This window comes from Urocitellus parryii, chromosome 3, assembly GCF_045843805.1.
Source record: "Urocitellus parryii isolate mUroPar1 chromosome 3, mUroPar1.hap1, whole genome shotgun sequence".
Taxonomy (NCBI): Eukaryota; Metazoa; Chordata; class Mammalia; order Rodentia; family Sciuridae; genus Urocitellus; species Urocitellus parryii.
The window spans coordinates 137,702,986-137,991,343 of record NC_135533.1 but is presented as its reverse complement, the minus strand read 5'-3'; the positions used below and the strand labels follow the sequence as shown (position 1 = coordinate 137,991,343).

Here is a 288,358-nt window from a genome sequence, read left to right as displayed (position 1 = left end):
GGACGAAAGCAAGCAATCAGCCTGTGACTCTAGTTAACAAAAGCCCCCTGATGCTGCCTGTCTTGGACTAGGGTAGCACCATTGATCCCTCTCGTTCTGGGGCTTCAACCTCTTGAACTGCAGAGCTACTCTCCAGCCTACAGGTAGCCATTGTGGATTATCCAGCTTCTGGTCATGTAAGCCAACCTAATATGTTAAATTATTAAATTATACTTTCTGTTGATTCTATTCCTCTAGCGAACCCTGACTAATACATTCACTAAGCTACATTTTCAGTTTTTGTTTGTTTTTGAGACAGTGTCTTGCTAAGTTGCTGAGGCTGGTCTCGAACCTGTGTAACATTGAAGTGTTAGGTATGTGTGCTGAATTTGGCAGGTAATATCTGAAATACAATAAAGATACCCTTTTTATACAATATAATAATATGGAAGCAACAGTAAGAGTAAAAGTGACTGGTGAGAGAGAAAGAGAAAGAAATACGTCTCCAGATCAGGGGGAAATGCCCCTGGGCAGCTTTTCAGAGTCCCCACTGGGAAGTCTCCTACAGAGAGCAGATCAGTCCCCTGGCAGGAAGGCTGAGACTCCAAAGTCTTATTCCCAGTGTGACTCCTTAAATATTAGAACACAGAAAGCTCTGTTCTAACAATCTTTATGACCTGGCGATCCCCTCAAGGACACTTCATCCCCTAAAGACTATTGGATCGCCAAAGGGAGAGCCTTGAGATAGTGAATGACTGAGTTCCCTGGAGAGAGCCACCCACCTAGAAGGCAGCACTCTAGATGTTTCATCAAGGGTGAGTAGGCACAGAGTCAGGGAAGATCTTTAATATTTTCCTTAGCTCTTTAACTTGAGATTCTCCTGCCTCAGCCTCCCCAGTCACTGGGATGACAGATATGTGCCACCATACCTGCTATGACATTTTTTTAATATATTTTTTTTAGTTGTAGTTGGACACGATACCTTTATTTTATTTATTTATTGTTATGTTGTTCTGAGGATCAAACCCAGCGCCTTGTATGTGCTAGGCAAGTGCTCTACTGCTGAGACACAACCCCAGCCCCTGTGTCATTGTTTTTTAAAAGTTAAGCACCATAGAAGCTAATAATGCAGAAAATGAAAATCTTCAAGTTCACTCCTCAACAGACTTTGTTAACTCTTTTTGCAGAGCAATTTTGTTAACTCTTTACTACTCTTCTCTGAAACCAAGTTCACATTTACCTGCAGCTGTGATTCTGTATAACTGCTGTGGTACTACAGAAATCCAAGCTTCCTTCCATGACAGCACTTAACACCCACCCACATGGTAACTTTCACCTACCCATCTCATTTAACTTTATAACTGCCCTATAAGGAGGAGGATGTGATTATTTTCACCTCCATTTTACAGATGAGGGAACTAAAATTAAGAGAGGTTAACTAGCTGGGCCTGGTGATACATACCTGTAATTGCAGAGACTCAGGAGTTCACAAATTCAAAGCAAGCCTCGGCAACTTAGTGAAGACCTATCTCAAAAAGAGGGCTGGGGATGTGGCTCAGCTATTGAGCATCACTTGGTTCAATCAATCTCCAGTACCAAAAAATAAAAATTATTAATTCTAGTTAACCTCTTTTTAACTAGACTTACTAGTTTTAATTAATTTTCAGTAATTCATCCAAAAACAATTGACTTTGCTTGTCTCTCAATGGACGAGATTGTTCAGCTGGTTAAGTAGCAGATCTAGCCACTGATTCTAGAACTGAGGACACACCCTCTTTCTCTTGCCACTATCCCATTTCCCTCCATGGCACCAGTGGCATCACTGAGGTTCAGGTTGCTTCTACTTGTGACTCTGCCTTCCTTGAAGGTCCTAGCACCAACTTAGTCCAAGAAAAATGCACTTGTCCTCAAGGTCTGGCAGCATCTCTTCCAGTGCAGCACCTACCAAATCTGAATGTGCAGGGGCTCTGGTTAACCACCTGGGGATCTGGTTAAAAAAGGAGATCCAGAGTCACTGTGTTTGAGCTGAGACATTTCTAACAGGTCCCCAGGTGATGGTTATGCTGCTGGTCCATAAAAACCATACTTTGGCCAGCTGTCATCTTCTTAAGCTTGAGAACCCATTTTCTGCACCTCTGTGTCCCAGGCCCACATTTCTTGAGGTTAGAATGGTGCAGTCCTTCAACAGTGTCCCAGCACAATATTTTAGCCATCCCTTTGAGTCACTGTAATGCACATCTAAGAATGCAGAGTTAGTCTCTAGCCTGAAAAGTTCACAGTCTAAGAAGCAACCGAACGATCAAATGCAGAATGAGTAGGCAGTAAGGAGAAGTGCATGCTAAGTATAAAAGTGGTTAACAGAAGGAAGTAATGAACTTGGGGCTAGGGAGAACACCTGGCATCCTAAAGGAAACCAGCTCTGCTAATCCAAAGACACATGCAGTCAGAGCCAGCACCAGTGATACATGGTGTCAGTAAGATTTGCTTAAAGACATGTATTTGCTTTGGGGAGGATCTAAAAAATCATGAGTTCTGTTTTAAGGTTAGCACTGGACAATATTAGCTGCCTAGTAAGGCCCACTTACATCTGAGTTGCTGATTTGCTATGTTATGTGTGTATTATACAAATGGGATCCTAACCCAAAATGAATAAAAACATATGTCCACATGAAACTTTGTACATGACTGCTCATAGAGGCACTATTCATAATAGCCAAAGAGTGGAAGTAACAGATAAATGGATAAATACAATATGATCTATCCATATCATAGAATATTATTTAACCATAAAAAGAGTGAGACACAGATGCATGTTACAGCATGGATGAATCTTCAAGATATTATTCCAGGTGAAAAGAACTCAGTCTCATTTTGGGGCTGGGGTTGTGGCTCAGTGGTGGAGCACTCACCTAGCATGTGTGACACAGCACTGGGTTTGATCCTCAGCACCACATAAAAAATAAATAAGAGTATTGTGTCCAACTACAACTAAAATAAATAAGTAAGTAAATAAATAAGACCACATGTGTTAGGAGCCACAGCAAAAATATTGATACAGGCACCTTTGGATTTTATTGACTGCTAGCCAGCAATTCACATTCATATGGTAATTGGACTCATGCTGTCCAGCTGGGCCCAATTTCAGGACTCAGGTTACTCATGTCACTCTTGTAATGGGAGAGTTCCCATTGGTTGGAAAAGGATGGTAGGAGGGTGTTCCGGGGGAAGTGGAAACCCCCCGGCTCAGGTAGACACACACGTGGCGGACCCACCTGTTAGGGAACGCACACGGCCTCTCTCTAAATAAAACTTTGTCTCAGTTTGACTGGCTTGTGTTTTTGTGCCCAACCGGGTTGCAAGATTGCAAGCCCGCGTGCACTGACAGCTCAGCAGGGGATCGCTCAGCAGGGGTGCCGCAGGCAGTGCTCGGCAGCAGGAGCGGGACTCAGCCGGCCCGGGGCCGGGCAGTTTGCGGCATTTTGGTGGCCCTGTACTGGGAACGCCCAAAACTTAAAGGTGAGTAATATCGCTCGCCCCTAAGGAAAGGCGACAGAATGGGTATTTCTGTTTTGATTTATTCTGCTCTTATTTCAGGCTCTCTAGCCTTACAATTTTTCCAGACCAGTTGGGATAAATGGCTAGCTCAAGGTTTGAAGTTATTCGGCCCTGAGAGAGAGAAAATTGACATAATCATTTTCCTCCTCTCCGTTTCTGTTTCATTCTGTTTTGGCTTTCTTCTATCCTATCTTATTGGGTTACGTTACCTTTATAGTAGATTAGAATCTAGTAAAAAACAAACCGAAAAACTGTTAAGTAAATTGTTAGAGGTCCAGGCCATGGCAGAAAACATATTAGGTCAAGCAAAACAAAAGGTCTCTCAAGCTAGTCAGATAGAAGAAAATTTGAACAAGGCAAGCTCAGGGAAAAAACGGTCATCAGATAGGGAGGCTGCTACTAACTCCGTTCCACCACCAGAGGGCATAGTTCAACCAACAGCTTTACCTGCCTCCATAGATGATGAACGGAATCCTGAGGCAGGACCCCAAAAACTAGCATGCCCTGTAGTTGAGCAGGGAGAAGAAAAAGAACGAGTTTACCGTGCCTTAGATTTCAAAATAATAAAGCAATTAAAGGAAGCTGTAGCAGCCTACGGCCCGGCCGCTCCCTTCACAGTCAGTATGGTCGAATCTATTACCGGCTGGAATTTAACACCAGCAGATTGGGCTAACGTGTGTAATTCTGTGCTAAATAGAGGACAGTATTTATTATGGAAAATTGCCAATGAAGAATTTTGCAAGGAGACAGCTAGGCGAAATGCAGAAGCAGGTTACCCTGAACGAGACCTGAAGATGTTACTGGGAAAAGAAGATTTTCAAGAGCAGATGCATCAGCTCAGATATGATCCTGGCGTATACGCTCAGATCGCTATAAATGCAATTAAGGCATGGAAAACTTTGAAGGGACAAGGGGATTTTCAAGGTCAACTATCTAAGATAATACAAGGAGTTAATGAGCCCTACGCTGACTTTGTAGCTAGACTTATTGAAGCAGCCTCTGAGACATTTGAAAATACAGAACAGGCAATGCCATTTATAAAACAGCTGGCTTACGATCAAGCAAATCGTTGCTGCAAAGAGGTCATTAGACCGTGGAAACAGGAAGATTTAAACACATATATTAAATTATGTAGAGACATTAATGAACAAGGACAAGTCATGGCAGCTGAAGTAAAACAGGCTTTAAGTACCAAGCCAAAAACATGCTATAATTGCAATCAAGAAGGGCATTTTAAAAGAAATTGCCCCATAGGAGGAGGGTTTAACAAAGCTAGGTATCAAAAGAGTAGAATCCCGGGTATTTGCCCACGATGCCATAGAGGAAGACATTGGGCTAATGAATGCCATTCTCAAACCACCATAGAGGGTATTCCGTTATCAAAAAATGGACAAAGACCAAGTGTCTACCCACGATATCGTGGAGAAAGGCATCAGGCCCCGTTGTCAAAAAACGAATTGGAGGGCCCAATGCCCCGGGGCCCAAAACCACAAATATACGGGGCAATGGAGGAACCCAGCAGCACCATCAAGGTGGTGCCCAGGACGCATTATCCATCAGATCCCTCATCAGACAGACTAGAGGGAGCGCAGGGTTGGACATCTGTGCCTCTGCCAGAGCAGTATTAACTCCAGAGATGGGAGTTCAAATCATTCCCACAGGAGTAAAAGGACCTCTTCCCCAGGGAACAGTAGGCTTATTATTAGGACGCAGTTCTTCTACACTTAAAGGACTTATGATAAGTCCTGGGGTAATTGATCCCGATTATGAGGGTGAAATAAAAATCATAGCTAGTTCTCCAAGAGGTATATCAGTAATTTCATCAGGAGATAGAATAGCACAGTTATTAATAATACCAAGCCTACATGATAAATTTTCCAGTTGTAATGTAGAAAGAGGTTCCAAGGGATTAGGCTCCACAGGTGTAGATTGGGCTATGCTATCTTTAAATTTAGATTCTCGCCCTATGCTAAAATTAAATATTCAAGGGCATGATTTTAATGGACTGCTGGACACAGGCGCTGACCTCAGCATCATATCTCGCCAGGAATGGCCTAAGCATTGGCCATTACAGCAAGCGACCCAAACGCTTAGAGGCCTAGGAGTGGCAACTAATCCCCATAGAAGTGCAATGGTATTAGATTGGAGGGATCCTGAAGGATGTGAAGGAACTATACAGCCCTATGTATTGGACCATCTCCCCATAAATTTATGGGGACGAGACGTCCTAGATCAATTAGGATTGACATTAACAAATAACGTCAATCCTAACGCGCCCACTACTAGGGCAAAACAAGGCTTTAAAAAAGAAAAGAGATTAAGAGATCAAGAACAAGATATAACAGCACCAATTCAAGTAGATCAAGAGATAGATAAACATGGATTGGGTTTTCAAAAAGGGCCACTGAGACAATCAAAATTACTTGGAAATCAGAAAGACCAGTGTGGGTTCCTCAGTGGCCCCTAACTAAAGAAAAGATACAAGTAGCCCATGATCTGGTCAAACAGCAATTAGCGGAAGGACATATACAACCTTCCGTATCTCCCCATAATACTCCCATTTTTGTTATTAAAAAGAAATCTGGTAAATGGAGATTATTACAAGATTTAAGAGCCATTAATAATGAGATGGTTATTATGGGACCTGCTCAATCAGGGATTCCCCAACTGTCTGCTTTACCAAAAACGTGGCATGTTCTAGCTATAGATATTAAGGATTGTTTCTTCTCAATTCCAATTCACCCCGAGGATAGTCCACATTTTGCATTTACTATCCCTGCACTGAATCATGAAGGTCCTGATCAGAGATATGAATGGAAAGTACTCCCTCAAGGGATGGCTAACAGCCCAACTTTGTGCCAAATTTATGTTGATAAAGCAATCCAGCCACTTAGAAATCAAAACCCTGAACTACAGATATTTCACTATATGGATGATGTGTTAATGGCACATAAAGATAAAAACACATTGCTAGAATGTTATGCCACGCTTACAAACTTATTAAAAAATTATAATCTAGAAATAGCAATAGATAAAGTACAATTAAATCTTCCAATTAATTATTTAGGAGTTCTATTATCCTCAACCATGGTCCGTCCACCAAAAATTCAAATACGAGTAGATCAACTCAAATCACTTAATGACTTTCAAAAGTTATTGGGAGATATAAATTGGATAAGGCCTTATCTAGGCATACCAACAGGAGAATTAGGACCTTTATTTGATATTTTAAAAGGTCCATCAGATCCAAATTCACCCCGCATGTTAACGCCTGAAGCTAGAAAGGCATTAAAAATCATTGAAACATATATGGAAAATATGCATTTGGATAGAATTGATATAAGTTTGCCTTTATTATTTATTGTATTACCGACAAAAAATATTCCTACAGGGGTATTTTGGCAAGAAGGTCCATTATTATGGATACATTTATCTTATTCTCCTAATACTATTCTTACTAGATATCCTGAGGCTGTAGGGCAATTAATACTCAAAGGAATAAAAGCAGCAAAAGGAGTGTTTGGGATTTCTCCCAATAAAATTATTACTCCATATACTATGGATCAAATTGATGAGTTAGCTAATGAGTTAAATACTTGGGCAATAATCATGTGTAAATCTAGTGTTGCATTTGATAATCACTTGCCATCTAATCCTTTGTTGTCCTTTTGGTCTAAGCATCCTGTAGTTTTTCCAAAAATGACAAGAAAAACCCCTATCATAAATGCTCCAAATATATTCACTGATGGGTCAAATAATGGTACAGCAGCAGTAGTTACTCCTGATCAAACTTTTACATTTTTAGTACCCAAACAATCAGCTCAAAAGGTAGAGCTCAATGCAGTATTGCAAGCTTTTATGATGTTCAAAGATTCTACATTTAATTTATTTTCTGATAGTCAGTATGTAGTTAATGCTATCGTATCTCTTGAAGATGCTGGTAGGATTTCTCCTTCCTCTACTGTTTTCTCTTTGTTCTCTGCTATACAAAGTCTAATCTGGGATAGAAAGGATCCATTCTTTATAGGACATATCAGAGCACATACAGGATTGCCTGGAGCCCTTAGTTTGGGTAATGAACTAGCAGATAAATCTACACATGACATACATATTTTCTCCACAATAGAAGAAGCTATAAATTTTCATAAAAGGTTCCATGTCAATGCTAATACTTTACAAAAACGTTTTAAAATAACTAAAGAACAAGCCAGACATATAATAAAACAATGTCAAAATTGTGTGACATTTTTGCCACAAGTTAATCTTGGAGTCAATCCTAGAGGACTGATACCTAACCATATTTGGCAGATGGACGTCACACACTTGCCAGAATTTGGAAAATTAAAATATTTACATGTTACAGTTGATACTTCTTCTGGATTTTTGATGGGCTCCCTTCATCCCGGAGAAAAAACTAAAGATGTTATAGCTCATTGCTTACAAAATTTTGCCACTGTGGGTGTTCCTAAACAATTAAAAACCGATAACGGTCCTGGTTACATCTCCAAGTCTTTTAAACAATTTTGCTCATCATTTGGCATTACTCATATAACAGGAATCCCATACAACCCACAGGGACAAGGCATAGTTGAAAGAGCTCATCAAACTATAAAAATGTACTTATTAAAGCAAAGGGAGGGAATTAGTAAGGGGTATATATCCCCCAAAGATAAACTTAAAATAACCCTTTTTACTCTAAACTTTCTAAATTTGGATTCATCAGGACTTAGTGCTGCGGAAAGACATATGTATCCGAAAAATGTACATAAGCCTAAGGTACTTTGGAAAGATATTCTAACAGGACAATGGAAAGGTCCGGACCCAGTAATAGTCTGGAGTCGGGGCTCCGTCTGTGTTTTTCCACAGGAGGAACAGCAACCAATTTGGATTCCAGAGAGATTAACTAAAACAATTTCTACAGAAAAAGAAGATGATTTGACTCAAATCCATAACAGCTGATATCCAGAGTTCCAGCCTGGCTATTCTTGCATCTGCGACAGTGATTTACCACGGTGCCTTTTTCAATATCTATTTTATTATTTGCATTTTTCCCACATCATAAAGTTCTATTTTATTTTATTTTATTTTACCTTATTTTTTAAGCTCATACAAACCTAGGTTAATGTTTTTCTGATCAGTTTTATTTTTTTGACTGTGTTTTATTTATTTATTTATTTTTTTTAACTGTAAAGTTTTTAAACATTGCAATGGAGATTTCACCTAGCTATAGCTACAAGGCCTTTATTTACTATTGTCTTATATGTTCTATGTTATGTATGCTGTTTTGTGTTGTATGTGTGTATGTCCATATTTCATTTATAAGGAGCGCTCATGTATATATAGATACAAGTATTCAAAAAAAAAAAAAAAAAATTTAGTCACGTGACTTATATGGTTTAATTTACTTTAGGTAAACAGCTGTTATTAAATTTTGTTTTTAAAGGTGGTTAACAGATATGTTTGTTTACTTTCACCTTTCCTTTTCATTATATTTCATAATTCTGTTCAGGATAATGTCTCTTTAGCAACATGGCCATAATTCCCATCTCCATCCCAGTGCCGGTGAAGACTAAGACCAAACTACAACTTTTATGATAGCTATCACTATAAACTATATAAATTGATACATCAATCAAAATAACTCAATAAGACTGCTCAATCAAGGACTTAATTTAATTTGGGAGGAAATGGACATATTGATAGACTCCTCCAATTTGAACTGCTCAATCAAGGACTTAATTTACCTTGGGAGGAAATGGACATATTGATAGACTCCTCCACTTTGAACTGCTTACACAACTTGTCTGGACTATGTATCACCTGTATGCATTGTGTTCTATTTGTCTGGACTATGTATCACCTGTATGCATTGTGTTCTATTTGTTGATACAGCGAACTGGTAGTGCTAAATATCTTAGCCGATGTGTCACCAGTGTTTCCATAGGAGCCTTCAATTGGCTTGGTGTCGTGGCAATTCTGCGTCTTTCTCCCTTCTGCTAGTGATGGTCTAAATTTGGGGGCCAACAGAGGTGAGGCAAGAACCTCACCCCCCCACTGGCACCAAGGTTAAATTTGGGGGCCAACAGAGGTGAGGCAAGAACCTCACCCCCCCACTGGTGCATAGGCCTATTACACAGGTATGGCTATATACTGGACCGGTAGTCAGTGACGGGTATGATTCGGTTACAGTGGTATCAACCTAAGCCAGGAGACTGACGCAATAAGGTCAGTTTTCCCATGACGGGTAAGAACCATATGTGAATTGGACATACCTAACAGGCACGGTCCCTAGCCACATTTGCCTGTTGTTTATTTAAACAGTAGGGGGCAGATGTTAGGAGCCACAGCAAAAATATTGATACAGGCACCTTTGGATTTTATTGACTGCTAGCCAGCAATTCACATTCATATGGTAATTGGACTCATGCTGTCCAGCTGGGCCCAATTTCAGGACTCAGGTTACTCATGTCACTCTTGTAATGGGAGAGTTCCCATTGGTTGGAAAAGGATGGTAGGAGGGTGTTCCGGGGGAAGTGGAAACCCCCCGGCTCAGGTAGACACACACGTGGCGGACCCACCTGTTAGGGAACGCACACGGCCTCTCTCTAAATAAAACTTTGTCTCAGTTTGACTGGCTTGTGTTTTTGTGCCCAACCGGGTTGCAAGATTGCAAGCCCGCGTGCACTGACAGCTCAGCAGGGGATCGCTCAGCAGGGGTGCCGCAGGCAGTGCTCGGCAGCAGGAGCGGGACTCAGCCGGCCCGGGGCCGGGCAGTTTGCGGCACACATGTTGTATGGCTCCATTTATATGAAGATCCAAAATAGGCAAATCTTTACTAGAGTAGTGAGCTGAGGGTCAGGAGATAACAGCTAAGGGATACCAGTTTTCTCTTTGGGGTAAAGAAAGTGCTCTGAGATCTATTTTGACATGAGAAATGCACAACTCTGTAAATATACTAAAAACCCATTGAAACTATTTTAATAGGAGGAAATGGAGGGAGAGGGAAACCAAGAAAGAAAGAAAACAAGAGCTTCTATCCCTTTGCTCTCAATGTTTAATGCACACACTGACTCCTGAAGACTAAATGCAGATTCTGACTCATTAGATGTGTGGAGCCTGAAGCCTGCCCCATGCTTCCCTTGGACCTGGATCACACCTGGAGGGTGATTGAGGATGCCTCCTGGTGCCTATCACCTAAGAGCTTCTACTTATAGGATTGGCCTTTCTTCATGTGAATGCCATGTGCCCCTGTCTCCTGGCTGAGCTGACTGGCCTAGGAATGGACATCTGACTTAAGCTAGGTCATCAGTGATTCTCTCTCTCTCTCTCTCTCTCTCTCTCTCTTTCTTTCTTACCAGGGATTGAATTCAGGGACCTTAACCACTGAGCCACATCTCCAGCCCTTTTTTTATATTTTATTTAGAGACAGGGTCTTACTGAGTTACTTAGCACCTCTCTGAGTTACTGAGGTTGGTTTTGAACTCACAATCCTCCTACCTCAACCTCCCAAGCCACTGAGATTACGGCATGCACCACTGCACCCAGCACATCAGAGATATTTTAACACTGTTTTCAGCTGGATATGGTGGCATTCACCTGTAATCCCAGTGGCTTGGAGGGCTGAGGCAGGAGGATCGCAAGTTAAAGTCAGCCTCAGCAACTTAGTGATGCCCTGCAACTTAGCAAAACCTATTTCAAAATTTAAAAAAAAAAAATTTTTAAGGCCTGGGGATATGGCTCATGGATCAAATTCACCTGGGTTCAATCCCTGGTTATCAAAAAAAAAAAAAACCATTAAACTCTCAGCTCATTAAACAAAAAAAAAACATTATTGTTGTCCTCATGACACCCCAGCACAGAAGATACAGTAGGAGTCAGATGGCCAAAGCCTAGGTGCCATCTGACAAGCAAACCTCATATCACCAGGTATCACAGCCATGCCTTCATTTTAGAGTACATTTACCTGTCCTCCTTGGTGTACCAGGTACTGTCTCGGGCTCTGGAGATACCCCCATAATTTAAAGTCCCTCCTTTAAGGAAGCTTACATTCTAAAAGAAGAGATAATAAATATGACCTTTCTACAGCATAAATAATACGTGTTGTCAAGGAACGAGATGTGCTCTGAAGACGCATAGACCAGAGTGAAGAGGCAGAGTGAAGGAGAGGCTGTCCTAGATCTGGGATCGGGAAGTCCCTCCCTGAGGTGGCACTGAGCAGAGACTGGAGGGCAGGAGGGACTGTCCCCCAGGGCTCTGAGAGGTACAGAAGCAGATGAGAGCCTACAGGAAGTGTCTTCTCAGAATGAACTGGCATCACACACAACTTCTCTCTTGAGACAAGTTATTTGCTTCCAACTAATAAGTAGCTATGACTGTAGAGTACTAATAAAACTCCAGGACTCCCATCCTGTGTCCCCAGCATCCTCACTCCATCCTCACAACAAGGCCATGAGGTTGGCACTGTTATTTCTGAATTGTGTGGTGGGATTGAGGCCAGGCACTGAGGCTCTGGAGTCCCCACCCTGGCACAGACCACTGCCTGGAAGAATAAAATCCCCTTAGGCTTCCATTTGGAAGTTGGGGTTGGGCTGCGGCACCTTGAGTCAGATCTAGGGGCTGCTGTGTGGGTGGGATTAAGGTCCCTAACAAGCTGATTTGAGTAAGGGGAGCTATGGACTATCTGGGTGGGCTGCTCAGTCCATTGAAAGCCCTTAAGAGTGGAGCTGAGGCTTCTCTGTGAATGCAGCCTCGCCTGCCCTTCCTGATGGCCTGCTCTGTGTATGGCAGACTTGTCTGCCCAGCATCCACCACCCCACAAAGCAAACTCCACATGTGTGTGTGTACACACTCCTCTTCCCTGGGTGATCCCTGACTAATCAAGTACCTGTTCTCTTTGTGGCCTTCTGCATTGTCCCAGGCCTTATTTGACTGATTATGTCTGAAATCTGTGTAGTACATTCAGTTAAACTATGACCTGCCAGCTTCAAAGAGTCGAATTCTTTATTACAATTTTAATAATATGTGCAAGCTGAATATTTCCCTTCATAGGTATCTGCTGCTAATCCCTGAAAACTGTGACTGTTACTTTCTATGGGAAGATGTCATTAAATGATTAAATTAAGGCTCCTGAGACCAAATTTTCATGAATTACTCATATGGGCTCAAAATGTAATCAAAAGTATCCTTTTTAACCAGATGCTATAGTGCACACCTGTAATCCCAGTGACTCAGGAGGCTGAGGCAAAAGAAAAGCAAGTTGCAGGCCAGCCTCAGCAACTTGAGGAGACCCTCAGCAAATTTGCAAGAGACTATCTCAAAATAAAAAGAGTTGGGGATTTGCTCAGGGTGGTAGAGAACCCTTGGGTTCAATCCCCTGTCCCATAACATTTTTAAAAAGTTTTTGAAGTATGTTTTTTTAGAGGAAAGACAGACTGGATACACACACACACACACACACACACACACACACCTAAGCAGAGATGATGGGGCAGAGAGATTTTGAAGGCTCTATACTTGAGGACTGGAGTGATGTGGCCACAAGCCAAGGGACACCAGCAGCCACCGGAAGCTGGAAGAGGCCAGGAGCAGAGTCTCCCTTGAAGCCTCTGAAGATCTGTCCTGCTGACACCTCAAGTTTACTGCAGGGATACTGATTTCAGAGTTCAGCTTCCAGAGCACTGAGAAAATAAATTTCTGTTGTTTTAGGCCACCAAGTTTGTAGGGCCTTGTTATAGGGCCACAGGAAACTAACACACATGCTCTCATTGAAACTTCTTATGGTGAATGTTCAGGAAGATAAGGAATGATGGTGCCCTGGGAGACAATTGTGGTCCTAAAAGGCATATATTTAGGGGGGTTTGTCTGCTTCTCCAAAACTTCAAATAATACATAAACAAAACAAAGCATTCCCTGCAGGTGGGATAGAGGTAAGAGGTGGAATAACAGGGATAATAACATTGCTTAGTGAAATAAGCTAGTCAAAAAAAGTCACCGTGGCTCACACCTGTAATCCCAGAGGCTCAGGAGGCCAAGGCAGGAAGATTGCAAATTCAAAGACAGCCTAGCGAGGCTCTTAGCAACTCAGTGAGACCCTGTCTCTAAATAAAATATAAAAAAAAAATAGGTCTGGGGATGTGGTGCAGTGGTTGAGTTCCCCTGAGTTCAATCCCTGGTACACCCCCCACCAAAAAAAGACAAATGCTGTCTGATCCCCTGCAGGAGGGCCCTGGAGTGGTGATGCTGAGGAGACAGAAATCAGAAGGTGGTGCCAGTCTGAACCACAGAATTCTTGGCACATAGCCATGAAACCTGGGAACTGAGACTTACCAAACTCTGGCACTGCTCACATCAAAAAGCTCCAGCCCTGGCTGGGGTTGTGGCTCAGTGGTAAGGCACTTGCGTTGCACACATGGGGCCCTGGGTTCAATCCTCAGCACCATATAAAAACAAATAAATTAAAAATAAAGATTTGTGTCCATCTAAAACTTAAAAAAAAATGTTTAAAAAGGCTCCAGCCCCATGTGACCCCAGTTCACTCAAATGTCTGCCTAGGGTTCATCAACACCCAGAAAATTTACTAGCCAATAGCTCAGGGTGGGCCCTGACTGCTTTTTTGTGGCACATGTAGTCAAAAGTCTCCCGATTGTGGGTGTGTTCCCCTTGCGACTCGGCAGCATCTGGAAGCATGAGGCCTCTGCCACCCACCTCTGCTGGAGGACAGTTCTAACTCCATAATCACCAGCCAGAGGACACAGCTGGCCTGTCACATCCACGGCTCACTACGTACTTGTTCACTTCTGAGGCTCCATCCTTCCCCATTCTCCCTTCCAATTGCCCAAATCACCACTGCACAAATCAGAGCAGAGCTCAGTTCAAAATGGTAAACTTCACATTATGCCCTTTTCCATAATAAACAACAACAAAAAACCCTCACGCATTGTTAAGTCTGTGGTGATGGATATGAGAGTTACAGGGTGATGAAACTGGAACTGAACACACACACACACACACACACACACACACACACGGGCAAAACAGGCCATCCGAATGGTATCAGTGGGTTGTATCCACACCAGGAAATGCAGAGGAGCCTCCCAGGACTGCCAAATTGTCAAGTGGCCACAAGTCTGCCTGACACTTTCTTCCGGCTCGCCTGGCCTTCATTTCTGTTCTGCACAGCTACTTCCTCTGTTCTGCTTTTGACTTGCCATGTGACCTTGCGATTCTAGAATGGATCCTCTGCCCACCCGACTCAATACCCAACTCCACAGTGTCAAAGGTCCTATGGGTCCAGCCTGACTAGGCATCCACCCTGCCTTGGTGCAATTTCTGAGCCAGGGCAGGAAGCAGAACCCCCCATGTACGTGGGTTCCCCTCTGGGAGGGTTGGTAGAGAAGATAGTCAAAAGGGAGCCATGAGTTGGGGTTCTGGCAGGTTCTGAGAAGGGAGGAGGACCAGGGAATGCACCTGCTTTGCCCTGGGATAATCCTGCCCCTTGGATACTTCCAAGGTTATTGAACACCCCTACGAGTATTGAATAAGAGTGGATCAAATTAAATTTCCCAAGTTTTTCAGTGAACTATAGTTATGTAAGAGAATATTCTAGGTATAAGTTCAAACACAATAATAGCAGGCAAATGGGCATGATACCTGCTATCCACTCGTAGATAGCCTAGAAAAGTTATATGCACATAGGAGGTGCGAAAAGAGGGGAGAATGGGGAATAATAGACCAATGGGGGCAAAATAGAAACAGCAGATAAGTCTGGGTAAAGTATAAGAGAAATTGTTGTGCTATTCTGACACCTTCTCTATAAGTCTGAAAAAGTTCAGATGAGTAGAAAGGAAACAAACACAAAAGTTTCTGAAGGAAGTTCTGATGCCCCCATAGTAAGGAAATGAAGGTTTCTATATGGAAGGGTCATAGCATGGCCTAGACAGCACTTCTGGGGCAGGGGTTCTCAAAGTAGGGCCTCCAAGCCATTAGCATGAGCATCACCAGAACTTGACAGAGGTGCAAAGTCACACCCCTCACCCCTCCTTAGATTCACTGAATCAGGGACAGGTGGATCCAGCAGTCATGTTCACAAGCCCCCCAGAGTCTTCTAATGCCTGCTCAAAGTTGGGAAGTCCTGTCTGCAGGAGAGGAAGAGTATCTTGTTGGGCACCAGGAAAGGTCCCACAGGGAAAGCTCCTGGACCCACACTGTAAGTGGGTAGAGAAAGAGCTCGGGCATTGGCTTTCAAAAGGCTGGATTCTGGTCCTGACTTGTCCACTTTAGGCTGTGTGATCTATGTGTTGTCAATAAACCTCTCTGTGCCTTTATTTTCTTGTCCTTAAAATGAAGCTCTTGAAAAGAAGTAAGTTCCTGGCACTTGGTGCACAGTAACTATTTCTTCCTGGGGTCTAGGACTGGATACCAGATTTCTCTCTCTCTCTCTCTCTCTCTCTCTCTCTCTCTCTACCATGTGTATCTTTTTCCTTTTTGGGAAAGTTAATAAAAATCTATATAAATATACAAAATATATAAATATCAGTTTGTTTTTATCCTTCACAAAACAGTCAAATTAGAGCTGTCAAGGCCTTGCAAGGACCATGAGGCTTAGGAGTCACAGCTCATTCAGGTTCCCCTGGCCAGCTCCAGGACCCTGGGTTATTTGTTTTGTCTTGTTTTTCATATATGGTTTTTATTTTGAATTGGCACATAATAATTGTACCAGGTATGGGGGTGTGTCTCAGTGATAGAGTCCTTACCTGGCAGACATGAGACCCTGGGTTGATCCCCAGCATCACAAACAAACAAAAACCAAATACATGCAACATTGATATCTACTTGTGGGGTGATATTTCTTTTACATATATTTAGTTGGAGTTGGACACAATACCTTTATTTTATTTATTTATTTTTATGTGTTGCTGAGGATCAAACCCAGCACCTTGCACGTGCTAGGTGAGCGCTCTGCCGCTGAGCCACAACCCCAGCCCCATGGGGTGATATTTCAATACTTGTATACAATGTGTAATGATCCCAGTGTTTTTCTGGTTGAAGTCCACCTAGCATAAACCTGCTATTTTAAAATGAACAATGGGCTCACATTCTGTGCCCTCACAATGTTGTGGAACTACCACCTCTAACTCATCCAGTTCCAAAACATTTTCATTAGCCCGAAAGGACACCCATGCCCACTAAGCAGGTATTCCCCATTTGCCCCTTCTCCAGGCCCTGGCATCCACTGCCTGCTTTCTGCCTGGATTTGCTGGCTCTGGACCCTTCAGCTACACGGAATGATACAGTATGTGGCTTTGTGTCGGCCTTCTTTTGGCATCATATTTTCTCATTCATTCAACATTGGATATTGGAATGTTTCTACCTTCCGGCTGTTGTGAATAGTGCTACTGTGAACATTTGTGCACACATTTTTGTTGGAGTCGCTGTATTTAGTTCTGCGGGTGTGCGACCTGGCCTCTTGATCGATCACTGCACTACTGCCTGCCAGGTGTAGAGTCCCTTTTAAGCAACACCACTTTTAAGCACAGTCCTCACCAGCCCGTGGAGAGGATAGCGGTGTAGCTCCACATACTGTCCACAAGGTGGCGTGGGCACGCAGTCAGCGCCTCAGCCCCAGGGATCTGGACTGCGTGAAAAGCTCCCAGGGTCCTCTCTAGAGCTGAAAGCCCAGCATTGCTTCTGGGAGACCTGAGAAGGCTGACTCCAGACGCAGCAGCTTTACACCTAATACTCCTGCGACTGACCCACATCCAAATACCCAGAGAGATTAGGTTGTTCATAAGCTGAGAAGCTTGTTTTTACTTCATTTAAAAACAATGAATTGCCAAGTTCTAATTGCTTCCTGTCTCTAAAAGCTCAAGGAGATTAATAAGTGCCTAGGGTGTCAAAATCAAAGACACAACCCTTCATAGCTAGTGCTTCCTTTGTCATTCATCAGCTTAAAGAGCTGATTTTCTTACAATGAGTCTGACTCACATGGCTAGTGGACAAGAATCACATTCTTCTTTCTGATTCGCCCCTAAGTGGGTTCTTTGCAGCATTGTTTGTAGTACTGAAAGAATGACAATGACATCAATATCATCAGTATTGGACTCTCCAGTTTCCGCATCACCTTCTTCAGGCAGAAGTCTCCATTTTCTCTGGGGGATCTAGTTCTTCCTCATTCTCAGTCCAGGTGGGCTGGGGGCTCCATTCCTGGCCACAGAGCGGATCATATGACTGAGGCCTGAGCTAATCACCTCATCTCTTCTCTGGCCCAGTGTTGGTTGGGTCAGGGGGCATGTCATATTACCTGGACCAGTCAGCATGAACCTAATGGTTCTTAGAGGGCCTAGAAAAAGGGGCTTCCTCCTTGCCAGTGGACCTCAGCCTGGCAGGGTGTGAGGCTAGAGTTTTTGATTCTTGAGGGCAGATGGCTCTTCTGGGGTTCCAGACCCACCAGAAATCAAAATAGATATAATAGGGCAGAGGTGGTGCCCAGAGATGGAAGCTTTTGGACCTGATTTGAACCTCTGAATCAGGACTCAGCTGAAGCCAACCACCTCAGGACTTTTGGAATGTGGGAGCCAATGTCTTTTTCTTATGACAATTTGAATTTGGCTTTCTAACACCTGCAACTAAAATAGTCTCTTTTTCCCCAGCTTTGTTGAGATATAATGGATGAATAAATATTACATATATATACATAATGTTCAAAATTGTGTTTTGAGATACACACATACACACACACACACACACTATAAAATGACTACTATAATCTAATCAATGTATCCATTTCCTCACATAGTGACCTTTTGTATGTGTGGTAAGGACATTTAAGCCTATTCTTGGCTGGGAATCTAGCTCAGTGGTAGCAGTTTGCTAGCACACACAAGACCTTGTATTCTGTCCCTGTGACCTCAAAATTAAAAAGATTTGCACTCTTAGTAAATGTTAAGTTCACAATACATTATTAACTATAGTCACCATGCTATGCAGTATTCTGAAATTAATTCCTTTTACATCTGCAAATTTGTACCCTTTGACCAACATCTTAAAATATTCTTTTCTTTTTTCCTTCGGTACCAGAGATTGAACCCATGGCCATTTACCACGGAAACAAGCTCTAAGTTGTTAAGGGTCTGGTTAAATTGCTGAGATTGGCCTCAAACTTGTGATCCTCTTGCCTCAGCCTCCCCAGTCACTGGGATTATAGGTGTGCACCATTGTACCCAGCAGCATCTTAAAATATTCTTAAGTGGTACTCTGACTACAGAGAACTTCTCAGAATTAGTATCCTATATAATGAAGCTTGGCAGTAAGGTGTTTCGGCCAGCTTATCCAGCTTGCAACTCTAAACTTTTCAAAATTCTTCCCACAAACCAACTCCAAAGGCTTCTGAAGCACATGGGAAGGTTAGTCACAGAAAGACAATATTTCTCAGTACCAATTTGTTTTGGTCAGCTTTTGCATTGCTCTGACCAAAATGCCCAACAAGAACAACTTAGAGGAGGGGAAGTTTATCTGGGGCTCATGATTTCAGAGGTCTCCGTCCATAGACAGCCCACTCCATTGCCTGGGTCAGAGATGAAGCAACATGTCACTGAGGAAGGGCCCAGTGGAGGACAGCTGCTCAGCTCCTGGCAGGTCAGGAAGCAGAGATGGGGGAAGGGACTAAGGGAAAATTCATCTTTCAGTGACCCCCCCCTCCTCCAGCCACACCCCCACCTGCCTACAGTTACCACCAGCACAGAAATGGGAAAAACAATTCCAAAGGAAACTGGAGAAACATTGCCACAAGTGGGTAATGATCTCAAATCTCCTCATTCCTCTCTACCTAGTTGGTTTGAGCAATTCCCAAATATCAACGTATTTTTTATTTTTTGTACTGGGGATTGAACCCAGGGGTGTTCTACCACTGAGCTTCATCCCCAGCCTTTTTTTAAAAAAAATATTTATTTTTTATTGTAAGTGGGCACACAATATCTTTATTTCATTTTTACATGGATCAAACCCAGTGCCTCACACATGCAAGGCAAGTGCTCTACTACTAAGCCACAACCCTAGCCCTTCTATTTTGAGACAGGGTCTCACTAAGTTGCTTAGGGCCTCACTAAATTGCCAAGGCTGGCCTTGAACTTGCAATCCTCCCATCTCAGTCTCCTGAGTCTCAAGGATCATAGGCCTGAACTACTGCCCTCAGCTTTATCCTAGATCTTAAAGAAGCAGTGAACCGGGGCTGGAGTTGTAGCTCAATCATAGAGCACTTGCCTTTCATGTGTGAGGCACTGGGTTCCATTCTCAGCAACTCATATACATAATAAATAAAATAAAGGCCCAGGGCTGGGGTTATAGCTCAGTTGGTAGAACACTTGTCTCACAGGCCCAATGCCCTGGGTTCAATCCCCAGCACCACCACGACATAAAAAAAAAAAGAAAAAGAGTCCACTTACAACTTAAAAAAAAAAAAATCAGTGAACCAGAAACCTGAACTGCCTCTTTGGAACTGGTTGCTACAGGTAACCCTTTGTCTTGCAATATACCTCCTATGGTCACTGAGTTGAATTTAGATGGTACCAAGGCAAACTCTCTTTGGTTTCATGATTTTTGTAAATTATTGAACACTTACAATGGCACCAGAAGGATGAATGTATGTCTTTTCTGTGGCATCCCAGAACCCATGTAACAGACCACCCAGGGATTTTCTTCTTCTCTAGCACAGGGGGCAGTATATTCTGGCCACGGAGTAAAATCCAGACTGTGGTCTATTTTCCAACAGCCCTCAAGCTAAGAATGATCTGTCAGTTTTAAATGACCATTAAAAAAAATAGTTAAATAAAATAAAATAAAATGTGACATTGATATTGCATTACATGCTGCAAAACCCAACGTATTTTCTATTCTGGACTTTTATACAAAAAAAAAAAAATCTGCCAGCAGAGATTGTACTATTGTTTAAATTTGGCTTGAACTACTTAACCACTTAAGATAGATTCTGCAACGTGACCTGCCACCTTGTAGATCTGTGTCCCTTACAGATGCAAATTATTTTTGCCTCCTAGAACTAAAATCCCTACAATTATAATTCCTTGCCTTACAGGATGTTAACCAGTTCAGTTACCTAACCTAGAAGTCCTGTTCTAACATTCCTTCACAATAGTGCCCAGTGCTTTGCTGGGCTTGGTTCACCTCCTGAATACCTTATTGATCCCTTGTTGATTTACAAGTTGAATAAAATTTTTGACCTGTGATCTCTTTATAGCCAGGCAGGAGTCATGCTTTTCACTTTGAGAGTTAGACATTGACATGCACTTGCTATTGTTTAGGGCAAACACCAAGCTGCTGATATAGTTCACCTTTATAAGTGGTTTCACTTTCTGCAATTCCATTCATCCATAGTCAACTGTCTGAAAAGATTAAATGGAAAATTCTAGAAACAAACCACCCATATTTTTTAAATTGCACACAGTTCTGAGTAACAGTTCTGTCATATTCTTGGAAGCCGAATCATTTCTTTGTTCAGCATATCCACCTTGTAAGTCCACTCTCTGACCTTTAGTCACTTGGTGTAAGGATGGCCTTAGGCCTGAGCCTAAGCAACTCCATTTTAAAACTCCAGTTTGAAACCTGCAGTCTCACCAGGCACACCTACGGAGCCCTCCAGTATGGCCCTCAGGCACAAACAAGTCACTTCTCCTCACCTTGACAAACTCAGAGTGTAGTCTCTGGCATGTTGCCCTCCCCCTGATAAGAGCAAGAAGCAAGAAAATCAGGGTGGGGACCACTATACCAGATGCTTTAACCTCAGAATGAATGACATTCACTGAAAAATCCAGTAGCAGCTGATGGAATTGAAAGGATGGTCAGAAGCCCCCAAATTTAGTATAAATGATGGAGCAAATGAGCAGACATTCAGCCATCCAATATACTGATGCACACGAGCCTGAGAGCCTGGTGAGGACCTAGGCTGACATCCCAACTCTTCTCATCTGCCTGATCCTCTGCGTTGTTCTCACCACTCTCAAACTCTACAGTAGCCTCTTGACTCTGGTGAGAAAAGGACTTCTCCCTATGACCGCCTCTTCAGCCAGCCATCAGCTCCAACACAGGAGAAACCTGTCTTGGTTTCTGACCTGATCACCGTGGTCTGAGTGAGTGTGCATCTGCTGGACTTAGAGCCTAGGGCTTGAGACTTTAGATCTGGCACTGGTTTAGCATGCAGAGGGAATGTCTGTCATGAGCCTGTCATGATTAAATGTGTTTGCAGTGCTTAGAATTAATCTAGAATTGTTTGCTGTGAATTGATTATATGTCTATTGCAGTGCCTAGCATTAAGGATTGACATTTTCTTGATTCAGAACCTATAGAGAGTGAAATTGTATTGAGTGATTTGAGTGAATAAAGCATTGAAAAGGGCAGAAGTGCATAGACATTCTTTATTTCTCCCCCTCGACTGCATAAGTCCCATGTTTTGTCCATCGCGACACTTAACCACCCTCTCAGTTATCAGAGTTTGTATTCAAGTAATTTCACTTAATAATGGCCCCAAAGCACAAGAATAGTGATGTCAGCAATTTCCTTGAAATACGTTATAATTACTGGTGTAATTATAGTTGTTAATCTCTTACTGTGACTAATACATAAATCAAACATTATCTTCAGTATTTTATATATAGGAAAAAAGTGTGGATATACAGGGTTCAGCACTGTCTGCTGCTTCAGGCATCACTGGGGGTCTTGGAATGTACCCTTTTAGGGTGAGGGGGACTACTATAGTGGTACTATAGGCAGCTGACCTGGGGACGACTCAAACCCTCAAAACTGAAACTGCTGGCAGAAGGGCGGGGGTGGGGTGGGTGGGAAGTCCAGGCCAAGCTGAGCCCCTCTGGGTAGTCTCTGTCCCTCCAGTCAGTTGGTTCCTCCTTGATTTCCTCTTTCGAGACTCTGTCTCCCTTCACCAGATCCAGAGCTTCTAGAGGTCCTGTCTTGGCAGCCTTTGCCTTGCCAGCCCCTAGCACCCTGTGACTCTACGCTTGCTTAGGTGAATGGAAGTGGGAGGGGACATGGCCTTTTCCCCGGCAAGGCCCAGCTTAGGCCAGACATCCCTCTTCTCACGCTCCAACACCCTCCTCCTCTGACAACCTGCCAGTCTCTGTTATTGCCCTACTTTTGATGCTTCTCCCCCATAGGTTGCATGTGGGGTGAGCACAGGGCCAGCCCTCATGGGTCCATGTCCTACTCCACCCTAAACCCAGGAGGCCACAGGGAAGAACAGAGGACGAGGCCAGCTGAGGAGCAGGCTCAGAGCTGTGCCCTCCGCCGACAGGTTGGCATGTCGTTAGCATCACTGTTGCTTGTCCTCATCGGAGCAGTCTTGAAGTCACTTACAGGGGAGGGTCCTGTTATTTCTGACTGGTCCCTCTTCTCCCTAAGGAATATGTCTTTGCAGGTCTGAACAAGCTAGGATAATTATGTTCGGTACTTAGACTTAATTATTCTAAAGTTAATAATGTTCTGCTTTGGTCACTTTTCCATTGCTTTCTGTGCGTGGCATTTAAATGCTGTTTTCTTTTTTTTAATTTTTTGTAACTTTATTTTTTATGTGGTGCTGAGGATTGAACCCAGTGTCTCACAAGTGTTAGGCAAGTGCTCTACCACTGAGCTTCAACCCCAGCCCCAGTTTAATTATTTTTTGGTGATGATGGAGTAATGGAGTGCTAACCTTGCTGATGCTAGGTTAGCACTCCATCACTGAGCCACACTCCAGCCCCTAAATGCAAGTTTTTTTTTTTTTAAATATATGGCAATAGGATGTCTTAATTTTTATTTAAATAAAAACGAGCCGATGTGCTGGGCGAGGTGGCACACACCTATAATCCCAGCAGCATGGGAGGCTGAGGCAGGAGGATCGTGAGTTCAAAGCCAGCCTCAGCAACACAGTGAGCCATCCTAAGTAACTCAGCAAGACCCTGACTCTTAACAAAATTCAAAAAAAGGAAAGGGATGCGGCTCAGTGATCAAATGCCCCTGAATTCAATCCCTGGTACAAAAAAAAAAAAAAAAAAGAGTCGATTTAATGAAAAAAGGAAAAACAGTATATGCATACATGACAAAAATTATGAAATACTACTCAAAGAACTAAAATTAGTCTTTAGTGGAATGGGGTTGTTTATCCCAATGTGGCTTAGCTTGAATGAAAAAAGGCCAGGGGTCAACTAACGAACGCTGCCCCCTGACACACACCATGTGCAAAAATCACACAAGGTAGTTGGGGGTGGGGGGAATATTGGGGAATGATATTGGACAAATGATATTGTTATATTGTGTCCATGAACAAATATGTAACAAGGAATCCCACCATTATATATAATTAATCAATATAAAATATGGAAAAATATAATCACACAATTTAACAAATTAGAGGTTATCTTTTTCTTAGGACAGAATCAAACTTTTCCTCAAATTCTCAAAGGAATCCATGACTCCAAAATGATCACAAATGGGATATCTGTGGTTCCCTCTTTCACTAATTCCCTGCCTCACCAAGGAGTCTTCCAATCACCAGTCATCAAGAATACTGGTTTGCCAGGAACCAGGACTGAAGGAAGACTAGGTTCTAGACAGGACACTTGAGTGTCTGGCTCCTGAATCTCACTTAACTGAAGTATACGGGCATCTGGCTTGCCAACCTCCCGTGAAACTGGCCAGCACAACTGTGTCATTTGGTCTGACCAAGATTGTAAACTTTTTTTGGTGTGTGGTGCTGGGGGTTGAACCCAGGGCCTGGTACATGCGAGATAAACACTCTACCAACTGAGCTATATCCCCAGCCCAAGTTTGTGAACTTTGAAGATAGAACGCACCTCAGACATTTGACACCTCTCTCCTGGAGGACCATCCTCCTCTCTAGGGGCAGGGGCTATGAGTCCTGTGGGGGTTGTGTCCCCCTAGTGCCTGGTTCAGGACCTGCCTCAGGACCCGCCCCAGATAGACAGACCAGATGTATTTGTGAATTGAATGTGTGAAGCCAAAGCCATTCACTCATGGATGGAGAGCCATGAGACACAAGGTAACATGCCAACAGCAGGCACATGCCATTCAGCCTGGCAGTACCTCCCTGGGTTAGACAGATGGAGGAAGAAGCCCGGAGCTGAGAGCAGCTCAGATTTTAATGAGTTTTAGTCCAGGATACAAAGCAGGGCACTAGCAGTTGGCTTTTTCTTCCCCAATAAAGGCAAGTTACAGAAGTGCAGCAGAGAGAAGAAAAAAATCTAGGAACCTGTTTTTAAAGAAATCTCCCTGACAGCCAGCAGGACTGTTGCAGTTTAAAAAAAAAAAAAAAAAGGCTTTCCACATGTGCTTCGCCCCACCAGCCCACCCTGTTTATCAGTTCTAATTCTGGGACTTTCTTGACCCCAGAGACTTTGTGGGAGGGATTTCTCCTTTGAGACTTTCATGTGCAAAGGTCGTTCTTGGAAATCTTGCTGAACTTGGGACTCCGGCACTGAATGAGGAAGGAAGCTGGATGGTTCTTTATGAGTTCTTCTGAGGAACTTTGACTGTGACCTGTGAGAGGAATACAGAAGATGCTGGTTCCTCACACTTCCTGACACGCGCGAGGCAAGTGCTCTACCAGTGAACTGCCCCCTGAGCTCCTCATGGCTCTTGTGAGACCAAATCCCACATCAAGGCAACACAGCTCCCCATCGTCTGGCCCCACGCAATCTTCCTGCTGGTGATCTTTTACCACCAGCAAGGTCGTAGAAGAGCCCTTTATTCCTTGTTCCCAAAGCTTTCCCACAAACCATGGCCTCTGTCTAGAATGTCCTTGCCTTCCTCCCTGTACCTACTCCACTCCCGATCATCCTTCCATCAGCTTAAATACCACTTGTCACCTAGGCGTCTTGTCTGCCTCCTCCTTAGCACTACCCACATCCCAAGACTGATGACTCTCCATTATCTGAATCTGGATCTCCCTACGCAATGTCGTCTTCAAAATCTAAGGCAAACTTCTGGCGCACATGGCTGTTCTGCTGACCACGTGCACCCTGTAGGAAGCACGTACCCTGGAACTAGATGAGGGTATAGTGTGTGGCACACAGCAAGATGGGCCGTGTGCCGATCCATCACACCTATATGATGGGGACACAGGGGCTCCTCACACTGTTATACCTACACTTGCATGTACTGGAAAATTCTCACAATAAGCCAGTGAACATATTTATTTTATTCTAGTAGGCTTTTCAAGAACACAGGTGGTCTCTTGGTCTCTGGTTCAGGCTTGGTGCTGTCTGAATGGAAGGATGCCCCTGATGGCTTTTTTTTCTCACCTGCCCCTGGTGGCTGCCCTGAGCCTTCTCTTTTCCGTTCCAAGAAAAGCTCAGTTCTGCCCATTTCCTTTTTCTCTCTGTATCATGTGTGAATGTGCTTCCTGGTTAGACTGTGTAACTAGTGTTCACTATAGAGGGGAATAGTTTAGTGTATTTATTTGTCTTTTTATATTTATAAATTAATGCATTTGATTATTTGCCAACATGTACATACTGCTCTAAAATTGGGCTTATATAGGGTAGGTAACATTGAGTTCTGCTTTCTTTACTTTGAAAGGTGGGCGTTTTTGGTACCTAATGTTCTGCAGAGACTTTTTTTAGTATTGGGGATTGAATTCAGGGGCACTCAACCACTGAGCCACATCCCCAGCCCTATTTAGAGAGAGGGTCTCACTGAGTTGCTTAGTGCCTTGCTGTTGCTGAGGCTGGCTTTGAACTGGCAATCCTCCTGCCTCAGCCTCCCAGGCCTCTGGATTATAGGCGTGTGCCACTGCACCCGGCTGCAGGGACATTTCTAAGCATGACTAGAGTGACCCATGGTTTTGGGACATTTAGATTACATTTTGAATTTTTCTCCTAGAGGTAATGGTGTGATGGATGTTCATGATGCTAGAACTTCCTGTGCATTTCTGACTAGCTCCTCCGGCCATGTTCCTGTTGAGGGATGGTCAGCAGATATTATTGCATGGCCCTTGACATCTAGTGCCTCCCAGCCAGCCCATTCCTCCTAGGAGTCTCTCTTTGTTGCTTCAGCCTACTGGGGCCCTCCCTGCTCAGGCTGTCAAGCCCCTGGAGAATAAACAAAGCCCAGGGAATGACCCTGTAAGCCTGGAGGGTCAAGACCCTAGAGGCTGGGTCTTTACTTCTTCTCTGGCTTAAAGTGAGAAACAAGTAATAAGAGCTGACCCTCCCAACCCCCTGCCAGAAGGAGAGACCAAGCACAGTGGGCTGGACACTCACAGTCTTCACTTCAGTGTACGCCTGCAGGCCATACTCGCCCAGTTCCCGGCCACTGCCTGACATCTTGTAGCCGCCAAACGGAGACTGGGCCCCAAACACATCATAGCAGTTGACCCTATAATATGAAAAGAGAATGCAGAGTTCAACCTGTGTGTTCCTCCAAGGGGCTCCCCACATGGCTCTGACAGCTTACTGAGGGAAAATGGAAGGGACTATGGTAATAACCGGTTGCAGAGGAGGCCACACGAGCCAGGGCCTCAAGTCACCTTCGTCCTTCCTAGTGCCGCCACAGGTAGATGTCAGTAACAGTACTCCCTGTGATAGCTTTCAATTTGGATCACTCATTTTGGCTCATTAGTTGGTAGGCCTACTTCTTTCTCATTTCCAACTTCAAAATTCATTAAGTTTTGATTGAACTTTAAATGCACCATGTTAAGGTATTACTGCATTCCCAGTGGTGTGCCACCATCACCACTGCCTGACTTTGGAATATGTCTGTTACCCGCAAAAGAAGGCCTGTGCCTGGGGCTGGGGGTGGGGCTGGGGGTGGGGCTGGGGCTCAGCAGTGGAGCACTTGCCTCACACGTGTGAGGCACTGGGTTTGATCCTCAGCACCACATAAAAATAAATAAACAAAATAAAGATATTGTGTCCAACTACAACTAAGAAATATTTTTTTAAAAAAGAAGAAGACGATCTGTGCCCGAAGACAGCCATCTCCATTCCCTCCTCCAGCCCCTGCTGACCATACCATTGCTATACTTTTCTGGCCTCATCTGAATAGTTTATATAAACAGAATCAGGCCAGCTGCACCATCTGGGTCCGGCTCCCTTTACTAAGCACTGGGTTTTCCAGGCTCATCATGCTAGGACTTCAGGACTTGATTCCTTTTCATGGCTGAATCATATTCCACTTAAGGATAAAGCACATTTTGTTCGGCCACTCACCCACTGACAGACTGTGAGGCTGTTTCCACCTTTTAGCTGTGATGAATGCTGTTGCTGTGCACATCTGTATGGACATTTCTGTGCAAATATGTTTTGTTTATCTTGGGATGTACCTAGAAGTGGAATTACTGGACCACATGGTGACTCTTACGCTGAACTTTTTGAGGAAGTGCCAGACTGTTCTCCACAATAACTGTCTGTTTTCCACTCCTACCGGCTGTGGAGGAAGGTTCCAATTTCTCCACGTCCTCACCAATATTGATTTCTTTTTTTTTTTTTTTTTTTTTAAATTACAGCCATGCTAGTGAGTGTCAAAGTGCTAAGTTTTTAAAATCAGAATTCCAATTGGGCATACCCTTGACTCTGGTTTTCTGCCCTTGTCACAGCTAGGGAGGGAGACTTAGTTGTCCATCTGTGTGCCCAGGGAGAGCTGCAGAGGCCATCTACACTGCAAAGAAGTGTACTCTCCTCAAGGGGAAGTAGCTGAAAATCAACCAGCTGGCTACACCATGCCCTGGCCCAGGAAAAACAGGCCAACACACCAAATTCTGGGATACCAGCAGACGCTGGCTTTGGGGAATCTTGCTGGGTTGTGGGAACTGATGAGAGGCTCTTACCACACGGTGCCAGCCTGAAGGGCTTGGGACAGGTAATTGGCCTTGTCCAGATCTTTAGTGAAGACAGCTGCAGCCAGCCCATACTTGGAATTGTTGGCTCTCCCAACTACTTCCTCTATGGTTTTGAACTTCAGGATCTGCATCACAGGCCCAAAGATCTGGGAAAGAGAGAGCAAAGTGGAGGGTGGGGCCAACAAAAAGCATATGCCCTCCAGTGTCACAGGCCTGAGCACGTGATACCAGAAGCCACCAAGCTACCAGCCATAATCCAACAGTTCCAGAGCAAGATGGCAACGTCCGAGGTCAAGAAACACAAAGTGGAGGTGGCTCTCAGGCTGGTCACCTCCTGGTGCCCTGTGCTTTTCACACAGCATCTTACTCTGCTCTCAAGATACCCCAGGTTTATCTCACTTCCTCTGCCCTCTTCCCAGAATGGGCTATTTCTTCAAAGAACTCTGGTTTCTTTGCTTGGAGTGGGATGTTTAGAACCACGACCTAAAAATTAGGGGTACACAGTGCACGTGGGGTGACACTGCTCTCTGGCCCTTGCAGGGGAGACCACTGAGGAGAACGGATTGTAACTGATCATAATGTCATCAGGTGCCCACGGAACCCACCAATTAAAATGTAACCACTGGGCACAACAGGAGTGCGGGACTCCCAAGGGGCCTAACTGGCGAGAAGCAGAGAGGGGAGATGGAGTCCCGATATAAGCACAGCCCAGCTGAAGTCCTTCCTCACCGAATCCCATTTTCCACTAAAAGGGACCAGAGCTCCTTGAAGACATGGCTGGTCTCAGGAAGAGGGGGTGTAAAGATGGAGGTGGGAGAAGACGGCCAGGCACTCTCATGTTTGGGGTAGGACTGCGAGTTAGGGCCTCCCATGCTTCAGATACTGCCCTTCCAGAAAATTGAGAATTTGTAAGAAAAGCATCAAAATAGTCATGATGGGAGAAAAGGTAGAACTCCTCTGGACCTTCTTACCCTGGCTTTGCATGTTAATATTATTTTCTTTTGACTTACACCCAAATGGGCACAGCACCATTGTTCCCCACATAGGGCTGCAGATCGAAGGCCTTAATCCAAGGGCTGGAGAAATGGGACAATGTGAGTGCCACAAGGCCAGAGGCAGGTGTCTCTATGGTCTACAGGGAGCCCAGCACACAGTGGGCATCCATCGAGAATGTGTGAAATGAATGTGTGATTGAGTTAGAGGAGCTGTCCTGAGTTCACGCATCTCGTCAGGTGGGGAGTCAGCCCCTGGGTATAACCCAACATTCTGCTTCTATCAAGGCCATGCGCAGGGCCAGATGATGTCACTGCCAGGACACAAAGGCCTGTAGGCTGTGCTGGGGAAGGACAATATTTTCTTAGTAGGTAGAAACAGGGAAGGGGAGATGGAGTCCTGGTATAAGCACAGCCCAGCCAAAGTCCTTCCTTGGAGAGTGACAATAACACATGCAAATTATAAATAATTCATTCCAGGTTCAGGGCTAGCCCAAAGCCAGTGGATGGGTCATAATGTCAAGATACCAGACCAAACCACCTACCCACCCCTCCTCCTCCCCAGAGCATCCCCCAGAGCACCTGCCCCAGCTTCTAACCTCTTCCTTTGCAATGGTCATGCCATCCTGCACATCTCCAAACACTGTGGGCTGAATGAAGTAGCCGTGCTCGGCAGCGGCCCCCCCACCACACAGCAGCTTCGCCCCTTCTTGCTTCCCTGACTGGATATAGCCAAGGATCTTCTTGAACTGAGTTTCATCCACCTGTGGGGGAAGGAGCCCAGCGTGATGGAGAAGTTACATTCAGACCGCTCCTAGGTTTCAGGCTGAGAACCACGAAGACAACTAGAAAATGGACCCAGGTCTTAAATAAGCCAGGTTGGAAGAGGAAACACCCAGGACCAAGAAACATGGAACAAAAGAGAGTTTGATTTCATTAGCCATCAAAGAAATGAGTATCAAACCCCTTGTGTTTTTCAGCTATGAGATCAACAAATATTTTAATTTTTATTTTATTTATTTTTTAAAAATATTTTTTGTTTTTAATTGGACACAGTACCTTTATTTTATTTTTATGTGGTGCTGAGGATGGAATCCAGGGCTTCACACATGCTAGGTGAGCGCTCTACCACTGAGCCACAACTCCAGCCCCAACAAATATTTTAAATAATAAGAAAACACAAGGGCTTGGAGTTCAGCTCGGAGGTAGAACATGTGCTTGGCATGGACAAGTCCCTAGGTTCAATCTCCAGCACCAAGAAAAACAATAAAAAGAATAAGATACGTTAACAATGAAGCTGTGTTCCATACATGGTTAGGATTATAAATGGCACAGCTCTTAGGACCAGTAGTTTATTAATACTGATTAAAAATCATATGCTCGGGTTGGGGTTGTGGCTCAGTAGTAGAGTGCTTACCTAGCACATGTGAGGCACTAGGTTCGATCCTCAGCACCGAATAAAAATAAATCAATAAAATAAAGTCATGTGTCCATCTACAACTAAAAAAAAATTTTATGAAAAAATCATGCTCATCCTCTTTGACATAGCTATTTAACTTTCAGGAATTTATTCTACACAGGCATAGAAAACTAAATGAGGATATTCACTGGGGAGCATTCTGTGATGGTAAAATATAGAGATAATTTTAAGTATATATCAGTAGAGAGTATGGTTAAATAATTATGTTATGCCCACGTTATGTATGACACTGAGATAGCCCAAGATATTCTGTACAGACAGGTGAAAGTTTGTGGACAATATAAACTACATAATCCTTGTTTTGTGAATTGTACAGCGAATAACTGTGTGTGTGTGTGTGTGTGTGTGTGTGTGTGTGTGTGTGTGTTTGTGTTCACCTATGGAGAACAGAAACAGAGGGCATCTTATTTTTTTACTAAAAACACTTTTTAAAAATTAAATGTTTATACCAGTTTGCATTACCTTAATAATTAACTACAAATAAAATTAAAGATAAAGGGATGCTGGGGTTTCCAGCAGCACTATTCAATAACCAAAATCTGGAAACAACCCACCAGTCTATCAACTAAGGATGGAGAGACAAAGCGTGGTCTACACCCCTCATGGAACACAGACCAGCCATGAGCAGGAATGAAACTGTGACACAAGCCATGACACCACGAACCTGAAAACATGCTGAGTGGAGGAGGCCTGTCACAGAGGACCACCCCCTGCATAACTTCACCTATGCAAAACACCTTTGTGAACAAGTCCTGGTGGCTGCCAGGGCCTGAGGGAGGGAGGAATCAGGAATGGCTGCTAATGAGCATAGGACTTATTTAGAGGTAATGAATATATTCTGGAGTTAGTGTTGATGGCTGCACCACCTTGTGATATATGTAAACCAATGAACTGTATAACTAAAATGGTGCATTTTATGGTCTATGATATATGAATGATACCTTCAAAAAGCTAGTAAAAAGAGAAGCCAGGTGTGGTGGTGCACTCCTGTAAGTCCAGGGACACAGGAGGCTGAGGCAGGGGATTGCAAGTTCAAGGCCAGGCTCGGCAACTTATCGAGGCCCTAAGCAACTTAGGGAGACCATGAAATAAAAAGTTCTAGGAACGTGGCTCAATGGTAGAGTGTCCCTGGGTTCGATCGCCAGTATGGCAGGTTAGGGGGAGAAGTCGGGCTCATAACCCTGTTCCATGGTGAGAACAGTCAGTCCCTCCTCAGATGTGGGTATGGCTCCCCGACTCAGGTCCACAAACCTGAAAACTGAGGGGAAGAGATGGCAGGTGGGGTCTTGTGTTCGCTGCAGTGGGGCATGAGGTGAGACTTGGACCCGGTTCCACCTGACTCTGAGCCTGGGCCCTTTATGTCTCCAAATTAGCTCCACCCAGGCTCACCCTGAAGCTGCCTGGCTTACCTGTGGCCCCTGCTCCGTTCGGCTGTCAAAAGGGTTCCCCACCACCCGAGACTTGGCCCGGGCCACGCTGCGCTCCAAGAACTCTTCGTAAATGTCTTCCTGCACGAAGGTCCGGGAACCAGCGCAACAGCACTGGCCCTGGTTGAAGAACAGGGCAAAGTGGGCCTGTTCCACTGCCCAGTCCACTGCAGGGAGGGGACAGAGGAAAGGAGACCATGAGGGGAGCATGACCCTGGCCCCAGCACTACCAACCCACCCAACCCATTCATGCCACCACCAGGGCTGGCACCTGCAGGGTACCAGAGCCTGGGTAGGAGCAGTTGGAGCCATCTCTCCTTTCACAATGTGCAGGGACCAGACGGAAGGACAGACAGGAAGAGAAAGCTCCGCAGGAAGGAAGGACGTGGGGAGACAGAGTGGCCTGTCCAAGAGCATGTGTGCACAGGGGGCAACTCGGACTCAGCCTGTCAGACCACAGAGCCAGGAGGAGAGAGGCGAGAGTCCCAGAGCCAGCCCCGTGGAGGCCGAGGACCACAGGAGCCAGCAGCCGCCTCCATCACCAACTCCCACAACTTACTGTCAGCATCTGACATGATGATGTTGGGGCTCTTTCCCCCCAGCTCCAGGGTCACTCTCTTAAGGTTGCTCTTCCCCGCAGCCACCTGGATGAGGTGGCCAACCTGTGGGGCACACAGGACAGAGGCAAGCTCTCAGAGGGGAAAACAGAGCCAAATGCCCTCTACAGACAGAACAGAGGGTCCCCAACAGAGCCAATTGTTCTCTACAGACAGAACAGAGACTCCACTCCCTGGCTGCCCAGCCCAAGCACCTAGACCACAACGATGACAGCCATGTAGCCTGCACCACCATTGCTGCCTATGCATTAAATCCCACCCTCATAACGGCCTGGGGCAGGTGGGACTCTTCCCTTGATTTAGAAACACCACAGCTGGGGCTCAGAGTGGCCAAGTCATGTGCCCAGAGTCACACAGCTTGTAAATGTGGGATCAGGACCCACACTTGGGTTCAGACCCACTCCCCAGCCTCCTTGCTGTGGTGCCTGGAGTGTCATCCCCAGCATGCTGTCTGTACATTCCATGAGGACAAGGACAGGGTGCCTCTCAACTCTACATTCCCAGAGCCTGGCATAAGGCAGCCCTGTGCTTACTTCTTGGGTAGATGGGCATCTCCCCATCAGGAGACCACCCCCTCTGGACTCTCGGTAGAGCCTTTCAGCAATGGGTCAGGGAGTATCCCCAACTCAGTAACGTGGACACCTCTCTGGCCTCCGGCACCACATCACTACCCGCAGGCTGAATGTTTGAAGGTGTGTGTCATAGTGAAATCTTTGAAGAGCACCACCGTTCCCCTACTTATTGACCCTCTGGGAAGTCATGCGATGAAGATAGTTGAGATTTTGGGGTAGGAAACAGCTGACCTCAGAAGGTAAACTTGACTGCTTTCCTGGAGACCATGTTGAGGAATCTCCAGATCTTGTCTTTGTCCGCCTCGTGTGTGGCACAGAGCAGCCCAGCAATGCCCCGTCCACTCCCTTACCCACTCTGCGGAGCACATGGTCTGGGCCATGCAGTCAAAAGCTTTATCTCGTCCACCCGCATTCCACCCCCATGAGGGTGTGGGTTGTAAAACGACTTTATAGAAGGGGAAACACAGGCTTGAGGCTGCTAAGTGACCTGCCTGAGGTTACACAGCAAGTAAGAACTGTGAGGCCAGGCACAGGGACGCAGGCCAGGGACCCCAGTGACTCAGGAGGCAGAGGATCGAACGTGCCTGGCCAGCCTGGGAAACCTAGCCAGGCTCTGTCTCAAAATAAAAAGTAAAAGTGTCCAGGGCTGTGGTTCAGTTATAGACTGCCCCAAGTTCAATCACAAAAGTGCCACAAAAAAAAGAGAAGAAACAGGAATGTGATGCAGAGGGCCACCATGTACCCACTACACTGCCTATGCTGTCAGTTCCACACAGACACCACCCCTCACCTCAGAGGAACTGAGCAGAGCTTACGGACATTCAGTGAACCACCCGAGTCTTGAGAGTGAGGCCAGGATTGGAGCTTCCTGAAGCCCACGGGGAGCCTGCCAAGTCCAAGGTGCTTGGGCCTCAGCTCTGAGCTTTATGCAGCCAGCCAGACCTCCCTGTTCCACATGGGATGCTGGCCCCTGCGAGCAGCATCTGGAGAGCCATCAGGCCACAGCCGGCTCAACCCTGCTCTGTGACTCCTGCCACATGTGGGCTTTGCCTGAGTTGCTCAGAAGCAAGTCCTGGGAGCAGAACCTGACACGCTCCCAAGGAGCTCCTCTTCAATGCAGTAGTGTTTGAGGACAGTGGGAGCTTGAGCCAACCACACTACAAGCATGAGGTCCCAAAGACGCCTTACCTCAGTGGACCCTGTGAATGCCACTTTGTCCACATCCTCGTGGGAGGCGATGGCAGCCCCAGCTGTGGGGCCAAATCCAGGAACAATGTTGACCACACCAGGGGGGAAGCCGGCCTGTGGGCAAAAATCAGAGGAAACCAGGAGTCATCCTCCTGCTCCAAGAGTCCTTCCCAGAGAGGCCGAGACAGCTTGCTGGGGACCCATGTGCTCAGAAGTATGGAGCACTGTGTGGGAATTCTAAGTTACTCGGACAAGAAGCCTGTTCACAGGCTTCTGAGTGGACAATTTGATGGCAAATCCACACAAGGGCAGTTAGGGGTCCAGCTGGGAACAAGAAGCGAACCTCTTTGATCAAGTTGGCCACGTAGAGGGCGGTGAGTGGAGTCTGCTCCGCAACCTTCATCACAACCACATTTCCAGTCGCCAGGGCTGGGCCCAGTTTCCACGCTTGCATCAGGAGTGGGAAGTTCCACTGCAGGACACAACAGCCACTGGAAACCCAGCTCCCCTCAGAGAGCCTCACCAGGTGGCTGAACACGCCACCCCACCCCCACACCGAGATGGAGATGGATGAGCGAGGCAGGTGACTGGCACTGTCACGTACCTGGCACCATGCCTCCCTGAGCAGAAGCGAGGTTAATTCCCACATTCAGATGACAAAACTGAGGCCCGGGAGTAAGTGACTTGCCCAAGGTCCAGTTGGCTTGTGAAAGCCCATGTTTTCAGCCGTCATCTAAGGCCACCGGCAGAACCTCCCCCTTTGCAACGAGCCTGGTCCAGGCTGCTGGATTGCCACACTCCACCCTCCTGATGACCTCTGGAGGGGCTGACACTCACAGGAATGATCTGCCCGCACACCCCTACGGGCTCGTGGCGGGTGTAGCTGAAGAAGTCGCCATCCATGGGAATGGTTTTCCCGTGGTACTTATCAGCCCAGCCAGCATAATACCTTTAAGCAAAGAAAAACCCAAGTTCTAAGCAATGTCAGGGACCCCTGTGCTCTTTTGATACCCTCCCTTGCATGTGGTTGATTCCCAGAAACACAGTGACTCATGCTACATCAGTGACTTCGAAGCCTCAGAATTGACTGGGGTGCTTGGAGTAAAAAGTCAAATTCCAGGGTCCCCCTTCCAAACCACTTGATCTAGCTCTCTGAGGAAACAGTATTTTAAATTAACGTCCATATTTATTAAAATATGACTATTGTTACCATCCCAGCACCATAGAAAGTGTCAGAGAACCATAGATCTGATCTGGTGGAAAGGGGTAGGTGCTTCAAATGGCCAGCACTTCCTAAGACTGGATGGTCACAGGAAAACAGAAATCACCAGCTGGGCGCACACCTTGTAAAGTTCGTTATCCTGACCACAGCAATACAAGTGACAGAAAAGCACAGCAAATTAGAGTTGGTGGAAAACCAGGGATGTACTCACAGTACCTAATGGTTATGTGGTAGGAAAGAAACACAGAAGATACAGGAAAGATAAAGTTTCGGGGAGGAAGATTTTTGAAGGGACTTGACCGCTGAGCCACATCCTCACCCCTGTCAACATGGACCTAAAACCAATGCTGACCTAGGTTAGAACACGGGTTTGTGACTCGAGGAAGAAAAATGGCCAGGAGCTGCCAATCCATGCAAGCCCCAGCCTCCCTGCCTCCTTCCTCCTGCATCTAGGTAACATGGTCTACAGTGCATCTGTTTTGCACACCTCAGATAATCAGCACAGAGGAATAATACTGAAGCTCAGGAGGGAGCGTGGCTCTGCCCAAGGCTGCCCTCTAGGGGTTCTTGCAGCATGAGTTTCTCAGCCGTGGCGCTGACATTTAGGGCTGGAAAATTCTTTGCTATGGGGGTTGTCTTTACACTGTGGGAAGCCAGCAACATCCCCTCCTCTGCAGTTGTGGCCACCATAAATGTCCCTGGAATTGCTCACTGTGCCCTGGGAGGCATGATGGCCCTGGTTAAGCAACCCTGACCCTTCTGGCACTGCTGCCTCCCCACCGCCTCTATCCATGTGTCACAGGGCAGCAGCTACCTAGCAGCCCTGCCACAGCTGGTCAGACTCAAAGCCAGCCAACCACCATCCCTCCCCCAGGAACTTGGCAGCTGCAGGTTAGTCAAGCAGCCAGGTTCCCACACAGGCAGGCCCTGAAAGAAGCCATCTGCAGCAAGAGAATAATGAAGTAAGGGGTGGGGTGAGCAGGGCTCAAGAGCATTTTGGATTTGAGGCCTGGTGGGATCTCTGTTATCTAGTTTGGGCTGCTGGACTTTCTGTTACTTGCAACTCCAAGCATTCTAATAAAGCTTTTATTCCTTGCTCATTAAGATGTCTATGATTAAACTAAACCCAGAGCTAGCAAAAGGCAGGAAAAAACAAAAACTATAGCAGAGAGATGAAATAGAGAATGGAAAAACAACAGAATCAACAAAATAAGACAAGATTTTGACTGGAATGAGAGAGAGAAGACACAAATAACTAAAAATCAGAAATGAAAGCGGAAACCTTAAAGAGATAGAAAGGCTTGTAAGACCCAACCGTGAACAACTCAACTATACAGCAATACACCAGATAACCCAAATAAAGTGGGGGAAATTCCAGGTAACACATAAATTGCCAAAAGTGACTCAAGAAGAAGCATTTGTGATTAAGTTACTATATATATATTTGGTACCAGGGATTAAACTCAGGGGCACTTTACCACTGAGCCACATCTCCACCCCTATTTTGTATTTTATTTAGAGACAGGGTCTCACTGAGTTGCTTAGTGCCTCACTTTTGCTGAGGCTGGCTTTGAACTTGTGATCCTCCTGCCTCGGCCTCCGCTGAGATTACAGGCCTGTGTCACCGTGCCCATCTGGAAGTTTGCAGGTTTTTTGTATTTTTTTTTAATGTGGTGCTGAGGATCAAACCCAGTCCCTCTCATGTGCTAGGCAAGTGCTCTACCACTGAGCCACAACCCCAGCCCCAGTTTATAATTTTTGATAAATGAGAAATTTACTCAGTAAATGGAGTGGACTTCTCCAAATCCTGTGGTCCCTTTGTCCCTTTGAATTATTATAATTCTGTTTCTGCCTCCCAACATTTCTCCCTCCCCTCTGGCATAATCAAAAGAAAGAATAGGGAACCTAAGACCATACCGGAGACATTTCAAGACCATGTCCAAATCCACCAGGTAGGAGATGACATAGGGCTTGCCATTGTCCAGGGTCTCCAAGGCCTGAAAGGAGATCAAGGTCAGCAAATGCAAAGATGATGCAGAAACAACAAGAGGCACATACGTGGACACATGGCACTGAGGCCTGGACTGACAAGAACTCTGGACACCAAGGGTAAGGGTCCCCTTTGGCACTGAGCGTCAAGGGCATTTCTGGATCAATTCCCTAGGAGGGAGGAGGAGGAAGGGGGACAGAAGGGGTGAGGCACCACCTCTCACTGATTCATTTCATAAGATTTCTTTTTTTTTTTTTTTTTAAGCTTCTGCCCTCTGCCAGATCCAAGTGCTGGGTACACAGAAGTGAGCATGGGTCTTACAGAGCAGAGACAGTGAGTCGTGACACAAAGCATCCATCACACGAGTCTCCTAAGAAGGAGAAGACCAGACTGTCTGCCTTGGTCTGAGAAACACCCACCTGAGATTTAAACCTGAAGGCTGTGCAGGAGGCACCTGGGCAACAAGGCCAGTGGGGTTGGTGAGGGCAGTGTGTGCAGAGGCTCTGGTGCTCAAAGGAGCGAAGGCTGAGCCAGGGCAGAGCCTGGGACAGGCAGTCAGCATGAGCTGGGAGGGGGAGCCAGACCGGCACAGTCTCACGGACCACACTGAGGACATGCTAGGGACGCACGTGGCCACAAGGCTGAAGATCGCCATGGTACAACGTGCCTTCTGGAAGGTTCACTCTGGCTCCCGTGTATGGAATGGATTGGATAGGGGAGGGGATGGCTTCCTGATGTCTTCTAGCTCTGGCAGCCAGGGAGAAGACCTACCATGAAAGGGGCAGAGGGAGAAGTTCCCCTCCTGAGGGTCTCTCCTGGGAAGGCCTCTCTGACAACGCTCCCTCCTCTCCTCTCAACCGTTTTTGGCCAAACCCACTGCATGGAGGTGACACAGAGGCTCCACTGGCCGGTGTGGGACATACCCCAAAGGTGTCCATCCTGTGCCATTCTGATGGATTACATGTCAGCGGTGTGGGCCCTGGATGTTCACTAGTTGCTATGAGACCCATCACCATGTGGGAAATGAGGGCAAGCAGTCTGGGGACTCACCGCCAGGTAGGTCCGGTCCCTCTCGATCAGATCAGCCAGACGGTTGAGCAGCCGGCCCCTGTCAGAGGCATCCATGCGGCGCCAGGGCGAGCCCAGCTGGAACGCGGCCCGGGCAGCCTTAACTGCTTTGTCCACGTCTTCCTGCAGAACACCCACCAAGACGGCTCAGGCCTTCTCAGCATGATCTCCTCCAAATGCTGCACGCCCACAGCCAAGCACAGCCCCAGGGCCAGTAGGACTGCCCAGGCCAGCACCAGAGCTCCCTCTGATGAGCTCCAGACCTCAGCGACAGGGCTGAAGCACACACCCTTCTCTCTCTTGCCAGAGGTCATGGTGAAAATGAGAATCCTGAGCGTTCCAGCTTTTCATTTTAAAATCCCCCAAAAGAGTTTCAGATGGAAAGGCACCTAGGGGTCAGTGCTTAGAGTCTGACCACTTTCCCCACTTCCTAAGAAGCCAGCAAAATGTAGCATTCTCCAAGAAATGCAAGCTCGCCAGCTTCCCTCTCCTTGGAGAAGCAGGAAAATTCACATCTCACACAGCAAGATGTGTATCAGGAGGCAAGAAGCAGAGTTTCCATTTATATTAAACACATATACTATCAGATGATCCTATAAACCAGATGATCCTATAAACCAGAAAAATATTCATTTGCTTTCGGCAAAGGAGGCAGCTCTTATATAAAGTATTGTCCTAAAGCAGAGGACTGAGGCATTCTTGAATTATTTTTAATGCCTTTTCTATTAAAAAAAAAAAACTTTACTAAGATTCTAATTTTTTAATTTGAAATGCTATTACTTTTTAAATTTCTACCAGTATATAAAATTCAAACTGACACCAAAGGGTATCTCAGGAAGCCTAATTTCTACCCAGCAAGATGCTATCTATATCTATCATGCATCTCCCTCCTCCGACCTCCACCTTCCAGGTCCGGAAAAGAGACACTGGATTAAGTGTTCGTTGAATTCCCTTCCAAATCTACAGTTCCAGGCTCCATGGAGTATCAAACCCAGATACAATCTAGCACCTACATCTGCAGGAAAGAAATTCTGTTGTTTCATTTACTCAAAATTTTTAATTGGCTTTTTTAGGTTATGCATGACACTGCATGGTAAAATTTCCACCACAAAAACATACATAAAAAATCCCCATCCCTGCCTAATGATAAGTCACCAGTTCTTACCTTGTTCCCTTCTGCTACCTGACAGATGACCTCTCCAGTGGATGGGTTGACAGTGGGGAATGTTTTCTTGCTGACGGCGTCATGCCACTCATTGTTTATGAAGATCTACAAAAGAAGGAAAGAAGTTCTCAGAACTAGCTTTCGACCCAGCACCACCCACCTGTGAGACATGTATTCCAAAAGCACAAATATGAAGAACTGTGGATCAGCTCTGGAGTGTGGTAGCCTGAAGGTTGAAAGCACAAGCCTTGGAGGGTCTAAGCTGGAATGCCCACTCTGCCAAGTGACCTTGGGTAAGTCATTTGACCTTTCAGGGTCTTGGTATCTTTGCAAAATGAACAGAATGTTCCTCATGTTCCAGTTTTCTATTGCTCTGTAACAAAGAACCCCAAAACTGGGTGGCTCAAAAAGGCCTTTTCATGTCTCAGGGTGGTGCCCATTGATTGGACTCAGCTGGGCAGGGCTTGTGCCTGTGGTTGCAGTCTCAGGGCAGCTGGGGCCATAGTCATAGCACCTTACGGCTGCTTGGGCTTCCTGACTGCATGGCAGGTTCAGGAGAGTCTCACTTCTTCATGGCTCTGGTGGCCCCAGGGAGTATTCCAAATGGCTCAGGTGAAAACTGAAAGGCTTCCTAAAACCAAGCTTCAGAAGTCACCTTGTCTCATTTCTGCCCCAAATTCTGTTGGTCCAAGTCAATCACAGCTCCAGGCTTTCTACTAGGGGTCTCTTTGGCCCCAATTCCCAGCACGGCCAGTTCTGGCCTGGGACCCCAGGGATCATCTTCAGCTACTCTGGGCCTGACTGTGATCATATCTAAGACCAAGCCACCAAGCAAAGCCCGGAGTCTGGCTTGCACCAGGGTCTGGGGAGGGTAGCGCATCTCAGTGGTTCAGGGCCAAAGTCTGGATGAACAGGACTCTTTTCCTCCTAGTTTGTCAGCAGGGGCCAGGCCTTCCCCTCTTAGCCTTCTTTTCTCATCTGTAGAGTGGGATCACTGTACAACTTGCTTCAGAAAGAGGTCTGCCTGGGATCAAGGGGTTTGCACCAAGCCTAGCAAGGAGTAAGTGCCCCATGCAGCACCATGTAGAGCTGCACACCCACAAGGCAAGCTCTTGGCCACCAGCAGGAGAACATGAGTGAACATGAGCCAGACTTGGGAACTGTGTTTGTGTGGCTTCGTATCAGTCGGCGGACATAAGCTTTAGGGGAAAAGACACCCACATTTCTTCCTGCAGAGGTGATAGTGCCCAGCAGGAGGTGTGGACGTGGCAAAATGGTCTCTGGCTCAAAGCCAGGCAGACCCCTGAACTGCCACACAGCACAGCTCAAGTCAGCTCTGCCACACCCAGGTGGGAATCCTGGGACACTCCTCCTCTCTGAGAATCGGTGTCCTTCTGGTAAATGTAGAGGACAGGAAAGCTCTGGGAGCTGCCAGAGGGTGCAAGCTAAAAGAAGAGGGCTTGTCCAAGCAGGACAGGCAGCTGGGCCGCTGAGCTTCTGTTACCACTTTCAGCTGTTCAGAGCAGGCTCTGCCCCCAGCCTCTCGCCACCTGCTAGACAGCAAAACACTGGAGGAAGTGGGGTTAGGGGGACACAGGTCAGGAGAGGCTGGCAGAGTGGGCAGGTTGGTCTTGAACTGCCTCTACCTGCCCTCTCCCCCTCCCCCTAAGGAGGACATCTGCCCAACCACCTGCATATCATGGAAACAACTAGAGTTTTTGAGCTGCTCATCAGGTGGCAGCCTCTGCACAGACACCCTGAGAGCAAGAATTGTTTGCATTTTTGTAACCTTGGTTCACTTTACCTTTTGAATATAGCCCTCCCTACTTATTTTAAAAAGAATGTGGTTTTCTTTTCTTTTTCCGCCCCCTCTCCCCTTCCCTAACCTGGGGGGTGGGGAACAAGATTACCTAGAGTTATCTGTCCTTGAACACACACCCACTGCAGGAAGATGTCACTGGAGTGTAAATCCTGACTCCACACCTCACAGATTGGGACCCCAGGCAAACCCTTCACCTCCAAGAGGGCTCATCCAGTGCCTCTGGGGGCTGGTGGGAGGATTCAGTATGACAACAGGTGCGGCTCCCAGGCCAGAACCTGGCCGGAACCACCTCAGGCTAGAGGTCCTTAGGAGCAAGGGCTAGGTCAGCACCTCTTGGTGTTGCTTTCTGCACAACAGCACACTAAATTAGTCTGTCCTAAGAAAATGTTTTCATTGTTATTTTGTGAAGATAAGGAAGAAAGAAAGGGAAAGGTAGGCCAGTCTGGCTGGACACCAGGCCCCACCCCTTCCTTCTGATGTAGATTAGGGCCCTGAAAGGGTCACACCCTGGCCTTTCTAAGCCCTGAATTTGCTGTGTCACTCTTTGTAAGTGAATCAGGCTGGATTTTCCAGTCTATCCTTCCTTCACGGCCCAGTGGCACCTGGAGAGGAAGGGACCCTGGAGAGGAGTCTTTCAGAGTTCCCACTTCCCTTCTCCTACTGCCAGACCTAGTGGCTGGGAGGGGCCATGCAGGAGCTTTCTCACACTGAGCATCTTGGCCAAAGCTCTGCCCCAAACGAGGAGAGTTTCATAGAAGCCTGAAAAAAACACAAGGGCAGAGTCCAGGCCAAAAGCTCTAAAACCTCCTGGCTCCAGCCCAACTTACACAACAAGCTAAGTTCAGCCACCCTCCTGGGGTGTGGGGCGGGGCTGGTCCTCCGGGCTCATACTTCCTTTTTACAATGTGAAGCAGCAGACCCAGGTCAGGAGTTGACATTTTGCATCTGGACCACTGGCAAAACCCACGAAGCATTTCCACCACCATACTCTAACTTGTCCACATTTTCCTAAGAACTTCTCCCTCTGTTTTATAAAAGCTGGATTTGACAAGTTTTAACTGAGAGCCATCGCCATGCCAGGCACAGGGCAAAACTGCAAAGTCCCGACAGGGAGGGAGGCAGTGGAACCAAGTGAGAAGTGCCCAGAACAGGCTGCGGGCGACCAGAGGACGCAGCTCCAGGACCAGGCTCCACAGGCTGGGGACAGGAGGAACTGAAAGGGCCACATGGCAGCAGACTATGTGTAGGAGGGGGGGCTCCCGATTCCACTGAATGTGTCCCAGGGCTGAGACGCCAGAGGCACCAGAGCAGGCACCACAGCGTCCCTGCTAAGGGACAACCAACTCTACTGTAACTTGCTTTTCTCAGTAACACTTGCTCTTGGACGTTACTGCACAGGCAGATCTGCTGCAGTTATTTTGAGTAACAGGCTCCTCAATACAGCTGGAATCACAGTTGACAACCATTTCCCTGACTTAACCATTTCCTGTGCACGAACTTTCAGGACCATCGCTCTATTCCACTGATGCTGCCATTGCCAATATCCATTCACATGCGTTTTGGTCAACCTGAGGCAGGCGACTGTGTAAAAATTAGAAGTGCTGAGTTTGAGGATAACACAGATCCCTTGGTGGATTAGATTTCTTGTTTTCCAAACCCAGCAGCAGATTAGATTACAAACTGCAAATGGAGACCAACCAGATGGCAATGGTGGTGGGGGGGATTTAGGAGCTGGGGAAGTCAGCAAGGCCAGAAGCAGGATGGCTGGACCCTAATGACAGAGGCCTAACCAAGGCAGAAGAGAATGAACCCTGGCTGCTGCTTCCACATCCCAGGACCATGGCTGTCATAATCTGCTCCAGGTTGCCAATAAAAAGTTAAATTATGTTTAGCAGCTGGGATTTCAGGAAAAAAGGCACTTTCGGGAGAGAATTCAGCTCATGCTTTACACATGGAAGAATTAAGGATATTATGTTGGAAATCCCTGTCCCTGGAATACCTTATTTTCCTAAGAGTAAGTGAGCAAATGCTGTGTGGTTTTCAGCACAGGTGGCAGTCACGTAACTAACCCAGTGGAAAGCAGATTTGTACCGAGAGATTCCAAGAGTAAAGTTCAAGACAAACACAGCATGCCTCGCAGGTCCACACTAATGGTTTTGCACTCCTGGGATTTCACCACCCCCAGGGCAGGAGGGTTAATCTACTGTGGAATCTTGTCCATGTGCTTATGAGTTGGCAACCTTCATCCTGGTGTGATCACTGCCCCTGCCTAGTTTCCCATTCCCATTCCTCCACGTGTAAATTCCCAAATATTTGGCATTAAGAGCTTCCCCCCTCCACTTTCTTTCCTTTTTTTTTTTTTTTTTTAGAATTTTAATGTTTATTTATTTTTTTAGTTTTTGGGGGACACAACATCTTTGTATGTGGTGCTGAGGATCGAACCTGGGCCGCACGCATGCCAGGCGAGCGTGCTACCGCTTGAGCCACATCCCCAGCCCTTTCTTTCCTTTTTTGGAAGTACTGGAAGTACTTTTTTCCTTTTTTGGAAGTACTCTACCACTGAGCTACATCCCAAGTCCTTTTTAATTATTTTTACTTTGAGACAGGGTCTCAATAATTTGCCCAGGCTGACCTCAAATTTTTGATCCTCCGGTCTAGCCTCCCACAATAAGGTCCTCTGAGTGGAGGAGTTGGGTTCCCATTACGCAACTCTTTCCCTGGCTCCTGCAATGTAAAACTGTAAACATTGTTTCATAAGCGGCAACCATTATGTATTCATCAAATATTTACTGAAGAACCATTCTAAGCCAAGCCTAGAGTGGAGCATGGTGCCAGGAATACAAACATGAACAGCACAGATATGACTCCTCTTTCCTGATTTCAAATGTTCAACCCGATCACTCCTTAAATATTTATATCTTTGTCTAACAAGAGGGTCTGGTCAGGAGCAGCACGGCATGTGGCTAAGGGCGTGTCCCAGCTGGGCAGAGCCGAGTTTGAAGCCCAGTTTCAAATTTATAAGTAATGTGAACTTGACCTCCCTAAAACTCAGTTTTCTCATCTCTGAGATGGGGACAGTGACAATACCTGGCTTACAGAGTCACAGGTGGAATAAAAGGTGGAAATGTAGGTAAAAGCCCTCAGTACAAGGCCTGAGGGATAACAGATGATAAATAATCTTAATTATTGGATCAGGGAATACATAGGCATGTCCATAACACACATATCCTGGCCTCAGGTCCACCTCAATACCACAAACATTATTACTGCCCAGCCACCCATCAAGTGTCCTGGGATTCTGGGCAGGCAGGAAACACTGAAGGCCATTTGTGGACCCTAATAAGAAACTATTATCAGAAGCAGAAATAACCAACGGGGACTCAGGGAAACCCCTGGGTTCGCTGGGTGCCTAAATCTGCTTCTATAGAGGCCCTTGAAACTCCTAACCAGGCAATAACCAGTGCAATAGAGGGATATCGGTCCCTGGATGCTCAGCAGAAGTCACTGCTTCACCTGAGAGGTTTTGGCTCATTCTTTTAAAAACTCCCAGGAAAACATGAAAAATCAAGCCCCACTCCAAGTGGTTAGCTGCACTGATGAGACAGCAGAGGTCCATTTTAAAAAATATTTTTTCTTTAACATTTGCCCACAGCATATTTAGTTTTACACTAAAACACTTACAGCCAAAGTCCCCTTTCCTCATCACCGACAGGCACATTCCCTACCTTCCTTGCATGCCCAGCCAGTCACCACCCCTACAGAGGATTTTCATTCTTATATATTGTATAGAGAGATAGGACTAGTAATATTCAAAATAAAGTTTTGTTTAGTGGAGCTGGGAATACAGCTCAGTGGTAGAGCACCTGCCAGTATGGGAAGCCCTCGGTTAAATCCTCAGTACTACGCAAAAAAAAAAACAAAAAAAAAACATGTTTTGTTCAGTGTGATTTTAAATGGTTTCCTATTGTGCAGCATGTTGGACAATTTTCCCCCTTAAAACATTGTTTCTAAGATCCATTATTTATACTGATCCAGCTAATTCTTTTTTTTTTTTTTTGGTACCAGGGATTGAACTCAGGGTCACTCAACTACTGAGCCACATCCCCAGCCCTTTTTGTATTTTATTTAGAGACAGGGTCTCAATTGTTGCTTAGTGCTTCATTGTTGCTGACACTGGCTTTGAACTTGAGATCCTCCTGCCTCAGCCTCCTAAGCCACTGGGATTATAGGTGTGTGCCAAGTACCTTGCCCAGCTAATTCTTTGTAACTGCTACATTCCTGGAATTGTTCTTTCCTGTAGACTTTAACAGAGATCGTCCATCTATCTCTTTAAAGAGTTAATGGGGATTATTTCTTAATTTGTTGCTAATATAACCTGTGTTGCAGTGAACTTCCCTCCGGTGCATGTGTGTATTTCCAGGGAACTTCCACCTTGCAGACTTCCTTAATGTTTCACTTTTTGTACTGAGGAGGTTCCACTGTGGTAATCAGAAAACTGTATAGGGAGCGATCCTTTATAAATTCCCTTTTTATCAGTTTTCTCTTTCATTTCTGAGAGTTGTGGTCAAGAGGCTAAGAATAGAGATAGAAATTTAGTGCACCACGAACTCCCATTCAATTTTACCACAGCCTAGTTTACCCCTTATGGAAACACACTGCAGATACAGCAACACTCATAAAATGGTGTCTTATCAACATTATAGTGCAAATCGACAGCAGCACTGTTAACCCAGTTCTTACTCAACGCTACAATAAACATGTCATCAGCACACTGCCTAGGGCTGCCTAAGGACGATGCCATTTCATCCTCACAGACACCCAATGATATACAACGAGATTTTCACCCCATTTTATAGATATGGCACTGAGGTTCACCCACCCCTGCACACACCTCCTCTCTTCCTTGCTTTCTTCTTCTCTACTGAACAAACCATCTATGCCACACTGCATTTCACTGATGTATCTGTCTGTCCCCAAGTATTCTTCTATTTTGTTCACTGGGTCTGGGGGCTGCTCAGGAAGTGTCTGTTGAATAAGTGAACCTCCACTGAAGGTCTCATCAACTAGTGTGTGGCAGGCAGCCCAAGTCCAGAACGTCACACGGTGTCTCACGTTCTCCACGCTCAGTGTCAATAAATGTGAACTGGTTATGGTGAAGATGAAATATGGCCCCAATCAGGAGCATGAAAGCACGTGCCTTTGGCACACCGTTGTCCTCCCAGATCTTAACTATTGTCCAAGTCAGGGAGAATAAAAAAATGAAAAATGCAAGCCAGTCTTCTCAACAGAGGTGAGTCCCTGAAACCAACAGGGGTAAGAAGTGCTGCTCATTTGGAAGCTCCATGCATGGGATCCTCCTAGGGGAAGAAGTATCTAAAATCTTCCTCACCCACCCAAGAAGTTTACCCACTCACAACAAGAGGCAAGAGGACAATAGAAAGTAGAAGAAACTACTTCACTCAACCTCTGCGGGTCAGATGGAAAGACCTATCCTTGTTATCTTTGTAACAAGGCAATAGATAGAGCTCCCCCAAATCCAGGTGAGACCCCAAAACCATGAAGAGTAATCTTCCCCCTGGTGCCCACAACCCCCAAATGACCTTGGGAAGCAAGCCCAGCACCTGCAGAAGCAACTTCAAAGCCACCCCGGAAGCTCCTTTTGGGTACTGACTCCACTGAACTTCAAGGCACCAATAATCCCCCAGGGGAAATGCCCAAGAAAATGATCCAGATTGCACCAGAGCCACAGGTAAGAGACCTTGACTGCAGGGTTTGCAATGAGTTAACAGCACAACCTGCTAAGTGTAGCTTCTGCAGGGGCCAGTTTCAGAACAATGCTACACTTTGTGTCCTCAGAAGCATTAAATAAGATCTGAATGTGACTCAAGAAGATAATCCAGGTACCCTGTTCATTGAGACAGAGTTTCAGAAAGAAAGTGATAGCTTGTGCTCTCCCACTGGCGCTAGCGCTCTCTCTCTGAGAGAGAGAGAGAGAGAGAGAGAGAGAGAGAGAGAGAGAGAAAGAGAGAGAGAGAGAGACTGTGTACTTCTTGGTAGGAGTGTGTGGCGGGAGTGTGACAGGGTCTCCAGGGAACTTTAAGTTGGTACTGTCTATATCTTTGTAAGTGAGCATATGCCACTTTTGTGATCTCAAAAAAAAAAAAAAAATCTGGTAAAGAAAAGCAGCCATAGGGAGAATTCACTGCACTCCCCCAACCTACACCCCTAGACTAAATCTGAAGGGCTTGTGATTTCTACCAACTGAAGGGGCACATTAGGACTCCCACCCCTATCCTCCATGTGAACACAGAGGATGAAGAACTTAATCAGATCAAGGGCTTGGGATGCTGCACCTGGAGGACATTTCTGCTTGATTTTTTTTTTTTTTTTTTTTTGAGGTTCAAGTCTTCCAAGCCTGTTTCTCCCCTAAGCAGCCTGCCAAGGGAGCACCAGCCCCTGCATTTTTGGCTTGTTATGCAAAATACATTTTATGTTTTTATTCCCTTGCAAATGACCCTTTGTAACATTCTTTAAAATCACACTGATGTCCCTTTACCCTCGCTCTGGGACAGACAAGAAGCCTGCCCTACAGCAATCATCAGAGGATCAGTGGTCTCTCTATTCCCACCCAGTGTTGTGACACACCATAGAATGTTCCAGTTAGGGGCTTACTCTTGGGGGTGTAGATGTGAACTATTGCCACTGACTTAGGTCTTTAAGAAAGTCACTAAACCTTTTTGTGACTCAGTCTCTTCAACTTAAAATAGAGATAATTACAGTACTAACCTCATAAGGGTGTTCTAAGGATCAAAGTCAAAATGTAAAGGCTAAGAAGGCTGCAGGTGCCAGGTTGCACACGGAGGACCAGGGCTGTTATTACCTACCTAGTGCCCACACAAGCTGCGCCCTGTGTTGAAAGACACCTTAGCCCCTGACTGCCTTCCCATTTTGCAAAAGAAATCTAAGCTCAGAGGGAGCCCGTCAACCAGCACTTGTTGCACAAACAAAAAGAACTCTTTCATAACCAATACCCCTCTGTGTGCATTTGGCACTTCATCCAGACTCAAGGATCAAAAAAATTTTTTTTTTTTTTTAGTCCTGGGTGGGCAAGAAAGCGCCCACTGGGAACCGGTTTCATCCAGGAAAGCCCCTCCTGGTCTCCAGTCCCTTGGAGGGATGACCACCTCTCCTCTCCCAGCTTTTCCTTTTGAACTTCCTTGGATGAGGCCTGAGTCAAGAGTTAAAAGAGATGACCAGGGAAAGGGCAAAAATTCCTGCAATCATGGGCTCAAGAGGACGTGTCTTCCGGGTGGATGACGTTGGAGACCCTGCGCAGACACAGCGGCTACTAAGAGGCCCGAAAGCCGAGGGCCATCCGTGGAAGAACCGAACGCCAGGAGCTGGCGCCGGAGAGCCGACCGTGGCTGGAAGAAGCCAGACTGGGGGCCCATTTGCAGCGAGATAATGGGACTGACTGTCAGAGGCAGCGAAGGGGCCCAAAGGCTCTCAGGACGGAGAGGGGAAGGTGGGTGTAAAGATCAACCCCAGCGAACCCCTCGGGTCCTCAATGGCAAGCTGAGGCCCCCGCAGCACGGGGCCTTCCTACCCGGCCAGCTCCGTCCCGCCCGGTCCCGCCCGGTCCCGCCCCATCCCGCCCCGTCCCGCCAAGGGGGCTGCGGAGAACAAAGCGGGGGGCTCACCTGGTTGTAGAAGACCTCGGGCTGCTGGTTGGGGGCCGGCACCGCGTGGGTGGCGGCTGCCGAGAGCAGGCGACAGCCCAGACGGGGCCCGAGGCTGGCGGCGGCGCGCAACATGCTGCAGCTGAAGGACGGCGGCGAGGGAGCGGCTAGCGGCGCGCGGACTCCGGTACCCGGCGCCCGGCACCCGCTGCTGAGCCACGGCACCCCACCGGCCCCGCCCCGCAGGGCCACCAATGGGCAGGCGCGGGGCAGGGCGCAGGGGCGAACCCGCCACGCCCACCCTCCGGCCCGGAACAGCCTACCATCGAGGGCTGGCTGGGAGAGGTGGGCTGCCAGGCCGTGTCCCCCACGCGTCTCTGCCTCCCTCGTGACTCGCCGCAAGTGGAGAAGGACCGGACCTCGCGAATTCAGCACGCATTGGTTCAACCCCTAAATGTGCCCAGACCCCTAACTGTGTACAAGCCTGAACCAGAGCCACCCTGACTTCCTGGAGCTGACTCTGAGAGGGAGAAACCAGCCGCAAACTCAAACACGAGGTCATTTCAGACAGTGACAAGGGCGATGGAGAAGATGAACCAGGAGAAGAGAGGGTGAGGGCAGAGATTACTGCTTTTAAATACATAGCCGGAAAGTGACAGGTGGGACCTGAGTGGGGAGCAGTAGTGAGTCTTGTAAAGGTCTAAGAAAGAACAACTCAGCAACACAAGTGCAGGGGCCTTGACAGGGGACCACCCCGACATGCCATGCGTTGGAGAAGTGCAAAAAACCGAGCCCAGGCCTGGTGAGGTGGCCTGTGCCTGGAATCCCAGCCAGGAGGGTAGACAGGAGGATCAGGAGTTCAAAGCCAGCCTTAGCAATTTATCGGGGCCCTAAGCAACTCAGTGAGAACCTGTCTCTAAATAAAATACAAAATATCAGGGGATATGGCCCCCGAGTTCAATCCCCAGTACCAAAAAAAAAAAAAAAAAAAAATGGGGAAAAATGGAACAAGGGGAAAATGATGGGGAGTGAAGTGAGAGAAGTGGGCAGAGCCAGAGCAGGGAGGCCGGTGCTCAGAACTGGGTGACTTTTCTTCTGCTTCTGTTGGTTCCTCATCCGTGGAGAACCGACTACAGGCTAGTAAGGATTTTGCAAATGTGTTTATTTCACAGATATCAGGGAACTGGGCACTGGGGATGCAGGAAGGAATGAGAGGACATTGGCTTGGAAGGGTCAAATGTGTGTAGTTCAACCAGATCCATGTCAGCAAAAGCCCAAGGAAATGCCCAGCTTGTATACCTGTAATCCCAGTGGCTCCAGAAGCTGAGAGAATGGGGTGAGACAATGAGGTTCCCAAGTTCAAAGCCAACCTCCACTGCTAAGCAAGTCGGTGAAATCCTGTCTCTACAAAATAGGGCTGAAGATGTGGCTCAGTGAGCTATGTAAAGAAAACTGCCTTGACACACAGAGAAGCCCAGGAAAGGGGCACATCTAGGCAACAAGTGTCCAGGGAGCTAAGTGATGTTTGAGCCCCTGGAACTGACATCCTAGCCGTTGGTGGAGGCTCCCTTATCAAGTACCAGGCACAAATGTTGATACAAGGGCTGACAGAACATGTGGGTATGATTTTTGTTTTGCTTTGTTTTCAAGAGCTAACTGATAGCAAAAGGATATTGTCACAGAGCTTCTGTAAGAGAGAAACCCCGCAGTTCCAGTGACTGAAGGTAATCAAGTCCCTGCTCAAATTGCTCCTCACAGGTGGAGGTTCTTCAGGCAGGAACTCAGGGACCCGAGTCCCTTTCTTTGTGTGATTTCATTTTAACATGGGATTGACAAAGTCACCCTGGGACTCAGTACCATTCCATTCAAGCCAGAGGGGGGAAAGCATTGAAGTTGGCACATGGGGGTTTCTATGGTTCAGCCAGCTGCACTGGCTGCATGTCAGAGGCAAGCCCACGGCCTCCAAATGAGTTCTGGCAAATGAGTACTATGTATGCCCGAGTGGAAGAGGAAATCGGATTTGTTATCAGCTATAGAGATCATCTGGAATGGGAGTCTCTGAACGCAGCTATCCAGTCCCCACATCCCCTTCCTGAAGGCCTCTTGCTTTTTTATGCAGTAATGTTGGGGGGATCATTTTGTCACAGCACACAAGGAAAGTGTCCCTATTCTCAGCTACATGGTATTGCATTGGCTGCATGTACCACTTTTTTTTTTTTAAGAATTTCCACTTCTTATCTTTTACTATTACAAACAATGCCACAATGTATATATATCCTTGACTTACCTGAAAATTACCAGAAATGGGACCACTAATTAAAGTGTAGATGTTGCTCTATAGTGCCCCTGGGCTTATGGTGTCTCATAACCCATCTTAAGTTGGAAGTAACATACCTCACCTACCATCACTGCTTATCTACACTGAACACTGTAGAGGGCTAGTCGCTCCCCTTGGTGATTTCAGGGCTGCTAGGGAGCTGCGCTTGCTGCTACTGTCTGGCATGGCGAGAGGATCTTACCGCATATTGCTAGTCTAGGCAAAGATACAAATCCAAGTTTCTAAATATGCTTTCTTTTTTTTTTTTTAAAAGAGAGAGGGAGAGAGAATTTTAATATTTATTTTTTAGTTTTCGGCAGACACAACATCTTTGTTTTGTATGTGGTGCTGAGGATCAAACCCGGGCCCCACGCATGCCAGGCGAGCGCGCTACCGCTTAGCCACATCCCCAGCCCCTCTAAATATGCTTTCTAATGAAGGTATATTGCCTTTGCACCATGGTGAAGTTCAAAAATGGTGAATCAAATCATTGTAAGTCAGGGACCTTCTGTGTTAGTCACTACCAATGTATGACTAATTTACACCCCACCCCTCTATAATGTCTGAGTTTCTTTATACCTTTACCAGTACAATTTATTATCAGATTGTGCTGGGGATGCAGCCCAGGTCCTTACACATTCTAGGCTAGAGCCCCACCTCTGAGCTAAACCCCAGCCACCTCAGACATTTTTCTTAGCATTGTTAATTGGAGAGGTGAAAAATAGCCTTTCACTTTAACATGAAGTTGTGTTTCTCTTGAGCATCTTTACCCGCATATAGTCATGTGTTTTTCCTCTATAAGGCACTAATTGTCCCTGGTTTATTTGCCTCTTGGGCTGATTCCTGGCTTCTTTAAAACTGGGTTGTAGAAATGCATATATGTATCTCAAGGCAATTAATCTTTTGTCTGACATATATGGTGCAAATACTTTTGTGGATCATAATTTATCTTTTACTAGTAAAAACCCTTAGAGAGCCAAGTGTTTCTGAACCATATTCTGTTTCACTGTTCTAGTCACAGTCTGACCCCTAGCTTTCCTTTAACCTCCCATACGATCTTTTTATTTTTTTGTACTGGGAATTGAACCTAGAGGGACTTAACCAGTGAGCCACATCTCCAGCCCTATTATTTTTTATTTTGAGAAAGGGTCTCCCTAGGTTTTTTAGGACCTTATTAAATTGCAGAAACTGGGCTGGGGATGTGGCTCAAGCGGTAGCGCGCTCGCCTGGCATACGTGCGGCCCGGGTTCGATCCTCAGCACCACATACCAACAAAGATGTTGTGTCCACCGAGAACTAAAAAATAAATATTAAAAAAAAAATAAATTGCAGAAACTGGCTTTGAACTTGTCCTCCCCCTGCCTCCAGCTGCTGGGATCACAGGGGTGCTCCACTGCACGCAGCATTCATACTGTCTTTTCTCTTAACCAAGATTTTAAGCCTCAGAAGGGTGAGGTTGCATGTGCTTTAGAGGGATCCCTCTGGGGCAGCATGGAAAATTGGTGGTAGAGGGGAGACAGGCTGCTTGTCAGGGATGGGCTAGGAGACAGCATGGGGGTGGGATTGACAGGTAGCTGTGCCGAGATGAGGGTGAGGGAGAGGTGGAGGATGGTGCCCAGTTTCCTAACATATGCTGTTTGCCAAGATGGGGAAGCCAGGAAAGTCATAAATTTGGCTGTGGGAAAGGAAGTAGAAAATGAGGTAGCTCGTAACACTCACGTGTGTTGATACAACGAGCACCTGCGTGCTTGGCCCCATCAGGGTGCAGGGTGAGCATCTCAATTTATTCTAGTTTGTTTGCCCTTGGTGCTCACCATCACCCCTGGTCCCTAGTTTTGGTTGACCTCTTCTCCATGCCCGTTCTACCCTCTTCCCATAAGGAAATCTTACCTGTCAAGATTCAGCCCAAATCCCATCTCCAGTGGGAGGTCCTCCACAACTACACTAGCCTTCCATAGCTGCTTCCTCACAGTCTTCAGTTGCACATCCACCAAATGCTTCCGACCCAACTCACCTGGTTGTGCTGAAACCCTGTTATAATCAAGGCCCCTGGTAGCTCAGTCTGTCCAGAGCATTAACTAAAACACAACGCAACTCTTGGCCCCACTTCTCCCTGACAGTCTCTATGAGCTCTTTTCTCTCTTTCACATTTCTTCCCATGGGTTCTCTCTCCAGCAAGTCCTCATTCTGATAAAAAAAAAAAAAAAAATCCTTTTCTCTAAGTTTCATTTTCTCTTTTCTTTTTTGTCCTTTGTCTCTGAACTCACTGCCTTGCCAAGAATGGAACTGGCAAAAACAACAGCTCCATGCCAGGACTGAGATCTTGGGGAGAGGCACCCCAAGTCACTTCTTCTAAGAAAATGGACAGCTTCTCAGCAGGGCCCAATAATGTGGGGGTATTTGTGTGTGTGTGTGTGTGTGTGTGTGTGTGTGTGTGTGTGTGTATGTGTGTGTGGTGCTGGGGATTGAACCTGCAAAGCAAGCACTCTACCAACTGAGCTATATCCCCAGCCCCAATAATGTGTTTTCATGTTGAAAAAACTCTAGTTCCACTTGCTCTCTAAAAACCAGAAGAGGAGCCAAGCGCAGTGGCTCATGCTTGTAATCCTAGCAACTTGAGAGACTGAGGCAGGAGGATCACAAGTTTGTGGCCAGCCTGGGCAACTTGGTGAGACCCTTTCTCAAAATAAAAGAATTAAAAAAAAAAAAAAAACCACTCGGGGTGTAGCTCAGTGGTAGAGCAGTCCTGGGAGGATAGCAGGTTGCTCAATGGTCAAACCTGTGGTCATCATGCACCAGGCCCTGGATTTGATCCCTAGCACCACAAACAAAAGAAGAAACCAGAAAAAGTTGGTAACTGAGCTCTCCTTCAGTGTCTCTGAATGGTAAGACTTTAGTATTTGTTTAGCAAGTGGGAGGCACTCGGTTCGATCCTTAGTACCACATAAAAATAAACAAAATAAAGGCAGTTGGTTCATCTACAACTATAAATTTTTTTAAATAAATAAATAAAGGTCCACAACAACCAATCTGGACACTGATTCTATCTAAGGAGAGCTTCCTCCCAAAACCCTAAGACAATAATGTTTAGGTGGGGAATTTGAAGCAGCATTTAAACTGGAAGGCATTCTGCCTCACAGGAAGGAGGGGAAATGTGGCCCAGCCCTGTGCCCCAATGGCCCTGCTTGTTTGCACACAAACTTGTGACACAGCTCTCTTGTCACACTCTGAATGCAGCCAGGCCCACACAGCTAACGCCTTGCATGGAGCCTGACACCTACGAGGCAGTTAGAGGGTATTCTGAGATTATTCATCTTTCAAAATAGAACCATTGGGAGAAACTGGTGGATTTTCTTCTGGGCAAAGCATGCTCTCCTTGGTTGCATGGAGCTTCTAATACCATTTTATACCCATTCCTCTTTTTCCAGGCTAGACAACCAGCACCCCTCAGGAAACTCCTTAGGGATCCTAAAATCTGCTCCTCAGAGAGAGGGAGCTCCAGAGCCTTCTGGGGTTAGGTTGATTCTTGCTGACCAGCTCTAAGACCTTAGGCAACTTACATAACCTCTTTGAACCTTGGTCCCCTCATTTCTAAAATGGGACATAAAAGTACCACCAGTTGTCATAAGGGTTCAAAATAAGGGTTCTGCTCAGCCTCCCGAGTCACTTATCCTTTGTATTTTGTTTTTAAATTTTTTTATTAGTTGCTCAAAATATTACAGTGATCTTGACGTATCATACATTTGATTCAAATAGGGTACGTAAGCTTATTTTTCCACGTGTACAGATTGCAGGATCACATTGGCCCTATGTATAAATGTGGCTGTATAACCAATGTATTTTTTTCTAATATTTATTTTTTAGTTTTCGGTGGACACAACATCTTCATTTTATTTTTATGTGGTGCTGAGGATCGAACCCAGAGCCCCGTGCATGCCAGGCGAGCACACTACCACTTGAACCACATCCACAGCCCCTGTCCTTTGTATTTAAAAAAAAAATTTTTAGTTGTAGATGGGCACAACATCTTTATCTTATTTATTTATTTTTATGTGGTACTGAGGATCGAACCCAGTGCCTCATACATACGAGGCAAGCATTCCACCAATGAGCTACAGCCACAGCCGCCCCCTCTTTTAAAAATATTTTATTAGTTGTTGTGGACCTTTATTTATTTAATTTTTTTGTAGTTATAGATTACCGACTGCTTTTATTTTATTTATTTTTATGTGGTGCTAAGGATCGAACCCATGTTAGGCAAACGCTCTGCCACTGAGCCACAACCCCAGTCCTGACCTTTGAATTTTTTTTTTTAATTTTTTTTTAAATATTTATTTATTTATTTTAGTTCTCGGCGGACACAACATCTTTGTTGGTATGTGGTGCTGAGGATTGAACCCGGGCCGCATGCATGCCAGGCGAGCGCACTACCGCTTGAGCCACATCCCCAGCCCGTGACCTTTGAATTTTTATCATGAGAAGACAAATATACAAGTTTAAAAAAAATCATAGAATACTGAAAAACCTCTTTAAATATAACAGAAGACTCTTGGGAATAAAGGTGGCATATTTGGGATTAAAGGTGATAATTAATTTTTTTTTCATGATATGGTCCAACAGTCTGAAAACGTAAATAAATTCTGACATACTAGGTTTCTGGATATTTCTGTTATAGGAGATCCAATTAGAAAGAAGGAGTAGGATCTAGAGTAGGGGTTAGTGTTGAGGGCCACAGCCGAGTTGGGATGACACATGGCATTTTTGCCAGAAGTAGTGGTTGAGAGGTGAGTAGTAGTTCTCGAGGAGTTCCCGTTGAGTTTCAGTTGAGCTCTCGTGGGGATTCCCAGAGAGTTCCCATTGGTTGGGGAAGTGTCGGAGGAGGGATATTTTCCAGCTGCAGGTTGCTGGATGAGCCAAGTGGCGTTCGGCAAATTTCCCGGGAGCGTGTGTGGAGTGTGCTGGGGGAATTCAGAAGTAAAGTTTGTTCCTGCTTCAGTGGCTCGTGATTTGTGCCCAGCCAGACTGTGGCATTTGGCGGCCCGTGACAGGAACGCCTGAAGCTCAGGGGTAAATGAAAATGCTCACCCCTAAGGGAAGGCGAGAGAATGGGTGACCATTTCAAAAAACAATGTGTTCTTGTTTTGATTTGTTTCTGTTTTTGTTTCAAGCTGCCTATCCCTAGAACTTTCTCAGGCAAACTGGGAAAAATGGTTGGCTCAAGGTTTAAAGTTGTTCGCCCCTGAGGAAGAGATAGAAATAGACCACAAATGCTCATGTCAAGAAAATAGGAAAATTGATACAACGATTTTTTGTTCCGTTTTGTTTCATTCTGTTTCGGTTTTGTTTTGTGTTATCTTATTGGGTTGCATTATCTTTATAGTAGATTAGAAATTAGTAAAAAACAAACTGAAAGAGTGTTAAGTAAATTATTAGAGGTTCAGACCATGGAGAAAGACATTTTAGATCAAGCAAAAGAGAAGGTCTCTCGAGCTAGTCAGACAGAGGAAGAAAATTTAAAGGAAAAGGGACTATTAGGAAAAAAGCTACAATAGGAGGCTGCTACTAATACTGTTCTATCACCAGAGAGCGTAATTCAACCAACAGCTCCACCTATAGAGACAGCTGAATGGCCCTCAACCCACGTAGTTGATAGATGGGATCCTGAGACAGGACCTCAAAGATTAGCATGCAGGCAGGAGGGCAGCGAGTTCACCGTGCTTTAGATTTCAAAACAGTGAAGCAGTTAAAGGAGGCTGTAACAACCTATGGTTCCCAAGCACCCTTCACTGTAAGCATGGTCGAATCCATTACCAACTTGGACATGACACCAGCAGATTGGGCTAACATGTGTCTATCTGTGCTAAATGGAGGACAATATTTGTTATGGAAGGTTGCCAATGAAGAATTTTGCATGGAGACGGCTAGGCAAAATGCAGCAGCCAGTTACCCTCAAAGAAATCTAGATATGTTGTTAGGAAAAGGACCTTATGAGGGTCAACGGCAACAAATTGAATATGATCCTGCTATATATGCACAAATTGCTGCAGATGCAGTTAGGGCATGGAAGACTTTACAAGGACAGGGAGATTTACAAGGTCAATTATCTAAGGTAATACAGGGAGCTAATGAACCTTACGCTGAATTTGTAGATAGGCTTATTCAAACAGCTACCAGAGTTTTTGGGGATACAGAACAAGCAATCCCATTAATTAAACAACTGGCTTATGACCAAGCAAATCGTTGGTGCAGAGAGGTCATTAGACCATGGAAACATGGAGATTTAAACATATATATTAAATTATGTAGAGACATTAATGAACAAGGGCAAGTCTTGGCAGCTGCAGTACAATAGGCTTTAGATGCCAGGCCAAAAACATGCTACAACTGTGAAGAAACAGGACATTTTAAAAGGAATTGCCCCATAGGAGGAGGGTTTAACAAAGCTAGGTATCAAAGGAGTAGAATACTGGGTATTTGCCCACAATGCCATAGAGGAAGACATTGGGCTAATGAATGCCATTCTCAAACCACCATAGAGGGTACTCCATTATCAAAAAATGGACAAGGACCAGGTGTTTACCCACGATATCGTGGAGAAAAGCATCGGGCTCCATTGCCAAAAAATGGACAGGGGGGCCCAATGCTCCAGGGCCTACGACCACAAATATACGGGGCACTGGAGAAACCCAGAAACACCATCAGGGTAGTGCCCAGGACACATTATCCATCAGATCTCTCATCAGACGAACCAGAGGGAGCGCAGGGTTGGATATCTGCACCTCCGCCAGAGCAGTACTAACTCCAGAGATGGGAGTTCCAATCATTCCCACAGGAGTAAAAGGACCTCTTCCCCAAGGAACAGTAGGCTTATTGTTGGGACGAGGTTCTTCTACTCTAAAAGGACTTATGATAAGTCCTGGGGTAATTGATCCCGATTATGAAGGTGAAATAAAAATTATAGCTAGTTCTCCAAAGGGTATATCAGTAATTTCACCAGGAGATAGAATAGCACAGTTATTAATAATACCCAGCCTACATGATAAATTTTCCAGTAGTAGTATAGAAAGAGGTTCCAGGGGATTAGGCTCCACAGGTGTAGATTGGGCTATGCTGTCTTTAAATTTAGATTCTCACCCAATGCTAAAACTAAATATTCAAGGACATGAATTTAATGGGCTACTGGATACAGGTGCAGACCTTAGCATCATATCTTATCAAGAATGGCCAAAACATTGGCCGTTACAACAAGCCACTCAAACGCTTCGAGGCCTAGGAATGGCAACTAATTCCCATAGAAGTGCAATGGTATTAGATTGGAAGGATCCTGAAGGATGTGAAGGAACTATACAGCCATATGTATTGGATCATCTTCCTATAAATTTATGGGGACGAGATGTCCTAGATCAATTAGGTTTGACATTAACAAATAACATCAATCCAAATGTGCCCACTATTAGGGCTAAACAAGGTTTTAGGAAAGAAAAAAGATTAGGAGAACAAGTACAAGTTATAGCAGCACCAATTCAAATAGATCAAGGAATAAATAGACATGGATTGGGTTTTCAGAAGGGGTCACTGAGGCAATAAAAATTACTTGGAAATCAGAAAGACCAGTATGGGTTCCTCAGTGGCCCCTGACTAAAGAAAAGATACAAGCAGCCCATGACCTGGTCAAACAACAATTAGTGGAGGGACATATACAACCTTCTGTATCTCCCTATAATACTCCCATTTTTGTCATTAAAAAGAAATCTGGTAAGTGGAGATTATTGCAAGATTTAAGAGCCATTAATAATGAGTTGGTTATTATGGGACCTGCTCAATCAGGGATTCCTCAATTATCTGCTTTGCCAAAAACCTGGTACGTTTTAGCTATAGATATTAAAGATTGTTTTTTTTTTTCAATTCCAATTCATCCTGAGGATAGTCCACGTTTTGCATTTACTATCCCTGCACTGAATCATGAAGGTCCTGATCAGAGATATGAATGGAAAGTACTCCCTCAAGGGATGGCTAACAGCCCAACTATGTGTCAAATTTATGTTAACAAAGCAATCCAGCCACTTAGAAATCAAAATCCTGAACTACAAATATTTTACTATATGGATGATGTATTGTTAGCACACAAAGATAAAAACACATTGCTAGAATGTTATGCCACACTTACAAATTTATTAAAAAATTATAATCTAGAGATAGCAATAGATAAAGTACAATTAAATTTTTCAATTAATTATTTAGGAGTTCTATCATCCTCAACCGTGGTCCGTCCACCATAAATTCAAATACGAGTAGATCACTCAAATCCCATTGGTTGGGGAAGTGTCGGAGGAGGGATATTTTCCGGCTGCGGGTTGCTGGACGAGCCACGTGGCGTCTGGCAGATTTCCCGGGAGCGTGTGTGGAGTGTGCTGGTGGAGTTCAGAAATGAAGTTTGTTCCTGCTTCACTGGCTCATGATTTGTGCCCAGCCAGACTGTGGCAGGTTAGAATAACGTCCTCATTGAGTGTGGATTCTGTAATCAGGCTCCATATAATGAAGACAGCTGTTTTAGCCAACAGCCATGTGTTTATGCTCTTGTTATTCAATCCTTTTCTATAAAATATGACTGCAGGGATAAATTGACATACCGTTTTCCAAAGGAAGAAATTATATTCCCCACTAATAATCATGCCATCACAGGGCTGGTGCTATTCCACTGGCTCAGGGGTAAAGCCCTTGCCAACATGAGTGAGACTCTAGGCTCAACTCCCAGTACTATATATAAATATGTACATAAAAATAATTGTCCTAGGGACAGTTAACTCATGTACCTATTTACACTTCCCTGAGCAACCAGGCCTATGAACTATGGAGTTTGCATCCTGATATTACCAGTTTTTGGATTTGGTCCATAGTATATGGGTAGTGTGAAAATATATGATCTATTAGTATAAATAAATGATCTGAATGTGTCCATATCATGAAGGTGGTGAGCCAATAATAACCAATCTGATGTACAGCTTTTATTTAAAATGCAATATCAAGGTGAAATTGGTTAGGATTCATCAGAAAAAAAAAACAAAGGCAAGTCTTGTAGAATTCATGTATTAAATATGGCAATGGCTATAACTTTGCTCCTTATATGAGGTGATGTTTTCCAGCACTATTTAGCAATGTTTGACCATTGATTGATTGGCCTCACATCAAAAAAGTACCCGCTAATCTGATGCATTGTCATAATCACATTAGCAAGGAGATAACAAAACATGTAATGTGGTAAAAGAGAAAAATCAGAAAAGCTCTGCTTTATATCACACTGTTCAGCAGGACATAAAATTTGCCTACATTTCAGTTGAAACTTCAAGTGCAAAATAAATCCATTATCCCAGATCCAGAGCCAATAGAAGCTGGGATATATTACTTGAGGGAACAAGGAACTTTACTCAGAAAAAAAGGATATTGTATATTTAATAAGGTAATAAGAATGACTTTTCAAGAAGGTGGTGGGGCAGTGTGTGAGAATCCAAAATTCTCTCATTCACATAGCAGAAGCAGTTGTAGCCAGGTGCAATGGTGCACGTCTATAATCCCAGTGGCTCAGGAGGCTGAGGCAGGAGGACTACAAGTTCAAAGCCAGCCTCAGCAACTTAACAAGACCCTAATCAATTTATAGAGACCCCATCTCAAAATTAAAAACAAAAATGGACTGGGTACTTAGCTCAGTGGCTAAGTACCAATTACTTCAATCTCAGGTACAAAAAAAAAAAAAAGCAGTTGTTTTGAGAAAAATAATATCTCATGTAGCCAGGGAATTTCGTGATTGGAGAGGAAGGCATAATGAACCATCTTTTCCTTTGCTGGATACAGGAATACCAAAACTTTGGAAGATCAGAAGAGATGACTGATTTCTGAAGAAGATGCTGCAGATAGCTTAAATCATTTTTTAAATTCCTTTAAAAAAAACTTTTCCATAACTTTATTTGTTTATCATTATTATTTGTGATGCTGAGGATTGAACCCAGTGCCTCACAAGTGCTAGGAAAGCGCTCTAACCACTGAGCCAAAAGCCCAGCCCTTCATCCTCTTTTTATGTTATCTGTATCTAAGTCTCTTTACAGTAAGTTCAGTGTCTGGTTAATCTTTGAAGGTCCTCACAGCACCTGTTAGAATGTTTCCTGTGGGAAGCCATTCTGACACGTGATTGGGTGGCTCCTGTTAAGGGTCTGAGGCGTTCTGGCTGTGTCGGAACTTTCCCGGCCCTTTCCTGATGAGAGAGCCCATCCGTGTTGGGGTGTGCCTGACCACTGACCCCGGGGGCCCAATCACTGACCCTGACCTTGGAGTGCAGTCCCCCCTCAACCTTCATTGGATGGAATTCTCCCCTGAATCTCTTGTTCCCCAATAAAAAGCTACTCCCCGGCGTGTTCATTCTTTCTCTCTCCTGCTAGCCCTGAGTAATCCTTGCTGCCCTGCTGGGCGGTTAGAGGAGGGAACCAGAGAGGGGAGCTGTCTCGGTCCTGGCAATAGAAATAAGGTAACTGAGTCTGTGTGTTTTATTTCGATCTCTTCTAACTAACTTTATGCCTAGAACCTCATTAATGAAACCATTGCGCTGGCCGCATGGTGGAGTTTCCCATATTGTAAGATACACAGTAAGAACTTACATATTGTGAAAATTGATGTGATAAACATGTACTTTTAATGCAGTCCATTAAAATATACCAAATTATATTTAATCACATTTTATTATATTTTTAAAAAAGATTGGGAATGTGGCTCCGTGGTAGAGCACTTGCCTAGCATGTGTGAAGCAATAGGTTCAATCCCCAGTACTGGGGGGGGAAATGGCAAAACTGCTGAATCACATTCTGTTTTAATCACAGCCCAGGGAAATTCCTTTGCATGTGAAGTTTGGGGAGGCCTTGTGGTCAGCTGGTCTAAGCTGGCTCTCAGCCCTGATGAAGCCATACAGAACTGCACCCACACTCTAAGCACACCTCCTTCTCCTTTTAGCTCCCCTCCTGATTCCAGTCACACAGGATTAACTAGCACACATTGCAAGCCTCTGATAAACCATGTGTCACCTCGTAAAACTTAAACAACCCTGGAAGCAAAGTGCTGTTCTCCCCATTTTTTCAAATGAAAAAGCCAAGGCTAAGAGATGGGAAAACTACTTCCCAAAGCACCCAGCTGTCTGGAGTGGAAGTGGGATTCACACCATTTGGGCCACTGAAATCCAGACTCAAAATTCTCTCCCTGATCAATCCCTAGTCAGGCTCTTTAAAGCCTTCTCCCCAGGGTGAGGCCACAACCGTGGACTATAAAAATTGTAGACTATCAGCAGAAATGACTTAATCTGCACTTCCACCACATGAAGAAGTTTGAATGAAAACTGAATGTGCCCACCTGAGAAAGCTACACTAAGCTACGGCCCCAGCCCTCTCTCAGACTCAACTTTCAACAGCACCCAGGGACCAAACCTTGTCCCCACTTGGTATGAATTTCCGTGTGCCTGACTGTTCAAGCCCATTTCCCTGCGGTTCCCGCCATCTCTGCACAAATCAGTGAGTGCGACTCACAAGGGCCCCTCTTCCCAACTGCAGTAGCATATTACTGATTAAAACCTGCCCTTTCCACCTTAACTAGGGTCCAGTTTAATCTACCTTTGACAACTTAAACCACTATGTTATCCACCTAATGAGAGAAAATTCCTTGAAGCCATTCTCTGCTCAATCAATTTGATTAGAAACTCTGATTGTCGCCTGTTGGGCCCGCTGTTGCTGGAATCCACACTCTGTCCGTGCTGACATTCATGCATGTTGACAGAGGGGAGGAGTCTGTACCTGTGTGGCAGCCAGAAGGCGAAGTACTGGTCCAGATGGGTCTCAGAGATGCTCGATCAGCACTTCAGCCCTGCCCGCAGAGTGGCCAGCTCTGACAAAGCCTTGGTACCCCACGGGCATCCCTGAGGAGCTCTAAGCCCTGGGTGGTGACAACCACTCCAATATTGGGGACTTGTGGCAGAGAACACTGGAGACTGTTCCTTCAGCGCCACTCCCCATGGTGCAACCTCGAAGGGGCCCCACCCAGACAGGTTCCCTGGAGTTTGATCACTCTTCAGCCTCTCAGGATTGTTCTGGAATCATCTATCAGCATCTGAAATCAGTGCTTGAGGGAGCTCAGGCAGCCTGTGCAGATAGCTGCCTAGAGAATGAGGAAGGAGAATTGGAGAGACTGGGACTTGGTGGGGCCCTGGGAGCTCTGGAGGTTGCAGAGTCACTGAGGAGGCTGGAAATCCAGGCCAATCGGTGTGAATCAAGAGGGAAGCGGGGGCACTGGCCCAGTTGCTTTGGGATACAATATTACCATGAGAAAAAAAAATGAGTCTGTTCTGATTATGTGTTGTTCCCTTTCCCAGACAGGTCCAACCACGTTGAGATGGATTCCACCAAGAAAACCCAGTCGTTGCCAAACCAAGCCCAGTCACGCCCACGTGTGCTCTCGAGGCCATATGTTTGGTTCCCTCACTGGGAAAGTCAAGGAGAAGATATCACCAAGACCATGGCCATGTTGGACAAATCAGAAAGGCTAGCTATTGGTGAAGGTGGGGAGGACAAGATCTGGACCAGGCTAGGGTTCCCTTTTCATTTTATCTTTGTTATTTATTTTGGGTACTAGGGATTGAACTCTGGGAGCTACACCCCCAGCTCTTTTATTTTTTGTGGTGCTGGGAATGAACCCAGGGCCTTGTTCATGTGAAGGAAGCACTCTACCAACTGACCTATATCCCCAGCTCTCTTTTTATTTTTTTGTTTTGGAGATAGGACCTCCCTGGGTTGCTGAGGCTGGCCTCAAAATTTATGATCCTCCTGCCTAAACCTCCCAAGCTGCTGGGATTATAGGTGTGTGTCATCACACCCAGTTATCTTTGTTATTTTGCAGGAGATTGCTTTGGAGCCCTCTGCTGTGTTAGAGAACTCCAAACTCATTCTAATTGCCTTTATTCCCTCTTAATCCTCATGAACTTTGTAGAGTGGAAAGATCTTTTAAAAACCCAAATAGGGTCATGTTTCATTACTACCCATACTCACGGCTTTGTTACACTGAGAGTCACCACCACACAGGCCCCCACATGGCCAGGAGCCTGCCTAACCTTCCCAATGGCACCTCCTACCCTGTCTCCTGCTCCCTTGCTCCAAACAGTGGGCTGACCTTAGGGTCTTTGCATTCAGAGCTCCTTCCTCTGGAAGCATTCTTTTTTTTTTTTTTAATTTTTTTTTTAATATTTATTTTTTAGTTCTCGGTGGACACAACATCTTTGTTGGTATGTGGTGCTGAGGATCGAACCCGGGCCGCACGCATGCCAGGCGAGCGTGCTACTGCTTGAGCCACATCCCCAGCCCTCTGGAAGCATTCTTGCTCTTGATTCCAATGCTTCTTCCAGAAAGGGTCCACTCCTGAGTCCCCAGGCCCCTCAGCAATATCTGCCACATCACCCACCAGTCCTGGGACACTTACTGCCATCCCCACTTGAGAAGTCTACAAGGACAGCAGTTTTACCTATTTTGTTCAGCTGTACATTTCCCACGGCCTAAACCAGAACCTGGCCCAGAGTCAAGGCTCACTCAATGGAAACAGAATTGGACACCTGCCCGAGAGGCTGCTGGAGGCCTTATCCCCGGGACTTGCTGTTTTGCAGAAAGCGTTCGTTCTTAGTGCTGCCCGGCCGCCTTCTCACTTGTAGCAAAGCATCTGGGGAAGACATGGGGTCACTCTGGCAGGCTGCTGTTTTTGTCCTTGCATCAGCTCTGCGAAACAAGCAAGGTTACCCTCAGAGGAACATGATATGCCAGGCCATGACCATTTCCTTTTTTTTTTTTTTAAAAAAAAAAAAAAGCTCTCCTCCCTCCTGAGGCCCAAGGCAGAACTCAGGTATCCTGTGGGTTTGCAAAAGATGCTTTGCGGGTGGCTGGTGTTGAGGGGACCTTAGGCAGGCCTGGAACTCCACTTTGCCTTCCTTCAGCAACACACGGCTTCTCATATATGGTGGAGAAGGACCTGCCTGCCCAGTGTTGTTGGGGAGCCTGTTCTCGAGCCCCCATGGCTCTGCTCCTTGGATGTAAGGTCCTAGGTGAGCTAATGGGCGTGTTACTGAGAGCTCAGTCCTTGTTCCCCATGTCAATCCAATAATGAGGACAAAGTTTTGAGAAAAAGGAAAATAAGCAGCACCCAAGGTCAGGTCTGCAATGCACAATGGAAGGGATGACCCTGCCCACCGTGTCTGTTCGTGGAGGGGCTTTGCCCACAGCACAAGCCCCTGAGATCAGCAGAGCAGGACCTCAAAGTCGATAGCTTACCGCCACCTGGCTCTCAAGGCACCTACTTCTCAGAAGCGTCAGATATGTGTTTGCACCTCCTCAGGGAGGAAATCCGGCTCTCCAAATTGCAACAGCACATTCCCTGCCACCTCCCCTTCCCCAGATGCTCTGTGGAACTAGCATAGCTGGAGGAAAGGGAGTTGCAGAGGCCTCACACACTGGAGTGCTACAGTTCCTGTGGTGCAGTTCATATGCGCACAGAGTGTGGAAGTGAGCAGTGATCTGAGGCAGCAGCAACTGGGGACTTATGGGGTGACAGTCAGCAAGCCACATGCATGATCCAGGGCACAGGGCAGGGTGCGATGGAAGCAGCTGATGTACTGAGGCACAGAGTCTGAGGGGGGCAACTTGATTCTCAATCCCGTTCCCATGACATACAAAGTTCACAAAGTCTCTGAGAAATCTCTTCTCATTCTTTTGTGTCTCAAAGCCCCTTTCCAAAATAACATTCTTTTAAAATATTTTTTTTTGGTTGTAGGTGAACATAATACCTTTTATTTTCTTTATTTATATGTGATGCTGAGGATTGAACCCAGTGTCTCACATGTGTTAGGCAAGTGCTCTGCCACTGAGCCACAACCCCAGCCCCCAAAATAACATTTTAGTGAGTGTCTGTGTTCACCCCAGGGAAGAAAGTCAGATGCCAGCAGGACACAATGGGCTCCCGAGTCCTGCAGCCTAAGTGCGCTTCTTCAGCTCCATCTTGGCCACTGTTGCCCGGTGCACCTCGTCAGGGCCGTCAGCAAGGCGCAGTGCTCGGGCCCAAGCAAAGAACTGAGCCAGGGGATAGTCGCTGCTCAGGCCTGCTGCTCCGAAGGCCTAGGAAGGAGAGGAAGCCTGGGGTGAGCGCTGGTTTCTGAGGGCCTAGGCCTGACAGCCACCTTCCAGGACTATCCCCTATGATATAGGATAAAACTAACGTTGCAGAAGAACTTCAGGCAGGCCTCACTGCCAACCCCTGGATGCCTGATTCGCCACACTATGCTGTAAGGTGGCTTCTACTACTAGGGACACCCCATCGGATTGAGGCAGTAGGGTGAGAGGAGGCGACCACACATGCAGAAGCAGCTGGGCTCTGGCACTGTGAAGACCCATGCTCGTGGCAACTTGAGGCCAGTGGCCACCAGCTGAGTGAGCTGAGAAGTCACTTCACTTTCCTGGGCTACTGTTTGCTCTTATTGAAAATGGGGGCAGGAAGGAGCCCCCTCCTCACAGGGTTGCTTTGAAGAGGAAGAGGAACACCCCATAACAGCGAGTGGGCAGCTCAGGGAAGCTGCTGGGTATACCCAGGTCAGCCAGAGGTGAGGAAGGTTTGCATCTGCTGCCAGCAGTTCAAACCCACCAGCTGTGCTCACCTGAATAGCGCGATCGATCACTCGGTAGGCCATGGACGGGGCAACCATCTTAATCATGGCAATATCTAAAGCTGCAGCCTACCGGGCAGAAGGGGAGACAAGGTTGTAAAGAAGCAAGGACTGACTGCTGGGAAGAACAACCTGTTTCACAAAAATACAAGGACTCAAAACAGAGGTCCTGGGCTGTGCTGGATTGTCAGCATGTGCAGTGACTCAGCTGAGGGGGAGCAAAGCCAACGTGCCTTGTTCCACACCACAGCCAGCTCCATCTAAGCAACAGTGGACCAAGGCCAGATAGAGGTCCAGGGAACCAAGCTGCAAGGATCTGCCCTAAGTCAGGCATTTGAGGGAGGTGCCTGGGAGGTTCCAGCCTAACTAGCACTACAGTGTCAAAGAACCAAGAACCATGAGCCTGTTCGGCCCTCCATTACTAAGGCACTTGACTAGGGGTGAAGCCCCCATCAGAAATCTGGACAAGTGAGCTTCCTTCCTGGCTACCATGGGCAAAAGCCTTAACTAATGGATAGTGTCAACCTTGGAAATAAGCCTCTGAGCTGACTAATTCTATATTTGGATTAGGGCCAGCAAGTCCCCTCTCCCTGGCTCTCTCTTCCTTTACCCCACTCCTACAATATGGCCTGGGAGCCCAGAAAATTTAGTTCTTTTTCACTGAGACTTTTCTGCTTATGAATAGCTGCCCGAAGAGTTCCAAGGAGAGCTGAAGTAAAGTTATTGATGTCAAAAGGCTGAGCTCTTTCTCCTTGGCCAGCTGGATGAGATTTGCCCCATGGCCTTAGGGCCTGTCTTCTGTGAGGGCCACCCCCATAGCCTTTGGCTGCTACCTTATTTCCTGCCACATCCATGAGGTGGGCAGCTTTCAGCACCAGCAGCCGGGCCTGCTCGATCTCCACACGTGACTGGGCAATGTCTGCCAGGATTGTGCCCTGCTCCACCAGGGGCTTCCCGAAGGCCACACGGGACTTCACCTGCAGACACAGGAGACGCAGGCTGAAGACATGCTGGGCTGAGGATACTCTTGGGAGGCTCAGGCTGGGGGCTTGCAGAGCGGGTGGGAGCACACACAGGAGCAGGCAGGCAAGGAGGGCAAAAGCAGGTCAGGAAGGTTGCCAGCTCTCCAGCCACAGGCATTTTCAGGGAGATTTAGATGCCACAAGCTGGCTCACTGCTTGCTGCTCATGGGAGGCCAAGTGCCACTGTGGAGCCCTGACATCATGCAGGGCATGGCGCCCCCTGCTGGCCATGGCCGGCCTCGCCTCACCACTCCACTGAGAGCAGCGCCTGGGGGAACTCCATACCTCAAGGGGCATTTATCTAAAGGATTATCTGAAGGCTACAAGGCATCAGGAAAAGTTATAAATACTCTTTATTTTTCTCATTTGATTAGCTTGTTTATCTTTACTAGAAGTAATTTTTACACAAATAATATATCTCATGGCAGAAAAATTATCCATTTTCAGACAAAAGAAGAAAATAAAAATACCTAGTATCTCACTATCTAGTGACTTATAGTTACTATCTGTTGCATGACTTTCTAGACTTTTTGTATGCACCCACACATTTCTTATAAAACATTTCATGCTCTATAGTGCATTGTAGCCTGCTTTTAAAATTTAAGAGTATACAGTAAATATCTCCTATGTTGAGAAGCAGGTTTCCACAGCGTCTTTGGGGATTTTGTTGCATGTCTGCATATGGTTTATGTGACCAGTCATCCAAAGTTAGCCTTACAGGGTGTTCTCAACATTCTGCCATTACAATCAGTACTGCGGTGAAACTTCTAGTAGCAAATATTTTGTAGATTCCTCATTACTCTCTTGCACCTGGTCTCAGATCGAGTTGCCATGTAAATGCTGTGCACTCTGAAGACTTCTGACATGTAGAGCCAAATTGCTCTGCTGGAAGGCTGGTCTGAGTTTCAATGTAATTTGGGGGCTGAAGTACTATTCCTGAGCCTGCAAGAAGGAGTATTTTATTTTATTTATTTTTTTAAAAAAATATTTATTTTTTAGTTGTAATTGGACACAATACCTTTATTTCACTTATTTATTTTTATGTGGGGCTGAGGATCAAATTCAGGGTCTCACACACGTGAGGCCAGCACTCTACTGCTGAGCCACAACCTCAGCCTCAAATATTTTATTTTCAAAGAAAAAAAGAACAGAGCTGTCTCCATTAAAAAAAAAAAGTTGTAAATCACAGAAAGTTTGCACAGTAATCAAAATACATTTTAGTCAGTTATGCTGACTAAAGTGCAAATCCAGCCTAGGCAACTTAGGCTCTCTTAAAACAAAGAAAAAAAATTTAAGGAGCACTGATGATGTTCTCAGTGGTAAGGCCCCCCTGGGATCAATCCCCAGTACCACACCCCTCAAAAAAAAAAGATGCCTTCTGTTCTTTGTGTAGTATTTTGTGTGAGGAATTTGTTTTATATCAAAGTTTTGCCTTATCTTTGTGAGATAATTACCACTGATGTGAATTCTCATCCCTGGCAGTAATTCTCTGTTACATAGGCTTCCAACCTTTGAGGGGTCACATTATTTTCTGGACCTGCTGGGGAGGAGGGTGATCAGGCCTGATGCGGCAACCTGGGTTCTCCCTGGCACCTAATTTTAACCACATGCTGGGAACTAATGTGTCTCAGCAGAACATGAGGGAACTCTGCCTTCAGCTGCCACAGAGCCTGGTCACCTGGGCAGAACAGGGCCCATTCTGCTCTGAATGTCAAGCAGAAGCAAAGTAGTAGAGGCAAAGCAAAGACAGGGTGAGGCTTCTTGGTAAGAGCATCATCATGCTTCACCTGCTAGGTCTGCTCTCAGAAAACAGGATTTGAAGCTACCAGAACAGCAGAAGGTGGTTCTGAGTCAGTGTTGGGGAGAGAGGGGGCACTCGGGGGGCACTCACGCGAGCCTTCATGAGTGCCAGGGCCCTCTCTGAGAACCCAATCAGTCTCATGCAGTGGTGGATCCGGCCAGGCCCCAGCCTGCCCTGGGCAATCTCAAAGCCTCGGCCAGGGCCCAGAACTATGTTCTCCCTGGGCACACGCACATGCTCAAATCGTACTTCACCATGGCCACCTAAAAGACACAGATGCACCACCTTGAACAATTGTCATCTGGGTTTTCCTTGAATGTGTTTATTCCCTGCCGTAGTTTGGGTTATCTCCTGGCAACATCCTGCATCATATTGAGACTTCTAATCAGGTCATGGCTAAATAGGGAGGGAGAACAGGATGGAAAGATGGAGAAAGTATCACTGATTTGTGATGGCAAATTAATATTTTGCTATTTCTTTTTGACAAATATAAGGATGTAAACTTAAGCTGAAACTTCCTTAGCATATGAGTAATAATGTAGTAACCCCCAAAATGTCAGAGGGGAACATTGTTAGGATAGAACTCTGCTCCACCCACGAAAGGACCTCACTGGGGCTACGGCTGGATCCTTGCTGTACACACTGGGACCTAGAAAAGAAGGTCCAGAGAACACTTCCTGTCTCTGCCCTGCCCGAGTACCTTCCCTGTCTCACAGACTCCTGCTCAACTTCTAAGCCTTGAAGAGGAACAAAATTGCTTACATGCCCATCTTCAATCTGCTGCGTGGCTGATATTCATTATGGAAATGAAACGCAGGACCACGTGGCAGCCCAAATGTCAGTAGACCCTTACATGTGGCAAGTCCTGAACTTGAGCAAGGGCCACCCAATGTCGTTCCCCAAGGACCTGAGCCAGAGTCAAGGGTGGCCCACCAGGGCTGTCTAACCTGGAGCATCCTCCAGCCCGTACACTGTCAGAGGCCGGATGACTTTGATCCCTGGGGTGTCCATGGGAACCAAGAGCACAGACTGCTGCTGGTGGCTCGGGGCCTGCGGGTCTGTTTTTCCCATAAACATACAGAGTTGGCAGCGAGGATCCAGGATGCCTGCCGGGAATAGAAAGAGAACAAGCCCCCTCAGCTGATGCCAGGGCCATCAAGTCTCTGTCCCCAAGCAGTCATGGCCCAGGAAAGGCAAGGCCAGGATGCAGCAAGCACTTCATGTCATCAGAGGAGCATCTACAGGCTCTGGAGCAGAAAGAAGAGCAAGCTGGGTTTTGTCCCAGTGAGGCATAAATCCAGCATCGTAAAAGCAAATGCTGAAAAGCCTCTTGTTACAACTGAAAATACAGACATATGATGCTGAAATCTGCCACTTCCTCCCACCTGCCTGCTTTGCTCTGACTCCATGGATAGGATAACGCTCTGGGCACAGGCCTCGGGGTCAACAAATCTTGAAGTGAGGATTTCCTACTTGCCAGCTGGGGGGTACAACTTTAGGCAGTGGCTTTGGCCACACCCTGAGTCCCAAGTCCCTCCTTGTGGAATGGGGACAATGACCCTGCCTTCTGGGAAGTGCCAGCACCCAGTGAGGCGAGGCCCCCATAGTGCTGGGTAGATGCACTGCTCCAGAAAGGGCCCCTGGGATATGACACAACTGACCCAGGGCTCAGGGGAAGCCACCAGGAAGTAGCCTCCAGCCCTCCAAGGTCAGCTGCTCGGGGCAGACAGGCAGTGGGCAGAGTGAAGAGATTCCCAGAGCCACGTTTGCATGTGTGGGGGAGACGGCCACACGTGTGGTCACCTTATGAAGCTGTGTTCCCCATGAACAGCACTGGAGACAGCACACTGAGCAGCTCCCTCCTGTTTGGGGGCTTTGTGCCTCTTTTGGGAGCACAGAGATAGAGCCTCCTTTGTGTCAACTGAGAAAGCAGCTGGCCCAGACCAGGCACCCCGAGACGGCGTGTGGACGCGGACTGGATGCCAGGCACTTGGAAAGCAAGCTGCAGGCCTGATACCTGAGATCCACCACTTGTGACCATTGAGGATATAGAAACCATCCTCCTCTCTGATGGAAGCCTCGATGTTGGTAGCATCTGATGAGGCAACCTGTGTGGGAACATTCTGATTAGAGCTGCCTACATTCCCTGTGGGCAGAGACCACATGGGGCCCAGCAAGTGGGGATGGCCCAGCAGGGTACCTGGGGCTCTGTCATGGCGAAGCAGGAGCGCGCCTTGCCCTCCAGCAGAGGAATCAGCCAGCGGGCCTTCTGCTCTTCGGTGCCATAGCGCACCAAGAGCTCCATATTCCCCGTGTCAGGAGCAGAGCAGTTAAATATCTGAAAGGACAAAGAGCACATCAGTGACTCCCATGTTTTTGTCTAAAACTTCAAGTTCCCCACCGGTGGTGGAGTGGGATCCCTTCACTAGACCCTCTGATGCAGAAATGCCCAAATGTGTAACATTTTGAAAGAGAATCTCAGACCCCCTGGAGCCTAGCCAGGGACCCTTTCCTTGTTCAAGGCCAGGGCCTGAAAAGTCTCATGGCTCCCATTATCCCTGGACGACTTTCCCCCAGTCATCTTCTTACTCAGGCTCCAGCCAGCTGCTTGCAGTCGTCCCCCTCCCCCAAAAGGGTTTACATTTGGATTGATGCCCCTCAACCAGACATCCCAGAGGCACAGGGGAACATCTCCTGCACTCCAAGGAGACTTTAGAGAAGGTACCTCTGGAGCATAGAGAGACATGCCCATGACTTCACACAGATGTGCATACTCCATGTTGGTCAGTCCTGCTCCATATTTTTTCTCAGGATCAATCTCCAAGGGTAGGAAAAGGTTCCAAAGTCCTTCAGCCTTGGCTTTCTCCTATCATGGGAAAACTGAGTCAAGGAACCACAGAGAATGACTGTATTCAATTCTGACTCATGGAACACAATGAAAGGGACTGGGGAGGGAAGAAGGTGTTGGTCAAAGACTCAGTTATAAACCCAAAACAATGACACTTGTCAGTGCTATTGGCTATGGGTAAGCCTGCAGATGTATGGGTAGTGCATGCACAGGAAGGTACCCAAGGGGACGCCCAAGTGAAAACAAGGACAGGACAATGCTTTTTTTGGGGGGGTATGGGGGACTGAACTCAAGGGTACTTGATCACTGAGACACATCCCCAGTCCTATTTTGTGTTTTATTTAGAGGCAGGGTCTCAATGAGCTGTTTAGCACCTTGCTTTTAGCGAAGGCTGGCTTTGAACTCATGGTGCTCTAACCTTAGCCTCCTGAGCCTCTGGGATTATAGGTGTGTGCCACTGCGTCCGGCTGCAACATTTGTTCTTGAGACAAGGAACTTGGATTCTTAAATATGGCTCTGGGCTGGGAAGCCAGGAATTCTATGATGGGGGTTAGGAGTTTGAGCCTTCAGTCAGCCCTGGCTCAGCCCCAGCCCCAGCCCCAGCCCCAACCCCAGCATGACTAGCTGGTAGACTGGGCAAGAGACTTGATCTCTGGGTCCTGGCATAAAATGGCCATGTGACTACCCCCACTCCAGTTAGGACTACTAAGCTGCAGCCCCAGCAATGGACAGAGAACAACTAAAGGAAAAAAGGAATCGTGTGGGAAGGTTCTCCCAGGCTCTCAAACTAGACAGGAAGGTGAGAGAATGAGGCTCATAAATGGGCAAGAACTGGGCCACCTATAGGATTGCACAAGGATGGGATACTTGGCAGCCCTGCTGGGACTCCACTCCTGTGAAATGAGTAAGCACCAACTGTTTTCCATCTTGAAAACCCTGCTCCCGCTGGAAATTTCAGGAGGGAGCCTGGCTGGCTTGGCCTGGCTCATGTGCCCACTCGTTGTCAGGGAGCTGGGCCGGTATCTTGACTGACAGCTCTGCCAGACTATCTCCAATGGGGAGGAGGATTGCCCCTAGGTAAAACTGGGTGCTGATATCAATAGAAGATGGGACAGGATCAGGCAGCCACACCCGTCCAACACCACCTCCCTGGCAACACAGACTCTAAGGGGCTGACAGAGAAGCTGGCAGGGGGCCGTGAACACTGGAGGTTGTAGACCATTCGCACTGCTTGTTCCCACAGGGAGGCCTGGGGCCCCACTCTCCAGGTCACCAGGAACACCTCATGTGCTTTTCTCACTATGCGCATGAGTTAATTAGCTCAGAGTGTAATGACCCAAGAAAAAAGGGCAGGTGAACTAGAACAAGGAAAGAAGAGGGGCAGGCAGGGAGAAGTGAGAAGAGGCAGGCAGCCTCCTGTGCCGCCAGGCCTGCCTTCCCTTGGCTGCTCCTCCATGTTCCTGGCCATGTTGTCAGCTGCCTACCCAACATCCTCTGCTGTTTCGGAGTCCAGGGTTGGCCTTGGTGGCTAACACTCAAATGCACTCTGAGTAACTCGTCCTGGGACCTTAACCAGGGACGGGTCAGACAAAGTATGGTGTACCCACACTACAGAGCCCTTGGAGGTTGATCTCCATGTGTTTCCATGGGAAAAGACTGGAATGAATAAAACGATTTTATTACAACATAGGAATAATCATGGATCAGTATATAATAGAAAGAAAAAGCTGGAAGCACAGTACACCAAGACACTGATAGTAATTATCTCAGAGGGCAGAGAATTTTAAAGAACTCTTTACTTTTTATGTTATGTGCTTTTGTCATCTTAGAACTTTCTTTAATTTTGCAATAGGTTTGTAACTACAAAAAACTCACAGTACAATGCTATCTTTTTAGAAAATTTTTGCATTGTGTTTCTGAAGATCTCAAACAACTTCAAAGCCAACACCATCCAGGGTCAGCCTTGACAAAGAACAGCCAATATTTCCATTTGTCAGCTAAAGTGGCCTCACCTTCATGCAGGACAACACCAAACACAGCTTATAATTGATTGACTGGCCTGGTGACTTTGACATTATGGGTCTTCCAGAGAAACTTTATCACTTTTTTTTTTTTTTTTGGTACTGGGAGATTGAACCCCAGGGTGCTGTACCTTGAGACAGGGTTGCCCAGGCTAGCCTTGAATTTGCAATCCTGCTGCCTCAGCCTCCCAAACTACTGTGCTCATTGTTTCAGATCTGCTTGATTCAAACCTGCATAACAGAAGCCCATCTGGCCTGGCTTTCTAAACTGCAGCCAGGATTCTTCTTTCACACCTAAGGTCTCAGCTTGTGAAGGGGTCACCCAGCAAGAGCATGGGACCAAAAGTGAATAATCTAGAGCTGGCTCTTTCTGATGATGATGGAGAGCCAAGGTAATTCAACTCAGCCCTCCTGTCTCTTTCCCACCCGGGAAGGGCACAGATGAGGGTCTGCCACGTGAACAAGGCCTAGGCAATTCTCCTTCCACAGGCTGCCTCACCTTGAGGTCTTCTATCAGCGGGGAAGGGCTCCATCTATCCGCTGAGGCCTGGTGTCTCTGCAGTTCTGGCTCCACGGGGTATACACGCTGCTCCATAAACCTCTGCAACCGGTCATACAGCTCTCTGACCGGTGGAGAGAGGCCCTCTGGAGAGATGATCAGAGCTGTCTTTGAGGCATGAGCTGGGAAAGCTCCTGGAACAGAGCTGTAACTCCTTCTGCCCTTGGGGCTCAGCAGGGACTGTGAGCCAGCCCACGTGTGGTAGGACCTTCTTAATGGTTTGGAGGCTGGCATCTCTTTGAAAACCCGGAACCCTTCTTTGACTGCAAAATCCCATGCCAGATTAGCTACAAATTCAGCCAGCTTTCCACTTTGTTCAGCAGTTGCTGAGCTTGCTTGACCTAGGCAGAATGGAAGAAAAGCAATGATTACTCCCAGCTGGCCCTTCAACAATAACGTTGACATATGGCGCTGAGGTTATTCTATCAGCAGCAGCCAGCACTGGCTGAGCGCTTGCTCCACACCAGACATTGCAAATGTTACTGGCAGCCCAGCCAGGGACCCTCCCTGGATCCCCAATTTGGCTGTCCACACAAAAGATAAACAAACAACGGAAAAAGGGAAAATGAATTGAATGCAGTTTGATCAAACTTGAGTAGAAGTAGTGGAACTTTTTCTCTCTAGTTTATACAAATGTTTACATTTTTTTTTTTTGACACCAGTGATTGACCCCAAGGGTGTTTAACCACTGAGCCACATCCCCAGAACTTTTTATTTTTTTTTTTTATTTTGAGATGGGGGTCTCACTAGGTTGCCTACAACCTCGCTAAATTGCTGAGGTTGGCTTCAAACCTGCGATCCTCTTTCCTCAACCTCCCAAGCTGCTGGGATTATAGGTGTGCACCACCACACCGGCTGGGAAGTGTTTACAATTTAAAGAAACAAAAATCAGGAGATGCAAGCATGTAAATTTAGCAAGCTTGTGCTAGCCGGAGAACATGTCAATTTCAGCTTCCTTGTGCCCGCCTAGGTCAGGGGTAATCTTTTCGTTTCCATTCTCAGTATGAGGAAATTCAGGAGCTAGAAAAATTCAGAACTTTTAATTTCGGAGAGGTTGTTTCACTAGTAATAATTTAAGCTCACCCAATTCCCAAGGCATGAATTCATGCTTTGGGGACAAGGACACTGAGTCTTAGAGGAGGCAGTGGCTTGCTCAAGCTTTAGGTTGAACTCAGGTCTGCCATCCCTTGCTCTTTACCTCTTCATTTCCTAAAGAAACTAAATTCAATCAGTAACATCTCCCCAGCCACTTCTGCTGCAGCACTGGGCCATAAGAGATCCTGCATTACTGCTGAGCACCTCTGCTAGGGGACTGACAGTGTCACAGCTGACTGCAGGAATGGACAGTGTCCAGGCAGCCAGCCCTTTGGGTTAACAATCAGTGCCAGAACCTCAGAGCTTACACATTTTTTAATATGCACATCAACACTTTTCTTAATGATTTATCTCCTCATTCATAAAAAATGAAGGCATAATGCACATGCACCTCCTTAGTGCACAACTCTTGAGTTGTGACAAACGCACAGTGGGGTGACCTCCATGTGACCTCCACTGCCATCAAGAAACAGAAAACTTCCATCCCCCTAAGCTTCCCCAGTGTCCCTGCACCCTTTCCCCAGCCCTTGGCCCTCTAGTCTCTTTTCCAGGACATCACCAGAGGACACACGTGGCCCCTCCACTCAGTGCCGTCTAGGAGACCCACCGTGCTATTGTGTGTACACTGTTCTTCAGTGAGCTTTTTTTTTTCCCCTTTGTTTCAATAACTGGCTGTCCTATCTTATTATGAGCATTCCATGTCCCCAAAAGACTGTTTCCCTCATTCCCTTTGTATCAATAAGTGGCTCTTAACAGAGGCCTATTTACTTTTAGCTTCTGAGTCAACGGGTTGTTCTCAAAAGAACCACTTCCTGGCAGGTTTGGTGTTCACTGTCCCTGAGTTATGAACCACATTCTTTCCTCCGCAGCAGAACATGTGGCCCACTGGGCCTCACAGGTCCTTACTGAGACCCTTCTGGGTGCTAGGGATGAACCTAGGCCCCAGGCTTCAGTCAAGAAGCAGCAGCCCCTTCCTTGAGCTGCAGGCCCATAGGAAGGACCCATGGTCAGAGGCTGCATCTCTCCTCTCCTCTCAGCTTGACACGGCACACTGCGGGGAAAGATGCTCCCCTCAGTCCACTGTTACAGGTGATTTTCATTTTCTATTAGAGCACAAAGTGCACTCCCAGGCTCCTTCTGTATATATGGATCTCACTGCAGGATGCTACTGCTTTGTCTGGGGGAGGCATTAAATGAACTTGGGGTGACTGAGGCCAGGGCTTCTGGTTCATTTTCCCAAATGTAATCCCAGCAAAAGAGACCACATCACCAACATCCACCTAAGCTGCAGCCTTGAGCACTTTTTTTTTTCCTAGATTTTTAGCAGCCATCTAGAAGAAATTCAAACTTCTGCACCCACTTATTAAGGAAGCAGGTGACATGTAAGTGGGCTGTGTGGACTGAATCTTGTGGTCACTCTCCTGCTCTTCAATCTAACGATGATCTGATATTCCCAGGAAATGAAGGCGGGAAGAGAGAGAAAGAGAGAGAATATGCCTTTGAAACAAACAATTCCTCCCCAAATTTCAATTTTCCAGGGCAGCAACACATACAACTGTTCAAACAAACAAAAATGACTTTAACAATTACAGAAGACAAATGGACAGAAATGATAGTTGTGTTCATATAGTTGGGATCCCCCACTCCACCGAATGACTTTTATCCATTCTTCCAAAACACAGATTTCACTGGGTGACACACGCCGGTAATCCCAGCAGTTTGTGAGGCTGAGGCAGGAGGATCATGAGTTCAAAGCCAACCTCAGCAAAAAGTGAGATGCTAAGCAATTCATTGAGACCATGTCTCTAAATAAAATATAAAAAATAGGGCTGGCTCAGTGGTCGAGTGCCCCTGAGTTCAAACCGTGGTACAAAACAAAACAAAACAAAAACAAAAAACATGGATTTTGCCAGTGTGAGGAAACTAAGCCACTTCCTCAATGTGTCTGGGTCGATTCCCAGTGGGAGGGGAGGTAGAGTACGATTAGGCTCAGAGGATTACAGGCTGGCAGACAAGCAGGTTTGCTTGAAGTCACAACTATGGTTCATAGGATCTTGGAAATGTGGCAGCTTGAGGCCAAGTTAGTGATCATATATAAATATAAATATAAATATATATATATATATATTTTTTTCAGTACTGGGGATCAAACCCTGGACTTCTTGCATGCTAGGTAAGTGTTCTACCTAGGGGCTACACCCCTAGCCCTTTTTTTTTTTAAAGGCTATTCTCAAACCTGTGATCCTGCTTCATCCTCCTGAGCAGCTGGAATTACAGGCTTGCCACACCATGCCCAGCTAAAATGGGGAATTCTTTGTGGCAAAATCTATGCAGTTCTCCCAAGGCCCTGGAGTAGAGTCAGAAAACCTGGTAGCTGGCAAGGAAATGTCAACAGGGGGTCAGGCCTGTTCATCCCCAGAGGAATCAGCAGTTCTGTTTCAGTAAATGTTTTGGTTTGGCTCTTATTGAAAAACCAAAATAAAAATGGGGAGTGGTGCTTAGAACCATTTCCAAGGGAGAGAAAAGTATCACTTCTAAGGATTCCTGCCTACCTTTCCTGGCACACTGTTTTGCTCATGACTTTGGACAACCTGGCACAGTGCTGGCACAGAGAGGCTCAGAGTTGTGAATGGATGAATGACTATTTGCTCTTCTGCGGCTGCCCCTCTAGAAGACTCTGGCAAGCCTGGCTGAAAGCAGTGTGCTGCCAGCAGCTTGGCACTGTCCAGGAAGTTGAGAATGTGTCCTCCTACTGGCAACCCTGCCGATAGGTTACTTTTGTTATAGGTTATTTTTGTTTGTTACTCCTGCCTTTTATTTTTGACTTTTAATTTTGAGAAATTTCAAAGATACACAAGAACAGACAGAACAGTATAAGGAATTTAAAAGTATCTCTCACTTGCCTCCAACAACTGTCTTGACAATCTGATTCATTCCCTCCTATTCCAACCCCAGTGTCCTGGATTTTTCTCAAGCAAATCCCAAACACTGGATTATTTCATCTATAAATATTTCATTTATGTCTAAAGACAAAGACTTTAAAAAACACACAATATCATTATATACTTATAAGATAGCTAACTAGGCCAGGTGCAGTGGTATGTACCTCTAGTCCTAGGTACTTGGGAGGCTGAGGCAGGAGCAACACTTAATCCCAAGAGTTTGGGGCTACCAGGCAATATAATGAGACCCTATTGCTTAAAAAGTAAAATCTAAGCTGGGTACGATGGCATACTCCTGTAATCCTAGTGACTTGAGAGGCTGAGGCAGGAGGATCACAAATTCCAAACCAGCCTCAGCAACTTAGTGAGGCCATTAGCAACATAATGAGAGGCTGACTCAAGTAAAAAAAAAAAAAAAAAAAAAGCCTAGACAGTCCTTTGTTAAATAATAACAAAAAATAAGATCTAAGGAGTATAGCTCAGAGGTGGAAGCCTTACCCAGCATACGCAACGCCCAAAGGTTTGATCACTAGCACAGAAAAAAGAGACAGAATGAGAATGAGTAAGAAAATTTAAAATCTATAATAACTTTATATTAGAAGCAAGGTTAAAGAAAATATTAGCGAGGCATGGTGGTGCACACCTATAATCCCAGTCGTTTGGCAGGCTGAGGCAGGAGGATTGCAAGTTCAAAGCCAGCCTTAGCAACTTAATAAGGCCCTAAGCAACTTAGTAAGACCCTGTTTCAAAACTGGAAAAAAAAAAAAAAGAGGAGTGGGGACATGGCTCAGTGGTTAAGTGTCCCTGGGTTCAAACCCCAGTACCAAACAAATTAAAATATGTTAAATTATATATTATTATAATATATGTAATTATACTTTATATATATATATATTTAATTATGAATGATTAAATTAACTGAATCTTAGGAAATTCTGGTCAAACTTGTCCCCCAAAGCCTCTGTGGTTGAGAAAGAGCTGTGTTGGCTGAGACTCCTCCCATTACCTGTGAGTGACCGCTTGTAGACACCCTGCAGGATTGCTGCCACGCGGAAGAAGGAGAAGGCCATATAGAAGTTCCAGCAGTCCACAGGAGGGGTCCCCATGTGATGACAATACATCCTGAAGTACTCCTCTGCAGTGGGGATTCCCAGCTGAGTCAAGTCACAGCCACTGACACCTGAGGGGAAAGATCCCCGTTCCTGGGTGATCAGTGCCTTCGCTCCCCTGTGGTCGGGCAGGCTTTAATCCTGAAAATCACTGTCTCTTCAAAGTTAGTACCACAACTAGCTCAAGACTTCAATGGCTCCTCCTCCCCCAGGAATCCATGCAGGGAACTAATGGGTTTCAGAATAAATTAGCAGTTAAGGAAGAAATGGGGCCTCTGATTCTACTGGGACTACAGTTCATGGTGGACGTGTATTATTCTCAACTAGTCATTTGACTAAAAATGGCATTGAAAAGCAATCACACCAACTATGAAACAGATAACTACAAGTTAAGAAATTCACTGATTTATGTCATTTGTGATATGTTGGTGATTTAGATGTATGCAATATATTCTGTTCCTAGGACTTGCTCCTAGGAGTGTAACACATATAAGCAAAGATGTTACTACAGAGATATTCCCTGCCTAAGAAAATTGAAAACATTAAGTAGCCCAACAGGAATTAAATTAAATGTCTTTTAAGTTAATTCTATTGATAAAATCCAATGCTGTCACTAAAAATTAAGCTATCAAAAATACTTAATGGCATGCAATCATGTCCAAAGTATACAATTAAGTGTAAAAAAGCAGGTCCATTGGACACAGTAGTGCATGCCTATAATCCCAGCAATAGGAGGCTGAGGCAGGAGGATAGCAAACTTGAGACCAGCTTCAGCAACTTAGCAAGACCTTGTCTCAAGAAATAGATTAGATAGATAGATAAGGGCCCGGGGATGCAGCTCAGCTGTAGGGCACCCCTGGGTTCAATCCCTAGTACTGAAAAAAAAATTCCATAGAAGTCAGCTGTATGAAAGCACAAGCAGTGCTCTGTGGGTGTCCCTGTCACTTAACACGCATCTTACACTCATTCTCCCCCAAATGTGATAGGAATGCATTCCAGTGGCATTTTCTATGCAAGCCACCAGGTCCACACTTCGATGGCTCGCCTCAGCCAAGGAAGCTCCCAAAAGCTGGAGCCGGTCCACCCCATCTGCCCACAGCAGCAGATCCTACCTCTCAGTATGGGGAAACTGGGTGGCAAGTAGTGAGCGAGGCAGCTGTAGGCCACGTCGGCAAGGGGGTCGCCTAAGGTAGAAAGCTCCCAGTCAAGGACTGCAAGCACCTCCGGCTTGTCTGGATGAAACAACAAGTTGTCGAGCCTGAAAAGCCACAGATGGATGGACAGACAGTCAGAAGATCCCTGACCTGGTATATTCTAGGCCAGAAAAAGTCCAGGCTCGTTCCCCACCTTCCCTGCTCTTTCTGTGTTGAGCCAGAGCTGCCCTCTGGGGGCTCCCTGGTTCTGTGGCTTCCAGCCAATGAGAAGTGGGCCCAGTGGCTCAGGCGGCTGAGACAGGAGAATCATGAGTTCAAAGCCAGCATCGGCAATGGCAAGGCACTAAGCAACTCAGGGAGACCCTGACTCTAAATAAAATACAAAATAGGGCTGGGGATGTGGCTCAGTGGTCGAGTGCCATTGATTTCAAAACCCAGTACCAAAAAAAAAAGAAGAAGTGGTCCTGCCACCTCATTCCCCAGTCCATCCCTACAGAGAGTCGAACAGGGACTAAGGGCCAGGGCTCAGGCCATGTGGCCCTCTCCACGTAGCTACCCTCTCTGGATTCTGGTAATCATATCCTCTCTGTGATAATTCTAAAACAGGTCTGCAAATTCTTTGACATTCCTGCCACAAAAGGTAGTCTAATTTTTCACCCCTTGAAGCACCTGGCTTTTAACAAATATAAAGTGGGAAGAAGTAAACCTGAAGTACTCCTGGGGCTAGACCAAGGCAGAAAGAGTGATATGCTTTCTCTCATCCCCCACTCTTGGAACACACACCTTTGGATCCCTGCACTGCCAGATACAAAGTCCAGCTAGCCAGCAATCACCAGCCTGGGGTGAAACCACAGGGACAGAGAGCAGCTCAGGAGCCAAGCACAGGTCAGCTTGCAGATGACTCCAGGTCCTGCTGAGAGCCACCCCCAGTCACCTGTCCCCAGACCACAGATGAGTGCACAAACTAATTCCTGTTACCACTTCCATCCACTTGGCTTTGCAGCAGTGTGTATGCCACAGTAACAGCTGGAGCACATTGGCCCTGCAGACCCAAGGTGGTTCAGACTCTGCACAGTGGCCATCCCAGGGTTCCAGGCTTAGTGGTTCCTCTACCATGCTGCACCCGTGCTAAATGCTTCAAATGGCCTGGGTCATCTGGTTTCCTGCCAGGGATCTAATGTATGTTTTATTTTTATTTTTATTTTTTTTTTAGTTGTTGATGGACCTTTATTTTATTCATCTATCATTTATATGTGGTGCTGAGAATTGATGTGAGGCAAGAGCTCTACCACTGAGGCCCAACCCCAGCCCTAATGTATGCTTCATTTAAAAGATAAAGTCATTACCAAACATGCAGAAAAATAAGGAATGATAAACAAAATCCATGTGCCCATCTTCCAGAGTTAATAGATGTTATATCTACTTCTTTGTTGTATTTCCTTCAAATTTTTAAAACATGAAACATCAGGCCTCCCTCCCTTAGCTCCCCACCATTCTCAAAGAGAACTGTCATCTTGAAGTTGGTATGTATGAATTTGAGATATTTCAATATTTCTCTTAGCTATGCCTGTACCTATAAGTCATACCTGGCATTCTTTCAAGCCTTTTAATTTGCATGTGATATCACACTGTATTTTTTCTATCCAGCATTATCTTCTTGAATTTACTTGTGATGATTTATGTGTGATTACTTAAATTAGTTTATTTACTGAACTCTAATATACCACCAAACATGGTTTATCATGTGTTACAATTACAAGCATGAGCAAAACTTAATGCTTTTGCTGAGCCTCCTGGTACACAGGTGCAAATACTCCTCTAGAAGAGGAATTACAGCTTGTGGCCTTGTCCCCATCTTCTACATTACTGGCTATTTTCAAAGTAATTGCACCAGTTTATGCTCTCACTAGCACCTGTTCCGAACAAGAAATGATCTTCCACCTACCAACAGATAGAAATATGTGTGAGTAAGTGTTCATCAGTAAGTGTCAGCATGCTCTTTGAAATAACAGGATGCCTTTCTGGAAAGTGTCATCATAAATGACCCTCATCGGATTGGGGCTAGGGCTCAATGATAGCACACTTGCCTCGCATGTGTGAGGCACTGGGTTCGATTCTCAGCACCATGTATAAATAAATAAAGATTTATCAACAACTAAAAAAAATTATTTAAAAAAATGACCATCATTTTTCACTCCAGCTAAGGAAGGTGGTTCTCAGACCACCACTGGATATCTCCCGCCTGCTGCTGCACTTAAATCATATTGATGGGGGCTGGGGCTGTAGCCCAGTGGTAGAGCACTTGCCTAGCATGTGTGAGGCACTGGATTCCATGCTCAGCACCACATAAAAAATAAATAAATAAAATAAAGTTATTTTAAAAAGTACCATTATGGGGCTGGGGTTGTGGTTCAGCAGTGGAGCGCTTGCCTAGCACAGGCAAGGCCCTGGGTTCTATCCTCAGCACCACATTAAAAAAAAAATTAGAAAAAAAGGCATTGTGTCCAACTGCAACTAAAAATAAATATTTATTTAAAAAAAGGACCATTTAAAAATAAGTAAATCAGGGCTGGGGCTGTAGCTCAGTGACAGAGCACTTGCCTACCATGTGTGAGGCACTGGGTTTGATCCTCAGCACCACATAAAAATAAAGGCATTCTGTACATCTACAACTACAAAAAAAAAATCACTTTTGTGAACATTTGAAATGCAAAGAGAGCTTTTAAAGGCAAGGTCCATGGGGCTGTTGTGGGCTAGTGGCACTTTTCCCCACCAAAAGGGATAGGTTGCATCACTGACAAGAAGTGTGCCATATGGAAAGGTGCCACTTGCCATCCTAAGTGGAGGAAGAAGATAGAAAAGAGGGTCAACAGCAATTCAGTTCAAGCTCAAGGCGATATGAGGACATTATTTGGTTCAGTCCGTCAGAGACACATGCAAGAGCAAATAGACCCTATTCCTATGATGACCCTGTGATGTAGACAAAGCTCAGCTTCTACTCAGATCCAGGGGATCACCAAGGGTGGCTAAAGAAAGGAGTCAAAAGTAAATGATACAGGTCCAGCAGGCCAAGAAAGGCCAATCTGACATGGAAAGTGAGGTAATGTCTTTATATTTAGCCTATCTAGCCTTGTTCAAAACAGGCACAAAGGTGCTTAGGGTGTGGCTTGGGGTAAAGTTCATGCTTAGTATGAATGAAGCCCTCCCTGAGTTTTATCCCCCAAAAATAAATAAGTAAAATATGAGGCACAGCTTCCCAGGAAGGGAAAGAAAACTACCAAATGGATCAGGGGCCCAAATAAGACATGTGTATCAAAATCAGGTTTGCAGGTGCTGCTGGGAAACAGAAAACAGAAAACTACCAAGTGCCTCAAGGGCTGTGTTGGCAGCAGAGACAGTAATCAAAGCTGGACACACATCCAGATGCAAGGTACACTCGACTTACAGTGCCAGCCAGGCGACAGGCGTGGTATGTACCCCAAGGCACCACATCACTCACTTTCCTCCTCTCCCTCCACACCCAGGTGAATGTCCATCCCTACCTCATGGGAGGCAAGAGGCACCCTTGCCCTGCTTGACCTTCCAGCAGCGGTTCTCCTCCCAAAGTGATGCTGCCCACTTGGGGCTCATGGGATTTTGTCTGTAGGCATTTTTTGGTGGCTACAACTTGGTGGGGAAGTGCTACTGGCATCTAGCAAGGAGAAGCCAGAAATGATGCTTGCTATTCTACAATGTAGAGCAGCCCCCACCCCTGCAAAGGAATGATCAACCCAAAATGTCACAGTGTAAGGCTGAGAAACCCTGCCTTAAAAGGGAGGAACTGGGGCTGTAGCTTAACACCACATTAAAAAATAAAATAAAATAAAATTCTGTCCATCTGTAACTACAAAAAAAAATTTTTAAAAGGGGAAGGAACTCTGTAACAGGAATAGTTATCATCCATGGACTGGGCTAAGACCAAGTGCTCCATTTCCCCCTTCCAGTGCCCTGCCCATCACTTTTCATATCTAATATTCACACCCCTGGCAACAGTGTCTACCTGAAGTCCCCATGCACCACTGTGGTCCTCTGTTGGCTGGGAAGATGGACAGGCAGCCATTGGATGAGCCTCTCCATCGCTGGGATGGTGCTGGTTTCTGCAGCTCGGTACTGCTTAGTCCAGGTTTGCACCTGGCGAGGAAGGTAGTCCCCTAAGGGAAAGAAGATCAGAATGTGGTGTGCCATTTCAATAACCACCAAAGGTTTTGAAAACTATCCAATGCAGTGAATCCCTTGGAAATGCTCTGTGGCTGTGGTATCTCTGAACACCTTCCTATGACTGGAGAATTTGCCACATGATGCTCCTGCTGGCTCTACATGGAAACCACCAGCCATTCTGGCTGGTTCAGGGTAGTCTGGGCACTGTTCCCTGCCACATGGTCTCCAAGCCTGATACCCAGCCCTCTTTGAGATCTTGTGCATTTTCTAATAGCCTTTAAACGACAGTGGGTAGGTGACTTAAGAGCAGAAACTCCAGAGCCAGACTGCCAGAGCTAAATCTCAGGTCTGCCATCTACAAGCTGTGTGATCTCAGGACAGTTCTTAACCTTTCTGTACCTTACTTTCCTTATCTTGAGATGGTTCTCCTAGAGCTTTTGGGAACATAAAATATATAAGTCCTCTGGGTACAGTGGCGTGTGCCCATGATCTCAGATACTGAGGCAAAAGGATCACTCCAGCCTATGAGTTCAAGGCCAGCCTGGGCAACACAGTAAGACCTCAACTCAAAAAAAAAATAGAGAGAGAAAAAAAAAAAACTTGATAATATCAAATGCTGGCAAGAATGAGAAGAAACTGGAATTCTCATACATAAAAAAAAGTAGATGGGCTGGGGTTACAGCTCAGTGGTAGAGCACTTCCCTAGCACATGTGAGGCACTGGGTACATATTCTGGCACCACATAAAAATAAACAAAATAAAAGTATCGTGTCCATCTACAACTAAAAAAATTTTTTTTTTAAAAGCAGAGCTGGGTTATGGCTCAGTGGTAGAGTACTTGCCTAGCACCTGCAAGGCCCTAGTTTCAATCCTCAGCATCACATAAAAAGAAATAAATAAAGGTATTGTGTTCAACTACAACTAAAATAAAATAAATAAATATTTTTAAAAAAGCAGAAACAAGGGCTGGGGCAGTATGTCAGTGGTAGAGCGCTTGCCTCATGCATGTGAGACACTGGGTTGAATCCTCAGCAACACATAAAAACAAAAAAAGCAGATATTGGGGCTGGGGATGTGGCTCAAGCGGTAGCGCGCTCGCCTGGCATGCGTGCGACCCGGGTTCGATCCTCAGCACCACATACCAACAAAGATGTTGTGTCCGCCGAGAACTAAAAAATAAATATTAAAAAAAAAAAAAAAAAAAAAAAGCAGATATTGTATGTCCACCTAAAACAAAAAAAAATTTTAAAAAGCAGAAACAAAATATACAAATGTAATATCTTGGCATAACGACATTTAAAAAATCTATCCTTGTTAAAAAGATTAATGAAGAAAATGGGTGGGGCTGGGGATGTGGCTCAAGCGGTAGCGCGCTTGCCTGGCATGCGTGCGGCCCGGGTTCGATCCTCAGCACCACATACAAACAACGATGTTGTGTCCGCCGATAACTAAAAAAATAAAATAAAATAAAAAAGAGGCCTTTCTTAAAAAAAAAAAAAAAGAAAAGAAAAGAAAATGGGTGAAAAGGAGAACATGCTGGGTGTGGGGGCACACACCTGCAATCCCAGATACTCAGGAGGCAGGAAGATCACAAGTGAGAGGCCAGCCTGGGCAACTTAGTGAGAACCTGTCTCAAAATAAGAAATAAAAAAGGAGCTGGGGTGGTGGCCCTGGGGATGTGGCTCAGTGGTACAGCACTTGCCTCCCATACACAAGGCCTGGGCTCCATCCCCAGCACTGCAAACAAACAAAAAAAAAGATGAACCTAAATTTTAAAAACCTTCTTATGTTCAGCAAACACTTGGTTGTTAACAAACCATTCAGATCCATGTGGCACCTGCTTACCTTGCTTCCCGTAGTCGTCAAGGCCTGCAGCCTGGAGGTCCACACTGTGAATTTTGCACAGGACTCTGTTCATGGCAGTGTATATGGCTTGCCTCTGGCTGGGCTCCAAGCCTGGTAGAGAGGGGTCTTTGTAGATGAGGCCTGGGCAGTACTCCATCAGATAGAAGGGAGTGCCGATGACACTGGGATGGACAGAGACAAGCTTCAGGGACCCAATGCATAATGTGGTGGGCTATCAGCCACAACACTGCTCCTACAGTTTCTGTGCACAGACGGGATGTGGATTGCTAGGGAAGAGCTCAGACCCAAAATACTGAGCATAAAGGATATACGCATATTTACATACTGCACATTTCCTTTTTCTTTTGAACCTAAGTGCAGGTGTTAGAAGTAACTCTTCCCAAAGACACCCACATGTGCACACACATGCACACACACCTGTTCTTCTAGGCCCATCTGTAGAAGACATTGGAATGGGCTTAAATGGGATAATACATAAAGCAGCATGGTTGAGAGAGGAGGCTTTGGGGTCATAAAGAACCAGCCTGAGGGCTGGAGTTGTAGCTCAGTGGTAGAGCGCTTGCCTAGCACATGTGAGGCACTGGGTTTGATCCTCAGCACCACATAAAATAAATAAATAAAGATATCGTGTCCATATACAACTAAAAAAGAAAAAGAAAAAAGAACCCGACTTAAATCCTACCTCTCTGTACTTTACTAATAGTGTGACCCTGAGAATCTTACTAAACCTCTCTGAGCTTTGTTGTTGCTAATCTGTAAAACATATCCACTTCCAAGGGTTACCTTAAGGCTTGGCATGGTGGCACACACCTGTAATCCCAGCAACTCAGGAGGCTGAGGCAGGAGGATTGCAAGTTCACAGCCAGCCTGAGCAACCTAGTGAGACTCTGTCTCAAAATAACAATAAAAATGTAGGGTTGCCAGTAGCGCACACATACAAAGGTAGTTCTAAGAACTAAAGGAACAAATACACAGAGTGTCTGGTATGGTGTCTGGGTCCAGTGAAGGGTCAATGTGTATCCCTTCTTGTTATTGATGCTATTTTCACCATTATTTGTTGATCCGAATGGCACATATCCTGCCTGACAGTATCGAAATAACCCACTGATAGTTCATTAAGCCATTTGTTAATCCTTACTAAAAATCAGTTTACTACTCTAAAAAGTAGTTTTGAAAATTTCATCATTTTAAGTGTTTGTTCTGATTTGAAAAACTGTCATAAAATATATCCATGGGATAACTAAGGAAATTTGAACCCAGACTAAAAAGATATTAAATATTATTAAAGTACAGCCAGCTCTCTAGATCTATGGGTTTTGCATAAATGGAATTAACCGACTACTGATCAAATTTATTTTGGGGAAAAATATACATCTATACTGAGTATGTACAGAGTTTTTCCTAGTCACTATTCCCTAAGACAATATAGTGTAACAACTGTTTCCATAGCCCTGACGTAGTGTGCCACATAAATAGTTAGGTGCTATGTAAAATGAAATACTATAAGTAACCTAAAAATGAGTTAAAAATAAAAAGGAGATGTGTAGAGGTCATATGCAAATGCCATGCCATTCCACACAAGGCACTTGAGCATCCTCAGATTTTGAGGTCTTCAGGGCATCGTGGAACCAGCCTTTTGTGGATGATTCCTCTCTTAGCTCTGGTAACACTGCTATGGTTGGAAAAAAAGCATTTTAAAAAATATTTATTTTATAGTTGTAGTTGGACACAATACCTTTATTTCACTCATTTATTTTTTTATGTGGTGCTGAGGATTGAACTCAGGGTCTTGCGCGTGCAAGACAAGCACTCTACCCCTGAGCCACAACCCCAGCCCCCGCCCCGCCCCCAAAAGAAAGTATCTTTATTATTTTTTTATAATTAATTCTTCATCTGTACAATTCTTTTTTTATTTAACTTTTTCTTAGTTGTAGATGGACATAATATCTTCACTTATTTATTAATTAATTAATTATTTATTTTTATGGTGCTGGGGATTGAACCCAGGGCCTTGTGCATGTGCGGCAAGCACTCTACCAACTGAGCTATATCCTTGGCTTTTCATTTATTTATTTTTACATGGTGCCGAGGATCAGATCCAGTGCCTCACACGTTCAAGGTAGGTGCTCTATCATGAACTACAGCCCCAGCCCCTTAGTATCTTTATTCTTTTTTTTTTTTTTTTTTTTTAATCTTTATTCTTAAGAGATGCATACTATCTACAACTTACTTCAAAAGGTTCGGACAAAAAAAATTCTATATTTATATATGTGTATGTATGTATATTATATACACATATATATATACATACATACACACACATATATTCATACAAATAAAGAAAATACATATACACATGCACATACACATGTCTACCTCCATATGCAGAGAGCAAATGTGGAAAATTTTAACATTTTAATCTAGATGAAGTATAAATAAGTGGATGTTATTTTTTCTCCTCCCAAATTTTCTGTATTTTTCAAATTTTTCATAATGTAAAAGTTGAGAAAAAAGAAAGAGACTCAAAAAGCATGTTACAAAGCAGTTTTAAACAGACTGGAAAGACCACAATGAAAATTTAATTAAAAAAGAGCAACATGAAACAAGATGGATATATATTTTTTTAAAGCTAAAAAAAAAAAGCTATTTGCTATCAATCCCCAAAAGAGCAGACATGTCTTCTTCTTTCAGGATAGCTTCAAGATCTGGACTTCTGAGGGAGTCTGCTGTATAGTTTCTTTTTTCTCTGACCCAAAATTTATTTGTATTTAACAGACTGGCATCTGAGTTAGATAATAGGCTTTCTCTCCTGTAGTCTGAATTTGAAATGGCAAAAATACATTTGAACTTTACCTTGAATCTTCACAGAGGTCAAGAACTCTAGGGACTGGCACTCCAGCTTTTGCAAGGGCTTTCATTATCCTGCAGAACAAATAAAAATGAGCATAACCGCCGGGATTTTCTTGAAATTAGTTTTCTGATTTAAGAAATGGTACTTTGGGGATGGGGCGTGGCTCAGTGATTGAGTGCTTGCCTAGCATGTGTGAGGTTCTGGATTCAATCCCGGCAACACATACACACACACACACACACACACACACACACACACAAATGGGGCTGGGGATGTGGCTCAAGCAGTAGCGCACTCGCCTGGCATGTGCGGGGTGCTGGGTTTGATCCTCAACACCACATAAAAATAAAATAAAGATATTGTGTCCACCTAAAACTAAACAAAAAACAAAAAACTTAAATGACCCAGAAGTAAATAATAAGACCAAAACAATTCTCTGGAAATTTATATTATTGGGACGTGAGCCCCAGGGGGCCTTCCTTCTGGGATAATAAGCCTTTTGCAGAAAAAAAAAAAAAAGACCAAAACAAACAAAACAGGCAGAATGAACAGAAACCAAATAGTGAAATTATAGACCTAATCAAACAAACCAATAATTACCTTAAATTTGTAAAACATTGCAATAAAAAGACAGAAGTTGCTGAGGTTGTGGCTCAGTGGTAGTGTACTTGCCTGGCATATGTGAGGCACTGGGTTTGATTCTTAGCACAACATATAAATAAATAAAATAAAGGTTTATCAACAACTAAAAAAAAATTTTAAAAAGACAGAAGTTGTAAGGGTGCATAGAAAAGCATGACCTAACTATATGAGGTCTACAAAAGACATACTTGAAACATAAAACATAGGTAGGTTGGAAATGGAAGGATGGAAAGGTTAGTACTGTGCAACTGGTAAACACAAGAAAGTGGCATACTTGAATATCAGATGAAATTGATTTTAAGACAAGAGAATCAGAGACAGGGAGAAACATTTCAGAATGATGCATTGGGAAGACGTTATAGTCCTAAGTGCACACGTGCCTAACAGAATTTCAAACACATAAAATGAAAATGCACAAACCCATAGAGCTGAGATTTATCATCCTCTGTCAGTAATCAGATAGGCCAACTAAATCAGGTTTATCTAAAGACATAGACCTGAAAATTATTGACAAACTTGACCTGATTGGCATTTCTAGAACATTTGGTCAGCAATTGCCGAACATGTATTATTTTCATATGCTGGTCTGTAAAATAAATCTCAATAAGTTTCAATAAATATTGAAATCATATGGAGTATTTCTCACACTTTGTTAGAATAAAATAAGGAACTTATATATATCTAGATAAAAACATATATTGCAAAATTAATACATTTATAATTAACCCATGAGATATAGAAGAAATAACAAGAGATATCAGAAAATATTTCAACTGTAATAATAATAATAATAATATTAATGGGTCAGATTTGTAAGATGTACCTAATGAAGTACTTAGAAATAACTTTAAATGCTTTTATTAGAAACAAAGGAAGATTTTAAGTAAATGATCTAAGATTATACCTCAAGAAGCTAAAAATAAGTTGGAGTTGTGGCTCGGTGGTAAAGTGCTTGCCTGGCATGTATGAGGCACTGGGTTCAATTCTCAGCACCACATATAAATAAACGAATAAAATAAAAGTCCATCAACGTCTAAAAAATTTTTTAAAAAAAGAAGGTAAAAATAAACCCGGAGTAAGTAGCTATAAAGGAATAAAGAGAAGAAATAAAATGGAATAGAAAAGAGACAACAGGAAAAGTTAACAAAACTTTTGAAGTTATTTGGAAATATCAACACAATTTTTTTTAAGACAGACAGAGAGAGAGAGAGAATTTTAATATTTATTTTTATTGTTTAGTTTTTGGTGGACACAAAATTTTTGTATGTGGTATTGAGGATTGAACCCGGGCAGCATGCATGCCAGGCGAGTGCGCTACTGCTTGAGCCACATCCCCAGCCCCATATATCAATACAATTGATAAATATCTAGCTAGACTGATTGAGAGAGATACAAATTACAGATCAATATCAGAAATGATAAAGAGGGGATATCATCACAGATTCTATACATATTAAAAGGATAATACAGGAACATTATGAGCAATAACGATGACAACTTAGATTAAGTGAAGAAATTCCTTAGAAATTATAACTAATCAAAACCAAAAAGAGATGAAATAAGATATTTGAATAGCTCTGTTTATTAAGTTGAATTAATATTTAAAAGTTTTCTCCAAAAATCCTAGCCCTAAAGGTTCTACTGGTGAATTCCATAAACTATATGAAAATTTCTAATTTTAAAAGAAATATAATTACCCATAATCTTATCACCAACTGGCTGCTTTTACTGCCTACCTGGTATCCAGTCCCCTTTTGCTTTTTCATAGACTTTTCTTTGGGAAATGTCCTCCCCATTCTCAGTCCACAGGATCTAAGTGAGACTGACTCAAACCCTGATTCTAGAGATGGGCACAAGATCAAGACATGACCAGTCTAGTCAATGCATCTCCCAGTCACAGAATAGTCCAGGGATAGACCTCTGACACAAAATGGGCCATGAGTCAATCTCAGGAGATACGCAGAAACATACACTGGGGTTCTCAAGGAAAGAAAAAAACCAGAGATGGAGAGAGAAAGAACACATGGGTCCTGGTGCCATTATTTGAGCCCCTGGAACCAGCCATCGCTGAAAGATTTAAATTATGAAATCAAATATTTTATCATATCATCCTCCCTGACTATTTTTTTTCTTGAATGCTTAAGTAAAGCTAGGTGAGTTCTGTGCAAGTAAAGAATACTAACAGGCTACCCAAACATGACTATGGTTAACATTTTAAAGTGTTCATTTCCAGTATTTTTTTCCTATGCATGTCTTTAAAAAATGATATACTTGTATTTGTCTTTATTCTCCTAAATTTTGTCATATACATTTTTCTATTATTATAAGCATATTTAATTGGGTATAATAGCAGCATAATCACTAATATTATAGAGCCAGGTGTGATGGCACACACCTGTAATCCCAGCTACTTAGGAGGCTGAGGCAGGAGTTTTGCAAATTCAAGGCCAACCTCAGCAACTTAGTGAGACTCTCAGCAACTCAGTGAGGCTCTGCCTCAAAATAAAAAGCAAAAAGGGGGCTGGGGATGTGGCTCAAGCGGTAGCGCGCTCGCCTGGCATGCGTGCGGCCCGGGTTCGATCCTCAGCACCACATACAAACAAAGTTGTTGTGTCCGCTGAAAACTAAAAAATAAATATTAAAAAAAAAAAAAAGCAAAAAAGACTGGGGATGTAGCTCGGCAGTAAAGTGCTCCTGGGTTCAATCCCCAGTATCACAAATAAATAAATAAATAATAATAATACATAACATTTTTTTAAAAGATTGGGCTATAGAATCCCAGTGTCTGGCTATGCAGCCAGACTCTACCACTCCTTTAACCAGTGTGTGCCCTGTGTGTGCCCTTTACCTTTTTACATCTCACTTTTCTCAGCTATAAAGTGGGGATCATGATCGCAGCAAATCAGAATTGGGAGAATTCTTTCATTTAAGCATCACTTATAGCACCTGGTAATTACTAAACATTCTACAAATGTTAGCTACTCCTATTACTCTTGTAGAAACAAGTAGATATATTGAGGTTTACATAATCATTTCCTGATTATTTTACCCCAAGGGGATTTCAAAATTTTTATTTTTAGAAACAACACTATGGGGGCTAGGGCTGTAGCTCAGTGGTAGAGTGCTTGCCTTGCACATGTGAGGCACTGGGTTTGATCCTCAGCACCACATATAAATAAATAAGTAAATAAAAACACAACACTTATGGGTCTGGGGATATGGCTCAGTTGGTAGAGTGCTTGCCTCACATGCACAGGGCCCTGGGTTCAATCCCCAGCACCACAAAGAAAAACAAACAAACAACACTATGGTGAGGGTATTCATGCATAAAGATTTTTTTCCTATTTAGAATTAGTCATTTAGGTACAAAAATTGAAATTATTAAATATTTTTTAAACTGCATTTATTATTTTATTTTTTAAGTTGCAGTTGGATATAATACCTTCATTTCATCCATTTATCTCTGGGTGGGGCTGAGGATCGAACCCAGGGCCTCAAATGTGCTAGGCAAGCGCTATACCACTGAGCCACAACCCAAACTCAAAATTATTAAATCTTCAAGTATGAATACTCTGAGGCTTTTAATGAATTGTATCATATTATTTTCCAGAATAGTTCAAATCTATAAGCAGGTACTGCATTGTTTCATCTTCAAATATGGTTTATTTTTTAATGCAGTGGAAATTCCATGTGTGTCTGGATTTTTTTTTTTTTAAGTACTGGGTATTGAACCCAGGGGTACTCAACTACTGAGACCCTTCTCAGTCCTTTTTACAGGGTCTCACTGTGTTGCTTAGGGCCTCACTACGTAACTGAGGCTGGCTTTGAACTTAGGATCCTCTTGCCTCAGCCTTCTGAGCTGCTGGGATTACAAGCATGTGTTACTGCGCCCAGCATGCCTAGATATTTTGAATGTCGTTCTATTACTCCAAAGTTCCTTGGTACCTCTGGGATTGGTTAGAGAGAATTTGTGCACAGGAAAGAGAGCAGCGGTTTCACAGCTTTGGCTTCTGTCTATAAACACACACCTGGTATTACATGGACGCATCTATATAAATGCTTAGAAAGAGCTACAGCTTTTCTCCTCTGAGGAACCCCTAAGCCTTCATAATCCTCAGTCAGTGGTCCTCACAACAATTGGACAAGTCATATTCTAAGATCCCAAAAGTGAAGAAGAGAGATAGAAAACAACCCGGAGGTGAAGGGAGGGCGGCCAAGAGTCACATTCTCCTGCATGACTCTGGGACTCCTTTTGTAGAACATAATGCGCTGCCAGTGAGAAGGAAGAACAGGTCAGTAACTTTCCAGGAGAGTCACTCTAGAGCTCATTCATGGTTTGTATTCATTCTCTAATTGATTTGGAGCTAGATTTGTTTCAAACTTGTTTGTTTAAATGTTCCTCTATGCAAACAATCTATTTTACTTGGGATGGTTATAATATCTTTATTCTCATAAACATTTTATACTAGAAAATTTTAAACATATACATAACTAGAGCACTTTGGCTAGGAGTGGTGGTTACAATCCCAACAACTCAGGAGGCCAAGACAGGAGGACCACAAGTTCAAGGCCAACCTTGGCAACTTAGCAAGACCCTCAACAACTTAGTAAGACCCTGTCTTAAAATAAAAATTAAAAATTAAAAGGACTGAGGAAGTAGCTAAGTGGTAAAGCATCCCCTGGTTTAATCCCCAGTCCAAAAAAAAAAAAAAAAAAAAGTAGAGTGATTTGTATAATTAACCCTTATGTACCCATCATCCAGCTCTGATGGTTACCAACTCATTGCCAAGCTTGTTTTGGCTATAACCCCACTAATGTTCAATTTTCTCCTGTTACTAGGGATTAAACCCAGGGATGCTCTACCTACCACTAAGCCACATTCTCAGACCTTTTAATTTTCTTTTTAATTTTGAGACAGGGTCTCATTAAGTTGCAGAGCCTGGCCTCTGTAGCCCTCCTGCTTCAATCTCCCAAGTAACTGAGATTATTTATGGGCATGTACCACCAAACTCAGCTTAATGAATTCATTTTAAGACTAAAGGTCTTGAGTGGGACACAGTGGTGCATGCCTGTAATCTCAGTGGCTCAGCAGGCTGAGGCAGGAGGATGGCAAATTTAAGGCCAGCCTCAGCAAATTAGCAAGACCTGTCTCTAAGTAAATTATGAAAAAGGGTTGGGGATGTGGCTCAGTGGTTAAGTGCCGCTGGGTACAATCTCCAGTACAAAAAACCAAACCAAAACAAAAACACACTAAGGGTCTTAAAGATTTCAATCTTTACTTAAAAGTCCTTATGCCAGGAAGGGCACTGTACACCCATAATCCCAGTAACCCAGGAGGCTGAGACAGGAAGACCACAAGTTCAAGGCCAGCCTCAGCAATTTAGTGGGGCCCTAAGCAATTTAGTAAGAGCTTGTCTTAAAATAAAAAATTTTTTAAAAATTAGAAAAAAATTTTTGAAGAGCTGGAGATGGAGCTCAGTAGTAAAACACACCTGGATTAAACCTCTGGTAAGGAAGGAAAAAAAAAAGTCCATAAGACAGAACTGGGATGTAAAGAGTTTGTCTAACATGCACAAAGCCCTGGGTTCAATTCTCAGTGCCACAAAAAAAAAAAAAAAGGGCAAGATGAAAAACTATCTTTTTTTTTTTTATTGGTTGTTCAAAACATTACAAAGCTCTTGACATATCATTTCATACATTTGATTCAAGTGGGTTATGAACTCCCATTTTTACCCCGTATACAGATTGCAGAATCACATCAGTTACACATCCACGTTTTTACATATTGCCATACTAGTGACTGTTGTATTCTGCTGCCCTTCCTATCCCCTACTATCCCCCCTCCCCTCCCCTCCCATCTTCCCTCTCTACCTCATCTCTTGTTGTTCAGTTCTCTCCCTTTTTTTTTTTATGAAAAACTATCTTGACCTTGACTTTTTTTCTTTTAGAGGTTCTAAAAGAGTGTAGCCTCCTACAGATATGGTTTATAGAAAAGAAAAGATAAACTTATAAATAAAATTAGGTACTTAGGGGCTGGGGTTGTGGCTCAGTGGTAGAGCACATGCCTAGCATGGGTGAGGCACTGGGTTCAATCCTCAGCACCACATAATAACAAATAAATAAAATTAAAGGTATTGTGTCTGCCTACAACTTAAAAAATATTTTTTCAAAAATTAGGTACTCAGGGGCTAGGGTTATGGCTCAGAGGTAGAGTGCTCACCTAGCATGTATGAGGTATTGGGTTTGATTCTCAGCAGCACATAAAAATAAAGATATTGTGTCCACCTATAACTAAAAAATAAATATTTTTTTTAAATTGGGTACTCAGGAGGCTGAGGCAGGAGGATGGCTTGAGCTCAGGAATTAAGGACCACCAGGGCAACATAGCAAGATCTGCCTCAAAACAAAACAAATTAGATTGCATGTCCTTATTTGAAATATGGTGGAGATTCATAGCAGCAGTTGTAAATGTCTTAAAGCTCTCTTATAGAAGCTAATCAATGTCTTAGGGCTGAACTCGTGCATGGTGCCACCCCCACCCTGGCCCCTAAGAATTTACCTGAACTCCCTCTCTATCGCATGGGCAGATGGAAGGAGAGTCCCTGGCGGCTTCTTCCTCAGAACCAGCTGATGACTGGGCAGCCTGATGTAGTAAGTCGGGTTTGACTGCCCGTGATCAAACTGAAGAAGCTCCAACAGGCCTGCGAGTTAGAAAACAGAGCATTCCAACAGGATCTGGAGCCCAGGTTTGCACAGATATTGCTTTTCTTCTTCTTCTTTTTTTTTCCTGTTACTGGGGATTAAACCCAAGGGTACTTTACCTCTGGGCTTCCCCAGCCCTTTCTTAAACTTTTTTTATTGCATTATTTTATTTTATTTTTTTTTAGTTGTAGATGGACACAATACCTTTATTTATTTATTTTTATGTGGTGCTGAGGATTAAACCCAGTGCCTCACATTTGCTAGGCAAGTTCTCTATCACTGAGCTATAGCCCCAGCCCAAATTAATTAATCAATTAAAAAATTTTTTGACTTGCACATGGATGCAATGTCTTTATTTATTTTTGCGGGGTGCTAAGGATCGAACCCAGGGCCTCACTTGTGCTAGGCAAGTACTCTACCATTGAGCTACGACTCCATCTCCAATTTTGTTTATTTTTGTGATAGGATCTCACTAAGTTGCTTAGGACCTTGCGAAATTGCTGAGGCTTGCTTTGAACTCGCCATCCTTCTGCCTCTGCTTCCCAAGCTGCTGGGATTACAGATGTGCAGCTGGCTCAAAGACTCTTTCTTTCTTTCTTTTTTTTAATATTTTTCAGTTGTTGATAGACCATTATTTAATTAATTAATTTATTTATATGTGGTGCTGAGAATCGAACCCTGTGCCTCACACATGCTGGGCAAATGCTTTACCATTGAGCCACAACCCCAGCCCAAAGATTCCTTCTTTCTAATGAGTTTTGAATGGGGATCCAGATCCTCCCACTCTGGGAGGTGGGACAAGAAAATCACCTTCCCCTGGTGCCACAGCAACTCAGCCCTTGGCTCACCCTGCCAGTGGGGTTCCAGAATCACAGGCCACTACAGTGTGGTAAAGGCCACTCACTTGACACCATAATCTTTTCTCACTTTGTACGGGTGTCCAGTTCTCTCCTTCTTGCCAACTCCTGCCCCGTGAACAAAAGCACTTTAGTTTTGTTTATTAACCACAAGCACAGTCATGGCAACCCATCAGGCAAATGGAATGCTTTAGGCCTAAGAAAAAAAGTGCCCTTGTGGTGTCCCTTGCCTGTACTTGGCCAAGACACGTCTGACTCTGGAGAGACAGCTGAAAGGATCAAAGCAGAGGCCTTCGCCTTCAGCCAAAGCTGCTTTCTGGAGATGCACTTCTCCACCCCACCAGGTGAGTTTTGTGGCTCCTTCACAGGCAGGTGAACCCAATTAGCTTGACAGCAAGATGAACCTTTGGACATGTATTCCTTTACTTGGTCAGGAGAGCAGGCTCATATGGGAGTTGGCCTGAGTTAGCTGGCCTGGTCACAACAAGCCCTTCAGCATTGTGGAAACACTACCAAGAATCTAGTCGCTGACCTGATGTGGAACTCCAGAAATAAAAGCCTTTTCTGAGGATCCACTGGGTGAAGCAAATTTTATCACCAAGTGAAAATTTCTTCAAAAGCCCACGAGATTCCTGTTTTGCTGAAGGTGAAATGTAAGGATCAAGAGACAGGCCTTTGAGGAGGTGGAGTCAACCTGTCACTTCTTCAAGTCACGAAGCTTGTAAATCACCTTCACAAAACAGGCTGTTGTTTCAAAAAATTAACAACAGTAACCCCCCTGTGCACATATGTACTCCCAAGTTCCCTGCTCCTTGCTGGCTGCTGGCAGGTGAATGCTGCTATGTGAAACTCTCAGGTGGATGATCAAGGCTTCTACCCAAGCAAAACTAAAGCAGCACTTGGACACGCCAGGCCACTTGGCTATTTTCCTCTCCACATTGATTCTCTGTTGCCAGTAGGTTCATCAAGGTTTGAAAGTGAAAACCAGACTGAGAGCCTTGTCTTGAAGAGTCACCCAAACATAAAATATTCCATACCTGTGGTCTGGGTCCCCAGCAAGCCCTTGAGGTACTTCTCCAAGGCATCTTTCGGAATTTCCATGTTCTTTCTCACAGGACCAGTGTTGGGAATTCCCACACGCAATGGAAACCCCAGGAGAGCTTCCAACTCCTTCACTGCAGCCTCCGGGTCATCAACCTGGTTTCAGAGAGAATACCCACCATGTGCCACCATCAACCCTGCCTCTTCTCTGCCCCCTACGAGGGTAGTTCTTCAGTGGGAAATAATATCCAAGCAGCCAGGACATTCAGCTAACAAGGAACCAGAATGAGTCTCTTCTTCCATTTAATTCCTGACTACATTGTACTTAATTTATTTGTTTTTTTTTTCTTTTTTATTTCATTTCTTTCTTTTTTGTGGTTGGAAATTGAACTTGGGGTGCTTATCCACTGCACTACAAATCAGCCTTTTTGAAAGTTTCTTATTTGAGACAAGGTCTCGCCAAATTGCTAAGTCTGGCTTTGAATTTGCGATTCTCCTGCTTTAACTCGAAAGTCTGGAATTACAAGCATGCACCACCAGCCTGGCTCTACCTTGCACTTTCCTTTTTCTTTTTTGGGTGCTGGAAATTGAACTCAGGGGCACTCAACCACTGAGCCACATCCCCAGCCCTATTTTGTATTTTATTTAGAGACAGGGTCTCACTGGGATACCTAGCTCTTTGCCATTGCTGAGGCTGGCTTTAAAAAAAATTTTTTTTGATAGTTGTAGATGGACGGCATGCCTTTATTTGATTTGATTATTTTTATGTGATGCTACGGATCAAACTCAGCACCTCAGACATACTAGTCAAACGCCCTGCCACTGAGCCACAGTCCCAGCCCGTGAGGTTGGCTTTGAACTCGCAATCCTCCTGCCTCAGCCTCCAAGCTGCTAGGATTATAGGCATGTGCTACCATGCCTGGCTTCTACCTTGAACTTTCTACCTGCATGAAAGAGTGCTGGTTGAGTTCACAGTCTTCTTTGTGCCAAGAAGACAGAAGACTATGGTTGCAGCATCTGCTGTGTCCCTCCCTGTGTCAGCTTTGTGATGGAAATTAAATGTAGAAAGCTGGCTATTCCCCTGCGATAGTATGGCTTCTATGCTTCACATCATGACCTGGGGAAACCCATGTGGCTGGTAGCTGCTGGCCCCCCACCTAGAAAAGATTACTCAGACAGTATGAACACCACCCCAGATGTCTTATTTTGCCTTGCATCTCCTTCACATCTCTGTGCTCAAACTGTCTTCTTTGTACATGTCTGTCTTGCTCCGTGCTGACAAAACAAGCAACTAGTCACACAGATTACATAACTGATTTTAAAAAAATGATGACTATGGAAATAAGGGGGAAGCCTGGAGCCACTACGGAAAGCTATAGCTGCAAGTGTAAAAAGATGGCATAAAGCGCTTGCACTAATTCTTGGTACATGGTAGGGCATTCAAAAACTGATGATGCTTACCTTAATGGTGTGAATACCAAGGCTGGCAGCTGCTTTTAGATTTGGGCCCAGATCGTCAAGAAAGATGGACTCAGAGGGCTGCAGGCCGAGCCGCGCCAAGCACAGCTGGTATATCCTGGGGTCTGGCTTACAGATACCTTCCAGGCAGGATTCCACCACCTGAGGGGGGACAGGAGAGAGCAATGGCCCTAAAGCATAGCTTTCACAAGCATACTGGCGTATTTTTTTGAGAAAAAGCAGAAGGGGGATAGTTGAGATGCATTAGAACAACTTAGGAGTGTTAGAATATTAAAATAACATTGTTTGGGTAAGTTGAGTAATTAAAAAATTCTGGGTTACAACCTGGGGGCCAAACTCATGAAACCAAATTTCTTCATTGTGGCCTTTACAGCCAAATGGCCTTAGTTTAATCATCAGTAAAATGGGAACAATAATAGCCATCTTACCTATCTTAGTGGTTATTGTGAAACTTGAGTTCCAAAATAACAAGGCACTTGCTAATGTCATATTTACAGAGCATTTCACAATTTCCCCAAAAGTACATTTTACCCATAGTACTGGAGGCCATGTAACAGGAGAAATCACAAACAGAATCCTCATCATGTCTCAGGGACTGAAACACATGACTGCACAGTAGAATCTCTTGTGGAACTTTTCATAAATAAACATGCCAAGGTCCCACTCAGACACCCCTAACAACAATCTCCAGGGAAGGGGACCTGATTCTTCACAAACTCCCAGGCCATGCTGATGGAATGCAGAGTTGAAAATCTTTAATCTCACCTGTCCAAAGAAGGGAACAAATACACAGAGGAATAGACTAGAGGCAGGGAACATACCACTTTCTAGAGTCAAACCACAATATCTCTTCCAAGAATGGAAAGAAACAGAAAGGGACTCTGCTGGTGAAATATACAATACTTGAATTATCAGAGAAATTTCCTCCAGTGGGTTCTAGAGCCTTCCATGATTCTCATGGTATTTGGTGAGATGCTTCGCTATGGCACTGACTTGGGTTATCCACAGAGAATGTGCCAGCGGGAAGGGGCCTCCTGATCCATCACAACTCTGGAAGGCCCTGAAAGACTTGCTGCCACTCTGGACTTTGGAGTTATGCTGCTGTTGGTTTTAAGACATAAATAAGCATTTAAAGGGTACACAAATATCGCCCGGCACAAAGTGGTGCATGCCTCTAATCCTAGCTACTTGGGAGGCTGAGGTAGGAAGATCACAAGGTTGAGGTCAGCCTGTGCAACCTAGTGAAACCCTGTCAGAAAATGCAAATTTATTTATTTTTTTTTAATTTTTTTTTTATTTTTTAAAGAGAGAGTGAGAGAGGAGAGACAGAGAGAGAGAAATTTTAATATCCATTTTTTAGTTCTCGGCGGACACAACATCTTTGTTGGTATGTGGTGCTGAGGATCGAACCCGGGCCGCACGCATGCCAGGCGAGCGCGCCACCGCTGAGCCACATCTCCAGCCCCAGAAAATGCAAATTTAAAAACAGCTGGGGATGTAGCTCAGTGGTACAGCACTTGCCTAGCACACACAGGCCCTGGCTTTAATCCACAGCACTACAAAAAAAAAAATAATAATAATAACAAAATAAACAAACACAAAAATCCAAATACAGCCAAACATGTTAAAATTATATCACAGGCATTAAAGGCTGAGATATGCAACTGGTGCAAATAACGTGCAATTTAGTAGGGGAGTAAATGAGTCCAGGGAAGGCAACTGAGTTTTATTGGACAGCACTGATGTAGGAATTAAAATCACAAAAACAGAGGACAATATAGTTGGTCTTAGAAGAAAAGAGGCCAACAGACCCATTAAGATGTGTGGGGGGACACAAAGGACTGTGTTAAGGTCAGCCTAAAGTTCCAAGTGGGAATATAAAGGGGGTCTTTAAAGCAGAAGTTTCTTCCTCTTTTTGGTGTTGAACCCAGGGGAGCTCCACCACTGAGTCACAGCCCCAGCCTTTTAACTTTAGAGTTTGAGACAGGGTCTCACTAAGTTGCTTCAGGCCTCGATACATTGCCCAGAAAGTCCTGGAACTCAATTCTCCTGCCTCAGCCTCCCAAATCGTTGGGATTACAGCATGTATCACCACCTGGCACTACAGATTCAAACTCCACAAATGTTTGGCCTTGCTAAGAGCATAGTGAAATTTTTAAAACCCCGTTTCAACCTATGACATCTGAACCTAACTCAGGTTGGGGATGCAATGTTGCACCCTGAAGCAAGAGCACGGACCATGCTTTCCTTGGTTTGAATCCTCAAGCTTACCACGTCAAACTGTTTCTGGTCCACAGGCAAAAAACTTTTCCCATTGGGAAGACGAAAATTATTGCTCAAGACCGCGGTCTGAAGGCCTTTTGATCGAATTTGAGAGATGGCCTCAGTCATCACTGGGAACTGCTTCGCCACTTGCTTACTTGTCAGCAGAGAGAAAAACGAGTCCACGGGCACGGAGGTCTCTGACTGTGAACAGGAGAGGAGGGGAGAACCAGTGGTCAGGAAGAGTGAGGGCCATGCATGACGCACAGGAAAAAAAATACTGATTCCTGGCTTCTTATGGCTCTGTGGTTGACAGAGCCCAGTTCATTTACTTGTTGCCCTGAAGGAACTGAATCGTTCAGCTCCTCTTTGGAACTCTGTATGGAAGTTTTTGGTGGTGGTGTTTTTTTTTTTTTTTTTTTTTGGTGGGGAGGGGTGGTACAGGGGCTTGAACCCAGAGATGCTTAACCACTGAACCACATCCCCAGCCCTTTTTTATATTTATTTAGAGACAGGGTCTCCCTGATTTGCTCAGGGCCTCACTAAATTACTGAAGCTTACTTTGAACTCATAATCCTCCTGCCTCAGCCTCCCAAGTTGCTGGGAATACAGGCGTGCCCACCATGCATGCCTGGCTTGTTTTTTTTTTTTTCTTTGAGACAGCAATGTTGCTATGTTGCCTAGGATGATCTCAAACTCCTGGGCTCAAAGCAATCCTCTTGCCTAAGCCTCTGCATGCGTCTACAAATGAATGTGTATTATAAGTATTTATGTATGTATGTATGGTACTGGGGATTGAACCCAGGTGCCCTCTACCACTCAGCCACATCCCCAGCCCTTTTTTAAACTATTTATTTATTTATTTATTAGTTGTACATGGACACAGTGCCTTTATTTTGTTTACTAATTTTTTATGTGGTGCTGAGGCTCAAACCCAGTGCCTCCTAAGTGCTAGGCAAGTGCTCTACCACTGAGCCACAACCCCAGCCCCCTTTTTTTTTAACTTTTATTCTGATAGAGTCTTGCTAAGTTGCCAAGGTTGGCCTTGAACTTGTGATCCTTCTGCCTCAGTCTCTTTACTTGCACAGATTACAGGAGTGTACCACCATGCCAGTTAAATGCAATTTATTTATTTAAAAATTTTTTTGGTTGTATGTGGATCCAATACCTTTATTTTATTTATTTATTTATTTATATTCAGTGCTGAGGATTGAACCAGTGCCTTACATGAGCTAGGCAAGCATTCTACCACTGAGCTATACCCTCAGTCTTGCAATTTATTTTTCATGATGTGGAAGGCACTTAATAATTTTGTATTATTCAAGGCTTTACCATTATAAACCTTAGTTTCTGGTCAATTTTGTTGTTTTAAAATTTAATCTGTGCAGATTTTAAAAACTCTTATAATGTTTTAGAATCTATAAAGGCCAATTTGCTATCATATATAAAGATATATATATATATATATATATATATATATATATATACACACATACACATATATATGCATACACACACACATATATACCTTATACATATCTAACAGCTTTATTGAAATATAATTAACATACCATACAACTTTCCTATCTAGAGTTCATAAGCCAAAGGCTTGGTTTTTTTTTTTTTTTTTTTTTTTTGTGTGTGTGTGTGGTGCTGAGGATCAAACCCAGGACCTTGTGCATGCAAGGCAAACACTCTAACTGAGCTATATCCCCAGCCCAAGGTTTGGGTTTTTAAAAAAACTTTTTTAGTTTAGATGTATTTATTTATTATCATGTGGTCCTGAGGATTGAATCCAGTGCCTCACATGTGCTAGGCAAGTGCTCCACCACTGAGCTACAATAACAGCCCACAAGTCAAAGGTTTTTAACATATACACAAAATGATACAACCATCACAATCAATCATAGAATATTTCATTACCCTAAAGAGAAACTTATACGCATTAAGAATCACTCCTGGGGGGCTGGGGATATAGCTCAGTTGGTAGAGTGCTTGCCTCACATACATAAGGTTCTGAGTTCAATCCCCAGCACCACACACACAAAAAAAGAATCACTCCTCAAGCTGGGGTTGTGGCTCAGTAGCAGAGCATTTGCCTAGCACGTACGGGGCCCTGGGTTTGATCATTAGCACCATGTAACAATAAATAAATAAAATAAAGGTATTGTGTCCAACTACAACTAAAAAATAAATATTAAAAAAAAGTCACTCCTCACTTTCCTCCAACACCCCTAGTCCTAGAAAACCACTAATCTGCTTTCTCTATAGCTTTGATTATTCAGGACATGCATAGAAATGGAATCAAATAACATGCCATCTTTCTTGACTAGCCTATTTTACTTACCATAATGCTTATAAGTCTCAGTCTTTGTATTTTTTTTTAATTGTGGGAAAAATGTATAGCATCCAATTGGCCATTTTAGCCATCCTGCTGTGCTCACCACCATCCAACCACAGAACTGCTCTTACTATTATATTTTAGTACAGCTACTGCGAAAGTTACATGACTTCATGCAAATAAAAAGCTTAGGACAAAGCATTGCACACAGAAAATGGTCAATACTATTATTCTAGGGGCTGGGGCTGTAGTTCAGTGGTAAAGCACTTGCCTAACATGTGTGAGGCACTGGTTTGATCCTCAGCACCATATAAAAATAAATTAATAAACAAAGATATTGTATGTCCCTCTACAACTAAAAAAATTAAAAAAAAATTTTTTTAGTTGTAGGTGGACACCTTTATTTTATTTATTTATTTTTATGTGGTGCTGAGGATTGAGCCCAGTACCCCATATGTGTGAGGAAAGTGCTCTGCTGCTGAGCCATGATCCCAGCCCCCTAAAAAAATATTTTAAAAAAATTACTATCATTCTAATAAGCTTTTGGATCAAAGTCATTATGTGGATGGCTCCTGTTTCAATATCTGCTGGAGGGGTTTAGAGTAAAGAATGTTTTTATTTATTCATATATGAAGTTAAAATCAAGTACCTAGGGACAGACTAAGTAGATTAAAACATGATGGGTTATTAGGTTTTCACTTTATTTTCAGTTTAATCAAGTTATGGATGAATATTGCCAATTGCTCTTCAAGGCAAAAATAATAAAAAGAAATGCAGGTATATATTCCACTTACTATTTCAAAGCAAAGTCTCCCAAATTCTTTTAAGAAATCCTCTGTTGTTATCTCTCCTCTCATAAATGTCATCCAGGGTCCATTTTCTCCACCTTTGATGAGAGCTTTTAATATAGTTCCAGAAGGAATACGATTCTGTACCTCCCATTCTGTAAATAGAATATACAACAGTGAAATACATCAAATAATGGCTGGAGTTCAGGGGAATTATCATACCAGTTCCTATGGTATCACTCTGATGCCTATGTAAATGTTATCTGTAATTTAGAGAAATACATAAAATACTAAAACTTCAACCTTAGATGGCTGGGGATGAAGCTCAGTGGTAGAGCATTTGCCTAACATGCATGAGGCCCTGGATTGAAACCAGCACCAAAGAAACAAAATCTCAACCTTGGACCTTTGAAGGAAGAGATACTAATTTATATGACAGAGAACACAGTGCTGCTGAGCTTCAGGTCCTTACCACTTGAGATGACCCTGAACACAGCATAGATTTTCTTCTTTGGTCTCTCACTGGCTGGACCATACACATTAGGTTATTTACCTGGTCCTAGCACATCTAAAGAAGTATACATAGGAACAAACCAGATTTGGACAGCAACCCAAACCCAACTCTTCATTTTGTAAGCTAGAGTAATTCTTTACAGCAATGTAGCTGATACACTGAATCAGTCACTTTGGGTGAAGCTGTATTTGTGGAATAAATAAGAAAATTTCTGCTCACAAAGAGGAAAGGCAGTAGATGAATCAGCATTTGTGTAGTACTGGGAACATTTTAATAAGTGTTGTTTTTTCTCCTTTGAGGTTTTCTGTTTCTAAGTAATACAGTTTCTAGGGGCAATATGTGATTTTGAAATAAAGACACTGTCTTTTTTTTTCCTAATAAAGTAGTACTTGTGCATTAAAAATATCTAAGACAACATAAAAAGTTATAAAACGAAAAAAGAGTGAGACACAGTGGCACAAAACCCCCCAACAACTTGGGAGGTGAAGTCAGAAGGATTGAAAGTTCACTGTCAACTTCAGAAACCTGGCAAAACACTGTCCCAAAATACAAAATTAAAAAAGGGCTGGGACACAGCTTAGAGGTAAAGTGCTCCAGGTCCATTTCCTAATATTGCAAAAGAAAAAAGTAAAATGACAAGCAATCTTATTTTTCAGAAATAACCAATGATAATGATATCATGTATGTCCTTTGAGAACAGTAAGACTATAAAAACTCAATATAGATCCAGGTGTCATGGTACATGCCTGTCATCCCAGTAATTCGGGAGACTGAGGCAGGAGGATCACAAGTTTCAGGTCAGCCTGGGCAACTTAGCCAGACCCTGCTTCAAAATAAAAAGGGATGGGGATGTAGCTCAGTGGTAAAGCACTCCTGGGTTCAAACTCTAGTACAAAACAAATCAAAACAAAACCCATCAATCCAAAAATATTTCTGTAATTTTAGAGCTAAACTGCATGGCCTTTTTCATAGTCTCAGATTTGGCAAGTGTGTGGGGAAGTCAGCACCTTCACATATTGCTGACAAAGCATAAACAAGTATAACCTCTATGAAGAGCAGTTTGGCAATTTCTGCCAATATTTTAAATGTGCCTACATTCGATACAGTAATTTCACTTCCAGGAATTTCTTCCAGATATATTTAGAAAAATACACAGTGATAACAAGGCTGTTTGTGCAGAACTGCTTCTAATAAAAAAGAAATGGAAGTTTAAATGTATATTAATAAAGGGCTTATTAAATTAATTAGGGTAAATCCACCTAAGGAATACCACATGGTATGTGTGAGATGTTAAAATGTATAAACTAAGAGTCGACAAATAGGTCTTGGGGCCCAAATCAATCTCCTGCTTGTTTTTTGTTTATTTTGGTTTACTGTGGTGCTAGGGATTGAACCCAGAATCTTATGCATGTTAGGTAAATGCTATACCTCTGGGCTACACTCTCAGCCCTCCTGTTTCTGTAAATAAAGTTTTATTGGAACACAAGCACACTTATTCCTTTACTATTGTCTACTGATGCTTTCTCACTATTGTAGAGGTGAGTAGTTATGACACAGACAGTATGGCTTACAAAATGCAAAGTCTATATAGCCCTTTATAGAAAGAGTTTGCTAACCCTTGAACTAGACCTATGCCTACTGATATGAAAAAGCTGCAAAAGGCTAGGGCTGTAGTTCAGTGGTAGTGTATGTTGTACTTTGCATGAATGAGGCCCTGGTTTGATCCTCAGCACCATTAAAAAAAAAAAAAAAAAGGAAGTAAGAAATAAATTGGCAAAATAACTATTGCAAAAAAAAGGTACAGAATAGTCTGCAGAACATGATCCAATGCATGTGGGCACATATACATGTTTCACACATACCCTTATATGGCAATGTGTAGCTAGACAGACACATGAAAATTTTTAAAGGATAAACAAGAATATATTCACAGTGGGCTGGGGATATAGCTCAGTTGGTAGAGTGCTTGCCTTGCATGCACAAGGCCCTGGGTTTGATCCCCAGCAACACACACACACACACACACACACACACACACAATGTTTACAGTGATACCCACAGAAGGCAAGAAGGCAAGAACCTCCTGGGGAAGGGTAAAGGTAGCACAGGAAGTTTCCTTTGAATATATTTAAAAATATGTTTTAGTTGTCAACAGACTTATTTTATTTATTTACATGCAATGCTGAGACTCAAACCTAGTGCCTCAAACATGCTAGGCAAGCGTTCTACCACTAAGCCACAAAGCCAGCCCTCCTTTGCATTTTATTCTCTTTTAGTACTAAGAATTCAATAAACGAGAGTGACATAACTGAATTTTAATATGGAAAACCATTAAATTAAATCCCAATTTTACACATCACAAAAATAAATTCCCAAACTGGGTGTGATGGTACATTCCTGTAATCCCAGTAACTTGGGAGGCTAAGGCAAGAGGATTGCAAGTTTGAAGCCAGCCTCAGCAACTTAGCAAGGCTCTAAGCAACTTAATGAAACTGTGGCTCCAAAAAAAAAAAAAAAAAAAAAAAAAAAAGCAGGGCTGGGAATGTTGTTCACTGGTACAGTGCCTCAGGAGTACAAAAAAATAAATAAACTTTAAAATAAATTCCCAATAGATAAAATACACAACACTTTAAATTTAGAAAATAACATAAAATATGTTCATGAACTTGAAGAAAAGAGTTTATCCAAGACTCAAAAAGCTCAACCCATAAAGAAAAAACACAAGCTGTGCAAGGTGGCATACACCTGTAATCTCAGTGACTGGAGAAGCTGAGACAGGAGAAGCCCAAGTTCGAGGTCAGCCTGGCAATTTAGGAAGACCCTGCCTCAAAATAAAACAAAAAAATTAAGTTTATATAACAAAACAAAAAATAAAGGGACATACAGTTGTACAGTTGTAGAGCACTTGCCTAGTGTGTCCTGGATTCAATTCCCAACATTGAAAGAAGAAAAAAAAAAAAAGAACAAACAGAACAAAAGTTTGGTATGGCAAAGAACATTACATAAAATCAACACACACCATAGAAGGGAAAAATATTTACAAGCAATAATTGATGAAAAGTTATTATTGCAAATCAACAAGAAAAATGAACAATTCATAGAAAAATAGAACCAAGTGAGCAATAAATATACTAAAAAATGCTAGGCATGGTGGTACATACCTGTAATCCCAGCAGCTCAGGAGGCTAAAGCAGGAGGATCCTGAGTTCAAAGCCAGCCTCAACAAAAGCGAGATGCTAAGCAACTCAGTGAGACCCTGTCTCTAAATAAAATACAAAATAGGGCTGGGGATGTAGCTTAGGGGTCTAGTGCCCCTAAGTTCAATCTCCAGTACCAAAAAATACACACACACACACACACACACACACACACACACACACACCATAAAAGGCTCAACCCCAGTGACAATCAGGGAAATGAATATAAAACAACAGGAAAAAAAAAAGAGGTAGAACTGTAGCAAAAATGAAAAAGTTTGATCTTATCATTATGCTCCCTGAATACAATGTTAAAGAGAATTTTTCTCTCATGTGCATATTAATTTCATAGCAACCAAATAGTTCAAATTGAAGCGGCAAGCTTTCTCCAACAGCCAGACAGCAAATGTTTTAGGGCTTGAGAGCCATAAAAGTTCCTGTTGAAGTTACTCAACCCAGCCATTACAGGGCAAAAGCAGCCAGGGATAATGAATGATCTGGCTATATTCCAAAAGAAATTCATTTTTATAGACACTGAATGTGTCTATAAATCTCACACAGTATGTGTGAGATTTTAAAATGTATAAACTAGAATAAGGGCCAACAAATATTTTGCAGTATTGGAGATTAAACCCAGGGCCTATGCATACTTTGCAAAGCACTCTTATCACTGAGCTACAGCCCCAGCCCCCTTATAAATTTTTAATTTGAGACATGGTTTCACCAAGTTACTCAGGCTGGCTTTGAACTTGTGATCCTCCTACCTCAGCCTCCTGAGTATCTTGGATTATAGATGTGTACCATCACACTTGGCAAAATATTGAGTACTTGTTTTGATATCTTCCAATTATTTCAAAAGGTAAAAGTCATTCTTGGATGACAGGTAATTTGGCCCAAGGGCCAGAGTTGACTAACCACCATCTTAAATGTTAAAAAAAATGTAAGTATAATTTTTCTTTTTTTTATTGGCGGGGGATGGGGTGGGTGGTACCAGGTATCAAACTCAAGGGCATTAATCACAGAGCAACAGCACTTTGCTGGTGTACAGGTACTGGCATTCTACATGAAGGAGAAGGGCTAGGTCTAGATTAAGGGAAAAGTTTCCAACTAGTTCAGTAAGGCTCAAAGGAATCTGACCTCTTTGCATATGGAAATTGACTAATTCCCCAGAGCCACATCATACCCAGTTTCAGTTCTTCTAGTCAGTTATGAAAACTGGCTTTTTATTTTTATTTTGAGACAGGGTCTCACAAGTTGCTTAGAGCCTTGCTAAATTAGAGCCTGGCCTCAAATTTGTGATATTCCTGCCTCAGCCTCCCAAGCCACTGGGATTACCGGAACCTGCTACCATACCTGGTTTAAGATGTAATATTTGGGCTGGGGTTATAGCTCAGTGGCAGAGTGCTTGCCTAGCATGCGTGAGGCATGGGGTTCAATCTTCAACACCACATAACAATAAACAAATAAAGTAAAGGAATTCTGTCCATCTAAACTACAAAAAAAATTTTTTTAAAAAGTATGTAAGATTTAAGCTGGGACAGTAGATTAATCACAGAGCACTTGCCTAGCACGTGCAAGGCCTTGGGGTCAAGCCCTAGAACCACACACACACACACACACAAAAAAAAAAAAAAAAAAATTAGGCGTGGTAGCACACACATATAATCCCAGCTATTTGGGAGGCTGAAGCAGGAGGATCACAAATTCAAGGCCATTTAGGAAATGAAGAGAATATTAAAAGAGCCAAAGTTGGACTGGGAGTGTGGCTCAGTGGTGGAGCACTTGCCTAACATGCTCAGGACATAGGTTTATCCCCAGTACCACACACACTGACAGAGTGAGATAGTAAATGAGAGCCAGTGCCAGGGTTCCTAATGCTACAGAACTGCATCCTAGTCCCAGACATATACCTGGGCTTTTGTGAACAAAAAAAAAAAGAAAGAAAAGAAACTTCTATTTTGTTTCAGTTCATGTTTTGTTAGGATTTCTAAATCTTGAAACCCAAACTGAACTAATTAATGTAAGTTGAACAGAGAGGATAAAGAAGGAAAACCAGGGAGGGCTTGAGAAACAAAAGTTAACACTGTAAGGGAGGTAGCAGAAAAGGTTGTGATCCACTGGGGAATTTCATTCAGCATTCAAGATTTCAGTAGTACTGTTCCCAGGGAAAGGTAGTTAAATTCTCATCAAAACTATAATAATCACGGCAGCTTGTTGTTTACTGAGAACAAGGGATGAGCTGAGCACTCTGTGCTATGCCAGTGGATTATTTCATTTAACTCTTCCTCAAATCTCAAGGAGGTTGGTACCATTATTAATCTGAATTTTTTTTTAAAGAGAGAGTGAGAGGGGGAGAGAGAGAGAGAGAGAGAGAGAGAGAGAGAGAGAGAGAGAATTTTTAATATTTATTTTTTAGTTCTTGGCGGACACAACATCTTTGTTGGTATGTGGTGCTGAGGATCGAACCCGGGCCGCACGCATGCCAGGCGAGCGCGCTACCGCTTGAGCCACATCCCCAGCCCCTATTAATCTGAATTTAATGATGAAAAAACTAAAGACTCAGAGAAGTTGAACAATTTGACCAAGACACTCAGCCACTAAGTAGTGCTTGGAATTTGATTCAAGGGTCAGTGCACTGCCCTCTGGGATATGCTGCTGCCCAGATGTGTCTCCCCTATCCCCTCTCACCGTACATACTTCAGCTCCCATGTGAAAAAGAATGAAAAGCTCACCTGCAGCCACACTGGCTGGAGAAGGAATGAGAACTCCGCCCATGTCAAAAATTACCGCTCTGTAGGTGCCACCCCCAGAATGTGTCCATCGGTGGGTCCTCTGCTGCCTGCACTGCATGGACTTCATGAAAGCTGCTCTCCATGTCCAGGGGAGACAGGAGGACTGGAAAAGCCTCCTTATGCACATGTTGAGCTCAGGCTGTGTGAGAAGAAGGCACAGGGCATAGCTTGACCTCATTACTTCTATGCAGGCCCCTGCCCTGGAGCTTAGGAATGCCATTTAGACATTGCCAACTGATCAACAAGGGTCTCAAAAACCACATCAATAATTGATCTCAGTGTCTCCTCCCTCCCTGACTGCCCACCAAATGGCTCCATCATCCACCCAGCTGCCCAAGCTAAAAAGTGAGATTCAGTCCTGAATTCCTGCCATCTCTACTTAGCCATGGCAAGGCCAGTTGCTCTGACATTGTCAATTCCACTCCTTCCCTTTTTCACACTTTCTCACTGTCATCATTCTGCCTGTCCATGATTTTTTTTTTTTTTTTTTTTTTTTTTTTTGGTGCTGGGAATTGAACCCAGGGCCTTGTGCATACAAGGCAAGCACTCTACCAACTGAGCTATATCCCCAGCCCTCTATCTGTGGATCTTAACTGCTCCCTCTGCCTTTTTTCAATCCTCTTACCAATTCATTCTTCATTTGTCAGAATAATCTTTCAGAACTGCAAATCAGATCACATCTTAATCCCATTTAAAAACTTCAGGAGTCTCTATTGCCCTTAAGGCAAACTTTCAGTTCCTTAACCTGGTTATAAAGGACCCCTAAAATCTGCTTCCCTCCAATCTGCAGCAATTCAATTCACCCTGTTGTTTCACCTCAACCAGGGAGAAGCCAACATTAAGTATCCACGTGCAGTTTTCTTAAACATACTATATTTACCTCCTGCCTGTCTTTGCATATGTTGCTCCCTTGACCTGAAATACTTGGCACCAATTTCCTGGCTAATTCCAAATGGTCCCCTGGGTTGCAGTTTACCAGTCTTTCCTGTATTCTCCCAAGACATCCTGTACCTCCCTCCTCCTACTACTTAGGATGTCACCATCACATCATCAAAACATCATCTCTCATACAGATCACTGCCCTAGCCTCCTAATGATTCCCCATTGCCTCTTTTCTAAAATCACCTTCAAAAGGTTTGGGGAAGAGTTCAGTGGTGGAGAGTTGACTTAGAATACAAGGCCCTGGGTTCCATCCCTGGCATGGATCACATGCGCGCACGCACAAGCGCACACACACACACACACACACACACACACACCACCCCACACAAAGGTTCAAGAACCGCATACATGTATCAACATACATGCATATATTCCTATATTCACATGAACTGAGATTAATGTTAATGATGAATCTAGATTAAAAAGTATATGGGAGGTCCCAGTTTGTGGCTCAGTGGTAGAGTACTTGTCTAGCATGCATGAGGCACTGGGTTCAATCCCCAACAACACATAAAAATAAAGAGAAATAAAATAAAGGCATTTTTAAAAGTATATGGGAGATGATTGTCTTTTTTTCCACATTTTCTATAAGTTTGAAATAAAAAACTCCCAACTTTTATTCTTCTCTTGAAATTCAAATCATTAAGCTTTTTATGTGCATTCTATAGTTGAAAAGCTTTTCTACTGATCATGGTGGCAAACACCTGCAATCCAAGCAACTCAGGAGGTTGAGGCAGAAAAATTCCAAGTTCAAAGTCAGGCGGGGCAACTTAGCAAGACCCTGTTTCAAAATAAAAAATAAAAAAAGGCTGCGGCTGTTAAAAAAAGTGAGAGAGTGTTTGCCTAGTATGCTTGAAACCTGGGCTCGATCTCCAAAAATGCCACAAAAAACAAGGCTTTTAGCAGAGTGGAGTGCACTCACCTATACAGTCCCACCTACTCAAGAGGCTGAGGCAGAAGGGTATCACTTGAGTGCAGGAGTTTGAGTCTGGCCTGGGCCCATCTCAAAAAAAGGAGAGCTGGGGTTGTGGCTCAGTGGTAGACTTGTCTAACATATGTAAGGCATTGGGTTCAAATATCAGCACCACTTAAAGAAATAAATAAAATTATTGGGGCTGGGGATGTGGCTCAAGTACTAGCGGGCTCTCCTGGAAAGCGTAAGGCACTGGGTTCGATCCTCAGCACCACATAATAATAAAATAAAGATATAAAAATAAATAAATAAATAAAATTATTGTGTCCATCTACAACTAAAAATATTTTTTTAAAAGGTGGGGCAAGAGTGTCTGAGGATGTGGTTTAGTGGTAAAGAGAATGCATATGGGGCTGGGGTTGTGGCTCAGCAGTACAGATCTCCTCTAACACATGTAAGGCACTGGGTTTGATCCTCAGCATCACACAAAATAAATAAATAAATAAATGTCCAACTACAACTTCAAAAAAGAGTATGCATAGCACACAGAAGGCCCTGGGTTTGACTCTTAGTAGACACACACACAAAATAGAGTTTTTTTAAAAACCAGGTTAGAGCCAAGCAGGTTGGCAAGACAACTCACAATTTTATGGGACTGAAGCCAGGGCCTGTGTCTGCTAAGCAAGTGCTGTACCACTGAGCTATATCCCCAGCTGTTTTTATTTTTATTTTTTTTTTAAGAGAGAGTGAGAGTGAGAGAGAGAGAGAGAGAGAGAGAGAGAGAGAGAGAGAGAGAATTTTTTTAAATATTTATTTTTTAGTTCTCGGCGGACACAACATCTTTGTTGGTATGTGGTGCTGAGGATCGAACCCGGGCCGCACGCATGCCAGGCGAGGGAGCTACTGCTTGAGCCACATCCCCAGCTCCCCCAGCTGTTTTTAAATCTGCATGTTCTGACAGGGTTTCACTAGGTTGCTCAGGCTGGCCTCAACCTTAAAGAGTCAAAAACCTAATTAAGCATCTAAAAAAAGGAATTAGGGCTGGGGTTGTAGCTCAGTGGTAGAGCACTCGCCTAGGACGTGCAAGGCCCTGGGTTCGATCCTCAGCACCACATTAAAAAAATAAATAAATAAAATAAAGGCATTGTGTCCAATAATACCTAAAAAATAAATATTATAAAATAAAATAAAAAATCAAAAAGGGAATCATAAACAGTAAATCTTGAAAATGACATAATATGCTTCTTGGGCATTGGAAACTTGCTGAATTTGGAGTAATTTTCAAAATATAAAAACTTCGAGGATGATCTCCACATTTTTGGTTTTACTTACGTTTCTATGCCAATGCCAACGTTTATGATACAAAGATAAATTTATTTATAGGCTAATAAACATGTAAATATGTCTTGTGCAAGGGTTTAAGAGAGATGAGGGCTGGGGTGGTGGCTCAGTGGTAGAGTGCTTGCCTAGCACGTGCGAGGCACTGGGTTCAATCTTCAGCACCACATCAAAATTAATTAATTAATTAAAGGGATTGTGTCCTTCTACAACTAAAAAAAAAAAAAATAAGAGAGAGAGAGAGAGAGAGAGAGAGAGAGAGATAAACAGTGTCTTTGGGGCCTGAAGGGCCAACTTTAATAATTCCTAACTGAAGTAACTGTCCTCCACACTCTCCTGCTAATGGACATGTGGGCGATGCTCCCACAGGCAGCTTGCTTAATCCTCCGCCTTTAGATGTCAGTTTTGTTGTAGCTACTTGCCAAGAATGCTCTCTTCAGAGCAAAAAGGGCTGTTAAGTTCTCATCCCTCCAACCTCGCCATGTCCTGTGCTGACTAGAACACCTTCCTGGGCTGTACCTCATGAATTTCCATTTGTTTATTCATCACAGCTTTAGATTTATCTCCTTACAGAAGCTTTTTTCTTTTTCTAAGAAGAGTAAGGCATCTTTTTCCCCTCCCATTGCTCCTTCTCTATAGAAGGAGCAATTCCACTATTCAGGAATTGTTTTCATTTCTATCTGTTCCTGTAATTGTAAGCTCCCTTAAGACAAGGACTATCTTATTCATCTTTTTATAGTTTTCTTTTTTTTTTAATATTTATTTTTTCAGTTTTCGGCAGACACAACATCTTTGTTGGTATGTGGTGCTGAGGATCGAACCCGGGGCGCACGCATGCCAGGCGAGCGCGCTACCGCTTGAGCCACATCCCCAGCCCCTTATTCATCTTTGTATACATCCATCCCCTGAGGCCTTTCTAGACACAGAGCAGATGCTTACATAAATGAGTTATAAGGATGCATTTTATTACTTTAAAGAAAGGGAAAAGTAAAAACACCATGTCCCTGAATACACCCTTTCTATTCCCAAAAACTTAGTCATGTTAAGAGAACCAGGAGAGCAAGCCTAGGTTGGAAAGTTCAAATACATATGATCTTGAAGGACACTGGCTTTCTCTCAGGCCCACTAGAAACTAAGGCAAGTTAGTGTTATCTGTAGAAAGCTACTTTCTTTCCTGTATTCCAGGACATCTGCTCCTTGGGATACAAACTAAGCAACCTAATACCAATGATGTTACTGTTTTTGCAGCCTAACACATAAAACCCCTCTCAGTAGCAACAGACATGGAACTGAGGGCACTATGGAAAGGATACATGTCACTTGCTCAGCTGGCTGTCATTGGATAGAACATCATGAGGTAGAGGAGCTGCTGCTTGGTGAAACATGTTGAGGGACATGTGCTCTCTGTTCAGCCTATTGCTATTGAACTCTTTGTGAAGCAGTTGCTGAACTCTCATACACTTTCCCCAATAATTTACATGTCTCACATGCTATCTCTGGGTACTTTCTTTTGCCTATCAACAACCTACCCCACTGCCCTGGCACAACTGCACAAAGTAAACATGCATAAGCTTGAATATATCAGAAAATAGGAAAAAGCTAGGGACAGTCTTAGTGGTTGGCAGTCACAAAGAACTATAATGTATCCAACTTGGACATTTCTGGCTGAAAATTTTAGTTCTCTGGAACTGGAATCTTATAAACCACAAGGAATATTTGTCATCTCCTCCCTGTGTTTCTCTGAGATTGGCGTAGTATAGATTTGCTACTTGTTTTTGTGAATAGACACACAGTGTTTGTTATTACACATTAAGAAATATTTTAGTAAAGAAATTAAGTTTGGGCTCTTGAAATAGATATGTTCCATTCAAATTCTAGCTCTGCCACTTACTAAATGTGAGATCCTGAACACTTGACTCTGTAAAGTAGGCCTGACACAAAGCAACCCTTCCTAGGGTTGGAGAGAAGGGTTCCTCAGGTTCCCTCTCTGTAAAATGAGACAATTATAGTACCTATCTCACAAAGTTATCTTTTCATTAGATAAAATAGGAAAAGCACTCATTAGTACCTAGCACACTAGTAAATGTTATCTGTAACTTAGGCTGTGGGGGGTGCCTCAGTGGTATAGTGCATGCTTTTGCATGTGCAAGGCCCTGGGTTCAATTCCCAAAACCATCACCAAAAAAAAAAAAAAAAAAGTTATCCAGTACTATCACACCCAAAAAAGTTCACATAAAGTCTCATGTATTTGTACATGTTTAAGCACTTTCACATAAACCAGTGATTTTCAATAGAGGGTGATTTGGGCCCCAGGGGACATTTGGCAATATCTGGACACATTTCTGGTGATCACCACGGGGCAAGAGTGCTACTGGCATCTGGTGGACCAGGCCAGAGACAGGGATGCTTCTAAGCATCCTACAACGTCCAGGATACACATTTACATACCCTCAAAGAATGTCAAAAGTGCAGAGGCTGAGAGACTGATTTAAAAAGGGTATGAGACATTCGTAGGATGTAGTCACAAGTTATATATATGGATACATCGTGTGGGTGTAGTCACAAGTTACACATATGGATATATCAAGTGGTGGGTATAGTCACAAGTTACATATATGGATATATCATGTGATAGTGTTATACATATATAGAAAATCCATATACCTAGACACGTCCGGGATGACTGTGACACATCTTATATATGCTCATATCATATACCTAGAGCAGCATCCTGTCATGTACATGCCATGTATGCATCAATTGTAATTTGTCAATATCTATATTCTACACTTGATCTTAGCCAAAAGGCCGAGAAGCGATTATATCTATATTCTAAGAGCAATCTGACATTCTAAAAGAACGCTACCGTTATCTCTATACACATCATTTCATTTCATCCTCACAACCACTTAAGAATATTAGCCCAACTTTCTACAACGATTAGTTCAAAGATGACACAACTAGTGATGAAGGTCAACTGCATAAGTAGACACCGTGATTGCTCCATTCACCCATGTATCCCGAGGGCCTCCAACAGAGTCTAGGCTTTCTGGAAACATCTGCGAAGGCATGGGGTGGGAATCACTTCTCTGAGCCTCAGCGTACGGATCTGTAAAGTGGGCCTGATACAAAGCAACCCTTCCTAGGGTTGGAGAGAGAGATCAAACGCAAAAATCCTCAGCATAGCGCGGGTTTCAATTCGAGATCTCGCGGAGCCGGGCACTAGGCAGCCGAGGTGGGCTGAAGACGAAGCCTCTCGGGCAGGTAGAGGTTAGTCGGGGCCTGGGCGCAAACCCACCTCTAGGCTTCTCTGGGGGGTGCCACGCCAGCAAACGCAAACCTGTCCTTCCTCTCCGACCTCCCGAAGCTCCAGTCCGGAACCACTCAGGCCCGCCCCCACGCCGCCTCGCCCAATCGGAGCGTGCGCTCGTGTGCGCATGCGTGACCCCGCGGGTCAGAGACGGCGGCCGAGAGGCGGAAGTGCAGGTTGTTGTGGCTCCAAAGGCTGCGCGAGGTACTGGTGCTGCTGAGGCAGCGGCGGCGCTGCCGGCCCCGGGCCGCTCGGCCTCTGCGTTCGCCTCCCAGCCTGGTCTGAGCCCGCCGGAGCTCTCGCCGGCCAGCGCCTGCCCTATGAGTGTGTCACTGGTTGTCATCCGACTGGAGCTCGCGGAACACTCGGCTGTTCCCGCTGGCTTCGGCTTCAGCGCCGCGGGTGAGTCCCACTGCCGCGCCGCCTTACCTGTGGCCGGGATTGGGCCCCGGGGTTCGCCTTCCCGAAACGTGGGTCCGGGGACAGGCCGTGGCGAGGGCTTCTGCCTCAGGCAGAAGCGAGAGGTGGTTGGGATCCTCTTATTCTATCCATCTTTAGGAGGCCTTCCCAGATGTCATCTCTAGATGTGAAATCCTTCCTGGGCCCTTCCTCCCGTGCCTTCCCGAGAGCTTTCACCTAGCGCGTCTCCTCCGCCCGGCCTGAGTCGAGTGATACATTTGTCTCACATGCTTTTCTCTAGGCTTCGTGAAAGCAGGGACTAGGTCCCCAACGACTCTGATGGTCCCTGGTTTAATTAAACTGTTCCTTTTCCCTGAGGTGCCTCATGACGACAATCCTAGTAAATAAAATTCGAGCACTTCCTATATCCAAGCACTGCACTGGAAACCTGTGTGCATCCTCTTCTTTAATGACCCCGGCAACAACCTTAAGGCAGATGGATAGTTTGAACCTTTTACAAGGAAACTGAGGCCCAGTGATTAAATAATTTGCCTAAAGGTACATGTAAGTGGTGAAACTGGGATTCCAACCCTGAGAGCTGGACTTAAGAATGAGCTCTTCAACCCCAGCACATGCCATCCTAGTGGGGAATGCAGCTATGCTCTGTTCCTGGGTCCTCAAAAGATTACCTAATAACAACATTCGTTCAAGAGATATTTATTAAATGCTCAATAATGGCTGGAGCTTAGGTTTTGGGCAGAATTGGATATGGTCTCTGCTGAAATGCACCAGCAGTTTCATCGGGGAGACAGATAATTAAATAAGTAAAGAATAAGTGTAGGATTATAACTGATAAATTCTGCAAAGGTAAGGAGAAACAAGAAAATTCACAAGAATATGGGAGTAGGGCAAGTAAGGATGTCATCATTGAAAACTACTCCAAGTATGTCAACTTTGGAGCTGCAAGTTAAAGATGACTGTGATTTTTTATTTTTTATTTTTTTGAGACAGGATTTCACTATGTTGCCCAGGCTGGTTTCAGATGAATATGTTTTTTTGTGGAGTACTAGGGATTGAACTCAGGGGTGCGTAACCACTGAGTCATATCCCCAGCCCTGTTTTGTGTTTTAGAGACAGGGTCTCACTGAGTTACTTTGTGCCTTGCAATTGCTGAGGCTGGCTTTGAACTTTTGATCCTTCTGTCTCAGCCTCCGGAGCTGCTGGGATTATAGGCGTGGGCCTGGCCTCAGATGAATATGTTTTAATTCAAGGTTATGAGGATTTTTTGTTTTAATTAATTAATTAATTAATTCTCTCTCTCTCTCTCTCTCTCTCTCTCTTCTTTTTTCTTTTTCTTTTTTCTTTTTTTTTGGTGGTACTGACCTCATCATGCTAGGCAGGCACCTTCCCACTGAGCTATATCCCCTTTCCTACTAGGACCTTTTAAAGGCTAAAAGTGACTCCTTAGTTCTGAAAGCCAACCAAATTGGAATTTGCCACACATAAACATCTACATGAGTCAATTGTGTAGTTGTTTATTTAACATATATTTAGAGAGCTCTCCTTGTGTGCTGGATACAAAGTACAGTGATGGGCAAGGTAAGCCTTGTCCCTGCACTCACAGACCTTATTTTAGTCGAGACACCAAATTCCTTTTCTCATTTATGTGTTTCATTAAGATAGAAATGATAGATTTACGTGGTTTGATCCATAGCATGTCAGTGACCCAGGATGTTTACAAAGAGATCTCTAGCCCAGTACAGTGGCACATGCCTGTGATCCCGGAAACTACGGAGGCTGAGACAGGATTACAAGTTTCAGGCCAGCCTGGATAACTTAGTGAGACCTGTCTCAAATTAAAATTTAAAAGGGGGGATGAATAGGAATGAAGCTCAGTGGCAGAGTGTCTGCCTAGCATGTGCAAGGGTGCAGATTTAATCCCTAGTACCACCAAAAAAAAAAGACCTCTAAAGATTTTGAAATTTAGGCCCAACCCAGGGTCAGTTTAACCAGTTACTAAAATGTTAGTTCATCTAAACATAGTCGTTGTTGAACCTTCTCTGAAGCTGACTCTTGTTGATTTACATTAAAAGGCCTGATTCTACCAAAACAACCCTGTTTGTCAGTTTATGTTAGTGGTAGCTTATTGACTGTTTGCTGACTGCTGGAGTCCCAGAGGTGAGTGAGATGGATACTGTAAAGGCATCTTAGGGGAGAGCAGCAGAAAGAAAAGGGAAACCTATTGACTGCGATATTGAGAATGGAGAGGAGCTTATTTTATGTTCAGATATTATTCATATATTCTATAGCTGGGGAAATGTCTAATGAGGAGATCAAAAAGAAGACACTTGCTTCAGCTGTTGCCTGTTTAGAAGGGAAGTCACCAGGGGAAAAAGCAACAATCATTCATCAGCACCTTGGCCGCCGGGAAATGACAGATGTAATCATTGAGACCATGAAGTCCAACCCAGGTATATTTTCAGAAACTCTGGACTCTTTTGTAATGTGAGCTTCCAGTTACTTGCTTTATACGTGTTTTGTGAACTCATAATGTTAACCTGGAGCATACTTTTATCTTTTTACTGCTTGCATGCTTTTACATGAGGTCATTAAGGCACATTTCAGCATCTCTAAATGTTTCTTCTAAATTAATCTGGTCATGCATTGCACATGCCTGTTGCCCCAGCCACTTGGAGGACTGAAGCCGGAGGATCACTTGACCCCGGGAGCTCAAAGACAACGTGGGCAACATAGCAACACCTTATCTAAAAAAAAAAAAAAAAAAATCCTAACAAGCTATATTTGCAACCCTCATTGGTGGAGGAGAGCATCTTACCACCTAAGTTAGCAATAGATCATAAGTGCATCCAGATAAGCATATTGTTCCTCCCCTGCCCTGCCAGCTCATTCCAACTGAGGGAGTGGATATATTCTGCATTTCAGGCATGGGGATGGTCAGAACTGGTAGGTTTGGTTTTCAAACAAAATAGCCCTGAATGTTTGTCCCACTAAGGAGTGTGTGATGGAAGATGTCTGCTTGTGTTATGCTACTGCTGGATATAAAAGCCATCCTCCAGTTTCTGAGGGTGTTAATGAACTTTAAAGTTGGGATGTGCCCACATTTGGCTTTCTGTGAACATAGTTCTTAATGCAGTATATTATATTTTCTATGTCAGAGTTTAGTGTTCTAACTTGAAATTTTAACCAATTAGAATTCTTTAGCATATTTCCAACTGTTTGTAATCTGCTAATTTTTGATTTGTGAAAGATGAGGTAAAAGATGCAATGGAAGAAAAGAAGTCTTCAGAAGCATCCCTCACTGTGCAGAGAAGTAGAGATCAAAGTAAAGATTGCATAAATGCAGCTCCTGATTCTCCATCCAAACAGCTTCCAGACCAGATTTCATTCTTCAGTGGAAATCCTTCTGTTGAAATAGTTCATGGGATTATGCACCTATATAAGACAAAGTAAGAAAAAAAGAAAAATATTTTTCTTTTGGGTAGGTCTTTTTTTGCTTTGGGATAGAGAAAATTCTTTTAGCTAGAAGGGAGGTGGTAGGTATTTTAAGTTTCAAAAAGGTAGTACTTTAATGTATTGTGTGTTAGGGAATTCTTAGATGTTTTACATTTGGTTGATCTTGTAGATGGGGTCAAAGCTTTTCTCACAAAAGAAATGTGTAGGAACACTTAATAAAATACCTTGGAAAATATTGTCTTAGCGGTTAGTCATGGATGATGATTGGAGGATTGAAAGGAAGAAGGAAGAACTAAGAAGTCAGTTAACTAATCCTAATATGTATTACTTTTTTAAAAAAATTTTCCTGTGGTATTTGGTATAAACAAACCTTGCTGGAGGCCCAAGGGAAGGAAGCCTTTGGCTAGATATTTCACAAACTAGACCATCAGCTTCTTGGATAATTGGTAGGAGTTGGTGGTTTGATTTTTGTGAGGGTTTTTTTGTTTGTTTGTTTGGTTTTTTTTTTTTTTTTTTTTTTGTAGTACTGGGGATTGAACCCAGAGATACTGTACCATTGAGTACATCCTCGGCCCTTTTTATTTTTTATTTTGAGACAGGTTCTCACTGAATTGCTGAGGCTGGCCTCCACCTTGCTATCCTCCTGCCTTAGCCTCCCAAGTAGCTGGGATTATAGGTGTGCACCATCTCACCCGGCTGATAATTGGTAGTTAATGTCTTAAAGGCTATCCTTATCTTAACTTGTTTGCCAGGTCCCTCCTGGGAAAACAGCAAATACTCAAGTAGCCATTTTGGATCACAGCTGTCAAGTGAGTTTGCAGCATTTCAAAAGCAAATTGCATTGTGGGAAGTTTTTCATTCCCCTCCCTTCCAACTTGTCCTTCCCAGCAACACTTTCTGTAATATCCTTGTGGTTTAGAGTTCTCTTTTAGATTTAGAGCTCTATTTTTCTTCTAGACATTTTGAGAAAAATTTGTACTTTTAAGTTACCCAGTAACAGACTATTTTTCAAAAACTAATCAGAATAAAAGATGAACTGACTTTCCCTAATGCACATTTTAACCATAACAGGCCTTTAACTAAAGATTGAAAATTTTGGTGGGGGGATATATATACACATATAAATGTGGTTGTGTATATATATGTGTATGTATATACATATAAAATAATTTAATAAATTTGCCTTAACATCCACTACAGATACATTTAGGGGATTTTGTATTACTCATCTAGTGTATATTTTTAAGTAAAATGACAAGCTATTTAAATTTATTTTTAAAATATTACAAGTTTTTATTTCTTCCTATTTTCTTGGACATAAGTTGTCAAATTAGTGTTATCCGAACTAACTATACCTCATCTATTCAAGACAGTTTAATTATTGTCTTATTAGTAAGATGACCTCCTTAAAAGAAGATGTGAGGCGCAGTGCCATGCTGTGTATTCTCACAGTCCCTGCTACAATGACCAGTCATGACCTTATGAAGTTTGTCGCCCCATTTAATGAAGTAATTGAACAAATGAAAATCATCAGAGACTCTACTCCAAATCAATATATGGTGCTGATAAAGTTTAGTGCACAGGTAAAAGTTAAGATATTAAAAATCTCTTTGCCACAAAAACTTGTGTTTTTGAAACTGTATGATACTAGCCGTGTGTGATTTACAACATTTTTCACTTAAGGTTCTTGACTTACATATCTTTGAGGGTATTGTAACTGTAGATGTCTTTCTAAATTCATTGGCAGAAATACCATTGTAATTGATATCCAGAGTTTTTTATGCATCTGATTGAGTATGAAATCTAGGTTTTTGGTTGTGTATGCAATAGTAACTATTCCAGTAAAGCAGTAGTTCCCAAACGTTTGAAATTGACACTATTGTATTATTTGCTATTACCTTATTTCTTTCATTTTCTTTTTTACAAGGTGCTCTTTGACATAGTTTAGAAAATAAAATTTATTTTTTTTAATGTAAAATTTGGTGACAAGAGGGATTTTGTGACATGATTTGAAGTGTTATATTTTAAAGTCCTGATTGAATATTATTACAATAGAGACAAACACAGAACAAATGAGGGTATTTTCAGTTTTTAAAAGTGCTTATGCATTGTAACAGATGCTATTTGGTGTAGGAGGGTTTTGCCATTCGCTTCATTTCACTTAAATAGCACTTTCTATGTACCTCAGTTCTAAAGATGTTAGAAGATATTCTCTTGGTTTTGCTTATTCATCCCTATAAACATGCATATTTGTATGTGAATATAAAAATGAGGTAAGCTTTAGGTATTATTCAGGTTATTAAAAGGTGATCCTTAGATTCGCTCAGTTGTTTCTCTTTTTTAATAGGCTTTTGTATTTTTCCATTGGAATTTTAGGTTTTTGTTTGTTTTGTTTACATTAGATTTTGAAAGGCAGTTTTTTCAAAAGTTAACTTCTCAGCCAGCTGCAGTGACACACACCTATAAATTCCATTGAGTCAGGAGGGTCACAAGTTCAAGGCCAGCAGCCTAGGCAATTTAATGAGATCTTGTCTCATAATCAAAAATAAAAAGGGCTCAGAAATAGAGAGCCTTTGGGTTCAGTCCCTGGCACTGCAAACCCACAAACAAAAAAAACCTCTCGCCTCATTGATAAACAGTCTTCCTGAATTTGTCCCAAATACTTCCAGCTTGCTGATTAACAAAGAAATGAGTGGGTTTATAGGGTCAATTGCTGTTTCCTCTCTGACTGGTCACCAGAGTTTGTAGGTGAAAGGGAGCGCATGACACAAGGGCCATTTGCCATCTCTTTCCTCATTACAGAGCTTCAGAGTTGAGATCAGTGGCAGCCATCCAGTGAGCATGTGGAGGAAATTAAGAGAAATTTGAATTATGTTTGTACATGTTGCCTGGGCCCCTCTGTTGTAGAGTTCTATGTACAAGAAGGTACAGGCTGTTTAATCTTTACAAAGTATCCCACCATTGAGGGATATGTTTAAAAGGTGTTTCAACTGTCCTGTAGACTTTACAGTTCCCATGAAGAATGGAAAAGCATTTACCTGATATTACAGACTGTCATCAGGCCTTCTAAAGTCTGAGGAGCTTTGGAAGCTGGGAAAGTGGCACCTTAAACTAATTAAACCTGGTAGTACATGTAATAATAATGGTCATAATAGAAAACAGCAGCTTTTGTTTTGTATTGTTCACTGTGCTCAGTGCTCAGCAGAGTAACATCTCATTTCATCTTCACTGTAACCCTTCAAGGTAGAGTGATCCTGTTCTTTGTTTCACAGATGAAGCAGCCAACTTCAGAGAGAGATTAGTCATTTGCCCAGGATTACACAGATAAAAATAAATGACTGAGTAGGGATGGATTCACTTTGAATCACTAGGACAAATTCCTCTTCTAGTAGGAGAATATGAAGGTGTGGGGAATAGAGACAGTCACTATTTACAGGTCTGACTTTTTTTTTTTTTTTTTTTTATTAGGGACTGAACCCAAGGCTGCTTTACTTCTGAGGCACATCCCCAGCCCTTTTAATTTTTTTAGTTTGAGGTAGGGTCTCACTACTTTGTGTAGGGCCTCGATAAATTGCTGATGCTGGCCTCCACTATGATCCTCCTTTCTCGGCCTCCCAAGATGTTAAGATTATGGATGTGTGCCACTACACCCAGCTCACAAGCCTTTGTATAATAACAATATTTTAGTTATTTCAGTTATGTTTCTCCAAAGGTAATCAGCAAGTTATACAAAGAGTTACAAATGTACATAGGGAAAAAATGTTTAGGCTTTTCAGGGAGTCTAATAAATCTATAACACTAACATACATTTAAGTAAACTACACTAACATTTATTTAGTAAACCTACAAATTTCCTGCCATCCATTTAATGTGCAGATAATATTTCGGATATTTTCTATTATTGTTCGTAGATTTTCTTTATACATCTGCACTATCCTTTCCACTTCTGTCTTTTTTTTTTTTTTCTTCTTCTTTGCAATACTGGGGTCTAAGCCCAGAGCCATGCACATGCAAGGCAAGTACTCTACCACTGCTACCCACCAGCCCCACTTCTTCTATCTTTTGACCAAATGCAGATTGCTCAGAAGTGTGGGAAACAGCTTACTGCTCCTTATTCTTAGAGCCCTTTACCTTGGTATCATAGTTGTACTATTTACTGTTTATCTCATCTTGGGTCTGAACCCTGTCATCTATCAAGACCCATCCTATCAAAACAAAGAAAGAAAGAAATCAAAATTATCAAGAACTTTCTAAGACCTAATAACACCATGTTGCTGTAAGACTTGAAGTTGTTAAATTAATACTGGAGAATCTAATAATAGATTCATTAGCCACCAACTGTTGAGCATGTACTAGATACCAGACTCTTTTAAGTGCTTTTCATGCATTATCTCAAATCCTCTCAGCAATGCCATGAGGTGTTGGTACTTTCAAATTTTGTAGTTGAGGAAGCAGGCACCCCTAAGTCACTTCCCAAAGTTGGACACATAGTGTCAGAGTTAGGATTCAAACCCAAGCCCTGACTCCATAGCTTGGGCACCCTCTACATTCTTATTCCATTCTTTTTCTCACCAGGTAATTAATTTTTAATAAAAACTCATAAGCCTTCCCTGTATCTTTTGTAACCTCTTTCTTTCTTTTTTAATATTTATTTCTTTTAGTTACACACAATTCCTTTGTTTTTATTTATTTATTTTTATGTGGTGCTGAGGATCAAACCCAGGACCTCACACATGCTAGGCAAGGGCTCTACTGCTAAGCCACATCCCAGCCCTGTAACCTCTTTCTTTCCTTTTTTTATTGTTGGTGACATAAGGAAAGGAATTGAACAGTTGAACCCAGGGGTGCTCTACCACTGAGCTACATCCTTTTTTTTTTTTTTTTTTTTTTTTTAAGGGTATTGTACTGGGGGTTGAACTCAGGGGCACTTGACCACTGAGGCACATCTCTATTTTGTATTTTTTTATTTAGAGACAGGAGCTCACTGAGTTGCTTAGTGCCTCGTTTTTGCTGGGACTGGCTTTGAACTTGCAGTTCTCCTGCTTCAGCCTCCTGAGCTACTATTATTATAAGCGTGTGCCACTGCATTCGGCTTACATCCTTTTATATTTGAGACAGGGTCTTGCTAAGTTGTCCAGGCTGGTCTCAAATTTGCAATACTCCTGCCTCAGCCTCTTGAGTAACTGGGATTATAGCCATGTGCTACCATGACTGACTGATAAAGAATTTTTAATTCATTAGGACATAAAAATCAGGAAGGAGTTCAATTTTATTGTTCTTGATGATAAGGAAAGGACAGATAACCTCTCTATAGTGTATTGGCTTATTTTCACTGGCGTGCTTGTGCTTAGTTAACACAGCCTAGGTAGCTATTCCTTTTAGAAGAAACATGTATTCTCTTTTTTTTTTTTTTAAAGAGAGAGTGAGAGAGGAGAGAGAATTTTTTTTTAAAGAGAGAGTGAGAGAGGAGAGAGAGAGAGAGAGAGAGAGAGAGAGAGAATTTTTTAATATTTATTTTTTAGTTCTCGGCGGTCACAACATCTTTGTTGGTATGTGGTGCTGGGGATCAAACCCGGGCCGCACGCATGCCAGGCGAGCGCGCTACTGCTAGAGCCACATCCCCAGCCCAGAAACATGTATTCTTAACACTGTAACTGATCACTGTGACAGTGAAGGAACCTAATCATAATGGATTTGTCTTTTTCTGAGTTTATTCTCAAGAGACCACTAAATAAAAAAGAGACTAGAAAAAAAACAAAAGCTGGGTTCCTTTAAATTTTTGATTCTCTGCAGTGCAAACATGTTAATTTAATTAAAAGAGTTGTTCTTCTGTGTTCTCCAGTGAGCCTTTGTGCATTTTGATAATGGGTTGAAATAGAAACCACGTGTACTTGGTTTCATATTCTCTTTCCAGTGCATAACAGAGCCTGGCACACAGTAGGTGTTCAGTAAATATTTGAACAAAGCTACATTTCTAATACTGAAGTTTTTTTCTTTTTCAATACTGAGGATTGAACCCATTGCCTCACCCATTGATCTAAATCCCCATCCCTAAGAATGAGGTTTTGTTTTGTTTTGTTGATAGTACTAGGGATTGAACCAGGGCCACTCTACCACCAAGCTGTATCTCCAGCCCTTTGTATTTTTTATTTTGAGACAGAGTCTCTATATTATTGAGGATAACCTCAAAGTTGTGATCCTCCTACCTCAGCACCCCCAGTTGCAGGATTACAGGTGTGCACTCCCACACCTGGCCCTAATACTGAAATTTTAAAGAAGACACTAGTGTGTTCAAATTAGAAATCTTGGCTATTTATAGATGTTATCATTTCCAAAAAAGGATGTTTCTTTGGTATATTATCAGCTCCTCTAATAAAGGAGTACTTGGTGTTAAATGGTTTTTTCACATGCCTCTGCCCTTCCACTGAGGAGGCCTCATAGCTTGGTGAGCATTTACAGAGCTCCAGATCTGGTGGGGTCTTTCCTCAGCAACTGCAACCAGCTCCTGATGGTGCTGGAGGCCGTGAAGACATGAGCTGAGCCTGAGTTCCAGGCAGAACGTCCCCTCAGTACATGAATCTTGAGTTCCCTGTGCTACTTACTTACCCAGTAATGTTTCACAAAAAGGCTGTTTTTTCCCAAAGAGGAAGGGAAGCCACTGTAGGTTTGCTGCTTAGGATTAAGGAGATTTATTTTCCAACAACTGGATTTACACATTTTGAAGTTTCCGTCAGGAGAGCTCTCTTCCCACCTCCAATAAAACTACTGCATTCAGAATTGGTCATCCTTCTTCAGCTGCTTGGCTCAGTAGAGTGTGTTGAGAAAGCATAAACAAAGCATATTAAGAAAGCATAAATAGGGCTGGGGATGTGGCTCAAGCCGTAGCACGCTTGCCTGGCATGCGTGCGGCCCGGGTTCGATACTCAGCACCACATACCAACAAAGATGTTGTGTCTGCCGAAAAAAAACTAAAAACAAATAAATAAATATCTTTAAAAAAAAAAAGAAAGCATAAATAATCAAAACTCCACAATTGAATTACATCATCGGAGTGAAATTAAAAGCCATTGGAGAAGTCTACAGTGGCTGTGGGATTCAGAACCCTATGATTGGTTCTTCTTGGATCTCTTGACCTTCACCAAGAGTTTGGCCTCTGGTATTGGACACTCCTGATGGATCCTTATCCAACTCTGATGTAGTATTTGTTTTATTGAAGAAGAGGATTATTTTCATCCTGTAATGGTCCTTCATTATTAAACATGAATACTGACTTTAAGCAATAAAAGAGGGGCTGGGATTGTGGTTCAGTGGCAGAGCGCTCGCTTAGCACGTGTGAGTCCCTGGGTTTGATCCTCAGCACCACATAAAAATAAATAAATAAAATAAAGATTAAAAAAAGAAGAAGAAAGAAAGAAAAGAGTTCTTCCAAAACAATCATCACTTATGATTTCATTCCAATCTTTGCAGAAATGTTTTATCTCAGCTGGTGCATGTGAAAAAACTATGAAGGGAAATGTTGACTGTTGCTGGTTGAATATTAAAATTGTTCTAGCTGTCAGCTTATTGTGCTTTAGTACCTTCTTCCAGTTCAAGTACAAACTCTTATGTAGCCCAGGAAACACTGTCAGATTGTAGGATATTGATCTGCAGAGTTTGTCTGGCTTACCAGCTTGCTCCAGTAGATGCTATTTCTAGTGGTTGCTTTTCTCTCCTAAGTAGCTCCTAAGTACCATCAGCTTCAAGAACCTAATTAGGAGTGGGTGCAATGGTGTACACCTGTAATTACAGCTGCTCAGAAGGCTAAGGCAGGAGGATGGCAAGTTAAAACCAGACTTAGCAAATTAGCAATACCCTGTCCCAAAAAATAAAAAAGGCTAAGGACGTAGCTCTCTGGTGACATCCCTGGGTTCAATTCCCAGTACCAAAAGAAAACAGGGAGAAAAAAAGTTGATGAGTATGATTGAAGCCATGCATTTTGAATATAAATCAACTTTCAGTATATTTATCTTAATTTTTTTCCTTATTCCCATTGGTGCACATAGGCTGATGCAGATAGTTTTTATATGGCATGCAATGGTCGTCAGTTCAACTCAATTGAAGATGATGTTTGCCAACTGGTCTATGTGGAAAGGGCTGAAGTGCTGAAATCTGAAGATGTAAGTTTGAATACTTGTTATCTTTAATATAGCAGATTGGTATGAAATCAGAAGTTAAGCAGTCTGTGGAAATGTCCAGAGCAATCCAAACCGCACAGACAGAAGATAGATAAGTGGTCACCAGGGCCTGGGGGAAAGAATGGGAAGCGACTGCCAACAGGTAAGGGGTTCTTTTTGGGGTGATGGAAATGTTCTAAATTTAGATAGTGGTGATGGTTGCTCAACCATATGAATGTAGTAAAAGCCCCTTTAAGATAGAGAATTTATGCCAGGTGCAGTGGCACATGCCTATAATCCCAGAAGCTTGGGAGGCTAAGGCAGGAGGTTCACATTTCCTAGAGTCAAAAAGAAACATTTTGTTTGTTTGAAGTATTAACTTTAATCCCTTTCCTAATTCTTATTCTGTTTCTATAGCAATTTATAATTGCTCTGATCTGTCATTTTCTATGGGAACCTGTCCTGCAATATGTGTTCCCTCAAATCATTTTATAAAACACAAATTTAGCTCTGATGTTTTAAAGATTTTTTCTTTCTTTTAAAGTAATTCTTGCCAGATACAGTGGTACATGCCTATAATCTCAGTGCTTCAGGAAGCCGAGGCAGGAGGATCATGAGTTCAATGCCAGCCTCAGCAAAAGTGAGGGCACTAAGCAGCTCAGTGAGACCCTTGTCTCTAAATAAAATACAAAAAATATAATACAGGGCTGGGGATGTGGCTCAGAGGTTGAGTATCCCTGAGTTCAACCCCCAGTACCCCAAAACAAACAAATAAAGTAAACCTTAAAGTGTTTTTACCTGAAATCAGATCGATGGAAATAACTTCTGGGTAGATTGTTCTATCGTTAGATTAGGAGAAATAAAATTTAATGAGTGATAAAATTGGGCTTCCCTTGGTTGTCAAGTGCTGCACAAGGCCTGCTTTTTAAGATTCTTTTACATAACTGAACATGACTACCTTCAGAGAGTCCCTGTAAGCATCTGTTCTTCAGAGACTGTAAATGAATGTGCTTTTTCTCCATTTGTCCTCATGCGTATGTATGCCTCCCACCCTGGTCTCGATAATTGCTGCTCATGTTCTGGCTGGGAGGGCCTGAGTCCAGCCTTGTGGTCATGCCCCCTCTAAGCTCCCTGTACTTTTAAAAATTTTTGTCTGTTCTAAAGTCTACAAGGACAAGAAATGGCTGTTTTGGGAGACATACTGGATTTGGTTTTGGTTACCAATGTTCCACACCTTGAACAATGTCTGGCACATATAGCAAGGACTCAAGAAGTATGTGTTAAATGCATAAATAAATTAAGTCAGTGCTATTGATACTATCATCACTAAGTAGAAAGTGTTAAGTTATAATTTACTCTGGAAAAGTCTTCAGATCCATTGCTATTCTGCTTTTATCTCTTTGGGTATTTTGGTCATAGACTTTTGGAGCTTGAGCTAGGAATCTGGTTCCATGTGTTAAGGTTTTGGCAGCAGTCTCCCTTCCTGGAAAGCCAGCTCCACGAGGGCAGGGATTCATGTCTGCTGTCTTCACCACTGTTCCAAGTACCCAGCACAGTACTGAGAATGTAAACCGTATTCCACTAGTGTTTGTTGAATGAATAAGTGAGTGAAAATTTTACCACTTTAAATTATTTGCACAGAACAATAATGTTGAAAACACATGGGAGACAAGTGCTCTGCACTGAGCTACAACTCCAGCCCAGGAAAACTGTTTTAGAAAACATAGCTGAGTGTGGTGGCACATACCTTTAATCTCAGTGACTTGGGAAACTGAGACAGGAGGATCACAGGTTCAAAGCCAGCCCCAGCAACTTAGCAAGGCCCTAAGCAACTTAGTGAAATCCTGTCTCAAAAAAATAAAGAGAGGGGCTGGGGATGTGCTTCAGTGGTTAAGCACCTCTGGGTTAATCCCTAGTACCACACACACACACACTCACACACACACACACACACACACACACACACACAAAGAAAAAAGTCATGGAATGATGGCTGAAGGACAGAGTGGGATGTTTTCCTGCAGGGTGCCAGCCTCCCTGTGATGGACCTGACTGAGCTCCCCAAGTGCACGGTGTGTCTGGAACGTATGGACGAGTCTGTGAATGGCATCCTCACCACCTTATGCAACCACAGCTTCCACAGCCAATGTCTGCAGCGCTGGGACGACACCACGTGAGTGCAAGGGCTGTCCCCTGCTGTATCAGAGTCCATTATGACCCTTCCCCCAAATTAAAAATAGCACCACCAAGAATGAGCCACTACAAGTGTTTGACTCTACCAAACTTTCACCATAAGAGACTACCAATTTTCACCTTCTTTCCTCTGTTCACTAGGAATCCACATTCTTGAGGAAGTCCTTCTTAGTGAGGATACTGATTCTGAATCCTTGTGCGGTTTCCCAGAGCAACATGAACTCTTCATTCCTTCTGAGAGATGGAATGGGGGTAGGAAGGAATGCAGAGTTTGGCTTTGAGACTCTTTTGTTAAGGTGAAACCTGTCACGGGCTGGGGGTGTGGCTCAGTGGCAGAATACTTGCCTAGCATGCCCAAGACCCTGGGATTTATCCCTAGCACTGGGGGGAAAAATGAATCTAGGTCTGCAATCTCTTCTATGGCCTGTGTTTGATATCTACTATTTCACTTTTTTATCAACCAGAGTATAACAACCTTATATTTAGCTTTATGGTGCTATTAATAGCTTGATAGCTAGCCAGAATAGCAGTCAACATTTATAGGCACACACCTATGTATCCTAATTCCCCAGGCACAGGAGGCCTAAATTATAGGTAACATGCTTCAAAGAACTGAGTTGGCACCTGGACCTTTACTCCCGCCTGTTATTAAATGGAGGGTGGTTGTTCCCTTTGCAGTCTGCACTGTAGGACTTAGCTAGAAGCTTTATATCAGCTTCTGGCCTCATGGGTTTCCCAGTTCAGAGGGAAAAATAAAAAATCAAGTAATCACACAATTAAGTGTGAAATCACAGCCTTAACAGCTGTTACAAAGGTGCAATGTTCAGCATTATGATTGGAGGCACTCTCACAATAGGTAGGAGTTAACCAGGTGATAGGCAGGAGCAAGAAAACACAGTGGGGGTGGGGGGTTATGCATGGGAAGGGAAAGATCACACTCCCAAGGTCCAGAAGTTAGGAGGGATGAAAGTCCACAGGAATCCCTGTTCACCCACAAGTGGCCTTGGGGTTAGAAGGAGAGTGCCAGCTTCCCAGAGCAAGGACCTCACTTGGCTTGTTCTTTGCTGTGTCTGCCTTGTGGGGTGTGAGGCAGGTACCTGCTTTCAAAAGCATGCAGCTCATTTAGTGAATGATTTTTTTTTTAATATTTATTTTTTAGTTTTAGAAGGACACAATGTCTTTATTTTTATGTGGTGCTGAGGATTGAACCAGTGCCTCATGCATGCTAGGTGAGCACTCTATCATGGAACCAAAACCTAGCCTGTGAATAGGTTTTATTTGAGCCTTGGTATATACTTAGTACAGTGCTGGGTGCTGATGGGAAGGAGCCAAATGCAGGTCCTTGCCCAGGAAGCACAGTGTAGGGGGCTTCCACATGTATATAAGTGCCCTGAGGGCTCCATTTCCTAGGAGAGGCCTCAGTCGTACATTATATAAGTGCACCTAATTCAAAGTGAAGATTGAGGGTAGAGATGGTACCCTGACTGGTGGTATGGACTGCTTGTAAGAGGCAGGGTCAGAACTAGTTCTCTGACCAGAACCTGGACAAGGATTCCGGGGGGGTGGTAGTTATGGAGGGAAGGTTGTTGTGTCTGGGAGAGACTCCTCAAAGATCTCATTATCTCATTAAAAAATGTGTGTGTGTGTGTGTGTGTGTGTGTGTGTGTGTGTGTGTGTATAATATTTTTAAAAATATTAAAAACAGGCCAGCCAGGTGGTATAGCAGGGGTTTTTTTGCCTGTGATCCCAGAGACTTGGAAAGTTGAGGTAGGAGGAACACAAGTTCAAAGCCAGCTTCAGCAACTTAGTGAAACCTTGTCTCAAAATAAAACTTTAAAAGGGCTGGGGTGTTGCTCAGCGGTTAGTGCCCCTGGATCAGTCCTCAGTACCAAATAAAAAAAAAAAGAAGAAGAAGAAGAAAAAAGAAAAGGCTATGAGGCAGATCAAAATTTCTCCCTCTTCCTCTGCTTTATCAAAATTTTATATAATTTCATTTTGATTGAGAATAGCTCAAAATGGCTATTTTTAAGTGATGTCTTTAGGGTTTTTTTTTTTCTGCTTCTTCATTATTTATAGTTTTTGGGCAAGTTACTCAACCTCTCTAAATTTCAGCTTACTTGTCTGTGAAACATTGATGATAATAATAACATTGACCTTGTGGTCTTGAAGATTTGGTGAGTTAAGTGTCATAAGATGACAAGGATTTGTTAAGGCTAGGGTTGTGGCTCAGTGATAGAGCACTTGCCTAGCATGTGGGAGGTACTGGGTTCAATTTCAGCCTGCATATAAGTAAAATAAAGATCCATTGACAACTAAAAAACGTGTATTTAAAAAAAAAAAAGGACTTGTAAATAATATCATGGGGGGCTAGGGATGTGGCTCAAGCGGTAGCGCGCTCACCTGGGATGCATGCGGCCCGGGTTCGATCCTCAGCACCACATACCAACAAAGATGTTGTGTCCGCCGAGAACTAAAAAATAAATACTAAAAATTAAAAAAAAAAAATAAAAATAAATAAATAAATAAATAAATAAATAATATCATGGGGCTGGGGCTCAGTGGCAGAGCACTTGCCTAGCATGTGTAAGGCTCTGGGTTTTGGTCCTCAGCACCACATACAAAGAGAAGCACATAAAATAAAGACATGTAAGGGCTGTGGATATAGCTCATTTAGTAAAGTGCTTGCCTCACAGCATAAGGCCCTCGGTTCGATCCCCAGCACCCCACCCCACCCAAAAAATAAAATAAAGACATGCTGTCTACCTACAATTACAAAAAAAAAAAAAAATTAAAGAATAATAAAGTCATATACAGGGGCTGTGGCTGTAGCTCAGTGGCAGAACACTTGCCTCACACATGTGAGGCACTGCATTCAATCCTCAGCACCACATAATATATAAGTAAATAAAGATATTATGTCTGTCTACACTAAAAAAATACTTTTAAAAAAGTCATATATAGGGGCTGGGGTTGTGGCTCAAGTGGTAGAGTCCTCACCTAGCATCTGTGAGGCACTAGGTTCGGTCCTTAGCACCACAAAAAAATGAAATAAAGATATTGTATCCACCTAAAACTAAAAAAAATAAATATTTTTATAAAGTCATATATAAATGTACAAATAATAAAAATAATAACAGGAAAGTGATAATTTAGCATCTCAGTGAGGAAGACATAATCCAGTTCTTGACTTCTGTTACTGCCATCTTTTGTGTCTAATCTGTACCATTATCTTTCTGCATCCTGGATAGGTGTCCTGTTTGCCGGTACTGTCAAACACCAGAGCCAGTAGAAGAAAATAAGTGTTTTGAGTGTGGTGTTCAGGAAGTAAGTAATGGATTATGGAAAAGAATGATGAATACAGCTTTATTTGCCTGGAATTTTCTTCTACCCAGTGTGGCTTAAAGTCTTTTTGACACACACACAAAAAATTAAAATGAGTCTCAAATACATGACTTCTAAGCAAAAATACTTCATGCTATTATTGTGGTTTTTTTTTTTTAAAGACTTGGCCATTTATTGACAAATTGTGAATTTTATTTTGCTGTTTACATAAAATTCCATAGAAATCAGAGAAAATGATTTACCCATAAAAGCATTCTGGATTGTTGCATTTTTAAACATATTTATCCAAAATCCCTGTAGGAATAACTCTAAGTCTCATTCTATATCAGCCCCTTCCCATCCCAAATGGGCTAATTCATGTATTTTTATTTAACTAAGATCTTACCTCTTCCTTGGCAGAATTTATGGATTTGTTTAATTTGCGGGCATATAGGATGTGGGCGATATGTCAGTCGACATGCTTATAAGCACTTTGAAGAGACACAGCACACATATGCCATGCAGCTCACTAACCATCGAGTCTGGGACTATGCTGGAGGTGAGCACCACTCTGATTTTCTAATTTGGATCTATTCTCTAAGGAGACATTTTCCTTCAGAATCTCTCCACTTTCTCTCACAGCTTGAAGCATCATCTTCCTGTCAGCTGTTGTTAAAACTCTTCATGGTGCCCTGTGGGCTCCATTTCCCAGGAGTGGCCTCAGTTGCACATTATAAGGGGAGTTTCTCTTGCCCTTTTTTTAAATTCAAATGATTTAATCCAGTTTTTTTAAAATATTGCAAGACATTTCACATAGACTTGTAAAAACAAAAATTTTCAGTTAAAAGTATACGGAGGCCTTTTTCATTTTGAAGGAACCCACATTGGTTGACTAATTTCTTTTCTTTAGATAATTATGTCCATCGACTGGTTGCAAGTAAAACAGATGGAAAAATAGTACAGTATGAATGTGAAGGTGACACTTGCCAGGAGGAGAAAATAGATGCCTTACAGTTAGAGGTAAGATGCCTATCAGCTACCACTTAGTACCTATTCCTACTGCTTCTTACTATTTCAACTGGAAGGGTTGTTTGACTTTTTAATTTTTGCTGTTTATTTTGCATGTAAACTTCTTTTTTTTTTTAACTTCTATCATTGCTATGAAGGGTTAAAATATTTTTATACCATCTGTTTCTGTTTCTGTTTTTGTTTTTGTTTTTGTTTTGAGTAGCAGGGATTGAACCCAATGATGCTTAACCACTGAGCTACATCCCAGCCCTTTAAAAAAAAAAAAAAAGAAAGAAAGAAAGAAAGAAATTATTTTGAGACAGGGTCTCGCTACGTTACCTAGGGCCTTGCCACGTTACTGAGGCTGGCTTTGAACATGTGATCCTCCTGCCTCAGCCTCCACAATTGCAGGCAACATTGTGCTCTGCACATCTGTTTTTCTTATTGAAAGTTTAAGCTTCACTGTGCCTTATTATTTTCAAGTGACATTCCTAGTTGTCTCCAGTTCAGGTTAGTTAATTTAAACAATCCTGGTTATCTTTTGTAGCTGCAATAAACTGAAAATTAGAATGTTCCTTTGGCATCACAGTAGCAGCTGGAAACTGAACAGACTTGATCAGAATGAGGATAACCCATTAGTATCTTTCCATCCCCAGAAGTGTTTTTGTACACATTGGGCTGGGGTTTTATGCTTTAGAGGCTTGGATGTTTAAATGTTGACTCAAAGTATGTATTTTATGAATTAGAGGCTGATATGCTTAAAGCCATTTTCTGAGTATTCGTATACATGAAATAACAAAATTAGTACTATCTAGTTTTTCTCCATAGTAGTAAATTCCATCTACCAAAAAGTTATTATAGTATAAAGTCTATTTTAAGTTAAGAGAAATTTCAACATGAGTTCCATTTTGTGTAAATGCCAAAAAAAAAAAAGATTCTTTTTTTTTTAATGGATATTTATTTTTTAGTTGTAGGTAGACACAATGTCTTTATTTTGTTTTTTTTTGTGGTGCTGAGGATCAAACCTAGAGCCTCACGCATGCTAGGCAAGCGCTCTCTGAGCCACAACCCCAGCACCCCCCCATTTTTTATTTATTTTTTTTAGTCGTAGATGGACACAGTATCTTTATTTTTTTTATGTGATGCTGAGGAGCAAACTCAGTTTACCTAGCCTCACATATGCTAGGCAAGCACTCTACTTACCACTGAGCTACAACCCCAGCCCGCTCCCAGAAACAAATAACAAAACAAATACCTTAACCTTCAGAGGAAATGGACATTTGAAAACTCACTTATCTATAGATCTTTAAAGATCTGATGGTTTCAGCAAAATGGCCCAAAATAAGAACAATATTGCTATCAATAAATTACTACACTGATAGAGAAAAGATCAAATCCCCTTTAAGTTTTTAGAATGGCTCTTCCACGTTAACTATGTTATACACATTTTGTTTACTCAGGAAATATTTATTGGGTGGGAGGTGTAGCTGAGTGGTAGAACATTTGCCTTGCACACTTGAGGCCCTGGGTTCCATCTCTAGCCCCACAAAAAATAAAAATTTAAAAAAAAAAAAAAAAGAAAGGAAGATTGTTTTATCAAAGGCTGCCACCTTGGAGTCACTATGTCCCATGCTGTGACTGCAGCACTGAACCAACTCCCTGCCTTCACAGAGCATATATTCTAGTGGCACAGGTGTTCTTTAATTGTCCTTTCTCTCTAGCCTACAAACATGTTTAGATCCATTCTGATTCTAGAGTAGTATTCCAAAATGGAGATTTGATTTTGCCAGTCCTTGGCCTTAGAGTCCCCTTTGCCCATATTTCTCAACATGATACCCACAAGCTTCCACAGGCCCTGTCTCTCTGTATTCTGTACTCCAGCCTCCTGGGTGTCACTTCTTTATTGCTGAAGAGACTCTGATCAGCCACAGCACTCTCTTGGCCCAGCAGGTCTCTGCAATCAGATCTCTGTTTATTTGTCTCCTTTCTGTCAAGAGCCCTCTCAAAATCTTGGTTTCTCTCAGAAGTCCTACCAAATGCTACTGTCATACACTATCTGTCCCTTCCCTGTAGTTACACAGCACTGTTCATTTATTCATGCCATCATGTAGCAAATGTTTCTTGACATCCAGCATGCACCAGGTTCTGGAGTTAGAGAAAAAGATATAGTTCTTACTTTGAGAGAGTCCGGCAGCAGGCAGGTAAACCGGGGACTAAACTTAGTGTCATAAGAGCTATTAATGCTAGACATGCACTGAGAAAGCCAAGTGGAGGCAGTTAACCAAAGGGCTGATTAATGGATGGTTTGCTTTGAGTTTTATATAGATTTTTATGTGTGTGTGTGTGTGTGTGTGTGTGTATGTGGTATGGGAGATGGTACCCTGGCCTCATGCATGCTAAGCATATGCTCTGCCACTGAGCTGTACTCCTATCCCTGAGTTGTACGTAGATTTAAACCCATTGTGATTCTTCTTAAAGTCAGCTGGACCAGAATAAGTTTCTATAATGTACATTTCTCCCAACTGGGTTACAAGTTCCAGGAAAACAAAGTATAATTGTCATCTCTGTGACTCCTGGCACAGTACCTGTTGGAAAGAGTAGAAACCAAAAGTAATATACATTTTATGAGCCTGCCACAGTGGTATATGCTAGTAACCCCAGCTACTTGGGAGACCAAGGTGGGAAGATCCCTTGAGCTCTGAGCCATGAGTTTGATAACAGCCTGGGGGGCAAAGCAAGACCTTTTTCAAACAAACAACAAAGCTGGGCATGGTGGCATGTGCCTGTAATCCCAGCTACTTGAGAGACTGGCAGGAGAATCACAAGTTCAAGGCCAGACTCAGTAACTTAGTGAGACTGTGCTCAAAACTTAAAATTAAAAGGGCTGGGAATGTGGCATATGGCTCCATGTTAAAGTGCCCCAGGTTCAATCCCTATACCAAAAAAAAAAAAAAAAAAAAAAAAAACTTGCTGGGGGGCTAGGGTTGTGGCTCAGTGATAGAGTGTTCGCCTCACACATATGAGACCCTGGGTTCGATCCTCAGCACCACCACAGTATCCATGTATAACTAATATATATATATATATAAGTTGCTAGGGCTGAGATTTACCTAGTATGTGCAAGGCCCTGGCTTCAATTATCAGTACCTCAAAAACAAACCAAAACCACTACATTCTGATGGTTACTTTTATTCTATTGATCATTTAAAGTCAGGTTTTAATTGGATTTCAGAGACTGACAGCAATGACTTACATTTTGTTGTTTACTCTCTCTTTCTAGTATTCATATTTACTAACAAGCCAGCTGGAATCTCAGCGAATCTATTGGGAAAACAAGATAGTGCGGATAGAGAAGGACACAGCAGAGGAAGTAAGTCTATCTCGTTTGGTGACTGCTGAAATGCCATCTGGCAGGGCAGTCTTATGGTGGGTGGGAAGCAGAGGGCAGGGGAAAAGGAGTCGTTAGAATCTTCCTTCTGAGTCTGATAAATGGTAGAGAACAGTTTTGCCTCTAAAAAGAAACCTTGGGGGTGCTGGGGCTGAGCTCAGTGGCAGAGCACTTGCCTAGTATGTGTGAGGCACTGGGTTCAATCCTTAGCACCACATAAAAATGAAACAAAACAAAGGCATGCTGTCCATCTACAACTACAAAAAAAAAAAAAAAAGAAAAGAAAGAAAGAAACCTTGGGCTTAAAGGATTGTCATTTTCAAGCAGTTTATGCAATTCTGTTACAAACATAAGGTAAATATATGAGGGCTTGTAATTTGAGTCAGCCAGTTGGTTTGTCAACTTGGGATCAGCTGCCTTTGAGAGCAGCTTTGAACTTCTGAGGCTACAAGATGGTATTAAGCTCTTCTAAATTAAAGGAAATAAAATTGGGCAGAGATGTTAAAGAGTTTCAGGGGTCATCCTGGCAGGATATTGGGCTGGGTCAGTGGTTTCCAGATTTTAACAAAATAAAGATGCCATCCAAACCAGGCATGCTGGCACACACCCAGCTACTTGGGAGACTGAGGCAGAAGGATTGTACATTTGAGGCCTGCATTGGCAGCTTAGCAAGACCTATCTCAAAATAAACAAAAAAGACCAGGCTTGGGCTCAGGTTGTGGCTCAGTGGTAGAACGCTTGCCTAGCATGTGTGAGGCACTGGATTTGATTCTCGGCACCACATATAAGTTAATAAATAAATAAAGGTCCGTCAACAACTAAAGAAAAAAAAAAAAAGACCAGGCTTGTAGCTCAGAGCTTGCCTACCATGTGTGAAGCCCTGAATTCAAACTCCAATACTGCAAAAAGAAAAACCAAAAAAGATGCCATTCAGCTCAAGCCTGTAGTCTCAGCTACTTGGGAGACTGAGAAAAGAGGATCACATGAGGCCAGACTAGGCAACATAGAAAGATCCCATGTCAAAAAGCAATTAATGGGCTGGGGATGTGGCTCAAGCGGTAGCGTGCTCGCCTGGCATGCTTACGCCCTGGGTTTGATCCTCAGCACCACAAACAAATAAAGATGTTGTGTCTGCCAAAAAACTAAAAAATAAATATTAAAAAAATTAAAAAAAATTCACTAAGTGTAATTGTTTTTTAAAAAAACAAAAAGCAATTAATTTTTTAAAAAATATGCCATTCAGTTATTTCATGATGTGAAAGATAAAAGTGGTGTGGTTTGGGTGGAAAGCTGGGTAGAGGACTCAGACCCCTCCCAGCTTGATTTTCCCTCTATTTCTAGCATGTACAAAGAATCCTGAGAGTTTCAAATAAGGTAATTTGAAAAACCATGAGAGTTTCTATATAATTAGGACTCTAGGAACCATTCTCTGGATTTGGGGACAGGGTCTATAATTCAGTATATCCCTTTGTATTAAATAAAGACCTTTGACATTTTTCTTTTTTCTTTTACTTTTGTGGTGCTTGGGATTGAACCAAGGACCTTGTGCATGTGAGTCAAGCACTTTACCAACTGAGCTATATCCACAAGACTTTTTTTTGACATTTCTAATGATTATTTTAGTGACTTGGTGAGTCACAACCCTTACCTGGGCCTCCAGAGCCAGGCCTGGGGCCCATGTCTGCAGTGGCTAGGATTGCAGACCCCTGGCCAGGGTCCAAGCTCTTGTTATGCTAGGCCCATGGGCCCCACTTTCTGGGTCTGCCTATAAATGAGAGAAATAGGGTTCTTTTAGAATAATAATAATAATAATAATAATAATAATGCTTAACACCAACTTTAAAATGATCTAAAGTTATTGTCAAAATTCTTACAAGAACCTTCCAGTCAGTGCAAGTGCCTTTCCAGAAGCACTTGAGGTCACTCGACTTTGCAATTCTGAATAGGGCTTGATTGGAGCATGTGTGGGAGTGGAGGCAGAGCCCTTGGTGTCACATTATGGACTCACAGGGAGGCATGTTGGCAGTGCTTCTGCAGCCTCACTAATGGGGTTTTCTATGGGATGTAGCAGCGTGACCACCTCAAATCTTTCATGCAGACCTTTGAGAACTCAGCTTAGGAATCTCTCTGCCCTTTGAGATTCTCCAGGATTGACTTCATTTCCTAAAACATGTCAGTGAAAGCAGGTTGGGGCAGGGAGAGGAAGCACTGAATCTTGCTTACATTTACTTTTAGGTAAACAGAGGCCAGGGCAGCTCCAGGTCAAAGTACACAGGGCTTGAAGGATGCTTTTGTTTTCTGATAACAAATGTCATTTATCCATAAGTTCATGGCTAATACAAGCCTATTGTCCTGCCACTGTCCTTTATTTAGCCATTCTTCTATCCATTAGCACCCTCAGCATTAGAGAACGTAGGGAGAACAGTGACCTGGACTCTGGGCTACACTGACAGATTCTTGTTTGGGAGGCTCATAAAATGTTCATGTTGCCAGGTGTAGTTGTGCACACTTATCATCCCAGCTACTTGGGAAGCTGAGGCAGGAGGATTGGAAGTTCCAGGCCAGACTAGCCAACTTAGTGAGACCCTATCTCCAAAAAACAACAACAAATGGCTGGGAATGTATCTCAGTGGCAGAGTCTGAATTCAATCCCCAGTGCTACAAAGAAAAAAAAAAAATTCCATGTCAAGAGGGGAGTGATCGAGGTTGAAATTCATCATGGATTTTAGTCGTAAGTACTGTTTCTTGCTGGGCAAGGTGGTGCACACCTATAATCCCAGCAGCTTGAGAAACAGGAGGATTGCAAGTTCAAAGCCAGCCTCAGCAACTTAGTGAGGCACTTAGTAATTCAGTGAGGCCCTTTATAAAATATAAAAAAGGGCTGAGGATGTAGCTCAGTGGTTAAGCAACCTGGGTTCAATCCTCAGTACCAATAAATAAATAAATACATACATACATACATACATACATACTGTTTCTTCCCTACTGCCTGAGGCAGTGCCATTACTATAGCATGTGAGCTGAGTCTAGAAAACAAAGCTTACACCCACTTGAAGGTTCTTAGTTTTCAAGGGGTCACATTATGGACTAACTGGAAGGACTCACATATGAAAAATACAATAGTGAGCAGTACAGGCAAATTCCCTAAAGATGATTCTTTTTTGTTTGAACCTCTAGCTCCATTTAAATCAGTATTTTCCCAGTTGTAGATTCTGAAATGAATATAGTGGATCACAGCTGGCATTTTTATTGCGTAGAATATGGTAGATATAAAGTGTTTAGAGTATATCACATTATTTTGTGAAACTCATTTTTGTTTCATGTCTATATCTATTCACTGTTTCTTACTGTGGTCTAGCGCTTGGAAATGGTTTAAAGGCACTAACAAACCTTTGTAACATCCATCTTTAGCAACATTAAAAGCCTCTTTAGAGTTATCTTTTTTTTTCCCCCCTTGGCACTGAGGAATGAACCCTGGGGTGCTTTAACATTGACTTTCATCCCCAATTCTTTTTATTTATTATTATTATTTCTTGAGATAGGAACTCACTAAATTGTGAGTGGATTAGGGCCTCACTAAATTGCTGAGACTGGCCTTGAACTTGTGATCCTTCTGCCTCAGCCCCCCAAGTCACTAGAATTACAGGGATTACAGGTGTGTATGTACCACTGCAGCCAGCTAGATTTACCTCATTTTTCATCTTGATTTAAATGTGTTTGGCTTAAGCATTTTCTCTGACCAAAACATACAGTTTGATTCCTTTCGATAGTAATTTTTGTCCTTTCTAACTTCACTGAAGAGTGAGTTTAGGAGCAAATGGGAAAACAATGTAATAGTTTCTGATTTCAAAATAACATTGAAGAGAAAATTAATACCAAAATAAAATTAGGGCAATTTTGAAGCTATTTTTATTTTTTAAAAATATTTTTTAGTTATACATGGACACAGTATCTTTATTTATTTATTTTTTTATTTTATGTGGTGCTGAGGATCGAACCCAGTGCCTCACACATGGGAGGCAAGTACTCTACTGCTGAGCCACACCCCAGCCGCCCCTTCCGTATTCTTTTTTTTTTTTTAACAATCAACTGAGAGTCTTTATTTATTTATTTATTTATTTAAAGAGAGAGGAGAGGGAGAGAGAGAGAGAGAGAGAGAGAGAGAGAGAGAGAATGAGAGAATTTATTTATTTATTTATTTTAGTTCTCGGCGGACACAATATCTTTGTTTGTATGTGGTGCTGAGGATCGAACCCGGGCCGCACGCATGCCAGGCGAGCGCGCTACTGCTTGAGCCACATCCCCAGCCCCGAGTCTTTATTTTTATTTATTTATTTTTAGAAAGAGAGAGAGAATTTTTTTTTTTAATATTTATTTTTCAGTTTTCGGCGGACACAACATCTTTGTTTGTATGTGGTGCTGAGGATCGAACCTGGGCCGCACGCATGCCAGATGAGCGAGCTACCGCTTGAGCCACATCCCCAGCCCTGTTCCGTATTCTTTTAAATTAAAGAAATTGACTATAAAGTTAATTGCTACAAAACAATTATTATTTTTTTAAAAGGGCAATGTTATTAGAGACCAACTAGGCTTATGAAAATGTTTAGAAAGAGAGCATATGCAGAAGCATATGCCTGTAATCCCCTTAACTCTAGAAGCTGAGGCAGGAGGATTGAGTGTTCAAGGGTAGCCTCTGTCTTCAACTTAGTGAGTCCCTACTTAACTAGTGGGACCCTGTCTCAAAATAAAAAATAAAAAGGGTTGGGGAGAGAAAGGGTTGTGGCTCAGTAGTAGAGAGAGCACTTGCCTAGCACATGTGAGGCACTGGGTTCGATTCTCAGCACCACATATAAATAAATAAAGGTCCATTGACAACTTAAAAAAAAAAAAAAAATATATATATATATATATATATATATATATATATATATATGTAAAGGGTTGGGGATGTGACTCACTGGTTAACTTCCCTGAGGGGTTCAATCCCCAGTACCAAAAAAAGGAAAAAAGAAAGAAAGGTTGATTTATCCTGCATGATCAATCTTACATGCATCATAACGCAGGGTCTGCTAAGGATTCAGATATGGCACAGAGGTCATGTCTTCTCTGCAGTAAAACTTTGGCCTGTAGTGTACAGAAAGAGTTTTAGAACTTAGCTTTGGATCAGGCTTGGTCATAGACTGGATTCACCACCATCAAGCTATTGCCTCACCTTTCTCTGAGCCTTAGTATTTGTCAAAGGTACCTTATCTATGGCATTGGCTTGTTGTGAACAATAAATGAGATACTGCCTATGGAACACATAGCCAGTGCCTTGACCACATTTAAGGGGAATAATTGGTCCTTAAAAAGTATTGTTGGGGGGATTGGGGCTGTTGCTCAGTGGTACAGTTTTTGCCTAGCATGTATAAGGCACTGGGTTCAATCCTCAACACCAAATGTCTGTTTATATACAATAAATAAATAAAAGAATTTCAAATCTCAGTCACTTTCAGATCCTATTATTGCCTCATGGTCCACTCAGCCTCTCCTTTCCCCTTCCCACCTATTCTTTTCCCAGTGTCCTTCAACAGTGGAGTTGAAGCAGTTTCTAGGTCTGTTGGCCTTTACACTGAGCCAATCTAGTTGGTCTCCAGTACACTCTTAGCTAGGATTACTGCTATCTAATACACCAAAATTTTTAAATTCTCTTTTAAAAATAAGACTATGTCATATGACTTAATTCTCTAGACATATATTATCTTTATAAATACCCTCTCAAACATGGACTTTGTGTTTCATAGAGCTTCCTGGTATGTGAGAAAAGTAATAGTTTGGGGCGGGGGGTGGAGATAAGACCAAACAATTAGAACCAGTGGATTATTATAACTTTTGAAACGTAAGCACAGGAGGGAAAAATAATGGGGAGTGATTAATAATGGGAGGCCTACTCTGCCCTCTGGTGAACCAACTCCTGCTCTAGGGCTTGAAACTTTCTGGTCACCTAACAGTTTCACGACATTTAGCAACTTCTGATCCCTTCTTCATTAGTGTGGAGGAACAGTAAGCAAAAAAAGAATTTCTCACAATTTTCATTCTTGTTACAGAAATGCTTTCTATATATACATATGGATATATTTAATCTTTTTTTTTTAAGTTGTTGACAGACCTTTATTTTGTTTATAAGCATTGCTAAGAATCAAACCCTGTGCTTCACATGCTAGGCAAGTGCTCTACCCCTGAGCTACAACCCTAGCTCCCAGATGTGCTTTCAAATGATTACCTCACCTTTTCTAGATTTGGTTTGTCAAAATCATACGCTGATAATTGGGGAAAATTGTGGCAGTAGTCCAAAGACCACACAATTTAGCATGATCCCTCTTTGCTCTTTCAGATTAACAACATGAAGACCAAATTTAAAGAAACAATTGAGAAGTGTGATAATCTGGAGCATAGACTCAATGATCTCCTGAAAGAAAAGCAGTCTATGGAAAGGAAGTAGGTATAGTTGGTCTGTTATTCAAATTAGCCACTTTATGGTAATATGCCCTGTCAACAGATGATTCCCTTCATTCTTTTGGAAGCACCTTCATTTTCAAGTGTGTACATCACCAGGTTTTCAAGAGTTTTCCTATAAGTGGAGCAAATTTACTGTGACTCCTTATTTACTAAAAAATGCATTGTTTCACCTGAGGTGGATGGCCCCCTGCCATCTGCATCTTGCAGCGTGGCAGATGGCTTCCATTTTTGTTGGTAGGAAGGAGTTTCCTTGGTTCAGGGCCTGCAGCTGCTATGATCCATGGTTGATAAAACTGGAAGTTAGGAAGGAGTATATATCTAAGCCAGAGATGTCGTTGGCTTTAGCCAAAGAGGTTGAAAATAGAGCAAGGAGCCAAATGACTAGTGTGGCCACTCTCATTTAAGAAGATATTTGTTACTGATTAAAATTATCTTTCTGATTTAGGTTATATTCACTTTGGAAGTGAATGGATTTTTTGTGTTCATACAAATAGATAAAAACATACATTTAAGGGGGATAATTGGTCCTTAAAAAGTATTGTTTGGGCCTGGGATTGTGGCTCAGCAGTAGAGCACTTGCCTAGCACGGGTTGGACTCGAATTTGATCCTCAGCACCACATAAAAATAAAGGCATTGTGTTGTGTCCATCTACACCAAAAAAATAAATATTAAAAAAAAATGTATTGTTTGGGGGTTTGGGGCTGTTGCTCAGTGGTACTGTTCTTGCCTAGCATGTGTAAGGCACTGGGTTCAATCCTGAACACCAAATGTCTGTTTATATATAATAGATAGATAGATAGATAGATAGATAGATAGATAGATAGATAGATGGATTGTTTGGGAGGCTGGGGATATAGCTCAGCGATAGAGCACTTGCCTAGCATGCATAAGGTCCTAGATTCAATCCATAGTACCATAGGGAGAAAAAGTATTTTTTTCTTTAACATTATTTTGGAATAATTTTAGAATAATAGAAAGACTGCAAATATAGTAGCATCAAGATTTCCTAATACTCTTCACCCATTTTCTTCTACTGTTAAAAAACATTTTCTAATAGTTTCTTCTTGTTGTAGAAAAATATATATGGAACACAGGATGTGCCATTTTAACATTTCTAAGTATAAATTCAGTAGCACTAAGTGTACTTTCAATGTTGCAAAACCACTACCATCCCTATGCTTCCAGAATTTTTCATCACCCCAAAAAGAAACTCTCTCACCAAATTTTTTAAATCCCTATAAAAACAACACTGCAATATTAATAGAAATCTTTGAATTTTCTTCCACTTTCAATATCCTAACAAATTAAGCTGAGTTAAAAGAATTAGTTAAAACTAGATGCTCTTTTCACTTCCTGGATCCTAGTAAGTGGTAACTTGTTTGTTTGTATTTGTTTTTTAATAGTGGAGATTGAACCCAAGGGCACTTTACCATTGAGCTACATCCCCAGACATTTTTATTTTTTATTTCAAGACAGGGTCTCTACATTGCTTACAGTCTTGCTAAATTGCTGAGGCCAGCTTTGAACCTGCAATCCTTGTGCCTCAGCCTCCCAAGCCACTGGGATAATAGGGGTGTGCCACTGTGCCTGGCACATTATCTTTTTTCTATAAAAATAGTACTGAGGATATTCTCTTTGGTGAAATATTCTTTTTTGGAAACATTTCATACTAGCATATTTAGATCTATTCTGATCTTTGTTAACAGTTGCATGATTTACATTGTATGGATACACTATAATAATTTTAACCAGTTCCCTATTGATTAACATTTAAATTGTCTCCTGTCTTACACCGATATAAACAGTGTTTTAATGAGCATCTTTCTCCATCTTTTTATAGGATAAGAAAGTAGAATAGCTAATAGCTATGTCAAACGGCATGTGCAGCTGGGTGCTGTGGCCCATGCCTATAATCCCAGCAGCTCAGGAGGCTGAGACAGGAGGATCGCACGTTTAAAGCCAGCCTCAGCAAAAGGGAGGTGATAAGCAACACAGTGAGACCCTATCTCTAAATAAAATACAAAATAGAGCTGGGGATGTGACTCAGTGGTCGAGTACCCCTGAATTCAATCCCTGGTATCCCCTAAAAGGCGGGTGGGGCATGTGCACTTTTCTTTTTTAAGCAGAACTGAGGACTGAATCCAGTGGTGTTCTTCCACTAATCTGTATCTCCAGCCCGCCCGTCCCCCCTTTTTTGGAGATATAGTTTTGAGATATAGTCCAGGCTGGCCTCAAATTTAATGATCTTCCTGCCTCAGCCTCCCAGGTTGCTGAGATTAGAGGTATGCACCACTGTGCTCGGCTGTGAACTTTCTGTTGTTGTTTTTTGGTACCAGAGATTAAACTCAGGGGCACTCGAACACCAAGCCACATCCCCAGCCCTATTTTGTATTTTATTTAGAGACAGGGTCTCACTGAGTTGCTTAGTGCCTCCCTTTTGCTGAGGCTGGCTTTGAACTCGCGATTCTCCTGTTTTAGCCTCCTGAGCCACTGGGATTATTGTTGTGGGCCCCTGGCATTCCAGGCATGGGCTTTTTTTTTTTTTTTTTTTTTAAGAGAATTGACTTCCAAAAAGTCTGTACCAATTTACACTCCAGTGTCAACATGTTGGTGTGCTTTTTTTTGGTAAATTTTTAAATTTGTTCTAATTAGCTATGCGTGGCAGTAGAATGCATTTTGACATACTGTACACAAATATAGCGCAGCTTCTCGTTCCTCTGGCTGTATGTGGTGCAGAGTCACACCAGTAGTGTAATCATACATGTATATAGGATAATAATGACTCTCATTCTACCTTCCTTCCCATCCCCACTACCCCAGCACTCCCCTCACTCCCCTCTGCACAATCCAAAGTTCCTTCATTCTTCCTTAACCACCCACCCCCTACTACAAATCAGCATCCACTTATCAGAGAAAACATTCAGCCTTTGGTTTTTTGGGATTCCTTATTTCACTTGGCATGATATTCTCTATTTCCATCCATTTACCTGCAAATGTCATAATTTCATTGTTCTTTAAGGCTGAGTCCATTATATATGTGCACCACATTTTCTTTATCCATTCATCGGTAGGTGTGCCTCTTTTCCAGTGAGCTCTTTAGCACTCTGAAACATAAAAATGGTATCTGAAATGGTGTTTTCATTTGTAATTCTTTACTTATGAGTAAGATTGGGCATTAAGAATAGGGAATTCCCAATTCTGGAAAACCCTTTGGTTAGAATAAGCATCTTTTTTTCTCCTCCAGAAATGCAGTGAGGTCAGAGCAATTGACTCTCCAAGAATGTCACTTTTCCTCATAACTTCTTTATTATAGCTATTCTCTTTGAGGCATCCATTTAACTATGGACTGACAGAAGCATTTTTACCATGAGTCACACAAGTTTCTGCTACTGAAAAATTTCAGATGCTTAAAAATTGGCTGGAAGCTACACCTGGGTTAACAAGAGCAAAATTCTTTCTTTGCCTAGCTGATTACAGTGGCAGCAAACCAGTCTCCCTCAGCAGAGGAGGGAGGGGGAGACTGCTCTAAAATGGATTCTGAGGTCGTGGCCTGCTGTTCAATCCCAGAGTAGAAAGGCGACTGTGTCAGCAAATGAAAAGATATGCTTTTGTCTTTGTTTTGCAAAAGGTGCACTCAGCTAAACACGAAAGTGGCCAAACTCACAACTGAGCTCCAGGAGGAGCAGGAAATGAATAAGTGTTTGCGGGCCAACCAGGTCCTCCTGCAGAACAAGCTAAAGGAGGAGGAAAGGTTGTTGAAGGAGACCTGTGACCAAAAAGACCTTCAGATCACCGAGATCCAGGAGCAGCTGCGTGATGTCATGTTCTACCTTGAGACTCAGCAGCAGATCAGCCATCTACCTGCTGAGACCCGGCAGGAAATACAGGAAGGACAGATCAACATTGCCATGGCCTCCACCTCCAGCCCCTCCTCTTCAGGGGGCAGTGGGAAGCTGCCCTCCAGGAAGGGTCGAAGCAAGAGGGGCAAGTGATCTTCAGAAAAACAACATCCCTGAGACTGTTCTCCCTGGCACTGAAGGGTGTGCTGGGACCTTTGGCTAAATGGGAGGGTGGGCCCTAATAAGTACAAGTAAGGATCAAGCCACAGTCGTTTGGATCTTTCATTTGCTAGTGTGGCATAGTGAATATAGAGGGTGCTGAGAGAGCAGATGCACCTGAACAGTGATTTCAAAGGTGGGTAAGAGTTCACTAACCTCAGACATTCTAATGACCATTTTGCCTTCCTGCTTGGTAGATGCCCCAACTCTGCTGTGCATTTTTCCGTTGTATTTATTGAGTTGGAGTATTTGATGTTTAGCTGTAGGGTAGTTTTAAGATGTGAAGTTTTTTCATAACCTCAAAGGTAATGTTACCTAGTGCTAAACCTCCCAGAGCTGATAGCAGCTGCTTTAAAGGAAGGCTCCCATTGGCTACTGAGGGGCTAGGAAAATTCCCTAGCTCCAGCCTCATATCATTGCCATCCCTCCCTTCCTCTGGGGAGTTGAAGAATTGTTTGAATGTTATATGAAGATGGGCTGGGTTATAAGCCAGGTAGTGGTTTGTCACCAGCAGCCATCTCTTCTTGCCCTACAGCTAGCCAGGAAAAACAACCCAGGACAGATTGAGTAGACATAGTGTAGGAAAAATGGTGGCAGTTCCACTTAGTTTATTTCTGGTGACTCCACACATCATTATAAGAAATAATAAGAAATAAGAAAGAGGCTTAATGAGTATTCAAGATCTAAATCTCAGAGTGGATTTCCTAGTATCTAGCAAGAATAAGAGAGGAGATTTATCATCCATGTGAAAACATAGAATGAGGCCTCTGACTAGCTAATTGTGTATTTTGCTGGGATCAGTATTTTCTGAAAGTTTACAAAAGATCTGAATTCATGTTCAGGTTGCAGCTAGAGGGAGCTTGGGCAGATTTTCAATTATGCTTTCAAGATATAACCAAAGGCTGTTACTAAATCCTAAAATTTGAATTTCAACAGAGCCCCCTTTAAAACAGTCATGTAATGCTTGTTATGGACTGAAGAGGGGTTGTGTACTTTCTCTAGAACCAGAAACAAGATAATTCGTGACATGCCATAATTGAGTGAAAGTGAAGCGAGACCCGTGTTGGAATTTAGCTTCTAGAAGAGGGAGCTGGCCATGTTAACAAGGCATACTGTTAAATGATGGGTTTTGTTTCCTGCTTTATAATTAGCCAAAGGTTTTAAATTGTCACATTGCATAATTATTTTTTAGGCTGTGATTGGGCCTCATCCCCTTTGACTTAAATGGTCCTAGGTGTTGTTAATACATCAGCTGTGTTGCTAATCACCATCCATTTTGGGGGATATGCTGCAGCATTCCCTCTTCCCCCCTCCACCAAAAAAACAAAAAACCCTTAACTGTAACTTTGCAAAATGAATGTACTTAGTCAAACATTCTTAATTTTTACTTAGGGCAGACCAATGCTAATGTTATAAGTCCTTCTTGGACTTTAATTAATATACAGATATCTTAAAGCAAGAGTGGGAATGTAAAGCATAACCTAATTGTCTTTCCTATAGAGATTCTATTTTATTTAAAATCTATTTTTACACTAGTTAGAATCCTGCTGTTTTGGCCAAGTACTTGTCTTGCATGTCTGACCTTGCAGAAGCTGGGGTGGATTGTAGCATACTAATTAAGAAGTAGTTTACAAAGCTTGCTCCTCATTTCATTATGATCGCCTCCATCACGCGGCCCAGCCTCCAGCTGGGAGAGCTGCGGTTTTCAGCACAGGTGGGACAAATGCTCTGGAAGGCTGTGCCCAGAGGAATGAGCAAACAGGCAAAGGTCCCCAAACTACTTGAAGGTTTAAAAGAAATGTTCCAGGGTAGGGGGGAATCTTATCAACATATGTAAAGAAAATGTTATTTTAAAAGAAGGTCGAAGAGTAATGACAATTAGATAAGACAGGAGCTGTTAGTGTTCTCTTCAGGGTGGAAATGAACCACTTAATTTACCCATACTACCTTGAACAGTGAAATTGCATTAAAATAACCAAACTTTGAAATTATTATGCTGTGTGAAGTTTGTGTCTCTGACATTTGCTTAGGAGCACATATCTAATCAAGAAAGTCAATGGCCTGGATTTAAAGATAAGCATAAAAATCAACTCTTTGACAGGATAGTGAGCAGCTGGATTATCCATCTTTTCAGCCTCTTTCCTACAGCTCCCCAAACCAATAAAAAGTAGGAGGAACCTAAGCTGGCATGGTAGCATGCACCTGTCATCCCAGCTACTCAGAATGCTAAAGCAGGAGGATCACAAGTTTGAAGCCAGCCTGGGCAATTTAATGAGACTCTAATAAGGGCTTGAGTTGTAGCTCAGTGGTAAAGCACCTCTGTGTTCAATCTCCAATACCTGAAAAAAAGAAAAGAATAAAAAAGCCAAACCAAATATAGATTAGGGGAAATTATCTGAATTTGAAGGCTTGAAGTAGGGGAAGACCCAGACACATAACTCTTTTGTAAACAAAAAGGAATTGATTTTTTTAACCTGAGACTTTTATAGGCCTTAAAGCTGAGATTTTTTTTTTTTTTTAAACACTCACAAATGTGACTCTTCAGGACACTGGGTAATATAAAGCACTTGAAGCAACTACAACTGCCAAGCAAAGCTGCTGTCATTCAGAGGGCTGAGAAACTTAGGTAGACAGCCAGCCAGGAATGTGAGAACTGGAAAATCATGAAGGAGCAACCTTCCATCATTGTTTGGAACCCTCTTCTGGTGCAGTTAGTAGGCACACTCTCGAGTACTATATATGATTTGGCCATGGTATGTGGTGCCATGTTGCTTAGACTGGTGGCGTATTTTGCTAGTGTGATGAAGTCTATAGGCTTATGTTAAAAAGGAAAGAGTCATTTCACATTTGGAGAAAACCATTTTATTTTCTCTGGGATAAAGCTGAATTCACTATTGCCTAATGGTCTTCTGCATTCCTGCTCTCTTGGCAGCAGAAGGGAAATTAAGACTCTGGAGAATCAATTTCTGCTTCTTATTATTTTATACATATATTTTTATTTTTTGATACCAGGGATTGAATCCAGTAGTGCTTCACCACTGAGCTATATCCACAGTCCCCCACCCCCTTTTTGAGACAGGGTGTTGGTAAGCTTCCCTGGCTTACCTGGAACTTACAATCTTCGTGCCTCAGCCTCCTGAGTCACTGGGATTACAGGCATGCACCACCAAACTTAGCCAATTTCTGCTTCTTAATAGTGCAGGGGAGCTGGGTGTGGTGGTGCATGGCTATAATCCCAGTGATTTAAGAGGCTGAGGCAGGAAAATCCCAAGTTCAAAGTCATCCCCAGCTACTTAGCAAGGCCCTAAGCAACTCTTCAAGACCCTGTCTCAAAATAAAATATAAAAAAGGGCTGGGGATATGGCTCAGTGGTTAAGTGCTTCTGGGTTCAATCCCCGGTATCAACAATAAATAAAAAATAGTGGAGGGGGACATCTAAGTCACTTATATCTAGCCATTACTTTCATCAATGTTAGGATGCTACTGAGTATTCTGTGGCAGGCTTCTGCTGCTGGCCAGACCCCCCCCCTCCTTTTTTTTTTTTTTTTGGTGGTGCTGCTGGAGATAGAACCTGGGACCTTCTGCATTGCTAAAACACATGTTCTACCACTGAGCTACACCCCAGCTCCACTTTCAATCTTGCCTATAAAAATTCTTAAGATGGGAATATCTGCCTAGTGGCTCTACCAAGCAGAGAAGACTTTAAAAGAAAAAAAAAATTATATTTGTAGATGGATAGAATGCCTTTATTTATTTTTATGTGGTGCTGAGGATTGAACCCAGTGCCTCACACAAGCTAGGCAAGCCCCAGCCCCAGATGTTACTTTTTTAAAGTTAAAAATGTGAAGTAAAGGGAAGCAGTGATAGAATGACCTTCCCTTCAGGAACTAGGAGTGTAGTGCCAAGGCCAAGTGACTCCTCCACATCTATAATGTGAACCTGGTTTCCTGAAATGCTGTTCCATATGGGGTATTCCTGGAGCAAGCAAAAAACATTTGCACTTGTGTATTAGGGGAGGTTACATAAGCCACCTTCTATTTTTCACTGGGGGAGACTGGTTGTGGTCTGTTTATCCTGACTAACATCATATCCAACTCCTTCCCATCCTCTTCATTTTTCAAGGATAATCCTCCTTCACCTGATATCTCTGAAGCTTCATTGCTGTGCCCAGTAGGCTCATACTTAGGCTATGTGTTCTGTCAGGCATTAATTTTGAAAGTCCTTCAATAGCCAACGCTATTTCAGAATCATCGTAGCCAGTTTATTTTCATGAACATTGAGTAGTCTCTCTAATTCTGGAAGCTCAGGAGAACATGAAAGCAGTTCTGCAGTAGGTTCTTGATCTGGATTTTGCCCTCTTGCTGCCTGAAAGGAAGAGATGAACAATCTTTTTCACACAAGATGATCACAGTCTTTGGGGCCTAACGTTGAATTGCTTTAGGTCAAAAACTTCTCACTGGGAAATGGGGATTCAGTACTTGGCACAGAACTATGCTGGTACAGATAACATTTGTTACTCCAAGGCTAATTACCAAGCTCACTAAGTGAACTAAAGCTGCTTTGTTTCTTTTCAGACTTTCTTCTAAATCCCCTGACCCAAGACTCCATTCAGATCCATCCTGAGATTGCTTGGAAATTAATGCAGGGAGGTTAGTCCAGGTGGGGAAGTCAGAGTGAAATCTGCAGCATGAAGGCTTATAAGACCCAGGATAAATCTACACTAGTATAATGCAGCCAATGGTGCACTTTTTTTTTTAAGTTGTTGATAAACCTTTATTTACTTATACGTGGTGCTGAGAATTCGATTCAGTGCCTCATACATGCCAGGCAAGTAGGCTACCGCTGAACCACAGCCACAGCTGGGTGCACTTTTTTTCCAATTGATAAAAATAAACATGTAGCATTGAGCATAAATGTGGAATAGGAGAACCAGTTTTGACCTGACTTCATGGAGACATCTTGCTCAGAAGCAACAGTTTCCAAACCAAATATCCTTGGTACCTTTATTTCCTCATGTAAAAATTAAGAGCCCTGCTGGGTCCAGTGGCCCATACCTGTCATCCCAGCTACTTGGGAAGCTGAAGAAGGAGGATTGCAAGTTCAATGCCAGCCTCAGCAACTTAGTGAGTCCCTGTCTCAAAATAGAGCTGAGGAGGGCTGGGGTTGTAGCTCAGTGATAAAGTACTTGCCTAGCACAGATGGGTCTTGGGTTCAATCCTCAGCACCACATAAAAATAAAAAAATAAAGGTTAAAGTCTTTTTCTTTGGTGAGGAGGGCAGGTATTGGGGATTTGAACTCAGGGGTACTTGACCACTGAGCCATATCCCCAGCCCTATATTGTATTTAGAGACAGGGTCTCACTGCGTTGTTTAGCGCCTTGCTATTTTTTTTTTTTTAAGGTGTACACAATATCTTTATTTTCGAACCCAGTGCCTCGCACATGCCAGGCGAGCGCACTACCACTTGAGCCACATCCCCAGCCCCTAGCGCCTTGCTGTTGTTGAGGCTGTCTTTGAACTTGTGATCCTACTGCCTCAGCCTCCCAATACTGGGATTACAGCCTGTGCCATTGGGCCTGGCTCTAAAGGTTAAATTTAAAAAAAAAAAAAAAATAGAGTGAGGATTTAGTTCAGTGGTAAAGCGCTCCTGGGTTCAATACTCAGTACCACCAGGAAAAAAAAAAAAAAAAAAAAAAACAGCACCCTGGGCCTAAGGATGTAACTTAGTAGTAGAGTGTGGTAATTCCTAGCATCAACAAAACAAAACAAAACAGCCCACAAAATAATAAAGCCCAGAGACACCCCCTGACACACACTCGCGCATGTGCACACACACCACCACCACCCTCCTAATTGCATGGATTCTCAATTCTAAATTCTCAAGGCTTTGGTGATGGCCCAAGAGGCAAGGTTCAGACTTTCCCCTGAGCACTGGATTAGTCAAGTTCCCTGTAAAAGAATTAGGTGTTCCCTCAACTTGAGAAATTTACCGGGTGTCACTTTACACCATTAACATAACGCTTAACACCGAAGGACTTGAGTGGTGACTGAAAAGAAGGAGCACCGACTAATTTCTGGGGCAGGAGATCAGATCACAGAGAAAGGCCTGGAAGTAGAGAAGAGTCAGCGGAAAATTTTAGGAGGAATATGGAGAGTTTTCTCTTGGAAGCACTCCAACAGAGAGCAACCAAATTGTAACTTATCATGCACGGCCTCTTCCAGCAGCATTTTTTTAAGAAATTTTCTTTGGTGACAGACACTGCTTAGCTGAAGCTGTACCCACATATCTGATTCCTTTACGCTCATGTGGAAGCTACAATCCCAAAATGGTTTGCAAAAATGCCAGCAATACAAGAGCCACATCATGTTCCCTCACTCTTCCCCCCCCTCCACCTGTCCTTGGGAGGGAAAAAAATTAAACTCCTCCTTGCAAAATGCAGGCCTCAGGAAAACAGCTTCGTTGCATTTGTTTCCATGCTGCAAAAAAATCAACACTAACTGGCTTTGATCCCAAACAGGGCCAACTGCAGGATGCTGAAGATTCTGCAGTCTGGAAGAGCAGAAAGGCTTCCTAAGTCTACCCTCCCCCCTGCACATTCGACTTCAATTATGTAGGAACAAGTCTGGGCCGGGGGCTGCTGCCAGAATTCTCCTGGCCCAGATAGAGGAGGCCCCGTGCTGTGGCCCAGAATCTTTCCTAAAAGTCTATGAGAGATTTCTTGCTGCTTCCAATTCTGCACTTTGGCACTGGAGAGATTTCTGGCTCTGTTTGGTGGGAGTCATACCAAAGCTTGTTCCAGTCCTCTTTCCTTTGTTACCTGGGTTCTCTTCTCCCTACAGCTCTTCTGCTTCTTACAGTTGTCAGTAAGAATGTCCTACTACTTTTGGAGAGAGAGAAAAAAAAAAAAAAAACAATCCTGAAAGAGATAACCCACACCAAGCGCCCACTCTTTTCTCCTTTAGCTTTCTATTTATTTATTTATTTTTATGGTTCACAGGCTAACTCCTTAAAAACAGTTTTCTTTTCACCTTCTGACATAAGATTCTTGTGGGAAGGAACATAATTAACACTAAAGAACCCTGTGGGGTTACTGTGAGTTCCTGTGATGTGGAAAAGTCTAGCCTGTTCCTGTGAGAGACCTTTTTTTCCCAGTACTGGTTACCCTAACTAGGTAACCCAGAGGGGCAGGCCTCAAATCCCTCCTGTATTTTGTAGAACCCCAATGCTGACAGTTAGAGGCACCTTGCACTTGCTGATAAGTAGAAATGGAAGCAAGTCCCATCCTGCTGTGTGGTGCTGTTCAATGCCAAGGCCAGCTCACGTTAGCAGAATTCCTCCTCAACCAGCCGCAGTCACTGTGCTTGGCACAGCTCATTCATCCAGTCTTGTGGCCCTATGGACTTGGTACAGGCATCCCATCTTAAACACCAGGAAACCAAAGCTCATTGGGGACAGGTCGACTGATGTGGCCAGCACTGACTCAGGTCACCTAGCTGATAAGTGATAAAGGCAGTGCTCATCTCAGCCTCATCTGACCCCCAAACAGGGCTCAGCCCCACTCCACTCTTGCCTCCCCTCACTCTGGGACTTAGGAATGGGAAGGACGCTTCCCATTAGTTATTAAGAATTTACTTAGGTGAGGATTTCATGGTTATAATCACCTGGAGAAAGCATTATGCAGCCTATTCCTATTTTGTTTGTCCCCTGGAAAAGGCAGAGAGCATTGAGTTAAGGCCACTTTTGTGGGAGTCAGAGGGCCCCATACACCTTCCCCACTTCTCCGTCCTCTCTCCCACTTCAACAGAGCCTGGGATAGCACTGATGATGAACAAGGCATGAGGAAATAGCCCCAGTGCTTCCTCCACTGTACCGGAGGGCTGGCTTTGCAAAATCACACCATTTCTTTTTTTTTTAAATTAATTAATTAATTTATTTATTTATTGTTGGTTGTTCAAAACATTACACCATTTCAATGGGGTATTCAGGTCCCTACACCCTGGGGGATGTGGGGCCCAGTCCATAGCAGTCATTTTCTCTTCCACAGAACCTGATGGAAGCCAAGGCACTTCTTCAGCTGGAAGAGATCCTTCAGAACAAAGCTATCCAGACTGTAAGGAGTTCTGTCTTTGAGAATGTAGACTCTGTTACTGCCCCAGAGGTATGGTCAAAAGAACATAAACAGGCTAACTGGAAATCAGATTTGGAGGGATCAGCTTAATTGAGACTTCAGTTTATTACAGAATAAATAGAGGATGGAGACAGCCTAGAGCATAGTCCTTACAAACAACTGGGGGATATTATAAGGTAGAATTCATTTGGCAGGTGCAAAGCAGTGCTGTGTCTACTTGCAAACATGTTGCAAGAATTTTTTCAATATAACAAGTCAAATCATACTATGATATGATTTAACACCAATTTCGTGTTACATCACATACTTCACTGATTTCCATTTATCCTATTTACAGTGATACATTCTGAAATATTATAAGAAATAGTACAAAATATTTTGGTTTTATGTTTTGATTTTTTGTTTTTTTTTAGTTGAAGTTACTTATGATGTTTTTATTTTTGAGATATAATTTACAATAACATGCAGGGTTTATTTATTTATTTATTTTTTTACTAATGGAGATTGAACCCAAGGTCACTTAACCACTGAGCCACATCCCAGCCCCCTCTTTTAAATTTTTGAGACCGGGTCTCACTAAATTGCTGAGACTGGCCTCAAACTTGCAATCTCCTGCCTCAGCCTCATTGTTGCTAGGATTATAGGTGTATGCCACAGCACCCAGTCAGTTTGATGAGTTGCTTTTTTTAAAAAGCTTTTTTTTTCAGTTGTAGATGGACACAATACCTTTATTTTATTTGTTTATTTTTATGTAGTACTGAGGATCAAACACAGTGCCTCCCACGTGCTAGACAAGTGCTCTATCATTGAACTACAATTCCAGCCCTGAGTTTGATGAATTTTGACCTTTGAATATACCTGTGTAATCACTACCCAGACACCAAGTCTCCCAGAGTCTTGATCTTGGATTTGCCAGATATTTGAACATACTGTCTCCTGATTTTTTTTCACCTTATATTACATCACATTTTTTCCCCTATTGCATTAAAAATTACTGTAAGCATGTGTCCCCATTCGGATATAACTTATTTAGCCTTTTTCTTTCTTTTTTCGATACCATGGATTGAACCTAGGAGCCTTAACCATTGAGCCCCATCCTTTTTTATATTTTATTTAGAGAGGGTCTCACTGAGTTGCTTAAGACCTCGCTAAGTTGCTGAGGCTGGCTCTGAACTTGTGATCCTCCTGTCTCGGCCTCCCGAGCTGCTGGGATTACTGGATTACTGGCATGAGCTACTGTACCAAGCCCTTTTGAAAGTGGAGTTGGCAAACTTTTTATCTTTTGTGTGTGTGTGTGTGTTAAGGTAAAGTCAGAGTTTCTTGTGAATTGGAAGTTCAACTTAAAGCAAGTCTTTCAAAGGATTTAAAAGGATTGGAAAAGACCCAATTGAGTCAAATGTATGAAAGATGATATATCATGAGCTTTGTAATGTTTTGAACAACCAATTAAAAAAAAAAGGATTGGAAAAGATTGTAAGAATTGTGACACCACAGTCTGGGGTTGGTGGAAACATCCAGGTTGTTTCGTGACTTTTTTTTTTTTAATATTTATATTTTAGTTGTAGTGGACATAATATCTTTATTTTTTTAATTTATTTTTATGTGGTGCTGGAGAATGAATCCAGGGCCTCCTTGCACATGCTAGGCGAATGCTCTACCACTGAACCACAACCCTAGCCCTTGTTTTTGTTTATAGCTTGATGACTTATCTGTTATTTTTTTCTATTTGAGATAAAACACATAAAATTTACTATCTTAACCTTTTGAAGTGTATAGTTCAGAGACATTAAGTACATTCTCGTGCTTCTGTCTCTAGCACATTCTCAACATTCCATACTGAAAAATTCAGTCCCAATTAAACAATAACCCTCCATCCTTTTCTCCATGCAGCAGCAAATATTTTGTTAAAGGTTGCTATGGTCTGTATGTTTGTGCCCTCACAGAACTCAAATGTTGAAACCTAGCCCTCAGAGTGATTGTATCAGGAGATGGGGCCTTGGGGAGGAGACTGGTCATGAGTGGAGCCCTCAGGAACTGATTTGTGCCCTTATGAAAGAGACCCCAGAAAACAGCCTTGCTTCTTCCACTACATCAGGGCAAAGAAGGTGCCATCTATGAACTAGGCAGTACCAAATATTGGACTTCCCAGCCTCCAGAACTCTGAACAATACATCTGTTGTTTATAAACTCCCCAATTTGGGATGGATATATATATATATATATATATATATATATATATATATATATATATATATATATAGAGAGAGAGAGAGAGAGAGAGAGAGAGAGAGAGAGAGAGAGAGTTGTTGTTGTAGATGGACAGAATGCCTTTATTTTATTTGTTTATTTTTATGTGGTGCTCATGCATGCTAGTCAAGCACTCTACCACTGAGCTAAATCCCCAGCCCCCAATTTGGGGTATTTTATGATAGCAGTCTGAACAAAAAACTAAGACAAAGGTCCAGAATAATTATTTTAGGCTTTGCAGGCCATATGGTCTCAGCCATTGTAGCACAAAAGCAATCACAGACAATATGCAAACAAATAGGCATGGCTGGGTGCCAATAAAACTTTATTTACATAAACAATCTGCCAGCAAGCAGGCTGCAGTTTTCCACCCCATTTTAAAGCAACACGTTTCAAGGTTTCTTACAAATAATTTCTTCCATTTTCAAGCACAGTTCTTTGTTCTGGTCCAGTTTTGCCCTGTTGCTCACTGAATAAAGCCCAGGTTCTTGTTCTAGAATTCACATGGATGTGTCCAGTGACACAAACTAAGGTGGCATTTCTTTTCTTCTTTTTGTTTGTTGTTGTACTGGGGAATGAACCCATGGACACTCTAACACTGAGCTATATCCCCAGCCCTTTTAGATTGTTTATTTAGAGACAAGATCTAAGTGCCTGAGGCTAGTCTTGAACTTGCAATCTTCCTGCCTCAACCTCCTAAGTCTCTGGGATTACAGATACTTACCACTGCACCTGGTTTAAGATGTCATTTCTTTCTTTTTTTTAAATCTTTATTTATGTATTTTCATGTGGTGCTGAGGATCGAACCCAGGGCCTCACATGTGCAAGGCAGGCCCTCTACCACTGAGCCCCAGCCCCAGCCCCAGCCCCTTAAGATGTCATTTCTAAGAAACCAATATTCCAAGGCTCCGTGAACATAGATGCTCTCAGTGTAGAACTGGAAGTGACTTTGAAGGTCACTCCCCATGAGCCCTCTCCTGTCTATTGTCCCCTTGACTAGGCTTCAACCTCCCCAGCCTTGTGCACTTTCATGGAGTACAGACTTCATCTTCCTTTGCTCTGGATATGCTGGGTTGAACCATCCCATTGACATCCTTCCCAGAACTTCAGAATGGGACCTTATTTGGAAGTAGGGTTGTTGCAGTTATAATTGTTTGAGGCCATACTGGAGTAGGGAGGACCCTTCATCCATTATGGCATCCTTTTGAGAATAGAAGTCAAACACAGGGAGAACTCGTGGTGCCAGAGGCAGAACTGGAGTGATGCATCTATACACCAAGTACAACAAGGATTGCTAGCACCACAAGGACCTTGCTTGGGGCTTTGGAACTATGAGCAAATAGATTTCTATCCTTTGAGGCCATCCAGTTGGCAGTTCATTGTTATGGAGCCCATGGAAACTAATCTTGTGATGTTCATGCTTCTGTTCCTTCTGACAGACGCTCTCTTCCCCTGGTCAACTCCTATTCATCTACTAAACCTGCTCCCTCCTCAGGCACGCCTTCCCAGGTTCCTGGACTAGTCTGGCTCACTGGCCTCATTTTTCCTCATCTACCAGTGATCATGCATCATTCTCAGCACTACAGGCCCAGGATAGGAGATTCTCTGGCCCAGTCGGGGCCTCCTCTCCCAGGTGAATCACTAATTCCTGTGGAAATGAAAGTCTAGTTTGCAGCTGCCAGGTCTCCAGGCTCCTCTCTTAGCGGAGGCCCTCCTCTGAGCTCCAGATGCACAGGTCTGCCCATCTGCTCACTTGAGGTTTGTGATGGGATGTATCACGTACTTCCCAAACTTCACATGATGGAAAGGAATTGTTTCATCTTTCCCCACAAAACCCCCTCCCCCAGCTCTGGTATTCTGCCTCAGAATAAGAACCATCCTTATCTGTCCAGTTGCTCAATCTATCTTCTCCCCCTCCACTGGTGCCACCTAACCCAAGCCACCATCTTGTCTCACCTGGACCACTGCAGTGGTGTCCTTGGTGGTCCTTCTGTTACTTCTTCCCATCTCCAGATCATTCTGTACATGGGATCTCGACCCAGCTTACCAAAGCTATAAAATCAATCAACAGTTTTCCAAGACCTTGAAAGTAAAATCCATAGTCTTGCTTCAGCCTGTAAGGTCATATGTGAACTGGCCCTGACCCTCTCTCTAACCCCATCCTCCACTCCCTCCCTCTCTCCTGGTGTATCAGTTTGCTCAGGCTGCTGTAACAAAGTAGCATAACCTGGGTAGCTCAGACAACAGAAATGAATTGCCTTTCAATTCTGGAGATTAGAAGTGTGAGATTAAGGTTGGTAGGGTTAGCTCCTTCTGAGGATTATGAATGAGAATCTGTTCCAGGCATTTCTTCCCTTCTGGTGTTTGCCACCACTCTCTGGTGGTGTTTAGTTTGTGGCCACATTGCCCTGATTTCTGTCTCAATGTTCACATGGTGTCCCTTTGGGTGTGTATGTCTGTCTCCCCTTTTTATAAGGATACCAGTCACTTTGGGTTAGGGCCCATCCTAAGAACCTCATTTTAGCCAGGTACAGTGGCGCATGCCTGTGATCCCAGCATCTGGGGACGCTAAGACAGGAGGATCCCAAGTTCAAAGCCAGCTTCAGAAATGGTGAGGCACTAAGCAACTCAGTAAGACCCTGTCTCTAAATAAAATACAAAATAGGGTTCCCCCACCCTATTTTGGCTCAGTAGTCGAATGCCCTTGAATTCAATCCCTGGTACAAAAAACAAAACAAACAAACAAAAAGGAACCTCATTTTAACTCAATAGCCACTGTGAAAACCCTATCTCTAGTCACATCAAATTTTGAGGTACTGTAGGTTAGGATGGTAACATATGAATTTTGTGGAAGTTCAAATGGTAACATCGGGTTTTGACTTTCCAAGCTCTTTCCTGTCTCAAGACCTTGCTGCATGTTCTTTTCTGCCTGGATAACCCTCCTGACTCCTTTGGATGAACAGGGCCTTATCTTCCTTTAGGTCTCAGCTTATATGTCATTTGAAAGTCAATAAGTCTTCATTGCTGGGTTTCTACAATGTACAGAACATAAATTCCCCCCCCCCTCTTTTTTTATCCCCAAGATATAGGATCTTGCTGAGTTGCTCAGGCTGGCCAAGAACTTCTGGGTTCAAGCAATCCTGTGTCTCAGCCTTCAAGTAGCTGGGCCTGCAGGAACACACCACTGAGCTAGGGATTGAACCTAGAGTGTTTTGCCACTGAGCCACATCCGCAGCCTCTTTTGTATTTTATTTTGAGACAGGGTCTTGCTATGTTGCTAATGCTGGCTTTGAACTTACGTTCCTCCTGCCTCAATCTCCGGAGTCGCTGTGACTACAGAAGCATGCCCCATGCCTGGCTTCTACTATACATTCTTTTCTTATTTTTGGTACCAGGGATTGAACTCAGGGGTACTTGACCACTGAGCCACATCCCCAGCCCTAGTGCCTCCCTTTTGCTGAGGCTGGCTTTGAACTCATCATCCTTCTGTCTCAGCCTCTACCATACATTCTTAAAAAGTTAAAACCTGTATTAGTCAAGACTCATTCAGGTATGAGCAGAAATCCAACCTCAACTGGCAGAAGAGGAAGGGTGTTACTCGGCTCTCATAAAGGGATGTCCAGGGTGGAGCTGACTTCAGGGACAGTTGTCCTATATCTGCCTAACTCACTAACCCCCAGAGCTCCATGATTTTCCCTGTGTGGCCTTACTCTCCCCTTGGTAGGCAGGCCTTCTCCAGGTGGTCAGTGCAGAGAAGGGACAGAGCTTCATGTCTCCTCAACCCAGCTCACTGCCACCTTCTTCCTCTAGCCTCCATGTTCAATCCCAGGATAGTTGTGCTTAACCCAGTCTGACGAACCCATTTCTTCATCTGGGACAATCACTCTGGCCCTGACTGGCCAGATCTATGTCATGAATCAGAGCCAGTGTTATGGCCTTTAGGGCAACTGTGATGGGGCTGAGGGGCTCTCCAGAGAAGGAAGGCAGCTGCTCTCCAAACAAGGTATAATGGATGCTGGGCCAGGCAGAGGAAACGACTGACATCCTCAATAAACCCATCCCACTACAAACTGGATCTTTTTTTTTTTAAAGAATTTTTTAATATTTATTTTTTAGTTCTTGGTGGACACAAACAACATCTTTGTTTGTATGTGGTGCTGAGGATCAAACCTGGGCTGCACGCATGCCAGGCGAGCACGCTACTACTTGAGCCACATCCCCAGCCCCTACAAACTGGATCTTAAAAGAGTCTTAGTAAGGGGTAGGGGGTATAGCTCAGAGGTGGGGCACTTGCCTGGTAAGCACGAGGTCCTGGGTTCTGATCCCCAGCACAGGGGAGGAAAAAAAAGTGAATGACAAGAACTTAGATTTCATTAACTGCTGTTGGATTCAGGAAATATTTTATGTACCCTACCAAATCCCTACTCCCAAAACTTCACAATGCAAACCAGCCACTAGAATTCAATATCACGAAGCTCCCTGCTCTAGGGACCCAAGAAAGGGTGCACTGAATCCTACCCTGTTGTAGAGGTCAAGGAAAAATATAAAAGAAAAAGGCGATTTATGCTGTTTTTAAGTTAGAGTAAAAAGACTGGCTGGCTGAAAGGAATGGGGTGGGTCATCTGGCAGAGGGAACCACAAAAGCAAAGGCAGAGAGGAGGAAGTCCTTGGAGCACCCAAGAATGATCAGAGATTCCCGAATGTAGGTGTCATGTGTTGGAGTAGAGTGGTAACGCATTCATGTGGATTTAATCCACCGGCTTCATGACAATTAGTTACAATAGTCACAGGAAACTCATACAGGTAAGGTAGGGTGTGAGAAGGAAATAGGGTCGGGTTATGAAGATTGTGTTCCTCACCCCATATGTCCCATCCCATGCAGGGTAGGGAAGTGAGACACCTGTATGGGTGGCACAATTTGATGGCTGTCTTAGAGAACCCTGGTACAGCTGGGCACAGTAGCACACACTTGTAATTCCAGCAGCTCCAGAGGCTGAGGCAGGAAGAACCAAAGTTCAAAGCCAGCCTCAGCAATGATGAAACACTAAGCAACTCAGTGAGACCCTGTCTCTAAATAAAATACAAAAAAAAGGCTGGAATCGTGGCTCAGTGGTTAAGTTCAATCCCTGGTTTAAAAAAAAAAAAAAAAAAAAAAGCAAGAGAGAGAACCCTGGTGCAGTCAGGAGTAGGGAAGGTAGAGATAGGGTAAATGGGAACCAAAGGCCAGATGACCAGTGAGGCTTTGTTGAAGTAACTTGCCCATGGTCAGCTCGCTAGCAATGAGTAGGACTGGCATTCAACCTAGGGCAGTCTTACCTTGGGATGTTGTCCTGGCCAAGAAGAGGATAAGGGATGAAATTCTGGACACACAGGGTCTAAAGGTTCTGCAGGATGTCCAGGTGGGAGTGAACAGCAGGCAGGTGGGTCCAGGAGCTAAGACCAGAAAAGATATGGGGATTTATCACTGTAAAGTGTGGTCAAGGTGACATGTATCCAGGAACAGAGTGTAGATGTTAGACGACAGGAGGGCTCAGGTGGGAGCTGGGGTGGGAGTAAAAGAGACAAAAGGTGGCCAGTATGTCATGAGATCAGTCTCATCTAGGTGACCTCAGGGACAGTTGTCCTGTGCGGTCTTATTCTCCCCTTGGCAGGCAGGCCTTCTCCAGGTGGTCAGTGGTTCAACATGGGGCAGAGAGACTAACCAGGATAGCAACAGAAGAAAGGCCCCTGCCTTAGGTCATTGGTGACCCCTGCCAGAGCACTCTGAGTGAAGTGACAGGGCTGGACACCTTGTTACCTAGGACAAAAGAAGGCAAAAAAGTTGGGCAGCAGGGGCAGCAGTTGTAGGCCAGGAGATTGGCAGCAGGAGGAAGGAGAATGGTCTGCAGGGGCTCAAGGGAGGCACAGCAGGTTTGGGCTTATTAATTGGTTGGGGGACACTTGACCATGTTCATAGGGACACAGAAATCCAGCAGAGATCAGTGCTGATTGCTTTCTCCTCCTTTCTCCTAATTGCAGTTTTCCTTTGGGGAACTGCCTTTCCCTGTTTCTTGGTTTGCAGGGCCTCCTGCTCTGGAAATAATCATGGGTCACAGTCTTACCCAGTGACCATTAGCCTAGAACTTTTTTCCCTCTATTTTTTACTGGTGCATTGTAGTTACACATAATGGTGGGATTTGTTATTACATATTCATACATGCACACAATACAACAGATAATCTGGCCAGTATCATTCCCTAGTATGTCCCCTCTCCCCACCTCCCATCCCTTTCCTCTACTTTATTGATATCCCTTAGATTTTCATGAGATACCCCTCAACACACACCTTGCTTTTCCTTTTTTCTCTCTAGCTTTCATATATGAAAGAAAACAGGCAGCTTTTGACCTTATGAGTTTGCCTTATTTTTCTTAACATAATGTTCTCAAGTTCCATCCATTTTCCTGCCAATGATATAATTTCATTGTTTATTGCTGAATAAAACTCCATGATGTATATACATCACATTTTCTTTATCCATTCATCCACTGATGGACACCTAGGCTGGTTCCATAGTTTTAACCCTAGAACCCTGGCTCAAACTCTATCTCCTGGGATTGCCAAAGCAGTCAGAATGAAGGCCTGAAGCCATCTTCAGGACCTGTCTGTAGTGATGTCAATCCAGATGATAACAGAGCCAAGAGATAGAGAGGGACATTGTTTGAGCCCCACAGCATTCCTCAGCTTGTTTGTCCTTGGCTTTTGTTCCATTTGGAAAAAAAAAAAAAAAAGAGCCCTGCCTCATGACATTTGTTACCTGGATTGCCAAATTGGTCAGGATGGAAGCCAGGGGTTACTGAGGGACATCTTTTTTGAAATGAGCCTTCCCCGCAATTCATCAGATTTGGGGCATGTAGCTGCTCCAGAACCAAGAATTAATAGAGAGAGTGGATTATCCTAGGATCAGCCTCTGCTGGGGCTGGGACTGGGCTTGGCTTCTGCTGAGGCTCAGGGCTGCGTGGGAGAAAGGGATGTCTGAATAAAGTGGGAGTTCCTGGAGAAAGGAAAACCGGATGCTGGCAAGGAACCCACAGTGAGGTGAACGCTGGAGCAGCAACAGGCAGGGAAGAGGCTTCAAAGGAAGAGGAGCTAAATTTAACCCTTAATTAAATCCCAGAGTTTTAGTAGTATATATAAAGAAGAAGAAGAAGAGGAAGAAGGAGGAGGAGGAGAAGGAGGAGAATAATAATAATAATAATAATAATAATAATGGAGTTTCATTTCTGACTTCGAATGTTGTTTTGTCCCCTCTGCCCTAGAAATTTTGTAACTTGTGTCCTCCATAGAGGCACAATAATCCTTTTTATCACTGAGCCTTTGCAAAAAGTGCCATTTCATAATGAAAGTCAAGGTCATAATAATTAAAGAAGGTTCTAACATGAAGCCAACATACAGGGTTTTTAAAAAATATTTTTATTTTTTAGTTGTAGTTGGACACAATACCTTTATATTATTTATTTATTTTTTTTGTGGTGCTGAGGATCGAACCCACCGTCTCACACATGCTAGGCGAGCGCTCTACTTCTGAGCCACAACCTCAGCCCCAGTTGTTGTTTTAACTGAAATAAAATGCATATAACATACATAAAATTAACCACTTGTAAGTGAAAAATTCCACCACACTTAGTGCATTCACCATGTGGTGTAGCTGTCTCTATCTACTCTCTAAATATCTCATCATCTGAAAGGAAATGATGAGATGTACTACACTCCCTATCCTCCCCTCCTTCTGAGCCCCTGGCAACCATCAATCTGCTTTCTGGCTTTATGAATTTGCTGGTTCTGGATATTGTATGTAAATGGAATCACACAAGATAAAACTTTTGGTGTTAGGCTTCTTTTACTTGGCATTATGTATGTGATGTTCATCCATGGTAGTATGTTATCAGTAATTTCTTCTATGGCTAAATAATAATCTTTTGCATGGGTAGACCATATTTTGTTTATCCATTCATCCATTAATGTCTATTATTGGGCTGGGGATGTGGCTCAAGCTGTAGTGCGCTCGCCTGGCATGCGTGCGGCCCAGGTTCGATCCTCAGCACCACATACAAACAAAGATGTTGTGTCTGCCGAGAACTAAAACATAAATATAATATTAAAATTCATTCTCTCTCTCTCTCTCTCTCTCTCTCTCTCTCTCTCTCCCCCTCCCTCCCTCCCTCTCTCTCTCCCTCTCTCTCTTAAAAAAAATAAAAATAAAAAAATGTGCCATCCCCACTCATTTAAAAAAAATGTCTATTATTTGGCTTATTTAACCTTTTGGCTATTGTGAATAGGGTTGCTATGAACATGTACTTACAGGTATTATTTTGAATGCCTGTTTTAAATTTGGGGGTTATATAACTAGGAGTTAAATTGTTGGATCACAAGGTAATTCTAGATTTAACATTTTTTTTTTTTTTTGTACTAGGGACTGAACCCAGCCTTTTTTTTTTTTTTTTAATTTTGAGAAGGCCTTGCTAAATTGCATAGGGCCTCCCTAAGTTGCTGAGGCTGGCTTTCAACTTAGGATCCTCTGGCTTCAGCCTCCTGAGCTGCTGGGATTACAGGCATGAGCCACCACACCCAGCCCATCCCAGTCCTTTTTATTTTTTGTTGTGAGATTTATTTTGAGTCTGAGTTGCCTAGGGCCTTGCTAAATTGCTGAGGCTGGCTTTCAACTTGTTATCCTCCTGCCTCAGTCTCCTGAGTTGCTGGAATTATAGGTATATGCCATGTATCTGGCTAATTCTGTATATGTATAGTGCAGGACATCAAGCCAGGGCCTCCCACTTGCTAGGGAAGCATTCTACCACTGAGCTACACTCCCAGCCCTACATTTATTTTATTTTATTTTATTTTATTATAGTTGTAGATGGACAACATGCTTTATTTTATTTATTTTTATGTGGTGCTAAGGATAGAATCCAGTGCCTCACACATGCTAGGCAAGTGCTCTGCTACTTAGCTATAACCCCAGCCACCTACATTTAACTTTTTGAGAAAATGCCAAACTATTTTCCACAAGGGCTACACCATTTTATATTTCCACCAGCAATGAAGGAAAGTTCCAATTTCTCCATATACTGGTAGACAGTGGAAATCCTTACTGACAATGTTGAGCCAGGTACCTAAATCACTATCAGGAAGTAAAAAGAACTGTGATCTCACCAGGCATGGTGGCCTATGCCTGCAATCCCAATGATTCAGGTGGCTGAGGCAGGAGGGTCATGAGTTCAAGGCTAGCCTCAGACTTAGGGAAGCCCTAAGTAACTTAGTAAGACCCTATCTCAAAATTAAAAATCAAAAGGGCTGGGGATGTGGTAAAGTGGTAAAGTGCCCCTGGATTCAATCCTGGTACAAAAAGAAAAAAGAAAAAAAGATTTATTATCTCCTTGTTTCAACTGAATAAAATAGAAAGAAAGGAAAATAGGCAAAGGCCAGCCTATTACATGTATTCATATTAATTTGAACATGATCAGAAGATTTTCATGGCAATGGACCTATACTTATCTCCATCTGTATTTATCTGCCTATCTCTATATAATATGGGTATAAATAGACATCTATCTATAGGCATAAAGATAGATAGATAGGTATCAATACATTGATATATATTTCTGGGTCCATTGCCATTAAACTCTTTGTGCTATCTATATTTATAAAGGCAGGTAGACACAGATTTGACCTTGTCAGTAACTCCCCCTGTTCACCAGGAGTGCATTTAAAACACACACACACTCACACACCCACACCCACACACCTCACATACACATCATGTAAAATTTGCTAATTTAAATATTCATTAATTTAATTAAAACATTTCTAAGTAAAAAGTAGCTGAGTGTCAGACACTGTTCTAGGCTTTGCAACTACAAACAATAAAGTTCCTGCCCTTGTGGTTCTTACAAGCAATAAACAAAGAAACTACCAAATACATACCTCATAGTGATAAATAGTATCAAGAAGATTGATGCAGCTGGGGGGCTTAGTGGTAGAATGTGTGTTTAGCATGTATAAGGCTCTGAGATCAATCCCCAGCCTGAAGAGGAGGAGGAGGAGGAGGCAGAAGAAGGAAGAGGTTATGGGATATGGAGTGGTAAGGAGGATGCTATTATATATAGTAGGGTACTCAGGGATGGCTGCCCAGTAAGAGGCATCTAAAATGAGACCAAAGACCTGGCAGAAGTGAAGTAGTAAGTATGTGAATACCTGGGGAAAGGGCATTGTAGGCAGAGGGAGAAGCAAGTGCAAAGGCCCTGAGTTGGAATTGTTCTAGGTATGTTGGAAAAGGGAATTGAGAAAACCAGGGTGTCTGAGGTGAAAGAAGCAAGGAGAAGAGTGGAGTAGGGAAGGGCCTGATATTCAGTTATGCATGGTAAGATGTGTGACATTTATTCTGACATGAGAGCCATTCAAAGGTTTTCAGGAGAGGAACCTGAAATGCTGACTTGTATTGAAAAGGATTGCTCTGCACACTGTTTAAAAAATAGATTTACTGGGGGGTAAGACTGGAAGCAGGGAGAGGTGTTAGGAGACAATGGTGGCTTGGATTGGGCTGATGGTCATGGAGGTGAGCAGTAGCTCATTCTGGATATAGTTGAAGGTTAAGCCAATTGTACCTGCTGATAGTGTAGGTGGGAAGTGAGAGAGAGACCAGTGCAAGTCTAGGTGTTGTTTGATTGAGCAAATGGAAGACTGGAGGTTGAATGTTCTGAAGTAGGGGAAGCTGGAAAGACTATAGAGTTGAGCTCTGGTCACACAGTAGTTTTGAGAGATCTGTTATCAATTTCAATGGAAGATGCTAACTAGGCAGCTGAGAGTCCACCAGGAGTCAGAGCTGGAGGAAATGATGGGGAGTTTTCAGGGAATGTGTGGTTCTGGAGGCCATGGGATTGAGAGGGAGACTATCCAGGGAATGTAGATGGAGTGCACATGAGGAGGGTGCTCACGCCAAGAGGTCAGGGAGAGGAGAAACTAGTAAGGGGACTAAGAAAGGAGATATGGCCAGGGAACCAGGTGCTGAAAGTATCTCTGGAGGAAGCAATGATCAACATGCACAGAGGCTGCTGATAAATCCAGCAAGATGACAACTGAGAATTGGCCACTGGATTTTTCAGTGGGGCAGCCACTACATGAAGTCATTTCCTTGAAGTGGTGGGGATCCAGGCGAGAATGGGCTTGGAGGAAGGGGAGATGGGGCAGAAAAGTTTCTGCTCTATGGAGGACATCATGGGAAAGGAAGTGGTGGTACAAAAGGTGGGGTGAACAGGAGACGGGATGACACCTGTAACAATGAGAGCTATATAGCATGTTGCTTGGCTAGAGAGAGTGACCCATTAGAGAAGAGGGGCACTAGGGGTGTCCTTTGGTAGAAGAAACACGACAGGATGTAGATAGTAAATAGGTCCTATGAGCATAGTGAACATATGCACAAACATCAACAACTTTCATATGAAGTCCATTTCTGTGAATCTGAACCCCTTAAGGCTTGATAAAGAATCTAATCTAATCTCCTAATCTTTTGTTTGGCAGTGCTAGTGACTGAATGCAGGATCTTGCACAGGATAAGCACATACTCTATCATCACCACTGAGATACAGCCCAGCCATCTTCTTTCCAAGGGCATCTGTTAGGAGTTTATTATTGATTGCTACCTTCCTATTGTGGTATTCAGAAAATTGATCATTTTAAACTTATTGTGGTTCTGGGGATTGAACCCGGACATTCTGCATGCTGGGGAAGTGCTCCACCATCTAAGCTTCCTCATCAGCTCAGACATAGTTAAATGTACAGTTCAGTGACAAGCACAATGTTGTGCAACTCATAATGGGTTGCATTATGACTATTTTTAAAACTCTGACATCACCCTAAACAGAAATTGTACCCATTAAACTCTATTTCCCCACTCTCCCCTTTCTCTGACCCCAGTAACCATCATTAAACTTTATGGCTATGGATTCAACTACTCTAAGGACCTCATATGAACAGAATCAGAATATTTGTCCTTTTGTGTCTGGCTTATTTCACTTAGCATGATGTCTGAAAGGCAAATCCATGATGTAGCATGTGTCAGAATTTTCTTCTTTTAAGGCTGTATAATATTGTATTATATCTATTCAATAATTCACACAATAGATAAACACAATGTGATTTTAATTGTTGTTTTTTAAAAAATTGTGCTTCTGGGGCTGGGGAGTTGGTAGAGTGCTTCCCTTGCATTCACAAGGCCATAGGTTCAAACCCCAGCACCACAAAAAAAAAAAAAAAAAAAAAAAAAAAAAAAAAAAAAAACAGAAAGAAAAGGAAAAAAAATTGTGCTTCTGTGACCAAGGGCCCCATTCAGGCTACCCAAGTGCTCTACTACTGAGCCACACCCAAGTCCTATTGCTAGCTTTTTTACTTAAAAAAAAAAAATTAGTTAGCTGGGTGTGATGTGTGTGTCTGTAATCCCAGCAACTCCAGGGGCTGAGGCAGGAGGCTGGAGGATCACAAGATCAAGGCCAGTCCATGCAACTTTTTTTGTGTGTGTGTGGTGCTGGAGATTGAGCCCAGGATCTTCTGCATGCAAGGCAAGCACCCTACCAGCTGTGCTATATCCCCAGCCCAGTCTGTGCAACTTTTGAAACCTGGTTTCAAAACAAAAAAATAAAAAGGTCTGGGGATGTAGTTCAGTGGTAGAGCACTTACTTAATATGAGCAAAGAAAGCTCCAAAAAAAAAGAAAGAAAGAGAAAGAAAAAAAGTCATACTTAGGAAACATCTTCTTTTCATTCATTTGCCTTATTTTCTCTCCTTCCTCTCTTCTAGACCTTCATTTATTTGAATATTTTCAAGCACCGTATAAGATTCCCTCCCTCTTCAAATCTAGTATTGCTGAGCATTCTGCTAACCATTAATGCCCTTCAAGGAGTTGGGGAAAGGAAAGATTTAAGGTCAGCCTGAAATCAATGGTGTATTTGTAAAGTGGTGTAATAATATTGCCCCATAAAACGAGATCAAAGGGTATGCTCAGGACTCTGAGGAACAAAAGTGAAAACCATAGATTCACAAACCAGGCCAAAATCTGGATGAAAGCTCTCTATACCTTTTCATCTCTGTTTCCTAATCTTTTGTTTGGCAGTGCTAGTGACTGAACGCAGGGTCTTGCACAGGATAAGCACATACTCTACCACCACCACTAAGATACAGCCCAGCCATCTTCTTTATCTTACCTTTACAAGCAGGGCATGGGCCATCCAGCATTTGCCCAGTTCTTTCATGTTCCTGTAACCTCTGAAAGGTCCCTTGAGAATATCCAAGTATGAAGAACAATGAGGAACAACTTTCCCAGGGTCATGCATTTGCATTTCTTTCGTTCTTTTTTTTTTTTTTTTTTAGTTGTAGATGGAAACAATAGCTTCATTTTATTTATCTATTTTCATGTGGTGCTGAGGATGGAACCCAGTGCCTCACATATGCTAGGCAAGCACTCCACCAAGCTACAACTGCCACCCCATGTATTTGCATTTCTGAACAACTAGCTCTGCAGAAACTTTTGCTCATACCATTTTCACCAGATGATTCTAGTAGCCTTGAATGAAATGACCAAAAGTTTTGGAAGTCATCATATAGCTAAAAGGAGATTTCTCAGCTTTCTTCAGGATTTTGCAAGGCATCTTATTAAAAACTTTTTTTTTGGTACTGATATTCAACTTCTCCATCTCTAATTGTGATGATTATAGAAAAAGATGACTAAGGGCTGGGGATGTGGCTCAAGTGGTAGCACGCTTGCCTGGCATGCGTGCGGCCTGGGTTCCATCCTCAGCACCACGTACAAACAAAGATGTGGTGTCTGCCGAAAACTAAAAAATAAATATTAAAAAAAAACTCTGAAAAAAAAAAGATTAAAAAAAAGAAAAAGATGACTAATTCTTTACTCCCCCCACCCCGCTTTTTTTTTTTTTTTTTTTTTTGGTACCAGCTATTGAACCCAGAGTGCTTAAACTCTGAGCCACATCCCCAGCCTCTTTATATATTTTATTTAGAGACAGGGTCTTGCTGAGTTGCTTATGACCTTGCTAAAAGGCTGAGGCTGGCCTTGAACTCTTAATCCTCCTGCCCCAGGCTCCTGAGCCGCTGGGATTACAGATGTATTCCACCATGTCTGGCTCTTTACTCCCTTTAAAAAGTGATTTTGCAACTGTGACCCATCAAGGAGTAGAATCCTATTTTTCCTACTCCACAGTTCTGGGCTTGGTCATGTGTTTTGTTTTGGTTAATGTGACATTAGAAAAATTGACACAAGAAAAGACCTGTAAAGTGCCTGTGCATGGGGCTTGCCTTTTCTTGCTGCTCTTGGGAACTGGCGGCCCACCATCATGTAAATAAGCCCAGGCTAGTCCACTGGATATTAGAGAACTATGTCTAGTCCTATGACCCCGGCTGACACAAGGCAAGTCTTCGAGGCCATAGCCTATTTGGACTATGAAAGAGACCAGAACAGGGGATTTGATCAGTTCATTCATTTGCAGAAAAAAGTCACTAATCACTTTGGAGATTCCAAGGATTTCAGGATTTGCATGCCAGGAAATCGATATATGTCATAATTATTACAAGCAGCATACCTGGCTGCTAACCATAATATGACATTTGCATTCCTTTCCTCTTGAAGCAATGATTCTCCAGTGAGAATCAGCAGGTTGTTTTGAGGGTTAAACAACCAAGTTTTTGTGTAGAAAGCACTCAGAATATAGTTGGCACATAGTGGACGCTTTATAAGAGGCTGCAGTTCTTATTATCATTCTCTATCCCTGGTCTTCCTTAGGGGAAAAGATATATTTTTGGTAATAGGGGTAAGACAGTGAATATTGTTACATCTGTATCTGATTCAGCTCCATAAAAAGAAGCCAGGTCCCTACTCTAGGATCACCATGTCACTATTAATTATATCGGTCTCCTCTGTGGCTCCATTGTAAGGCTCATGGTATTCTATAGCAAACAAACAAGATCCCTTGCTCATGGCCAGTTCAGCTGTCACTGGTGCTGCACACATCCATTTTAAATTGCTTCTTGCGGTCTCCAAATGGTACAAACTTCAAATCTTCATCTTTCCATAAATCTGTGGCCCTCAAACAACAGGATGTCCACAAAATTCACCCAGAAAAGGGAGTGAATAAAAACAAAAAGGGGAGAAGGAGAAAAAAACAAAAGGCTGAGTTTCTTTAAATTTCTGGCTCTGCACAGCACAAGCATTTCCAATGAAAAATAAAGAATTCTTTCTTCTATGTCTATTTCAGCTGGCATCCAGCTTATGCCTTGTGAATAATTTCACTGCATCATTATTCCATCCCACAAGGTAAAACAAAACGAGCAACTTAACAACCAGAAGTGTGCTTATTTGGGGGGAATGGTTCATTTAAAGGCTTTTCAAATACTGTTGCTGTATTCTATTTTGCCATACCCCCTAAGATTTTTCAAAACTATGAGAAACTTGTTACTTTGCACACAAGGTGTATAAATAATGCCTCCCTGGAAGCCCCCACCCCATATACTTTCGTTTTATTGCTTTCAGCCTTTTGGGATTCCTGGAGTGTCTACAAATAGATTAGCCTCTAAGAATTCTGAAAAACCATGGTTAGAAAAATCCATTGGTTTAATTGGCCATGGTCCCATTTTGAAAATTCCATCTGCTCTTTTTTTTTTTTTTTTTTTTTTAATGAGGATTGGTCTTTACAAAAACTTGAAGAGGATGGAATTTTAGGGGTGCAAGTTAGTTTTGATTTGAATTAATTTTCATGCTTTTTGAAAGTGAAATCAAGAGCATTGACTGAATAATGTATCATCATACATTAAACACGATGGAATGAAGCAAGCTGAAAAGAAATGATTGCAGAAAAATGAATTGCTGGGAATATCAGGTCATGTGACATGTGCTATTGTAGTTAGTGACAGCAAATCACTCTTTGCATTTTGCCATGCATGTGGCTCCATCCATTTAACATCTCAAAATCTAGAGACTTGATTAATCATTAAAGTGAAGAAAATTAACAGGCTAACAGAAAGAAAGGATGGAAAAAAGAGAGAAAGAAAATAAAATAAGAGGCTAATAAAAGGGCCAGTGGCTTATTGAAGGGTCACTGAAAATCACATATCAAGCAAAGAATTCACAGTACTAAATCCCAACTCTGAAAGTCTTTCTCTATATGCTTTCTCACTTGAGACTTTTTTCCAATTTCTGAAATATTGATTGGTCATAGTTGTTATTAAGGTTTAAATGCCAGCAATACTTCTTAGTATCAGAACTCTTTTAGGACATTATTCCTCATTTTTTGATGATAATTCTTCAAAGACACTTGTTAGTTGTTTTTTTTTTTTTTTTTTTAAAGAGAGAGAGAGGGAGAGAGAGGGGGGGGGAATTATTTAGTATTTATTTTTCAGTTTTCTGTGGACACAACATCTTTATTTTTATTTTTATGTAGTGCTGAGGATGGAACCCAGTGCCCCGAGCATGCCCGGCGAGTGCATTACCGCTTGAGCCACATCCCCAGCCCTACTTGTTAGTTTTAATAGTTGCCTGTAAACCCATTTTAACTCTATGATATTAATTCCTGACTCCAGCATTTGTCCTTAAAGAACTATAAATGCAGTCAGCTACAATAGCTCTTGCCTGTACTCCCGGTGACTCAGGGGATGAGGCAGGAAGATTGCAAGTTTGAGGCTAGCCTTGGCAAATTAGCAAGACCCTGTCTCAAAATAAGAAATAAAAAGGGTCCGGTGCAGTGGCATGCCTATAATCCCAGTGGCTTGGGAGGCTGAGGCAGGAGGATTGCCAGTTCAAAGCCAGCCTCAGCAAAATGTGAGGCAATAAGCAACTCAGTAAGACCTGTCTCTAAATAAAATACAAAATAGGGCTGGGATGTGGCTCAGTGGTTGAATGGTCCTTAGTTCAATACCAGGTACCCCCCCAAAGTAAAAAAAAAAAATAAAAAATACATGAAAATAGCTGGCAGTATAGCTCAGTGATAAAGCACCCCCATGTGGGTTCAATCCCTAATGCCCCCCCCAACCCAACTCCAACCCAAACCTCTCTAAATATACTTAGAAATCAAAGGAAAAACACTTTTTATCTGTCATTGATTAGTAATCTATTGCTGCAAAATAAATTGCCCCACAATTTAGCAGCATAAAACAATATGAGGGTTATTGGCTTAACTGAGTGTCTGTAGCTCAAGGTCTCTAAGAAAGCTGAATAAAATGTTGGCCGGGGGGCTGGGGTTGTAGCTCAGTGGTAGAGTGCTTGCCTAGCATGTGTGAGACCCTGGGTTCCATCCACAGCACCATGTAAAACTAAATAAACAAAATAAAAGTATTGTGTCCATCTACAACTAAAAGTCTTAAGGGAAAAAAAATGTAGGCCAGAGCTGTAATCAGATGGAGGCTTGAGTGGGGATGCTTGGTTTCTAGGCTCACTCACATGGCTGTCGGTAGTCAGCAGGTCCTCACTCTTGGTTGGAGACCTCAGTTCCCTGTGGGCCTTTCCTTGAGTGAGCTCACAACTTGGCAGCTTGCTTTCCCTAAAGCAGGTGAGTTAAGGAAGGACAGTTGCCATAGTCTTTTTGTGCCTGAATTTTAGAAATGAAAGTCATAATTTCCCCAAGTTTTAGTTAGAAAGGAGTCATAATGTGTAGCTCTTATTTGAGTGGCAATTATTTCACAGGGTCTAAACACCAGCAGGCAAGGAGCATTTGGGACTATCTTAGATGACTGCCTCGACATTATTTATTTTAAGCTGCGTTACTCTGGCATTTTCCTCTCTCCTTTTTTTTCCCCCTTTCTAAAAAACTTAACCTTTATTTATTTATTTTTTTTATGCAGTGCTGAGAATCAAACCCGGAGCCTGACCTATGCTAAGCAAGCAGCACTCTACCACTGAGCTATAATGTGAGCCTGACATTTTCTCTCTTTTTCCCTTGGTGTTGGGATTGAACCCAGGGCCTGTGTATGCTAATCAGAAGCTCTATCATTGAGCTACATACACCTCAGCCCACTCTGATTTTTTAATGTAAAGCTAAAGCCGCCCCTCCTTTTTTTTAAGAGAGAGAGAGAGAGAGAGATAATTTTTTAATATTAATTCTCTAGTTTTTGGTGGACACAACATTTTTATTTTATTTGTATGTGGTGCTGAGGATCGAACCCTGCGCTCCTTGCATGCCAGGCGAGCGGGTTACTGCTTGAGCCACCTCCCCAGCCCAAGCTAAAGCCCCTTGATACAAAGTTGCTGTTAAATAACTCTCAGCTATCTGGATTTGAGGTGAAGAGTTTGCAATAAAAGATATTCATTGGGGCTGGGATGGCTCAATGGTAGAGCACTTGCCTCACATGTGTAAGGTACAGGGTTCAATTCTCAGCACTGTGAGTATAAATAATATTATTATAAAATAAAGGTCTGTCAACAACAACAACATCAACAACAAAAAGATATTCATTGTTTTTAGTTGATGATCCTCTCTCCATGAAGAAGAAGGGATTGTTTAAAATAGAGTTAACTGGGAGCTGGGCACTGTGGTGCATGCCTATAATCCCAGTGACCTGGGAGGATGAGGCAGGAGGATTACAAATTCAAAGCTAGTCTCAGCAACTTAGTGAGGCCCTGTCTCAAGGCCGAGGATGTGGTTCAGTGGTTAAGCACTTCAGTGTTCACTCCCCAATTTAAAAAAAAAAAAAAGGTAAAAATAAGTAGTTTGCTCCAGCACTCAGTAATTCCATCTGTAGGAACCTATCCAAGAGAAATGAAAACGTCCACAAGAAGACAGATATTCACAGCAGCATTGAATAAATGCCCCAAACCTGAAACCATCAAAATGTCTGTCAACTGGGAAGTAGAGACACAAAATGAGTTGAATATATCCAGTAATAGAATACTATTCAGCAATGATAGGAATGACACATAAGACATGTTGTTATTAAAACTCAAAAACATGATGCTAAGTGAAAGGCAGCAGACACCAAAGACCATTTATTGTAAGATTCCATTTTCATGAAATGTCTAGAATACGCAAATGTGCAAATGTATATACATAGAGAAAGCAGATTAGTGGTTGCCTTGGGCTGAAGATGAAATCCAGGAGAAACTGCACATGGGCATGAAGGGTCTTTGGGGGTGATGATATGTTTTGAGATTAGTGGCAATGGTAGTAAGACTACAAATTTACTGAGCATCATTGAGTCATACACAAAATAGGTGAATTTCATGATATGTAAATCATGTCTCAATAAAACTTCAATTTTTTGCAATGATACTGGATTAAAACTTGAGCTTTCTCAGCCTTAAATGAAACCAAATTCAGCCATGTCAGCTTCAGGCCTTCAGATTCAACTCTTTTTTTCTTCCCATCTACCTGGAATTTGGGCCTATGATTGAATTCTGGGAGCTTGGTTAAAGATATAACTGTTGGGGTTGGGGTTGTGGCTCAGAGGAAAGAACACTCGCCTAGCATGCATGAGGCACTGGGTTCCATCGTCAGTATCACATAAAAATAATTGTATTGTTTCCATCTACAACAACAAAATTTTTTTAAAAAAGATATGTTAAATCATCAAAAGTCAAAGAAGAGTGGTTGTATTTCTATTATGGCCCTTCTTTCCTTCGAGTTAAGGTGTGTGTGGGGGTGGGGGGGTTGTCTGTTGAATCCAGGGATGCTCTACCACCCAGCTATATCCCCAATCCTTTTTAAAAATTTGAGATAGGGCCTTACTAAATTGCTGAGGCTGACCTAGAACTTGCAGTCCTCCTGCCTCAGACTCCCTTTGGGACAGGCATGTGCCACAGTACCTAGCTATTCCTTTGGCTTAATTTTTATTTTTTTCGCAGTACTGAGGACTGAACCCAGGGTCCTCTACCACTAAGCTACAATCCCCAGCCTTTTTTCCAATTTTATTTTCAGACAGGGTCTTGCTAAGTTGCTCAGGCTGGCCTAGAACTTTCGATCCTCCTGCTTCAGCCCTGCAAGTTGTTGGGATTATAGGCATTTGCTATGGTGCAGCCAACTCCTTTGAGTTAATTTTTAAAGGGACTTACAACTGTGGATTTAAAAGTATCACATTTCCTCAATCTCTTTAACTGATCTCGGATTTCTTAATTTCCAAGTGTTTGCTAAGTACAAGGGCCATTTTTGCCTAGACTAGTAAATTAATGTAGTGTAATTTCAATTAGGCTATTGGAGACTCCTGGTTTAATCATTCTCCAAGTTTTCCTAGGTGTTTACCCTTCATGTGAACAATTTGAGCAGATTATGGGTAATTTCGGTGTTTATTTCTCCTATAATTTACTTAAAAACTAGTTGTAATGCTGGCCCAGCATCTTGGGAAGTTGAGGTGAAAGGATCACAAATTCAAAGCTCCCCTCAGCAATTAAGGGAAGCCCTAAGCAATTTCTTTTTTAAACAACAAGAACAACCAAAAAAAAAAAAAAGGGGGGGGGCTGGGGATGTGGCTCGGTGGATAAGCCCCTCTGGGTTTAATCCATGGTGCCCAAACCAAACCAAATCAAACCAAAAACCCCAACCAGATGCACTGCTAACAAAAGAACAAAAAAGGTATTGATTGACTTGCTTCCAGTTTAATTGCAACATATTAAAAAAAAAAAAAAGGACTACTGTGCTGGCTGCCTTAGTTAAAATAAAACTTCTAAAGGGGTCAAGGTTTGAAGTTCACATTCTTGTGATGTCTGTTTTATTTCCACAAAAGGAAACCCCCCATTATCCATAGCAAGACCCCATTATCCATAGTTCTATCAATCATGTACATTTCCTTTTGAGTCTCGTAAATAAGGAAAAAAGTTCAAGTGAGGGAAAACAGGTTCAAATCAAGGTCAGATATCCAAGAGTTTTCTGGTTATTGTGTTGCTGGGGTGGAAAAAGTGGGGAAAAGTTAATCAGATGGGGGTGTCAGCAGGAGATGGCTTGATTCCAATTTTGGCAGCAAAAGAAAGTACGGGTGCTTCAAGACACAGGTGGGCCTACTGTGTGCCCGGCGCTGGGGGGTACAAAGAAAACTACAGGATGCCAAATTCCTTGAGTCTGGTAACGTTCTAGGCGCTTTATGCGTAGCAAGACATCGTCTCTGCCCGAAGACACTGGAAGTTCATTTTCTAGGTTACATCAGGTGGGGGCAGACAAGGTCCTCTCCTAGAAGTCTGCGGACACAGAAGGCACCTCGTGCAGGAAGAAAGGCTCCCCTCACGTCCTCTAGGTTAGGTCGGCCCCGCAGGCGAAGACTGACACGCCCTCTCCAAAGGGCAGACCCGCCTCGACTGGGGCAGGGCCGGGCGCCGAGCCCTCACCCGACCCCCGCGAGCGCAGCGCAGCGCCAGCTCCTCACGTGTCCCGCCCGGCCTGGGGCCTTCTCAAGTTCTGCTTCCGCCCGACCCTTCCGACTTCCGGTAAAGAGTCCCTAGCCCACACCTTCGTGCCCACCCGGCCCCAACACCTGGCGTCTCAGCGAGCCCGGCCCACAATGCGCTCCACGGCCGCATCTCCTCTGGGCCTCGCGGCGGCTACCGAGCCTCGCCGCCTCGCCGCAGCCAGGCGGCCCAGGTGGCGCGCGCTCCCGCGGGCGGCGCGGCACGGCGGACGGGGCGGCGGCGCGAACCCGAACGCGTATCCCTCCGCCGCCCCTCCCCCGCGCGGCCCCGGCCCCCCTACCTACGCGCAGCGCTCGCCTCCCTCCGCCTCAGACTGTTTTGGTAGCAACGGCAACCGCGGCGGCGCGTCCCGGCCCGGCTCCCGGCGGCTCTTCAGTCTCGGCGGGCTTCCCCGCCCCTTCGTCGTCCTCCTTTTTCCCTTCGCCAGTCCTGCCGCCCTCTCGGCCGCGCCACCCCGCGCCTCCTCGCTCGGCGCCCGCGCGTCCCCGCTGCGCTCCGGCGTCTCCTCGGCGCGCCCGGCTCCAGGCTGTCCCCGCCCGGCGTGCGAGCCGGTGTATGGGCCCCTCACCATGTCGCTGAAGCCCCAGCAACAGCAACAGCAGCCGTCCGCGGCCGCCAGTGCCCGCAAGCCCGGAGGCGGCGGCCTTCTCACGTCGCCCGCTGCCGCGCCGCCGTCCTCGTCCTCAGTCTCCGCGTCCTCGGCCGCGGCTTCCTCCTCCTCCTCCTCGGCTGCCGCGGCCGGCGCAGGCGGCGGGCGGCCTGGCCTGGGCAGGTGGGTGTCGGCGCCCCAGCCCCCTCTGCTCCGGGCCTGTAGGAGCCGGGGCCTTGCGTCCCCTCCCCCGCGGCCCACACCGCTGTCCCCGCCCCGTGACCGGCCGGCTTGGGGGATGGGCTGGGGACCCGCAGTCGGGGTGGGGTCCCCGCTTGGGTCTGCAGCCACGGGGCTGGGGTTGGGGAGCGCCGCGGGATTCTGCTGGGATTGTCAGGCCGCGTCCAGCCTTCTGCAGCATCCCCTCCCCCTCCCCGAACGGTCAAGATGGAGGGACGGGACCCCCTCCCTTCCCATTTAAGTGTTTGGAAGGGGTTCGCGGGTCTGGGCAATTGTCAGCGTCTGTTCCACCTCCCTGAAACCTTTCCTGCCCCGAATGTGGGGGGGGGATGCACGGGCAGCGACCCATCCCCATTTTAAAAATTAGCATCGGAGGGGTCTTTAGGTTTTGTTTCGTCTGCTGAAACATGCCTCCTCCCGGGTTAGGGAACATCGAGGGAGGGGGGAGTTAGGGTAGTGACTCCTGCCCCCGCTGAAGGGGCACCCCCGGGCTTCTCCAGAATCTTTGGGGTTGGTCTCTTGTCCTCAATCTTCCCCTTCCCTGTTCTGGAGAAAATGGAAGGACGGGGTGAGGTAGGTAAGCAGTGGCTTCCTGCATCCTCCTCCCTTTAAACCTAAGGTGGCGGCAGCTGGGGTCCAGAACTCTGCAACCGTGGGGCCCGGTGCAATCTCCCGCAGCGTTCCGCCCTCCCGCACCTGAGGAAGGGGTGGGGAGTGCCGGCCTCCCGCCTTCCCCCGCAAGGTCTCCGGCGCGCGCGGGCGGTGGCCGATCCGCATTGCTGTTCCGTGGCCGCGGAGGGGAAGGCGCCTTTGGGGAGTGGTGGGCGAGGGCCGAACTCGGGTGTTGGGGCTGGGACTGGTGGTGGTGACGGCAGCCTGGAGGCTACAAGCCGGGGACCCAGTGTTTATAATTTCTTGGGGAGAGGATTTGTAGCCTGGGACGTGATGGGGGTTCCTGAAGGTAGAAATGGGGAGTTTCTTTGGATTTTTGTCCCCTCTTCCCTACCCATGCTCCAGGTTTGTGATAGAAGCTGGAGGCTTGGTGTTGTCCTAGCTAACTGGATTTGACTCTTAGGGTGTGTTTGTGCCGGTAGGCCTGTTGGTGGGGGGTGGTTGTCAGTTCGTATTTCACGAACTAAGAAAATGCTTAGTGTTCAAATGAAGCAAATGCCAATAGACTCCATTCCTTTGTGGCTGGTGTCCTTAACTTGGGGAGTGCCGCCAGAGCTCTCCAAGGGCACACAAGTCCATTTCCTCTGTGCCCTGAGAGTCCATCTGTGTTGCAGGCACTACTGTGCCTCCCTCAGGCCTAGGCCTGGTTGGCAGGTCCACTGACCAGCGACCTCCTTAAATAGACATCCAGGGCTTTCCAAGGTAGGATAAGGGGATTCTTCATTCACTGATTTTCTTTTTTTTTTTTTTTTTTTTTTTTTTTTAGAGAGAGTGAGAGAGGAGGGAGAGAGAGAGAGAGAGAGAGAATTTTTTAATATTTATTTTTTAGTTCTCGGCGGACACAACATCTTTGTTGGTATGTGGCGCTGAGGATCGAACCCGGGCCGCACGCATGCCAGGCGAGCGCGCTACCGCTGAGCCACATCTCCAGCCCTGATTTTCTTTTTTTAAAAAAACACATTTTCAGCAGTGCCTTTCCAAAGAAGTTTCATCTACAGCAGAAGTTACCTATCAAGATGAATTGTAGCTGTTTTTTAAGGAACTTTGCTGCTGAGGACAGTTTTGACTTGTAACCCTCAACCTCCCAGTTTCCCCTTGTCCCAAGCACTGCAAACACTGCTTAGCCCAACTACTTAAATCAAGCAGCCATTTCACTAATCAGTCCATCCAGAGTTCTGTAATTTCAATTTTCCCTTTTCAGTGTCATTTGGTAAAAAATTTTCATACGATTTTGATAGAAAAGTATGCGTTCTGTTTTTTTTTTCTTCTTAGGTGTCAGGAAGAAATCTCTGGGGATCTAGTCAATCTAGTCCCGTAATTAAAAATTAAAAGGATAATTTTTTAAGTTTGATTGACTGTTTTGCTTAAATTTAGGTTATAACAAAAATCCAGACCCAGAGTAGATTGAGTGATCAGAGATATTTGGAATGTTTTAGTATCATTGATCTTTTTTTTTTTTGTTACTTGAATCTTCACAAAAATTAAAGGTTAATTTAGAGTCTTCTTTTTAATTCTTTTATGTCATTATTTTGATGAATGAAGTTTTGTCTAATGTATAGGATTTATAGAATCCACAGGAAGTTTTTTCTGTATAGTTCTTCAATGTAGAATTGTTTTAGATTTTTACCCACTTTATTGGGTTATTTGTAAATCAGTTACAACTTCTAACTGATATCCTTACATTAGTGTATATCAGTAATTATAAGATTGTGGGAGCAGGGGTGAAAAAAGAAAAAGTAACATTGGGTTTGATTTGAGATGGCAAAATATTCTTTTTTCTTTTTTTTTTTTTAAAGAGAGAGTGAGAAAGAGGACAGAGAGAGAGAGAATTTTTAATATTTATTTTTTAGTTTTTGGTGGACACAACATCTTTGTTTGTATGTGGTGCTGAGGATTGAACCCGGGCCACACGCATGCCAGGCGAGCGCACTACCGCTTGAGCCACATCCCCAGCCCCGCAAAATATTCTTGAAAGTCCAAATTGACATCTGCCTTTTTTTTTTTTGAGAGTTTTTAATATTTATTTTTCAGTTTTCGGTGGACAAAACATCTTTATTTTATTTTTATGTGGTGCTAAGGATTGAACTCAGCACCCCGAGCGTGCCAGTTGAGCGCATTACCACTTGAGCCACATCCCCAGCCCCCATCTGCCTTAATTAACATTTCATATCTGACTTTGTGAATTTTTTTTATGACTTTGAAAATGATTTATTGTGTCTTTATCAAATACATTTGAAGGTAGTTATTTTTTCTTAGAAAAGAATAATGCAGCTAGACTCAAGTTTGAGCATGATTTTACTTTAATCCAATTCTTTTGCTTTTTTACCTTTTGTTTTTATGTAGTTGTAGTGATTGTGTATACCTTGTGGTCAGCTTTTTTCCCTTTAGTGTTGTATTATAAAATAGTTAAAAGTTTTTAGTCAAACAGAACAATCTGTTAAATGAAATTTCTACTTAACTATTTTTGGTTTTGGGTTTCCACTTTTTTTGCTTTAATAGATAGTGGTGCAATGAACATCTTTATACTAATAATTTTTTGCTTCAGTGTAATTATTTCCCTGGAGAAAGTTCCCAGGAGTGGTTTAACTAGGTCAAAGGGCTTCAAGATTTTTTATGGCTCTAGTTAGCTGTGCTGTATTATTCTTCAGAAGACTCACCAGTTTCTGAGGCCAAGAAGGTGGCTCTTCTATAGAATAGTTTTCTGTGTAGTTTGTCAAATACTGAGAGGGTTTTCAAGGGAGTAGTTGAGTGTACTGTTAAGTGTATACATTACATAAATTAAAAGCTTTTGTTAGTTACTTGGCTATTTGTTAGCTTTTTTAAAAATATTTTTTAGTTGGGCACATGTCTTTATTTTTTATGTGGTGCTGAGGATGTACTAGGCAAGTGCTCTATTGAGCCACAACTCCAGCCCCTTATATTTAATTTTGAATTTTGTTCCTCTGACGACTTAATGAGATAATATATGTGAATATAATTTTGAAGAACTGTGCTTTATCTATTGTGATTTTTACTTAGTAATGAAATTGCTGAGGGGAATTGTTCTAAAGCCTTTTTGTTGTTGTTGTTAGCCCCCTCTTTGATCCAAAAGGTTATTAGCTGCTAGTCTGTGACTCAGTAATTTTGGTGAATTTTATGTAATTTCATGGCACATTAGGAATTATCACTAGTTAATCCATCTCTCTTCCCATTCTACATTTCCTTCCCTTCTTCCCTGTTTTTTAGATTAATAGGTTTACAATACAGTTACTCTAAATAATAATTCAAATTTCTTTGGGTACGGGATTCAGTGTGAATAAAAACTGTTTTGTGATGCTGGGGATAGAACTAGGGCCGCCTCCCCAGATCCCTTTTTTTAAAAAAATGATTTTCTGCTTTGTGCTTTTGCTGCCGCTTTCTCTTCAAGCTTTCCAACTTAGAATTTGTGCTGCAATTGTTCATCATGCTTCCATTTAAATTGTTCATCATGCTTTGTCAGTGAGATATCAAATGTCTTTTAGAAGGGCCTAAAACTTCTATGTTAAACATAAACTTTTATACATCTGTGTACAAGGCAGGTTGTAGGTTATTTGGAAATATCCATGAATACAGCAAAGATAGTTGCTTTCCTGAAGTTTACATTCTAATAAGAGAAAAGACATTAAATTAGCAACCTATGTGTAGTATTAGAGAAGACTGAGATTAGAAGAAAGCAGATTAAGGGCAAAGGGAGTTTGGGAATGGTAATGGGTTGCAATTTTAAATGGATTAGTGGAAGCTTCATTGAAGCGAGTAACAAATGAACAAAGATTTGAAGATTTAACCATTTGTTTTTTGTGTAGATTAATGAGTCTTGGCTTCATTTGTAATTTATAAGGCTTAAACTGAATCATCCTTCAACTCATTTGATACTCATTTGGTTAGTACCAAATCTGGAGTTAGACCAAAAAAGTTAATTGACATAGGTCATTAGGAGTAAAGTGTAAATGGCTATTAATAAAAGAGTCTTTTTCTTTTGGGCTTTATCTAATTTGTTTTGTTTTCATTCCAAGTACCTGGAGAAAAATATACTTTTTAACATAAGCAATCTGATGTAAGCTTTTGTCCTATGTGTCTCAAAAGAAAAAAAGTAATCCTGTAGTTGAATTCTGAAACATAGTGAAAACATTCATGGGATTTGTCACGGTGTTCCTATTTTGTTTGAATGTAAACTTGTATTTTCTGTGTTTCTCTAATTGGAGAGACAGTTTTAATCTTACACAGGGGATGTTAACTCATATCATAGCTATTTAATAGCCATATGTTTCGACTTAAAGGAAGATCTGATTTTTTTTTGTCCTAAATAGTTACAGCTGTGTTAGAACTTTCTTTCATTATAGTATAGAGAGGGTGTGTTTTACCTTGAAAAGAATTTTAAAGTTTTAGAAGATTTTTTTCCCTTGAATTATAATTTTCTATTTTGGCTAGTTAGTAAACGTATTTTCATATTATATAGAATTGAGCTTGAGTGAAATTGTTTTTGTAGCTATTTCAAATGATTGTGACAGTTTCATTGGAGATGTAAATGGAGTTTACTAGCAGGCTTACTTGCTGCTGCTCATTTTAATTGAGAATACTTGGGCTTTTTTGAAGCATATCTGGGTCATCTATGCCTGTTACCATTCTAAGGTTTTTAAGAAGTCTCTACAGTTGTCTAAAGGTAGATCACTAAAGGTAGAATGCTATTCTTTTTTTTTTTTTTTTTTTTTTTTTTTTTTAGTTGGACACAATACCTTTATTTTATTTACTTTTTTTTATGTGGTGCCGAGGATCGAACCCAGGGCCTCGAGTGTGCTAGGCGAGTGCTCTATGGTTGAGCTACAACCCCAGCCCCAGAATGCTATTCTTTTTTTTTTTTTTTCCTCTCCTTTTTTTTTTGGTTTGTTTCTGGGGATTGAACCTAGGGGCACTTTACCACTGAGTTATATATCCAGCACTGTATTTTTTAAAAATTTATTTTAAAAAATATTGTTGTAGATGAACACGGTACCTTTTTTTAGAAATATTTTTAGTTGTAGATGGACATGATACCTTGGTTCTTTTTATTTAGTTTTACATGGGGCTGGGGATGGAACACAGGGCCTCACACATGCTAGGCAAGCACTCTACCACTGAGCTAAAACCCCAGCCCCGACATAATACCTTTGTTTATTTATTTTTAATGTAGTGCTGAGGATCAATCCTACTGCCTCACACATGCTAAGCAGGCACTGTACCACTGAGCTACAGCCCCAGCCCCTGCCACTTTTTAAACAGAGTATCATGAAGTTACCAAGGCTTTCCTGGAACTTTAGGTTCTCCTGCTTTAGCTTTCTGAGTTGCTGGGATTAGATGTGGGCCACTGTGCCTGGCTTGAGTCTTTTTTTTTTTTTTTTTTTTTTTTTTAAGGAATTTTTTTGTGGCTTAGGTGTTTAAGACTTCAAAAGTAGGGAATGTTTCTTAGAAAATTTACTCCCCAGTGAATATGAAGCTGGTATCCATCCAGTCTTTAGATTGTAGCATTTAGATCTAGAATTTATAATGTAGACACTGGAATCCATACCATTACTTATGATTGGAAATAGATTGAGCTATAGATGTGGGAGTTTTTTTGTTGATTTGTTTTTGTTTTTTATTGGTGTGATGCTGGGGATTGAACACAGGGCCTCACCAGGCCAGGCAAGTGTTTACCACTGAGCCATATCAGTGGTAGAGGTATAGCTCAGGTCAGCTATGGTTGAGCTATATCTTTTTTTTTTAAAGTTGTTTGTAGACCTTTATTTTATTATATGTGGTGCTAAGAATCAAACCCAGTATCTCACAGTTGCTAGGCAAGTGTGCTACCACTAAGCCCCAGCCCCAGCCCTGGTTGAGCTATATCTTAGTGTGCTTTTTTTGTTTTTTTGAGTTTGTCTTTTGATCCCAGGTCCTGGCACATACTAGCCAAGCCCTCTACCACTGAGGTACATACCCAGCCCTTCATAATGTGTTTTTGTTTTTGGTACCAGGGATTGAACCCAGGAGCGTGAAGCACATCCTCAGCCCTTTATTATATTTTATTTTGAGACAGGGTCTTGCTAAGTTGCTTATGCCCTCTTTAAGTTGCTGAGGCTGGCTTTGAACTCAGTCCTCCTACGTCAGCCGCCCGAGCTGCTGGTATTACAGGTGTCTCACTGCACCTGGCTTGTAATGTGTTTTGATATTCATAAAAAGTTTCTTTTTCTATTAAAATATTTTTTTCTGCTTTTTAAAGTAATATTCTATATAGAACATATTTTTACATGTGTGTGTGTATATATATATATAAATTCGCTTTTTTTGGGCACATAGACACATTTGTTTTTTGTGGGGATTGAATCCAGGGCACTTTACCATGGAGTCATATCCCCAGATATGACTTTATTTTATTTTATTTTTTTAAAGAGAGTGAGAGAGGAGAGAGAGAGAGAGAATTTTTAATATTTATTTTTTAGTTCTCGGTGGACACAACATCTTTGTTGGTATGTGGTGCTGAGGATCGAACCCGGGCCGCACGCATGCCAGGCGAGCGCGCTACAGCTTGAGCCACATCCCCAGCCCCATGACTTTATTATTTATTTATTTATTTTGAGATAGGGTCTTGCTAATTTGCCCAGCCTGGCCTTGAACTTGTGATCTTCCTGCCTCAGTCTCCCAAGTAGCTGGAATTACAGGCCTACATCACCATGCCTGGCTACTGTGTTCTTTTAACAATAGTTTTCTTATTCCTTTTTGACTCCGGTAGGATGTTCTCATCATTATTGCTCTATGCAAATAATTTAAAGTGGTAAGATTTTTATTCATTCATTCAGCAAACACTGATTGAATACTATTCATATTCCCAGTACTGTTCTGGTCACTTGGGAATACATGGTAAAGAAAGCAGACACAAATTCCTGCCCTCATGGATCTGGGATTATAACCTGTGCCATCATGCCTGGCAAGATGAGAATTTTTGAGCAGGTGTGCAGAACAGATTTATTTTTGAAATTAAATGGAAAAACAGTCTTTGTATCTGTACTGCCTCATTTATATTTAAAATTCTTTTGTAATTTGAAAAGGATTAGAAGTTTTAATCCTTCCTCTCAGGAATTTAGCTCAGGGTCTTTGCAACATGCTAGGCAGGTGCTTGAAGTATTCTTTGTAGAAAAAAAGTTACTACAGAGAAACAAAATCCTTGGAAAATAAAGTGACACATAATCATCTTCATCATCGTTTTTTTGGTACTTGGGATTGAACCCAGGGTTGCTCATCCACTAAATATTTCCAGACATTTTTTATAAAAATTATTTTTTGAATTTTATATAGAAACCAGGGTCTTGCTCAGTTGCTTAGGACCCCACTAAGTTGCTGAGGCTGGCTTTGAACTTGCAGTCTTTCTCCCCAGCCTCCCAAGCTTCTGGAATTATAGGTATGGGTCCTCGTGCCTGGCCCTTTTTTTTCCCCTTGAGATAACCACTCTTAAAAATTTTGCATACGTGATTTCAGAATCTTTGTGGTCTTTGTGAACATACACATATACATTGAACAAAGTGAGATATGTACTAGATATCTTTAAAAAATTATTTTAGTTGTAAGTGGACAAAATACCTTTATTTTATTTATTTTTCTGTAGTAATCGACTCCAGTGCCTCAGACTTGCCAGGCAAATCGCTCTACCACCGAGCCACAATCCCAGCCCATGTTTAAAATATTTTTAAAGTGATAGGATATTAGAGCATGAAGTGATAACAGAAACTCAAAATAAAAACAAATATCTCAACATTAAGAGATTAGGAAAACTTTTATTTTCCCCTGGTGGCAGAGCAGTAAGGGTTGTATTCAAAGAATAAAATGGACCACTGTTACATTTCCCCACTGTCAATTTCTATATTCCATTACCATGGAAAAATGGGTGATGACATCTCTAAGCTGTTTTCTGCTCAAAGAGGGTGAAGTAACCCAAAGTTCTTGTTTTCTATCATGTGGGGCGTGAACAGTTAAGGGTATTCAGCATCAGAGCAGTTCAGAGATCCAAGAGATTAGGAAAACTTGACTAAAGCACACTTTGTAGAATTTTATTAGATCCTCCACTTAACTAAACAAGCCATTCTGGGCATGGTGGCACACACCTGTAATCCCAGTGGCTGGGAAGGCTGAGGCTTAGGATCTCAAGCTTAAAGCCAGCCTTAGCAGCCTAGTGAGACCTTGTCTCCAAAAAAAAAAAGAAAGAAAGAAAGAAAGAAAGAAATGGGCTGCGGATGTGGCTCATTGATTGTGTGTGTCCCTGGGTTCAATCCCTGGAACAAAAAAAAAGAAAAACACATTAAATAGGATCATATTTTTTATTTCAAAGAGTACACAGTTACAGGCAGCCCATGCCCTTTAGGATTGCTTTTGTAACTTTTTGAGTTTGATTTGCTAATGTAGGAGATCTAGTTCCTTATCTTTGTTAGTTTTTTTAAATGTTTTTATTAGTTATTGATGGACCTTTATTTATTTGTTTTATATGGGGTGCTTTAGTCAAATTTTCCTAATCTCTTGGACCTCTGAACTGCTCTGATGCAGCCCATTTGTTCTTTTTTAAAATTTTATTTAGAGACCTCTTCTCCCAGAATTGCCTAGGGCTTCACTAAGTTGCTGAGGCTGGCTTTGAGTTCATGATCTCCTGCCTCAGCTTCCTGAGCTGCTGGGATTTTAGGCTTGTGCAACCACATGGGCCTTATCTTTGTTCTTATATGTAATTCTGTACACATGTAGCATGAAATCAAATTTTAAAGTTCCTTGGTTTTATTATTTTTAATGACTTAGAATTGTTATAAATCTGGGTTATGAAAACTTATTACAAGTGTTTAAACCTCAGTCTTTTATTGGCTGATAATTATTTGTGATTATACTTGTGAAAATTTTAAATTCCCTCTAAAGATTCTTACATAGATTGCCTATAACTTAAGCCTTAATGATGAGTCACATGGTTATAAAATAACAATTTTATGCTATGATTAATATCAAGCTGCATCTTGGGAATTAAATAGTGTCATTCTATAATGGACTTTTTGTAGTAGTATGATCCTTGTCTGATATAATTTTATTTATTTTTTGTGGTGCTGGGGATTGAACCCAGGGATTTGTGCATGCATGGCAAGCACTCTAACAACTGAGCTATATCCCCAAACCTTGATGTAATTTTAAATGAATGTGGCTTATTTGTGTTAAGTATACCAAAGGTTTAGAATGTTGTCCTGTTGGAGATATTCCTTGAGAGCTTTAACAGTGTTGCCAATGTTCAAATAATTTTTATTCCACTTCTCATGTTGCCTTTTTAAAAAAGTATATTTATTGGGCTGGGGATGTGGCTCAAGCGGTAATGCGCTTGCCTGGCATGCTCGGGGTGCTGGGTTAAATCCTCAGCATACATAAAAATAAAATAAAGATGTTGTGTCCACTGAAAACTAAAAAATAAATATTAAAAAATTCTCTTTTTATATGTATATGTAAAATATATATGTGTATATATATATATATATATATTTTTTTTTTAGTTGTAGTTGGACACAATATCTTTATTTTTATGTGGTGCCGAGGATAGAATCCAGGATCACTCATGTTCTAGGTGAGTGCTCTACTGCTGAGCGGACAACCCCAAGTCCCTCATATTGCTTTTATAAATCATTTGTTAAAAAATTTTGGGGGCTGGGGTTGTGGCTCAGCAGTCGAGTGCTTGCCTAGCACTTGCAAGGCCTTGGGTTCGATTCTCAACACCACATAAAAATAAATAATTAAAGATATTGTATTTAACTACAACTAAAAGAAAACTACTGCCAAGATTTTTTTTTATCTTCTTAATTTTTTTAATTTTTTAAAAATATTTATTTTTTAGTTTTCGGCGGACACAACATCTTTGTATGTGGTGCTGAGGATCGAACCCGGGCCGCACACATGCGAGCGCGCTACCACTTGAGCCACATCCCCAGCCCAAAGTCTTTAATTTTTGAGCTGGGGTTGTGGCTAGTGATAGAGCATTTGCCTAGCATGTGTGAGGCACTGGGTTTGATTCTCAGCACCACATATAAATAAATAAAAGTCCATCAACAACTAATAAAATATTTAAAAAATAAATAAAATAAAGATATTGTGTTCATCTACAACTAAAAAATTTAAAAAGCTTTAAATTTAAAAGTTTAATAGTTTTTATCTTGATTATAATTTTAATTTTCTTTAAAGACTTTAAACCAAGTAATACATTTTATTTGGGAGCTTATAAGTGTTTATTGTGAACTTTGTGCAGTTAATTGTTTTCATCCCTAAAAACATTTGGAAATCAGGAATTAATTACCTAAGGTTTTCTGTGCTGAAATGTGCAGATTACAGAAAGGGGAATTCTTTAGGGTCTCTTTCAGAGCTTATTTGCTTTAACTTTATACATTCTTTTTTATGATTTGTAGATTGCTAATAAGTAAAAATGTAAAATTGTTGAAGTCAGACATTGGCAGCAATGAAAAATAACAGTGTGATAGAAAGCTGAGAGACCATAGAGTTACAAAAAACATTCAAGACAGGTACAGTGGTGTATGCCTGTAATAAGGAGGCTGAGAAAGGAGGATAACAAGTTCAGGGCCAGCCTTAGTAAGTTAGTGGGACCCTGTCTCAAAAAATGAAAAGGTGTGGTGATGTATCTTAGTGATAAAGCAACCCTGGGTTCAAGCCTCAGCTTAAAACAGAACAACCAGATACCAGAGCTTAAAAAGTTATAGTATCCTGAAAGACTTGACTGTGTCTAGGTTTATAGTTCTAGGCCTTAGACCCCAGAGGTATTACTGTTGTACAGCATAGTATAGTTAAATAATGTGTTCATAATGGTGATTTATAAATACAAGTTTAAATTGTTTTTCATATCTCAAGTATTTTTCAAACTGCAGGTCATGACCCTTGAGTAGGTTGTGAAATCACTTTAGTGGGTCATGACAAAGCATTTTTAGAAAAATTTAAAAATAGTAGAATGTATTATTAATGTATTAATAGTATATTATTAAGGGTAAGAATTGTTTTAAGAAAAATGCAATGTAGTACATATGCATTTCTATTTTGAGAAGTGCATATGTACTACATTGCATTTTTTTTTGTTTGTTTATTATGGTACTGGGGATTGAACCCAGGGGTGTTAATCACTGAACCATATTCCCAGCCTTTTTAAAAACTTTTTTGAGTCATGATCTCCTTAAGTTGCTTAGGTCCTTGCTAAGAGCGTTGGAGAAATGTTTTGAAGTTATGCCTAGGCTAGGATTATCATATTTAAAACATTTTTTTTTTTGCAGTTGTGTATGGACAGAATGTCTTTATTTTATTTATTTTTATGTGGTGCTGAGGATCAAACCCAGAGCCTCACACATACGAGGCAAGTATTCTGCCACTGAGCTACAGCCCCAGCCCTAGGGTTATCATATTTAGCAAATAAAAATATAGGATGCTCAGTTAAATATGAAATTTCTAGGGGTCAGAGCTCTGTGGTAGAGTGCTTGCTTTGTGTGAGTGAGGGTCTGAGTATAATCTTTAACCTCAAAAGAAAAAAAAAAATTGGGTGTGGTGACACAAACTTGTGATACCCAGGGATTTGAGAGGCTGAGGCAGAAGGATTTTAAGTTTGGAGACAGCCTTGACTATTTACTAAGAGCTGTCTCAGGATTTTTAAAAAGGGCTGGGAATGTAGCTTAGTGGTATAGCACACTGCCTCAATACCCAGTACCACCAAAAAAAAAAAAAAAAAAAAATATATATATATATATATATATATGTGTGTGTGTGTGTGTGTATGTGTATGTATATATATACATACATGTATATATGTACATGTACAGATATATACTGTTTGTATATGTATGTATATGTTTCTGATAAACAATGACTCATTTTTTTCTCAGTACTGGGGAATGAACACTGAGCTTTGCACATGCTAGGCAAACAGTCTATACCAATGAGCTACATCTTAAACCTGTTACAGTTTTATTTTTTTGGTACTGGGAATTGAACCCAGAGGTACTTAATCACTGAGCCACATCCTCAACCCTTGTTTTTTTTTTTTTTTTAGAGAGAGTGAGAGAGGAGAGAGAGAGAGAGAGAGAGAGAGAGAGAGAGAATTTTTAATATTTATTTTTTAGTTCTCGGTGGACACAACATCTTTGTTGGTATGTGGTGCTGAGGATCGAACCCGGGCCGCACACATGCCAGGCGAGCACGCTACCGCTTGAGCCACATCCCCAGCCCCTCAACCCTTTTTTAATATTTTATTAGAGACAGGGTCTCGCTCAGTTGCTAAGTGCCTTGCTGAATTGCTGAGATTAGCTTTGAATTTGTGATGCCAGTTTCCTAAACCGCTAATATTAGAGGTGTGGACCACTGCTTCTGGCCGGTCTCAGAATTTTTAATCCTCCTGTTTTAGCCTCCTGAATTGCTGAGATTATAGACTTGTGCCACTGCATCTGGCCATTTTATTTTGAGACATGGTTTTGCTAAGTTGCTCAGATTGGCCTCAAACTTGGAATTCTTTGCTTTAGCCTCTCTAGTAGCTGTGTGTGCTATCATACCTGGCTTTTATTTTATCTCTTAAATGTAGTTTTTTTTATTTTTTATTTTTATTTTTTAAATATTTATTTATTTATTTAAGTTATTGGTGGACACAACATCTTTGTTTGTATGTGGTGCTGAGGATCGAACCCAGGCTACACGCATGCCAGGCGAGCGCGCTACCGCTTGAGCCACATCCCCAGCCCTTAAATGTAGCTTTTAAAGATTTGGCCCCAAACTTCTTTGCAAAGTGTCTTTAACATAGAAAATTCTCATTTTTCTTCTGTTCTTAAAAACTTACGGATTGTATTATGGATGGCATTCAATATATAGTTTCTTGTGTTTATGTGCAGCAGCTCTTCTGCTTGGAAACTTTAAGATTAGGATTAATTGAGAAAGGAGGAAAGTTACACTCCAAAACATAGCCACCAACAGATGATTTTTTTGTTGTTCATGGTCAAATTCACAACCATTCCTGTTATCTTTAAAATGTGTGTTTACTGTGCTTGAATTTAGGTTTTTGTTAAGCCTATCATATTCAAGAGCTGCAGTAGTGAGTATTGATAGTGAATCAGAAGACAACATTTAATTATGGTAGAAATCATAGATTTTTAAAAGTTTGTAAATGGGGGCCAGGGATATGGCTCAGTTAGTAGAGTGCTTGCCTTGCATGCACAAGGTCCTGGGTTGTCCTGGGTTCAATCCCCAGCAACACACACACACACTCACACACATGCAAAAGTTTGTAAACAGTAGTACAGTGATGGCTTGGGACAGGACAAATTATTCTGAATAACAGGGACCAAAACTACCATGTTTGTTTAGTTAGTGATCAGTGGAAGATAGAACTGATGGATGAAAAATGGGAAAAAACTTGGAAGTTTCTAGCTAAAGGTTTTTAATTTGAAAGAACTGTAGTTAAAATGCTATTGCTGAAGTTTGTCAATATCTACACACAAGCTGGGCATGGTGATGCATGCCTATAATCCTAGCAGCTCTGGAGGCTGAAGCAGGCAGGGGAATAGTGAGTCCAAAGCCAGCCAGTGACAAAGATGAGGTGTGTGGTGGCATGTGCCTATAATTCCAGTGAGTTGGGAGACTGTGGCAGGAGGATCACAAATTTGAAGCCAGCCCATAGCAACTTAGCAAGGCCCTAAGCAACTTAGACCCAATCTCAAAATAAAACTATATAAAACTGACGGGTTGTGGAAAAATCCCTAGTACCCAAAAAAAAGAGAGAGAGAGAGAGAGAGAAGTGGCAGCGCTTCGATGTGTCTTAGTGATAAAGCACCCCTGAGTTCCATCCCTAGATTAAAAAAAAAAAGATTGTTAGATTGAATTTTGGGGAATGATATCTAATAGCATATTCAATTATTGGGTCTGTAGGCTTAAAAACCTGTCCATCTTGGGCCTAGGAACAAATGAATATGCAGAGGAGACTTTGTTTATGCACTATGATGTAGCTCAAATTGTTTTTTTTTTTTTGTTTTTTTTTTTAAAGAGAGAGAGGAGAGAGAATTTTTAATATTTACTTTTTAGTTCTCGGCGGACACAACATCTTTGTTGGTATGTGGTGCTGAGGATCGAACCCGGGCCGCACGCATGCCAGACGAGCGCGCTACCACCTGAGCCACATTCCCAGCCCTGTAGCTCAAATTGTTAAGACACTTATTTTTTCTCTGGAATGTTATATTTTATTTATTTTTTTAAAATATTTTTTGAGAGAGAGAGAATATTTCAATACTTATTTTTCAGTTTTTGGCAGACACAACATCTTTGTTTGTATGTGGTGCTAAGGATCAAACACGGGCCGCACGCATGCCAGGTGAGCACGCTACCGCTTGAGCCACATCCCCAGCCCGGAATGTTATATTTTAGATGTACTGAATTCCAATTTAAATAAAGTAAAATTATCCCTTTTAAGTGCAATGTTCTTTTTTTCTTTTTTTTTTTTTTTTTTTTTTTTGTACTAGGGATTTAACCCATGGGTGCTTAACCCTAGAACTATATCTTTAGCCCATTTTATTTTTTGAGACTGGCCTCACTAAGTTGCTAAGTCTGGCTTTGAATTTTCATTTCTCTTGCTTCAGCCTCCTGAGCTGCTGGGATTACAGGTGTGTGCCACCACAGCCAGCATGCATTTTTTTTTTTTTTAGTTGTAGATGGACATATAATATCTACTTTATTTATTTTTATGTGGTGCTGAGGATTGAACCTAGTGCCTCACATATGTGAGGTAAGCACTTTACCTCTGAGCTCCAGCTCCAGCATGTGTTATTTATTTATCATTTTAGTAGATGGGCACAATATATAACTAGAAAATATTTTTTAGTTATACATGGATGCAGTATCTTTATTTTTTAATTTTATGTGATGCTGAGGATCGAACCCAGTACCTCACACTTGGGAGGCAAGCGCTCTACCGCTGAGCCACACCCCAGCTGCCAATACCTTTGTTTTATTTATTTTTACGTGGTGCTGAGGATCAAACCCAGTGCCTCACATGGGCTGGGCGAGAACTGTGCCACTGAGTTATACCCCAGCCCCCCCAGTATGTTCTTGAGTTTTAACAAACATACATATTTATGTAATGACCACTGCAATTACCCTTCTCCTTTGTTTGTTTCCTCAATGAGTCTCCTTTCCTCAACCCTGGTATTTATTGATTTATTTCCCATTTCTTATACTGTAGTTTTGTCTTTTCTGGAATGTCATGGAATCCTACAGTTTACAGCCTTCTCTTACAAGGCATACTGCTTATAGATTCATTTGTGTTATTGCATGTAACAGTAGTTTCTCCCCCCCTCTTTTTTTTTTTTTTTTTAACTCACAGCCACATCCCCAGCCCTATTTTGTATTTATTTAGAAATGGGGTTTCACTGAGTTGCTTGGCACCTCCCCATTGCTTTGAACTTGCAGATCTCCTGTCTCAGCCTCCCAATCCGCCAGGATTACAGGCATGTGCCACTGTGCCCGGCCTCTCCTTTTTTGAGTAGTATTTCATTATAGGTATGTACCAGTTTGTTCATTAAGTGACAGACACTTGAGTTGTGAGTAGTTTTGCATTATTAGCAGATTTTGGCTCTTTTATAAATAAAGCTGCTGTGAATGTTTATGTACAGGTTTTGTGAGCTGTTTTATTTATTTTGACTAAATATGTAGAAATGGGAATCTAGGGTGTGTGGCAAGTGTTTAATTTTTGTTTTAAGTGTTTAATTTTAATTAAAGTAATTTCAGGGGGGGGCTGGGGTTGTTGCTCAGTGGTTGAGCCCTTGCCTCCCGTGCATGAGGCGCTGGGTTTGATCATCAGCATCACATAAAAAAATAAATAAAGATAAAAAAAAAAAAGGAATGAAAAGGAATGCTGGAATATTGCTCAGTAGTAGAGTGGTTGCTTAGCATGCAGAGGTCCTAGGTTTGATCCCCAGTATTGCCAAGAAAAAAATTGAGTGTACTATATTTGTATTCTCTTTAGCAGTGTATGAGATTCTGTTTGTTCCAATTCCTTGTCAGCAATTTGTATGTTAGTCTTTAATTTTAGACATGCTAGTGGGAATGTAGTGGTATTGTGGTTTAATGTGCATTATCCTGATGTCTAATATTGATCAATCTTTTTATGTGCTTATTTGCCATTAAGGTCATAATTGAAATTGAGGGAAACATGGAGTTGATTCCTTTATGAATTCATGCTTCTAGGACATATATATACATAATAAATGTGATTATTACACAATTCTTGGATAATCTGCCCAAAGAGGTTAAATCATCTGTTAAAATTCATGTAGCTAGAAAGTGGTAGAGATGGAATGACATACTATTATTGTATTACGATGTCTAGAAAAGTATATGTGAGAAGAAAACAGGTGATGGAATTAAGGAATATTAGGATTATTCCCCCACCCTCCACCCTATTGAGGATTGAACCTAGGGCCTAGTGGCACGTGTTAGGCATGTTCTTTACCACTGAACTACATTCCCAGTGACCTCCTTCCTTTTATGAGGCAGAGTCTTGCTAAATTGCCCAGGCTGATCTCCAGCTTGGGATCCTCCTGCCTCATCCTCCCTAGTAGCTAGGATTACAGGTTTGGGTGACCATGTCCAGCAGGATCTGTTTCTTTAATTGAACAGAAACTTGAGGCATTAGATTCATTGGGTGAAAGAATGTACAAATCAGAGTGATTGAGATACTCACCGTTTTTTATTTTTATGTGGTGCTGAGGCTCAAATCCAGTGCCTTGCTTGCCCATGCTAGGTGAGCGCTCTACTGCTGAGCCACAACCCCAGCCCCCAAATCAGACTCTTAAGGATAAAAAGTGGAGAAAAAAATAGGGAATGTGTATTTGTGACATGTAGTGAATTTGAAGTCTGAAATGCTATAGGAAGTCTGCATCTGCATGTTTGTTTTTTGGGGAGTAGGGATTGAACTCAGGGATACTTTACCTCTGAGCCACATACTCAGCCCTTTTTTATTTTATTTATTTAATTTTTAATTTTTTGGGTACCAGGGATTGAACTCGGGAGCACTTAGCCACTGAGCCACATACCCAGCCCTATTTTGTATTAGAGACAGGGTCTCACTGAGTTGCTTAGCACCTTGCTTTTGCTCCGGCTGGCTTTGAACTCCTCCTGTCTCGGCCTTCAGCCTCCCCAGCTGCTGGGATTACAGGAGTGAGCCACCATATCTGGTTCATCTGCATGTTTTTCAGACTCAGTCTTAATGGTCCAGTTCTTGAGGATTGAACCCAGGGCCTCACACACATACTGTTACGCAAGTGTTCTACCACCCAGCTCTTTTTTTTTTTTAATGTATTATTTTTGAGTCGGGGTCTCTTAAGTTACCCATATTGGTTTCAAACTTGGTGATGCTCTAGCCTTAGCCTTCCAAGTAGCTGGAATTATAGGCATCTATAACAGTGACTGGCATATACAACTTTATTTTCCTATACAAAACATGCATACATAGTATTTCTGAGCCATGTGATATTTGTAGCATTTTTCTAGAGAGAAAGTTTAGATATCTTGTATGAAAACAGTCTATGGAGAACTTTCTATTTGGGTGATGATTGTTACCATTTATTGTGTGTCTGTTAGGTTTCAGGAACTGTGCCAGGTAAATTAATTATATACATATCTTTTAATCCTTAGAACAGCTCAGCTTGTCAGGTTGGTCATGTCATATTCATTTTACAGATGAGGAAGTGGTGGTTCAGAGAAATTAAGGAACCTGCCCCTAAGGTCAAAGAGCTAGGAACAATGGAGCTGAGATTCAAAGCTTTTATTTTTTATTTGTAATAACTACTCCATTGCCTGTAATACAGGTCTGTGCAAAACGAAGTCAATATAAATCTCTGTCATTGTTAAGTATAAAATGGCTTCATTGGCCTGGGGTTGTAGCTCAGTGATAGAGCGCTTGCCTATGAGCCACTGGGTTCCACTAGTTCGATCCTCAGCACCACATAAAAGTAAATGAAGCAAAGGTATTGTGTCCATTTAAAACAAAACAAAAGGCCTCATGACCCATGCCTGCCTTAGCCCTGGCAGTTTTTTTTTTTTTTTTTTTGGTGGTGCTGGGGATTAAACCCAGGGCCTTGTGCATGCAAGGCAAGCACTCTACCAACTGAGCTATGACCCCAGCCTGGCAGTTCTTATTGAGTTTGGATCAAAAGTTGTTTTATAATTCTTATTTTTTATTTTAAAAATTGGAAACTTAGGGCTAGGGCTATAGCTCTATGGTAGAGCACTTGCCTCACATGTATAAGGCACTGGGTTCAATCCTCAGCATCACATAAAAAATAAAGAAATTGTGTATTCATCTATAACTGAAAACGTATTTTAAAAAATTGGGGGGCTGGGGCTTAGCAGTAGTATACTTGCCTGGCATGTGTGAGGCACTGGGTTAGATTCTCAGCACCACATATAAATAAATAAAGGTCTATATCAACAATTAAAAATTTTTTAAAAAATTAGAAACTTAGGGCTGGGGCTATAGCTCAGTGTAGAGTGCTTGCCTTACAGCTGTGAGGCCCTGGGTTTGATCCTCAGCACCGCATAAAAATAAAGATATTATGTTCATCTACAACTAAAAAATAATTTAAAATAATTTGGAAACTTTTAAAATGATTATTTTTTTCTCCACCTGTCTATTCAGCAGGTCGACCATTGTAACTCTAAGAAACTAAACACTACTTGGAATGTTTCTATAGGAAAATTAGAGTTTAAAACTCACTGCAGGGCTGGGATCATTGCTTAATTGATAGATTGCTTGCTTAGGATATGTGAGGCACAGGGTTTGATCCTCAGCACCACATAAAAATAAAATAAGGTATTGTGTCCATCTTCTATAAAAAAAAATATTAAACAAAAAAACAAAAAAAACCACTTCCCCACTCTTTGCCTGTCTTAGTTGCTTAGAGGCTGTACAACCTCGCTGGGAGGACATATTGAACAAGACTTTAGCAGCACGCCCAGGCTCTCCAGAAGGAGGGGGTAGAATAATTGTGGGAGTAATTCAGGGAAGTTCCTGGTTTTGCTGAAGTTTTTGCTTTGGCCAGACAATGTCAGGGGATCATACATTTTGTTGTTAATTACTACAGTACATTAATTTTGCCCACCAGCTTAGTCATCCCTATCTTTTTTTATTTGCTTTGTGATGTTGGGGTTAGAACTCGGGCCTTCACATGTTAGGTGAGTGCTCTACTGCCAAGCTACATCCCTAACCTTAGGCTTTTTGCTATTAGACTTAAGCTCTCCATTTTTTGGCTCACCCCTATCCTCAAAAATCACCTTGTTTGGGTAATGGTTATGGCTCAGTGACAGAGTGCTTGCCTTGCACATGTGAGGCACTGGGTTCGATCCTCAGCACCATATAAAAATAAGTGAATAAAATAAAGATACTGTGTCTGTATAATTAAAAAAAAATTTTTTTAAATCACCTTGTTCTCAAGCCTGAGGGTCTCTTCACCTTCAACACTTCTATTATCTAAACCAGGGTTGCCAACTTTTTCTGTAAATATTTTAGGCTTTGCAGGTTCCATGCAGACTTTTTTTTCCCTCCCCATATTCTTATTTGCATTAAAACATCCCTTTTAAATAAGTGTTTAAAAAAAAAAAAAAAGAACTGGTTTGGTGGCATATACCTGTAATCCCAGCTACTCAGGACTGAGGCAGGAGGATTCCAAGTTAGAGGCCAGCTTGGTTAATTTTGCTACACCCTGTCTCAAAAAAGGGATGGAGACGTAGCACATTCGTAGAGTGCTTGCCTATCGTGGGAGCCATTGTGTTGAGTCCCCAGTATGACCAAAAAACCCCAAAACAAAACGAACATTTTGAACTCTGGACCACACAGGCTCATTGACATTTGCTGGCCCCTGAGAAAACCTCATTTTACCATTCTGGTCATGTTTCCTATTTATTTATTTTTGATGTTGAGAGCTTCCTATGGAGAAATTCAAAGAAAGGAATGATGCTATACATTATTGTGGCTGCTGTCCACATATGGCTATTCAAATTTAAAATCAAGTCCATTGAAAGGTAACAATTTCAATTCCTCACTTCAATCATATTCAAGTGTTTACTGCCTTTTGTGCCTAGAGGCTATCATATTGGGTAGTGCAATATAGGATATATATCATTTTAGAAAGTTCTTGTAGCCTTGGTTGGAGCCTTAAGATCCCTTTTTACACGAGTTATGCAGTTTTTGGTATAATAGAGTTACATATAATTGTGCACAGCTTCATGACCAAGCCCCTTATCCTTTGCTTTGAGGAAAACTTTACATAGTTTTTTCCCCCTGTACTAGTATGTGCAAGGATTTGATGAAAATGGTAATATTAGATGACAATAGTTAAGGACTTAATAATGTGCCACATATTATGGAATATCATTTATGAGAAGATACAGTTTTATTTTTTTAGTGTTTGATGGACCTTTATTTTACTCATTTAGTTATATGTGGTACTGAGAATCGAACCCAGTGCCTTACACATGCTAGGCAAGTGCTCTACCACTGAGCTACAGACCCAGACCTAGAAGGTACTCTTTCTATCCTCATTTTGTAAATGTTGAAGTTGAGAAAGAGCTGAAGTCATGGGGTTAAAGTCACAGCTGGGAAGTGATAGGGCCAGAATTTAAAAACAATGGCTTTGTGGATGATAGATTTTTTGTTTGTTTTGTTTTTGTTTTATTTTGAAGCCATTTTATTTTCTAAATTGTGAGTACTGCTTAGAAAAAATAAGTTAAACATAAAAAAATTTTAACTTTTTTTACATAAATAAATGCCCAATCTTTGTCCTAAAAACAAGAAACTAGAAATTTTTCATGCAGAATAGAAGCTGCCATGAGATACTGTACAAAGATAAGAAATTAACTATTGCTTGTGAATTAGAAATTTTTTTTTAAAGAGTGTGAGAGAGAATTTTTTAATATTTATTTTTTAGTTTTCGGCGTACACAACATCTTTGTATGTGGTTCTGAGGATCGAACTCGGGCCGCACACATGCCAGGCAAGCGCACTACCGCTTGAGCCACATCCCCAGCCTGAATTAGAAATTCTTAATGAAATTTAGGCTCACCAATAAAGACTAGGTTTCTACAGAGCTCTAACATCATATCTCCATATAAAGTCTGCTGAGAAAGAAGCATTTAGGCATTTCCATTCTTCAGAGAAACCAATGGCCACATCCCTTAATGTCAATGGTTCCTGTGATTCTGTAGTCTTCTGAGCTTGTGGGTATAAGATCACTTGTTCAAAGCCAGCCATCCTCAGCAACTTAGTGAGGCCTCTAAGAAACTCAGCAAAATCCTTTTTCTATATAAAATATGTGATAAAGGGCACAGGATGTGTCAACCCAGATTGAATCCTGGGTTCAGTCATTTTCTGGCTTTTAGTATGCTTAGTGTTCCTTCTATAGTTTTTTTTTCGGCTCCTGTGTAGCACAGGAACCTGGGGCTCCAGATCTATGACAGGAAACATAGAAATGGATTCAAAGAATGGCAGGCTCCAGGAAAAAAAAATGATAGATGTTTTGAAACAGTGATTCTACATGATTATATGACTGTATTAATCTGGCAGTTGTTTTTAAGAATTTAGAGTTGCCAGCCCACCTCATTTTGCTAAAAAAATAAATTATAGCTTTACTATATTTGGATTGTCATGGCCTACTCCCCAGTGCCACCCCTCTTGACTCATCAGTGAGGAAATATTCAGTAAGTATTAGTTACAGAATTTTCCTTTCTAATACTACTAATAGTAATAATAATATAATAACAATTCTTCCTGAAATGGGAAGAGCAATGTCACTCACCTAAGTGATTAAATGTAAGAGCTGGGATTCAATTTGTTCTTTTTTTTTTTTTCTCTTAAGGCATTTTATTTTATTTTTTATATTTGTAGTTAATGGACCTTTACTTTTTATTTATGTGTGGTGCTGAGGGTTGAACGAAGTGCCTCACACATGCTAGGCAAGCACTCTGCCACTGAGCCACAACCCCAGCCCCTCAATTTGTTCTTAGCTTATTTTTCTTTTCTTCCCTTTTCTGTTTTTCCCTCTCTTCTTTCTCCTTTTCCCCTCACTGCCATCTTCTTGAATTGAACCCAGTTTGAATTCAATACCACTGAGCTATATACCCAGCCCTTTTTATTTTTAGAAATATTTTTCCTTTAAAAAATTTTTTTTCTTTGTTGATAGATCTTTATTTTATTTATTTATACGTGATGCTGAGAATTGAACCCAGTGCCTCACACATGCCAGGCAAGTGTGCTACCAATCAGCCCCAGCCCATCCCCAGCCCCTTTTAATTTTTCATTTTAAGACAGGATCCAGATAAGTTATATTATCATGCTTTTCTGGATGGCTGTAGTTTTTCTTTAATATACAGAGAAATTGAATTAGCCAATACTTGTCATGATTCATATAAATTATAGAATACTTTAGAACTTAATTGTTCAGTAATTTAGAGTATAGGAAATATTCAGTAAATATTATAGAATTTCCCTTTTTTATAATAATAATCCCTAAAATGGGAAGAAAAATAAACATGACTCATCTAAGTAATTAGATATAACATGGCCAGCTCTATGTATCTGCAGGTTTGTATCCTCATATTCAACTGTCTGTAGATCAAAAATATTTGAAGCAGAGGGGCTGGGGATGTGGCTCAAGCGGTAGCGCGCTCGCCTGGCATGCGTGCGGCCCGGGTTCAATCCTCAGCACCACATACCAACAAAGATGTTGTGTCCGCCGAGAACTTAAAAAAAAAATAAATAAATATTAAAAATTCTCTCTTTCTCTCCTCTCTCACTCTCTCTTTAAAAAAAAAAAAAATATATATATATATATTTAAAAAAATATATTTGAAGCAGAATATGGTAGGTGTTGTATACTTGTGGTCCCAGCTGTTTGGAAAGCTGAGGCAGGAGTATTATTTGAGACCAGGTGCTTAAGACCAGCCTGGGCAACTACAACAACAACAACAACAAAATTATTATTTTTTAAGCTGTATTGCTGGGCGGGCAGGATGGCGCATACCTGTAGTTCCAGCGGCTTGGGAGGCTGAGGCAGGAGAATTGTGAGTTCAGAGCCAGCTTCAGCAATTTAGTGAGACCCTGTCTCTAAATAAGATATTTTAAAAGGCTGGATATGTGGCTCAATAGTTAAGTGCCTCTGGGCTCAATTCCCGGTTCCCCCCTCCCAAAAAAATGCATCTATATTGAACATTTACAAAGTTTCTTTTTTTTATTGTTTTTCTTTCATTATTTCCTAAAAAGTACAGTGTACAACTAGGTACATAGCATTTACATTGTATTCATTATTAAGTCCTGCACATAGGTGATGATTAAAATAGACTGGAGTGTCTGCCCTATGGAGTTTATATTGTGGAGGTGGATGGTGTTGGTGATAGACACGGTGAGGAAAAAGGTGAGCATATAACAATATAATTTCAGATAATAAGTACTATGTTTTACTAAATATTAGTTCCTTAAGAATTAAAATGGCAACAAAATAGTTGTTAGGAAGCTATTTTATTTTATGTGGTGCTGAGGATCTAACCCAGCGCCCTGCACACGCCAGGCGAGCGCATTACTGCTCGAGCCACATCCCCAGCCTAGGAAGCTATTTTATTTTATTTTATTTATTTTTTTTTTTTTTTAGAGAGAGTGAGAGAGGAGAGAGAGAGAGAGAGAGAGAGAGAGAGAGAGAGAGAGAGAGAGAGAATTTTTAATATTTATTTTTTAGTTCTCGGCAGACACAACATCTTTGTTGGTATGTGGTGCTGAGGATCGAACCCGGGCCGCACGCATGCCAGGCGAGCGCACTACCGCTGAGCCACATCTCCAGCCCCATGGAAGCTATTTTAAATAGGTAGTCAGGGAAGGCATCTGTGAGCAGATAACTTTTTTTTTTTTTAATATTTTTTACTTGTTGATGTACCTTTATTTTTTATTTATTTAGTGCGCTCGCCTGGCATGCGTGCAGCCTGGGTTCGATCCTCAGCACTACATACAAAGAAAGATGTTGTGTCCTCCGAAAACTAAAAAATAAATATTAAAAAAAATGTTTTTCTTATAGTTGGACACAATACCTTTGTTTAATTAATTAATTAATTAATTTTTATGTGGTGCTGAGGATTTACCTAGCACCTTGCACATGCTAGGCAAGTGCTCCATCACTGTGCCACAACCCCACATAATATATTTTTTAAAAGTGTTTTTCTTCTTCCTGTCCAATCATTTTACCTTTTTATTTTTCTCAGCCTATTTGCAGATTTTATTGTTTATTGTAAATGGGATTCAAATGAGGTTTACAAGTTGCTATATCTCTTTTTTCCCATTTTCATTTATTTGCTAGGTACTTCCCCCCCCCCCCCTTTTTTTTTTTGTTGTTGTTGATGAGCCTTTATTTCTATGTGGTGCTAAGAATTGAACCCAGTGTCTCACACATTCTAGGCAGGTGTTCTACCACTGAGCCACAACCCCAGCCCTGCTAGGTACATTTTGATTCATTGATCAGTGTAGAGTTTTGCCCTTGTGGAGCTTGCTCATGGTATTTTTCATCAAATTTACATTAGTGAAATACCTTGGTTTTTTTTTTTTTTTCTCCAATATGTGGGTCAACCTCAAATTCCAATATAAAAGGTTGGTGGAGTTATTTTTCAAACACAATTTTTAAAATTTGTTCTTTTTAGTTATACATGATGTTAGAATGTATTTTGACTTATTATACATACATGGAGTTTAACTTTCCATTCTTGTGACTGTACATGATATGGAGTTTCCGGTTGTGTGTTCATATACAAACACAGGAAAGTTATGTCTGATTCATTTTCCTGTCTTTCCTATTCCCATTCCCCTTCAGTCCCCTTTGTCCAATCCAGTGAACTTGTATTCTTCCCTCCCCCCTTATTGTGTGTTAGCATGTTGCATATATTTTAAACAACCCTTTAATAATTTATCAATCCTCTGTACCATGAATAAACAAACATATAACTAAATAAATAAAAATAGAAAATAACCATTCTTAGTCCAGATGTAAGAACAAAACAAGGTATAAGCTGTAGTTAACTGACTCTTAAATTAAGAGCTTAATGACTGACTACTTTGAAAGGATTCTCTTCCAATTTTTCTTTCCTGATACTTGACTGGGCTCATTAATACGTTAAGTATTTTATTGTGTGTCATATATGAGGCATGGTTTCTGTGCTATTAGAAAGATAGATAAAATACTGCATGCCCAGCTTACTGGTTTAGGTTTTAATTTGTCTCAGAGCTCCTGGTCAGGGGTGTGAATAAATGTAAGAAGTTGAAGTTTTTGTTTTTCCTGTGGTACTGTGGTACTGGGGATTAAACCCAGTGCCGTGTACGTGCTAGGCAAATACTTTATTACTGAGCTACACCCCAGTCAGGACTGTATTTCTTTAGTCCTACGGTGTGCCTTTAGATGTGGCTACCTCTGCTTGTGGTACTGATCAAAATTTTCACAAAGGTACTGCCTGATGTCCGCATAGTTTTCTCAAATGTGTGACTATGATTTCTTGGAGGATGAATACACTTTAGCGCCCAGCTAAAGTATATTTGTATTTCTTAATATCAAGGACATTCTCTTTCAAGACCAGAATATAGTTGTCAAAATAATTAGCCCTGTGCATAACTACTGTCATATTTCAGACTTTTTTCAAATTTTTTTTGGTGCAAAAAAACCCATATACATTGAATTATAATTTTTTTTGAAGTTGTAGTTGGACACAATACCTTTGTTTTATTTATTTTTAATGTCATGCTGAGGATTGAACCAAGGGCCTCGAGTAGGTGGTGAGTGCTCTACCGCTCAGCCCCAGCCCCTACTTATAGTTCTTTTTTTTTTTTTTAAGAGAGAGAGAGAGAGAGAATTTTTAATATTTATTTTTTAGTTATCAGTGGACACAACATCTTTGTATGTGGTGTTGAGGATCGAACCTGGGCCACACGTATGCACGTATGCCAAGAGAGCGAGCTACCGCTTGAGCCACATCCCCAGCCCTACTTATAGTTCTTCATATAGCAAAATGTAAATGAAAATTGAAACATTGCTTATTATATATACAGTAGCTTTAAAATTATTTAATATGGAATATGAAGTGGAGTTTCTCCAGAAAAAAAAAATTGTGTGACATTTGCCTTACCTCAGGGTTTATGTGCTAAGAGTTTTTAAAAAGTCAGTAACCAGGCTTTTATGTTTAAATTGAAAGGAATATGTAAGTATAAATGAATAACTTTCTCTTATGTAGTAGCAAAAAAGAGTCAATAATCCTCTCAAGCAAAAGACTATTTTATTTCTTCCTAACTTGGATACATCATAAACATAATCCACAAATGATATTGGAACAGGTAATGGGCACATGGAATTCATCATTCATTTCAAAGTGTGGTAGCTGCTGGCTCACCAGCAGTAATTCAGCTATCTTGCCTGAACAATTATCTCCATCTGGAAGACATACCCTTTAGAAACATATTTTCTGTTAATTTCTGTAGGACTTCCTTTTGGTATAATATGAAAGTTCCTGTTAAGAGATGTTCCTGGTCTCAGCAAAACCTGAGTTATAAAATTGGCCCCAATGCTGAGTAATTTTCTTTTCAAAACCCAGCCATATATACCACCATTTCCTTTGTAGTGAGTTCCAGAGACAATATCAAAATTGCCTTTTTGCTTCATGGTGTGAGAAAGCAGTATCCATATTAATTCTGTGGTGTATGATATGTAATTCTGTAGTTTTCTGGCATGTTCCAGTCTATGGATGTATGCAGGTTCTATACCAGTTCTTTTCCTCTTTTGATCTTAGAAGAATTTGTTTGGACTGAAGATCTTTTTCAACTGTTTAGCAACATACTTTTTTTCTACTCCAGGAACCAGTCCAAGAGTGGTATAATGCATCTACAGTTACATTTCTCTTTTGGTTCTATTTAATCTGAAATGATTCCTTAAGGTTTGTGTTTTATGGGTTTACACTTGAAAATTTAGGGTTGTTTTTTAGAAGATCCCCCAGGGTTTGTCTGCTGTTTGCTCTGGATTAGTTTCAGGTATACATTTTTGGCAGGAATAACACAGAAGTGATTGGTATGTTTTTTCTCATTATATCAGGTGGTACATGACATATATTTATCTTATTGCTGGTGCTGTTAACTTTGATTACTTGGCTAGGGTGTGTCTGCTAGGTTCACTGTAAGATTATTTTTCACTTTGTCATTAGTATCTTGTTGGGGGTTTCTTTGTGTCTATACAAATATCCTGTTTCAGAGCTGGGATTGTGGCTTAGCAGTAATCGCTCACCTGACACTTGTGAAGCCCTGAGTTCGATCCTCAGCACCACATAAAAATAAAGGTCCATCAACTAAAAAGTATTTTTAATAAATAAAATATCCTGTTTCTTCTTTTTCTTACTATTTTAAACATCCACTGAGGATTTTTTGCCTGAAGTAGTTGTAAGAATTGTTGTTTACCAAATGGTGATTTCCCATTCACCCAATTACATCATTCCTCCTTTTTTTTTTTAATTTTAATATTTTTTTAGTTGAGTTTTTACTTTATTTATCTGTGGTGCTGAGGATCAAACCCAGGGCCTCACACATGCCAGGCAAGCGCCCTACTACTGAGCCATAACCCTAGCTTCCATCTATTTTTAACATTCTATCAATCTGACAACTAAAAAACGATAGAGGAATGGGACTTTGGTTGTGGCTCAATGGTAGAGCGCTTGCCTGGCATGTGTGAGGCCCTGGGTTATTAGATCCTCAGCACCGCAGATAGATAAATGAATGAATGAATAATATAGGTAGAATTTGAGGCAAGCTTTGTAGGTCAGGGCTCTTGGTTTAGAATGGCCCAGGTCATTTCTGTGAAGAATTTATCTTCAGTAGCCCCAAAGATATGTGAAAGGGTACAGAGAGTCCAGGAAGACTGCCTCTTTTTTTTAAACCCAATGAATTGACACTTACTTCAGATAAAGAGGAACATCTTATAATGAAGAAACATTTTTTTGTTTTAAAGAATTTTGTCTGATATTAAAACGGCTGCTCTAGCTGTTTTATGCTTGTTTCTGTCTTTCCATCTTTTTATTTTCAGTCTTTCTGTTTTTGAATCTGAAGTGTCTAGGCAGAGTATAGTTGGATATTTTAAATCTAGTTTGACAGTCTGCCTTTTGATTGGATTGTTGTTATTAATACAATTGTATTTGACTGCTGTTTTACTTTTTCTTCCTCTCTTTATTCCTCCTTTGCCAGTTTCTTATGTACCAGTGAGTATTTTCTAATGTGGCATTTTCATTTCTTAAAACAAGATTTTTTTAAAAAAGTCACTTCCTTAATGGTCATTCTTGGGCTTATCGTGTACAGTCTTCCTATTGTATTCAAGGTGTATTGGCTCCAGAATGCCTTTCGGCATTGTTAAAAATCTGAGGATGCTCAAGTTCCATATATAAAATGGCCTAGTATTTGCATGTGACATGTACACATGGTCCCATTTACTTTAACTCATGTCTAGATTACTTGTAATACCTCATACAATGCAAAAGTCTGGTAAATGGGTGTCATACTGTGTAATTTAATGATAAGAAAAACATTCAACATAGACACATTTTTTTCTTGAATTTTTTTTTTTTTAGAGGAGAGAAAGAAAGAGAGAGAGAGAGAATTTTTAATATTTATTTTTTAGTTCTCGGCGGACACAACATCTTTGTTGGTATGTGGTGCTGAGGATCGAACCCGGGCCGCACGCATGCCAGGCAAGCGCGCTACCGCTTGAGCCACATCCCCAGCCTTGAATATTTTTGATATACAATTTGTTACATCTGCAGCTTGGGACCCATGGATACAGATGACGAACTGTGTGTCTTAACCCACGTAACTTAAAATTTATACCTATTTCCAGTGAGATAAAGAAAAGTTACTCCTGTGTAATTCGCATTTCCTTTTTCCTGTTTTTGTGGTATCATTGTTGTAAGTATACCTACAAATGTTTGAAGCCCAGTGATAAATTGTTATAATCATTGTTTTATATAAATCGGTGTCTTTTAAATAAGCTGAGAAGAAAGGAGAGCAAGTATATATTAATAGCTTTTGCTAAATGTACTCAGTGGCACATACCTGTAATCCCAACTACTCCCCAAAGGCTGAGGCAGGAGGATCACATGAGTTTAGCCTGGGCGATTTAGGGAGACCCTGTCTCAATAAAATTATGAAAAGGATTGGGAATATAACTCAGTGGCAGAGAGCTTGCCTAGCTTGGGTAAGGCCTTGTGCTCAATCCCCAGAACTGTTTTCTTTTTTAAAGAAGCTTTTGTTATGGTAAAAGTCTTATTTATTGTTTCTTGTGCTTTTCATTTGTTCCTATCTAGAGTTATTCATTAGCCCATACAACTTTGCTTTTATCCAGTTTTTTTTGTGTGTGTTATTGGCAATATGTTAGCTTTCTATTTTGTATAAACTGAGCAACACTTTGCATAATACTGTTTTATATGGTTGAATTTTAAGTCATTAATAGAAGAAAGAAGAAAAATACATATATACTATCTTGTAATTGAACAATTACTTTTCTTGGCTCTTGGGGTTCTTTGTGGATTAAAATTACTGTCTAGTTATTTTTTTTTTTTTTTAGCCTGAAGAACTTTTTTAGTGCTACTAGTAGTAGATACTCTCAACATTTTTTGTTTATCTGAGAATAATTTTTTTTTCACCTTTACTTTAGAAAGAGCTTTGCAGGATTTAGAATCTTGGTTGACAGTTATTTTCTTTGGATACTTTGGATACATTGATTCCCATCTCTGACTTTTATTGTTTCTAATTAGAAGTTGGTTGCTGCCTGGTGCACGGGGACATGCCTGTAATCCCAATGTCTCTGGAGGCTGAGGCAGGAGAATCACAAGTTCAAAGCCAGCCTCAGCAAGTTAGTGAGGCCCTAAGCAACTTAGTGAAACCCTGTATATTTAAAAAAAAAAAGGCTAGGGATGTGGCCCAGTATTTAAGAGCCCCTGGGTTCAATGGACCTTTATTTTCTTCATTTATATTTGATGGCTGAGCACTGAACCCAGTGTCTCCACATGCTAGGCAAGTGCTCTACAACTGAGCCACAACCCCGGCCCTTAAATATTTTTTAAAATACTTTTTAGTTGTAGATGGACACAATACCTTTATTTCATTTATTTATTTTTATGGGATCCTGAAGAGCAAATCTTATTGCCTCACACATGCTAGATAACTACAGCCCTAGCCCAGCTTTCACCATTTTTACGATACTGTACTTGATGTTTTTATTTTGGAGACAGAGTCTCAAACTTGAGATGCTTGAGTTGTCCCCAAGTAGCTGGGACTACAGGCGTGAGCCACCTTATCAGTGGGTTTTTAAAATTCTACTTGAAGTTCATTGGGTTTTCTGCTGTGTAGGTTTAATGTTTTTCAGTAAATTCGGGATTTCCCATTCATTATTCCTTTTAGCATTCTCCTTTTTATTTTACTTTGCTGGTTTTCCTTTATGTGTATTTGGACTCAGTGGTATCCCACATTTCTTTGGGGCTGTTCTTTTTTTTTTTTTTTAATAGTACTGGGGCACTGGGGGTTGAACTTAGGGGCACTCCATAACCAACCTGTTTAAAAAAAAAATATATATATATTTTAGTTGTTGATGGACCTTTATTTCGTTCATTTATTTACATGTGGTGCTGAGAATCGAACCCAGTGCCTCACACATGCTTGGCAAGCACTCTACCACTGAGCCACAACCTCAGATCCCATCCCCAACCTTTTTGATACTTTATTTTGAGGTAGGGCCTCACTAAGTTGCTCAGGCTGGCCTCAACCTTGCAATCCTCTTGCCTTAGCCTCCCAAGATTACAGGCATGTGCCACTCTGCCTGACAACTGATTGGGTTTATTTTTATTCACTCTTTTTCTCCCTGTCTTTGAATTTCATAATCTTTCTTTTTCTTTTTTCTTTTTTGTACCAGGGATTTAATCCAGGGGTGCTTAACCACTGAGCCACATCCCCAGCCCTATTTTGTATTTTATTTAGAGATAGGGGCTCACTGAGTTGCTTAGCTCCTTGACTTTTTGCTGAGGCTGAATTCATGATTCTCCTGTCTCGGCCTCCCAAGTCACTGGGAGTACAGGCAAGCACTACATGCCCGGCTCATAATCTATCTTGATCTGCAAGTTTATTAACAGTTCAAGTATCTGTTGAGCTCCTCTGGTGAATTTTTTAAGTTGTTGTGCTTTTCAATTGTAGGATTTCCATTTGCTTCTTTTAAATCAATTTTCTTTATCAACAGTCTCTATTTGATGCAGTCTTGTAATTATACCTTTCTTTCCTGGATTTAATCAATATTTTTTTTAGTTTTTTTTCTTGTTCTTTTTTCTTTTTTGTACTAGAAATTGAACCCAGGGGGCACTCTATCACTAAATTACATTCCCAGGCCTTTTTATTTTTATTTTGAGACAGTTTTGCAAAATTGCTGAAGCTACAAATTTGTAGTCTGCCTACCTCAGTCTACTGAGTTGCTGCGATTACAGTTGTATGCAACTTTGGCTGGCTCCTTTAGTTCCCTAACCTGTTGATAGTGACTACTTTTGTTTTTGTGTATTTAATCTGACATCCAGTCACATAAAAGCAGTTTGTATTGGTATTACCTTCTCCCCACCTCACCCCCAAGGGTTGGGGTCATACTTTTCCATGTCTTGTAATTTTTTTGTTGAAAATAGATTATTGCATTCATGTGTGTGCATTGTCCATATGTGTTGTGTGCCCCCACCCCATCTTGCCCTCAGTACTGGGGATTGAACCCAGGGGCACCTTAGCAGAGATAAGTCTCCAGCCCTTTTTTAAAATTTTTAATTTGAAACAATGTCTTGCTAAGTTGGTAGGACCTCCCTGAGTTGCTGAGGCTGACCTTGAATTTGCAATCCTCCTGCTTCAGCCTCCCAAATTGCTGAGATTACAGGCATGGTAAACCTGGCCCGGCTAGTCTTGCCTCTCTTAATGATGGTGTTAATGATAGTGTAATTATACAAACCTAAGATGGAACATTAGTCACTAGGCAGTATAATTTGTGAGTCCACTATCTCTATGATGTCTGTGGTGCATGAATATATTTATTTATTTTCATGTTTAATGGCTGTGGTTGACTTTAGTTAGTCCTATCCCTTTCCTGCCCCCTGTACTGTCAGCCTCTGCTGCCCCTTCTGGGGATCAGCCTTGAATGTGCCCACAATCGCTCCAGAATTGGTTTTGGCATGGATTTGTCTCTTCTTGATATCACCTAGCTGTTAAGCTACAGTAATTGTTAACTGATTATTATCTTGATCTTAATGATGACTTGGGCCATAAACTTCTTCACATTGATTTCATCAATTTTGAGCTCCTTTGAAGGGAGAGTTCCTAAAGTCAGTAATGAGATTGGAGAAGTCTCAGCTGTCTTTCCTTCATTCTGGCCACAAAACTAGCCAACTTAGTTGAATTTATCTTCAGTGAGTCTACCAGGCTTCACTTTTTGTGTGTGTGTGGTGAGGTACTGGTGATTGAACTCAGGGGCACTCAATAACTGAGCCACGTCCCCAGCCCTATTTTGTATTTTATTTAGAGACTCACTGGGTTACTTAGCACCTCACTTTTGCTGAGGCTGGCTTTGAACTTGGTGATCCTCCTGCCTCAGCCTTCCGAGGTTTCTCTCAAGTTGCTGGGAATACAGGCCTGTGCCATCATGCCCAGCAGCCTTCACTTTTTTTTTTAAAGCTTTATTTATATTTTATGTGGTGCTTTGGATTAAACTCAGTGCCTCACACTGCTTGAGCCACATCCCCAGCCCGAATTAGAATCTTATAACATTTGTCTTTTGTCTGTCCTATCTAATTTAGTCTGTCTTCAAGATTTCTGCATATTGTATGTACCAGAACTTAATTTTTATGGCTGCATAATATACTGTTGTACATACATACCATATTGTTTATTCACTCATTCATTAGTAGACATTTGAATTGTCTCAATTTTTTTTTTTTTTGGCTATTGGGAATAATGCTGCTATGAACATCGGTGTATAATTCTATATTTGAGTCTCTGCTTTGAATTCTTTTGGGTGCATACTCAGAAGTAGAATTACTTGATCAAATGATCATTCTGTTTAATCTTTTGAGGAGCCACTGTACTTTGTTCTTATAGATGTACTGTCTTATTTTCTAACAGTACACAAGGATTCTGATTTCTCCACATCTTTGCCAACACTTGTTATTTCTTTCCTTCTTTTTTTTTCAAATGGTGGTACTGGGAATTGAACCCCAATTCTAAGCTTGCTAGGCAAATGCTCTATTGCTGAGCTACACCCCCAGGTTATGTTTGATTATTTATTTTTTTATTTTTTTAAAGAGAATTTTTTTAATATTTATTTTTTAGTTTTTTGGTGGACACAATATCTTTTTTATGTGGTGCGGAGGATGGAACCTAGCGCCCGGCGCATGCCAGGCGAGCGCATTACCGCTTGAGCCACCTCCCCAGCCCAATGTTTATTTTTAATAATAGCTATCATAGTGATTGTGAATAATATTTATTTTTTAGTTTTCGGCGGACACAACATCTTTGTTTGTATGTGGTGCTGAGGATTGAACCCGGGCTGCACGCATGCCAGGAGAGCGTGCTACCGCTTGAGCCACATCCCCAGCCCCTAAGCATCTTTTTGTGTGCTTATTGACTATCTGACTTCTTTATAGAAATAGATAATATTGAAATTTTTCATCATTTTGAACTTTTTTATTGTTGAGTTTTAAAGTTTCTTTTTTAATTTTGTTAATATATTTTTAGTTGTAGCTGGACACAATATCTTTATTTGTGTATTTTTACATGGTTTTGAGGATTGAAGCCAATGCCTCACACTCGCTAGGCGAGTGCTCTACCACTGAGCTACAACCTCAGCCCAAGTTTTAAGGTTTTTTAAGAGACATGATCTCAGTATGTTACCCAGGCTGGCACCATATTCCTGTACTTAAATAATCCTCCTGCCTCAGCTTCCTGAATAGCTGGAACTACAGGCGAGCACCACTGTTTCTATCTTAAAAGTTCGTAATTTTTGTGAAGTACCATGCATCTATTTTTTCCTTATGATTCCAGTGCTTTTTGGTGTTTTTTGTAAGAAATAATGTAAGAAATAATTATTTCTTTTTGTAAGAAATTATTTCTTTTTGTAAGAAATAATGTGAAATTTAAGGTCATGAAGATTTTCCCATTTTCTTCCTAAAAACTTAGTTTTAATTTTTACATTCAGATCTTTTATCCATTTGGAGTTAATTATTGTATAATGGTATAAAGTGAGATTCAGCTTAATTCACTGTTTGTTTTGAAAAGACTCCTTTCTTCCACTTCCATTTTTTTTCATCCACTCTGCCATGGTGGGCATTGAACCCAGGGCCTTATGTGTTAGGTGAGCACTAACTACTGGGCTATAGCCCTAATTATGTGTCTTTATAGATATACTTTCCTCTACATGTTTTTTCTTCTCTAAACATTTGTTACAGGAACTGCATCATTTTTTTTATGTGAGATTTACCATGTTGTGGATTCAACTATTGTATAACCTCATGGTATTAATTGATCTATTCTTTGTTCTCATGTTTCCTGTGAATTGATAAATCAGTAAGCTTGGTGAGATCCAGCCTCATATGCATATTGCATTTCATCAGAGGCATTTCTTTTTTCTTAAGGGAGGTTGTACAAATGTAGAATGGTATGATGATCCCTTGCACACTTGTTACCAACTTCAGCACTTACCAAGATGTGCTGATTTTGCTTAATTTATTACCCAACCACTTTCCCCCCTTTTGTGTTATTTTCAAGCAAAATAAACTTTTATTTGTGTAAATTCCTTTCTCTTTCTGTTTTTAAATTTATTTTTTTTGTTATTGGGGATTGAACCTAGGGGCACTATACAACTGAGTTTTACCCCCAGGTTTTTAAATTTTTATTTATTTATTTATTTATTTTTTGTACTAGGGAGTGAATCTAGGAGCGATTAACCACTAAGCCACACACCCTCAGCCCTTTTCTGTATTTTCTTTATAGAGACAGGGTCTTAACTTTGAGTTACTTAGGGCCTCATTAAGTTGCTGAGGCTAGCTTTGATCTTCCCATCTCAGCCTCCCAAGCTGCTGGGATTTAGATGTGTGCCACCATGCCCAGCTTTTTAATTTTTTAATATTTATTTTTTTATTTGTAGTTGGACACAATACATCTATTTTATTTTTATGTGGTGCTGAGGATCGAACCCAGGGCCTTACATGCGCTAGGCAAGCGCTCTACTGCTGAGCCACAAACCCCCACCCCAGCTTTTTAATTTAATTTTGAGACAGGGTCTTGCTAAGCTGTAAACTTGTGATTGCTCCTACTTCAGCCTTCCAGGTAACTGGGATTATAGATTTGTGCCACTATACCTGGGTTTTCTTGTTTTTCATGCTAGGTATCAAATTTAGGGTCTCATACATGCTAGACAAGTGTTTTACCACTGAGCTACATCCCAGCCCCTAAATTTCTTTATATTTATTTGGTAGGCATTTTGAATCACTTAAATGTTATATTCAATAACTATTAAAAGAATAGACTCCTGGTTAGTCTTGTTTTGTGATACCTGATCTATCCAATCATTTTTAGGACTAGAATGTGATCTTGACCTTTTTTTTTTTTTAAGTTGTAGATGAACACAGTATCTTTATTTTTATGTGGTGCTTGCTAGGCAAGTGCTCTACCACTGAGCCACAACCCTAGCTCTTGACCTATTTTGAGATTTAGTACTTGTTGCAGGCTGAGCATCCCTATCAGAGAATGTGAAATCAAACATTCTGTAAGATCTGAAACTTTTTAGGTTCTGCCATGATGTTACGAGTGGATAATTCCATTCCTGACTTCATGTGATGGATTGCAGTCCATGTGGGTGAGTTGTATGGAGCTGGGTGTGATGGACCACAGCTATAATTCCCACTACTTGGGAGTTGGAGTGAGGCAGGAGGATCCAAGTCAGCCTTGCCAACTTGGTGAGACCCTGTCTCAGAGTAAAATTTTAGAAAGGGCTGGGGAGGTATAACTCAGTGGTAGAGTGCTTACCTAGCATAGCATGAGTAAAACCTTGGACTCAATCCCAGTTTAAAAAAAAAAAAGATATATGAAACTGTAAATGAATATCTAAACTTGGGGCCCTTTCTCATGACATTTCCTTAAATATGCAAATATTCCAGTATCTGAAAAAATCTGGAATTGGAAACACTACTGGTCACAGTATTTCAGATAATGGATATTCAACTGGTATGTAAAATAGGAGTTATCTTGGCCAGAAATACTGTTGAAGAAAATCAAAAGTAAAAACATCTGAGTGGACCCAAAAACAGACGGTGGGTGGGGGGAACAGTTTCAGGGAACATTGCTTTGATATGGTAACATACCTCCTGGGTGTCTGTCAGACTCTGTGGATCAGTGAAGGTCAGTGGCAATCAGTGGTTTCTGTACCCTGTGCCACTTCATGCCTCTGTAAGTCTCTTATTGTTTTCCTCAGTGAACTATTTGTTCTATTAAGTAAACTGATTTGTCAAACAGTTGCTCTTTATTAGTCAAAGATGTAACTGTAATCAATTAAAAAGATAATGTGAGTTCTATAAATAAATATTATGTTTAGCCTCTTTGTAGGGGAGGCTACATGAGTTTAAGGAAACTTTGACACTTCATGGCATTTGTTCAAGGTTTTGTAACTGGCTCTCGGCAACTACTAGGATAAGATAATCCTTCTAATAAGTAAAATTTAGCCATTTTAAGCTTTTCGGGTATGTACTACTAGTAAATAGGAGAGAAAACACTCAGTAAATTCAAATGATATTTGAAAAAGTATAGAACTTTAGTTAGTCTTAATGTGAGGTTGAAAGCGTGTAGTCACTTTTAAGTTTATTCCTTATAATGCAATTTCAGGGAGACAGCATAACCTAGAAATGGAAAGCCTGGGTGTAGTAAATGTAATTTAAGTATTAGCCCTACTGCTCAAGAACTGAATGGATTTGGTTGAGATATTTAACTGCTTTATAGTTTACTATAAAACAGAGGTGGTAAATTAGACAAACACATGTGGAATCAAATTTAGATTTAATCAAATTTGATTAGATTTTGATAAAGTTCATATTCTTTCCTCTTTGTGCTCTTCCATGACCCACTGCCTGTTTTGTATCTCTGGGCTTCCCATAGTATCTAGTTCATAGGAAATTCTACAAATGATAAATTATTAGTTATACTCCTTAGGTTTTAAGAATTTCTACATTTGTACTTGCAAGAGGCAAAGAGTTATCAGAATGTTTTTTGTTTTTTTTAAAGAGAGAGAGAGAGGGAGAATTTTTAATATTTATTTTTTAGTTTTCAGTGGACACAACATCTTTGTTTGTATGTAGTGATGAGGATCGAACCCGGGCCGCACGCATGCTAGGCGAGCACGCTACAGCTTGAGCCACATCCCCAGCCCGAGTTATCAGAATGTTAGAACTGAAAGGAATTGGGCTGGGGTTGTGGCTCCGCCGCAGAGTGCTCGACCAGCATGTATGAGGCCCTGGGTTCGATCCTTAGCACCACATAAAAATTAAATAAGTAAAATAAAGGTATTGTGTCCAATTATAACTAAAAAATAAATATTAAAAAAATTAAAAGGGCTGGGGATGTGGCTCAAGTGGTAGCGGCCTGGCATGCGTGCAGTCCAGGTTCGATCCTCAGCACCACATACAAACAAAGATGTTGTATCCACCGAAAACTAGAAAAAAATAAATAAATATTTTAAAAATTCTCTCTCTCTCTCTCTCTCAAAACAATAAATAAAATAAAAGGAATCTTAGATCATTTGGTCTTGACTATTATTTTCTAGGTGAAGAAACTGAGCACGGTAGTAAGAGTTGGAGACCAAGCCAGAACTGGTGTCAGAGTTAAGATCTGTGTTACTATACTAGGAAAGGCACTAGTCATATTGCTAGACTTTTTGGACCTAAATTGTTCTGTTCCCTGAATGTTTTAAATTTTGAGTGTTGTGATTATTTTATTAAAATTGGGATTTCAGTTCTATTTGATCCAGAGTGACTAGAGTTTATAAATTACGTAACATTTCACTTTACTAATTTTTTAAGTAATTTTTAAAAATTATTTCTAAGAATCCTAATCTTTTCCATTAAAATAAGCTTTAGGTTGTAACAGTCAGTTATATCTGTGTCTTTGGGTTCTACATTTGTTGATTCAAATAATGGTGTATCAAAAATATTTTGGGAGAAAAACTGCCATATGTATTTAATATGTAAAAAAGTTTTTTCTTGTCTCTTCTTAAACAATACAGTATAACTACTATTTACATGACATTTACATTGTATTTGGTATTTTAAGTAATCTAAAGATGTGTAGGTTCTATGCAAATACTACACCTTTTCACCTAAGGGACTTTAGCATCCTCAGATTTTCCTATCTCGGGTCTTAGAACCAATCTCCCAGGGTACCAAGGGACAACAATGTTGTTTTATAATTAAATTTACTTGAAAATAGAGTTAATCTTACTGGAAACCTTGGCAACCAATTTTCCAAGGGAGGAAGTTGGAGGAGATATACTGGTTGCACAGATCACAACATGTTGTTTAGAAGTAAAAGTGCTCTGGATGATTTAACTTAATAATATCATCCATTTTCAGAGGTGGGGGAAATTATGGTTACATAGTGTAACATATGTTACATATGTTGGTTAAATCAGGAATGGTACCTGTATTTGCTTCTGAGTAGCTCTTTATAGCAGTGATTGGTTGCTTTTGGAGTAAAGATTAGTATTAACTCAGGTTTAATGTTGGTTTTTTCTTCCAATAGGCTATCTTTATTTCGTTGATTAGATTTGATAAAGTTCACATTCTTTCCTCTTTGTACTCTTTACCTATTGCCTGTTTTGTATCTCTGGGCAAGTAGAGCATAGAGAGCCATCCTTAGGCAGGCTTTTAGACTAAATAGTAGGTGAACTGTCTCCCCAATTAGCTTGTTCTTTGAGTGGAATTTATAAGGTGTTTTAAATTTGAGGATATACTTCAGTTTTTTCAGTCTGTTGTTTAATAAAAATATATATTTAATCTTTTCAGAGGTCGAAACAATAGCAAAGGACTGCCTCAGTCTACGGTGAGTAACTTTAATGTTTGCAAAAAATTGTTGGCTAAAATATGATTTCTAAATATACATTAAAGGCCAAGGCAAAAAGCTTTTTTTCTTTATTGTTGGAAACCTTCCTAGATTAATATAGTATAGTACAAAATTATTGGCTATATGTGTTGTGTTTTGCTGATAACTGTGTATAAAGTGTAAAAAATGCGTATAAATGATATTTTTGTCATCATAATAAGAATATTGTTTTTTTTTTAAAGAATTTAACCTTTATTTTAGTGCCTCACATGTGCTAGGCAAGCACTCTGCCACTGAGCTTCAGCCCCAGCCCTCATTTGTTCTTTTGTAAGTGACTAAAGGCAAATTGAAGCAATCTCTAAAAGATAAGTAGAACACCAAGGGTGAAGTTGGGAAAGTTCTTTGGTGTGTTAGTCTACTTTTTGTCACTGTCACCAAAATACCCAACAAGAACAACTTCGAGAATGAAAAGTCTATTTTGGCTCATAATTTCAGAGGTTTTGTCCTTGGTTGGATAACCAAATTGATGTGGGCCTGGGGTGAAACATAGCATCATAGTAGAAGTATGAGGGAGGAAAGTTATTAAATTTCTGGCAACTGAGAAGCAGAGAAAAGAGGGGAAAGGGACTCAGGGAAAACCACTCTTCCAGGGCATGCCTCCCAGTGACTCACATCCTCCAGCCACAACCCACTTACCTACAGCTACCACCCAGTTAATCCATTCAAACTGGGATGGGCTGATTAGGCTGTCTCTCATAACACAATCATTTCACCTGAACATTTTCATTTCCTGCATTGACACAGGAGGTTTGGGGGATACCTCATATCCCCCATTTTAGTTGTGGATGGACACAATACCTTTATTTATCTTTTTTTAAATTTTTAAATATTTATTTTTAGTTGTAGTTAGACACAATACCTTTATTTTATTTATTTATACGTAGCACTGAGGATCAAACCCAGGGCCTCACATGTACTAGGTGAGCGCTCTACTGCTGAGCCACAAACCCCAGCCTTATATATTTATCTTTATGTGGCACTGAGGATCGAACAAAGTGCCTCACCCATGCTAGATGAGTTTTCTACCACTGAACCACAACCCCAGCCCCAACATTCAAGCTTTTTATTTTGAATTAATGAGCTATATATTTTTTAAACTCCTTTCATTTTTCTCCTTTGGAAAGGGCCTTCTGATCTTACCTTTAGGAAGCCAGTGGAGTTTACATGAAACTGAAAAGCATAAGTTCCGAAACTGAAAAGCATAAGTTCCGTTTGATAAATTTATCACTAATTTTTGAGTCACCCTGCCTTTATTAGACAGATTGACTTCATAAGGATCAGGAGGGCACAACTTACGTTATTATGTATTATGGGGTGGTGTGGTTGACCAGATGTTTAAACACTTGCATCAATTGATTCAGATGTGCAGAGAGAAAGTAGCTGGGGTTCTCCTCATTCCATTAATTTGTTATTTATTAAGAGTTATTTTACCCTTTTTAGGATATTGATAGGAGTGGTTTTTGTTTCGTTGTTTTGTTGTTTTTTTTTTTTTGGTTGGCTGGTTTGATTTTTGTGGGCCTGTACATGCTAGGCAAGTGCTCTACCACTGAATTATACAAATGCATCTAACTGCCAGTGCAGTTGGACAGTAAAACAGTTCCATCACCCATCAAAATCCTTCATGCCACTTTGTTGAGAACCTTCATTCCCCAATCATTGATTTGCCTTCTGTCCTCATGATTTTATTTTTCCTCCTTTAGAGAGGTTTAGTATTGCTTTTTTTGTATCATGTATAAATTATGTTGTTAATTGCTATGCCTAACTTTACTGTTAAAAACCCTAACTTCTTTAAGGAAGCAGAAGATTGTAGTAAACCAAATATTAATACATGTGAGGAGCTGTGAGGAGTTACCAGTAATCTAAAGAGTTTGTAACAAAATGTTCACTATAATGTATATGGAAGTATAAATACTAATTTATAATATTGTTTTTAAATATTTCAGATTTCTTTTGATGGAATCTATGCAAATATGAGGATGGTTCATATACTTACCTCAGTTGTTGTAAGTTATCAGATTGTTGGGAATAGATTGCTTTGGGTGTAGAATAAAGTAATTTCATGAAGTTAAAATGTAGATAAATGATTGTCAAAGTACATTTGTTGGTTCATATTTGATCAAGATGATTTAGGAAAAAAATACATTAGAAGTCTTTATGTAGTCTATTGTAACTGTAAACACATTCTTGTTAGCACTGTATAAAATAATATTTGTAGTTAATTATCTGTTGTGTATTATTTTATCTGATATAGGTGGGATCAGATGTATTTAACGTGAATATTTATAAATTTATACTGTAAACTGAGTCTCCTGAAGAATTTTGAAATTCCAATGTATTGTTAATGTTCTGAAATTTTTATTGTTAGTGAATAGCTAGTATTGAATGAAGCCTAATGAATTATGAAACATAAAATGAAGACACATATCTCTGATGATGGTAGTACTGTTTCTTTGAAAAATTAATTGTCTGTTTTTAGGGATCCAAATGTGAGGTACAAGTGAAAAATGGAGGTATTTATGAAGGAGTTTTTAAAACATACAGTCCTAAGGTAATTATTTCTTTTTTTTTATTAATGTAAATCAACTATTATGTGTTTGTATTACTTCCTGAGCAGTGTCTATTGAATTCTGATTAGCAAATTTGTAGTTATGAAGTGAGCATATTTATCATGATTAGCTTCATATGGTAGTTCTTAAAAAGAAAAACATTTTCATGCTCAGTGTATTTTGATTTGGCTGTAAAGTTTCAAATACCAATTATTTTAATGACCAGAGTGCTCAAAAGACCAACTTACAGATTTAAGGGTATGTTTTTCTACAGTTCAAAGGATTGAACTAATGGCTTTGTGCATGCTAGGCAAGCGCTCTACCACTGAGCTACGTACCCAGCCCTTTTTATTTATCTATTTTTATGTAGATCTGTACATGCTAGCCAAGTACTCTACCACTGAGCTATACCCACAGCCCTCCAAAATGCATATAATTCTGTAACTGCCAGTGCAGTTGGACAGTAAAACAGTTCCATCATCCAGGATCGAACCCAGGTCCTCACACACATGAGACAAGCACTCTACCACTGAGCTACAACCCCAGCCAATGATTATTTTCTTTTTTTTTTTTTTAAAAGAGAGAGTGAGAGAGGAGAGAGAGAGAGAGAATTTTTAATATTTATTTTTTAGTTCTCGGCGGACGCAACATCTTTGTTGGTATGTGGTGCTGAGAATCGAACCCGGGCCGCACGCATGCCAGGCGAGCGCGCTACCGCTTGAGCCACATCCCCAGCCCTGATTATTTTCTTAAAGTAATTATTTTTGCCAAAGACATAAAAGAAATAGCACTTTCAAGAACTTAAGGGACTTCTATCAAATTTTTAAAATATTTACTCATGTTTTTCATTTTAGTGCGATTTGGTACTTGATGCTGCACATGAGAAAAGTACAGAATCCAGTTCGGGGCCAAAACGTGAAGAAATAATGGAGAGTATTTTGTTCAAGTGTTCAGACTTTGTTGTGGTACAGTTTAAAGATATGGACTCCAGTTATGCAAGAAGAGGTGGGCTTTGGTTTTCTAAATATGCTTCCCGGTTTATTAGATTTATTCCAACAATGATCTCCATAGTGATCATATAGACATTTTTTTCAAAACAAAATATATGCTGTCTAGTATATGACTAAGATGGGTTTTTTTTTTTTTTTTCTTTTAAGAACAAGGGAACTTTGAATCCATTTTTGTTGGAAAAATGCTCAAACTTTGGAGAACAATTATGTGGGTATTTCAGTAGCAAATATTGAGTTTATGTTCTGTAAAAAATTAATTTGGAAAGTTTTTTCTGCAGTTTCATAGTCAAAAATGCTACTGATATTCAGTTGAAAATTCTTATTCCATTTGGCCAATGATACTTTAATTTATAAGTAGACCTATAAATCTGCAAGGAAATCAAAACATAGGGATATAGAAGAAAGGCAGAGATCTGTGGATAGAAAATAATCATTTAATGAAGATGAAAAAAGGTAAGGTAGAACATTCCTGTTTTAAAAATTTAAGATATTATGTACTTATTAAAATTTAGTTTATTTCAGCATTTATTGAGGAGGAACATGCGGGAGTCGCTGCCTTTCATTTGGAGAGCATACTCTGTAGTGCTGAGTGTTCATTAACATGGTGAATGGCACTTGTGAGCAATTTTGGACTTGGTTCTGAAATTCTTTAATTAAAATAGTCAAATGTAAAATTCTTCAGCAGATTGTAATTCATTACAATTTGATTTTCATGATTCAGTCTATACCAAACACTTTTTTTTGTTGTTGTTGTTGTTGAGCTGATTTTTCTACACTGAAACTATAAAGCACAGGAAGTTAAAACCTTTCTTTTAGCTTGCTTTTTCAGAGGCTAGCAACAGTAGGCACTCTGTAACTGCTTTGAAATGCTGATGGAAAGTGCAGTGTTCCATTTTTTAATCTTCTCAAATGTTTGCGTCCCTTAGTGGGGGCTGGGGAGGGTTGTGGGGGGCTGGTACTGGGAATTGAACTTGGAGACACTTAACCACTGAGCCACATCCCCAGCCCTATTTTATGTTTATTTAGAGACAGGGTCTCACTGAGTTGCTTAGTGCCTCCCTGAATTGCTGAGGCTGTCTTTGAACTTTCGATCCTCCTGCCTCAGCCTTCCAAGCTGCTGGTGTTACAGGTGTATGCCACTGTGCCAACTCCTGGTTCTTTTTCAGTTTAATCTGAGGCAGGATGATCAGGCTTGTGCTACTGTGTGTGACTGTAGAGGGACACTTTTGAAAGTGTTCAGTATGCTCTTAAAAAGGTAGATATATTTTGCTATGTGCTAAAATGATTATTTTCTTTATAAAATGATTGTTCAACTGAATATCAGTATTATAGTTTCAGGTTTTTTATTTCAAAACTGTGGTGGTTTAGTGAATTGTATAGTTGTGTCCATTTAGTACATAGCATCCTGAAATAGTGTTGTTATGTCTTAAGTTTTCACATCTTTTAAGCCTGGTTCTCAGGACTACTCTGGCAGAAGTTGCTCACTATAAAATAAAATTTCTAATCTGGATACTATCAGCATGTAGACATCCCTTTTAGAGTTATTAATGGGATAGTTCAATAATGGAAAACACGAAGGCACTTAGTTCTACTTTTAGATTTACCTTATTTTGTATTAGAGACTTAGATTTCCAGCCTCCTGGAATAAAGCAAGGTAGGATTTAACCAATGCTTGTTAATGCTGTATCACAAAGTTTTTAAGTGTCCAGTTTTCACCTATAGAGATTCTAATTTAATTATTAACTTGGGTGAAATGTTGGGCATATGATTATGAAGTGCAGTTGGGGATATGAACCATAGGATTATGAGATTATAGTATTAGTCTGTTCTGTGGGTCTTCGGGACTTTTGTTCTTTTTTTTAATTGCCTTTCAGTGCCTTTTCTGTCTCAGAAAGGAGGATTATCTTCAGTAGTCTTTGCTGCTATATTTTTAAAAAGTTACTTTTAGATATTCATGACAATAGAATGACATTATACGTACATGGAAGTATAACTTATTCTAATTAGAACTTTTCTACATCTTAAATGTGTACAGATGGATTGAATTTTTTAAGGATTAATAGAGGGCTGGAGATGTGGCTCAGCGGTAGTGCGCTCGCCTGGCATGCGTGCGGCCCGGGTTCGATCCTCAGCACCACATACCAACAAAGATGTTGTGTCTGCCGAGAACTAAAAAATAAATATTAAAAATTCTCTCTCTCTCTCTCTCTCTCTCTCTCTCCTCTCTCACTCTCTCTTTAAAAAAAAAAAAAGGATTAATAGAAATTAGTTGGACATGGTGGTACATGCCTGTAATTCTAGGTAGTTCGTAGCTTGAGGCAGGAGAACCTCAAGTTAGGGTCTCAAAAAAAAAAAAAAAAGGTAGGGGGTTTGAGATGTAGCTCAGTGGTTCAGTGCCAATGGGTTCAGTGCTCACTACTACCTCCGCCCCCACTCTCACACAAATAATAATAAATAAAAAATAATAGAAGTTAATGAGTGCTAAAAACCCAAAATAGTAAGCTTACCATTATGTACAACTATAATGCATCAATATAAAGTGTGGAAAAATAAATATTTGTAGCTTCCTAAAAGAAGAGGGAAATGTATTTCCTTTCTGTGTTTTGTCTTACAATTCTCTTCTGTAACAATACTGTCAAAATCTAAACGTCAATATTTGTGTGCGTATTCTGTGTGTTAGACCCTGTGTCAAATACTTTATATATGTATTTCTTAATTTAATCATCACAACTTATTTCTTAAGTGGATATGATTAGTATCCACAGGTTGTAGATGAGGAAACAGACATTCTTAAGTAATCTGGCCAAGTGAGGATACAAATCCTTCTCTCTCTCTCTCTCTCTCCCTCCCTCTCTCTCTCTCTCTCCCTCCCTCCCTCCCTCCCTCCCTCTCTCTCTCTCTCTCTCTCCCCTTGGGATTGAACTTGGGCACTCAAAAACATGCTCCCAGCCCCCTTGTGCTCTTTTATTCGTGTTGTTTTTTATTTAATTATGCTGACTCAGTTATATTGTAGTTCTCTTGCTTCTCCTTTCTTGTTCTTCCTACTGCTTCATTTCCTTGTTAGTGTTCTTAGCCTACATAATAGCAAACAGATCTACTTATCAGTAAATAACATTTTGTTGTAACACAGCTAAGTTCATTCGATGGCTGCTTTTATACCATGGGGATAGAGTTGGGTCATTGTAAAAGACTATAGGACTTGCAAAGCCAAAAGTCCTGTTACTGGATTCTTGAACCTCTTTTTTTCTGCTTGCTTCTTCTCTTCAGACTAGAAACCTACTGAAGCCTCTTTCATCCTAAAAAAGGATCCATCTTAATCCTACATGCTGAGGTTTGAGGAACCTCTAAGAGCTAGGTCCTTTAGACTTCTTTTCAGTCTTCACTACTGTGCTTGATACTATGGACTGCAATTTCTTTCTGAGGCTACTTTTTTGTAATTTCTAGTGTTCATTGATCATTCCTTTCCTGCCTCATTCCTGTGCTTCTTTTCCTTCATACTGCTCTTGAATGTGTTTTGTGTTCCCAGTGTTTTCATTCTTTGCCCACATGACACTCATTTATATGTGCTGTCATGATTTTATGCCACATGGACGATCCTTCCTCAGCATCTCTGTATGATGGCCCATATGCCAGGTATGTTATAATTTTGTTTCTCTCATACTTTGTTTCTTATGTTTGAATACTTTATTTGTTTGTTTGTTTGTTTGTTTGGGGCACTGGGGTACTTAACCACTGAGCCATATCCCCATCCCTTTTTATATTTTACTTTGAGGCAGGGTCTTGTTAAGTTGCTTAGGGCCTTGCTAAATTGCTGAAGCTGGCTTTGAAATTGTGAGCCTCCTGTCTCAGCCTCCCGCCTCAGCCTCTTGTGCCCTTGGTATTACAGGTGTGAGCTGCTGCACTTGGCAACCATGTTTACTTTTTAATTCTGATGGCCTCGTATAATATTTTGTCATGTCGTATGGTCTCACTATAAATGTCTTTGAATAAATTAAATTTGGGGTCGTAGGACTGGGGTTGTGGCTCAGTTGTAGAGCAGTTACCTAGCATGTGTGAGGCATTGGGTTCAATTGTCAACACCACATATAAATAAATAAAAATAATTTTTTAAAAAATTGGGGGTCCTGATTTTTTTATCTCCCCCTTTTTGTGGTGCTGAGGTCCAACTCAGGGCCTCAGTCATGATGAGCAAATGCTCTACCATTGAATCTCTCTCAGCCCTCTTAACATGTTTTTTAAAATTCTTATTCTTTTTAGTTGTAGATGGACACAGTGCCTTTATTTATTTATTTATTTATTTTTATATCGTGTTGAGGATCAAACCCAGTGCCTCACACATGCTAGGCAAGTACTCTACCACTGAGCTACAGCTGCAGCCTCTCTTAACATGTTTTTAAAAAAGAAGCACTATTTTATGTAAGGAATGAGAAAGCTCTAAACAGTCATAAATATAGCTGTCTAACAAATACTTATTGAATTTTGGAGGATGTTTATTGTTATACAGAAATTTATTTTGGTGTTGGGTACAGTGGCACTTGCCTTTTCATGCCAGTGACTCAGGAGGTGGAGGCAGGAGCATTGCTAGTTCGAGTTCTGCCTCAGCAATTTAGCAAGAACCTGAGCATCTCAGCAAGATTCTGTCTCAAAAAAATAAAACGGTGTATGGGCTGGGGTTGTGGCTCATTGGCAGAGTGCTTGCCTAGCATGTGTGAAGGTTCAATTCTCAGCATCACATATCAATAAATAAAATAAAGGTTCATTGATAATTTAAAATATATATGTGTGTGTGTGTGTGTGTGTGTGTGTGTGTGTGTGTGTGTGTGTGTGTTTTAAGTACCCCTGGGTTCAATCCTCAGTACCAAAAAACCAAAAAAACCCCAAAACACTATATTGGATCTCTTAAGAGAACCTTGTAAGACTGGATAACTTTACCTTCAATAAAACACACACACCCCCCTTTAATTTCATAGTGTTCATGGTTCCCTGAGGAAGTCTGTGTATTCCCTGTTAAAAAGCTCTGCTCAAGCATTTTCATAGTTGCAGATACCCAAGTTGAAAGAATTCAAGAAAAATAGAATGCTGGACTTAGTGGCATTGAATTCCAAATACATCAGAGATGTGAAGAGTTGAATGGATTGTAGCAGTAGTTGGATGAAGTTGAAGGAAATTGAAGTGTGAACGTATAATTTAAAGTGAAAGGGGCTGTGGCTGTGGCTCAGTGGTAGAGCACTTGCCTAGCATGTATGAGACACTGGGTTTGATCCTCAGCAACATATAAAAATAAAGGTATTCTGTCCATCTTCAACCACAAAGGAAAAAAACATCTTTTTGTAAGTGAAAAATAAATTTCTACCAATTGTATTTTTCTGGTGCTTTACTTTCTTTCTTTCTTTTTTTTTTTGGTAGTGCTGAAGATTGAACCAAAGGCCTTGCACATGCTATATTCCCAGCCTTAGTGTTTCATTCTTGTATTTTTGTTGTGATTGACTTTTTTTTGGTACTGGGGATTGAGTCTAGGGGCACTTAACTACTGAGTCAAATCCCTAGCCCTTTTTATTTTTTGAGACAGGGACTCACTAAGTTAAGGGCCTTGCTGAGTTGCTAAGGCTGGCTTTGAACTTGGGATCCTCTTGCCTTAGCCTCCTGAACCACCGAAATTAAAGGCCTGCATCACTTTGCCCAGCTAATGTTGTGGTTATTTTTTACTTGATAGGGCAATCAATAACAGAAGGATCTCTTCTGAAGTGTATGGCATTAGAAATGCCATGTCAGTAATCTAAGGACGAGGCAAATCCCAGAGCAGATTTTAGCCTGGGAAGTTTGGATTCTGAGGAATCCAAACATGTTCTACATTCACTAGTGGATGGTGCTCTACTAGGGTGGGCAGGCCATAATGCTACAACTGAGGAGGCACATTATTGAAACTAAGAGTGCCTAGGCCCCATAGAGGGACAGGAAGTACTAAAGTTGGTCAGGCAGTCACCTCTTGTTACACAATGGTCAGGATAGGCATCCTGTCTTTTGAGGTTGCCTGTGGTAGATAGGCCCAAAGGGATGTGATGAATTTATAGGTAGCCTGTGGCAAGGAATGAGAGTTGGCTTGGGAGTTGTCATTCTAGTAAGCAAGCTTTAAATAAATTTCAGTGATAAAATATTCTTCTGTTAAAATTGAATTGTAGGGCTGGGAATATATTTCAGATGGTAGAGTCTTGCCTCACATGCATAAGGCCCTGGATTCAGTCCCCAGCATCATATGTACAATTTTAGAGCATATAGAAATTTTCTGTTGTTTTTCAAATCGGAGCAGTGAATCCAAATAAGACAAAAAGCAAAGAAAAACCTATGTCAAACAGTAGAGATTTATTTGGACACACAGTGTAAAAATACTGCTTGGTATCAGTAAGAGTAAGGTGGCCTGGTCTAAGACATATGGAAGCTACTGATTTTCATAACAGTCATGATCAGCTAAACAACAATAAAGAAAAATATTCACAGTAGGAACAGAATTTAAGGTGGAAAATCTTGAATACTATAAAATGGGATGTCAGGATGTGACTCAGTGGTGGAGCATTTGTGATACCCTGGGTTTGACCCTTAGCACTGAGAAAATGAAAAGCATTATATAAGTTGCCTTGCTTAAAGAGAGAAACATGCTATGCTTTGAATGGAAATATTTTATTACTATGAAGTTGTTGGTTCTTCTCAGAATAATCTCTAAAGATAGTAGCTCCATTTTTGTAGAAATTGACAGTGTGATTCTAAAGTTTATGGGGTTATAGGTATTAACATGAATTTTGGAGTTTTTTTTTTTTTTCTTACAGGATTCAGGACAAAATACTAAATACTAAGATGTATTAGAATTAAAGCATAATTATATTAAAGGCAAAGAATAACAAATCCAAAACAGACTAAATTTGTGGGGGTATTTTGTTAATATATTATGAAGGTAGCACTTTAAATCTGGAGTAAGATAAATTATTCAGTAAAGGATGTTTGCACAATGTGGGGGAAATCAATTTCCTACTTCACAGTGATTGTCAAATAGGGGCTGAGGTTGTGGCTCAGTGATAGAGCACTCGCCTAGCAGCCTAGCACGTGCGAGGCACTGGGTTTAAGCCTCAGCACCACGTAAAAAAATAGACAAATAAATAAATGGATAGATAGTTTTGTTTTTTTTTTTTTTTAAATAAAGCTCAATTAGAGTGAAGTATCAAAAAACCCTCAAAACTAGCTGGGCATGGAAGCGCACACCTGTAATCACAATGACTCAGGTTGCTGAGGGAGGGGGATTGCAAGTTTGGGGCTATTTTTTACCCCCCAGTATTTATTTTTTAGCTGTAGTTGGACACAATACCTTTTATTTATTTTATGTGCTACTGAGGATCAAACCCAGGGCCTAGCACATGCGTGGAAAGTGCTTTTACTGCTGAGCTACAGCCGAAGCCCAGGGATTAGAAGTTTGATGCTAGCCTCAGAAACTTATTAGACTCCTAGGTTCAATCCCTGACACCCTCCCCATTATCCCCCAAAAAGGAAAAAAAAAAAACCCAAATTATAGAAATACTAGAGCACATTTATGTATTTGTATAATTTTGAGTTGAGAAGAGCCTTTAGAAAATTGTAATGTCAAAGATTGGTGTGTGTATTATGATTATAATACACCAATCTTATGATTCTAATTAGATATGTGCAAAGTAGTATATATTCCATTCATTTTAGAAGACATGCTACAGATTGGCAAAAATAGAATAAAAGCGTTACAAATAACTGGTGATCATGCAGAAAAGTAATATACTGCAGTAGTAAGCAAAGTAGTGTAGTTTCAAAGCATTGGAATATGATTTTTTAATCTCTCAACTTGATGGATGGTAAAAGTGAGAAAGATTAATCTACCTGGTGATAGTACAGGAATTAGAAAATGCACTTACACCCTGAACTCCTTAGTAGGTGAATAATTCAGATGAGTCCAGTTTTCAGTAGACAGGTTTTATTTATTTATTTTTTTCTCTTTCCTTACACAGTCTCAGTGGAGTCTTAGAAATAGCAAATATATTAGAACTAGTAACAAAACTGAATAATGAAGGAATGTGGGTTAATTGTCTTAATTTTAATTTTGGTTCTGTCTAACTGCGAATGTAATTAATAGCCTTTTTATCCAGATTTCAGTTCTGGCAAAGAGTATTAAATGAGCATGTGTACCTGAACAGTTGTGATTTTATGTTAGAAATGAAATGTCTGAATCTTGTTTTCTATATTTGCTAGGGAAATAGAAGTGTGTTTGTACAGCTGTAAGAATTGGAACTCATGTCTAATTCTACTTTCCTTAACCTGTTCTGGAACACTCCCCCCCCCCCCCAAATATTTTCACTTGTAGATGGACACAGTACCTTTATTTGATTGATTTATTTATTTGTGGTGCTAAGGATCGAACCCACTGCCTCACACATACTAGGCAATCGCTCTACCACTGAGCTATAACCCCAGCCCTGTGGAACACTTTTGACCGAAAGTTTGAGAGTAAATTGTAAAAGAGTAATGTGGTTGGCTAGCACTGTTGACATTTTAGGTTCTGTATCCTATTCTTTGACTCCTAAATATTTCTGAATTTACTTTTTTGTCCTATTTCTCCCTCCCCTTAAATTTAAATACCTGGGATTGAACCCAGGGCCCAGAGTACGTTCTGCCACTGATCTGCATCCCCAGCGGCCCCCCCCCTTTTTTTTTAAAAGTTTTACTTTTTAGTTGTTGATAGACCTTTATTTTATTTATTTATATTCAGTGCTGAGAATTGAACCCAGTGCCTCACACATGCCAGGCAAGTCCACTATTGCTCAGCCCTAGCCCCAGCCCCATGTTTTTATTTTTTAATTAGAGGTAGGTTCTGGTTAAGTTGTCCAGGTTGGCTCTGAGCTTTCGATCCTACTGCCTCAGCCTCCAAAGTCACTGAGATTACAGGCAGATGCCAACATACCCTGCTAGAATTGCTTTGTTTTTCTTTAACTTTTGAATTGAAAATCAAACCTTTTGAAAAATGAAAAAATAGGCTAATTTCAGAGAGCATCCTTCCTCAAATTTCTTTTGATCTTTTTTGGAGATAATGTGGGAATTGGAAATCTTTTATTCTGAGGAATCGTTCACTTTTTTAAATATCACAAACCGCATGAAGTAGGTTTCCATAGTATGTCTTGGTTTTATTACTTTTATTTCATTCAGGCTTTATTGTAGAATTTTGTGTATATTTGATTCTGTGAAGCCAATCCAATACTCACATTGTTCAAAGAAACCTGGGTTATGGCTTTACAATTTTAAAAATATGTATATATTTATTTGATTTTTTTTAAAGTCATATTCACTTCATTTTAAGTGATACCATTTTAGAATAATTTCAGCTCAAATTTTAGTTTAGCTAATTTAAGTTTAAAATGTTAAACTACTAATTACAGTGCCATTATGTTATATTGATGAACCAAGGTGATATAACTCATCTTAAAAACACTTTCCTTTAGGGCCTGGGGATGTGGCTCAAGCAGTAGCGCTCTCGCCTGGCATGCGTGAGGCCCGGGTTCGATCCTCGGCACCACATACAAACAATGATGCTGTGTCCGCCCATAACTAAAAAATAAAATATTAAAAAAAAAACACTTTTCTTTAAATTTTAAGTAAATAATTCAATATGCATATCTCATATATGGATTTTATTACTAGGGAAAATAGAGCTACTGCTTTTTTATTAGGTAGAATGTTTGTCCCTCAAAGATTTAAAAATTTTTACCTTACTTTATCATAGTATTTTGAAATTTAATCATTTACATAGGAAGACAATGATCTTTCTCTGTTATTCGTGCCTTTTGGTGCAAATTGGTACTTCCTAAAGAGAACTACTGTCTGGAAGCACTTGGATGCTGGGGATGAAACCCAAGGCCTTGAGCATATTGTTAGGCAGCCCACTTTACTGTATCCTTAGACCCTAAGCATTTTTTTAAGCTTCCAATCAAATATCCTAGCATCTGAAAAGTTAGTTTGGTCCTTTACTTTGCCTTTTTATTTTTATTTTTATTTTTATTTTGCCTTGAGTTTACTGCATAGTACATTGATCGAGGTTTTTGACCTGTTTCTTAGTCAGATTCTAGGCTTTTCCCTTTGGCTCCATAAGAGAAGCAGAGACACTTTAAAATGGCATATTGTGTTTTTAAAGAGAATAGCATTTTGGGGATGCTTTTCCATATCAATTGATTCTTTCCTGACTTTGGTCAAATGGCTATCTAGGTCAGATCTGAGAAAGGAGTAAAACAGAAAGATTCTGTTGGTTTGGTTTGATTTGATTCTGACTAGAAAACAATAAGTTTTTTTGAAATATATCAGTTTCTTCTTGCGGTGTCAGGAGACTGAGGCAAGAGGATTGCAAGTTCAAGGCCAGCCTCAGCAACTTGGTGAGACCCTGTCTTAGAGTAAAAAATTAAAAGGTCTAGGAGTGTAGCTCAGTGGTAAAGAGTTCCTGGGTTCAATCTCCAGTACCAAAAAAAACCCCCAAAAAACCCGGCAGTTGATATTTAGGCTGGCCTATAGGTCCTTAACATGATATACTGGCTACCTCCTACAGAGGCTTGTTGCTCAGGAAGGTGCTTTTTTAGGAGACTCTGTTACTTTTCCTTAGCAGGTTACCTTCTCTTTCTGCTTGTTAGAACATGATTTGGGGAATGATGAATGTGGATTTAAAACAACAACAACAACAAAGCACTTTTAATTTTGCTAAACTTTGAGTGAAATTTAGCATTTCTTTCCATTATAAATGTAGGCAACAAACCAATAGTAGTATTGGTACCTGCAACTGAAAAGCTTCTTATCACTTCATCCTGTGGACATCTCAGATTTATTTATGTTCATCACCTTTAAAAAATTATAGTAGTCATTAGATCATCTCTTGTTAGATCTTATTATTTAGTGCCTTAATAAAGAAGTATACATATTACTGTGCCGCAAAATTTGTTTTAGATTTTTGATAATTGCATTTTATTATAATTGGTCTCTATTGATTTTCTGTCTCTTATGCATTTAAATACATTCTGAATATGGTTCCATAGGTTTCCCCAAAATGCCAAAGGGATCCCTGGATTAAAAAAAGGATAAGAATCCCTAATCCAAAAACTCCCTGGGCCCCAGCTCCCTGCAGTCCTCTTGTCATGATAGTTCTACTTCTGCCTCTACTTGTGGTAGTGCTTTTACTTGTGCCTTTGGTTTTATTATTTTAATCTATATCTGGTTCCTTATCCCCAACTTGTTTATTTATGCTGTTCTTTAATATTATCTATATAACATAGTTTATGCTCTTACTGTAATAATGTAGTTAGAACAGATGTATATGTAATTTAAAAAAAAAAAATCTCTCCTCTAACACATAGTCCCTCTTCTCTGGGGAAGTCTGTGGACTTGTGTACTATGCAGAAAATTTTTGCATACATTTGTTCCTGAATACTGGGCTCAGTTGTCCTCTTGCCTCAGTCTCTCAAGTAGCTGGAATTGGAAAGGTGTGTGCCACTGCACTTGGCTTACATACCCCACTCCCTGTGGTGCTTGCGATCAAACACAGACCCTAATGCATGCTAGGCAAGAACTCTGATGATGTATGATGAGAAAATGTTTTTAAAGGTTGTAGAAAAAAATCCCACAGTAATAATTGATTAAAATAAAATTTAAATGTTTTCTTATCTAGAATTTCAGTGTTTGAGGAAAGCAAATTTAATTGAGATGAAATGGGTAGTAAAGGACTTTGAAGCTCTTTCTGGAATAACATTTGTGATTTCTAATGTTAATGATTATTTCATCTAATTTATGTCATTTTTATAGTTGTATATATGTAAATTTATATTAAACACTTCAAAATCATTTTACTTATTTGTCTACACTTGAGGAACAGGGGGAGTGGTACAGGGGATTGGGATTGAATTGAGAGGAGCATTACCAGTGAGCTTTATCTCCAGCCCTTAATTTTCCTTTTGAAATAGATTCTTACTAAGTTGCTGAGGCTGGCCTTGAACTTGTGATCCGCCAGCCGCAACCTTCTGAGTCTCTGGATTCGAGCCCTTTAAAAAATTCTGAGACAAGCTTGAATGATCTTTCAGCAGCATAATTATATGAGCAGTAAAAGAGGAAAGGTTCAAAACCAGTGCATGGAATGGGGGATACCCAAGAAAGGTAGCGTAGTGGTTTAGTCATGTCTTCTTGACTACCACCAGATGGCATCTCTGCCCCAGAATGGCTAGGTTCTGTCTAAAATCAGAGTGGAGCCAGGGTGTTGAGAGCCTGCCCACTGTGGGGGTACCATTGGGGAGGGGGATTGTAATCTTACACCTTTCCTCACCCTCTAGTGTAGAGGCTTTTGGAAATTGGAAGTTTCTAAGTCAGGGAATAAAGTACAGAAAGAACTAAATCCTTGTCTTTTGTCTCATTTGATAATTTTTATTGTTTTTCCTTTTTTTTTCTATACCTATAGTTCCTTCAGAAACAGGTAACATTTTTCTAACATTCACTTTGTATTTTTGCATCTTGCTCTTATAATGCTTTTGTTTCTTGCCATAGAGAATAATGGAAATTTAATAGACTGACTTATAGCATGGATATAGTTTGCATGCAAATTCCCACAACTTATGATTAGAATATAGCCAATTGGTTTTTTTGAACTTTGCAGTAATCTGGTTTCAACATTGTGTTATTTAATATCATCAGTGTTTTTTAAAAACTAAAGAAAAAGCTGTTAACAAATGTCTAGTATTTTATTTTATAATTGTAAAATAAATCAGAGTTTGCACTAGTGGATATTGGTAACAGTGTAGAATGGAACACCAAGGCCTTTCTTCCTTCTAGCTCGTGATACTGTGTTGGCCTTAAATAAGATACTTAACAACCAGAGTTTCTCTAGCAACTGCAACTGTCTCATTTTGTGCTGATGCTCCACTCTGGCCCATTTTTCCCTAAACCTTTCACTTATCTTTTAAAAAGGACCTACTTTGGGGGAAATTTTAAAAACCAAGGAACATATCCTTTATAGAATTATACTTTCATATTTTCCCTTCCCCCATTTCTAAGTTATAGCATAATAATAGTTGATTTCTTTATAAGATTGATATTGTAAACAGAAGATTTTAAGATAAAAATGTAGAATTGAAAAAAACAAGTCACCTAATAATGGCCTCTTTTTTGGGGGGGGCGGGGGGTACTGGGGATTGAACCCAGGGTCGCTTAACCACTGAGCCACATCCCCAGCCCTTTTTTTGCATTTTTAATTTACGGACAAGGTCTCACTGAGTTGCCGAGGCTGACTTTGAAGTCACTGTCCTCTTGCCTCAGCCTCCCGAGCCACTGAAATTACAGGCATGTGCTATCTCACCTAATGATGGCCTCTTGATACAACCTAAATTGTGGTCAGCAGAGTAAAGCCTGGTTCATTAAGGTTTTAGACACTTGCTCCCATCCACATTGGCTCCCATCTGAGGACTGTATCCAGGGGGAGCTCTCTACCAATGAGTGTTTTTTATTTTGAGATAAGGTCTTGCCAAGTTGCACAGGCCAGCCTTGAAGTTGCCATTCTCCTGTTCCTGCTGTATTTGTAAGTGTTGCCACCATGCTTGCCTGTCTGGGGATCCTTTCTTGATGTTGTTTAGAATCATATCATAAAAGTAATTCTAAACTATTCATTTTGTTTTGTGTGCTTGGATCTTTTCATTTGAAAACAGCTTTGCTCTGCTCAGTCCACAGTTTTTTTTAAGTACTTCCCCCTCTCTTCCTTCCCCACCCCCCACACAGCAATCAGAAAAAGTCTATTTTGGTTTCATAAAACTCTAGCTGCTTTGGGCTTTAATTTCTGGAATTAAAAGCATTATCTTTTTATGCTGTTTCTAACTAAATAAATGCTTTATTCACTCGAACATAAACTTTTAAAAAACTAGTGTGGTTAAAGCATTAACAGGGTCCTATATACATTAATAGTCATGTTGACTGGTTTTACATTTTCCTATAGTCTAGTATTGTTTGTATTCTTGTGAAAATTAAAGAAATTTCAGGGTACTAATGAAGGTTATTATTTGCTGTTTCCTTGAAATATTTAATATTCTTGAAGATACACACGGGCAAATTAATTTTTATAAGGAATTCATATAACTTTAAGATGATGTAGTATAGGGCTTGATTCAGGCTAGGGTCAAATAAGGTTAGGTTTTTAGAGCCATGCCATCTCTGGCTTCCAACTGAAGATGGGGTGTTGGAAAAATAGTGTTTCCAAAGTGTAGTTGTTTTCCAGTGGATGTTTTGTCCAGTCCCCATCTGAGACCTGCTACTCTGGGGATCTCCCTCTGCACATTTTTGGCTTCAGTAATTGCTAGCAGCAATGACAATGCTGCTATGAAGATGGCAGCAAAGCCCATAGGTGCAATGATGATTTTAATCCCTGGTGTGAATGTACACACTCCTTTTCTTACCCATCCTTAGTTTGGAATGAGAATTGGCTAATCTTGGAATGCCCTGCCTCAGTTGGCTTGCTCAATTTTTAAAATTTTGGCATCACCTTGATCATTAGGAAAAGACTATTATAGAAGCATTACCAAATAAAAAATCACTCTGGAATTGTTTCTTTAGAGGGAAAATTGGGTGCATTAGGCTGTTAAAGCATCCCCTCCTCTTTGGGAGAACTTTTAGTAAGGGTGAGGGCATAATGACTGGGGGCCTATCCTTTCCCACAGAGCCACATCAGAATTATTACTGGTAGCTTGTGGTAGGTCCCACCTTATAGGTCTAAGTATTTAAATGCAAATGTATGTCTACAAAGCATTTCCTACCACTATTTAGCTTTTTAAGTTGGGCCCACTGTCAACTTTTTAATTTTTGCCAGACTGTAGTATGGTCAGCTGAACATAAGGATGGCATGCTGCTCTCACAAGGCAGTATTCCTCAGAAACACTAGCAGAGTAGAATAGAAGAGGACACAAGTAAGTGAGAATACTTTAAAAGGAAGTGCAGGTAGGCCTGTCTGAATTTTCTGGAGACAGGTAACAGTATACAGTCTGAGCTTTATAACAAAGTGGTATCAGGAAAAGTGAATTCTAGGAAAGGAGGAGCCACTTAGAATAGCTAAATTTTCTGTTGGCAAGAGTATGTTTGGATACCAACCTCTGCGTATACATGTGGATTTAGAAAGTTAAAAAAAAGTCTATATGTATTTGACTGCAAGTACTCTGAAGGTATATTAGTTAGTAGCCATTAAATAAGAGATCTTAGTTTAAATAGATGGTGGGAATTTTATGTGTCACTTGAATTATCTTTAATATAATTTAAGGAATTATGTGAGTATATTAAAATGTTTCTTGGTTTAAAATTAAAGAAAATGCCTTTATTAATAATTATTTGTGGTATTTACTGAATTGTTTGAAAGCACACTGTTTAATGAATGTTATTTCTTTATCAGAAATTCACTTCCAAAATTTTTTTTTAAATCCTACATCTTTGTTGATAATTGATGCATATTAGTGTAGCCTGTTATCCAGTTGTATGATCTTTCAACCCAAACCATTCTTTACAGATGCTTTTACTGACTCTGCTATCAGTGCTAAAGTGAATGGTGAACACAAAGAGAAGGACCTGGAGCCCTGGGATGCAGGTGAACTCTCAACCAGCGAGGAACTGGAGGCTTTGGAAAACGACGTAGTAAGTAATATCTTTGTTTGGTTATCAGACTGTGGTTAGTGTGGTATTCATTCATTCATCCTATCACTTATTTTTAATTTACATATGTTTTTGTTACTGTAAAGAATATATTTGGAGCAGCTGTTGTTATGTAAATAGAGACTTTGTCCCAGGCAATAAATAAAGAATAAGGAAAAATGTTTATTTACCACCACTACTACTACTGCTACTATTACTACTACTACTTTTTCTACTTGTACTACTACTATTTCTACTATTACTACTTCTAATTTACAGTGCTGGGGATTGAACCTAGTGACCCACGCATGCAAGGCGAGTGCTTTACCACTGAGCAATATCCTCAGCCTGTTTATTAATTTATTTGTGAGGGCTAAGCAGGGTGTAATCTATTCTTGTGTTCATTTATTATTTCCTTATAATTAAAAGATAATAAGCAACTTACAGATTTAAAGTGGAAACCATGAGAAATGCCAGTGTGTTTTGCTTTGAACACCCTGCAGAATAAGGCAACGTAAGGAGATGGTATCTTCATTGTCTGTTGACATTACCTAGAGATGAGGTGGAAGCTGAACATTTTAAGCTTCTTGTCTGAGGAAGAGAAAAGGTACTCATTATTAAGATAAATAATTAGGTTACATTATAATTAAAGTATTAAGTAAAATTTTTGGTCTTAAATTGGGATCATTCTCTGGCCATGTACTGAGGTACACTCCTATAATCATGGTTACTTGGCAGATTGAGGCAAGGAAGATTGCTGAATCAAGGCCAGCGTGGACAACATAGTGAGACCCTGTCTCAATATAATAAAAAGGGGCTGGGCTGTACTTCAGTGGTAGAGCACCCCTGGATCCAATCTCCAGTGCCACCACTGCGCGAGCGTGTGCGCACCCACACACCAAGATCATTCTCCATAAAAAAGCCTATTTCTAAGATGCCTCTTGCAACATGTTATTTTTGCTTTTCTCTAGTACACCATCTACAAATCAAATGCTTAACAGACTCTTATCTTTAGGATAAAAAGATTATAGAGATTATAGAGATAGAAAGTGTTGGCAAATGTTTTAAGACATAATAACTTAGTAATTATAACTAGGGCCTTTTAGTAATAAAGCCAGAAATTCACTAACTAATATATTGTTAATTAATTTTCAAACTGGGGTGGGGAGAACACTGCCAATGACCTACATCCCCAGCCCTTTTTCATTTATTTATTTATTTTGAAACAGGGTCTCATAAATTGCTGAAGCTAAATTTAAACTTTGCAATCCTTGCACCTCAGTTTCTTAAGTCTCTGGTATTATAGGCATATGCCACCATGCCCAGCTCAGTTTTCAAACTTTAAAGACTCATATATCTGAAGATATCAGTTTTCAAGTAGGCATCACCTGACTTGTGTGGGGAATATGTGATGTGGATAATATATGCAAATAATTATATATGGGGATGTTTTTATAAGTGTTCATCGAAAGGGTGGAGTATGTGGCTCAGTGGTAGACTGCTAGCTTGTGTGAGGCCCTGGGTTAAATCCCCACCTCCAAAAACAAAAGCAGTGTTCATCCATCAGTAGAACAAATGAAATAGATTTATGTTGCTGCCACTCAGTATAAATATTATATATTTTAAATGGTGTTGTGATAGCCAAGATTAAAAGATAAAGCAAGTTGCAGAACAGTTAGATCCAATTTGAATTTTAAAGAAGAGCTGATCATATATGTATATAGAAGTCTGGAATTATACTTCAGAAATTGTTAGTAGTAGTTATCTATGCACCCTGGGATTGGAAGATACTTTTCACTGAATGTCTTTCTGTGTGGTGTGGATTTTTTTTGTAGAATTTATATTAATTTTTATTTAAATAGTTATAAAGTCTCCATTGGTAATTGTGATTTCTGGATTTCTGGTACATACTTTAGGCCAAAGGAGTTACTTTCATGGTATAGTTACTTTGTTGTCTTATCAGGATTAATGTAGGAGGACCCAGGGTTGATTGGTGGATTTTAAGGCAAGCTTCAGTGTTGAAATTGGGATCAGCGTTCTTTTTCTTTTCTTTTAATTTTGTTTTTGGGTACCAGAACCTGAACTCAAGGGGCACTCGATCACTGAGCCACATCCCTAGCCCTATTTTGTATTTTATTAGAGACAGGGTCTCACTGAGTTGCTTAGTGCTTCGATAAATTGCTGAGGCTGGCTTTGAACTTTCGATCCTCCTGCCTCTGCCTCCCAAGCCACTGGGATTATAGGTGTGTGTCACTGCGCCCAGCAGTGTTTCTTGGTTAAAGCTGGGTCTCTGGTTTTGACCAGTCTAGCTTTAAAAGAAGACTTGAAGGATTAAATAGATAAGTGATTAACTAGACATTAGTATTATCAGTGAGTATTCTTATAGCATTTGCCCCAGTTGGTTGATTCTTACAGTTTAAATAATACAACCTAGCTTCTAAGAATAGTAGTTTCCTGTAGAGTTATCTACTCAGAAGTTGTAAGTTAGGGCATCTAGACTCAGAATCGCTCTTTTTGAGATCCAACATCTGCTAATGGCAAAACCGGTTCTTAAACCCAGATCTTATGATTTTTGTCTTCTGATGGCCTCATATCACACTTCCTTTGAGCATTCGAATATAGAAGGGGAGGATGGCTGGGGTCTAGTACTGTGGTCCCACTTTAAAGTCATCATGAAGTGGGGAAAACTTTGTCATCTTCCTTCTTTTCCCCCATCACTGGAAATATTTTTGTCTGTCAAAAAGACCTTTTTTCCTTCACATACTTATGATCCATGATCTCAGGAAGTTTCTGGTAAATCTAGGTGTTTCTGTCTTACAGAAAGGTAGCTGTTAAGAGGGTAAGGAAAGGACAGAACTGTGATCAGAAAGCTCTGATTTTATGAAGTAACTAATATATTCTAAACTTTTTGAATATCATCTCAAATTATTCTATAGTTACTTACCTGTTTGAGGGGCTGATGTGGAAGAAAAAATTTTCCTTAAAATATTTTGAGAGGAAAGTTTTGCTTATTTTTTGATTTGCTAGATTTAACTAGGATAGTATTACTGTAAATGTTTTAAAACTGAATTAAAGAAGATAAATATTTTATTACTTTAAAAAATGAGCTTCATTTTCTTCTAGTCTAATGGATGGGATCCCAATGATATGTTTCGATATAATGAAGAAAATTATGGAGTAGTGTCTACGTATGATAGCAGTTTATCTTCATATACGTAAGTTTAAAGAGTTTGCTTTTATTTTAGTACATTTACTTGTCTTTGATGTTCATAAAATTGTGTGGAATAAATGTTGAATTTTAAGTTAAACAAATGTGTCAAAGAATTGTTCTACCTAGATCTATAAATTTCTATTAAAACAGGCAATAAATGTAGTTTCCCAATACCTAATTATTTTTATGTTTAAAATAATTTGTTTTCAAGTTGTAAAATACTGCATTGAAAGGGTAGAGGTTTGATGAATAGTTCTTGAAATACTGAATGTTCTTCCCTGTAAAAAGGTAACAGGAAAAAAATTCAGATTTTTGATTTAAAAATTAACAAGCACCATACTTTTACAGTTTTCTAGTATACCAGATTAAACTTTCTGAATAGTTGATTATGACAGGTATATAAACTATTACTTTAAAATCACTTTGCTTTTCTTTTCCTTATGTTTTAGGGTACCCTTAGAAAGGGATAACTCAGAAGAATTTTTAAAACGGGAAGCAAGGGCAAACCAGTTAGCAGAAGAAATTGAATCAAGTGCTCAGTACAAAGCTCGGGTGGCCCTGGAAAATGATGATAGAAGCGAGGAAGAAAAATATACAGCAGTTCAGAGAAATTCCAGTGAACGTGAGGGGCACAGCATAAACACTAGGTATTTAAAGGAAATCATGATGCAGTATTTTGGATACACAACTCAAGGTCTGTGTGAGAAGGTGTATTATTATATTTCCTTTTTTTTTTTTTTTAATGAGCTTTGGTTGAGAATGCAAGTGGAATTGGTGTAACAGATTTTGTTAGAGAAAAGGTTATGGTAATCTTGGAAAATGTATTTTGAGAGTCAGCTCTGTGGAGCCAAAGTGTTGAGTATATGATGAAGTGCAAGCCAAGATCTTACAGAGCTTGCTAAAGAGTAATTAATAGGACAATATGATTCACTCGATTAAAGGTGTGTTTAGAGTATTAGGAACATCCAAGGTGAAGAGGAGCTAGAATTAATTGTTTTAAGAAAGCCTCACTGAGGAGACTTTTTGTGATAGGATAATAGAGTCTGTTTGCCACTCAGAGAGGAGTATGAGAAAAGATTTCTCTCCTGGTGAAAAGACACACGCACGCAGAAACACAGCCCTGTGAGACAACCAGCCAAGCTCAGGAAAGGGCTAGTTGTTTCCTGTGTCAATGATCCATGTTGTGAGTGTAGTGGTGGTGGGTGGTGACAGGAACTGAGATAGTGAAAGGACTTTGTGTACAAGCGAAAGAGCATCTTGAAAGCAGGTGCTGGGGTGAACAAATCCCAGGGAGAACAGCTGTGACAACTTGGTAACCAACTAGACCAAAGTTTGTGATATAAAGCTTAGAAAAATCAAGGGGGATTTATTGAGATTTTATTTGATTAGCTAACTGAGTTGATGGTTGTACTGATAACGAAGATAGGAAAGATGAAGCAAGTTTGAGGGGAGAAACAATTTTATTCATGCAGTTTGTTGCATTTGAGGGGCTTGTGTGTCTTTCATTTATTCAGGAGCACCTACTGCATACCTGGTAGATACCTATTGTCAAGGCACTCACAGCTTAGGTGGTACATTTGGATAAGTTCATTGAGATGTGTGGAGTCTGGAACTGGCACTGTGGATTTGAGATTGATCAGCATTGCTGATATTGAAGCAACACACACACACACACACAAACACACACACACACAAAAAAAAAAAAACACACAGAACAAGCAGACCGTGTAAATCTCAGAGAAAGTAAAGTTGAAAAGCCAAGGACCCCAAAAAAAGCTTTAAGAAGACTGATCATGAGTCAGCCACAGAGAGATCAAATAGGGTGAAAATGACCATATGTCTATTAAACTTTGGGCTTGGAGGAGAATCTGAGGGAAGGATGAGGCTAGAAGCTAGAACTCAGGGTAAGATGGAAGAACATGGAATTGAAGCGGTTTGGTTTAGTGTTGAACATTTTTATAACAAATATTCCCTTTACCTAAATTACTTTTTAGACATGTTTCAGGATAAAATGATTTAGAGGATCTCTCATTTTCAGGGAAAATAAATATATTCCTCCTGGACAAAGAAATAGAGAAGTCATATCCTGGGGAAGTGGGAGACAGAATTCACCGCGTATGGGCCAGCCTGGATCGGGCGCCATGCCATCAAGATCCACTTCTCACACTTCAGATTTCAACCCGAATTCTGGTTCAGACCAAAGAGTAGTTAATGGAGGCAAGTATTTTGGCCAAATTTATCAATGTCATTGATCAAATATATAGTTTTCATACAAACTAAAAATGAGTTTACACAATTGATAGGAATGTGCATACTAATAATGATTTTTGTGGAGTAGTTTTTCACTTCAGAATTACTTAAAACTTGATTTTGTGAATATTAGAAACATTATATATAAGTCTTTGGCATATATAGTATTCACTATGACAAAACATTCATCATATACTAAGATAAAGTTCTAAGTTTGCTTCTGACATTCACTTGGCAAAAAAAAAATCCCACATGTAAAGAAATTGGAAACTTTGGGTAGGTTCTCAATTTTAAAAACACTGGATAATAAAATTATTTATAGTTTATATGGAAAATCCTAATATATATTCAATATACTTAGTGGTTAATAAAGAAAGGAGTTGTAATTTGTAATACAAGACATGACTAAGAGTCATGTGAAGAAATTAATGAGAAAAATACAATAAAAACAACTCTTAAGTCCTTAAGGGTAGATGTTACAGTTTAGCATCTTAAATAAAAGAAACCTGAGTCTTTAGCAGGAAGGTATTTTTTTCACTATTCTAAATCTAGATTGAAGATAGCTCATAGATTATAGATGATTTATAGAATTCTGAGGATTCAGCACACCTGTAAATGGTATGGGAATAAGGTAATTAGTAACAACAGTAGTCTCACTAAGGGAGTAGAGTGGACATTCAATTTTAGGCATTTGAATTCATAAAATTAGATCAAAACTAGAGAACACTAAGTTTCCAATTTCATTTTCTTTTTATTAAGTCTTTTTTCCAGAATTCCTCTCCAGATGAACACAGTCTTGAGTATTTTCTATATTTAGTGTTGGGGATGAAAATTTCTTTGCTCATTGAGTAAAGATTTTTAGTTGTTCATAAACAGAATTTTCAAAGTAAAAAGACCTTAAGGGGGCTGGGAAATGTATAATACTCAAGTGCGTGGAGCCCTCTGGAGAGGAGACCTGGAACTATTTTCTAAGGTTAAGGTAAGTGCTCTGCAATAGTAAATGTCAGTATATTTTGACCTGTGCATATCTATCGGAATCAATTTATTTGGTGATGACTGCTTTGTAGTTGCACTATTTATTAAGCAGTCTCTTAGATAAGTATTTTAACGGCATAAATTATTTGGAAGGTTCCCCCTTTTCTAGTTTAATGAGATATGGAGACTTATTTTGAAAGAGCAAATTTGATACCTTTATTATTCTTGTGATTCTACAAAATAGAATTAATATTTTATTTCTACTTAAATATGGGACTTGATTTCTAATGAGACTTCAAACTGAACCTTAGATTCAGATATAAACTTAATGAAAATCATAGATGATTGTAAGAAACCAGCTCTGTAAATGGGATATAATAGCTGGTGTTTATTTTTATTGTTTCTGAGCTAAAACTAATATAGTAAGCAATCTTATTCCTGACTAAGAATTATTGTGCTTTATTGTGTGAAGTTATCTATTGTATGTATATTCCTTTTAACAATTGTTTAGAGAGAAACAGTAATAGAAGCAGAATTACTAGACAAAGTCTTAACTGTCTTCTTCAATAGTATGTGTAGATCGTAATTAACCCTTTGGGAACGTGTATTCATTTAAACAGACTTAATTTTAAGGAGGTTAAAGTAAAATGTGAATTTATGTCAGTTAAGTTATGCTAAAACTTATCAAAAACAAATGACTGTCCTCAAAGGGTTAAAATGTACAAGAAATCATTTTTGTCATTTTACTTTTTTTTCTGTTTACTTTTTTCCCTCATTTTTTTCTTTAGTTTTTATACTTTCCTTCATATCATTTGTTCTGTCAGGTGTTCCCTGGCCATCGCCTTGCCCATCTCCTTCCTCTCGCCCACCTTCTCGCTACCAGTCAGGTCCCAACTCTCTTCCACCTCGGGCAGCCACCCCTACACGGCCGCCCTCCAGGCCCCCCTCGCGGCCATCCAGACCCCCGTCTCACCCCTCTGCTCATGGTTCTCCAGCTCCTGTCTCTACTATGCCTAAACGCATGTCTTCAGAAGGTACAATACCACAATTTGTTCATGTTTTTGTTTGTCTTTGTTTAACTCCTATGTGAGTTTATAATTACAAAATAGTTTCCTCTTCATTATTTAATAACCTATAATTTCCGTGTTTTAACTTTAGTTTATTAAAACTATTCTATTAACCTTTTGTTCATTAGAAATTTGATAAATGCTCTGTGAAGCTATGAACAATCCTGCATTGTAAGAAAGGGGGTTTAATCTGCCTAGTAATTATGCTTCTGCACAGCTCCAGAAAGATCTGCCCAGGGCCTCTTTCTCCTGATTGATACTGGATGTAGTAGTTAATAGTGAACAGTGAACTTTCTCCACTTAGCCTTGCACTTAACTGAATAACCTGTCATTTTATAATAGCTCCTTGGCCAAAATGCCAGTGAACCTTCCTATTGGCCATAGGCAGGAATTGTGTTTTAGGGATCCTTTTTTAGCATGACATTCCTTGTAGCTTCCTTTGTCTGTGAACCCTCAGATTATAATACAGACTGTGTTTTTTTTAGAGCACCTGAAGAATTCTAAACTGAGTAATTTTTAAAATTAGCTTTGCAGTATTATACTGTACAAGGCTATTTTTAAGTCAGAAGAGGCCTTGATATCAATGAAATTATTGATAAAACACAGGTATGAATTGGAATCTTTAGGGATTTTTTTTTGTTCTTGTCAAAGATAAGAAAATCCTGTAATTCTTATTTAGTATTTGATGCTAAACCCACTACAGTTACATATCAGATATTTGCATATGTTGTAGAAGGGTAACATTCTAATTTAAAAATCAGTGCATAAATTTAAAGTCCTGCTTTCTAAATGATAATGTCCTTTTGATATTCAGAATATTTGTGTTAAAATTTTAATCAGACTTGTTCATTAAAATCACAAATTGATATTGCTATGTTGGGACTAATAAACTTTTCTATGTAAATTGCTTCTCTGGAGAAACTGTGGTGACTGTTTTTAAATAAATTGTTGTCACCCTAGTAGGGAGATCATTAGACCTTGACCAAAACAGCTCACATTCAACAGCCAGTTTCACAGATTTTCAAGCTGACATGCTTTCTCAAAAGTACTTCTAATAGTGGAGTTAAGTTCTGTTGAAGTATGCATTGCAGTCCATTGTTTTAATAGAAGTTTATATAATGAGAAAGTATTAGATAAAATATTCTCATTGATGAGTTGTGAATGTCATTATTACATTAAGATGTAAGGACTGTTTATGGAATAGCTTTTCATATAGAAATGTACCTTCTGCATTTTTCAGGGATGCTGTATAATCTCCAGTGGAAAGTTTATATCATTGGCATTCTTTTAAAGATCATATTCATGTTTTAATTCCTTTTGGGGACACACATTAATTTGATGTTTTAAAGAGTTTGACAGCTAGGTTTGATTAAGAGGTCTTGACTTTGACCCTAAGAATGTATTTTGTGAATGTTCTCATTGTCAGACTTGTGATGAGAGCAGCTCTGCCCATTAGTTTTCACCTGATGGTTTGGTCTAATGTGCATTAGACAGCTTTAGAAAGACAAATCCCTAATGGGGTGGCAGAACCAGTGATGTAGAATTTTAACAATTCACATAGTGAAATTTCTTCCCCAAGTGTCACCTATTCTGGACGTTCAAGTCATGCTTTGTAGAATTTTCAGCTCATAGCCTGCTAACTGCTTATAGGTAAGGACTTTTTAAAGCCATTAGTTATAAAATTGATGATCATGGCAGAAGAGTTAAGATAAACTAACATTTTTGAGAAATATAAGAAGGGTATATACATGTATTTCAGAGTATAGGGGGATCTGGGGATGGCTAATCTTAAAAAAAAATTTGGGGGGGAGGGGACTGGATACAGCTCAATAGTAGAGTGCTTGTTGACATGTATGAGGCCCTGGGTTTGATATATACAGACCACCAAAAAAAAAAAAAATTTAAATACTTTTTTTCTAATTTTGGAAGTAGTATATGTAAAAATTATTAGATTGTGTAACTGTACCTTCAGTTAACATTTTATTATAGTTCTTTATTTTTATATGCCTACAACTGATGGACTTAGAGTAAATAGATTGCTAAAATTCTCTTATTAGTTATGACATCTTATTGTTTGATTTCTTACCACCAACTTCATCTCTCCCTTAAAAAATAAAGGGAAATGGCATTTATTTATAAACTCTGGCATTTTACAGAATACTTCTTTAGTAGTATGACCAATAATAAATATGGTATGGGTCTTCCCCCACCCAAAACCTTTTATTTTTTAATCAAGGAAGAACTATTGAGTGAGGGAGGGAGGGAGGGAGGGAGGGGGAGAGAGAGAGAGAGAGAGAGAGAGAGAGAGAGAGAGAGAGAGAGAGAGAGAGAGAGAGAGTGTTTAGCAGAAATGTAGTACTGATGGACATTGCATATGGTATTTATGTCATGTTCACTGTTCCTTTCTTAGGGCCTCCAAGGATGTCCCCAAAGGCCCAGCGACACCCCCGAAATCACAGAGTTTCTGCTGGGAGGGGCTCTATATCTAGTGGCCTAGAATTTGTATCCCACAATCCACCAAGTGAAGCAGCTACTCCTCCAGTGGCAAGGACTAGTCCTGCAGGGGGAACATGGTCATCAGTGGTCAGTGGTGGTAGGTATCACTTGGCTTAGGACATTGACAGTGTTCTTTTTATAATTATGTAAGGTATAAAAAGAGTGGAGGTAAATCTCTGTTTGAGGAAGTGTGTGTGTATGGATGTGACAGTGTGTGCGTGTGTATATACATATATAGTATATATATGTATATATAGTATAAATAGTGAACTAGCCAGGATTTGGGAAAACTACATTTTTTTTTTCTGGGATCATTATCATAAAGTTAGAATAAATCATGCAAGCATCCAAATTTTAGTTTTCTCAATGAGTAAAATCATTCTTGTCTAGTATGTTTTATGGGTTTGTGATATAATTCCTATGAGGTTCATAAATATGAACATAGTTGGTAGCTAGCAAGTGCCACTCTAATATAAGGCAAATACAGTTCATAGCACTGTTTTGAAGGGACTGTATTTCCCATCTTTTTGGCATATTTGTTGATTTGTTCTACATACATTTATTGGGGCTTACATAGAGTGTGTTTCTATAGCATCTGTCCATGGCACTAATTCCCAACTTTATTTCCTTTATTAGGAATGTCAAACACAAATGAAAGACCAAACTTTTACCTGTGACTAGCCTGAGGAATATGTTGATAGCAGCCATATAAGTGTAAAAAATTAAACTTTTGACAGAAGTTAAAAAGTAGGCTACCTTGTTGATCAATCCTTAATGTTTTGCCCCCATAACGACTATAGAGTTAGAGCATTTAATGATGGCTTTTGGAAGTGGGGGAGGGGTAGTGCTGGGGATTGAACCCAGGGCCTTGTGCATTCGAAGCAAGCACTTTACCAACTAAGCTAAATCCCCCGCCCCGGCTTTTCTTTTTTGTTCTTTATCCTTACAATAAATAGTCTTGAAACTTAAAAACACCCAGCACTATTAAATATCTATGTTCAGTTGATAATACTCTCTGATCAGTTTCATACAATGTGCACTCATACAGTTGTTCTATGAATTCCTTCAATTAATTTAAGATAATAAGAAAACATTTTAAAAATCATCTTCTGCTTAATATTAATACTTTGGCATTACTCAGATGGTTTGGAAATGAATTTTGAGAGTGACCATCATTTAGAGGCAAGAGAATAAAAACAGTTGTTAGATATACACCCAGACTGGGGCTGGAGTTGGGGCTGTAGCTCAGTGGTACAGCACTTGCCTAGCATAGCATGAGGCATTGGGTTCAATCCTCAGCTTCACATAAAAATAAATAAAATAAAGGCATTTTGTCCATCTACAACTACAAAAAATTAAAAAAAAAAAACGAAACGATATATACCCAGACTAACATTATAAGTTTGTTTATTTATAAAAATTAGAAAAAATGACAATTGTTGAATGTTTCCTTTCATAATCCTTGTTTCTTCAATAAAAGAAAAATGAAAGTGAGGTAAATTGAAGCATTTTTTTCAAAACCTAGGAAATCATAATGTCAACCCCACATTTGTACTATTTTCTTGTGTTATCTAACCCTTTTGGCTAAATTGGGTCCTGATTTCCTTAGTTATTGCCCAGTGGATTTTGATATTTCAAGAAAGAGCACACAGGATGCTCTACAAAGTGCTGGGTGGTGTTTCAGTGTATCAAAGAGGCAAGAATAGGCCTCTTGGGGATATCCCACATTTTTAAAAGTACAAAATATTACCATCCATCTTTCTTAGAAAAAAAGAAAAAAAACCCAGCAAGTTGCATTTATCTTGCCATAGGAATCTAATATCCAACTTGACTCAAAAAAGTTAATATGTTTAGTTAGGAAGGAAACCACAGTTGTACTTAGGTATTAGTAATGGCTTTCTTTCTTCAGACATTTGTGTTTTCAGTAGCCACCACTATTCCTGAGACTGGAAAAGAAAACAGGGTGGTTGGGAAAGAGTGGGGACTGAGGATGACTGTTCTACCTAGATCTCAAAACAAGTGTTTTTGAGGAAATGTCAGATGAGCTGAGAACATAATGAATAACTTTTTCCTTGTTTCTAGTTCCAAGATTATCTCCCAAGACTCACAGACCCAGGTCTCCCAGACAGAACAGTATTGGAAATACTCCCAGTGGGCCAGTGCTTGCTTCTCCCCAAGCTGGTATCATTCCAGCTGAAGCTGTTGCCATGCCCATTCCAGCTGCATCTCCTACACCTGCCAGTCCTGCATCCAACAGAGCTGTGACCCCATCGATGGAAGGTATGTGGGGTGGGATGGGGGCGTCCAAGGTTAACAGAAAAATTCTGTGTTGTCATAACTATGTGTCTTGAATACACATTTAAAATTTTAAGTAAATTAAGTTTGTTGTTTACATATTACCACTAGTTTCTTGTATGTTATTCTTTAATATCTAGTGTTCTGAAGGCTAACATTCCTTTGGTGCTGAATACCTATATAAATATAATTAGTGTTGTTTCACATGATGTCTGCAAGGAACTAAAACCTCTGTTCAGGTGAAAGTATTTTTTCCAAAAACATTTCTAATTTCTGAATTCTTTTTGAAAAATTGTTTTCTAGCTAAAGATTCTAGGCTTCAAGATCAGAGGCAAAACTCTCCAGCAGGGAATAAAGAAAATGTTAAGCCCAATGAAACATCACCTAACTTTTCAAAAGCTGAAAACAAAGGTTAGAGTTTTAAGTTTTTAAACATAATTGTGGAAATAGGGAAGAGCATGTCTAATTCATGCCCAGTAGAGTACTTTTGTTTGTATACTTCTTGGTATTGCATACAAATGAATGCTTACTTTGGCAAATGCCAGAATTAATATTTGAAATTGTTTTTCTTTTGATGACAGATCTTATTCTCATTTCTGACATCACATATGAAAAGAACTTGAAGTTAGAGTTGAAAAATAAACGTGTATTTTAATAGTTCTTGATTTTACAGGCATATCACCAGTTGTTTCTGAACATAGAAAACAAATCGATGATTTAAAGAAGTTTAAGAATGATTTTAGGGTAAGTGTCATTGACTAATGAATTATAATTTGAAAAAATAAATAATAAACATTGCCACTTTTATATCATCAGTTTACAAAAAATGCATTGTGTAACCACTCAGAAACATTATACCATGTATATAGGTAAGCAGGCTGGGACTCGGTCATAGAGCATTTGTGTAACACGTGTGAGGCAATAGGTTTGATCCTCCACACCACATAAAAATAAAATAATGGTTATTGTGTTCATCTACAACTAAAAAACAAATATTGACAACAAAAACAAAAAAAGGTAAGCAGTCTTAAAGTTATCTTACTTATCCTTAAGTGGAATAATCTAAAATATGAGATTGGATAATAACAATATAGGCATCAGTGTTTTGAATCCATCAAAACATAGCTTATTATTTGATGTTCATTTGATTACCATGGTTAGTGGGATTAGATTTTAGCAGAGCAAAGGTCAAATTCTTAATGATCTGCTGTGGACAGTGGATCCTGGTGTTCTATGGTAGTTGAAGATTTCTACTTTGTGAACAAATGTATTAATTATGGTGTATGTCTTTTTCTGTTTGTTTACAGTTGTGGAGGTCAGATCTAGTTTCTTATCCGTGCTAGGCAGATGATGTACCACTGAGCTGCATTCCCATCCTGATATCTTTCTATAATACCATTTCTCTATATTGAGACAGGATTTCCTGAACATACCCTGAACTCTTTGACTTATTTCATTCTTGTGCATAGTTATAATATAGTGTAGATATCAAGGTAGATTTTTGAGACCAACTCAAGACATCTTGAAACTTTGCTTCCTAGAGGGGGGAAAAATGTAATTGTTAGTCTTTAAAAAAAAAAATTATAGAATTAAAACACAAATGAGTCAGAGGCATGGTGACAGCCTTTTTCCAGCGTGAATTCTTTTTTTTTTTTTTTTTAATATTTATTTATTTATTTATTAGTTATTGGTGGACACAACATCTTTGTTGGTATGTGGTGCTGAGGATCGAATCCGGGCCGCAGGCACACCAGGCGAGCGCGCTACCGCTTGAGCCACATCCCCAGCCCGTGAATTCTAACTTTCTAAATTTTTGTGATGTTTTGTTTAAGTTTTATTCGTATTGGCAACATCTAAAGCATTACATATTATTTCATACTTCAGCATATCTTTTCAACTATTATAACAAGCTATTAATAGTTGTTAATTTAAATTTTGTTAAGCAATGGTTAACACCTATAATACAAATAATAACAAATGGGTGACTATGTGCCAATACTATACTGTCTTGATTATAGTTAATATATTTTAAAGGTAGTACTTGTTCATTAAATAGACACATTTTGGCCATCAGATTATGAGATATATATGTATGTATATATTTTTGATATTATAGAATATATAAGATATTACAGAAAGTCCAAAACTTTCTATAAACCTTCATTAATGCTTGACTTTTAAATTACTGGTAAGAGTACCATTAAAAGTCTTTCTCTTTTGCACTTTGACTTACTGGGTTTTGGAGTCTGAATAATCATAGGTGTTACTAAATCTCTTAATAACAACTCCCGACCCATAAGTGAATGCTAGAAAGCAATGAAATAGATTTAAAAGAGATTTGAGGGTGAGCTTTATAATTGTTAGAGTAAAATGTTTTTAGATTATGCTTATTATTTCCTTTGTACTACACATTGTTTTAAGTTCACATGTAAGACCTTTATTGTCCTAACATCACTTTGAAGCAAGTTCTTTTTTTTTCGTACTGGGGAATTGAACCCAGGAGCACTTAACCACTGAGCCACATCCCCAACCTTTTATATATATATGAATGAATATAATACCCTTATTTTATTTATATATCTTTATGTGGTGCTGAAGATTGAACCCAGTGCCCCATTTGTGTTAGGCAAGAGCTCTACCACTGAGCCATCACCCCAGCCCTGCAGCCCTCTTATTTCTTATTTTGAGGGTCTCATTTGGTTTTCGAGGCTGGCTTTGAACTTATTCTTTGATTATCTACAGTATGAATATTAGAAAATTGAGGCAAAGAAATTAATTTGCCCAGAGTCACGTGTCTAGTATATGACGCCAACCGGCCATCTGATGTTTAAGCTTCTAGTAATGCTTAAACAGCTACTAATGCATAGTATATGCTACACTGTTCAATGAATGAATCATCAGAGCTGTGCCCATGACAAGCACGTGGCCTTAAACTGAATTTGTTTTAGTCTTTCATTGAAACAGAAATTAGAATACTCTGATTGCTTGTTTTTAATCCCTCTCCCTCTCTTTATCCTGGAGAGCTCTCTGCAGGATCTACAATAGCTGTGTATAGGATGCTCATAGTTTTATTTGTGTAAGAGTATTAGTGTATTGGGGCTGGGGTTGTGGCTCAGAGGAAGAGTACTAGCCTAGCATGCGTGAGGCACTGGGTTCGATCCTCAGCACCACATAAAAATAAAACAAAGATATTGTGTCCACCTACAACTAAAAAAATAAATGTTAAAAAAATGTTACTGTATTGATCTGTTCAGGATTAGTAGCGTGGGCATTTGAGGTAAATAGACCTGGGTTTGAATCTTGACCCCCATATCCCATATGTATAACATTGGGGCATATTATCTAAATGAGATACTGCCAGTGAAGTGTTTAGCATAGAGCCTGGCACATAGTATTCACTTCATGCATGTTAATTCTTATTACCAAAATATAGGTGATATGCTAGCAACATTTTCTTCATCTCTCGGGCCCATACCTGAGGGTAGAATGTTTTGAGTATTCTGATGGTTGTGTTGTATAGACATTTCTTTCATTGTTGCCTTATAACAACATTATTCTGAAAATTGGGGGGGAATTTTATTCAAAACAGTTCATGCCTACTTCATTTGTACTTTGGGGGAGAAAATAGGTTACTAGAATTACTTAAAATATTTAAGTATAATTATTTTCCTTTTTTAGTTACAGCCAAGTTCTACTTCTGAATCTATGGATCAACTACTAAACAAAAATAGAGATGGAGAAAAATCAAGAGATGTGATCAAAGACAAAATTGAACCAAGTGCTAAGGATTCTTTCATTGAAAATAGCAGCAGCAACTGCACCAGTGGCAGCAGCAAGCCAAACAGTCCCAGCATCTCCCCTTCAATACTTAGTAACACTGAGCACAAGAGGGGACCTGAGGTTACATCCCAAGGGGTGCAGACTTCTAGCCCAGCATGTAAACAAGAGAAGGATGATAAAGAGGAGAAGAAAGATGCAGCTGAGTGAGTAAACCAGGAATTTGGTACTTCCTGTTAGTCAAATTACTTTATGCGCTAGCCTCAGACTCTAACCACCACTGATTTTGTGTTTTGGGTTTCACACAACTGCATTATAAATGAACTTTTGATATACAACTCATTAATTTGGGGGACCGATTATTCTTGAGTTAAAAATTTCTGTTAAAGCCACGATTGTTCCCAACATATGTCATGTAAAAGTTACTGAATATTATAAAATTGGTATATTAAACATTATTTTCAAGGATATTTTATAAGGTTACTATCTTTTCAGCTCCAGTATTTTAATTGTCTTTGAGAAAATCAATCATAAATTACTTTTAAAAACACAATCTGCCTTTGTAACCAGCCACAACAGCATGTGTGTCTGTAATCCCACTGAGTCAGGAGGCCGAGACAAAAGGATATAAGTTTACGGCCAGTCTCAGAAACTCAGTGAAACCTGGTTTCAAAGTAAAAAATAAAAAGGGTTGAGCATGTAGCTCAGTGTCAAAGCATCCTGGGGTTCAATCCCTATAAAAAATAAAGCAGTAGTAATAATGATAATAACCCTTATGGTCAGTTTGGATAAAGGGATATGTAATGTGTGTGTGTATTTTAACAAAGAAGATTAATAGTCTCCTAGTGAGAAATGTTTAAATCTGATTTATGTTCAGCAGTTTTTTAAAAAAAATATTGTCAGAGACGTGTGGAAGATTTAGAGAAACATAAATTCCTTGCAGATTTCATTGGCCTGTATATTTTTTTTGGTTTAGGCAAGTTAGGAAATCAACATTGAATCCCAATGCAAAGGAGTTCAACCCTCGCTCCTTTTCTCAGGTAAGTTTATTAATTTCTTTGAGGTTAACCTAGTCTCAGAAAATAATTAACTTATTATGATTTATTACAATTAGTATGATTAGTGGTAGTCTTTCTCCCATAGCAGCCATCTAAGTTCCATATAGCATGCAAAAACAACTTTTTTTCTTCTAATGGTTACTAATATGAATATTTTTTTAGTATTAGCAAAAGGAAATTTAAAAAAAATTTAAAATCACTTTCTCTGGATTCTTACAAAATTAGTACTGCTATGTATTATGATATTCACAAAAATTTACTTTAGCTTTCTACAAAAGCATTTTTTTTCTTTTGTTTCAAACATTTGTTTTCTGTGTGTTATGTGTTTTTTTGTTTTTTGTGTTTTTTTGCTTTTGCTTTTGTGTGCTGGCGATAGAACCCAGGGCCTTCCACACAGTAGGCAAGTTTTTTGCCACTGAGTTACATCTCCATCCCCAATTTTGTTTTGCAGTGCTGGGAGTCAAACAGAGGGCTTTTGTGTATGCTAGACTGGTTTTTATTTTATTTATTTTTTTATCCTCCTGATAAAAATAATAGTTAAGAGTGGATGAAAATTATAGTAATTAGGACAAGCATTCTCAAATTGTTATAATAGTTGAGTTTTCAACTTGAAATAGTTAAATTTTATTTTTGCTTCTGTAGCCAAAGCCTTCTACAACCCCAACTTCTCCTCGACCTCAAGCACAACCTAGCCCATCTATGGTGGGTCACCAACAGCCAACTCCAGTTTATACTCAGCCTGTTTGTTTTGCACCAAATATGATGTATCCAGTCCCAGTGAGCCCAGGTGTGCAAGTAAGTCATAGCATTTGATGTTCACGTGGCTATCCTACTTGTTTGTTTTTAACACAAGCAGTCTTTAGATTTGTAGTGACCTGAGGCATGGTGGCATACAGAAGTACTTGAAAGAGGGAGGAAGCATGAGTTGTTTGGTGTGTTGTTAGTATAAGGACCTGAATCAGAGACTGTTTTCTGGTGAGAAAAATGGATTAGATTTTCTGGTGAGAAAAATGGCTTAGATTAGTTTGGAATTTATCCTATTAGCTTGTGGATATGATTTCATTTTTAAATGACTCATAAGAGAATCGGTAAACTTTATCTCTAGCAAGAAAAAACCAAGAGTGGTAGAATACATTCTTATCATAGGAGCCTAATGATTTTTTTTTTTTTTTAATTCCTCAAGCCTTTATACCCAATACCTATGACGCCCATGCCAGTGAATCAAGCCAAGACATATAGAGCAGGTAAAGGTGAGAATAATTGTGTCTGTGTTTGCTTGTAGTCTGCATGCTGCATGAATTAAGTGATTCAGTTTATAATGAATATTCAAAGTTCAGCTTAGACTTTTGATTAGGCTGTGCATTGACCTTTGACCAGTGTTAAAGTATTCAGATGAATTATTACGAAAAAGGAAATGGTAAGTGCAACCTGAAATCTCAATGTAAATTTGAAAAAGGTTTGCTAGAATTAGTTAGACTACTGACCATATTTTAAATTGACCTACATTTAATTCCCCCAAAGTCCAGAATTTCTTTTGAAGCAAAGTGCACCTCACATCAAAAACCAATATCCGAATCCTATTAGAGGTATGTTTCCTCATCTTTAAAATGAGTGATATAATCTGGTTGTATACACTAGTATTTTAGACTTGTATTATCTGTTGCAGAATTATCACAATTCTTAGCTGCCTTAAACTACAAACATCATTTCACCCAGTTTCTGAAGATTAGGATTCCAGTAACAGGTTAGCTGGATGGTTCTGCCTTGGGGTCTCTTGGAAGTTACAGAAATGATGGTTAGGTTAAGTAGGTCTGCCATTGTCTAAAGTGACCCTCAACTGGAGCTAAAGTATCTGCATCCATATTCATAGTTGTTAGCATTAGGTTTCTTGTTACATGTACTTTTCTATAGCATTGGACATGTCAGCTGGCTTCTCCTACAGTGAGTGTTCAGGGAAAAACAGTCCTGAACTGCAACTGAAACAGTTTCTTGACAGTGACAATAACATCAGCTCTGCTATCTGCTGTTGGTCACACACAACAATCTTGATGCAGTATATGTAGCAGGAGGAAAGAGGGGGCAGGTGCTGAATACCAAGTCTCAGATCACTGGGAACTGTCTGGAGTATATATTTTCCTTTATATCTGTTTTACTAAAAAATATTTTTAGACTAAAGATTTGTTATCCCTATTACTTCCAACTACTGTCTTCTAAAGTTGCTAAGTGATCATGTCAACAGCTTGATGGGTAAATAATTAAATCCAATTGAATTTGGTTTTTACTATCTTTGTTTTGGTAGTACTGGGGACATAGGTACCACTGATGTTTATCCCCATCCCTTTATATTTTTTATTTTGGATAGAGTCTGGCTAAACTTGGGAGGTTGGCCTCCAACTTGTAATCTTTCTGCCCCAGTTTCTGGAATAGCTGAGGATACAGTGTGTAACCACACACCTGGCTGAGTCTGTTTATTTTACTGAAATATAAATTTGGATGGATCCAAGTCCTTTGTCATCTATATTTTTCATTGTATATTCTCACAGTCCAATTTAATTTTATTTAAGTATCTTTGAAAGAGCAGTAGTTTTAAATTTTGGAGTCCATCTTATCAGTGTTTTTCTATTTATTTCCTGTATTCACATAAGCTGAACTTGCAAAAATTTCTTCCTAGGAGTTTTTTTTTTTTTTTTTAAGTCATTGAAGTGGGGCTGGGGTTGTGGCTCAGTGGTAGAGTGCTCGCCTAGCATGCATGAGGCACTGAGTTTGATCCTGAGCACCACGTAAAAATGAAATAAAAGATATTATGTGTCCACCTACAACTAAAAAATATATGTATATTAAAAAATTTAAAAAGTCATTGAAGTATATTATTATATTAAGCTTGTTCTAAGTGGCTTTCTTAAAAAAAAAAAAAAAAAAAAAAAACTTTTAAACCAGTTTGATTCTGTAATTTTTTTTTTTTTTTGGTAGTGTGGGGGATTGACCCTAGAGGAGCTCTGCCACTGTGCTACATCCCCAGCCCTGATTACTTTTTGAGACAGGATCTCAAGTTGGCCAGGCTGTCCTGGAACTTCCATCCTCTTGCTTCAACCTCTGAAATAGCTCATGCACCACTGTATCTGGCTTTGTGTTTACATAAATTTTGACAAACGTATTTATTTATGTAATAGTGTCATCAATCAAAATGTTCAAACATTGTTCCTCATGCCCCTTTTCTGTCAAACCATACTTACTTCCCTTGAGCTCTGGGTAACTACTGATCTGCTTGCTTTTACTGTAGATTAGGTTTGTCCCTTCTAGATTGTTTTTAAAAAATGGAGCTATGTCATGTATAGTTTTGGAGAGTCTGGCTTAAATAGCATAGCAATTTGAGATTATTTCATGTAATCACTTAATGTCTGTCTGTTCCTTTTTATTCTTGAATAGCATTGCATTTTATGATTATGCCACAATTTACCCATTAGCAATTAGTAGGCATTTGTGTGATTGTCAGCTTTTGCTATTTTGAAGAAAACTGTTATGCACATTTGTGTGCATTTTTGTGTCCACTTCTCTTGGTCAAATACCTAGAATTGAAATTGTCAAGGTATGGTTAAATACATATTTCAATTAACTAGCAATTAACAGAACAAAACAAAAATTTTTTTCCAAAGTAGTTGTATCTTGTTACATTTCAGTGATCAAATTTGTTTTGCTCTACATCTTTGCCAGTACTCAGTATTGTCCAGCTCTAATTTTAACCAGCCTGTTGGGTATGTTACAGATTCTCATTGTGATTTTTAACATGCATTTCCCTGATTATGACTGATGATGAGCTTCTTTTCATGTGAGTTTTGGATATTTGTCAGCTTTTTAAAAAATTAATTGTTAAAATCTTTTATCCTTATAAAATTTTGAGTTTTCTTACGAATTTTAAGTAACTTCTTATTTTTACATTTTTTATTGATATAGTTGTACATAATTATGGGATTTGTTACATATTTGTACGCAAACACAATATAACAGTTTGATTTGGTCAATATCACTCCCCAGAACTTCTCCCTTTCCTCTTGCCCCTATTAACATTACTTTTATATTCTAGTTACAGGTCCTTATTGAATATAGGTATTGTGAATATTTTCTCCCAGTCTGTGGTTTGCACTTGACTAGTTTTTTTTTTTTTTTGGAAGAACCAGTCTTACTAATTTTGATGAGGTCCCTTTATCAAGTTTTTTCCTAAAGTTTCTGCTTTTTGTGCAAATGCTCCATCAACTGAGCTCTAAACCCAGCCCCATATGGTTGATTTTTGTGTAGGAGATGAAATAAAGGTGGAGTTGTTGTTGTTGTTCTTCTTCCTCTTTATTTTTTTAGTTGTAGATGGACAAATTCCTTTATTTTTACAATTTTTTTTTTTTTTTTTTTTAATGTGGTGCTGGAGATCCAACCCAGTGCATGCTAGGCAAACGCTCTACCACTGAGCCACAACCTTAGCCCGAGTTCTCCTTTGCCCTGTATTTAGATCCAGCCTGTTTTTCTTGTCTGATCTCTTTGGCATCTTTCAGTTGACCCATCTGTGTGTGGTTCTCATTTGTGAACTGTTTTGTCACTTTATTTTTTAATTTATTTATTTTAAAAAATATTTCTTAGTTGTCAATGGATCTTTTATTTTATTTATTTATATGCGGTGCTGAGGATCGAACCCAGGGCTTCACACATGCCAGGCAAGTTCTCTACCCCTGAGCCAAAGCTCTAGCCCCCTGTTTTGTCACTTTGATCTTTATATCTACCCTCATGCTATACACACTTTACTGTTGTTTTATAATAAATCTAAAAATCAGTTCATGTAAGTTCCTCATATTTATTCTTCTTTGTCAAAATTGTTTTGATAATTTTACATTCTTTGCATTTTTGTGGTCAGTTTGGGATTATGCACTGAATTATTTTAATGTGGATTCTTCACTGATTGTATAATATAATTCTCAATTTATGATATAAATAATTATATCTCTCCATTTACTTAGGTCTTCAGTTTGCTACTGTTTGTAGTTTTCATTATATCAGTTTTGTACATGCTTTCTTTTTTTTAAAGAGAGGTGAGAGAGAGAGAGAATTTTTAATATTTATTTTTTAGTTTTTTTTGGCGGACACAACATCTTTGTGGTGCTGAGGATCGAACCCGGGCCGCACGCATGCCAGGCAAGCGCGCTACTGCTTGAACCACATCCCCAGCCCCATGTACATGCTTTCTTAAATTTACTTTTATATATTTTTATGCCATTTTGAATGATGTTTTTTAAATCTTTGTTTTTTAGACATAGAGAAGCATTTGGCATTTAAATCTTGACTTTCTGTCTTGCCACATTGTAATATTAATAATGCTTTTTAGACTTTCACAATTATTCAGTTTCTGTGTCTGTTTCTTACACTGTACTAGAGAGGTTTCTAGGATACTAACAAATACTATCATCTTGCCATGTTCCCATTCTCAGGAGTAAAACATTGTCTTTCATTGTTAAGCAAGGGTTGGATGTGGATCTATTCCTAATTTGCAGTTTTTCAAGTTTTGCTTGTGGGTTTTTTTTTTTTTTTTTTTTTTTTTTTTTTTAAATACTGAGGATTGTGGGGTTGTGTTTTTGGGTTTTTTTAAATACTGGGGTTGTGGCTCAGCAGTAGAGTGTTCGCCTAGCACATGGGAGGCCCTGGGTTCGATTCTCAACACCACATAAAAATAAATAAAATAAAGGTATTGTCAACTACAACTAAAACATAAATATTAAAAAAAAAAATACTGGGGATTTAATCCAGGGGCACTTAACCACTGAGCCACATCCCCAGCCCTTTTATATTTTATTTTGAGACAGAGTCTTGCCGAGATGCTTAGGACCTCCCTAAGTTGCCAAGACTGCCTTTGAACTCCTGATCCTCCTGCTTCAGCCTCCTGATCTTTGGGGATTATAAGCGCCTGGCTGGGGTTTTTGTGTGGGTGTGTGTGTTTTAAAAATTTTTTTGTGGTTGTAAATGGACAGATTGCTTTTATATTATTTATTTTTATATGGTGCTAAAGATCGAACTGAGTGCCTCACATGGGCTAGGTAGGCAAGTGCTGTACCTCTGAGCCACAACCCCAGCCATATATATATATACATATACATATATATATACACATATACATATATATACATATATATTTTTTTTTTTAAGAAAATTTTGAGACATTAACAGCTTCTGGGTAGTCATGTCTCATTCATACCCCTGTCATTTGTGCCCTGGCTTCACTGGAATATTCTGAAGCAATGCTAGGCATGGTGTCATCTATTAGTATTCTGTAGGAGTTACTAGACTCTCTTCTGTAAAGTCATAGTTAAATCTGGATTGTTTGATGGCTGATGGATGTTCTTTAAGTAGGAGTCATGTAACATCGTCTTTCTTTTTTGTAATAGTAGGAGTAACTAGTGAGTTTTTACAATCCTCATCTATCCAGGATAACATTTTCCATAACTCTTTCCTGTTTGTTTTAGCAGTAATTGGTAATCATTGTGTAGACCTAGATGCCTTATTTCATTAATGATTGCAAAATGGTGACATTCTCTTCTTTTAATCCCTTTTTCAATTAGGTGTAATATTTCTATAAAGAAAATCTTTAGCCAGTGTGGTGGTGCACACCTGTAATCCCAGTGACTCAGAAGTCTGAGGCAGAAGGATCATAAGATCCAGGCCAGCCTTAGCAACTGAGCAAGATCCTGTCTCAAAATAAAAAGGGCTAAGATGATGGGCTGGGGTTGTGGCTCAGTGGTTGAGTGCTTGCCTGGCACATGTGAGGCACTGAGTCACTGAGTTTGATCCTCAGCACTACATAGAAATAAATAAAATAAAGGTATTGTGTCCCTCTATAATTTAAAAAAATTAAAAGGCTGGGATATTGCTCAGTGGTAGAGCACCCTTGGGTTCTATCCCCAGTACCAAAAAAAACAAAACAAAAACTTTACCTCACTAAACTATTTGGTTACCTTGAGGCATAGCTTAAGCTTTTAAGTTTAAGTCAACTTAAAATGCTTATCATTTCTCTTTTTAAGGCCATCTTCAATATAATGAGTTGATTTATTATTATCCTCAGAAGGTGAAAATGAAGTTTTTTATTATTTATTTGGGGTATTAGTTAACTTTGAAGAAAATTGATAGCTTCATGCTGTTGAGAATCCAAGAACAAATTGTTATCTTTAGGAGCATTTTAACATTTCTTCAGTTTATGCCTCGGATATAAACTTTTTTGTTGTTAAGGTAAACTACCATTGCATTCTCTACCATTGCATCTTCTAAGTTGTTATGAAAGTCTGTATGTTAATTTTATATCCTGCTAGTTTACTAAATTATAATCATTTGAGGAGTTAGATAGGGTGTTTTTAGTATCTTTGAAATAATAGGCAAAGGCAAGGACTTGGTTCTAAAATATACTATGGATTATATAAGTGTATCTTTCCTACAGGGTAGTATCTCTTTATATAAACCATCTCTTTACCCTCTTGCTGTAAACTGCAGAGTTGCCTTTTACACCTGTGAGACAGGTTGAGAGGTGTTTGAAAATACACCAAAGTCAAGGACTTAATTAACATAAAGCAGAATTTCTTAGCCCTGACACTGTTAAAGGTTAAAGTGTGTCCACCTGAACCCTGATTTAAGTTAAGAATAACATAAATTCAGTTTAGGAAGGGGAATAAAAACAAAACAAAACCACTATAACAAAGATTATAGGAGTTTTTAACTTTGAAGACAATAATACATTTGAATAGCTAGCTTTTTGACTGGAGGCAATAATCACATAACAAAAGCAGTAGTAAATTGGCTAATTTATTGAGCTTAACTGGACAAACTTCCATTTGATCAAAATAATTGAGTTTGGGCTGGGGTTGTGGCTCAGTGGTAGAGTACTTGCCTAGCATATGTGAGGCACTGGGTTCGATCCTCAGCACCACATATAAATAAATGAATAAAATAAAGGTCCATCAACATCTTTAAAAAAATTAAAAAAAAATAATTGAGTTTGATTGAAGTAATTATTCGTGTTCCTTCTGCCAAAATTAAGCTTTTTCTCTTAAAAAAAAAAAAAAAAAAGAAGGTGCCTTTTCAGAATGAACCGTCAAGATTAATTCAGGAAAATATTTTACTCCATTGCTTTCTTCTGCTTTCAAGTTCACTTTCCCAAGTAGATAAAATCTCAGCAACATTCATTAAATGTTTAACCAAAAATTTTTTAATTGATTTAGTTTTTTTAAATACATGACAGCGGGATGCATTATAATTCTTATTACACATATAGAGCACAATTTTTTATATCTTTGTATATAAAGATATATACACACACACACACGTTTATACCAATTCTTCATATATGTACTTTGGTTTTTGTTTTGGGGTTTTTTTTATTACAATTCTTTTTACACATATATATGAAAACTTTTCATACCTCTGTTTATAAAGTAGGTTGACACCCAATTCATGTCTTCATACATGTACTTTGGATAATGATGTCCATCACATTCCACTATCCTTGCTAATCCCCTTCCGCCTCCCTTTCCCTCCCTCCCATGTTCCCCCTCCCTACCCCACTATGAGTCAGCCTCCTTATATCAGAGAAAACATTTGTTTTTTTGGGTTTGGCTAACTTCACTTAGCATTATCTTCTCCAATGCCATCCATTTACCTGCAAATGCCATGATTTTATTCTCTTTTATTGCTGAGAAAATTCCATTGTGTATATATACCACATTTTTTTAATCCATTCATCCACTGAAGGGCATCTAGGTTGGCTCCACAGTTTAGCTGTTGTAAATTGTGCTGCTATGAACATTGATGTGGCTGTGTCACTGTAGTATGCTGTTTTTAAATCCTTTGGGTATAGTCTGAGGAGAGGGATAGCTGGATCAAATGGTGGCTCCATTCCCAGATTTCCAAGGAATCTCCATATTGCTTTCCATATTGGCTGCACCATTTTGTAGTTCAACCAGCAATGTACACATGTACCTTTTCCCCCACATCCTTGCCAACACTTATTATGAAGACAAAATTTTTAAATAATCAAAACACAATTAAAGTTTTTGTGGAGAAATTGAAGATACTTGTGTAATTCTGATGATTTTATGAACATGTTGCATACCTTAAAAGCAGTGGTCATAAAGTTTCTTCCCTTGAATGGCTTGGTTAATGTCATACCAGAACTAGATCTCAGGCAAGCATAGGTGCTATGTAGACATGGAAGGAAAAGGCTCACAGGATGCAGCTAGCACTTGTGTGAACTAGAAAGAACTCAACAAAGAGATGCCAGTTGAACTAACTTGTTTGTTTGTTTACCTTTATTTTATTTATTTATTTATTATGTGGTGCTGAGGATGCAACCCAGGGCCTTGCACGTGCTAGGCAAGCATTCTACCGCTAAGCAACAACCCCAGCCCTGATCTGAGTTCTTAACTAAAGCTTTACTTGGGCTAAAGGGAAAGGAAATCTGTATGGAACAATATAAGACACAAAGGGATTTTTTTTAAAATAGAGCCATCATTTAGACACTGCTATCTGCTAAATTGTGCTGCATGATACTGGGTTTGAAAAAGAGGGAGAAATTGAGAATTCAGTGATGGGTGTTGACTCTCTTTTGGCTCTTTTGTCTTACTTTTATTTTTAAATGAACCTAGCAAGGTGGCTTAATTTTGGTATGTCAGACAGTATGGGGCTCATGAGCAGACACAAGCCTCCAGGTCTTGTGGTAGATATAAACACGTTACCTGAGACTTGGTGTGAAGCAAAAGGCATACTGCTGTGTCTGTTATAGGAGGTAGGTCCTGTCTGATGGTGGTCATAGAGGATCTCACTGAGGATGATATTTTCAGACTGACCCCTGAAGGATGAGTCACAGACATTCCCAGCTGCAAAGTTAGGGACTGGTGTTTATGAGACTGAGGAATAGCGTGTGCAATAGGAAAACAGCCCAGAGTGAGTGAAGTGGTGGTAAGAGTGGTGTGAGATAGTGCTGGAGAGGTGGGCAAGAGAGTCCAATCATGCTGAGCCTTGTAGACGATGTGAGTGTATGTAGTATGCTAATGTAGCTGTTTTACTAAGGAGGAGGTACTGTTTTCCTTTAATGAGGATTTTTTCCCCCACAGTACCAAATATGCCCCAACAGCGGCAAGACCAGCATCATCAAAGCACCATGATGCACCCAGCCTCTGCAGCAGGTCCACCCATTGTAGCCACCCCACCAGCTTACTCCACTCAGTATGTTGCCTATAGTCCTCAGCAGTTTCCAAATCAGCCACTAGTTCAGCATGTGCCACATTATCAGTCTCAGGTAAGGTTGTACAGCCTCTTAATTTAATTTCTATTTTTAAATTTTAACTTTTAATATGGACAAGTGATTTTCCTTTATATTGTTTTGCTTTTTGTTATGGTAGAATAGATAAATAAGAACTTGAGGCCTTTTTAATATATGTTCAATCATTACTGATCAGGGTAAGTTCTAAAGGAAATAGCCAAAAAGGCTATAGAATTTTCAGTTGCTTCTGGAAACCTAGGAATCATCGAGTTAAAAATTAACTAAAATGTGCTTGGCTCTTTTGATATTTTAATGTTTTTTCTTTGTTTCTTTGTTTGAACACAGCATCCTCATGTTTATAGTCCTGTAATACAGGGTAACGCGAGAATGATGGCACCACCAGCACATGCCCAGCCTGGTTTAGTATCTTCTTCCGCAACCCAGTACGGGGCTCACGAGCAGACACACGCGATGTACGGTAGGAAGCACTTTGTCTTTTTCACTGTGTGTGACTATTCTTAATTTGTTTTAAAGCTCTGTAAAGGCATTCTCTGTTTAAAAATAAACTGGCCTCATGACATTGAAGGTCAAGAAGAAAAAGATTAATCCTTTTCTTCCCCTGTATTAAGTCTTGGCAAAGAGTTCTTACTTCTGTACTTGGCAATTGTTCTGTCTTCCCATGTCTCTCCTCTTTGAACTACAATGTAATGATACTACTAACAGCAAAACAATTTTGAGAAGAAAATTTCTTCTTTATCTTCCTTGTCAGTGTTATCATTTGGTGTAGCTTGCCCAAGGCATGTAAGAAAATGTGCATAAAAGCTTAAAAGTACTGCTGAAAACATCCTTCTCTTCTCATTTTTGTGTCACTGGCATTAAATATTTTTATTGCTATTGCTATAATGGTACTATGTTTCTGCATCATGTTTTATTGTAAGCAGTCAAAATTGTATAGTATTAGATCTCTTTTAGGTTATTGACACTTTACAGTCAGTATAAACTGATAAATGAGAAGTATTTTTATAAAATTAAACAGTATTTATTATATAAGAATAATTTTTTAAAACCAACTATCTTAGTTTTATGGCCTGAGAACTTTGTCTGTGTCAACTTAGCAACTGTCTAAAGCACTAAAACATTTTTCAGTGTTGAGAATTTTAAATAAAGTTTCCACTTGTATGTATGAGAATTAATGGATTGCCTTATAGTATGTTTTTCAAAATACACCTTGAATTAATGCCACTTTAATTAAGCTGTTAGTTGTGTTCTGAATGTTTAGGAATGTTTCTGAAAATTCCTGTGTTATCATGCCCCCCTTAGCATTTCAAAAAATTTTAAGTACTTAGATTTATTACATACAACTATGTGAGATTTTATTTTTTATTTTTAAACATTTAAAATTTGTGAATGCCCAAGAATGTGAACTTTTTTTTTAAACTTTGATATCTTGAATGTCTAAGTCTAAGCAAAATTGAATTTAGAAATTTCTGGTAAACACCGTCTTCTTGAGATGGCTTTTCATACCTTCTCTTTCATCCTTTTTTAAAAGAAATGACAGTCATGCTATTGTGTAGGCTAATGAGCCAAGTGTTTGCTTCCTTCTGGAGGCTAGCTCCTTCAACATGGAGTTGGGCATTTACTTCTATCAAACACATAAGTCTGGTCTTAAATTTCCTACAACATCACTGGAAGATTTTTATTGTGGATTAGGAATTTTAAATAAAAAACTATGTAATCATTATATTGTGGAAAACATTTGTTTTAAGAAGCCTGTCTAATTTATTTGAAAGATATAGTGATAGACTGATTTTGTTATTTTGGTTGTGGTCTCCTGTCATTTGACTTGTGTTTGTTTTAACCAGGACTAAATACATGTATGAAAAGTCATTGTTGATTTATCATGCTGGTTTTAATTCACATTTGTATACATTTAAGCAATTTTCCAATTTGCTAAAGGCTTAGGTAAAAAAATTCATTATGATTGTACATTTCTGATGAACATACCGTAACAAGTAGAGAAAAAAAATTCTTTCCTCTTATTTTCTGTCATTCCCCTTGGAATAAGATCTGATTTTTTTAAAAAAATATTTATTCTTAAGTTTTAGGTAGACACAATATCTTTATTTTACATTTATGTGGTGCTGAGGATCGAACCCAATGCCTCATTCATGCTAGGTGAGCGCTCTACCACTAAGCCACAACCCCAGCCCCAAGATCTGAAATTTTGAGCCAAAATTCCCCATTGCTTTTAGAGAACAGCTACTTTTGTACCCACACTTTGGAGACATTTTGGTAGTGCTATGATGTTGAACAGAATCTTTCCAATGTGTTGACTCCCTGCCAAGATAAACTTCATCTTTAGATGGATGTTCATTGGCTTGAAGTAGTCTGTATGGTAAATACTATATTTGAGGCATTAATGATTTTTATAACTGCCATCCAAGAACATTTCCCTTGGAAAAGCAATTGATTGACCTTGTACCCAGAAGTTCATTCAAGTATGGTTAAGTAGGAAATATTGCCAAAAACAAAACCACTAGAGGTAACTTCTAGTGGAAGCTGAAATGAAGTAGTTATCAAAGCTATTTCTTTCAGGGCAGGAGAAGATTGCTCAGCCAAATCTGAACTATTTGTTTATAATTTATGCAGGTTGTATTTAATTGATTCGTGCTATGAGGAGACAGAGTAGTAGCAAGGCTATGTATTGGTATGATTGTTTCTAGTTAAACAGGTTCTTTGTTGGGTACTTCCAAGTCTTAAAAAGAACACTAGAAAATTAATTATTTTGTTTTTTCATTCAGAAGCCCCATAAGTTAATCTGCTAAAGCAAGTTCTCCGGTACATTGTCAGTAATTTATTTGAATTATTTTAGATCCTTTAAAGCCTAATTTTGCCAATGTGAACAGTTTTAAGTACGTGGCTTTAAACTAAAACAATATTGTTGCATAGAAAAGCTAATTTTGTACTTTTCTCCCTGAACAGTGTATATTTTATATTTCTGAAGGAACTAAATTATCTGAATTATTTTTATTTTTAAGCTATGTCCTATATAGATTTAAATTTTTTTTCATTGCAATCATAAGACTATGCACTCAGATGTTGGTGACAATTTTTTATCATCTTTTTGTTCACTAATGGTTATAGTCAAAGCAAAAGGCTTTGAGAATGTAGCTGATCATGAATTGACTGTAGGATGTTTTTAAATTTTGATATATTATAAATATGCTAACATTACTGAATACTTAAATTCTTAGGAGATGAATACATTCTAAAACATTGACCTTGTGCTTTTATGTGTGTGTGTGTGTGTGTGTGTGTGTGTGTGTATGTATGTAGTTGTAGGTGACACAGTACCTTTATTTATTTTCTTTATATGTGATGCTGAGAATCAAACCCAGGCCTCACACATGCCAGCGAGTGCTATACCACTGATCCACAACCCCAGCCCAAACTTGTATGCTTTCTAGCTATCTCATTAAGGACTTTTGTTACATCCCTCATCTCTTTGACTTTAGTCTTTGATCATTGCCTCTACCCTCCTCAGGAGTTTCCTCCCATCCAATCTTCTAATTCATCTCAGTTTGGCTCATAAAACCACTGGCTTGACCTTTCAGAAACAGTAACAGTAAAGCTTTAATCTTTTGGTTTGTTTTGGTAGTTTTATGCAGATAAGTTAAAAAATACATATATACGCGCGCGCACACACACACACACACACACACAGAGAGTTAACAAAAATAAATAAAAATACTATTATCCTTCTGCCTGACAACTATTTGTTATTTTGGATATGCATCCTTCCAGATGTACTTAGACACATACAGACATAGCACACCCTTTATGTGGACATATTTTAATGAGAAATAATAACATTTTCATGTTTGTGTCATTTCTAAATTTTTGAATCCACCACCAGATGCCTATAATTACATTTCTATTATTTTACAAAATTGTGTGTCTTTTGAATTTGCCAAATATTGTTTTATTTGGGTATTTTATTTATATCAAGGTTGTTCAGAGAGATGCCATGCTCTTTTCATCAGATAATGGTTTTATATCAGATAATCATTTTATTCCTTTCATTGAAGCAAGTCAGCATGTGGAACTTGACATCTCAGTTCAGAAGAAAAGTGTCTTCCGGTTCAATCCACTTTTAAAATTCTGTAGCAGCGTCAAAAAGTGCTCTCATTTCTTATAAAATAAAAATGAATTGTGCATGAATACAAAAAGATTACTAACTGTGTTAACCTTTCCAGAAATTTAGTAAAATGCACACCTTAAAAGGCTAATTTACCTTTCTATTTCCCAAATTCAGCATGCCCCAAATTACCATACAACAAGGAGACAAGCCCTTCTTTCTACTTTGCCAGTGAGTTGGGTTTTTTATACTAATTTTAATTGTACAGTAAAACACTTTTTAAAGAATACATGTTAAGGGAGCAGACTTGTTGAACATTATTTTCCTTGTGCCAGACAAAATCATTAAAAGTATGATATCTGTAAATAATTCAGAGTTTTGAAAAAGGAAACCAGCTTAAAAGAGCTGGAGTTAATGAAAAATTGAGTCGTTTGAGAAATTTTTGCATACCAAGCAAACATGTTACTGTTTGGGAAATGCCTAATATTTTCCTTGTTCAAGCAAACTTCTGAAGAGTGGTTTTTCTTTTTAAATACCAAGGTACAAGCTTTGTAGATAAAACTTAAAACCCTTGGTTTTTGTTTGTCATTTCTTAGTATCCTTATGAAGAAATTTATTCTTACCAGGGTTTTTTTTTTTTTTTTTTTTTTTTTTTTGGTATGTGTGTGTTTTGAGATCCTAAGCCCAGAGCCTCATGCATACTAGGCATAAGTCATGTGCCCTTTACCAAAGTTTAGAATTGTATAGGGTTGATGAAAAACGAGGAGAGAAGCATTTCTGTCCTTTGAATCTTTGTATGACTGGAGGTTTAAAATATTCAGGTAGCAGATACATTCATGTGTGTCTGGAGCTTCACTCAAAAGGAAACCAAGATCTTGCAGCGGGTGCCTCTTGTGCTCAGGTCTCCTCTCCCACAGTGCAAAGGGAAGCAGTGGCTCCTGCGTGAAGAAAGTCTGGCAGGGCTCTCTTTCAGAAATGAACTTGTGAGGTGGGTTTTCCACTATTTGTAGGACAACTTTTTTATAATAAGGCAGGTCATGGACTCGTCGGGTATTTGAATAGGGAGGGTACTAATTAATAAAAATTCTTGAGAAATGTATGCCATTAGAGTATGTCCTATGAGTGAAATACCATATTCTAGAGGATATAAGGATTAACATTCTTATGTTAGGGAATACATTTTGAATTATTTTGGAATGACTCAATGTCTGACCCTACTAAATGCCCGACTTAGCATTTCAAAAGCATTTTTGACCTTAAATTTTCATTAATTGTGCCATGACTTGGTATCCAAAAATAAGTTGATCACAGAAGTATTTATTTGGTGCTAGGAAATGTTAACAAATTTAATCCTTTAATAGATGCTCTTTAAAAAGGAGTCTTGCTGTATATATATACTATTAAAAGGAAAATATGTCTGTGATTATAGTGTATAAAAGGTAGTGCCAGTGATTAAATTTATTGCATACTCAAGTTGAGGTCTCAAATGTAGTTATCCTCACCATCTTACTGTCTCTGTTAGTAGTCCGGAGTAATATTCCTGGTAAGTAGCTAAGAGGTCCTTAATCATCACACCTAAGCATTAATTGCCTTAGTGCAACTTCCCCTAAAAGGGAATGGAAGTTCTTTTTTAAACTAACCATTAAGCTGCTACTTATAATTTAATTTGCTAATTAATCTTCTCCATTCTGAGCCATTTTGTCATAGTTTGGTCAAATTGCCTTTTATTCCCCTCAAGAGTTTTCAGTTTTTGTTCATATCCATTTTTCTGAATTTACATCAAATTTTAAATTTGGAATCCTTTGTTTTGTTTCATTTTTAAAGTTTTGAAGTGCTGGTGATCTGTCACAACTTGTACATCCAAGGTCAAAATGATAAAACCTAGTTACAAATTGAACACACAATTTGTTTTAAGGATCATGGTTTATTTTGGAATGTGGTTAATATTACGAGAATTTAACCAATAGCATATTTAGAATTTTAAATATTTATGCCAAAGAACATGTTGAATGGGAAAGTTATGAACCAAGTCTAGCCCAAAGAAGCAATAGTTCTTTGACTATCTGGACATAGTCCAGAAGATTCCGTGAAGGCTACTGAAGTTTTTATAAATAGAAGTTTAACTAATTAATAGCTAAATTTCAATTTGAAAAAATAATTTTTAACTTCCCTGGAATCTTAGTTTAAACAGCAGGTGTTGCCTGGTGCAGTGGCACACACCTGTAATTCCACCAGCTCTGGAGGCTAAGGCAGGAAGATCACGAGTTCAAAGCCAGCTTCAGCAATGGCAAGGCACTAAGCAACTCAGTGAGACCCTGTCTCTAAAATAGGGCTGGGGATGTGGCTCCATGGTTGAGTGCCCCTGAGCTCAATCCCTGGTAAAACCAACCCCTGTGCCACTCCCATCCAAATTAGCAGGTGTAACAAAAGCAGTTAAATAATACACTGAGCTAGAACCCTTTGTTCTCCATTTCTTCTTTTCCCTAATTCTGCATTTTTTCCTTGTTTATCCTATCTTGGTTTCTTTACCTTATGTATCCCTCTTCTTTTAACTGTGTTTTTCCTATCTCTTTAGTTTATCTCCTTCCCCCCTTGTAACTGGCCTTTTAAATAACCAAACCATAATTTTGTTATTATTATTGAATTAAAATATAAGTTTCACATTTTTTCCTAGTTATTCATTTTTCTGAAAAAATTCCTGGCTATGGGGTCTTTTGAGCTCAAAGATGAACAAAGGAAAATATTTCTAACAAGACCTCTTTGAAAATTTATTTGTAATTTATAATGGATATATTTCATCTCCTTAGATAATGCCTTTAGCTTGCTAGTATTTAGGTAGGGAGAGAATGGGTTTTGTTGCTTTAAACAAAGCCCATGTAGATTTACTTGCTTTGGTTCCTTGTAGTATTTGTGCTATGCATGCAAATTAGCTATGGATTAGAATACTCCACTGTACAGCCTGAGAATATTGGTAAATGTATGTATAATTTTAAAAATATGAATAGTAAAAGGGCATGGTTTCAGTATCCTGTAGTCCCAGCTACTTGAGAGCCCCAGGCAAGAGGACAGATCACTTGAGCCCAGGAGTTCAGGGATAGTCGGAGCAGCATAGCAAACTCCCAATTACTTCTTTTTTTTTTTTTTTTTTTAGTTGAACATGGACAACACAGTACCTTTGCTTTACATTTTTATTTATTTTACGTGGTGCTGAGGATCAAATCCAGTGCCTTACATGTGCAAGGCAAGCGCTGTACCTCTGAGCCACAACCTCAGCCCCAGCAAACCCCCCACTTCTAAGAAAGTAAATGAGTCTGGGAATATAGCTCAGTGATAGAAAATGTCCTCATTTAGCATGCATGAGGCCCTGGGCTCAATCCCCGCACTACAAAAATAAATGAATGAATGCATAGTAAAAATATTGTATCTTTTTCTTTCCAAATAATTTCAGAATTTTTACATTTTTCCAGTTGATGAATAATTTAATTATGAGAATGGGGAGGCACAATTATTCTCTTTGTGATGACTGTATTTTATGTATAAAAATAATATAGCACTTGGCTGGAATTTGTTTTCTTTTTTTGGCAGTACTAGAGATTGAGCCCAGGTCCCTATACCACCGAGCCCTTTACATTTTTTTATTTTGAGACTGAGTGTTGTTAAGTTGCGGTGGCTACCTTGAACTTGTGATCCTCTGCCTTAGCTTCTGAAGCTTCCCTAACTGGGATTGTGGTGTACACCACTGCCTGGTTTAGAGTTTATTTTTGTAGTGCTGGAGATCAAACTCATTATCTTGCACACTCGGGAGGCCAGAGCAGGAGGATTACAAATTCAAGACCAGCCTCAGCAACTCCGTGAAACTCTGTCTCAAAAGCGGTGGGGATGTAGCTTAGTGGCAAAGTGCCCCTGAGTTCAATTCCCAGTGCCCAAAGCAAACAATGTGTTACCACAGTTTTCTTGTTTAATTGTTCTACTGTACGTTGACTCTTACAGTCTGGAAGTTTTTCCCATGATCTATACAAAATTGCTTTGTTCAGTCTCAACTGGATATTAAAGAATACCCACCCAGTGGTGGCATGGCAGGATATGCACAAGTGATCCCAGCAGTGCAGTTTGCCTTTCCCATCCCTCTTCTAAGAGATACATTTGCAGTTGGAAGGGAAACTATTTGGTCTGAAATGTTGGTGACCCTCAACTTTAGCCATCAAACATTATAAGACTGCTACATGTACCTAACCCTCTGCATACCATTGACATGGAACACATCCAGAGTTGTCCCTGCTGTGACTCTTGGCAACCTTGGGTGCCTGATCCCTAAAGTGTGCTTGCTTTTCCCCCATCAACCCCACAATGTGTCTGTGTTTGCTAACACATTACATGAAGAACGTGTGGAACAACTTTGGCATCATTTCTGTGTGCAGACTTGACTTCTGAGGGATAGAAGGATTCATTTCTTGGGAGAGGGCTGGGAGTTAGGTGCTGCTAGAGCTGTGGCTTGAGAGTATTCTGTTCTCTCTGCACTGCTGCAGGAAGGTTAAATTTGTATCCGGGTACTCTTCAGAGTTAGTAGAAGCAGTGGACATCTTACTGGGCTTTGATTCTCTAGTTGCTAGTTTAGGAAGTCATAGACAATCATTGTACCTGATTTCCCTATTTTGTACCAAGGTAGAGCCCATGCTGAGATTCATGAAGAATTGGTTTGTAGGTTCTTATCTTTAATGATCACATTTTAACATAAATAAGTCTATGATTTTTTACATAGTTGCATCTTGTTTTATAAAGCAGAGGTGGGAAATTCTTAGTAGAACCTTAGGGAACAAACTGAGTAGAGGAGTGACTCCTGTGATTTGGCCTCGATAGTAGAGCCTTGACCTTGCCACATACCTGACACATCTCCTCTCCCAGCCCTACTACAGTGTGTGCCCACAGAACATTGTGCCAACTCCAGGGCAGTAGCATGGTGAGGTTAGCCAGATGATGGCCTTTAGCAAGAAAGTGTGAATCTGTAACTTCACGCCCATGAGTTTAATTGCTTGAATTGTTCCTGCCTAGGCTTTTAAGTCGAGTCTCCAGAAAACTAGTGACTATTTTTAGGAGTAAATTCAAACTAGCCAGATTTTAATGTGTACAAATCAGATGCTAGTCTGATTGTTAAGCAAAACTTTAAATTTATTTCAAATGGCTATAGAGATTGTGAACAGCATACGTTAGGCATTATAATGTCAAGAAATCTCAGTTGATAAGTATACGAGGAGCAGTGACGGTCATCGAACATGTCCATTGGACACGGTCCTTTTTCTTTCACTTTAGTTTCCACGGGCTCCCTTGCTCAGCAGTATGCGCACCCTAACACTACCCTGCACCCACATACTCCACATCCTCAGCCTTCAGCTACCCCCACTGGACAGCAACAAAGCCAACATGGTGGAAGTCATCCTGCACCCAGTCCTGTTCAGGTAAGGAGAAACTTGGGCCTGCATGGAGCTGCCTCCTTGTTCTGGCTACTGAGCACTGTCTTCAGAGTCAGGCAAGGTGCAAGGCACCACAGGCTCAGAACACACAGCACAGCCACCAGCATTCAGCTACTCACCTATGGAGTTGGGGTGGGGGTTCAAAGGGGAGATTTAAGGGCTGGGGTTGTGGCTCAGCAGTAGAGCACTCACCTAGCACGTGTGAGGCCTTGGGTTCGAGCCTCAGCACCACAAAAATAAATAAATAAAATTAAGGTATTGTGTCCAATTACAACTAAAAGATATTTTTAAAAAATAAAAAGGAGATTTAAGGTATATGATGAGACTAAGGTGATTAGATAAGCTTTGAAAAATCTAACTTCATGTGAAGTTCATAATTTATCATAAATTCAGATTTGCTTGGGACATCAATCCTAAAGTTTATGTGATGAAATTTTTCCCTTATTAGCTTCTTTAGTCATATTTATGAATGCAAGTAGTTAGGAGTCTCTTTGACAGGGAGAATCTGTCAGTTCCCTCTGCTTGATGTAACTCCCAGTCTGAGAGTCAGGCTTTAGGAATGTCTCTGGGCAGGAGGCACCACACATCCTCACTGTTCTACCCCTGGACTTTGCTGTGCTCTCACCTCACGTGTGCCTAGGAGAGCCCATTTTCAGGTGCAAAGCACTGTTTGTGTGGCCCTTAATCTCACGTTTTCCCCATTGCTTTGCAGCACCATCAGCACCAGGCCGCCCAGGCTCTCCATCTGGCCAGTCCACAGCAGCAGTCAGCCATTTACCACGCGGGGCTCGCACCAACCCCACCTTCCATGACACCTGCCTCCAATACGCAGTCGCCACAGAATAGTTTCCCAACAGCACAACAGACCGTCTTTACAATCCATCCTTCTCACGTTCAGCCGGCATATACCAATCCACCCCACATGGCCCATGTACCTCAGGTAATCCAGCATTAGCCTACTTCCTGTGAAGATGGAGTAGGGTGTAGAGGTGCTCAAATAAGCAGCAAAGAGCCAGGTGCTCTCAAAGCTAGGAAACCCTGTGTGTGGTGCCATTTGCCTGTCTCCTTTCCCTGCTCAGTACACGTGATCTGGCCCTCAGTTAAATGTCGGTGTGATTTTGTAATGGGATCAGTGAAGTTGCTTACTTACTGGTCAGTCCCTTAACGTTTCCCAGCTGAGACCTTTAAAGTATCTTTCTTTGACTCTGGAATGTACCCAGTCCTTTCCTCCCTGTGTCTGCTTTGCTACGTCTCTTTAGCTTTACTCCTATATATACATGTGTGTGTGTGTGTGCATATATATACACACCCTTCCACACATACACACAGAAGCCTGGCAGGGTTGGAAGGCCTTCACGGATTCTCAGCTGAGTCAGCTTGAATGCTAATCAGAAGTCTTTCCAGTTGTTTTTCCTGGTTATCCCTCCATCTGTTTAGACCATGTGTTGTACTTCTTGAGAGAACTTGGCCTTGTACTTTGGTGCAGTGTAAGTAGAAGTTGGAAACACCCAGGTGCCCTGGAAGCATTTTGGAGCACCTCCAGTATAAGCTTCCAAAGGTTGAAAGGTGTGGTTGCCGTCTGCATCAGCTGCTGACAGAGGTCCAGTGCAGGCCTGTGCCAAGTTGGATTGTCATGAGGAGAAGGAACTGCACTGAAGTTGGGCTCTAGTGCTGTCCTGGAAGGCCCTCCCTGGAGCTGTTGAGGGTGACCTGGCTGTATTAGGTGTCTTTGCTGTTAGTTTATAAAAAAAACTCTCTTAGGTGGGCTTAGCGAGACCCTATCTCACTGAATTCCATTTCCTGTCAAATAGTGTGCCAGTGAGGCTCTGGCAAGGTGTGGGCTAGAGTCTGGACACAGTTGGAGCTCTCTCAGAATGTACCTTGTAACCAGTGGTCCACAGTGCAGGAGAGTTGACTTCCTCACCCTGTAGAGTTCAGGTTCTGTAGTGTAGTGCACTGCAGTTTATTTGTTCCTGCTAATGGGGAGGGAGCGGTTTGTTCAGTGTGGGTCAGAGTGCTTTGGTGGAATCAGCTTCATGAGAACTGGGATCTTGTAGGTGCCTAGCAGAAGATGGTGGCTAAATAAGTATGTGAATTCAAATATAAGTTGGGGTTCCAGAAAACCTTACTTGTTGCTTTTGTGCAGAAAGAGTAAAAAGGTTAATGCAGTGAAGCCCAAATATGCCATGGGCCTATTTGAATGTGAGTTAAATTGCATTTCATTTGAGGATTATGGTCTAGAACAGTGTGGAGTCTGTGAGGCAGGAAACGAAGGCTCTTCCTGGCCCTGCTAACCCCTTGCAGAGCTGGGTTCCAGCTATTTGGGCTTAAAATCTCCTTTCCAACTTGAACTTGCTATCACTTGGTACAGAGACACTGGACTGGCCCAGATAGCTTCAGATGACTCCTTCCCATAGCACTGGAGCCATTACCTGCAGCCGCCGGAGCCGCCGCCTCCTCCTCCTCCTCCTCCTGCTCCATCAGCATACCTTTTAGAGAGTAAAGAGAACCCAAGAATTCCTTCTCCCTGCCTGGTGAACAGGCCACAGCAGAGGGGGTGGGCCACGTGAAGAGAGGGCTAGGATAACCCCTACGATGGCTTCTGACAGTCCTGCTTATCAGGTAGCAACCTGCTTTCCTGTTTGAAAGGAATGCTCTGTGTAAAATGACTTCAGGCCTCACAAGGAAGCCTGATTCTGAAGCACCATTGTGTCTCATGTAATAGTAAGTTGAGGAAGCTACCCTTGCTCAGGTCAGGCCTGCTCTTTTGTGAAGACCTTGCCCCCCACACAGATTCAGTGATGAGAAACACTGGCAATCAGGTCGTTGCAGCCCTGGCATTTACTCAGGCTTACATGGTGCCTACTCCCTCAGCCCTGCAGGATATATCAAAAGGTGAACCAGGGATTGTCCCCAGAGGAGGAAAAAAAAAGGGGGGGCCCTGAGGCCCACCCTTGTCCTTTCCTGAATGTCCCAGACCAGTGAGAGGAACAGTTGACATGTTGTTTAAGCCGGAGATGTTGCCTGTATGCGTAAAAGAGCTCTCTGTTTCAGGCTCATGTACAGTCAGGAATGGTTCCTTCTCATCCAACTGCCCATGCGCCAATGATGCTAATGACGACACAGCCACCCGGCGGTCCCCAGGCCGCCCTCGCTCAAAGTGCACTACAGCCCATTCCAGTCTCGACAACAGCGCATTTCCCCTATATGACGCACCCTTCAGGTGAGGCGTGTGTGTGCAGGGGCCGCCGGGGCACCCCAAGCATTCTGCTCGCACAGGTTGAATGGCAGGCAGGGCCAGCGCTTCTAGCCCCGTACTCAAGAATAGCAAGACCCGTCTAAGTGTGCACAGGAGGGACTGTGATGATCAGTCAAGGTCAGGGCCTGAGGCTTCCAGGAGCCGAGTCTGTGTGTGTTCTGATGGTATACAGGATTTGGCTTGACGAGAAGCAGCAGCAGCAGCAGCATTCCGGATAGCTGACGCATGCCTAGGACTCAGTTGGCCTTCCTTGTTATGATAGGCTGGACAGGGCAGTGTGTTCCTTCCTGAGTCCCAACAGGCTGACATGTGGGGGGTTATTACCATGGCAGAGTTTGATTGTAGCGTGGAGACCACTGATGAGCAAGTGCTGTGTGCGGAGTGGTTTGAGTGTAGCAGCAGCGCCAGCCTATGCCCCGGCCGGGGAGGATACCTGCGATTGTGCTCTGGTGCTGGATGGCTGCCATGGCGATATTTCAGTCTCACCTGTCACTCTGAAAGCAATACTGTGCTTGGCTAAGATTTGGGGAGGGGTACATTAAGGCCTTTTCTCCTGCCCCTGCGCAGCAGGTCTTCTGGGAGTTTTATCTGAAGTGGTTTTACGTCTGACTGGTTTGTTTCTACCCACCCACCACCCACCCCCTATCCCTCCCCACCTTGGTACAGATGGGAGGGGGCAAGTGAATAAATTCTGAGTCCTATTCAGCTAGTACAAGGATAGTTCACAGGATAGTGCTGCAGAGGCACTAGGCTAATATTCAGTGTTGCCAGTGTTCTGTTTAAATATTCACTTTTCTTTCTTACAGTACAAGCCCACCACCAACAGCAGTTGTAAGGCTGCCCTGGAGGAACCGAAAGGCCAAATTCCCTCCTCCCTTCTTCTGCTTCTACCAACTGGAAGCACAGAAAACTAGAATTTCATTTATTTTGTTTTTTAAAAAAAATATATGTTGATTTCTTGTAACATCCAATAGGAATGCTAACAGTTCACTTGCAGTGGAAGATATTTGGACCGAGTAGAGGCATTTAGGAACTTGTGGGCTGTTCCATAATTCCATATGCTGTTTCCAAGTCCCGCAAGTACCCCAGCTCTGCTTGCCAAAACTGGAAGTTATTTATTTTTTAATGGCCCTCAAAAAAGTCATGAACACATCAGCTAGCAAAAGAAGTAACAAGAGTGATTCTTGCTGCTATTACTGCTAAAAAAAGGAAAAAAAAATCAAGACTTGGAACACCCTTTTACTAAACTTGACAAAGGTTCAGTAAACTCTTACCGTCAAACTGACGGATTATTATTTATAAATCAAGTTTGATGAGGCGATCACTGTCTACAGTGGTTCAACTTTTAAGTTAAGGGAAAAACTTTTACTTTGTAGATAATATAAAATAAAAACTTAAAAAAAATTAAAAAATAAAAAAAGTTTTAAAAACTGATATCAAGTTAGTGTGTGTTTGTCTAAGCTACTTCGTGTACTGTAGAAGACTGGCTATGGAGGCAGGTGGGCTGCTTGCTACTTTAACTTCCTGGAAGGTCGTGGCTGTGAATGACTTTTCTTCTTCACCTTTAGTTCTGGTTCAAGGTATCTCTAGAAAATGACAAGACTGAGATATTCTCTTTGGTGGATTAGCAGTCTGCTTCAGAAGGAGGAAGGCTGGCCAGAGTTGGGCAGCACTGAAAGTCCACAGCCTCAAGCTGGCGCCGATTCTGTAAGCTTTCTTTTTCATATCTCCAGAAACAAAATGTATTAGTCAGAAGCTGTTCCAATTTAGACATCTGTTTTACCAGTAGAGGGCAGGAGACAAAAAAACTGCAATAAAATCAAGCATGATAGTGCCCACCTATAGTCCCAGAAACTTGGGAGGCTGAGGCAGGAGGATCAGAAATTTGAAGCCAGCCTGGGCAACTTAGACCCTGTCTGCAAAAATAAAAAAGGCTGGAGTTGTAGCGCAGAAGTATTTGTTAGTTTGTGGGAGGAAAAGGGGAAAAGCAAGTATTAATAGAGAATATAGTCTTAATAGCGTTCAGACATTGTGGCAACAAATGAAGATTCTGAAAAATTTTTAATTCACATATAGCAACTTGTACATTATAGCAAAATTTGCATTATTCAAGAATAAGTTACTTGTACAGTACATAAACAATACATAAAGATTTTCCAAATTCCTTCTGCTTATAACGATACAAGATGAATCCACTCTGTTATCACTATGTGCTGCTTATTCCAACCAAACTCTGGATGTCTGATGTGTGTTCTTGTTAAAAGGCAGTGGATAATATACTTTGAAGATGTTAGTGCTAATATGACATTTGCAATAGACTTAGCCCTGAATAAAAAGCATGAAGGAATCTCAGGCAACTTTCAGGGAAGAGAAGTTCAAGGTCTTGATTTAAGTTAAGAAACTGTTATGTAAAAATAGTGTTCTCTGGCCCAAGATTTTAATGATTGCTATTCCTTTTTCCTACACGGTCCAGAAATGATCAAAGGCAGAAGATTTATACCAGATAAAGCCATATGGATTGCTGGTCTAAAATTCAAGGCAGGTTAGTTGACTTAATTCTTTGGTGCTGGTGACTGTTAGTTTGTAAAAATTCAGTAGTCAGAAGGAAGTGGTGGTGTTGGGAGCTGTCGAGTGATACTTATGGTCCATAAGTAGGGCTAACTGGACAAATCCTGCCACTTAGTGTCCAGTTTGGTGCTCAGAGCCTTGCTCTCAGTTGCTGGCACGGCCTCACCTTGCCAGTGAGGACTGGCAGAAGGGAAATGTGGACTGTGGTAGAGTCAGCAGGGTATCTGCCCCTCACTGGTGAGAGTATCTACCCTGGGGACAAACTGTTCCTCTGCTTTAGCAGAAAGGTATCAACTTAGTGTCACTTTTTCCAGGGCCATGAAGGGACTTTTTGTCAGAATGTATGTGAGCCATCCTGGTAACCTTGACACAGGTAGTATTCTGGGGACTTCCAATTGTCTGTCACAAAATTTTGGCAACCTGTAGTTTAGACCTGCTAAGTTTGCAGTACCTGGTGGCACTACTTGAGATGTGTATATTGAGCAACTGCTGAGAAGTGAATGCCTCTAGTTGGAAGATGTTTGAATTTATGCCTGGAAGGAGGGCATTCACTTGGTTCACTATCCACCTGTTCCCTTTCCTATGCACATAGGAGAAAATCTGGATCAGTGACCAATCAGAATTGCCTTTCTGTCTTAGAAAAGAAATTCCAGAATGTTGCTTACTTCTTCAGTGCGCACTTAGCTTTTTTTTCTTCTTCAAGAGAAGCCTGCTTATAGAAAATAAAGACCAACATCCTTAAAAATGGACCATGGGCTGGGTGTGGTGGTGCTTAGCCTGTGATCCCAGTAACTTGGAAGGCAGAGGATTGCAAATCCAAGATCAGCCTCAGCAACTTAGTGGGGCCCTTTCTCAAAATAAAAATTGAAAAGGGCCAGGAATGTGGCTCCATGATAAAGAGCCCCTGGGTTCAATCCCAAATATTTATAAACAAACAAGAAAAATGGACCACAGCTCTACTGTATGATCCATGAAC

The 288,358-nt window shown here is 41.0% G+C and overlaps 4 protein-coding genes, 1 long non-coding RNA gene and 1 pseudogene across 13 annotated transcripts; 2 read left to right on the top strand and 4 right to left on the bottom strand.

Moving 5' to 3' along the window:
- Positions 1–24,671: 24,671 nt before the first annotated feature.
- Aldh2 (aldehyde dehydrogenase 2 family member) lies at positions 24,672–49,827 on the bottom strand. The gene is made up of 13 exons (XM_026386035.2): positions 49,631–49,827; positions 40,109–40,213; positions 38,926–39,066; positions 37,803–37,882; positions 35,501–35,612; positions 35,007–35,135; positions 34,664–34,777; positions 32,846–32,948; positions 32,269–32,453; positions 29,979–30,143; positions 28,376–28,533; positions 26,811–26,925; positions 24,672–25,086 (listed from the first exon to the last, which is right to left on the bottom strand). Exons 1-13 carry the CDS (start codon positions 49,742–49,744, stop codon positions 25,054–25,056), a joined length of 1,554 nt encoding a protein of 517 aa, XP_026241820.2. The 5' UTR covers positions 49,745–49,827; the 3' UTR covers positions 24,672–25,053.
- Positions 49,828–66,754: 16,927 nt separating this feature from the next.
- Positions 66,755–120,311, bottom strand: Acad10 (acyl-CoA dehydrogenase family member 10). Its single transcript, XM_026386061.2, has 21 exons — positions 120,222–120,311; positions 113,671–113,869; positions 107,234–107,382; positions 104,108–104,302; positions 101,819–101,977; positions 100,354–100,513; positions 98,317–98,458; positions 91,118–91,186; positions 88,244–88,425; positions 86,241–86,391; positions 82,160–82,305; positions 80,945–81,118; positions 75,842–76,242; positions 73,199–73,339; positions 72,674–72,811; positions 72,491–72,581; positions 71,421–71,579; positions 70,564–70,736; positions 68,484–68,627; positions 67,642–67,719; positions 66,755–67,105 (listed from the first exon to the last, which is right to left on the bottom strand). Exons 2-21 carry the CDS (start codon positions 113,855–113,857, stop codon positions 66,965–66,967), a joined length of 3,180 nt encoding a protein of 1,059 aa, XP_026241846.1. The 5' UTR covers positions 113,858–113,869; positions 120,222–120,311; the 3' UTR covers positions 66,755–66,964.
- LOC113180943 (U2 spliceosomal RNA) lies at positions 119,533–119,743 on the bottom strand (annotated as a pseudogene).
- A 95-nt stretch (positions 120,312–120,406) lies between the features above and the next one.
- Brap (BRCA1 associated protein) lies at positions 120,407–154,717 on the top strand. 2 transcript variants are annotated; one of them, XM_026386153.2, is made up of 12 exons: positions 120,407–120,635; positions 122,942–123,103; positions 123,901–124,099; positions 125,500–125,689; positions 132,149–132,262; positions 134,284–134,432; positions 137,701–137,776; positions 138,194–138,332; positions 138,684–138,793; positions 142,062–142,151; positions 148,543–148,646; positions 152,297–154,717. In XM_026386153.2, the coding sequence occupies exons 1-12, from the start codon at positions 120,554–120,556 to the stop codon at positions 152,658–152,660; spliced, it is 1,779 nt and encodes a 592-aa protein (XP_026241938.1). In that variant the 5' UTR covers positions 120,407–120,553; the 3' UTR covers positions 152,661–154,717. The 2 variants fall into 2 exon arrangements, with proteins under 2 accessions (XP_026241938.1, XP_026241937.1); XM_026386152.2 differs by lacking the exons at positions 120,407–120,635; positions 122,942–123,103 and having other exon boundaries at positions 124,030–124,099; positions 125,480–125,689.
- Positions 154,718–156,556: 1,839 nt separating this feature from the next.
- On the bottom strand, positions 156,557–185,171 carry LOC144253655 (uncharacterized). The gene is made up of 3 exons (XR_013343343.1): positions 185,092–185,171; positions 168,419–168,535; positions 156,557–157,091 (listed from the first exon to the last, which is right to left on the bottom strand). It is a non-coding gene; the product is annotated as an uncharacterized LOC144253655 (long non-coding RNA).
- Positions 184,785–286,201, top strand: Atxn2 (ataxin 2). 8 transcript variants are annotated; one of them, XM_077796109.1, is made up of 26 exons: positions 185,005–185,295; positions 225,199–225,235; positions 227,239–227,298; positions 227,772–227,843; positions 228,696–228,846; positions 241,342–241,356; positions 244,420–244,544; positions 247,665–247,756; positions 248,202–248,399; positions 249,791–249,969; positions 251,802–252,011; positions 254,455–254,637; positions 256,623–256,820; positions 257,139–257,246; positions 257,509–257,579; positions 260,514–260,818; positions 261,589–261,652; positions 262,313–262,465; positions 262,854–262,914; positions 271,801–271,985; positions 272,295–272,427; positions 276,265–276,318; positions 281,395–281,540; positions 282,268–282,495; positions 284,610–284,778; positions 285,621–286,201. In XM_077796109.1, exons 1-26 carry the CDS (start codon positions 185,093–185,095, stop codon positions 285,647–285,649), a joined length of 3,429 nt encoding a protein of 1,142 aa, XP_077652235.1. In that variant the 5' UTR covers positions 185,005–185,092; the 3' UTR covers positions 285,650–286,201. The 8 variants fall into 8 exon arrangements, with proteins under 8 accessions (XP_026241930.2, XP_077652235.1, XP_026241933.1 ...); XM_026386148.2 differs by having other exon boundaries at positions 262,854–262,920; XM_026386145.2 differs by lacking the exon at positions 241,342–241,356 and having other exon boundaries at positions 184,785–185,295; positions 262,854–262,920.
- The last annotated feature ends 2,157 nt before the right edge of the window (positions 286,202–288,358 follow it).

Excerpts from the sequence above, each read along its gene's own strand:
- Aldh2 (XM_026386035.2), bottom strand. The coding sequence starts at position 49,744 with ATGTTGCGCGCCGCCGCCAGCCTCGGGCCCCGTCTGGGCTGTCGCCTG. Across the intron at positions 40,214-49,630 it reads CCGAGGTCTTCTACAACCAG|ATCTTCATAAACAATGAGTG; the intron begins GTGAGCCCCCCG and ends CTTCTTTTGTAG. Across the intron at positions 35,613-37,802 it reads ATGGTCTTGAAATGTCTCCG|GTATTATGCTGGCTGGGCTG; the intron begins GTATGGTCTTAG and ends CTTTGCTTAAAG.
- Acad10 (XM_026386061.2), bottom strand. The coding sequence starts at position 113,857 with ATGTGCATAAGGAGGCTTTTCCAGTCCTCCTGTCTCCCCTGGACATGG. Across the intron at positions 107,383-113,670 it reads TCCAGCCAGTGTGGCTGCAG|AATGGGAGGTACAGAATCGT; the intron begins GTGAGCTTTTCA and ends TTCTATTTACAG. Across the intron at positions 98,459-100,353 it reads GCTGGGGACCCAGACCACAG|GCCTGTTGGAGCTTCTTCAG; the intron begins GTATGGAATATT and ends TCTAACTCGCAG.
- Brap (XM_026386153.2), top strand. The coding sequence starts at position 120,554 with ATGAGTGTGTCACTGGTTGTCATCCGACTGGAGCTCGCGGAACACTCG. Across the intron at positions 134,433-137,700 it reads CAGCGCTGGGACGACACCAC|GTGTCCTGTTTGCCGGTACT; the intron begins GTGAGTGCAAGG and ends CATCCTGGATAG. Across the intron at positions 137,777-138,193 it reads TTGAGTGTGGTGTTCAGGAA|AATTTATGGATTTGTTTAAT; the intron begins GTAAGTAATGGA and ends CTTCCTTGGCAG.
- Atxn2 (XM_026386148.2), top strand. The coding sequence starts at position 185,093 with ATGTCGCTGAAGCCCCAGCAACAGCAACAGCAGCCGTCCGCGGCCGCC. Across the intron at positions 257,580-260,513 it reads AGTTTAAGAATGATTTTAGG|TTACAGCCAAGTTCTACTTC; the intron begins GTAAGTGTCATT and ends TTCCTTTTTTAG. Across the intron at positions 260,819-261,588 it reads GAGAAGAAAGATGCAGCTGA|GCAAGTTAGGAAATCAACAT; the intron begins GTGAGTAAACCA and ends TTTTTGGTTTAG.